General features: G+C 34.5%; 1 protein-coding gene and 1 pseudogene across 3 annotated transcripts; both read left to right on the plus strand.

Moving 5' to 3' along the window:
- Positions 1-26,741: 26,741 nt before the first annotated feature.
- PolD2 (DNA polymerase delta subunit 2) lies at positions 26,742-194,990 on the plus strand. 3 transcript variants are annotated; one of them, XM_089103041.1, is made up of 8 exons: positions 26,742-26,762; positions 36,509-36,667; positions 40,697-40,824; positions 48,413-48,536; positions 63,283-63,561; positions 70,459-70,586; positions 78,253-78,345; positions 193,005-194,990. In XM_089103041.1, exons 2-8 carry the CDS (start codon positions 36,520-36,522, stop codon positions 193,413-193,415), a joined length of 1,311 nt encoding a protein of 436 aa, XP_088959167.1. In that variant the 5' UTR covers positions 26,742-26,762; positions 36,509-36,519; the 3' UTR covers positions 193,416-194,990. The 3 variants fall into 3 exon arrangements, with proteins under 3 accessions (XP_088959167.1, XP_088959168.1, XP_088959169.1); XM_089103042.1 differs by lacking the exon at positions 26,742-26,762 and adding an exon at positions 26,800-26,816; XM_089103043.1 differs by lacking the exon at positions 26,742-26,762 and adding an exon at positions 29,420-29,439.
- On the plus strand, positions 81,082-84,075 carry LOC148942406 (synaptosomal-associated protein 29-like; annotated as a pseudogene).
- Positions 194,991-220,789: the final 25,799 nt, after the last annotated feature.

A 220,789-nucleotide genomic window follows, 5' to 3' on the forward strand; every position in this document is an offset into this window, starting at 1 on the left:
TATTGTGTATCGATTGATGTTACTTTAAAATTTACCATTTTCATGTCAGGAAACTATATTGTTCCAGTCATCAAGATTAGCTGGTTTGAGATGGAGTGTAAATATCTACAAATGTTAAGCAGTTCAATGAAATCTATGTTCCTTTTAGGGAACAACATTTTATAAATATTTAGGAGATAATAATACTTTTATTACCTCCTGGACAGTGTAACAAAGGTAAGAAAAACAGTAAGCAGCCAATCAAAACTTAATTTTGCCATTCGTTGAACATGCAGCGTTTTAGATTATAGAAAAAGTTTTAAAGTAAACTAGAATCAGCTATTTAGAGAAACATAAAATCAACTGCTTTCAGAAGCTCAATGCTACACCGAAAGATTATAGATATTCTATGCACTTACGCACTAAATATACGCAATTTACATTTTATCACTGAAATAGTAACTAGAAACACACAATCTGATGTCTGTGTATGTGGGCTATTGGCTAATTGTAAAGCTAAGGCTTAAGCATTAAAATGTTTTTGGATATAAGGTACAAAAGTTACACCATAGGATGGCAAAGAAACTGTACAAGGCAGTAGAGAACTGGCGAAGACTATATCAGATAGCAAGGGGTTAAGCTATTTTAGCAGTGAATTAAGGATTTAATTTCTTTTACACTCATCACACCTTTCTTCTCTTAACAGACTTGAGAATTTTGAAGCTCACTTTATGCCCTAGAAGAACTGTAGACATAGCCATATCTAGTACTGAAAAATGGTCAAAGAGTGACTCTGCTCATTCTCAAGAAAGAATAGGGGTAATAAAGATACTTTCATTACTTTTCAGATGGATTGACAGAGCAACAAATAAAATGAAAAACAAGCACCCAACCAAAATTCATCATCTTATTTCTTTTTCATGAAGACTAATGTATTCACATGAAAAGTTTTGGGCCATACTAGGATTATATATTATAGAAACCTTAGAATCAAATGCTTCAGGAAATTTATGATACATTTGAGAAACTATGGATTTTCAACAAAGTGAATTTTTACAAAATAAATATACAACATTCCTATTTTAATTGCATTTTAATAGCAAAATGCAGCACAAAATATAAAATTATTTGGAGTTCTCTACTACCTGATCACAAAGCTTAGGCAGAGTTGTAAACTATTCTTAGTTTAAGGCACATATGTTGTACTATGAGATAGTGCACGATATGTGCGCGGGAGTTAAACAGTGGCAAAGGCATTAAAAACTAAAATAACTACTTTAGCTATGAATTCTGGACATAGCCTGTTTAAGGTTTGTCATCCACAATCCTCAAACTTACGGACTTGAGAGTTTCGAATCTAACATGATTATCGAAAGTAATGATTTAAACTACTATTAAGCGGGTTTATCCCTCTGCAGAATAAAGTATATTGACAGAGGTTTTTAGTTGCTTTAGTGTAAGAGAATAATTCTTTTGTTCAATATATATGTAAAAATGGAAGTCAATTCCCCAGCAGAATGAGCCAAAATGTTAGTTTAAAAAACAAAATAATTATTACAGTTCATTTCTTCAGAGGATGAGCCTAAATAATGGCTATGGTATTGAAGAGGTCAAATTTTGTTCTTCTTACTATGTGGCGGAGGTTGGTAATCAACAGGCTGAAGCTTCACAAATGGATCTTCTGGGCCCTCAGTATCGACATAAGAACCTGGTATATCGTCTAGGCCGTATCCAGGGGGGGTTGCCCGGTTAGAACCCCCCCCCTGAAATTTTCGACCGAGACGAAAATTAGTCTAAAAGATACCTGTAAAGACAAAACCTTACCAGAACAAAAATATTCTCCCACACTAAATCCTATTGCATTTTGTGGGTAAACGGTACTGATCAGCTTACGCAATTAGGTAACCGTAGGTAACCCCATGTTCACCTGACCTTGCATAGTAAATTAGGGTTAATATGCGCTATTATCCTATTGTATTTTGTGAAATATAAAATCCTATTGCAATTTTGTGGGTAAACGGTTGTGATCATCTTACGCAATTAGGTAACCCCATGTTCGCCTTATTATGCAAGGTCAGACCTTACATAGTAAATTAGTATTAATGGGGGATCGAGCTAAATGTTATAAGAGAGTGCAAAATTGTCAGTTCAGTTCAGTTCAATTTCGTACTTGGATAAGAGAAGAGCGATTTTCAACATGAAGAGGAAGTGTGACATTACGTCATTTTTCGCGCCCAAGCGGACCAGAGATGTTTCTGACAGTGGCGTTAGCGGGACGTCTGTGGAGCATTCATCTACATCAGTGGATCTGAAGGGCACTGGAGCCATCGTTGAAGCTTCCGAATCACGCACACTGGAACCAACCACGACGCAACACGCACCTGCACCAACCCAGTCTCTGTCGTTGTTTGCAAATGACGTCGGTCGTTTTGTCAACAAATCATCCAGTCTCGTTGCAAATTCTAAACTTCGTTTGCTGAAAAGCCCTTGGACTCCAGATATCTCCTACATTTTTCAAGTATCCGAAAAACGGAAGCTGAAGTTTCAGTTAACTTGGCTCGCCCGTTTCAGTTTGTTGTCCTACTCTCCGTCTGAGGACCTTTTTGCAGATTTTTCGTTTTGTTCTCGTCAGAGACAGCTGGCAAAGGCTGCCACCAGCGCTTGGGGAATCTAGTCACCAAACCATTCAGGAACTAGAAGGATGCAATAGAGTGCTTCACAGCTCACCAACAAGCAGAGTTTCATAGAAAATGCATCGTATCGGCTGAAAACTTTATTTCTGTCTCGGAGAAAAGGCAGGACAATATCGTGCACCAACTAGACGTGGCGAGGAAAGCACAGGTTCAAGAAAATCTGCAGAAGTTGCGACCAATTATTGAGACGATGATATTTTGTGGGTGGCAACAGCTTACCCTTCTTGGTACCAACGATTCCGGCCCCATTTCGGTCTCGGATCTAGAACCTTCTCACAATGATGGCAACTTCCGAGCACTACTGCGGCTGAGGGCGAGACACGGTGACGATGTTCTGAAGAACCATCTTCTTTCTGCGGCCAGAAATGCCACATATCTTTCTCCCATCATCCAGAATGGTATTATCGCCGCATCCGGAAGCTTCTTCAGCAGTCTATTGTGGAAAGAGTAAACGCAAGTCCATGCTTTTCGGTGCTTGCCGATGAAACGGCGGATATTTTGACTACCGAGCAGCTGTCTGTTTGCGTCCGCTATACTTTCAAAGGGAACCTGCATGAGGACTTCTTTGGTTTTACCCCAGTTTCTGATTTGACTGGGCAAGGTCTGGCTTCATCAGTCCTGCGATTTCTCGAAAGCCTTGGTCATAATCTGAACAAGATGGTTAATCAGGGATGCGACGGTGCAGCAGCGATGAATGGGCATCTTAGGGGTGTCCAGGCTGTTATAAATGAAAAGTATCCGAAGGCGCTTTACGTCCATTGTAGTGCGAACAGTCTTAACTTGGTCATTTCTTCTGTATGCTCTATTCTGGCGTTTAAGCATTTCTTCGGTGTCTTGTCAAAAGTTTGCAGTTTTTAATACACTTCCCCGCTCAGGACACAGAATTTAAAAGAGAAGATAAACGAAATACTACCGGATTCGAAGAAATATACTTTAATCGGACTCTGCGAAACAAGATGGGTGGAGCGCCACGATTCGGTCGTGCGTTTTCTTGAGCTGTACCGACCATTCCTGCGATCCCTGGAAGCTCTTGAACAGAACGGAAATGCAGAAACTTCTACAAAAGCGGCGCAGTTGCTGGACATGATGAACCAGTCGCAATTTGTTGTGTGTCTCCATGTGGTCAAAGAGCTTTTCTTCCTTACGTTTCCACTGTGCAAGACTCTTCAGTCAGTTGACTGTGATTTGGAAGCTGCACGCAGGCACGTGGAAACTGTCTTTTCAAAAACAAAGGAAATGTGAGGAAATGCTGCTACTGCTTTCACGTCTATTTTTTACGAAGCTCAGCGTTTTGCCAGCGACTTAGGACTGGAGATGACTCGTGCAAGGACGAGAGGTGGCCGGAGTATGCAAGCAGACGATCCAGACCTTCTCAACTACAATAGAACCTCGCTCTTTATTCCTTTCTTCCTTTATTCCGCTCTTTATACCACTTCACTTCCGAGCTGAAACAACGATTTGTGCTTCACCAGAAACTGCTGTCAAATCTCAGTGTCCTTTCTACTGAAAAAATTGTTTCTGTAGATCTGAAGGCATTAAACCTGGAGTCATTGCTTGAATTGTATGGCAATATTCTTCCCAAGACAGACTGTCTGAAGCAAGAAATTGAGCTATGGCGCATCAAGTGGGAGAATGTTCCAGTATCAGAGAGGCCTACTTTTGCTGTGTCTTCGTTTCAAGCATGCGCCGCCACCTTTTTTCCAAATATTTTTCGTCTTCTGACTGTTCTTGCGACGTTACCTGTTAGCATTGCTACTCCGGAAAAAAATTTCTCAACGCTCAGAAGGCTCAAAACCTGCCTGAGAAATTCAACAGGAGAAGAACGATTGAGTGGCTTAGCCCTCCTTGCAGTCCATAGGGAAGTTGACATCTGCCCTGACAAGTTAATCGACATTTTTGCAGGGAAGAAAAATCGTCACCTGGATTTCGTTTTATAGATATTCGCCCTTAATTTTAGCTAAAAAAATAAACAAACAAAAACTAAAAAATATATAGACTACTTCTACTATCTGGCTTCTTTTTGCGTTAACTGTTTTTGCTGTCTCCAAAAAAAAAAAAAAAAAAAAAAAAACTTGTCTTGTTTTTGCATTACTAAAAAAAAAAAAAAAAAAAAAAAAAAAAAAAAATGCCCCTTAAAGTTAGGAAAGTATGCCCAGTGGACGCGTCCTCGTTCGCAAGGGGCGGACTAACGGTCTCGAGATAACGTAATGTTGCTCGAGGCTGTTAAACAAAATTCACGGGAAAAAATCGGGTAACCCCCCCCCCCCCCGAACAAAAATCCTGGATACGGCCCTGTGTATCGTGGTAACGAGCTCAATAGCCAAAACAGTTCCGCTCAACTACGCCGGCAAGCAGGAAACCGTATTTTTTTTATCGTCTTCAGTGTCTACTAGGATATAGCGCCCAATAAATTCCGTCTCACTATTTGATGATGCATATACATCTGTTGAAAGGGTATCAGAACTTGAAGATTCATTGCTTACTTAGCTCGGCTTCTTCCCACCAGGATTTAGGCAACGCTTGCTCTGCTGGTCAATCACAACACCCAGAGATCGAGCAACTTGCCTGGTAACGGCTTGTCGATCTTTCGCAAAATACCAGTTTATAGCAGCAGAGATTGTTTTTCTTGGTGCCCTAGACAAGCGGTTGTGCGACTCTACGGCATTCGATGATGATGGAATAAGATTCCATTCCTCATCCGTGAAGTCTGAGACTGACTTACAGATCATTTTTAGTCTATTCGCACGCCTCCACCAGGCAGCCCAGTTCTTATTTCCAATCCAGGTGAAACACACCTTGAAGTCCGTTTCCTTATGGTAAGGGACAATATGGATTAAAAAAATTTTATGAGGCTTCCCTTCAAGCATGCTAAATGAAGCACTAGCTTCGTCTTCGTTCCAAGCCAATGGGATCTTGTCCGCAATAGATGTGAACAAAGCTCTTTCTAAAGAATTTCTGCACAGTTTTTGCAGTACCCTATGGTAACTGTACTTCCAGTGAAGAACACGTACTTTAATACATTGTAATTGGAAAACCCTTCTGCCTAATGTATTGTGCGCTGCAATCTAACCCTTTTCCTTAACCTCACTAAAGTCGGTAACTCGCATGATTTCATGTTGATCAATAGCCTCATATTTTCCCTCCATAATTCGAAAAATCTCAGCAAAAACGGTCTTTTATGCAATTGCAGATAAGTTAGACATAAGGATTCTTGCCATATCCACGTAAGTCTTTTTCACTTCATCATACACTAAGAAATTCAAAAGGTAACGAAAAGGTTGGTTTGTGTCGGGATACATAATGCCAAGCTCACAAAAATCGGCCTTTGCAAGCAGTTCAATGCTCAAATAAAACGTCAGGATGCAAAAACTGTTTCCCTTTATGAAAAAATATGTTCGTCGGTACTGGCCAGGTACCTCTTCGATCGATGCATTTACCTTTGCATCGGAATGAATATTCGAATGCAAAATTGCTTTGGCCCGAACATCAACAGTCTTCAAGACTGTTGATGTTCGGCTTCTCTTCGAACATGCTAAATAAAGCACTAACTTCGTCTTCGTTCCAAGCCAAGGGGATCTCGTCTGCGATAGATGTGAACAAAGCTCTTTCCAAAGAAGTTCTGCACAGTTTTTGTAATACCCTATGGTAACTACGCTTCCAGTGAACAACACGTCCTTTAATACGCTGTAATTGGAAAACCCTGCTGCCTAATGTATTGTGCGCTGCAAGGTAACCCTTTTCCTTGGCCTCGCTAAAGTCGGTAACTCGCATGAGGTCAAGTGGCTCAATATCGGGATAGTTTCCCTTTACAATTCGAAAAATCTCAGCAAAAACGGTCTTGTATGCCATTGCAGATAAGTTAGACATAAGGACTCTTGCCACAACCACGCAAGCCAGTTTCACTTCATCATACATTACAAAATTTAGAAGGTAGCGAAAAGGCTGATTTGTGTCAGGATACGTAATGTCAATCTCACAAAAGTCGCCTTTGCAAGCAGTTCAATGCTCAAATAGAACGTCATAATGCACAAACTGTTTCCCTCTATCAAGAAATATGTTCGTCGGTCCTGGCCAGGTACCTCTTCTATCAATGCATTCACCTTTGCATCGGAATGAATATTCGAATGCAAAATTGCTTTGGCCCGAACATCAACAGTCTCCGACATTTGATCGAGGCCGATTGCAAACTGCTCACTCATTTTAGTTCTATACGATATTGCCTTTTGAATTCTTGGCAAAGAAGCTACAGCCATGTTCTTCTCGGCTGGGATATATGTCAGTCCAACTCCACTCTGAACAGCTGCCAAACTTATTGTTGGATCTTTTAAAATAGTGTATTCTATGTCACACCTTACTTGTGGAGTCAGGCGGTTTTCTGATGACGCTGAGTGAGAATGTCGTCCGTTTGTGGATTCGCCACCCGTTGCAATAAACCATCTTCTATAGTCGTCTTCTTCAGATGTTTTTATGTATACTATCTTGGCCTTACACTCTTTTTGTGATAAGTGCGAAGAAGGATGTAACAGACAATTATTTTTTGAAAAGTAGTTTTGCATCGTGTGCTCACATGCTTCTCCTGAGCAGTGCTTAACTCCTGCACATTGGTTTGTCCTAATTTTTAGGATGACTTCAGTTTCTTTACTATTCTGAAATAGCTGAGTCACAAGTGTTTGGTGATCACAAGTCCACCACTTTTCGGAGTTAATTGCAAGAAATATTTCACAAAATCATAATCTGAGCTATTGTCTGCAAATTTTCTTACATCAGTAATATAGAGAACCTTGTCTTGGCTGTTGTCGGTACAGTCAATATATTTCAAATCTTGTACTGTTGCGAGTCTCCATAGATCTTGCTGCTTTAAGAGCTCGAGTACCTTGTCTGATCCTCCTCGTGTTATTTTCTTGTTTTGTTTCTTATGTGTCTCTGCTTCTGTCTTTGGCATCATTGTGCACGGTAAAGATATTGGACCTGAGACTGGTAATCCAAGTCTTAATAATTTATTCATAACAGGCACTGTAAAAAAATGCTCAACAAAATGCATTTCCAGGAAACCTAAAACAACAGCCTGTCGTAACAAGACAGGCAAGTATTTTCCATCTGACAGGCATCCATAAACGCTTGATTGAAAGTCTTCAGCTGAAACTTTTTTTGCCACAGACTTATCTGTCTTGGCAAGCAGAAAAGTAGATAGACGCGTTTCAGCTATTTCACGAATACCTCTGCTTTATAAGATTCTAAACACACTTTGTATGTTTTTTAACTCCTCTGTTTTGTCGTGGGTGCTGAAAGAGGACATGCCCATGCAACCTGAGCAGTATTTCCCAATTACAGCCTTGTCAATTACAGCCAATTACCGCATACAAAATCCTGATATTCCTGCATAGACATATCTTAGGGCCTCCTCAAAGTCAGACACAGCCAGATTCTTAGTTTCATCGTCAGAAACAGATTTCTTCCAGAATGTCAAACGCTGTAAATCACGGAATTTAGATATTAGCATCACAGCCCTTGAAGCTCCACCGTCCCTACCAGCACGGCCTTGTTCCTCTACCCAGAGTGACAAGTTTTTTGGGATACCTACCCTTATAACTGTCCGAATACTTTTTAGGTCAATTCCAAGCCCATATGCTGGAGTAGCACACAGAATTCTAATTGTTCCATCTAGCATACTAGAGTGGATCTGTTTTTTGTCCGAGCTTGTGGAATTTCCTGTGAAACAAGAGGCAGGGATGCCTTTCTGACTCAAAAAGCAACTTAACTGCTATGCGTCAGATTTATTGCTAAAATAGATAATAGAAGAACCTTTTCCTTCGGCTACTATTGTGGCAACTTGGTTTGCTAGGTTCTCCCATGAAGTTTTCCATTTTTGATGTTATTTGTTTGAAGGTGGAGGGAGATAACTCTGCAAATATATGGTAACATTTGGTCTATTAACAGAGCCTCTAATCTCTACAGGGTTTTGAATTAGGTCCGTCTGAAGCAACTGAATCTTATATGTAAGAAGTGTTGCTGTTAATATTATAATTGTAACTCCACATTTTACTTGCTATATTTCAGACGTTTACCCGAATTCCTTTTTGAAAGCTCTCCACTTAACAAAAAGTTGGCATTCATCAAATACCAATAACTTTAAATGCTTCTTTATCAGAGTGACATTAGTTTTAATATATCCATAGTGACATTAGTTTGACATATCAGTACCCATGAATGTTTCTGGGGTGCCTAAAAGTATTATCGGGTTTGTAGCTGATTGTTCCGTGATTTCAATCTCTTGTCTGCGGTACTCATCACCTAAAATATTAGCCCCTACTTTATAAACTACTGCACCTTTACTTTTCAGAAACAGAAACTGGTCCATCCTTATAGCAAGATTAGGTACAATGACAAGCGTGATGCCGTTCTCCATGATAGCTGGGGCTTGGTAACAAATTGATTTGCCTGAACCTGTACCGGCTACCATAAAAAAATCTTTCCCTTTTGTTGTTGCGTTTACTGTTGCAAGTTGGAACCGCCGCAAAGTTTTTATCCCGAACTGGTCTACAGCAAGTCCTGCTGCCACTACTATTTTCTCTCTTTTTGGCATAAGTTCGTCAGGTATGCTGAACAACTCTTCTGATTCGAGCAACGAATGGGCTGAAGACTGTTTTTGAGGAATTGGTGAAATGGAGGTAGCTTCATTAGCATAATAGACTTTTTTTTGAACGATTTTTAGAAAACAAATAGTTAGGAGTACTAGTAATCAAATCTTCTTCGAGTGAGGACTGAAAAACTTTGCTTGGTCCTTCCGCAGATTTACACATTTCAGGAAGTCTAGATTTTTGCAGCATATACAACGTCATTGATAGAACAATAGTACACAACAGATGCTCCTCCCTCTGCAAAACCAACATCTCCATGCTTTCGAATAATTGCACTCTCATCAATAGCTAAATTTGCTGGTGGCTCAAGAAGTTTTGGTAGCAAAATATTTTTTTGGCAAATGTGCAAAATGTGCAAAAAGGCAAAAAGTGAACTCATCATTGGTACTTGACGTTCACAAACAGCTCTTAAAAGAATTAATTGTCAGTAATATAAACAAAGTGCATTTTCACAAAGAGCAACAGAAAATGCATTTACTCATATACAGAACAAAAACTAATAACACAAATGGTCATAATTGCAAGAAACACATTATAACAGTTCCTAGTCAATTATGAGGATGCAATATTGTGGTATTTAGAATTTCTTGCGATAAAAAGAAACTATATTTTTGGCAACAAAAGGTCCAAAAGAGCCATTACATTTCTTATATTATGCTATTTTTAAATGTCATGGTTGCTTTTCTGGCAACACATTATCCCCCCCCCCCTCCGCCTCAAAACCTCATATCCTACAAATCAATATGCTGTGCCTAAGAGAAATAAATTATCTGCCTAGTTGGATTTTAACCCCAAACTGCTTTGAGAATCTTCTTATCTGCCTAGTTGGATATATATCAGAAACACTGAGCAACATTACTATCCAACTAGGTAGATATTCTCTCTGCCTAAGAGAAACAATTTATCTGGCTAGTTGGATATTAACCCTATACTGCTTAGAGAATCTTCTTATCTGCCTAGTTGGATAGATATCAGAAACACTGAGCTACATTATTATCCACCTAGTTAAATATTCTTGCTGTGCCTAAGAGAAACAATTTATCTGGCTAGTTGGATATTACCCCAAAACTGTTTAATGGAATTTACTTATCCTCCTAGTTGGATATATATCCAGATAATAATTGGTCTAAGGCGGATACAATAATAGCAGCCTAGTTAGTGAATTCACCTTCTAAGAGAAATTTCAAATATCCAACCATAAATCTTTTCTTCACGAATGTTCACTTCAGAAGCGCGGTTTTTTATCCACCGACAAGAGGAAATGTATTCATCATTTGCCTGATGATTCTACCAACCTTGATTCAGAAGTTGATCCAATCATAGGGGATGATTTGGCTCCTTCCGTTGCTGGTCCGACGCACCCTGAGTCACCTTTCAACTTATCCGCAAATTTGGACTTCCTGAAATGTGTAGAATCTGTGGAAGGACCAAGAAGAGTTTTTCACTCCTCACTTGAAGAAGGTTTGATTACTAGCACTCCTAACTATTTTTTTCTGAAAACCGTTCAAAAAAAGTCTATTATGCTAATGAGGCTACTTCCATTCCACCAATTCTTGAAAAAGAGTCTTCAGTCTGTTTGATAATTGAATCAGAAGAGTTGTTCAACAGGCCTGAAGATATTAAGCCAGACAAAGTGAATAGTGTAGTGACAGTAGACCTTGCCCAAGACCAGTTTAAGATCAAAACTTTTAGGTGTATTCAACTGGTAGCGATAACTACAACAAAAAAAGGGAAAGAAGTTTTATTGGTAGCCGGTACAGGTTCATGCAAACCACTTTGTTACCTAGTCCCAGCTATCATGGATAACGGCATCACGCTTGTCATTGTACCTACTCTTGTTATAAGGATGGACCAGTTACAGTTTCTGAAAAGTAAAAGTGCATTAGTTTATGAAGTAGGAGCTAATATTTCAGATGATGAGTACCGCAGACAAGAGATTGAAATCACGGAACAATCAGCTACAAACCCAAAAATACTTTTAGGCACCCCAGAAACATTTATGGGTACTGATATGTCGGATGGATATATTAAAACTAATGTCACTCTGATAAAGAAGCATCTAAGGTTACTAGCATTTGATGAATGCCACCTTTTTGATGAGTGGAGAGCTTTCAGAAAGGCCTTCGGGAAAATGTCTGAAATGCGGCTGGTAAAACCTGGAATTCCAATGATCGCATTAACGGCAACGCCTCTTCCACGTCAGATGCAGTTGCTTCAGAAGGAACTACTTCAAAACCCTGTAGAGATTAGAGCTCTGTTAACAGACCAAATGTTACCATATGTTTGCAGAGTTATCTCCCTCCACCTTCAAAAAAAGAACATCAAAAATGGAAAACTTTATGGTAGAACCGAGCAAACCATGTAGCCACAGTAGTAGCCGAAGAAAAAGGTCCTGCTATTATCTATTTTAGCAATAAATCTGACGCAGAGCAGTTAAGTTGCTTTTTGAGTCAGAAAGGCATCCCTGCCTTTTGTTTCAAAGGAAATTCCACAAGCTCGGATGGAAGATGCTAGACATAGTATACTAGATTGAACAATTAGAATTCTGTGTGCTACTCCAGCATATGGGCTTGGGATTGACCTAAAAAATATTCAGACAGTTATTTCTGTGCTTACCTTGTTGCTGAGTAGCAGCTACGTCTTTTGTTTTATAGATATGTAATTTAGTATACGTTTCCTTTATGTTACTTTCTGTAAACCTAAACTTTATTATTTCTATTGATAAAAATGTAAGCAAATTCACGCGCTTGGAGTTTTTGTTAACGATTACCACTCTGCATATTTAGTCTTGCCTTTCTTATAACCCTTTATAGACCATCAGATCTCAATCATGAAATACGTCTCACAAGCTTTATTTTATGACATTTTTTTCTAGAATTTGTACAAAATTTCTTTGGTCTCAGCAAAGTCAAGATATTTAGTGTATGCTTAAACTTGTTCTTTTGAAAGTTCCATTCTAGGAAAATTTGCTTAAGATTAGTCTGTAAATCTTTTTATTTTTTTCAGTTTTAGCTGGGTATGCTTTGAAAAGAAAAAGTAATTCCGTTTTACCTAGAAACTGTGATAAAAGTTGAAAAGAAATTATTTTCGGTTTCATCAACAATTTTTAAGTGTTTTCAATTGTCAATTTGCATTTGGCGAGAAGCAAGGCTAAGAGCTGAAAAAATAATTAAGGAATCTTTCTTTCTTTTATAGCTGTCTTTTATTGCTCAAGAAAGCTTGGTTACACAATAGGTTTAAAATGTTTCACTTGTTGTCAGAGGTGTATACAGAATTAATGTTTGGGTGAAACCAATAAAATTTTACTCCCCCATCGGTATTTTTCGCTGGCCCTACCCTATGAATAGTGGAAATTTTGACCTTATACGGGCATGTGCCCTAAAAAACATCCACTAGGTCTGCTGCTACTTGCTGTGTGTTATTTTAATGCTGAAATGTTTTTCCTTTTTAAATTTTGTATGAAAGAATTTATAATCAAAAAGTTTCATTGAAAATAAAAACTTTATGGTCGTGATTAAACTTGGAAAGCCCAAATGAAAGATAGGGCTAGGCTAACATACAATAGGAATTTTTGTGAGTTTACTGAAGCTGTTTGGTTCATTATGTTTCGACTTAGGCCATATAGTTAGATCTCACTATTATTCCAATCTCCTGATTTCTGCATATGTTTAAAGGCTGAAACAAATTATTTATTTACTAACAGTCAAACTCTAGCTGAAACATTTAATATAATTCATTCTAACATGCCAATTTATAAATTCTAAGGATTATTGCATACTTTTGTTACTTTCAGTGAAATTTCTTATCCCTGTATGCACAAATTGATATTTTACCTTATTTTTGTAAGTCTTAGGTTCATTTTGTTATTGAACAGCAATTTGAAATTTGACTCATACTGACAATATTTTTGGCATTAAGGACTTGCTTCTGTACACTAGAGATAATGAAGGTTATATGTTTGTTTTGGGAATCCTTAGTCGAACAGCAATTTGAAATTGTCCTCATCTTGACAATATTTTTTGCATTAATGACTTGCTTATTTACACTAGAGATGATGAGGGTTATGTGTTAGTTCTGGACACACTTAGTAGGAATGTTATGGAAGTTTTATATTATTTCGTATCCAGGATTTTTTTTGAGGGGGGGGGGATATAACAAAAATTGTTTGCCTGCAAGAACATTAATGCACGAATACCTACCAGAACACAACTTTTCCTGTGTTTGTCTTTAACTCTCAAACTTATAAACTTTTGCAAAAATGTTTTGCACAAGCCCAAAAACATAACTAAGAATTTATTAGATATGCAGTCTATACTGCTAAAATGACCAGAAAAGGTAAATTATGAAAATTTGGGTATAGCTGAATTGACCGTTGAGAGGTAAAATGTTTAAAGCTTAAAAAGATCAAATATTTTTTTAATGATTTAAGGAGGTTCCAAATGCCTTCGTTTGTGAGGCCTGGCACCAAAAATATTTGAGACTTTCATTTGTATATAAGTGATCTCTGGTTGTTTCTTAAAGGAGGGCGGAGTGGAAGCTAAAGCAAAACCCGGTTTGTGGAACAGCTGTCTTAAAGAGTTGTCCAAATGGATACATATAGCATATAAAATGACTATAGTTGATAGATCTATTAAAAAGTTGCCAGAAAAAAGCAATAATTTTACACGTGGTGATGTAGTATGTGTGGCGAATAGTTCAAAGGCAGGACGAACTTAAAGAATATCAGGATTTGGTTGCTGCATGGCTTCTGCAAACCGCGAGTACGAGATGGACTTCCCTAAAAGCATTTTGCTGAACAAGTTTTGGAACAGTGTATCTGTGATAATTGAAAGTGCGGCACACGCCACTTTTTAACTTTTCAGGAGAACCAAAAAACAGAAAAAAGGTTTGTCGGCTGTGGTCGCTCTAAAGGATGCGGCTAATGGAGATCAAGGAAGACATTCTGAACCAACTTCTTATGCTCTTTTCAGTGGTATAAATTAAATTCAAATACTATGGTTGAAATCAAAATTATTTCATTTTGTGGCTTATATCTCCTTTTTCGTATAGATAAGATAATCTTCTTCTGTCAAAAGTGTTCTGAGCGAATTCAAAATTAACCCAGTTTTGGCCTTTGTCTGCTTTTTTCTTAACAAAAAGAAACAAATGTCGTATCTACAAGCTATAGCTCCATAAGAATCATTTTCTGTCAAAACTGGCTTGTGTCTCTTCTGATAAAAAATAGGACATTTCTGACTGCACCCTTCGATTACTCGTGCTGAGTTTACTCATGACATATACATAACTCCTTTTCGACCAAAATGGCATATGTCACCCTTTTAATTATCGTATTCGAGTGGAACCTGTTCTTCGTATTCTTCACGAGCCACAGAGAAAATGACTTAGCTGGAGGTTCTGGAGTAACAGGTGTTGAAAATTGCCTTCGTGAGAGTTGGTTTGTTGAGAGTTAAAAGTTGAAAATTGCTGCTGTTAACTCTCAGTGAGAGTTGGTTTTTGCTTTCCTTACCTAAAATCGCACTTGTCAGCGAGTTAAGTTGGCTATAACATTTGTTTGTTCTAGAAAATTTAAATATGCTTAACAGAATTTCTGGTGTTACAAACACTGGTCCACAGGCTTTTGGATAATGTGTGGCAGAATCGCTTGTCATTCCTCGAGTGTCTATTAAACTAGTAAACTGACTCGTAAATAATTGCATAAAGCACATGTGAAATGCGTTTTTCAATAAAATGAGCTTGCAAAGCAGTAGCCTATCAGCACCCAACTGGTTAATAACGACCTAGTGAGCGTTTTAATTTCATTGCACAAATCTGCTCAAAATGTGCAAGTGGTTATTATTACCAACAACTCACTGTAAAACCAAGCCACCTGAGTGTGCTTTGCTGTACTGAAGCGCGTGTGCTGAACAAAATGGAAAGCTTATGACCTAATGTAGGCTTAGTAGCAATAATTTTACAAATAGATAGACTCTTGTTTAGAATGTACCTAAAAAGCTTTATGTGTCATACAAATTGCCAAAAAAATCAAGAAAGGGAGAGAAGAAATAAATTCTACTGAAAAAGAGATTCTCTTGCATAACCAACGTTTAATCCTAGGTTGGAAGAAGGGAAAATAAACTTTTTTTTCCTTAAATTCTGTTGGCTCAAGTCCTTAACAATTAACTATAGAAGAAACCAAAGATTGCAAGCAGGAATAGTTCAAATATTGACTGTGCTAAGTAACTTGACTAAAGTTTAGTCAACAATATATCTGACTGTAGGTGAATAAAAAGTCTGAACAATGATTTAAAAAAAATTTAAATCATCATTTAGCGGTTCAGCTTATTTGGGAGTCTTCCTAAATCCTTATTTCAAATACATAAGACAATTAAAAGCAATGTTGATAAGGTTCAATGGCCAAAAAAGGAGCTACATCAATTCCCAAATGAATTACCTTAAATTACCTTAAATCGCATCTTCTAGCGACTAAGGTTGCAGGAACCTGTAGATGTCGCCAGGTAGTATTGACAGGAGTTCGTTGCACAATTCATTAGTGGATCATCACATCCTACACATATACAGGACAGTTGAATATCACACACTAATAGACCCTAGTGGTGGATGCAGGCTCATCCCACTGCGTCCTCCATGGCTTGTTCCTCCAGTCATGGTCAACGCCAGTCTTGAAGCTGTTAACTGAAGCTGCGGAAACAGTTGAATCGCTCAGTGAATTCCACAACGGAACAACGCGATTGGTGAAGAAGTTGTATTTCTCACGCTTTCTGCTGAATCTTTGGCGGAGTTTTATGGGGTTACCTCGCGCTCTGCTAGACTGGTCCTGTTCGAGAATGGGCTTGATAACACTGCTGTTCATCAACTTATATGCCAAAATTACGTCCCCCCTTTTTCTACGGTAGGTCAGAGTTTGCAAATCAAGCTTTTCTAGGCGTTGCTCATATGGGATTTGTTGGTTGGCAAATGGGAGCCTAGTAGCTCTTCTCTGGACTTTTTCAAGCAACTCTGCATCGCATTTAAAGTGGGGGTTTGCAACTGCCATCCCAAACTCAAGATGAGGGCGGACAAGGGCTGTGTAAAGCTTCTTAATGACCCTGGGGTGGCGACTAGTCACTGATCGCTTGATTAGGCCTAGGATCTTGTTTGCCTTTGCGGCTTGAGTTCGGCAGTGACTATGGAACTTCAGCTTATTATCTATGATTACCCCGAGATCACGTTCTTCCTCTGCGCTTTGGATGGGTGTTATAGCACCAGTAGAGTCCAACATATGGTAGCTATGGCAAGGGTTGTTCAGTCCAAGATGTAAAACTTTACATTTGCTTGGGTTAAACTCTAGTGTCCAAGTTGAGGCCCATTGGCAGAGGTTTGTTAAGTCTTGTTGCAGGGCATTGCAGTCTTCGTCAGAAGCGGCAGGTCCAAAAAGTTTGGAATCGTCTGCATATAGTTCCAGCAGATTCTGGACAACCTCAGGAGCATCATTAATGTAGAGGTTGAATAAAGTCGGGCCCAACTTAGTTCCCTGTGGCACACCACTTCTGACATTTACTGGTGCCGAGTACACGAGGTTTCCGTTGTGGTCGTAGACTGCAGCAATCTGGATTCTATCAGACAGAAAGCTATGGATCCACTGGGCTACGTCTACATCAATGTGATATGCTGACAGTTTAATCATCAGGTACCGGTGGGACATTTTATCAAAGGCTTTTGCCTGGTCCAGTAGGAACACGTCTACAGGGGATCCCGATTCGATAACCTCAGTGATTGATTCATAAGCTTGGATCAGGTTCGTTTCAATGGACATTCCTTTTCTAAAGCCATGTTGGCCGCTGTAAAGGAGACCATTCCTTGTCATATGAGCTATAACGGCATCATTGACAATTCCTTCAATCAGCTTAGCAACGACTGAGGTAAGGCTTATGGGCCGGTAGTTCTCTGGCTGGCTTCTGGAACCTTTCTTAAATATTGGAGTTATTGTTGCTGTACGCCAATCAGGTGGTAGTTTCTTTGTCTTCAAAGACAGATTATACAAGGAGCAGAGCGGTTCGGTGACTATATCAGAGATTTCTTTGAGCAGCCTGGGATGGATGCCGTCTGGTCCTTTGGCTTTGTTAGGGTCCAGCTTTGATAGTCTTTTCTTAACCTCTTCAGTCGTGATGATGAGTTTCGGCATAAGATGTTCGATATGTCTGGGGTCAGGACATGAGGGTTCAGCTGATGAGTCTGAGGAGAAGTTCGAAGCGAAGGTAGTGTTAAGCAAATTTGCTATAGCTTCTGGGTCTTCCAACTTTTTCCCTTCAGCGTTGAATAAGAATGGTATTGATCGCCTGTTCTTATCTTTCTTGGACACATACCTCCAAAATCGTTTAGGGTTTTCCTTTATACTAAAGGCTATCTTCTCCTCATATTCTGCCATAAAATGCCTAGTTAGATGTCTCAACTTATTCCTGGCTCTGGCATAATGCTCCCAGTGTCCTGTGCATACACACTTCTTGTACTTCGAAAGTGCCTTTTTCTTCCTGTTCATGGCTCTTTTAATGGGTCAGTCTATGTGAGGCAGTGTTCTAGGTGCCTTGACAAAAGACGTTGAAGTACAAAGCTGCTCAACATGGAGGACGGCGTTCTTGAAATTTAGCCAGGCTTGCTCTATATCATCACTGTTAGTCACTTGATCCCATGCAACCGCCTGTAGTATGTCCCTGATCCTGCTGTAGTCGGTATACGTTCGTTTGGTGCAGTTGTTTGGTGGTTGACTTATTAGCAAGTCATGGGAAATACAGAGGTGATCGCTAGCGCCAATGGGGGGCAGGTAATCAGTATTCACTAGCAGTCCTGGGTTGTTAGTGATTGTCAAGTCTAGTAGAGATGGTATCTGGTTGTTTTTGTAACGGGTTGGCTGATCAATTAATTGGTACAGATTATAGAATTGGAAATGATCAGAAGAGGAGGAGGGGAGCCTGCCGTAAATATTTTAAACTTCAGTGTTTTAGAGCAAAATTGCTCTTTCCGGGCAGTAGTCTTTATTCACTTGAAAGGTTGGTAATTGGCAGTGCTGCATCAATTATGATGTCATTTTTGAAGAAATAGATTTATGGTTGGATAATTTACAGTTTCCTAGAAAAATTCTTATCTAGCTAGTTGGATCTTATCAAGTAATTCCAGAGGAACTAATTATCGGCCTAGCTGGATATTATTATTATATTGGAAAGAAAATTGGTAAATTTTTACCAAATCATATTATAGACTTACGAACAGAGTGAATATACCAATCAATGTCTTTTTTCATACTCTTTTCAAATACAATAATAATTTTCGTTGGAAATGAATTTTACCCCAACCCCTATATATACCAAGTGAGGGTAAATATTAGCACAGTAGGGGGGTGTGGAGGCAAATTTTATTTCTGGTGTAAATGGGAGGTAAGTTTAAACTTTACCCTGACCCCCCTAATGTGCAAATATATACCCTGAATTGGTATATAGGGGTGGGGGCAAAATTCATTTCCAACAAAAATGATTACTATATTTGGAAAGAGCACAAAAAAAGGCATTGAGTGGTATATTCACTGTATTTGTAAGTCAATAATATGATTTGGTAAAAATTTACCAGAAAAGAAAATTTATTGTATACTTATCTGTATAGGCCTATATATATCAGAAAGACTTTGATAGGCTACTTCATTATTCACCTAGTTAAATGTCAATGCTTATTCTAAGAGAATTAATTATCTAGCTAGTGGGATATTGGGTCAATATATACCAAATCATATTATTGAGTTAGGACTAAAGTGAATACACCATTTGATGCCTTTTTAATGCTGATTACAAATATAATAAGCATTTCTATCAAAAATGAATTTCAGCCCCCCCCTATATATGCTAATTCAGGGTTAGGTTAGGTATAGCCTATATAGGGGGGTTGGGGCTGAAATTCATTTCCAATAGAAATGCTTATTATATTTGTAATCAGCATAAAAAAAGGCATCAAATGGTATATTCACTTTATTTGAAACTCAATAATATGATTTGGTATATATTGACCAGATATTGTCATCTGGTTACATGAGATTTTACTTATCTGCCTATATATCAGAAGATCTAAGACTCAGCATTATCCACCTAGTTAGATATACTTGCTGTGCCTAAGAGAAACAATTTATCTGGCTAGTTAGATATTATCCCAAAACTGCATTATAGAATTTACTTTTCCTCCTAGTTGGATATATATCAGGAGTGTTAAGACTTGGTATTATCCACCTAGTTAGATGTTCATTCTGTGCCTAAGAGAAATGAATTATCTGGCTAGTTGGATATTAACCCCAAACTGCTTAGAGAATTGTCTTATCTGCCTAGTTGGATATATATCAGAAACACTAAGGAACATTATTATCCAACTAGGTAGATATTCTCTCTGCCTAGGAGAAACAATTTACCTGGCTAGTTGGATATTAACCCCTAGCTGCTTAGAGAATCTTCTTATCTGCCTAGTTAGATATATATTAAAAACACTATACTACATTATTATCCAACTAGGTAGATACTCTGTATATTTTATGTACTGTTAAATATTCAGCTAGGTAGATAAAGGTGTAAGAGTCTTAGAAATGTTATTATCTGTCTAGCATGATATTTTATCTTGATACTAAGTGTAGTTGGATATTATTTTTACATTCTATAGAATGTAATTTTTTTAAGTATATCCATTTGGCACATTCCCAAAATTTGGCAAATTTGCAGTGGGCCACATACTATAGCTCAGATGAAAGTGGAAATGTCATTTGATGCCTTTTTTATGCTCTTTCATAATTCAAGAATTGCTCCTAGTGCTAGTTGCCTCTTTAGTCCTTAAAGGGGCCCCCAAGGTATCTTTTATGAATAATGAAAGAGCATAAAAAAACATCAAATAATGTTTTCACTTTCATCCTAGCTAAATTATGTGGCCAACTGCAAATTTACAATTGAATTTATCCATCCCCACCCCCTAATATGCAAATATATACCATGAATTGTTGATGGCAAAGTTTCAAATCACAAAATTTAGTGTTATTTTTGTTGGTGGCATTCAAAAACTTGAAATAGTAGAAAAATGTTTTATATTTGAGTTGTCTAATAAATGAGGTTTGAATTGTTATAAATAAGTATTTTGGAATATGTTACTCTTGAACAACTTATTTATAAACTAGTGATATGTTTTTGAACACTTTGAAATAACTTAACTAGTGTTGATAACTTCTTTGTGTGGTTACAAAAATGAACAATCTTTGGGGCCCCTTTAAGGGCTCAAGATGCAACTAGCCCCAGAGGCAATTCTTAAAAAAAGGTATCAAATGATGTTTTCACTTTCATCTTAGCTAAATTATGTGGCCCATTGCAAATTTACCAGAAATTCTTAGTAAATATCTAACAATAGCTCAAGGCTTTAGTCTAGGGTAAGACCCTCAGCAATCAGACAAATATGTTGATCAAGATGTATATTTCATTACAAGAACATATTACCTGTGGGTGCAGCAAGGACTTGACATCACCCACACTACAGACATATCCACTTCCAACAAAAAAATAATTCTTGGGCAGCTTTGATCTAAGACACTTATTGTAAAGCAATTGGCTAATTTTATTTTAATCTTAGGCTGTAAGGACAGCTTTTGTCAAAATTTAAATGCAGAAAAAAGTTTTTTTTTTAAGTTTGTAGTCAACCCATCCCAACTAGCCTAGTCAAAAATGAGTAAATTTCTAGTGGGCTATATAATTTAGCTAATATGAAAGTGGAAACATCATTTTATGCCTTTTTGTATGATTTTTTCATAATTCAAGAATCACTTCTGGGGCTAGTTGCATCTTGAGCCCTTGAAGGGGCCCCAAAGGTATTTTATATGAACAATGAAAGAGCATAAACAAAGCATCAAATGATGATTTTATTTTCATCCTAGCTAAATTATATGTCCTACTGCAAATTTACCATGAAATTTACCCACCCACCTAATGTGCAAATATATACCCTGAATTGGAATATACTATGAATTGTCTACAGCACAGTTTTGAATCACTATATTCAGTGCTGTTTTTTTCAACAACGTTTGATAAGCTTGAAACGGTAGGAAAACAGTTTATATTTGAGTTGCCTAATAAATGAGGTTTGAATTCTTATAAATAAGTATTTTTGGAATTCGTTACTATAGAACAGCTTATTTTTAAACTAGTGATATGTTTTTGACCACTTTTCAATAGCCTAACTTAGCTAGTGTTGTAACTTCAAAGTGTGGTTACAAAAATAAAATACCTTTGGGGTCCCTTTAAGGGCTCAAGATGCAACTAGCCCCAGAAGCAATTCTTGAAATATGAAAGAGAAAAAAAAGTCATAAAATGGCACTTTCACTTTCATCTTAGCTAAATTAAATAGCTCACTAGAAATTTACCCAAATTTATTTCCACTCCCCCTTCCTAATGGTAAAAACGTCCTGAATGGTATATTTTCATTTAATTTTATTTGTTTTAGTAAACTTTTAAATCTATTGAAGATGTATATTAAAAAACAACAACAGCAAAAAGAACTGAATACCACAATCATTAGTCCCCAGAAAAACTCCAAAAAGTAATGAGAACAGTAGGCTACCCTAATCTAAAAAATTTAGTTCACATATAGTGTACAATTTAAGGTATACTCTTTACCATTAGGGAGGGAGAGTAAGATTTGTTTGGTTTATATGGATACATATCCTTTACTGAATTATAGGCTAAATTAGGCAAGGACACCACTTGAGCTTTTTTATGCTCTCTGAATATAATGGTTTTCTGACTCACAAATTCAAATTTAAGCCTCTTAGAGACCCTTGAGGATGATAACTTTTTCTGTTATTTCTTATAATAGTAAAGTAATAAAATATTGGTTAAAAACTTACTATTTGATTCTAATTCTACATGTTAAAGTTATGTGATCCACAGGCATTGATTCATTTTAATTGGTACTCCTATGTTAAACGTACGGTACTCTTTTCTATACTGCTAGTTTGGTCTCTGCTAATGAAATAAAATAAAATAGGATGAATATTTAATAACTTAGAAACAAATTTGGGCTATATATTTGCACATTAGGGGGTGGGGGTAAAGCATAGCATATACTATTACGTAACCTGACCTAACCTAACCTAGGTACCTCCCCCCCTAAACCCCAAAAAACAATAGTTTAAATATTGTAGACGCAATGAAAACCAGGCTATAGATTGTATTACCCTCTAGCGGTGTCTTGAATTAATCTGTCAAAAATAGGTTTTTGGTGACTGGTTTCCATTGCAGTATATAAAAGAGTACATTCAAAATAGGAATACCTTTTAATCTAATTCAATGAACAATTATCAATCATTAAAAAAAACTCTTACTGAGTTTGAGCATTTTGCTGTTTCTTTCCTACTATTAATTAAAAAAAACTTTTTCCACAAAATAAGTTTTTCAAAGAAAAGTAAAGAACTCCATGAAACAAAAAATTAGCAAAAATCAAATAATCTACCGAGCGTGAAACTACTGTGAATCAGCATCAATAAATAAATGAAATCCAAACCAAACAGAAATTACAATAAATAACCAAGTCAAACTCAAAACGAGCAGAAATTAACATAAGTTGGGCGCAAAACCCCTATGCCTTCCCAAGGCCAAAATATAATCTGCACTTTACTGAAAAAATACAAAAGACTGTGCGTTGTCAGTTTAATATACATATAATGATATTTAGTAATCAAAACGTTAAAATTGTTTGATTTATTAAAGTTATAACGTAAAACATTTATATTTTTTTCAGTAAAGTGCAAATCTTGTTCTGGCCTTGGGAAGGCATAAGGGTTTGCGCCCAACTTTTGTTAATTTCTGCTCGTTTTGAGTTTGACTCAGTTATTTATTGTAATTTATGTTTGTTTTGGGTCATTTATTTATCAATGCTGATTTGTGGTAGTTTCAGGCTTGGTAGATTATTTGATTTTATTTTTGCTCATTTTTGGTTGCTACAGAGCATTTAATCTTCTTCTTCTATTTAACATCAGGCGGGCGTTTCATAGTACTATTTAGCCCTTTTCCTTTTGCTTCACTCTGTGGGCTACAGGGCTACTGACTTGATTGCGTCGTATTTAATGGATATTTTCATATATCATTCAGTAGATCTTTTGACTCTAGGAGTTCAATTATGAGATGGTAGATGTAGATTTCTATGCTCTGTGTGCAGGTATAGTTGGCTAGGCTCTTGGCTGATAGTGAGGTTTTGTGGTGTTTGAAGCATTTTAACAGTTTACAAAGCAAAGTATATTGTGCAGACGTCAGCATATTACATTCAAATAGGCAATGGTCAATTGTTTCACTATTCATATTACAATGTCTGCAAAGAGGGGACAGGGGAATTGAACCACTTGAATTAGAAAACTTATACGAGGATGCAAGAAAATTTAGTCCATTTGTTCCAGAACGAATTCTATGGTAAATTTTAGAAAAATACTTATTGGGAAAGGGGTAAAGGATAGGATTATTCTTATTAAAATTAATATCTGATAGCCTCCATCGGTAAATATCTCTAATCAGGATTGTTTTCCCACTTGGCTGGTCAATATTTATAGCATTTTTTGCTATTTCATCAACCTAATGATTACCACTTATGCCAGAGTGGCTAGGAATATACTGAAAATAAGTTCTTATGCCACTTGAAGCAAGTTTATCCATAATACTGAGACAATGATAAGTGTCAATGAACAACTTATACTGAGGAGCTGAGGCCAGCAACTCAAGGCTTGACAAAAAGTTGGAGTATACTATAATATTGTTTGAATTTGCAATCAAACGTTGGTTTTCCTTAAGGTGTTCTAATGCCATGATTATGACATTTAACTCAGCAGACATTATAGATACATTATTATATAATCTCTCGCCCATTGCAATTTTCAGGTGAGGAAGGAATGCATCACTTGCTACTTTCTCATTCATTTTTGACAGGTCAACAAATATTTGGAAGTGGTTTTTATAAGTAACTGTATTAAGTTCAGCAATTCTGTTCTGGACAAAAGCAATGGGGGTTAGATCTTTATTCCGCTTTGAGAAATCAGTATTTAGTATGGGAATCGACCAATTCCATGGAGGGGATTAGGGGAAAGTAGGTGCAATAGACTTTGCTGGTACAGGAAACTTCTTCTGGATATTGGCATACTCATCTGCAATGCCTCTATACATAGCTGGATTTCTTAACCTATTATGTAGGGTGTGTGAGCTATTTGATTCAATTTTTGTAAGATGTTTTTTCAAGAGAAAGCTACGTCTCTCCCTTATTGTTGTTAATCCACTCTCCATAAGCAGAAACTTGGTGCTTGTGGGTTTCCTAAGACCAAATATCAGACGTATTATATCATTTTGTGTTGTTTCAAGTTTTTTGCATCTGGGTCTTTGCACAAGCACCATAGGCGATGAGTCCATAGTCAGTATGGGATTTATTTGTGATTTGTAAAACTGGAGTAAGGTTTTTTACTTACAGCCCCAGGGTGTGGAAAGAAGTCTTTTTAGTATATTTGTTTTTCTATAACATTTTTTTATTGTGTTTGTGATGTGGAGGTGGAAATTAAGTTTTTGGTCAAGCATGAGACCTAGGTAATTAATATGATTATCTTCTGGAATAGTTGTTCCATTTAGAGTTAGTTTTGCATTAACATGGTTCCGCTTTCGGTGAAATTGGACTATTTTTGACTTGGTAGGTGCAATAGGTAAATCTGAATGTTGAGAGAATTTTTCGAATTGGAAAAGTGACTTTTGCAGATTTGACTGTGCCATCTCAAAGGTTTTGCCAGATGACCATAGCACCAGATGGTCAGCATATTGTAGATTCGTGTGGGGGAGGTTCATGTCCCAGAGATATAGGGCAAAAAGGAGGCAACTGAGGACTGCTCCCTGAGTTAGGCCTTTGGTTATTGTCTTTTGGGGTGAAGAGGCTGAACCAACACAAACAATGAAACTTCGCACTTCTATGAAAGATTTTATAAAAGATACTAGCTTGGGGGGTATTCCAAGGTTTGCAAGTTTATTTAAAAGGGTTTGGTGGTTCACATTGTCATATCCCCTTTAAAATCTAGGAAAGCTGCAACTAGGACATTATTTTTTTTAGAATGATTCATTTATTGCATTTGTTAGCAAAATGAAAGCATCTGTTAAGGAGCGGTGCTTTCTGAATCCAGTTTGAGTGTGAGGGATCATATTATTTTTTTCATCAAACCATAGGGGTCTGTAATAGATCATTTTCTCCATTATTTTCCCCATCACAGGAGTAATCATTATAGGCCTATAGGATTCAGGGTTATCTTTGTTTTTTTTTTCTTTAGGATCGGTAGGAGGGACGAACATTTCCATATATTGGGAAACATAGAAGATGCCGAAGCGTGAATATAACAGTTTAGCAGTTCCTGTTTGTATGAAGGGGTGAGATTCTTTATTCATGTAGGGTGTATATTGTCAAAGCTGCCGCCAGTTTTGGTCCTAATATAATATATTACATTATCCATTTCCTGGATTAAAATGGACTAGTTATATACTCAGATCCTGGGCGTGGTTGGTAATTTGGGTTCATAGGAAGTGGGGATATTTTGCTGTGATTATTTGATGTTAGCTTATTAACAAATAGAGTTGCAAATAGCTTAGCCTTTTCCCGATATTTCAACATCGGGTGAAGCAACATCTCCAAATCAGTAAGTGCTAGCATGCACAAACTAAGTTTTTCTCTATGTGTGATTGTTTTTTCTTTGGCTTGGAGTTTTTGATGTCAAGTTTTCTTCTAAATGCATTAGCAATATGAAACAACAGACATCAGATGACTTATTACAATAGACTTAAGCCTCAACTCAAATTGCAGCAAAATAATATTTATAGCCGAACCATCCTCACTTAAGGGCTAGGCACACGTAGCTGATTTCAGGAACCGATTTCAGCTAGGGTGTATTCCACGTTGTGTAATTTTAATTAATGATGCTAAGAGACTGGGCTTAGTGACGGTTTTTTTGGTGATTAATCATCATTAATTACATTCTAGACAAAGAATGTACTAGGGCTTTAGAGCTTTAGGCAAGTTAATATTCGTATTTAATGATTATCGTAAATTAATCGTAATTAATCACCAAAAACGTCACCAAGCCCCGCCTCTTAGCATCATTAATTGGAATCACTTGATGTGGAATATACCCTTGCTGAAATCAGTTCCTGAAATCAGCTACGTGTGAAAAAAAATAACCAATATGAGGGTAGAACCATATACAAAATGCATGGGTCTTAGGGCATATGGACATCTGCATCTTATACTTTTTGTCTGTGGGTAGGACACCCCCCAGTTGGGAACTAAACTGCCAAAAAGTCAATGAAGTGGAACAAGCTTTTTCAATGATAACGTGCTTGGATTCAATTACTGGGAACGCGTCCCGGCGGGCTTTAAACAAAAGCAAATTTGAAAATAATAAAACGTGATGGTTTTGCACATTTCTTTAATTTGTTCCTTTCATTCCCATTTGTTTGTCGTAAACTGCTTGTCTTAGTTTTTAATTATGATTTTTAATCATTATCTAAAGTTTTAATATTAAAGCTGATGGTATCAATCAAGAACACAGGTTTAGGTTTGTTAGCCTAAGGTAGAAAACAGGGTAAATTTATAACAGAATTTAGCTAGGATTCATGTGAATACATCACTTGATGCTATATCTTATGATTTTTCATAATTCAATAGTTATTTCTGGGGTAATTTCCATTTTGAGCCATTAATGGTAAAACAAAGGTAAAACAGTCCATAATTGCCAAAAGTTTATTAGCTCTTCAAGGGTTCAAAATGGAATTTGCCCCAGAAGCAGCTACTGAATAATGAAAGAGCATGAAAAAGGGGTAAAGTTCTACAAAATCATAGGCTATTAGGGTATTGAGTTAGGACTAAAGTGAATACGCCATTTGATGCCTTTTTTATGCTGATTACAAATATAATAAGCGTTTCTATTGGAAATGAATTTCAGCCCCTCCCCCCTATATAGGCTATACTTAACCTAACCCAAACTAACCTAACCCTGAATTGGCCTATATAGGGGGGGGGGGGGCTGAAATTCATTTCCAATAGAAATGCTTATTTTATTTGTAATCAGCATAAAAAAAGGCATCAAATGGTATATTGACTTTAGTCCTAACTCAATAATATGATTTTGTAGAACTTTACCAAAAAAGGTATCAAGTGATATATTCACATTCATCCTAGCTAGATTTTGTTGTAGCCTATACTGCAAATTTGCCAAAATCAGACAGCCTAAATAAAATTTTATACAATTAGTTTATACTCTAATCAGTCAGGGTGATAAATTTTGTTAAATTTCTACTTGAACTACTTTTGTCTATCTTGGAAAGGGGTTAGGTTAGGAAAATGATACTTTCATGGATGGGTCTACAGGCTAAAGTATGGGTAAATTCTTTGTTATTCATATTATTGACTTAAAAATAAAGTAAACATACCACTTGATGCCTTTCTGGTAAATTTTTACCAAATCATATTATTGACTTACAAATAAAGTGAATATACCACTCAATGCCTTTCTTTATGCTCTTTATGAATATAATAGCCTAATCATTTTTGTCGGAAATGAATTTTAGTGCCCACCCCTATATATACCAATTTAAGGTATATATTTGCACAGTAGGGGGGGGGGGGATTTTAATCTTACCTCTCATTTAAATTGGAAATAAAATATACCCCCACTCCCCTAATGTGCAAATATATACCCTGAATTGGTATATATAGGGGTGGGGGGGATATTCTTTTCTGACAAAACTGATTATTATATTTGGAAAGACCATAAAAAAGGCATTGAGTGGTATGTTTACTTTATTTGTAAGTCAATAAAATGAATCACAAAAAAATTACCAAAGTATGTCCCCGGAAGGTATTTTTAAGTACCTACCTCCACTCCTCCCTCTAGGGGGTCCTGAAATTTGCTTACATGACAGGTACGGTATACCTTTTGAAATTTTGACAAAACAACATTTTACATTAATTTTCAGTTATCAGTTTCTTTTTCTCTAGCTTTAGTTCTGAAAATGTAACTCCTGTTACTTGAGTAGAATTTTAAGCCATATCAATGTTTTTTTTTTCAAAGTTTCAAAATGTATTTGTATATCCTTTAAAATGCTATAAATTGGGATTGAGCAAAGTTATGAAGCTGAAAACAATTTTGTTGTACTTCATTTAAGCAGATGATCTATTTTGCAAGGTTTCACTCTTATAACGCACAGATTTTTAAAAGTCATCAAAGATCAAGACCCTCTAGAGAGAGAAGGGAGCAAAGGCAGTCAAATGAGAAAAAATTGCCATTTGCAGCTGATTCAAGGATGATAATTACTACTTTAATCAATCTTAATAAGCTTAGTAAAATGTTATTTTGTAAAAAAAACTTATAGGAATTTTTTAAAAAAGAGCACAAAATATTTTAAAAACAAGATCACAGCAAAGAAAAAGTAGGCTACATGATTATTGAAAGCCATAAACTAGAAATTTGCAGCCTCCACCTTGAACAACAAGGAAAACCACAATTTTGGTAAATTTATTCTGAGGCTTTATAAAATAATTTAGCAACATAGGAAGTGAATCCTTTTTAAGAGCCCCAAACAAGAACTTATTACCTTGTATAGGCTATAGTTTTTTACTATGATCTAAAGTTGAAAAATTAGGTAGAAACTAATTAGATATAAAAAAATAGCTTTTAAACAAGGCCTTAAAGAATTCTTTATGATGCTTCAGTGCCCCCAAAAAAAGAACATAAAAAGAAACAGAGGATGCATCAGTGCTACCTGTGGAAAAATGTGATGTTGTTCAAAGAGGGGGTGGTATACACAGGGGGCAGGAAGACCCTAAACCCCATTTAAGGCTTTTAACAATGGTGATTCCAATGTTGCACTTTTGTTTTGCTGTGATGCCTTTTTCAAAGGGTTTCAAGCCTTTTCTTAGTTCCTGCAAATTTGTTTTAACAATAACATATTTTTTTTTTTTTTTAGACTAAGTCACTAAGGCTAGGAATAAGTGAAGATTGAAAAGGTGATGTTGGGTAACAAAAGATTGATCTAGTGGACTGGTTCACTTACCTTGGCAGTATTAGCCTATTAATAAAGATGGTGGGTGCAATGCAGACATTAAAAGTAGAATAGCCCAGAGTATTTTTTTTCTCAGTTGAAAAATGTTTGGAAGAATTGGAACATAAGTCTGCAAACTAAGATTAGAATATTCAAAGCTATAGCAATGACAATGGTCAAATATGGTTCTGGAGCATAGGTGCTTCAAAAAGACAGTAAGATTTGCTAAATGTTTTCCAGAGAAATTGCCTATGAAGTGTTTTGGGTACCCAACTGACTGATTGTATTTCAAACAGTAGGCTGTATGAAAAGTGAAAAGTGTAATCCCATTTTCTAGGGTTATAATGAAAGAAAAGTTGAGATGGCTAGGGCATGTTCTGCAAATGAAGGATGACAGATTGCCAAAGATTGTCCTTTTTGGCCAATCATCTAGGGCTGAACATAAAGCAGATTGTCCTTGGTTGGGGTGGGAGGACATAGAGGGTGCATCCAAAAAGTAATAGGACTTACTCTATAAAGAAGAATTTATTCATCCAATTTTAATAACACCTCAAAATTCTTCAAAATAGTTCCCTTGGGAATCAAGGCACCACTGCCAGCATGATTACCACAATTCATAGGATCCCTCAAAGTCAGCTTCCTAAATGTCTTTTAAAGAGTTGGTTACAGCCTTCTTGATGACAGGAATGTTATCAAATCGGCCACCTTTCAGGGTGGTTTTCAATTTAGGGAACAGAAAAAGTCGACCAGGCTTAAATTAGAGCTATACAGAGGCTGTGGTAAAGTTGAAATCCCTATCCAGGCCTGGTATGACATCACATGGAAGGCAGTGTGGCTTGGAGCTTTGTTTTGATGGAGCTTCCATCAATCAGCAATCTCTTGTTGTCTCCTCTTCATGTTTTGTTGCAGTTGTGAAAGGACGTCTTTGTAGAAAGTAGCATTGACAGTTTGTCCTTGAGGCACAAACTTGCTGTGTACCACCCTACAGTTGTCAAAAAAGACAATGAATATGGTCTTCACCTTTTACTTTGCCATTCTTGCCTTCTTGAGGTGCAGAGACCTCTTTTTGTGCCACTCAGAACTCTAGCATTTGGTCTCAGGGTTGTATTGGAAAACCCATGTTTTGTCACCTCTTATTATGGCATCTAAAAAGTCTGCTTCACCTTCCCCAATCTCCACCATTTCATGGCACAGGTCAACTTGTTGATGTTTCTGTTTATCACTCAGTGCTTTTGGTACCAATTTTGCACAAACTTTTCTCATATTGAGATTCTTGGTTACAATGTTGTTTACTGTCAACTTGCATATGTTAAGTTCTTCCACTATAAATTGTAGATTCAAACAACAGTTGGAGTCCAAGAGTCCTTAAACTTTTGACACGTTTTCATCTGATGAACTTGTCAAAGGGCATCCAGATTGATCTTTGTCCTGAACTGTCTCCTGCCCATCTTTGAAGTCCTTGTGCAACTGAATAACTTGGGCTTTCAACATGGCATGGTCTCCATAGGCCTGCTCAATCAAGGCAAGAGTCTCTGAAGCAGTTTTGCCCGAGAGAAAGCAGAATTTGATGGCATAACTGCTCTGTTGTCTGCTCCATTTTTACTTTTTATGCTGTGACCAAAATTAAAAAACATGCTTTGCAAAACTATCAATCCTCACTCTCTCACTGTCCAGAAGTGACTGCTGCAGGGTGTGATGCTTTGGCAAGATCCCAATCACTGATACCACCTATTGAGAGCAGTCTGGTGGGCCTAATGAAAAGCAAAGTAAATATTTTGAGAAGACAACCACCTCTCTTCTTCAGTATGAACAGGAAATTTCAAGGAAAATTCTAAAAAATGTGGAAAGACAAACGAAGCCAATCAATGCTGAGAGTCAATGTGAAAAACAAACCAATAAAAGCCAAAATTATAAGAATTAAAACCAAAAACATAACACCAAAGGCAAGTCACTCACCAAAGCCCATGACTCATAAAAAATCCAAAAATATTTGACTGCTCTTGTTGGATACTAGTGAATGATGGTCTTGTGAATGATACATTTGCCAAGCAAGCAACCCAAAATTAATTATGGAGAGGAGCTATGTAAGACAATTTCTGATTTTAATAATTGCTTCTTGTGCACAAGCTCTTTTAGATCTAAGGGGTTGAGAATGTGTTTCATTTTGTGAATGCAAAGGTGATTCATGGTGTTAAACCTTGAATATTTTTAGAATGCTTTAGAATTTTAATATTCTTATATCCATTTTTTAATAATAATGCAAAATTATTTTCTTTTACAATGCTGGTGCAACATCATTTTCTTTTATAATATCAGTGCAACATGAATGCAGAAACTTTTTAAAGCTAGGCATGTTAGGATAGGTGAACTTTGAAAGAAGTTTTGGTTTGTCCTTGGAAGGCTTATTCTTTTCATGGTTGTAATCAGCCACACAATTTTCTTGGGGGTTACTATTTTTAGTTCTGGTTTTAAAGCTGTTCCAAATTTTTACTTTTTTTTTAGCCTAGACGATGCATAGCTTACTAAATTTGTGTTTCTTCGGAAAATAATGTATATCTTCTATATGTTCAAATTACTTTTCAACTAATATATGAGGAATGAAAAAAGAAATAATTTGAATCTCTGGATATAAATATAAATATTTGTTCTGTGAGTCAGGGGAATAATGTGTCATTGGATAGCTCTTTAAAGGAAGATTCTGAATTTAACACCTGTCAATACAGGTCCATCATTTGGGTAGAGGGTGCTTTCTCCCATTATTTTTTTAACCTTTTATTCTTTATCACAATAGCTTAGCAAAAGTCTAAACTAAATGCAGCGAAGCAAAAGAATTATTAACTTTTTCAAGCCCAAAAATGGAGAGTGAAAGAGAAAAAGGTCAATCAATTAAGTAAAAGGTCAATTAAGATTTCTATACTTTAATTTTGATATCCTAAAGCAGTTAAAAATTCAATTTCAGAGCTCCCTGAACTCAGGATATAGACTTTTGCTGAATAAGGGGGTTTGATAAAGTCTTAATCTCCCACCTAATTTAATAGGTTACTGATTAATATATGCTTAATAACTTAGTGCAACAAGCTTGTTAAAGCTTACTGTATTTTGGTATTAATAAATAAATAACTAAGCCACATTTATTCTTTCTTCAGACTTTCTTCAGAGGCAAACACCCTTTAGGCTATACAGCACAGGTCTATGGTCAAGCCATGTAGTCAATAAAAATATATAATGTTATTTCTTGAATGAACTAGCAGAGGAAAGGAATGCTCAACATTGTTCAATATGAAATAAATATCATAGGCAGTGCAGTAGCGCTGCCTAAGTAAAGAGAAATGTGGGCACAATGTATTATTTTCTTTTTCTTTTTTTTGGTTTTAGACCAGGGCATTTCATACCAAAGGGGTTGTCATAGAAACTTTAAAAAGTGCTCATTTGATTGGAAATTGAAAGGGCTTGTGCCCTTTCTAATAGTCAAAAGTGATTGGAGGGTATCTAACACCCTTCCCATGCCGACCATTTCCCCAAACACTTCCAATCAAAATTTTGAGATAGCCTTTTTGTTCAATGTAGTTGTGTCTGGAAATTGTGTCTTTGGAGATGACCCCCTCCCCAGAGCCCTCATGGCAAGGGTTGTAAGTTATGCTTTGGGGACATATAAGGTTTATATAGAAAGGGTGATCATACAAACTTCAGAGGGGGCTCATTGGATTGCTAATTAGACATTTTAGTGCCCTTCTTGAGATTCAGAGTGATTGGAGGGTGGATACCCCTCCCCCCGTACACAACTCGTATTTTCCCAAAATGCATCTGATTGAAATTTTGAGTTGGCCATTTGTTGTCATAGAAACTTCGAAAAAGGCTCCTTCGATTGGAAATTGAAAGGGCTAGTGCCCTTTTTAATAGTCAAAAGTGATTGGGGGGCAACTAACACCCCTCCCACGCCCACCATTTTCCCAAACACGTCCAATCAAAATTTTGAGATATTTTGCCATTTTATTCAACATAGTTGAAAGGTCTGTAAAGTATGTCTTTAAGGATGACCCCCCCCCCCGAGCCCTCAGGGCAAGGGTTGTAAACTCTGCCCTGGCGGCATATAAGGTTTATATTGAAAGGGTGATTGTATAAACTTTTAATAGTCAAAAGTGATTGGAGGAAACTAACCCCTCCTGCCACACCCTCCATTTCCTCAAACATGTCCAATCAAAATTTTTGTGATATCCACTTGTTCAACATAATTGAATGGTCAAGAAATTATGCCTTTGAAGATTACAGCCCCCCCCCCACAGCCCTCAAGGCAAGGGTTGTAAATTATGCCCCGGGGGCATATAAGGTTTATATAGGAAGGGTGATCATATAAACTTCAGAGGGGGCTAGTTGGATTGGAAATTAGAAGTTCTAGTCTCTTTTTCAAGATTGAGAGTGATCAAAGGGTGGATACCCCCTAATACCTTGAATTTTCATGAAAAGTATCTAATAGAAATTATGAGATGGCCATTTGTTGTCATAGAAACTTTGAAGAGAGCTCATTTGATTAGAAATTGCAAGGGCTAGTGCCCTTTTTAACAGTTGAAAGGGATTGGAGGGCAACTAACCCCTCCTCCTATACCCACCATTTCCCCAAACACCTCCAATCAAAATTTTTGTGATAACCATTTTGTTCAACATAATTGAAAGGTCTGGAAATTATGTCTTTGAAGATGATCCAAAGCACTCAGGGCAAGGGTTGTAAATCATGCCCTGGGGGTATATAAGGTTTATATAGAAAGGGTGATTGTATAAACTTCGGAGGGGGCTCGTTGGATTGGTAATCAGGAGTTATAGTGTCCTTTTTCAAGACTGACAGTGATCAAAAGGTTGATACCCCACAATACCTCACATTTTCCCGAAATGTATCTGATAGAAATTTTGACATGGCCATTTGTTGTCATAGAAACTTCAAAAAATGCTCATTCGATTGGAAATTGAAAGGGCTAGTGCTCTTTTTATTAGTCAAAAGTAATTGGAGGGCAACAATCGCCCACCCCTACGCACATCAATTCCCAAAACACATCAAATCAAATTTTGAGATAGTCGTTTTGTTCATCATAGTTGAAAATCAAAATTTTGAGATAGCCATTTTATTCACAATAGTCCAAAGAGCATATAATAATGGCTTCAAGGTGGACACAACCCTCCAGAGCCCAAGTTTAAGGGTTGCAAGTTATGCCCTGGGCATATAAGGTTCAATGTATAGGTTGTCAAAGAGCATAGATAGAATCTTTTGGGAGTGATATTAAGTTTTTATTTTTCAGGATTTAAGTTTTATTTTTATGGATTCTTATGGAAAAAAATGAAAAGATTTAGAATATTTTTTTTTTATGAAAAACACTATGTAAATTAAAAAAAACGAACAGAAATTGATTTAAAAAACTTTTTCCACAAAACAAGTATTTGAAGAAAAGTAAAAAGCTCCATTAAGCCAAGAATGAGCAAAAATAAAAATAAATAAATGAAATTCAAAACGAACAGAAATTACCATATATAGCCAAGTCAAACTAATAAACGATCAAAAATTAGCCTGAGTAGGGATGATAACGCCCATGCCTTCTCAAGACCAGAACACAATTTGTACTTCACTGGAAAAAACAAAGCATGTTTGAAATGTTTTCACTTTTCTTACTTTCATAAATAAAAAATTATCAAAACTTTTAAGGAATAAATATCAGTATATGTCAATTAAACTGACAATCGACAATCATTTGTTTTTTTGTAGTTTTTTTTTTCTTCAGTAAAGTGCAAATTGTGTTCTGGTCTTGAGAAGACACAGGCGTTATCAGCTCTACTCGTGTTAATTTTTGATCGTTTTGAGTTTGACTTGGCTATTTATTGTAATTTCTGTTCGATTTGAGTTTCGTTTATTTATTTTAGCTCATTCTTAGCTTAATGGAGCTCTTTACTTTTCTTGGAAAAACTTGTTTTGTGGAATTTTTTTTTTAAATTAATATTTCCAGAAGCATCCAATGTAAGGCCAAAATATATACTGACTCATTCAAGGAAATTTCCTACTTGCAAACAACTGTTCATCTAGCTATGCCCTGAGCTATTATTTTGCGGCAATTGTTTGCAATTAGGAAGTACAAAGTGAAGAATTTATTTTAGACAATACATTTAAGAAAAATATAATTACAAGGAAAAATCGATCTCAATTACAGGGGTGTTGCCCAAAACATAACAGTGCATCAATGGACACAACATTTGAATGTAAACCACATTTACAATTTTGTTGACCCAGAAACCATTGCATCTACTCAACAACTAGAGAGAATGTAGGGAAAAGTTGAGGAATAAACAGCACCGATGTACAGTCCACCATCATTTGAAATCATACCTTTTAGAGTACATGTGGCAGGCAGCAGTGACACCAGAAGGCAGAACTCCTTTCAACGCAATTCTTACTGACATCTATGTGTTCTGGGCGGCCTGCTTTCCATAATTCTCTGTTGTAGTATCTATTCTTTTGTTGATAAAGTATTATATTCATCATATTGTGGTATATTTCATTAGGAATAAGCTAATTTCACTTCTTGGGTGTGGTCACTATAAGTACCAGGGATAAGTACCACCCTATAAGTACCAGGGATCGATTTTTTACTATGCCATTTTTGTGTTGCTTGGTTGTGATAGATAAAAATCAGACCTCTTGGCCTAAGGAATGACAGAATTACCAGGGGGGGGGGGGATCTAATTCTGGGTTCTTAGGCTCTGTTTTTTTTTCAAATATCTGTTCTGTCTTGAGGTTTCTCTGTGATTTCATACAGAACCTACAATAAATAATTCTTGGTAGTTTTTGAAGGATATCAAACTCTACTTTCAATGTTCTGACATTTTTTGTTCCTTGTGTACCCACCTACACCCTGGGGGAAGTAGGTTCCTCCTTAAGAATTGTCCAAAACCGCAAGAAGAAACTACTAACATTTAAAAAAATTTAGGAAATCCCCCCCCCCCCTGGAGAAAACTATTACTATCTCTCTGAGTAATTTTAGCATTCCACATTTTTTGCATACAATTATCTTCATTGTCTTATCAGATAATATATCCTCCTTTTTTTGTTGATGATTAGTTTTATGTTTGACAGAGAACGTGGAAATGAAGCGCCTGACAGCCAATTATGAAAACCTTTCGGAAAATTATCGAATCAAACAACGAGAATTCTCAAGTCAATATGCTCACCTCTATGCTATTAGACTTCTAGAACTCCGACCTATTCTGGAAACTAAAAGTCAAGAAAAATGGGGTAAGAACTATATATTAATTTTGGCTATTTAATGACAGTAGTTTGTGTTTGGACAAATTATATAAAAATTACAGTATGCTATTGGCAATTGTTATAGCTGGGAAGGTAATATCTCTTAGAAATTTAGTTGCTTTTCTAGAAAACTTTTTAAACAATTTTCAAGCCCGTTCCTGGTAGGATTGTATCATTACAACCCCCTTCATCCTAGCTGACAAACCGCGCTCTAAAAAAAAAAAAACCATAGCTACTCTGATGAAAGCTGGTTAAAAAATGGCGGTAGGACAAGGTGGTAGTGTCATGAACGTCTTGAATGGACAAGTAAACTCATTCAAATATAAATTAATATATTAAACTTCTTTTATAATGATAATTATAAAACGATTTTTTTTTCAAACGCTTTACATGGTCATACCAATCAGCAGCAGTTCTTGTCATAAAGAAAATCCAACAAAACTTTCTATCTTAGGTGATCAAGAGAGTCACATTTGACAGCAAAAAACAAAATCTTTCATTCAGTCAACTGTTTTCAAAGAGTTTTCAAAGACTGCAAACTCTTGTCAAAAAACGTGGCACAGTAATTACTTAATGTAAAATTAAAGAAAAGAAATTTACTAAATGTAGGTTGAAAGAAGTAACAGGATAAAGTAGTGGAAGTAAGATTACTAGTTCAAAGAATGTACTGCTGCATAGAATGTGTTCTGAAAATGGTCCCACTTTCCCTCTATTGAGATAGTAAATACACACTAAAACTGAATGGATTGGAACACTAAAACTGATGAACTAAAACTGTATTTCTAATACCAAAGTATTTTCAGTGATCACTAAAATACAATTTTCGAAACAAATTGTCTATTTGACTTGATTCCTTTATCTAGGCTTTAGGCTTCTGTTTCTGTTTGTTTGGTTTCAAAGAAGAAAAAAAAATACACCAACAAAACATTAGAAAAACTCTGAGAGATGCACCATGTCTGAAAATAAAATTATAGAAATAAAATACAAAGAAAGAAAGAAAATAGAACGAAAAAAGGTATTGAGATAACAGATAGAGATAGATGGACTCCGAAACTGGATTTTATAGTTTCGAGGACCAATGTATTTTCTGTGATCAATAAATGTAATTGTCAAAATATTTAATTTGTTGTCTTTGTTGTGTTTCAAAGGAAACCCAACAAAATACATCAACAAAAGATTAAAAATACATCAACAAAAAGATTGGACAATGTCTAGAAGATGGGATAAGTCTCAAAATATATAGAAAGAAAACACATAGTAAGACAGAAAGAAGATAGAAGGAAAAAGAGGATTGATATATTAAATAGAGGTAGATGGACTCTGAAACTGGATTTCATTGTTTTTAGGACAAGAGCATTTTCAATGACCAATAAAACTTCATCTTCTTCTTATTTGGATTAATATGGAGAGGCTTTCGCATAATCTCAGCGCCATCACCTGCAGGGTGTTGCTACAGCAATGTTCGATCTCTATGTCTCGTATTAAGAAGCTGAGGTCAAACCCACTGCGCCACTACAGGACATGATCAATAAAATGTAATTGTCAAAACAAATTATCCATTTGCTTTGTTTGTTTTAGTCAGGCCTTATGCTACTGTCTCTGTTTGCTTGGTTACAGACAAAAAACTCTGTTTGGTTGGTTACACTGTCTGTTTGACAGTGTAATCAACCAAACATTGTCTGTTTGGTTGGTTACAGATAAAAATTAAAAAACACATCAACCTGTTCTTTATCAACAGTGTAACCAACCAAACACTGTCTGTTTGGTTGGTTACAGATAAAAATTAAAAAACACATTGACCTGTTCTTTAATAACAGTGTAACCAACCAAAAACTGTCTGTTTGGTTGCTTACAGATAAAAATTAAAAAAACATCGTGGAAGTATTGTAAGTGATAGAAAAAGTCTGACTCCAATTCAAAATTGGCGCACAAAGCTACATTCGAATGAAATGAACCCACAGGACCCTTCTATGTTTTCCGCGTGTGTGGTTTTCAATTTGATGTGCATTTAGTTTCTAATTCCGGTGCTCCAGGCAAATAAAACTTGAAACAGGCAAAAATTAAAAAGCACATCAACCTGTTGTTTAATTACAGTGTAACCAACCAAACATTGTCTGTTTGGTTGGTTACAGATAAAAATTAAAAAACACATTGACCTGTTCTTTAATAACAGTGTAACCAACCAAAAACTGTCTGTTTGGTTGCTTACAGATAAAAATTAAAAAAACATCGTGGAAGTATTGTAAGTGATAGAAAAAGTCTGACTCCAATTCAAAATTGGCGCACAAAGCTACATTCGAATGAAATGAACCCACAGGACCCTTCTATGTTTTCCGCGTGTGTGGTTTTCAATTTGATGTGCATTTAGTTTCTAATTCCGGTGTTCCAGGCAAATAAAACTTGAAACAGGCATCCATGAAAAATTGTAGATGACAGAAAAAGTGTGATTGCGTTTTTGAGTTCTGCATATTAAGTTCTGCTAGAACTAAAACTGAATGTTACAATAAATAACGGAATGCCCGTCAAGGCAACTGAATGTACATTATTGCCTGAAGGAGGTTATGAAATTATGTGAACTGCTTGCACGAGAACTTTCAATTGCCTGATAATTTTAAAAAAACCAATACAAAAAAAAAATCACGCTAAATCACCTACAGCTTATTGTAATAACTTGTATAAGTGATTACAGACCTTGCAGCACACTATGGACATTTTATTAATTTTGTGAACGTCTGGTGATCGTTTGTGAACGTCGTTTAAAACTTTTTTTTTCATATAAGTAAGACAGATCAAATATGAAAAAAAACCAGTTATTCGATAGTTACTCCAATCAACTATAGACTGTGGCTATTATTCTCAGGTAAATTTGGAATTTGCGTTGATTGTTTATTTCAGAATCTAAAATTGAGTCCTGAGTATTTATCTTGAGTCCTGAAGTTCTGAAGTCCTGAAGGTGGACGAGGATATAATCAACAACAATAAATAAATCAATCCATTGATTGATTGAACGATAAAGATTCATATATGTATACAAATTATAGTTATTTTCTAATATTTATATACAAAAATAAACAAAAATTATAAAACATATAAAATGTTCCAATTTATATAAAAAAGGTTACACGATGTTTTTGGTTCTGTAATTAAGTAAAGTACAAGGGGACTGAGTTCCGCCTGGTGAAACAAAAGACGGTTTTTTTTAATCGCTTTCTAAAAAACTTTAACTTCGTTTTATTTTATTCAATATAGAAAGTAAAACTATTAAGGTATTGGACGTTTGAGTATTTGTGACGTCATTCATATGTAATATATTCCTAAAAAATTAATAAAGGCCGTAAACGAATTCCCCCAAAGTGTAGATAGACCTATTTCTATCTAGATCATTTTCTTACACTTGAATTCGAAACAATTTTCACCTAGTGTAGGCCAGTCTATTGGTTTATTAATTATTGTTGTAACTTTTTTGTCTTAATGCTTAATATTTAATGTGAAGCAATTAAGAATCCGAGACTCACTTCACAGCTATCAGACAGGAATTAAGCTGAGAATGGATTCTTTATCAAACAAATTGCGCCTTGAAACTCCTTCTACTAATGCTCAAGGCTTTCAACCTTCAGGGGTTTCTAATTTCAGTTAGCAGACAATTTATGAAAAATAATAAGGGGGCATGGACCATGAAAACGTATTTTCTTAAAGTCATGACCTATCTGGATTGTTTTTTCACATAAGAAAATGGTAATATGCCAATTTTCAGAAAAATTATAGTGTCGTTTCTCAGGAAAAAATTACAGGTATACCATTATTGTTCGTTTACTAAGATATATAATATATGTATATATATATATATATATATATATATATATATATATATATATATATATATATATATATATATATATATATATATATATATATATATATATATATATATATATATATATATATATATATATATATATATATATATATATATGTATATATATATAATATTTAATAAGATATATAATATAACTTTAGGTCCTGAAGTTCCACTAAAAGCATTATCAGAGTTGGATGAACACAGTGAGAAAGAGGCAATAATTATCGGCACTATATATAAGCAACAGGACATGAAACCAAGCATTCTAAGAGAAATAAGTGATGAGGTAATTTTATTTTTAAGTCATTTGAAATATTCAGCGGATAGACTGATCAATTCTGTGCAATAAAAAATGTTAAAAAAGAAGCATCCTCATTACTTTGATTCAATGGACTAATTATGTGCTCCTAATTTTCGTAATTTGTTGTTTGTCTATGTACTTTGTTACTGAGGATGCAATAATGTTTATTTTTGAGAAATTTGTATTGCAAGCCCAGATGGGCGGAATTCACACTTTTGGGTCAATAAGCACAAAAAAGTCAAAATAGGTCTAATCATGAAAAAAAATTGAATGCCAAGGAGGCTGTTAAAAATGTTACAAATGTCAAAAACAATTATAACTCACCTGATGAAAGAGGAATAAACCAAATTAAAACACAATATTTTAGTTTAAATAATTGAAATTTTTTGAGTTACTATTTGAGCTGAATATTTGAGTTAAAATATTCCGTTTCTTACAATATTTAGTCTCCTTTGTACTAATTTTGTGTATACTGTTTTTATTTAATATAGTCAAGTCAATTCTTGACTAAAAATTAGAATTAAAATTGTAATCAAAATTACAAAAATCCGAAGAAGGGAGATATAAGGGACTTTACCCTCATGGAAGATAATTCCTAAGCACTTTTTTTGGACTGTCTCTGGTCTGTCTGATAATTCATCAGAAATGCCAGTATGCCAGACAGAATATGCATATACGAGTAATTGGGCGCACAAATAGAACAAAAATCCTTAAATAATAATATTTAGGACATTTTGTTTTTAAAGGAATTTAAGGAAGAAAATGTGGCACAAAGAACAAAAAAAATGTGGCATGAATAAATATACGATTAGACAGCAACGCTATTTGGTTAATCCCGAAACAGCCAAATCGAAAAAACTGAAGGAGCCTCCTTTTAAGTAAGCTCTCTTTCCTTTAAAGGACCTTTTTTCGAGTTATATTGAAATATTTTGCCAAGATGGCCTAGAGAGGTTAGTCCCTGTTCTGAAGTTGCTGTTCAGATAGTCCCTGTGCTTCAACGTAAACAGTCTTGAAAAATACTGTTTATTTACAATAAACATATGTACAAGTGAGAAGGTTGAATACAATTATAACAATAAAAATATAGAGAAACTTGTATAATTTTTCAATAAGACAATGAAAAAATAGTAAAAGCACTTTTTCTCACTAATAACAGTAAAGATCAAATTTTTGGTTTCACGTCCGGAAGCTTTTATCAACGGGAAAAAGAACAAACAAACTAACCTACAATAAACGAATAGTAAAACATAAAAAGAATCGGTGGAAAAAGACTAAACTACACCAGATCAACTCGGATTTTGTAAGTACATGATTATATCTGCTGCAAAAGCGGAAAAGGGTTGAATTTGCCATTCATAATAATTCATAATAAAATTCTGTAATGCATAACAATTTGGAAGGGAGGGAAAGGGGGAATTTTTTTTTTGCTAAAATAAAAAAGATATTTGTTGAAATTTGGAGGGGAGGTATTTCAATAGGATTACATAAAAATGTGCTTTTCGAAATATAGAGGCGACGACTGCCGCCTACCTTCTCTACGTGCCGCTCTTGATAGTGAAACAAAGGCACCAAATCAACAAAGGCCACCAACAAAGGCCATAAGAGATTTTCCTGTGAAAAGCTGAAAAAAAGCTGCGTCTTTATGCCTTGAAAGTTACGAATTGTTTTCGTAAATCAACGGGGAAAAGAACAAACAAACTAACCTATAATAAACAAAACATAAAAAGATTTGGTGGAAAACCCCGCTTGTTACCTTTATTTTTCACAGGAGTAATAAAAAGCTAATTTCTAACTTATCTTTCTAACTAACTATTTATCTAACTTATCTTTCTAGCTATTTCTAACTAACTTATTTTATTAAAGCTAATTTCTAACAAATTAGGAACTTATCAGTAGAGGTAGTTTCACTAAAACTTTTACGAAATTTTGAAAAAAAAACTTTTTTCAAACAGTTTGTGGTAATGAACTGTAAGTAAGGAGCGACCCGGCTCAATGGTAACCGAAACTCTAAATTCTGATACCAAAAGATACATCAAAAGAATCAGATTTTAATGCTGATTTCAAATATATAAGTTTTATCAAGTTTAGTCCTACCCATTAAAAGGTACGCGCCTGAGAAAATTTGGCTGATTTTTGAAAAAAGGGGGAAAGACCCCCTAAAAATTAGAGAACCTTAATGAAAATCACACCGTCATATTCAGCGTAAAAGATAACCCTACTGTAGAGGTTTCAAGCACCTATCTACAAAAACATGGAATTTTGCATTTTTTGCCAGAAGAAAGATCACGGATGCGTTTTTTTTTGTTGTTGTTTTTTTTTTTTTTTTTTTTTTTCAGGGGTGATCGTATCGACTCAGTGGTCCTAGAATATCGTGGGAGAGTTAATTGGAGCGGAAATTAAAAGTTCTAGTGCCCTTTTAAAGTGACCAAAAAACTGGAGGGCAACTAGGCCCCCTCCCACGATCATTTTTTTCCCAAAGTCACCCAATCATAATTTTGAGATAGCCATTTTGTTCAGCATGGTCGAAAGTATGATAACTATGTCTTTTAGGATGACTTAATCCCCCAAAGTCACCGGGGGGAGGGCTGAAAGTTATGAACTTTACCCAATGTTAACATATAGTATTGGTTATTGGGACGTATAACGCCGTTTTCAGGGGGGATTTTTTTCTGGGAGGTGGCGAGAGGTGGGTCGGGGGTTATATGGGAGGATCTTTCCATGAAGGAAGTTTACATGGGGGAAGGGACATTGCTATGAAGGGGGTGCCGTATTTCCCATCATTATTAAAGAAAAAGATCAGAAATTAAAAAAAAAAGTTTTTCAACTGAAAGTAAGGAGCAACATCAAAACTTAAAAACGAACAGAAAATATTACGTATATGATTGGGTTCACCCCTAGTCAATACTTCACTCTTTAAGCCGAAGATTTTTTAGTACTTTCATAAGAGCTATTTATTCTAATTAACGGCCTTTGTTATTAAGGGGTCATTTTTAAATAATTGTAATAAAATTTGAACTTTAGCGTAAAGAGCGAGGTATTGACTAGGGGGCGAACCCCCTAATATACGTATTGAAAATATATGAATACAAAATTTCGTTACGTAAGTTAATTCGTAAGTTACGTATATTTATTACTAATTAAAACTTTCGTAAACAAAATTAAACAAGTTTCGAGAAAGCCATTTAACCAAATAAAAGTAAAAGTAATATGCAAATTTGGTTCTAATTATTCATGTACGGTGAGCCCAATCAAAACCTGAATTAATTAAAAAACGTTCAAAAATTAAATAAAAAAAAATTTTTTTTAACTGAAAGTAAGGAACGATGTTAAAATTTAAAACAAATAGAAATTATTCCGTATACGAAAGGGGCTGTCCCCTCCTCAAAACCTCGCTCTTTACGCTAAAGTTTAACTTTCTCACAACTCTAATTTTTTAAACAATAAAAAACTTTAGCGTAAAGAGCGAGGCGTTGAGGAGGGGACAGCCCCTTTCATATAAGGAATAATTTCTGTTTGTTTTAAGTTTTAACGTCGTTCCTTACTTTCAGTTAAAAAACTCGTTTTTTTATTTAATTGTTAATAAAGAACAACCATTTCTGTAATGACCGTTATTGTCTAGCCCATTTTAGCCCATTTGCCTAACATACATTTAAAATGAGGGCGTAAAAACTAAAAAAAACTTTTGGGGTTTTTGACTGTTATTAAAGAACAGCTATTTCTGTAATGACAGGTATTGTCTAGCCCATTTTAGCCCATTGTCTAACATACATTTAACAGCAGAGTGTAAAGACTTAAAAAAAAACTTTGGGGGTTTTCGACTGTTATTAAAGAACGGCTATTTCTGTAAGGACAGGTATTGTCTAGCCCATTTGTCTAACATACATTTAACAGGAGAGTGTAAAGACTTAAAAAAAAACTTTTGGTGTTTTCGATTGTTATTATATAGCATCTATCTCTATAATGAACGGTATTGCCTAGCATAAATTTAACAGAAGAGCTTAAAAATTTGAAAACAAAAATGGGGTTTTCGATTGTTATTAAAGAACAGCTATTTCTGTAGTGAACACTATTGTCTAGCCCATTTTAGCCCACTTGTCTAATATGCATTTAACAGGAGAGCGTAAAAACTTAAAAAAAAGTTTTGGAGTTTTTGATAAGACAGTTTGTGGTTACCAATTGTAAGTAAGAAGTAACTTAATGAAACTTTACAAAAAGAGTTTTGATAACAACATTTTACATCAAACACATACACACTAACTATACATTCATACACATATACATAAATATACATCACGTATGCACATTCTTTTAATAAATATCAAAAAATTTCAACATTTTCTAATAGTTTTACCTTAATATTCTTTGCTTTTTGGAGGCTCAGGATCAAATATGCCTTCATTTCCCAGGGGCTCTGGGGGTTACGTCATCCCTGGAGGTATAATTATTTGATTTTTCGGCTATTCTGAACAAACTGGCTATTCCGAAATTTTGATCAGTTATCTTTGGAAACTAGCCTTCCTAGCTAAAAATAGAGTTGGAAGGCGATTTGTTGCCCTCATGTCATTTCTTTACATCCTCCTCAACATGCTCTGAAAGTTTAAACTTAATATTTTCAGCCGCTCTTGTGATATTGCAGATATTACTTTTTGATAAACAAGATGCACATAGTATCTTTATATTCAGTTTGACATGACCCTCAATATTCCCCGATGCTTTACCTTAATACCCTTTCAAATACCCTTTTAATACCTGACGTACCCTTGGCATTTTCAAACATTCCTAGAATATACATTCCAGCTTTTTATAATGATCAGTCCTGCGTGTAAAAAAGGGCAAATTCCATAATTTATAATCCTTATCCGGGAGGCTGGGGGGCATATGGCATTCCTGGAAGTCTAGCTATTAAACCTTTTGACTGGTTTGAACAAAATGACGATTCCAAAATTTTGATCAGCGTTGAGCAGAGGGGGCACCTCAAAATTTCAAGGGTGGGGGCTGGTCGCCCTCCAATCACTCTTTAACATCTCCTCAACAAACCTTGAAAGTTTCAACTTAATACTCTCAGTCGTTCTTTAGATGTTGCTGATATTCCCTTTTGGACGACCAGCAAGCACATAGTGTGTTTTGAATGTGTTCGGTATACCTCTCAGCATTTCCTTAAAATTTCACCTTAATATCATTGGCCGTTTTCGAGATCCATGATCAAACATTCCCTCTTTTCCAATAAAAATCCTTATATGTTAACAATGGGCAAATTGCATAACTTGTAGTCCTTGAACCAGAGACTGGGGGGCTGAACCCCGGAGGTATAGCTATTTAACCTTTGAACTATTTTGAACAAAAAGGCTACCTCAAAATTTTGATCTGATACGTTTGGCGAAAAAAGGGCGTGCGGGGAGCTGGCTGCCCTCCAATCACTTTTGACTCTTAAAAAGACCGCCCCTTTCATAAAAGCCTTATATGTTAACAATAAGCAACTTTTACAACTTACAGCCCTTGCCCTGGGGGCTGAGGAGGGGGGCTCAACTCAGGAAGCATAGTTATTTGACCTTTCAACTATTTTAAACAAAATGATTATCTTAAATATTTGATGAGATATATTTGGGGGGAAAAGGCCATGGGGGGGGGGGGCTGGCTGCCCTTCGATCACTTTTGACTCTGGAAAAGAGAACTATTACTTTCGATTTCCAATTGAATGAGCTCCCTCTAAGGTTTATATGACCACCCCTTCCATAAAAACTTGTATGTTAACAATGGGCAACTATCATAACTTATGGCCCTTGCCCAAGGAGCTGTAGTTTTTTTTTTCATCCCCAGAGGCATAGTTATTTTCTCTTTGGACACTTTTGAACAAAACAGTTTTCTCAAAATTTTGATCGGATCTATTTGGGCGACAAAGGTTTTTTTTAGGGGGGGGGGGGGGTCTGGTTGCCCTCCGATCACTTTTGATTCTTAAAAAGGGGCACAAGAATTTCTGATTTCCAATCGAATGAGCCATTCTGAAGTTTATACCACCCCCCCCCCTTCCATCAAAGCTTTATATGTTATCAATGAGCAACTTCCATAACTAACAGCCCTTTCCCCGGGGGCAGGGATGTGGGGGGTATGTCGAACATGGAAGCATAGCTCTTTGATATTCGAACTATTTTGAACACAATGGTTCTCTAAAAATTTTGATTAGATGTATTAGGGGGAAAAGGTAGGGAGAGGGGGGGGGGGGCTGGCTGCCGTTCTATCTCACTTTTGACTCAGTTTATAAGTTTTGATCGGATGCATTTGGGGAAAATGTGCGTGGGGGGGGCGGCTGGTCGCCCTCCAAGATTACTTTTTACTCTTAAAAAGGGCGCTAGAACTTCTGATTTCTAATTGAATAAACCCCTTCCGAAGTTTACACGACAACCTCTTCCATAAAAATATTATATGTTAATAATGAGCAACTTGCATAACTTACAATCCTCGCCCCGGGGCTGGGGGCCTGCTGTCAACCCTGGATGCATAGTTATTCGACATTTGAATTATTTCGGACAAAATGGTTATCTTAGAAATTTGACCGGATGCATTTGGGGAAAATAGGGCGTGGGGGAAGGCTAGTTGCCCTCTGATCATTTTTTACTCTTAAAAAAGGGGTACCAGAACTTCCAATTTCCAATCGAATGAGCCCCTTCCGAAGTATATGCAACCACATTTTCTATATGATTAGCCTCTGAAAAAATAAATAAATAAAAAACATTGAAGCCTTACGGTATTCTATGGCGTTGCCTTTGATATCTTAAGAAATTAACTACCAACAGGCGAATGTGCATACCAGTAGCCATTGTCTTGAGATTATGAGCTGTAACAAGATGTTTAATCAAAAGCCTTTCAGTATTACCATAAATAAATCAACAAAAGCGTTTTCTGGGTCTAACCGTTCAACTATCAAGCCGCAGAATCGTTCTAAATAGATAGTGTACTACATCCTTTCCGGTAACCACGTTGGTATGGGTCATGATCACTATGAATAATGGATCCCCCAATACGGTAACGTATTGGTTGAGGGGCCTTCCTATTATAACATTAATAGGATTCTGTCTTGGTTCAGTAACTTTTGATTCTGACTTGGATCCCCATGTGACCACATTAACCTTGGATGCCACCACACGTATACCATATCCGCGAGTACGTTCAAATACATGCCACAAATTTTTAGCTTGTAATGCAAAATTGGAATTGTGATACCAAAGCAGCTTTTTTAACGGTTTTTGTTTTTTACTTTGTTATATGAAATGTTCTTGGATAATCAAAATGTTATATAAGTACTTAAACATCTGAGTCTTTCTTTATATTTTCTAAAATTCAGAGGAAAATAGGTTTGGGCTTAATGGATTTAAAGATTAAAAAATATAAGGAGTTGAAAGGGATACTTGATATGACTTAATATAATACTATGTTCCCAGGTGATTGGGCAGTGGACGGATTTTTAAAACCTCCCTCAGGGTGGGGGAGGTGCAGAAATCGGCCCCGAGGCCTTGTCAATAGTATGGCCCGAGGCCTTCTTCACAAGGCTTTTGTCAATAGTAATATTCTCTTTCAGCACAACGTCTTGCCTCTACCTCCTCGTTCGAAGTATATCAGTGACACAGATCAACTCATTCTTGAAGATGAAATTCAGCGTATCAAGCTGGAAGGAAATATTGATAAGGGACTTCTTGTCACTGGTAATTTTGCTTTTCTTCTTTTTTCGCAATGTTCAGTGCTAGCCCAGTGGCGAATCGCAATATTGAAATGATGCTAGGTGCCTCCACTAGTTTTTTTTCCCGTAAAACTAGTTCTTGACCCTGGGATTTTCAAAAAAATATTATTAGAGCGTAAAACTGGATTCTATATAAATATATTTTTTGATTAATCAGGAAATCATGGTTAATTTTTGAATAAAATAGAAGAAAAAATACCCTTGGTTCCCTTCAAAACAGAACATCTCTGGGTAAAATGCAATTAGTTTCACAGACCATGTAGACTAGCTTTGCATTTGGACCCCCTCCTTTCATATACTGACGATTCAAACAAAAAATAAAGAAATCTCGTAAATGATGAACCGACCACAACCGATCAGGTCGGTTCAGCTTTTTAGATGAACCGACCAGACGAAGAGAGATATATAGAGAGAGAGAGAGAGAGAGAGAGAGAGAGAGAGAGAGAGTTGTTGGATAATTTTTGTTTGTGTCAAATTCTAACGTCGGTTCTTACTTACACGGGAAAAACACCCTTTTTTCCATCAATTGTTGTCGAACCTTTCAATTTCTGCTGTTAAGTATCCTAACAGTACGGATTATTCTGCTTCTAGATGTCGTGATGACATCTAGATGTCACCAGGACAAGATGTCACCATACAGCATGTCACTGAATGCTGTATAATAGAAATCTCAAACAAAATATCACAGGCAGCATGATAGTGTTGCTAAAGTAAAGAGCGATGTGGGCACAATATATTATTTATTTTATTTATTTTTTTTTAAATCAGGGCACTTCTTGTAGGAAAAAATGTCATAAAAACTTCAAAAAGTGCTCATGGAGGGCAACTACCCCCCCCCCCCACGGCAATCATTTCCCTAAACACATCCAATCAAAATCTTGAGATCGCCATCTTATTCTGCGTAGTTTAAAGGTTCGGTAATCATGGCTTTGAGGATGATACCCCCCCCCCCACAACCCTCAGGGCAAGGGCTGTAAGTTATGCCCTGGGGGGATATAAGGTTTTTATAGAAAGGGTGTCGTATAAACCTTGGAGGGGGCTCATTTGATTGATAATCAGATGTTCTACTGGTCTTTTTAACAGTCAAAAATGATTGGAGGTCAACCAGCCCCCCCCCCCACCAATCATTTCCCTGAACACATCCAATCAGAATTTTTGAGATAGCCATTTTGTTCAGCGTAGTTGAAAGGTCTAGAAATTATGTCTTTGAGGATGACCCCCATAGCCCTCAGGGCAAGGGTTGTAAGTTACGCCCTGGGGGCATATAAGGTTTTTATAGAAAGGTTGGTCGGATAACTACGGAGAGGGCTCATTGGATTGGTAATGAGAAGTTATAGTGCTCTTTTTAAGAGTCAAAGTGATCTGAGGGCAGTTACTCTCTCCCCCCCCCCCCCATGCACAAGCACACACACACGGCGTATTTTCCCGAAACGCATCTGATAGAAATATTAAGATGGCCATTTGTTGTCGTAGAAACTTCAAAAAGGGCTCATTCGGTAGGAAGTTGAAAGGTGCTCTCTTTAATAGTCAAAAGTAATTGGAGGGCAACCAACCAACCCCCTCCCCCATCATTTCCCAAAACACTTCCAATAAAAATTTCAAGATAATTATTTTGTTTGACGTAGTTTAAAAGTCCAGAAATTATGTCTTTGAGGATGAGAACCTCCCCACAGTCCTCAGGGCAATGGCTGTAAGTTATACCCCGAGGGTTTATAAGGTTTTTATGGAAACAGTGGTCCTATAAACTTTGGAGGGGGCTCATTGGATTGGAAATCGGAAGTTTAAGTGTTATTTTTAAGAGTTAAAATTATCGGAGGGCAGCTTTACCCCCCCCCCACGTCATATTTTTCCCAAATGCATCCGATAGAAATTTTGAGATAGCCATTTTTTCAAGAATAGTCCAAAAATCTCATAACACGACCTTTGGGGTTGACACAACCCCCCAGAGTATGGGGTAAGGTATGTAAGTTATACCTCGGGGGCATGTAAGGTTTTTATGAAAGGGTGGTCTTGTGAACCTTAGAGGAGGCTCATTTGATTGGAAATGTATAGTTCTAGTTCCATTTTAAGATTCAAGCATAATGGAGAAATATAAGCCCACCCTCTTACTGACATCCTCTTTTCCCCGAACACAATCGATCGTACTTGGTAGATACTCATTTTGTAATCAGAAATCCCAAGAGAATATAACAGTTTCGTCAGTAACCAAATAAAAGAAATATTCAAGACGGACGTTAATCAAAACGAACTATGAGCGTGTGGACTTTCAAAAAGGTGACAAAGCAATATCTTAAGAACAACTTATATCATTAAGTTAGACCTTTAAGAGTAAGTTGTGGGAGACTTGAACTAGCCAGAATGCACTATGTGTATGCTTTTAATGGTACCACTACAGTTAATGTAGCTAATGCCGCCAAGAGTATTAGGGTGAGACTTTTAGGAAGTGTTTTGGGGGAGTTCCAATTAAATGGAAAAACTGTATGCATGCAGGTTTTCAAAAAGGCATATAAGCAATATCATAGGCAGCACCACTCTATAATACCTAGAAATATCATCGAAACATTTAAAGAAGCTAATTGGATTCAAAATTAAAAGTTCTAGAGTCCTTTCTAAGAGTAAAAAGAGATTGAGGGCAATCAGCCCGTCTCTCAAACCAATTTATTTCCCAAACACATCAGTCAAAATTTTGAGACAGCTATTTTGTTCAGCATAGTAGAACGTCCCAGCAACTATGTCTTTAGGGATATTGGGCATGTCAAGCCCCCACAATTATGCAATTGAGCCATTATGCTATATAACTTAATACTACTTTAAAACTAAATCAAAAGGCATTGCATTTGCGGTTGCCAACAAGACACTTCAGCAATATATCGAGAACGACTGGGGGTATTAAAGCCTTCGGGCTTTAATTGAATTAATTGAATTTAATTGAATTTAATTTATTGAAGCCTTCGGAGCTAGTACTTTTACTACCTCTGCTCTTGCAATTCAAATATATAAATAAAGTGGAAGTGTACCCACGCTGTCAAAGAGCATAGATAGAATCTTTTTGGAATGATATTAAGTTCGGATTTGTCAGGTCAACTTGAGGAGGTATAAAATTAAATTAAAAATATTATTTGTGTCAGTATAAAAAATTGTTGAAAAAGTTTCTCCCAAAATGCAAATAGCAAGCCAAACTATGGATTCTTATAGAAAAAAAAAACGATATAATTTTTTTTCTTGAAAATGACTATGTCAATAAATAACGAACAGAAATGAATTAAAAAAAAAAATTCCACAAGACAAGTTTATGAAAGAAAAGTAAAGAACTCAATTAAACCAAAAATGGGCAGGAATGAAGTCAAGTAATCGTCCAAGCGTAAAACTGCCACAAATCACTATCAATAAATAAATCAAACTCAAAACGAACAGAAATTATAATAAATAGCCGAGTCAAACTCGAAACGAGCAAAAACGTTAGTAGGGCTGATAACCCCCCATGCCGTCTCAAAACCAGAACATAATTTGTGCTTTACTGAAAACAAAATACGGTCAAATTGTTTAACTTTTTTTTTAATTGAATAAATACAAAAAAAAAAATAAGACTTTTAGGAATAAATATCTATATCTGTGGTATCTGAAACTTACAATCCACGGTCATTTTTTTTTTTTTTTTAATTAAAGCCTAAATTATATTCTGGTGTTGAGAAGGTGTGGGGTTGTCAGCCCTAGCAATGTTAAGTTTTGCTCGTTTTGAATTTGACTCGGCCATTTATTGTAATTTCTGTTCGTTTTGAGTTTCATTTGTTTGTTGGTAGTGATTTCTGGTAGTTTTACGCTTGGAAGATTATTTGACTTTATTTCTACCCATTTTTGGCTTAATGGACCTCTTTTCCTCTCTTTTAAAAACTTATTTTGTGGAAAAAGTTTTTTAAATTAATATAAATATAAGGCAGCGTCATTCAGCCAGGAGGGCTGGAGCCTCCCTGCCCCTCCCCTCATGGACACCCATGAAGTTTCGTTTAAATCCTTTATTATGACCTTTTCCCATTTTAGGACGACCTGCTTTTTGTTTGGTCCTAGTCGGATGGCCAAAAAGCGCAAACGAAGAAGGCCAACTTTTGGCCTTCAATGCCGAACAAGTTTTGGCATTGGATGGATGATATAAATCGCAAACTTTGGAAATTTGCTTTCTTTTATTCGTAAAACGTTGTCCGTAACACGCTGCCGATTAAACTGTTAACAACTCACTGCAGCACCCAGTCACATGAGGCTACTCCTCTACGCCAATTTATTTAAAGTCTCACTCTTTACCAATCTCCATGTTTTTCCAATCTTCTTTAAATCCTCCCTTATTATCTCTTTTTTCCCCATTCGAGGAAGGCCATCTGTTGTTTTAGCCCCAGTTGGATGGCCAAAAAGCAGAAACTTTGGAAATTTGCCAGCTTTCATCTGTAAAACTTTGGACATCCATCATAAACCTGTTTTTAATTACAACCTAGAAAGTGGGACCAAGTCTTTTTTATTGTTAAAGCTTATTTTTTTACTATTTCTTATCAGGTTAAAGGAGTGCCTAAAAATGTTCTTACATAAAGGAATATATTTAAATAAATATGATAATGATTATATTATATTAAATATGATTATATTATATCCTTAATTTAAATATGGAATATAATATAAATAAAGTTCCGGAATCCCATTAAGGAACTTTATTCCAAAGTTTTTTTGGAAAACAGTAACAAATCTTCCTTAGCCCTTCGAAGCGCCCATATTTTAGAGCCCTACTTTACCCCTGTCATTACTGTGGCTTCCTAATTTCTAATTTTAGTTTGCAGACACGTCTTCCTATTCTTCCAAGCTTTTATACAACTGCGAAAAATCGTCTGGGCGTTGGCTATTCTAGTTTTTGTATCTTCAATGTATCCACCATCTTTACTTATAATTAATTAAAAAAAACTTTCCTAAAAATAAGTTTGTCAAAGAAAATTAAAGGCCATTTTAAACTTAAGCTCAGGAGATATGAATACCTGTTAAAATTCAAACTCAAAACGACCAGAAATTACTATTAAAGAATAAATTACTCTTAAAGCGAGTAATGCTTAGATTGAATATGAAAATCAAGCTTAAAACGAAAAAGAATAGTTTGGTATTAAAGTATAAATGAAACTTAAAACGAACAGAAATTAAATAAACAATCAATGCGAACAAACATACAATATATATTCGTATTAATGTAAATGAATAAATAAATCTTAAAACAAGTGAAACTTAAATTGAATATGCAAATCAAGTTTGAATCTAATAAAAATAACTACAAACAAGAGTTTGGGTATCGCCTCACTGCAGAAGCCTAAAACCTACTGCGGGATTGGCGCCTTACTGAAAACTCTATGAGTCTCAATCAAATTGAATATTAGATATATAATGATATTAATTGTTGAAAGATCCATCAGTTCAAGATTTTTTTTTCACTTTAATTTTTATTTTCATTTTCAATGCTGTAAGAACTGGAAAAGAATAAATTTGTAATATAAGAGAAATTCGTTTTCAGCGAAGCGCCAATGACGCAGAAGGCTTTAGGTTTTAGCAGTTAAAGAAGGGGGCAGTATCCAAATTTTGTTTGTAGTGAAACTATGTTTGTCTTGACCAATCTTGGAAAAGAACTAATAAATTAATCTGAATATTTGATTATTTAGAATGTTAACGGCTGAAAGATCATCAGTTCAAAATGTAACTGTAATTTACATATTTAGTTTCAATATTCAGTACAAAATAAAACATTTGCGCTATATGTTGTTTTCAATGAAGCGCCAGTGACACTGTACATTTTAGGGTTTTGCAGTGAGGCGATACCCAAACTCTTGTTCGTAGTTATTTTTATTCGATTCAAACTTGATTTGTATATTCAATTTAAGTTTCACTCGTTTTAAGATTTATTTATTCATTTACATTGATATATATTGTATGTTTGTTCGCATTGACTGTTTATTTAATTTCTGTTCGTTTTAAGTTTCATTTATACTTTAATAGCAAACTATTCTTTTTCGTTTTAAGCTTGATTTTCATATTCAATCCAAGCATTACTCGCTTTAAGATATATTTATTCTTTTATATTATTATTTGTTGTATGTTTTTTGCTATGATTGTTTATTTAATTTCTGTTCGTTTTGGGTTTCATGTATTCTTTAATAGTAATTTCTGGTCGTTTTGAATTTGAATTTCAACAGGTATTCATATCTCCTGAGCTTAAGTTTAAAATGGCCTTTACTTTTTTTGACAAACTTATTTTTCGGAAAGTTTTTTTTAATTAATTTTTGTTCGTTTTGATTGCAAAAAGTTTAAGTTTTCATTGCATGGGGGGGGGGGGGGGGTGCTTACTGTCCGATTATTCTTGACTTTAAAAAATGGATCTAGAACTTTCAATTTATAAATCAAATGAGGCTTTTTCAAAGTCTTCACGATTACCTCTTTGATAAAAACCTTATGTATGAACAATAGACAGCTTGCATAACTTGTGGACAGCGATTGCCAACAATGAATGGAGTGGAAAAATAGCTCCAATAAGGGTGTTTTGACCATTTCACTTGCTGACACAAAGGGATCACGACTGTTTGGAATTGACCTTAATAGGATTTTGTTTGCCAAAGCAATTTTGCATCTATCACAGAGTATGCATTTTAACCTTATAATTGGATAATTATAATAGATTTACTATGTGTTCTTCCCATACAAAATTTTACATTATTAAAGTCTTTTGGGTGGGGGTGGCGTAGTTGGCAGAAGGAAGAAAACTTTAGCGTAGACAGTAGGAGAGGGGGAGGGTGAGGTTGGAGACTCATCCAATACGGGGCGGAAATTCTATTATTTCCTCCGTTCCCGATTTAGGAGATCAGACAGACTCATTGGGTTGTAGAATGTTGGACCGTTTGAGTTGTGGAAGACGTTGAAATACTCAAAAATACTTCTTATCTTCAGTTATTGCAGGCTTGATTTCATAGATTGTGGAATGGTGAGCCCCCTGGCCCATCATTTGGGTGAACCTCAACTCATAATATGCAATTTTGATTAATTTTTCCGTGTTATGTGCATATATTATTCCATATATGTTATTTTGAGTTATACTTTTATCGCATTGCGTTCATTTTTAAGGCTTGAGATAAAAACTGAAACCTTAGCGGAGACCGTGGTGGGGGGGGGGAAGTCTCCCCCCTCACGTGTATAATTGAGCAGCCACAGAGAAAGTAATACAAATGAAATTAATCTGTCTTTTGAAAATGTCTTTTTTCAAAACACACGAAAAAAATCGTCTAAAGGAACCTGAAGTGCTTTCTCTGACATTTCCATTGATTCTTTATTCCTGTTACTTTCAGATGTAAAATTTAGAATATTATCGAATGGGTTTAGTCATCCCCTCCCTGAATAATTCACATTTGGAAAACCCACCCCTGGGAAATTCTTCCCCCCTCAAAGAACATTTTCTTTTCCTGCTGATAATTCCCCCGCAATAAATTCCACCCAGAAGAAATTTCCCAGCCGTGGAATATGCTCCCCCAGACATATTCCCCTCAGACAATTTCGGATATTCATAAAAATGGAAGCTGAAATTTCTAATTAACTTTTTAGGTCAGAAGCAATGCTATAGCGTTACCTAAGTAAAGAGCCATAAGGGTTCAATGAATTAATACTTATTTATGTTTCCAGGGGCACTTTATGTGTAACAGGTGGTCGTATAAACTTTGGAACGGGGTTCATTGGAATAAAAATTAAAATTTATAGTGCCCTTACACCAGGGGTGGATCCAGGATTTTTCAGGGGGCGGGGCAAAATCAGTTGATCCGATAAACTTGCGCTAGGAGCAAGTTTAATTAACGCAATCTTGCGTTAATTAAGTAAATTACATTACTTTAGACTACGTTAAGGGGAGGCACCCCCTCGCCCCTCCCCTGGATCTGCCACTGCCTTACACTCTCTGTTTCTTTCCTTGTTAGGAAAGAGAGCAGATGCCTAATAGGTGTATGTTAATACCAAAATATTCTGACTATCATTGGGCCTTCAGGTATAAACAGAATGAGTTCAAAGGGAGGTGTGGGGAAAAGGGCGTGGGGGGAGGGTATATGCCCTTAGATCGATTTTGACTCGTAAGAGCTGGACTAGAACTTCCATTTTCCAATCAAATGAGCCCTCTCTGAAGTTTCTACGAGAATCCCTTCCTGCCCCCGGGCCCTGGGGGTTTTGTTGACGCCAAAAATTTGTTACTTAACCTTTCAACTATTTTTAACAAAATTTTTATCTGCTGTATTTAGGGTGTGGAGGAGGGGGGGGGGGCTAGTTGCACTCCAATCTCTTTTGACTCTTAAAAGGAACTATCAATTTCCAATCAAATGAGCCCTCTCTAAAGTTTATACGAGTATCCCTTCCATAAAAAATAATATGAAGAATTCGGAGAATCCTTAAATTATAACTCTTGCCCTGGGGGCTGTGGGAGAGTTGTCATGCTCAAAGACCTAATTTCCAGACCTTAAAACTACGTTTCATAAAATGGCTGTCTCAAAATTTTGATTGGATGTGTTTGGGGAAACGGTGGGCGTGAGAGGGGGGTTAGTTGCTCTCAAATCACTTTCGACTATTAAAAAGGGCACTAGCCCTTTGAATTTCCAATCGAGTGAGCCTTTTTTGAAGTTTCTACGACACCGCCTTCTATAAAAACCTTATATGCCCGCAGGGTATAACTTAAAACCCTTGCCTTGAGGGTTTTGGGGAAGTGTCCTCCTCAAAAACATATTTTCTATCTGAAAATCAACTATGCTGAACAAAATGGCTATCTCAAAATTTCGATTGGATGTTTTTTGAGGGAATGATGGGCGTGGGGGGGGGGGCTAGTTGCCCTCCAATCACTTTCGACTATTAAAAAGGGCACTAGCCCTTTGAATTTCCAATCGAATGAGCCTTTTTGAAGTTTCTACGACAACTATCCCTTTGAATTTCCAATCGATTTAGCCTTTCTTGAAGTTTCTACGACAACACCTTCTTTAAAAACCGTATATGCCCACAGGGCATAACTTAGAACCCTTGCCCTGAGGGTTGTGGGGGAGTGTCCTCCTCAAAAACATATTTTCTATCTGGAAATCAACTACGCTGAAAAAAATGACTATCTCAAAATTTTGATTGGATGTGTTTGGGGGAATGATGGGCGTGTGGGGGGGGGGGGCTAGTTACACACCAATTACTTCTGACTATTAAAAAAGGCACTATCCCTTTGAATTTCAAATCGAATGAGCCTGTTTTGAAGTTTCTAACAGGCTCTAACAGGTTGTGGGGGATTGTCCTCCTCAAAAACATGTTTTCTGTGTGAAAATCAACTACGCTGAACAAAATGGCTATCTCAAAATTTTGATTGGGTGTGTTTGGGGGAATGATGGGTGTGGGGGGGAGGGGGCTGGTTGCCCTCCATTCACTTTCGACTATTAAAAAGGGCACTATCCCTTTGAATTTACAATTGAATAAGCCTTTTTTGAAGTTTCTACGACAACGCCTGGTATAGAAACCTTATATGCCCCCAGGGCATATCTTAAAACCCTTGCCCTGAAGGTTGTGGGGGAGTGTCCTCCTCAAAAACATATTTTTTATTTGGAAATAAACTACGCTAAACAAAATGGCTATCCCAAAATTTTGATTGGCTGTGTTTGGGAAATGATGGGCGTGGGGGGGGGGGGGCCTAGTTGCACTCCAATCCCTTTCGACTATTAAAAAGGGCACTAGCCCTTTAATTTAAGTCGAAGTTTCTTCGACAACGCCTTCTATAAAAACCTTATATGCCCCCAGGGCATAACTTAAAACCCCTGCCCTGAGGGCTTTGGGGGATTGACCTCCTCAAAAACATATTTTCTAATCTTTAAATCAACTACGCTGAACAAAATGGCTATCTCAAAATTTTGATTGGATGTGTGAGGGAATTATGGGCGTGGAGGGGGGGCTAGTTGCCCTCCAATCACTTTCGACTATTAAAAAGGGCAGTATTCCTTTGAATTTCCAATCGAATGAGCCTTTTTTGAAGTTTCTATGACAACGCCTTCTATAAAAACCTCATAACTTAAAACCCTTGCCCTGAGGGTTGTGGGGGATTGTCCTCCTCAAAAACATGTTTTCTATGTGAAAATCAACTACGCTGAGCAAAATGGCTGTCCAATCACTTTCGACTATTAAAAAGGGCTCTAGCCCTTTAATTTCCAATGCAAATGAGCCTTTTTTGAAGTTTCTACGACAACGGCTTCTATAAACACCTTACAAAAATGGCTATCTCAAAATTTTGAGTGGATGTGTTTGGGGGAATAAGGGGGGTGGGGGGGGGGGCTAGGTGCCCTACAGTGATTTTTGACAATTATAAATGGCACGAGCTTTTTGAATATTTAATCACATGAACTTTGTTAGTAGTTTCTATGACAAAGCCTTCTACAAAAACATTATATCCCATTAGGTCATACCTTACAACCCTTGCCCAGAGGGGTGTGGGGGAGTGTCCTCCTCAAAAATATATTTTCTATCTGGAAATCAACTACGCTGAACAAAATGGCTATCTCAAAATTTTTATTGGATGTGTTTGGGGAAATGATAAGCGTGGAGGGGGGGGCTAGTTACAATCCAATCACTTTCGACCATTAAAAAGGGCACTAGCCCTTAAATTTCCAATTGAATGAGCCTGTTTTGAAGTTTCTACGACAACGCCTTCTGTAAAAATCTTATATGCCCCCAGGGCATAACTTACAACCCTTGTCCTGAGGGTTGTAGGGGAGTTTCCTCCTAAAAAATATCTTTTATATCTGTAGATCAACCATGCTGAAAAAACCGGCTATCTCACAAGATTTATTGGAGATGGTTGCTAAAATGGGGGACGTGAGAAGGGGAGAGTCGCCCTCCAATAACTTTTGACTATTAAAAAGGGCACTAGAACTCTCGATTTCCAATCGAATGAGCCCCCTTTGAAGCTTCTACGACGACTCCTTCCGTATGAAGTGCCTCTGGGAAAAAAAATAAATAATAAAACATTGCAGCCGTATGGCCTTTACTATAGGCAACGCTACAGCTTTGCCTCTGATATTACCCGGGTCAGTGAAGCACACCAGAACCAACTTACTGACGCTTAATTGAATTTAAGTGAGCACCAAAAATACTTTTGTGGTAAGAGGGAACCTTACCATTATTACCTTAACTTTATCACCTAAACCTTACCATTCTTAGCATAAGTCAGAAAGTTTGGCCCTGAAAATGCACTTTTTGGTATTTCAAGGATTCGCTGTCCTTATAAGAAGATCCAACTTTCTGTTGCAAGGCTCATGGAACAATAGGGAGCTGAATTCACATGAATGAGTGAACATTTAAAGAAGACACCTGAACAATAGGGAGCTGAATTCACATGAATGAGTGAACATTTGAAGAAGACACCAAACTAAGTATTTGGCTCATGGAACAATATGGAGCTGAATTCACATGAATGAGTGAACATTTGAAGAAGACACCAGAACAATAGGGAGCTGAATTCACATGAATGAGTGAACATATGAAGAAGACACCAAACTAAATATTTGGATTACCACTGATGAGATGAGATGGGTTTTATTTTCAACCAATAATTACATCATACTTAACTGGCACTTACCATCTTTCTTAAATTACACAGCAACAACTCAAAATCCACATTGTCGAAGTCTTTTTTGAAGTTGACAAAGATCGTTAAAGGAATAAGACCTTTTTCTAGAGCTCCATTGAATACATCCAGAAGATGGTGAACAGCGTGGCTAGTTGGTCGGGATGATATTTCAAAGAATAGATGAAGTTAGTTATTTTGCGTAGTTTTCTATGTTGCAGATTACAGCGTAGATGAGATAACAAAAGATAGAATTCAAGTTACCCTAAAAAAGGTTGTAAAAAATGTGATGGAAAAGGGCTCTTGGCATACTTTAGCTTTTATTGCCTTAAGGTACAGATTCTAAGGGAATGGTAAAAAAGGTAAAAAAATGGCATTGGACTTTACAGTCCTTACCAACGTTGCTAATCTTCGTTTTATGGCCCTTCAGCCGGGAAATGCAATGGGGGGCTGGGGGCAAGCCATCCTTTGCTTTCGCACACCCTTCCTTTTTAGCTTCCCCAGATATCTCCAGGTACCCATTTAGAGCCGGGTTGACTCTGGCTGGGCTTACAGAGTCGCACCACTGACCCTCATTCCAAACCAAATAACCAGTGACACAAGGACTTGAACCCCTGTCCTCACAGATAAAGATTTCAAGTCTAGCGTGCTTACCACTCAGCTAAGTAAATGGACCTAGTTCGATTTTTATGTCCCTTATTCTCCTATGATAGTAAACTGACGCTTGTGGGAATCCTTGACCCTTTCCATCTCCTGTATATTTTGCTCAACTCACCTATTTGCTGGGGTTGATGCAATGTTGGAACTCATTCAGTATGCTTAAACTACCCAATCTTTCTAGATTGGCATCTGGCTCTTTAGTGCCATTTAGCACTAACACAGCTGAATTTAGTTACCAAAGAGTACGGGGAACTGGTGATAGAGCAAACTCAAGCTTGTATCCAAATAAAGCAACCAACGCCATCTAGCATTACCCAGCCAAATCCTAAAGTCAGTTCTAAAAGTGAAAATAACAATATTAACTGTGGGATTTTTTTTCTCCTTTTTGATTTCGTTTACATTGGGGTGAAGACATACGAACCGCTTTTGCTAGAAGGGTGAAATAGGTATTTTGTTCATAGGGGTTTTTGTCCAACCTCAGTGATGAGTCTGCTGTTCCCTAGATGTCGATATTTTTGACATGTAGTCATGGCCACGATAGCTCGTCTCGCCGTCTGGAGGCTGCATATTTGGAATCCACTGATAGCAGGTCTAGCAGGTCTTGCACATACCCCTTCCATCCTAATATAAAAAAAGAAAAGAAGTATCCCGTAATTTTCTCTGTTTCTTGCAGAATTTGGCTAGAAACGACACCCCCCCCCCCTCCTTGAAATAAATTCATGCGCACAAGCGTACCTGTTAAATGTGTACCCCAACCTACTTACCTAGATTCCTCAGTCGTTTGACATTTAGTCAATCTTGAGGTTGGTAGTCTAGTATTCTAGAAGCTGTGGATTGGAATTCTATTATTGACAAGTTCCATTTCCCCTCTATGAAATATGAAGAAGAAAATGAATGTTTCATACTGTTCTATATTTCTGGCATAAACTGCCTGTTCTTAGCAGTTTTTCTATTTTATTTTTGGTTTTCGTTGTTGTTTGTTATTTATCCCACCTTGAAATAAATTGAAATAACTTGAAATAATAATTAAGCTGATGATTTTTTTACGGTAAGGAAATAATTGAATAATTATAATATTTATTCTATGTATGGAATTATGTGCGGTACTATATGACTGCTGCTTACAAAATACTATCATTCCAAAAAAGGGATTAGAAAATCTTTATCAAATCCTGTGTGAAAAGCAAAATTAAGCGCGTGGATGCATACCTATATTTAAAATAATTATTTGTATTTGAAATAAATTTGTATGTATATGCCTGTCAGTGAAATATCTAATCCACTTCACTTGGCTAGATGCCCATGTCGTTTGACACATCGTCATTAGGCGAGATTAAGCCGTTCGAACCCGCTTAAACTCGAGATTTTGCGGGTTCGAGTTCAACTGATGGCGGGTCTTTCAAACTGGAAGACTAGTGCGTTATGAGAGAATGTAGTATGGTGTACGATAGTCGATCAGCCCCCCCCCCCTGGACTTAAAATTTTAAAAAAAGATAGTTTACTTTTGCAGTTGAATTTTACGAAGGTGGAGGTCCCATGACTCCCAAAAGGCTTTCACTTGCTTTGTGTGGCACTTGTGCAGTACAGTGTTTTTAACATTCGAAATCACTGTAAAACCTCGATCGTATTGCCCTCCCTAGATTTTGTAATATATATTTTTTTATGTTCATAGAAAAATCAAAGCGGGAAAAAATTGTCCTCCCCCCTCCTTAGATATTCGAACAAATGTTCCATATCTTGCTTTTAAAAAATCAGACAAAATTCTTCCCCTTTACATTTTCGTGAACTGGCGCCCCTGAGTCCAAATAATTCCACAATTCTGGCCTTTAAAAAAGCTGGTGGTTGTGATTTTAATGTACAAACAATATGTTGCAAAAGTGTCCAGGGGTTTGATTTTCAATTGTTTTTCAACTTCGGGGAATGATAAGTAAATCGCACCCTGTAGATGATAGAAATGGCTAATTTCTATTTTTGACAAATGCCCCCCCCCCGTCATATCATTCTTAAAGGCCACGGAGCTTTTCTTCCATTCTTTTCAATGAATGAAGATTAAACAACAATATAAATTTGTAACAAAAAGAACTGCCACCAGTGGGATTTGAGCCCGGAACATTCTAACTAATAGTCGCTTCTGGTATTTAATGGTAAGTAAATTGGAGATAATCGAAATGCTTTTGAAGGAAATCATCCAGTAATCAATGGCCGAATTTTGGGGTTTTAATTATTAATTTTAAAGGAAGTATTTATGTGATTAAGCGTTAATTAATGCTCTGATCTTAATACCTTTATGAAGAAACGTACTTCAAAAAGGCCTGAAATTAAATTAGCCTCACAAAACTACAAGTTGCTTTGTCGCTATTTAATGCCATAAGATTATCCAATTATTTCAGTGTACATTATTCATTTTCTTTACAATTATTTTCAGGTGTTGTCTGTGCGCTCCGTGGATATGAAGATGAAGAAGGAAAATTTATTGTATCTGATTACTGTTTTGCTGGGTTGCCAAATCCTGAAATTCGGCCATTTTCTAAAACAAGCAAATATGTGGCGTTTATTTCGGGCCTGAATATTAGTGGATCTAAATCAAGTGAGGAGGCTGGATCGCTATTAGCTTTGCAAATGATGACAGATTTCTTGATTGGTCAATTGGGAACAGAGAGTACGCAAGAAGATGTAACAAAAGTGGTTCGTGTTATTATAGCAGGTAAGTACATTTTTTTTCTCAAACTAAACCTGTGTCTGGGAGTTGGGGATCCGGAATTAATGCTAAATTAATCGTTAAAAATTGAGATTCAATAGAAAGCAAGGCTCAGGTGTCGATTAAGGATTATAATTTTGGTCAGTTCGATTCGGAGATGGAGGTACAAGTTGTTAGCAAAATTAGAACTGGAGTCGTTTGAGATAGTGACTTTTTGAGCCGGTAGTAAAACTCAGGATGCTTTAGGTTATGTCGGGAATGCAAACTTGTGTTGAAAAGCAGGAGTTGTTTTTATATTAAACAAGTGGCTTTGGGGCTAGAATTTGGAAACATGAATTAATGATAGGTTGATGTTAAAGGAGTCGAAATCGTTTGCTTGTTTCGGAGTCGGAAGTACAAACTGTTAATAAAAAGCAGCACCTGTTCCAGTATTAATGCAGATTTTGGGGACTGAAGTTGCATATTCGGAGTTAAAACTAACTTTATTTTCATAAAGTTGGAGTCGTTAGAGATTGTGACTTTTGAGTCTGGTCGGACGCCTAACTCAGGTCACTTTAGGTTCAGAGTCAGGAATACACACTTATATTGAAAAGTAGGAGCTATTTGGATAGTGAACAAGAGATTTTAAGATTGGAGTTTGGAAATCGGAATTAATAATAGGTTGATGATAAAGAATTCAGAGTTGTTAGAAATCAAGGCTCTGAAGTTGAGCAAGGATTATAACTGATGTCTGTTCGATTCGGAATCGGAGGTACCAGCTGTTAATAAAAAGCAGTACCTGTTCCAATACTAATGCAGGTTTTTGGGATTGGAGTCATGTATTCGGAATTAAAACTAATTTTATTTTAAAGATGTCGGAGTTTTAAGAAGTTAAGGCTTTGAACTGTATTCCGGAGTATAAATGAGTTCTACAAGAAGTTAGAGAGGGTATAATTTTTTTATGTGTTTTGGCGTTGCAGCTGTAAGAAACAAAACAAATGCCACGAAATAAATTTTCAAGATACATTAAATAATTATTAAAAACCAGGAGCTGTCTCGATATCAAACCGTGGTTTTGCGTTGGAGTCAGGGTTCTGGAATTAATACTAACTGAATGTGAAAGGAGTTGGAGTTGCAAATTTAATTTAACCTCTAAATCGTATTACGAGTGCTTGAGGGAAACCAAGTAGAAATTGAAGGAATTGAAAATTGAAGAAATTGAAATTGAAGTTTCTTCAATAGAAACTTCAATAGAAGTTGAAGTTTCTGTTTTTTTTTATGATGAACAGAAGTTCGTGTAACAAACTCCTTAAAAACTATTTCGATTATCTCCAATTTACCTATCATTAAATACCAGAACCGACTATTAGTTAGAATGTTCAGGGTTCAAATCCCACTGGTGGCAGTTCTTTTTGTTACAAATTTAGGTTACAAAAGGGTTCTGAAATTAATACTAACTGAATGTGAAAAGAGTTGGAGTTGCAAATTTAATTTAACCTCTAAATCGTATTACGAGTGCTTGAGGGAAACCAAGTAAAAATTATATGTGTTTGCCCTTTTATTTGAGAAGATGTGCCCTTTGTTTGGGCATATGTGCCCTTTGAATTGGCTTATTTTAAGAAGAAAAAGAACGCAATAACTATTTCAGATTACTGCTGGAATTTTAAACAAAGGGAGAAAGATTGACTGGTAAAGTCTAGCTAATATGTCTTTTCTCATTCAGGCCTCTTTTTCGTGAAAATTTGTTGGCTCGCCCAAGTTTCGAAGTGATGGCCATCAGCTTTGACGCATCACTCGCCGGGAGTGCCACAGCCAAAATTGTATTCATGATATTTAATGTCTCTGGATCACTAAATATCATTAGTGGCTTTCAGAGGCAACGCTGTAGCGTTGCCTATAGTAAAGGACATACGGCTCCAATGTTTTAGTATTTATTTATTATTTTTTTTCCCAGAGGCACTTCATTTTGAAGGGGTCGTCGTAGAAACTTCAAAGGGGGCTCATTCGATTGGAAATCGAGAGTTCTAGTGCCCTTTTTAATAGTCGAAAATGATTGGAGGGCAACTAGCCCCCCCCCCACCCCATCATTTCCCCAAACACATCCAATCAAAATTTTGAGATAGCTATTTCGTACAGTGTAGTTGATTTCCAGATAGAAAATATATTTTTGAGGAGGACACTCCCCCACAACCCTCAGGGCAAGGGTTTTAAGTTATAACCTGGGGGAATTTACGATGTTTAAAGAAGGTGTTGTCGTAGAAAATTCAAAAGAAGCTCATTCAATTACAAATTCAAAGGGCTATTTGACTTTTTTATAGTGGAAAGTGATTGGAGGGTAACTAGTCCCTCCCCCACGCGCATCCTTTCCCCAAATACATCCAATCAAAATTTTGATACAGCCGTTTTGTTCAGCGTAGTTTATTTCCAGATAGAAAATATGTTTTGAGGAGGATACTCCCCTACAACCCTCAGGGCAAGGGTTTTAAGTTATGTCCTGGGGGAATATAAGGTTTTTCTAGAAGGTGTTGTCGTAGAAACTTCAAAAAATTCTCATTCGATTGGAAATTCAAACGGATAGTGCCCTTTTTAATAGTCGAAAGTGATTGGAGGGCAACTAGCCCCCCCCCACGCCCATCATTCCCCCAAACACAGCCACTCAAAATTTTAAGATAGCCATTTCGTTCAGCGTAGCTGATTTCCAGATAGAAAATAGATATTTGAGGAGGACAATTCCCCACAACCCTCAGGGCAAGGGTTTTAAGTTATGCCCTGGGGGCATATAAGGTTTTTGAAGAAGGCATTGTCGTAGAAACTTCAAAAAAGGCTCATTCGATTGGAAATGCAAAGGGCTAGTGCCCTTTTTAATAAGTCGAAAGCGACTGGAGGGCAACTAGCCCCCCTCCCCACGCCCATCATTTCCCCAAACACATCCAATCCAAATTTTGAGATAGCCATTTTGTTCAGCGTAGTTGATTTCCAGATAGAAAATATGTTTTTGAGGAGGACACTCCCCCACAACCCTCAGGGCAAGGGTTTTAAGTTATGTTCTGGGGGCATATAAGGTTTTTCTAGAAGGCGTTGTCAGATAAACTTCAAAAAAGGCTCACTCGTTTTGAAATTAAAAGGGATAGTGCCCTTTTTAATTGTTGTAAGTGATTGGTGGGCAACTCGCCCCCCCCCCCCCACGCCCATCATTCCCCCAAACACATCCAATCAAAATTTTGAGATAGGCATTTTATTAAACGTAGTTTTAAGTTCTAGAAATTAGGTCTTTGAGGATGTCAACTGCCCCACAGATCTCAGGGCGAGGGTTGTAAGTTATGCCCTGGGGGCATATAAGGTTTCGTATAGATAACGTTGTTTTAGAAACTTCAGAAAGGGTGCATTCCATTTGAAATTTAAAGGGCTAGTTCCCTTTTTAATAGTCGAAAGTGATTTTAGGACAATTGACACCCCTTCCAAGCCCACCATTTCCCCAAACATATCCAATAAAAATTTTGAGGTAGCCATTTTGTTCAACGCAGTTGAAATTTTTGGAAATTTTGTCTTTAAGTAGAACACTCCCCCTACAGTCTTCAGGGGCAAGGGTTCTAAGTTATGCCTTGGAGGCATATATGGTTCTAATGGAAGGAATGCTCGTATAAACTTCAGAGAGGACTCATTTGATTGGAAATTGAAAGTTCTAGTTCACTTTTTAAGTGTCAAAAGATATTGGAGGGTAAGCAGCTTCCCCGCCCCCAAACCCTTTTCTTCCAAATGCATCCAATAAAAATTTTAAGATAACTATTTTGTTGAAAATAGTTCAATGGTCATATAACAAAAATTATGTTGTCGACACAACCCACCAGGTCCCAGGGACAGGAGTCGTAAGTTATGCCCTGGGGGCATATATGGGTCTTATGGAAGGGATGCTCGTATTAACTTCAAAGAGGGATAATTTGATTGGAAATGGAAAGTTCTAGTTTATTTTTTAAGAGTGAAAAGAGATTGGAGGGCAGCTAGCCCCCCCCCGCTCCATGCAATTTTTTCCTCAAACCCATCCGATAAGACCTTTGAGATAGCTTTTTTTAAAATAGTTCAAAGACCATATAAAGAAAACTCAGGGGTCAACACAGCCCCCCAAGGCCCCTAGGGCAGGTGTTGTAAGTCATGTTTTGGGGGAATATATGGTTCTTGTTGAAGGGATGCTCGTAAAAAATTCAGAGATGGCTCATTTGATTGGAAATTTAAAGTTCTAGTTCATTTTTTTAGAGTAAAAAGAGATTGGAGGGCAACTAGCCCCCCCCCCCCCCAGCCGCGCCCCTTTTTCCCCAAATGTATCCAATACAAGTTTTGAGATAACCATTAAGTTAAAAATTGCTCACAAGTCAGATAACAAAGACTCAGGTGTCGTCACAACCCTCAAGGGTCCGGGGGCAGGCGTCGTAAATTATGCCGTGGGGACATATATGGTTGTTATGGAAGGGATGCTCGTATAAACTTCCTAGAGAGCTCATTTGATTGGAAATTGAAAGTTGTAATTCACTTTTTAAGATTCAAAAGTGATCGGAGGGTAGCTAGCCTCCGCCCACACTCCATTTTTTTTTCCCAGAGGCACTTCATATAGAAGGGTTCGTCGTTTAAACTTCAAAGGGGGCTCATTCGATTGAAAATCGAGAGTTCTAGTGCCCTTTTTAAGAGTCAAAAGTGATCAGAGGTCAACTGCCCCCCCCCCCAATTTGAGGTAGCCATTTTGTTAAAAATAGTTCAAAGATCATATAACAAAAACTCCTTTATGTATGGTCATTTCGTTAAAAATAGTTCAAAGGTCAGATAAGAAAAACTCCTGTGTCGAGACAGCCCCCCCCCCCCCAGGGCTGGGGCAGGCGTTGTAAGTATTGCTCTGGGGGTATATATGGTTCTTATGGAAGGTATGCTCGTATAAACTTCAGAGAGGGTTCATTTGAATGGAAATTAAACGTTGTAGTTCATTTTATCAGAGTGAAAAAAGATCGGAGGGCAACTAACCCTTCCCGCCCTACACGCCTTTGGGTGTATTGGATGGGCAAACCCATCTGATACCAATTTTGGGTGATCATTTTGTTAAAAAAAATAGTTCAACCATCTCATATTAAAACTCCTGGGTCGATGCAGCCCCCCAGGGCCCAGGGATAGGTCTTATAAGTAATACTCGGGGGATATATGTTGTTTTTGTAGAAGGGATAATCGCATAAGCTTCAGAGAGGGTTTATTTCATGGAGAATAGAAAGTTCTAGTTCATTTTTGGAGAGTCAAAACAGACCGAAGCTTAATCTAGTCCCCCCACGCCCCTTTTCCCCAAACCCATCCGATAAAAATTTTTAGATAGCGAATTTGTGAAAAATAGTTCAAACATCAGATAATAAAAAGTCCGAGGTGGACACAAACCCGTTTTTTCCCTTTGATATTGTTACTTTTATATCAGTTTTGATACTTTGATGAATATTTGATTTTTATTTTTAAGTTTGATGTTGAAATAAAGAATTTTTAAAAACTTGAAATTTTTTGCAATCAATTTTGGCGCTTTACTGAAAACCAATTTTATTACAAATATTTTCTTTTGTACCTAATATTGAAAATAAACATTAAAATTATAGTAAAATTTTGAACTGATGAGCTCAGTTCAAATGTGAGTGGTATCAAACCCACTGCACTACCGTAGGACATTGTTGCTGGTTTCTCTTCCACGTTCCTTATTTTCAAATTTGGCGCCCTTGGCTTCCTTTAAAAGTTCACAATTGCTTATCAATTTTTCTTTACAAATTGAATTTTCAAATTTTTCCCCTCATTAGTTATGATTTATGTATTCGTGTAAAGTGTTTGTTTTTTTTATTTCAAACAGTCAGATTTCTTTTTCACTGGCCTTGGTGCTTTTCAGTGATTTCTCGTAGAAAAATACATAAAAAGCCATAAAAGAACATATAAAACTGAATAAAACCAGATATTAATTTATCACAATAAATCCGATGTTCATATGACTGATCTCAAAATCTTATTCTTAGGTATTGCTTCCCATGTGCCATAACTATTTATATATATCTATCTTACCCCCCCCCCCCTATTTATTTAAAGACTTCGAAAAAGAGTTAATTCCCTTCAAAGAGCTCTTTTGTCAAAATGTCTTTCCTAATGTAGGCTAACACTTTTAGTTACTTCTTGGATAATTTGTTATTGTTCCTATTAGATAATTTCTTATCCATCTGCTTAAACGATGGAAAGAAAAAGCTGAATTGGTTTAGAAAGGCCTAAAATGTCTTTTGATCAACTTCTGTGAATTCAAATGCCAGATGCTGACTATCATGGTAAGACAAAAAAAAAATTACAGTAGAATAATAATAGAATAAATTCATAAATTACGTGCCCCTCACAGGGGGGGAGGGGGCAGCTCACGAAAATGTAGGAGGAGGCATGGATTTTTTTATGAAGGTATAAAAAAATCTCAGAAAAATATAATTTGGGCTGTATATTTGTACATTAGGGGCGGGTAGGGGGCTAAGTTAGGTTGAAGGCACTGTCCAGAAACTTTACCCCCACGCCCCTCTTAATGTGCAAATAAATAGTCTGAATCATATTATTATATAAGCTAAAGATAATATGAAGGTTATATTTCATTAATATTTACCTAACTTCCCTTCTTGGGTGTGTTTCATTTAATTAATAAGTGCCAAACAAGGTAATTTTCAAAATCCAGTGGGGGGGATTCTGTTCTTTCGATAATTTTTTAAAATAAAATATCAATAAAGGCATTTTTATTAAATTTAGGGGGTATAATCACCCCTTACCCCTTCTCCCAAAAAACTGCCCCTTGCCAGTTAATATAAGAAAATTAAAATAAAATAAATGAAAATATAGTTAAAATAATAGTATATAATAATAATAAACTTTAAAAAAAAGTAATTTTTTTAGGTGACTCACTGAGTGCTCAAACAAAGGATAGAAGTGTGCTGGAAAAGGCACAGTATCTTCTTAAAAATACCCAAGCCGGAACTGTTGATGCTATGAAAAATCTGGATGCACATCTTGTACAACTTGCCGTAAGTTTTTCTTCCACTTCTTCTATTTGCTGATTGCTTATCTATATTTAGTGTTGTAAAAATAATTCATGTTTTTTAAATGTCCATACAAAAAAGGGATAAAATATGTATAATGACAGGTGGTGGTGGAGAAATAACTTGTTAATTGTTTAGCCTGATTAGAGTTTAATTTTGCATATTTCTAGTTATAAAATTTTTTAGTTTAGTTTTGCAAACCTCGCATTGTGTTTTAGTTTTCTCATGATTCCTTTATAGTTAAGATAAACCACTGGTTATAGTGATCGAAAGTTTGAAAGCACGTTTTCTAGGAAAATGTCTATTGAGTAACATTTACCAATGAACAACGATTCATAAATAAATTCAATGGAGTAATAATATCTAATTACGTTTTTTTTTCGAGAATTTCGAAAAAGAGCGTGAAACCCCTCAAAATGACGTTAAATTTAAATGAAAAATACGCCATTGAGATTGCACTTGTTTAAAACTTTAAACTAGAGGCATATAGTCCCCCCTGCCATCTTGAAAAAAAAGAGAATTGTTTTTTGAATGGGTAACGCTGATTTGACTGATGAACTGATGAACACTGACCACATGCTTCTTTAGAAATTTGTCTTGATAGTGCCAGAGTAAAGTACCATATGGCACAACAAATCCCTATCCTTGGTTGCACTTCCAAAGTTGGGAAGGTCAGTCAGGATGGTCAGGTCAGTCAGTCAGTCAGGGGAAGTCAGTTCAGTCAGTCAGGGGAAGTCAGGTCAGTCAGTCAGGAAGTGGGGAAGGTCACCCACGATGGGTGCATAGTTAAGATAAACCACTGGCCATAGCACTGTAAATACATATATAAAGTAGAATCATTCCCTATTTCAACCATTATATAAAGCTGGACCGAGATGCAAGTGCTTGGCAAAACGTTAAAAGACAAGCGACATTAGATTTTTTCACAGGTAGATAAGTCAGATTTCTCTTGAACGCGAAACTTGGCATCGCCTTTGTAACACTAAATTTTAAAGAATCTAATTTTAAATTAATCTATTCCAATACATATATAAAAATCGGTAATTAGTAGTGTAATGTTATTATTAGATGTTTTTTTTAGAAATTACAAGTAGGTTTCATAGTCTCGAGTTTGTTTCAATGGCATTTTAAGAAAGTTTCTGCCAAAATACGTATTCGAGGGTAATATGCACTGGACCGCTGATGGCACATCAAGAGTACGAGTATATGGGCGGAGGTTTTATACGCCCTAAGACTTTAGTAGCCAAATATTACTGAGTCGTGATTATACTGTATATAATTTATATACAGTGGCCCGTAGTGACCAAAAGTTTGAAAGTGTGTTTTCCGGGGAAGTGTCTATTTAGAAATATTAACCAGTGGACAATTCAGAAATAATAACTATTATTGACATTGAATAGAGTAATGATATCTGATTGTAATTTTGAGAATTTAAAAAAAGACCCTTTAACCCTCAAGTATAACATTAAACTGAAATTAAAAAATACACCATTATCGTTACCACCGTTGAAAACCATAAAATGGAGGTTTACAGCTTTCTTCCCCCATCTTGAAAAATAAAAATAAAAATCTCTCTAGTCAGTGTCTCTCTAGCCAGTGTCTCTCTAGCCAGTGGTAGCAGTTTACTGAAGATCGTCGAGAGATAAATTGTGGTTCATTTGAAAGCTAATGCTTTTGTGTGCTTTTTGTGAACTTGACTTGATAATGACAAAGTAAGGTGCCGTATGGCACAAAAGATGACAAGCTTTGGTGCCACCTCTAAAGTGGAGAAGGCTAAGAAATGTAAAATTACACTATTGAAATTAAAATCCTAACCCATCGTGGTTTTAACAGTAGCAGCAACCTAGTAAAGAGCCAACTGAGGTCCGTGTTGACCGAAAATTTTAAATTGTGTTTTCAAAAGAACTGTATGAGGAAGAAATTTCTTAGTCACCGATAATTTGGAAATAGCGACTATTACATGGATTCAGTAGAATAACGAATTTTTATTATGGAACCACGTTTTTGGGATTTTTGAGAAGTTTGAATCCCCTCAAGTATGACTTGATGTCAAATCGAAATAAAATATGGACCTTCATCGTCGTAAACCCGTTAACTATAAGATTGACTATAACTTGAAAAACAAGGCAATCACATTTTTGCCTTCATAGCATTGATAACTAGAGAGAATATCGTTTCTCTTGTAAGTACTTCTTTCTTGATTATTGGACTTTCTCTTAACGTAGATAAATTTGAATTTCTCCCTTTAACAAAGTTTCTAGTTCTCCCCTTCAACATAAGGGTATTGCTATCCCTCTCGTAGATTCTCTCTGACGGCTAAGTATTTCTATTACTAATAGTATCCCAAGCCTGCTACAGCGCACAATCACAGATATTAATAAGAAAGTTCAGTTAGAATACGCCAAGAAGTATAACAGACGTCCTTTGGCCAAGCTCTGCTCAACTGTCAGTGACCACTCTATCCTGTTCGCTTGTGGAATTTTTCTCATTCTTAAGAAAAAAGATTTAAAAAGATTCCGGATTAATTATTTTATATTTTGGAATTTTTTTTTGTTTCTACCACCTTGGTCGGAAAACCAGTTTCTTTTTAGAAAATTTCTGGTTTTTGATATTACTGAGAAAATAGAATTACTGCACAGAAAGCTCTGAAGTATAGCTTGTTTCCATATTTCTCGAGATCACAGGCTAATTAGGCTCTTTCAGTTGTGAGTTTTTTTCTCTCTATTTTTTTCTTACTCTATTAGTGTTTTCTGTGTATTTACTATCTGTGGTTTCTTTATTTATTTGTATATGTTTTATAATGTATTATTCCACGTTTTATACTTTTGTATAGTGTGGGTGAAAAATAAATAATGATAATAATTTCCTCCTTTTTCTCTTAAAATAAAATTCTGTAAGTGTTGTCTGTATCAGTAATTTAAGTCTAATTCAATAGTTTAAAGTTATCCAACAAAAGTTGTGAGTCTGAAAAAATTTGCTTCGTTTACCAAAAACGGGGGAACACTATCGCAACTATGTACTTTGTTTTCGAATTGAACTCAGTTTCAAATTTATCGTGGCTCCAACCAACACTGTCTCCAATCCAACCTGGCTACAACCGAACTATTGGTTGCTAGATTGATTCTATTGATTGAATCTGCTCATTGATTCTATTGTTTGATGCTATTGATTGATTCTACTAATTAATTCTATTGATGAACTATTGATTGATTCTATTGACTGATTCTATTGATGATTCTATTGATTGATTCTATTGATGATTCTATCGATTGATTCTATTGATTGATTCTATTGATTGATTCTATTGATTGATTCTATTGATGATTCTACTGATTGATTCTATTGATGAACTATTGATTGATTCTATTGATGGTTCTATTGATTGATTCTATTGATTGATTCTGTTGATGAACTATTGGTTGATTTTATTGATTGATTCTGTTTATGAACTATTGATTTATTTTATTGATTGATTCTATTGATGGTTCTATTGGTTGATCCTGTTGATGAACTATTGATTGATTCTATTGATTGCTCTATTGATTGATTATGTTGATTGATTATATTGATGATCCTATCGATTGATTCTATTGATTGATTCTATTGATGATTCTACTGATTTATTCTATTGATGACCTATTGATTGATTCTATTGATGGTTCTATTGATTGATTCTATTGATTGATTCTATTGATGATTCTATTGATTGATTCTATTGATGGTTCTATCGATTGATTCTGTTGGTGAACTATTGATTGATTCTATTGATTGCTGTATTGATTGATTCTATTGATTGATTATATTTATGAACTATTGATTGATTCTATTAATTGATTCTATTGATTGATTCTATTGATGATTGTATTGATTGATTTTATTGTATGATACTATTGATTGATTCTACTGATTGATTCTATGGATGAACTATTGATTGATTCTATTGATTGATACTATTGATGATTCTATTGATTGATTCTATTGATGAACTATTGATTGATTCTATTGTGGTTCCATTGATTGATTCTATTGACTGATTCTATTGATTGATTCTATTGGTGAAATTGATTCTAGGCCTCAGACTACCTGTAATGCAAGACTATTGTTGACTAATTGGCTCGAAAATTATATCCGTAAGTCTTGGGCTTAGGAAATCCCAATGCAGACAGAAAAATAGGAAAAAATTTGGTGCCTCACGAAATGGGCCCGGCAAAGGGCCGAATTAGGGCGAAAAATACTTGTTTCCGGCCACTTCACATGGAAGGCTGGTCATAGAAACTTGGGAGGAGGCTCATTTCAATATAACCTCCCTCCCATCCTCTTTTTTGCTAACCCCCCCGATTCCCTCCACAAAAATCTCATGATATTGGATAACAATTTTAAGATATTCATAATATGGCATCAGACTACCATTTTTCCTTTGTTTCTAGACCTAAATCTGACAGGGTTTTTTAACAACATAATTTTCCCGTTATTTTGAAATAGCAAGCCTACAGTAACAGCAAAATAATTACATAGACTATAATAGTGGCAATAAAATGTAAGTAATTAATGTTTGCAGCAATTCGGATTGTCACTTGATCATTCCTTTGGTGCAATATGTTTGTGTTTCTTATTTATTTGTTTTCCTTTGTTTTTTTATTCATTTGTCTTTTCATCTTCACTCCGCAGTGTCTGTATCTGTTGTGGGTAATAGATAAATAATAATAATGAAGGAAATACAGGAATAAATGATGAAACATTTTTTAAAAACAAAGAGATTCGGGATAATAAGGTTTCACAAATTTACACAATATACTAACCAATAAAATTCCATATTTCCACAAATTACCGATTTCGACGTCGTTTTCAAGAAAACTCGTAAATCGTTGAAAGTATTTAACATTATTTAATGTTAAAAGTTCAATTTAACTTTGAAACGCAGTCACATTATTGAATACTTGTAGCCCGAAATTAATTTCAAATTTTAGAGCACAACGAATTATGATAATAAAGTTTTGTGTGTTCAGTCAGTATCAGTTGGATGCAAGTCATGTTCTTCTAATATGCACAACGAATTATGACGAATTATTAGCATAATGAATTATGATAATTGGATGCAAGTCATGTTCTTCGAATATCACAGCGAAAAATAACGAATTATGAGCACAACGAATTATGACGAATTATGATCACAACGAAGTATGGTAGTTGGATGCAAGTCATGTTCTTCTAGTATGCACAACGAAAAATAACGAATTATGATAATAAAGTTCTGTAATGTAGTTCATAACGAATTATGATAATTGGATGCAAGTCATGTTCTTCTAATATACACAATGAAAAATAACGAATTCTGAGCACAACGAGTAATGTTGAATGCAAGTCATGTTCTTCTAGTATGCACAACGAATTTTGAAGAATTATGAGCATAACGAATTATGATAGGTGGATGCAAGTCATGTTCTTCTGATATGCACAACGAAAAATAACAAATTATGAGCGCAACGAATTATGATAATACAGTTCTGTGTGTTCAGTCAGTATCAGTTGGATGCAAGTCATGTTCTTCTAACATGCACAATGAATTATGAGCAAAATGAATTATGATAGTTGAACGAAATTCGTGTTCTTCAAATATGCACAACGAAAAATAACAAATTATGAGCGCAACGAATTATGATAATAAAGTTCTATGTGTTCAGTCAGTATTAATTGGATGCAACTCATGATCTGTTAATATGCACAGCGAATTATGAGGAATTATGAGCACAACGAATTATGATAATTGGATGCAAGTCATGTTCTTCAAATATCACAACGAAAAATAACGAATTATGAGCACAACGAAGTATGATAGTTGGATGCAAGTTATGTTCTTCTAGTATACACAACAAAAAATAACGAATTATGAAGACAACAAATTATGATAATAAAGTTCTGTAATATAGTTCAACACGAATTATGATAATTGGAAGCAGTCATGTTCTTCTAATATGCACAACGAATTATGAGCACAACGAATTATGATAGTTGGATGCAAGTCATGTTCTTCTAATATGCACAACGAAAAATAATGAATTATGAGCACAGTGAATTATGATAATAAAGTTCTGTGTGTTCAGTCAGTATCAGTTGGATGCAAGTCATGTTCTTCTAATATGCACAACGAATTATTATAGTTGGATGAAAGTCATGTTCTTCTAATATGCACAACGAATTATGATAGTTGGATGAAAGTCATGTTCTTCTAATATGCACAACGAAAAATAACGAATTATGAGCACACCGAATTATGATAATAAAGTTCTGTGTGTTCAGTCAGTATCAGTTGAATGCAAGTCATGATCTTCTAATATGCACAGCGAATTATTAGCCCAACGAATTATGATAATAAAGTTCTGTGTGTTCAGTCAGTATTAATTGGATGCAAGTCATGATCTTCTAATATGCACAGCGAATTATGAGCCCAACGAATTATGATAATAAAGTTCTGTGTGTTCAGTCAGTGTCAATTGGATGCAATTCATGTTCTTCTGATGTGTCACCATTACTCCGAGAAAAGAAGCTTGCCAATACTACGGGAACTCCTGACTGAGGGTACGAGGATATGTTCGAATCTGACTGGGCGTAGATTTCTCATAATGAATATACATCATTATCGTTGAGAACAAAGCTGTATAAACTTAATTTTGTGTTTTGTTCTTGTCTCCATTTCTTAGTCTTCTAATCCCGTAAACGGGTAATAAATACGATTACTTTTAAAATCTAATCTGCATTTTCTTTATTTTCTATGAGTAGTGCTGCTTTGAAATGCCGAAAGGTTTATTTTTCTGAATTACTGGCAATTTTCTGATAAATCGGCTGAATTTCAGCTTTATATTGTAAAGGGATATAGTCATATAATACCGTAACTTCACACTACTCAAACCGAGAAGTACCAGAAAAGGTATAAATATACTACTACTACTAACATCACTTGCACTTAGCTGCATGAGGCCAGCACAGCAGCACTCATTCCTCCTCCATCCCAGTATATTTAAAGCCTCTCTTTACACCCTCCCAAGAAGTTCCCATTTCCCTTAAATCTTTCCTTACGACATAAAGATACTCACCCTCTAATATAAAAAAAGAACTGTCCCCTCCTATAAATACTCCTAGTCACTATAAAGATATTCCCCCTCTAAAATAAAAAAGAAACTCATCCTCTTCTATAAAAACTACCCTTATTAATCCCTCCCTCCTCATTCTATTCCCTCTAAAAACACCTCAATCTGATCATGCTCTACATAAATCTCCTTTCCTCCAGTGAAAATTTGACAAAAGACTTCAACTTATGAAAACTGTTTTTTTTTTCTCTACAATAAGCCTTTTTATTTTTATCCGAGCCCCCTGCACCCTGCTGTTAAATTGTTTTATTTCCTTCCGTGTAATTGATTTCAGTGTTTTAGTCAATGGTGTCAATTAGGTGGAAAGGGGAGGCGGGGGACACTTGCCTCTCCTAGATTTTGAAAAATTACTTTTTTTGGTATTTTCATCGTAAAAATTGAAAAATAGCCCTTTCCCTCTAGATTTTCAAAGCACATTTAGATCCCCCCCCCGCAATTCACTGTAAATTGACGTCATTGTTATTAGTGCTTTAGAAATATTAAATCTAATTTTGTTCTTTTTTTAGTCAGGTGTGGACTTAGATTTAATGCCAGGCGAGCAAGATCCTGCCAACTACCTCCTGCCTCAGCAACCTCTGTATAGATGTATGTTTCAAAAGGTATGTCTCCCCTTAGTAGTTTTCTCTGTTGAATCAGGTAGTATATTTGAACGAAAAGATAGAACATAGCTTCTTTCAAGACAAAAAAAATGTTGCATTTTTATAAGCTTTAAAGTTGTAATATAACGTCAACGTGACAGTAGTACTTGTTAATTATACTGAACACAATAAAGAATTTTGATCTGCAAGATCTGAAAAAAAAACAGGTTAAGCTATCTGTATTCGGAAACAATTAGAATTAGGCTCATCGGAAAAACTACGTTGTAGGCAAGGCCGTATCCAGGGGAGGGGGTTTAACCATAACAAGTACCGTGACAATAACTAAATCAAATGCCCCAGCTGGGGGGTACTTGTAAAGAAGTTTGTTTCCTCTGTGTATCTTTTTTGTGTTTTCTTTTTTCTTCTGACTGCTTCGTATAGAAGGAATGGCCCTTTTAAGAGTCAAAAGTGGTTTTTAAGCAAATCAGAATACCAAATAAGGGGAACTTGATAGCAACTTGATTTCTAACCTTTTGGTCCTTGATTAACCTTTTGTTAACTTGATTTTTTGGTCTAAATCTTAACCAGGAGGTTGAAAGCGCCCTCATCTTGATAAACAGCTCTACCCTATGTGGGCCAAGTAACATCAAGTAACGTTGTTTTTAGTGATGTCCTTGTGCCTTTTTTTTAACGAAAAAGCAAAAGATCAAGCGTATAGTCGCCGAAGTAATAGTAGGAGCATTAGGAGTAGTATTAGTGGTAGTAGTAGTAGTATTAGTAGTAAGCAGTAATAGCATTCACTCTGTGCCTTTTTGGTCTAGTTCAACATCCCTCCTCATACCTTGATAGTTTTAACCTAATACTTTAAGCTGTTTCTGAGATATTGATTATTAATGCTTTTGATAACCTAAATACGCGTAGTATGTAGTATGTTCTACACATAAAAATGCTATTATAGTATGTTTTATGTAGTCCAACATCCCCTCAACAGTCTCTGAAAGTTTCACATTAATAGCATTAGCCTTGGTAATGTTAGTACTAACAGCAGTAGTTATAATACTACTACCAGTTGTACTACTATGCGCAAAGTGCAAGTTTTATGTTTCAACATACCCCCTCAACATGCCCTGGAAGATTCAACCTAATACTCTAAGTTGTTCTTGAGATACGACCTTTTGACAGTCTGCATATACATAACACGTTTTAATTTAATTCTTCAACATATCCCTCATCTTTTCCTGAAGATTTTTCCTTAATATTCTTAGCCTTAGTTGTAGCAGTAGAAGTAGTAGTAGCATGCATATCGTACCTTTTGGTTGGTTTGACATCTCAATCAACAAGCAATAACAGTTTCAACTAAATATTCTAAGCTGTTCGTTGGATATAGCTGTTGTGCCCTTTGAAAAACCTGCATTCAAAAAGCGTTTTTCAATTTGGTTCTACATTCTCCTCAACATTTCCTGAAAGTTAACCGTAATACCCTTGGCTTCAGATGTACTAGTAGTAGTGGTCGGAGTATTAGTTGTAGTAGTAGTAGTAGTATATACATAATGCTTTTTGGTTTGTTCAAAATCCGTTACAAAAAACCCTAGAAGTTTCAACTTAATACTCAATTTGTTTTCAGAGGTAAAGTTGGTACACCCTTTTGAAAATCTACATGCTCATTGTGTGTTTTGATATAGTTCATAATCCACCTAAACATTCCGTTAAAGCTTAACCTTAATGCTGTTAGCTTCAATATTAGCAATAGCTGTAGCATTAGTAGCAGTATGTACATACTACCTTTTTTTTACAACATTCCTCTCAAAACACTCTGGAACTTTCAACTTAATACCATAATAGTTCTTGGGGTATTGCCCACACCTTCTTTTGACAACCTGCATGCACATAAGTGTGTTTTGATATAGTTCAACACTTTTTCAAGAGTCCCTGAAATTTTCACATTGATACCATTAGCTTTTGTATCATAAGTAGCAGTGCTAGTAGTAGTAACAGTAATCATAGTAGTAGCAGGCAAATATTGCCTTTTGGTTAGTTCAACTAACCTTCGAAGTTTCGTCTTCCAACTTCAACCATTCCTAAGATATTGCTGATACGCCTTTGTGACAATCTGCATGCACACAGTGTGTTTTAATTCAGTTCATCTGAATTAAAATTCCCTATCTTTATATTCTCTATCATTCCTGAGCTATGCCCTTTTGGCAACCTGCATGCACATAGTGTGTTTTCATTTAATTCAATACTCCCCTCAATATTCTCTGAAAGTTTCACCTGAATGCCCTTTGTTTTTTAGACACCAAAGTTCAAACATGCCCCCCTTTCCCTTAACAAATGCTATATGCAAACAATGACTGAATTGCATAACATAGATCCCTTGCCCTGAGGGCTATGGGAGTGACATCCTCAGAGACATAGTTATTGGCCCTTTCAACTATGCTGAACAAAGTTGTTACCTAGCTATTCTAATTAGATTGTGTTTGAGGAATACTGTGACATAGAAGTGGGCTGGTTGCCCTCCAATCACCTTTGACTCTTAAAAAGGGCTCTAGATCTTTCAATTTCTAATTAAACAAGCTCCTCCCGAAATTATTACGACTCCTTCTGTACGAATTGCCTTGGTGGAAAACAAAATTCATTGTGCCCACTTCTGGCTTTGTTTAGGCAGCGCTCTTGCGCTGCCTATGAATAGACACTTATTAAGACACAGGAAATCGCCTTCAGTTTTTTTCTTAGCTGGAATCTAGTAAAGAGTGAACCATGTTTTCAAAGCTATCGCTCCTCATGGTTGCAGCGGTAGCTGATATCAAACAGTACGTGGTAATAACTGTATAGTTAGAGCGACTCGTCCCAATAGTAACCGAAACTCTAAAAAACGGAATTTTAATATCAACAGATACATCAAAAGAATCGAATTTTGATGCTGATTTTAAATACATAAGTTTCATCAAGTTTACTCATATCCTCAGAAAATTTCTCTTATTTTCAGAAAAAGGAAAAACACTCCCTAAAAATCATAGAATTTTGATGAAAATCACACCATCAGGTTCTGCGTGCCAAAGAACCTTACTGTAGAGGTTTCAAGCTCCTATCTGCAAAAACGTGGACTTTTGTATTTTTGCCAGAAGAAAGATCACGGATGCGTGTTTTTTTGCCATTTTTCCCACAGGGGTGATCGTAGCGACCCAGAGATCCTAGAATTCTGCGAGAGGGCTTATTTGAACAGAAATTAAAAGTTCTAGTGCCTTTTTTAATCAAAAAATAAATAAAAGTTGAATCACTTTTTACAATATTTTCAAAGATATTTGATTTTTTATTCTGTATTAATAACCATATACGACGTAATGAGTGACGTTACTGTAAAAATTGAAAAAAATCAATTTTTATTTGATTTTAGTTTTATTTCAGAATCGATGAAGTTATTAACTGAAAAAGCTTTAAGGTATTTGAGCGATAATTTTAATCTTGTAATTTAAACTTGAAAAATAGCTTAAAATTTTTAAATTAGTTTTATTTTTTGTTAAGTTGTGATACTTGATACGAGACTTAAACACGAACTGTTTGATAATATTTAATTCCATAAGAAAATTGTTTATTGTAATGGTTCCACAATTAGGAAAGAGGAAACTGAAGGATAAGGACAGACATGAAAGTTGACCTAAACAGGTTACTGGTAAACACAAAGAACACTTTGAGAAAAAAAAGTACATTCTACAATTGATTGCCAATTGATTGCTCAGGATGAGAAAGCAGCATCTCTAAATACACGTCGTGTTTTAATCAAATAAAGAAATGATGAGTCCTATCGTCTGAATACTATCAAGTCTTCATCAAACCAGAGAAACAATACACATTGAGATAATAAAGAGTCTCGTCAAAATTACATCAAATCAGTCTCTTGGAAACACTGAAACAAATACACAAGTGATTATTTGTATCGCAGAAATCATATTGAAAAGGTTACTGTTTCTTGACGTCCAAGAAGGGAGAAATGATCTTTTTACTAATATAATTTGCGCGTTTCCGTATTCCCAGTAATGTTATCCCCTGTTCAACAATTAAGAAATCATACAGTTCGTGGTAACGGACTGTATACTAAGAGTGACTCGTCTCAATAGTCACCGAAACTCTAAAAAACGGAATTTTGATATCTATAGATATATCACAAGAATCGGATTTTTAGTAGAGGTTTCAAGCTCCTATCTGCAAAAATGTGGAATTTTGTGTTTTTCGCCAGACGAAAGATCACGGATGTGTGTTTATTTGCCTTTTTTTCTCCTTTTCCCCAGGGGTGATCGTATTGACCCAGAGGTCCTAGAATTTTGCGAGAGGGCTTTTTTGAACAGAAACTAAAAGTTCTAGTGCCTTTTTAATCAAAAAAAAAAAAAAAAAAAAAAATAGAATCACTTTTTACAAAAAAAACTGTATTTTAGATATCTTTTAGCATTTTCAAAGATATTTGATTGTTTAAGCAATCATAACCATATATGACGTAATAAATGGACATGACGTAAAATCTAACACCGATTGTGTACTAATAACCATATGTGACGTAATGAGTGACGTGACGTGAAAATTGAAAAAAAAAAATCAATTTTGTATTATTTTAGTTTTCAGTTCAGAATCGCTAAAGTTATAAACCCAGTCTTCCACGTGACAGTCAAGGATACTTACCATTGTATTATCAGAGACTTATAATATATATTTAAAATCAGCATGAAACTCCAATCATTTTGATGTATCTATTGATATTAGAATTCCATTTTTTTTAGAGTTTCGGTTACTATTGAGACGAGTCGCTCTTACTATACAGTTGGTTAACACGAATTGTTTGATATAAGAGATCATAAAACAATGAATTAGCTTTTGAAAAATATCCCATGTTGTCTAGTGGTTTTGGATAGTTGGCTTTCATTCGACCGGCTCGGGTTCTAATCCCGGTGTGGTAACTATTTTAAAAACATAATCTGAAGATATTGATTAGCTAATTTGACAATACATAGGTTACTAAGGGAAAAAGTTCGTTCCTTAATATATGATGAAGAGTACACAGATGAACAAAACTTTCTTAAAACTGCACCTAATAGACCATGGACAAAGGATCAAGAGGCATTAAAGCAGGATGGTAAAATCCAGACTCTTTTGGAGAAAAAGCAGGAAGTAGAGCAGAGAACTCTCAATTCTATTTACAACTCTTTAAAAATTCTCAATGAATCTGAAAGTGTTGGAGCTCAAACAGCTGAGGAACTTTTGAGACAACGAGAGAAACTAGAAAGGACTAATGATAGACTAGATAAAATGAGCCAGGAACTGAGAGTCTCCGACCGACACATACAAAATATAAAGAGTACATTCAGTAGTATAAGAAATTATTTTCGAAAACCAATTGATGCAGGCAATCCTACTGTTGAAATTAAAAGCAGCCAAAGTACCTCATCTGTAAGAACCAGCTTTCAGCCACAGGAAATTGACAGCAATAGAGACTCTAGAGATCATTCTGTTCTTCGGCGCAACGAATTGCTGGACTCAAGAAGCCAAACTTTTGATTCTCCAAGGTGTGTTGATGAACAGCTCGAAAACCATCTCGGTGAGATGAGTTCTGCGCTGTCAAGATTAAAGGGGCTTGGTATTGGTCTTCAGGATTAATTGGATCAGCAAAATGCACTGATTGAAACATTAGATGACAAAGCGTCAAAGGCTAACTGGAAACTTGATAAACAGAATAAGGAAATGAATAAAATACTTAAGAAATAGGTTAAATATTAATCAGTCTCTTCCCTTTTCAAAGAAGAAAAATCCGTAGCTTTTTTTACAAGTAAAGGACCTTTGGTTATGCTCTCCAACCGGCTGATCCGGGTTGTAGGAGTAGCTAGAAAACTAGTAAGAGACTATTACGTCCAATGTTAAGAAATATAAAAACCTATAACTCCTAAAAAAAAGTCAGATCAAAACTAAAGTACACCATTAGAACCGCCATGTCTGAAACCCCTGTATAGGAAACTTTCTGTCTTTTGGCTTGAACAGCAAGGGAAATATATTGGCTTGAAAATCAAGAAAAGTGGCAGCTACTACAGCATTCTGCCTAAACGACATCTTTTTTCTTTCTTTCTTTTCCACAGATAGCATGGCACTGGAACATCGTAGAGAGTTGTTCAATGCTTTATTTTTTGTTAGGATATGGGTACTTGATCCGGGTTGCAGCGGTAGCTAGAGACGATCACGTCCAATGCTAAGAAATCTAAAAACCCATAGCTCCTAAAAAGGGAGTCAGATCAAAACAAAAAGTACACCATTAGAACCGCCTTGTCCGAAACCCCTGTATAGTAAACTTTCTGTCCCTTGGCTTGAACAACAAGGGAAATATATTGGCTTGAAAATCAAGAAAAGTGGCAGCTAGTACAGGATTCTCCACAAATGGCATATTTTTTTTCTCTTTTTTTTCTTTTGTATCCAGAGATAGCCTGGCACTGGAAAAACGTAGATAGCTGTTCAATGGCTCATTTTAAAGAAAATTAATTGGGTTACAAATCCATGGTAACTAACATAAATTATTTCTAAAATAGAAAAAATTTTTCCACCAAAAACTTCATTTTTGATGTCTTTTCACGCTGCAGTCTTTCAAACATAATCGTATACCAGCGGTAAGATTTGAACCCACGCCTCCGAAGAGACTGGTGGCTAACACCAGTCCCTTGGACCACTCGGCCAGGCTGCCTCTCATAAATAAATATATATGTGAATTTGGGTTGCAGCAGTAGCTAGCAACCTAGTAAGAGACGATCAGTCCAATGCTAAGAAATATAAAAACCCAAAACTCCTAAAAATATAGTCAGATCAAAACAAAAGTACATCATTAGAACTAACTTGTCTGAAACCCTACTAAATAAATAATGAATGTCATCATAGTTTTATATTAGAGCTATGACGTGAATAGAAAAACACGAAATTATATTGTTGTTTCTTAAGACGTCATGAAATAATACCATTGCGCCATGACGTCATGAAATAAAATCATTAGGCCGTGACGTCATAATTACTATATAAGAAACGTCAAATCTGTAAATGGTCCCATTCATGAATACATAATGGTTAGATCAAAGCAAGCTACACGCAAGTTAAAAAATCAGTACTACAAAAAAACAGAGATAGTAACTTGAAACGAAAAAAGCAAAGGTATTCAACCGACCAGGCGTATCGAGAAGTAATAATTGAGAGAGCAAAACAAAACAGCAAGATGTGTTATCACAATGATGAAGATTATAGACATGCGAAAATTGAGACAGCCAAACAAAAGATCAAGGAGCGTTATCACAATGATGAAGATTACAGAGAATCAACAATTGAGCAGGCTAGACAAAATTTCAAGGAGCGTTATCACAATGATGAAGATTACCGAATCAAATATAATCCGGGTTGCAGCGGTAGCTAGCAACCTAGTAAGGGACCATCACGTCCAATGTTAAGAAATATAAAAACCCCTAACTCCTAGAAAAATAGCCCGATCAAAACAAAAAGTACACCATTAGAACCGCCTTGTTCGAAACCCCTTTAAAGGAAACTTACCGCCCTTTGGCTTGAATAACAAAGAAAATATATTGGCTTGAAAATCAAGAAAATTGACTTTAACCACGTTATTCTCCACAAACGGGATATTTTTTTCTTTCTTTCTTCTCTTTTACAGATAGCTTGGCACTGGAACATCGTAGAGAGTTGTTCAATGGCTCATTTTAAAGGAAATTTCTAGATCTAGTGCCATTTGTACTTATTTTTTTTTTAATTAATTATTTTTGACGAAAAACTTAATTTTTTATATACAATATTGATCAATGACGTCATAGTCGTTGGATGTAGTACATAAAGGCTCGATCATCGAATTTAAGCTGAAACTAAGTAAAGGACAATTATGCCTCCATATATTCACAGTGATGTATAAGATTTCCCATTACATCTGTAAACTGTTCCACAGTTGCCGGTCCATACCTTGGAATATTTTCGCTAAATCCGGGTTGCAGCGGTAGCTAGCAACCTAGTAAGAGATCCTGGTTGCAGCGGTAGCTAGCAACCTAGTAAGAGACGATCACTTCCAATATTAAGAAATAAAAAAAACCATAGCTCCTAAAAAAGGAGTCAGATCAAAACAAAAAGTACACCATTAGAACCACCTTGTCCGAAACCCCTGTATAGTAAACTTTCTGTCATTTGGATTGAATAACAAAGAAAATATATTGGCTTGAAAATCAAGAAAATTGACTCTAACCACGTTATTCTCCACAAATGGCATATTTTTTTTCTCTCTTTTTTTTGTTTCTTTTCCACAGATAGCTTGGCACTGGAACATCGTAGAGAGTGGTTCAATAGCTCATTTTAAAGGATATTAATTGGGTTAAAAATCTTTAGTAACTAAAATAAATTATTTCTAAAAGAGAATAAATTTTTCCACCAAAAACTGCATTTTTGATGTCTTTTCATGCTGCAGGCTTTTCAAAGATATTTGATTTTTGTACATAAATCATAATTGTATACCAGCGGTAAGATTTGGACCCACGCCTCCGAAGAGACTGGTGGCTAACACCAGCACCTCGGACCACAAGGCCAGGCTGCCTCTCATAACTATATATGTGAATCCGGGTTGCAGCACTAGCTAGCAACCTAGTAAGAGACGATCAGTCCAATGCTAATAAATATAAAAACCCAGAGCTCCTAAACATAGAGTCAGATCAAAACAAAAGTACATCATTAGAACTACCTTGTCTGAAACCCTACTAGATAAATCCGGGTTGCAGCGGTAGCTAGCAACCTAGTAAGAGACGATCACGTCCAATGTTAAGAAATATAGAAACCCCTAACTCCTAAAAACAAAGTCAGATCAAAACAAAAAGTACACCATTAGAACCGCCTTGTCCGAAGCCCCCATAAAGGAAACTTACCGCCCTGCGGCTTGAATAACAAAGAAAATATATTGGCTTGATAATCAAGAAAATTGACTTTAACCACGTTATTCTCCACAAACGGGATATTTTTTTCTTTCTTTCTTTTCCACAGATAGCTTGGCACTGGAACATCGTAGAGAGTTGTTCAGTGGCTCATTTTAAAGGAAATCTCTAGATCTAGCGCTATTTGTACTTCTTTTTTTTTAATTAATTTTTTTTACGAAAAACTTAATTTTTTATATACAATATTAATCAATGACGTCATAGTCTTTGGATGTAGTTAGTACATAATTATCCGGGTTGCTGCGGTAGCTAGCAACCTAGTAAGAGACGATCACCTCCAATGTTAAGAAATATAAAACCCCCCAACTCCTAAAAAAAGAGTCAGATCAAAACAAAAAGTACACCATTAGAACCGCCTTGTCCGAATCCTCTATAAAGGAAACTTACCGCCCTTTGGCTTGAATAACAAAGAAAATATATTGGCTTGAAAATCAAGAAAATTGACTTTTACCACGTTATTCTCCACAAACGGGATATTTTTTTCTTTCTTTTCCACAGATAGCTTGGCACTGGAACATCAAAGAGAGTTGTTCAATGGCTCATTTTAAATGAAATCTCTAGATCTAGCGCTATTTGTACTTAATTTTTTTTTTTAATTAATTTTTTTGACGAAAAACTTAATTTTTTATATACAATATTAAACAATGACGTCATAGTCTTTGGATGTAATTAGTACATAAAGTCTGGATCATCGAATTAAAGCTGAAACTAAGTAAAGAACAATTATGCCTCCATATATTCACAGTGATCTATAAAATTTCCCATTACATCTATAAACTGTTCCACAGTTGCCGGTTCATACCTTGGAAGCTTTTCACTAAACATGCAACATTTCTTTTGGATATTACTATGATTATAATAAAGAACGACCTCTTGCCTATACTAACTTGCATACGCAACTTCACTATAGTTAAGATTACAGTATTTATATTATACATCATTATAAATTATAAAAGGTTCAAATGTTCGAAGATTATAGAGTTAAAAATTTTCCAGCACCGGGAATCGAACCCGAGCCTGTTAAGTGAAAGTTAACTATCCTAGCCACTACACCATATGGAACCATAAAGAAGTATGATTTAAGAGCCATATGCATATTATTATTTCACCATACCAATTATAATAAGGCCAAAACAAAATAGTCGACATGCGACCTTACATTTGACACATTAGTTAAATCTTCATCAGGCTTAAAAAATGTTTTGCTAGTTTACATGAAATCCGGGTTGCAGCGGTAGCTAGCAACCTAGTAAGAGACGATCACCTCCAATGTCAAGAAATATAAAACCCCCCAACTCCTAAAAAAAGAGTCAGATCAAAACAAAAAGTACACCATTAGAACCGCCTTGTCCGAATCCTCTATAAAGGAAACTTACCGCTCTTTGGCTTGAAGAACAAAGAAAATATATTGGCTTGAAAATCAAGAAAATTGACTTTTACCACGTTATTCTCCACAAACGGGATATTTTTTCTTTCCGCTTTTTTTTTCTGCTCAGCTAGCTGGGCACTGGAAAATCATAGAGAGCTGTATAATAGCTCATTTTAAAGGAAATTGCAACATCTAGTCACTTTTGTATTTAAAAATAAAATACTTTTTAAAGTAGAATCAATTTTGTCAAAAAAATTGCATTTTTGATGTATTTTCATACTGCAGTCTTTTCAAAGATATTTGAATTTTGAAGCAATAAAACAGTCCATGTAATGAACTCTATAGCAATAATAGCTACTTGTCTCAATAGTAACCGAAACTCCTGGAACCAAAATTTTCTTTTTTGGCTTAATCGCTAAAATTATTATGTAAACTGCAAAAATATTTATGATGCCTAATCAGTAATAGTAATTTTTTAATTTAAACAACAAAAATACATGAAAATTCTAAAATTAGTTTTGCTTTTTGTCTCCTGGAAGAAATTTTTTTTTCATCTCAGTTCAAATTTATTATTGTATCCTGGAACCAAGCTTTTTTTGGTTTGTAACCCGTAAAGTACATATCTCCATATTATTGTCTCATAATTGCAATTATTTTAGTTTTCAGTCCAGAATCACTAAACTTATTATGTAAACTGCAAAAATATTTATGGTGTCTAACCAATAATACTAATTTTGTAATTCAAACAAGATAAATACCTGAAAATTTTAAAATTAGTTTTGTTTTATGCTAGGTTTTAGATACTCGACACGGGATTTTGTGTGCTTAATAATTTTAAACCTTGAAAAAATATGGTCTCACGCGAGTGGAAAAAAAGAAAGAATAACCAAAAACAATATCAAAATAGTTTATAATAAAGATCAAACTCTTCCCTATACTAACTTGCATAGGCAACTTCACTATAGTGAAGATTACAGTATTTATATCATAGATCATTATAAATTATAAAAGGTTCGAATGTTTGAAGATTATAGAGCTAAAAATTTTCCCACACCGGGAATCGAACCCGAGCCTCTTAAGTGAAAGTTAACTATCCTAGCCACTAGACCAAATGGGACCAGAAAGAATTATGATTTAAGAACCATATGCATATTATTATTTCACCATACCAATTATAATAAGGCCAAAACAAAATCGTCGACTTGCAATCCGGGTTGCATATAATATAATAAAGAACGACCTCTTACCTATATTAACATTGGACGTGATCGTCTCTTACTAGGTTGCTAGCTATCGCTGCAACCCGGAAAAAAAACACATTGTGCCCACATCGTTCTTTACTCAGGCAGTGCTAGCGCGCTGCCTATGATAATAAACTGATTACACACAGGAAAAAGCCTACGGCTTTTTCTTCTTTTAAATAGTAAGAGACGAGTCTCAAATAATCAAGTAGCTAGCTAATTCCAAAGGTATGCAATTTTTGTTATTCCAATGATCGTTTTTTATTGTAACTAGGTTTCAGCCATCTCTACAGCCATGATACTATTGGAAATTACATAATCCCTATTTATGTTTTAGTTAACATGGGCAAGGTGTCGTTCTTTTTTGTACTCTATTCACGTCATAGCTCTAATATATAACTATGATGACGTTCAGTATTTATCTAGTAGGGTTTCAGACAAGGTATTTCTAATGATGTACTTTTGTTTTGATCTGACTCTATTTTTAGGAGTTTTGGGTTTTTATATTTCTTAGCATTGGACTGATCGTCTATTACTAGGTTGCTAGCTACTGCTGCAACCCAAATTCACATATATATTTATTTATGAGAGGCAGCCTGGCCGAGTGGTCCAAGGCACTGGTGTTAGCCACCAGTCTCTTCAGAGGCGTGGGTTCAATTCTTACCGCTGGTATACGATTATGTTTGAAAGACTGCAGTGTGAAAAGACATCAAAATGCAGTTTTTGGAGTGGTCCAAGGCACTCGTGTTACCCACCAGTCTCTTCGGAGGCGTGGGTTCAAATCTTACCGCTGGTATACGATTATGTTTGAAAGACTGCAGTGTGAAAAGACATCAAAAATGCAGTTTTTGGTGGAAAAAATTATTCTCTTTTAGAAATAATTAATTTTAGTTACTATAGATTTTTAACCCAATTAATTTCCTTTAAAATGAGCTATTGAACAACCCTCTACCATGTTCCAGTGCCAAGCTATCTCTGGATACAAAAAAAGAAAAAAAAAAAAAGAAAAAAATATCCCGTTTGTGGAGAATAACGTGGTTCAAGTCAATTTTCTTGATTTTAAAGACAATATATTTCCCTTGCTGTTCAAGCCAAGGGACAGAAAGTTTCCTGTACAGGGGTTTCAGACAAGGCGGTTCTAATGGTGTACTTTTTGTTTTGATCTGACTCCTTTGTTAGGAACTATGGGCTTTTATATTTCTTAACATTGGACGTGATCGTCTCTTACTAGGTTGCTAGCTACCGCTGCAACCCGGATTTGCTGCCCACACTGAATTCCATGCAAAAAGAACTTTTGGCAAAAGCTAGGCGCATGAAGGATCTTGGTCAAATAGTAAAATCACAAGTTAAGCATCATGGTACAGAAGTATGGCTTGAAGTAAAAAATACGGATTCTTTGCCCTGGACGAGAGATCACAATAGTACTTCTTTATTTGAGTTTCATTTTGTTCCACAATAGCTAAAAGTAAATGAAGAAATGTTTCTTTTATTTTACCTTCATTCATTTATTCTTGTCTTGTTTTCGTTTTTTTTTTCTTATTCTTTTTTTTATTCAAGAAAAGAAAAAAAGGTTCATTTTTGATGCGTTTTTCTCGTCTCTTACAGTTATTAAAGTTTAAAAGAAACTCAGTTTAGCTCCCTCCTATCTAAATATAAAAACTTTAATATAACTTAATATAGGCAAAAGGTCGTTCTTTATTATATGTTTTGATCTGACTCCTTTGTTAGGAACTATGGGTTTTTATATTTCTTAACATTGGACGTGATCGTCTCTTACTAGGTTGCTAGCTACCGCTGCAACCCGGATATTCAAATCTATGCTTAAGCGTACCAGTGTCTATTTTTTACGGAAGTTTTAGTTTAGGTGCAACCATGATTTTTATTAATCTTCTCACATGTAATTAAAACCGAAAACAATCTTAACACTTTTCCTTGGTTGGGATGATAAAAGACAAATTCCAGTAAATAAGGCTGTGAAATCAGTCAAATATGGCACCATACCCCAGAGAAGCAACTATTCAAAAGATACATGTGTTATATTATCTTGTCAAAACATATGTGTGTTGCATCACTTGTCCACGTTGTCATTTATTTTATGTTTCAGTTACTGTTGGCTAGAGTTCGTTCTTTACTGTAATGCTTTCGCAAAACTTCATAGTAATATCCAAAAGAAATGTTGCATGTTTAGTGAAAAGCTTCCAAGGTATGGACCGGCAACTGTGGAACAGTTTATAGATGTAATGGGAAATCTTATACATCACTGTGAATATATGGAGCCATAATTGTCCTTTACTTAGTTTCAGCTTAAATTCGACGATCGAGCCTTTATGCAACTAGCTACCTTGCAACCCAGAAATATTACATTTCTTAGTATTAGACGTAATCCTCTCTTGCTATGTTGCTAGCTACGGCTGTGACATGGATCTTAAGTGATAATATCTTAATATTTCATTTACTATGGGCTAGAGTTCGTTCTTTACTATAATTCCAGGAGACAAAAAGCAAAACTAATTTTAGAATTTTCATGTATTTTTGTTGTTTAAATTAAAAAATTACTATTACTGATTAGGCATCATAAATATTTTTGCAGTTTACATAATAATTTTAGCGATTAAGCCAAAAAAGAAAATTTTGGTTCCAGGAGTTTCGGTTACTATTGAGACAAGTAGCTATTATTGCTATAGAGTTCATTACATGGACTGTTTTATTGCTTCAAAATTCAAATATCTTTGAAAAGACTGCAGTATGAAAATACATCAAAAATGCAATTTTTTTGACAAAATTGATTCTACTTTAAAAAGTATTTTATTTTTAAATACAAAAGTGACTAGATGTTGCAATTTCCTTTAAAATGAGCTATTATACAGCTCTCTATGATTTTCCAGTGCCCAGCTAGCTGAGCAGAAAAAAAAGCGGAAAGAAAAAATATCCCGTTTGTGGAGAATAACGTGGTAAAAGTCAATTTTCTTGATTTTCAAGCCAATATATTTTCTTTGTTCTTCAAGCCAAAGAGCGGTAAGTTTCCTTTATAGAGGATTCGGACAAGGCGGTTCTAATGGTGTACTTTTTGTTTTGATCTGACTTTTTTTAGGAGTTGGGGGGTTTTATATTTCTTGACATTGGAGGTGATCGTCTCTTACTAGGTTGCTAGCTACCGCTGCAACCCGGATTAATTTATATTCTTTATAAATTATATAAATGGATATTCTTATTAGCTTGTGTAAATTGCAAAAATATCCATGGTATCCGAGCAATAGTTTGAATATTTCAATACAAGCTAGAAAAATACCTTAAAATGTTAAAATTAGTTTTATTTTTGGTTAGGTTCTAACTACCCGATGTGGGATTGACTATGTAGTTTAAGACCAAAAAATTCCATTTTTTAATATATCTTATTTTACAGTTTATAATCGCTAAAGTTATTATGTAAACTGCAAAAATATTTATGATATCTGAGCAATAATTTTAATCTTTTCATTCAAACTAACAAAATACCTGAAAATTAAAAAATTAGTTTTACTTTTTGTTAGGTTATGGATATTTGATACGAGTCATAAGAAGTGTTATGACTTCATAATAAAGTATTATGACGAGTCATAAGAATCCGGGTTGCAGCGGTAGCTAGCAACCTAGTAAGAGACGATCACCTCCAATGTCAAGAAATATAAAACCCCCCAACTCCTAAAAAAAGAGTCAGATCAAAACAAAAAGTACACCATTAGAACCGCCTTGTCCGAATCCTCTATAAAGGAAACTTACCTCCCTTTGGCTTGAATAACAAAGAAAATATATTGGCTTGAAAATCAAGAAAATTGACTTTTACCACGTTATTCTCCACAAACGGGATATTTTTTTCTTTCCGCTTTTTCTTTCTGCTCAGCTAGCTGGGCACTGGAAAATCATAGAGAGCTGTATAATAGCTCATTTTAAAGGAAATTGCAACATCTAGTCACTTTTGTATTTAAAAATAAAATACTTTTTAAAGTAGAATCAATTTTACAGTAAAGAACGATCTCTCGCCAATAGTAACTGATATACGGTGGCTCCAGGGTTAGCTACATCCGGGTTGCAGTGGTATCTAAGATCCGGGTTGAAGCGGTAGCTAGCAACCTAGAAAGAGACGATCACGTCCAATGTTAAGAAAGGTAAAAACCCATAGTTCCTAAATCCGGGTTGCAGCGGTAGCTAGCAACCTAGTAAGAGACGATCACCTCCAATGTCAAGAAATATAAAACCCCCCAACTCCTAAAAAAAGAGTCAGATCAAAACAAAAAGTACACCATTAGAACCGCCTTGTCCGAATCCTCTATAAAGGAAACTTACCTCCCTTTGGCTTGAATAACAAAGAAAATATATTGGCTTGAAAATCAAGAAAATTGACTTTTACCACGTTATTCTCCACAAACGGGATATTTTTTTCTTTCCGCTTTTTCTTTCTGCTCAGCTAGCTGGGCACTGGAAAATCATAGAGAGCTGTATAATAGCTCATTTTAAAGGAAATTGCAACATCTAGTCACTTTTGTATTTAAAAATAAAATACTTTTTAAAGTAGAATCAATTTTGTCAAAAAAATTGCATTTTTGATGTATTTTCATACTGCAGTCTTTTCAAAGATATTTGAATTTTGAAGCAATAAAACAGTCCATGTAATGAACTCTATAGTAATAATAGCTACTTGTCTCAATAGTAACCGAAACTCCTGGAACCAAAATTTTCTTTTTTGGCTTAATCGCTAAAATTATTATGTAAACTGCAAAAATATTTATGATGCCTAATCAGTAATAGTAATTTTTTAATTTAAACAACAAAAATACATGAAAATTCTAAAATTAGTTTTGCTTTTTGTCTCCTGGAAGAAATTTTTTTTTCATCTCAGTTCAAATTTATTATTGTATCCTGTAACCCGTAAAGTACATATCTCCATATTATTGTCTCATAATTGCAATTATTTTAGTTTTCAGTCCAGAATCACTAAACTTATTATTTAAACTGCAAAAATATTTATGGTGTCTAACCAATAATACTAATTTTGTAATTCAAACAAGATAAATACCTGAAAATTTTAAAATTAGTTTTGTTTTATGCTAGGTTTTATTATAATAAAGAACAAATATTTTACCGATTATCTACTAATAACCATATATGACGTAATAAGTGACATGACGTAATATCTAAAACCTATTGTGTACTAATAACCATATATGACTTAATGAGCGACGTGACGTAAAACTTGAAAAAATTAATTTTTATTTTATTTTCGTTTTTAGTTCAGAATCGCTAAAGTTATAAACTGCAAAAATATTTATGGTGTCTGAACAATAGTTTTAATTTTTTAATTTAGACTAGAAAAATACCTGAAAATTTAAAAATTAGTTTAATTTTTTGTTAGGTTCTTGATACTTGATACGGGACATAAAAATTCAACTAATGGTTACATAATGGTTTCAATCAAGCAAGCTACACGCAAGTTAAAAAAAGAGTACTACCAAAAAACAGAGATAGCATCTTGAAAAGAGAATTTACAATAAAGAACGACAATTTGCCTATATTAACTTATATTAAAGTTTAGATATTTAGATCCGGGTTAAAGCGGTAGCTAGCAACTTAGTAAGAGACGATCACGTCCAATGTTAAGAAATATAAAAACCCCTAACTCCTAAAAAAGAGTCAGACCAAAACAAAAAGTACACCATTAGAACTGCCTTGCCCGAAACCCTATAAAGGCAATTTACCGTCCTTTGGCTTGAATAGCAAAGAAAATATATTGGCTTGAAAATCAAGAAAATTGACTTTAACCATGTTATTCTCCACAAACGGCATATTTTTTTTATAATAAAGAACGAACTCTTGCCTATAATAACTTATATAGGCATCCGGGTTGCAGCAGTAGCTAGCAACCTAGTAAGAGACCATCACGTCCAATGTTAAGAAATATAAGAACCCATAGCTCCTAAAAAAGGAGTCAGATCAATCCGGGTTGCAGCGGTAGCTAGCAACCTAGTAAGAGACGATCACCTCCAATGTCAAGAAATATAAAACCCCCCAACTCCTAAAAAAAGAGTCAGATCAAAACAAAAAGTACACCATTAGAACCGCCTTGTCCGAATCCTCTATAAAGGAAACTTACCTCCCTTTGGCTTGAATAACAAAGAAAATATATTGGCTTGAAAATCAAGAAAATTGACTTTTACCACGTTATTCTCCACAAACGGGATATTTTTTTCTTTCCGCTTTTTCTTTCTGCTCAGCTAGCTGGGCACTGGAAAATCATAGAGAGCTGTATAATAGCTCATTTTAAAGGAAATTGCAACATCTAGTCACTTTTGTATTTAAAAATAAAATACTTTTTAAAGTAGAATCAATTTTGTCAAAAAAATTGCATTTTTGATGTATTTTCATACTGCAGTCTTTTCAAAGATATTTGAATTTTGAAGCAATAAAACAGTCCATGTAATGAACTCTATAGTAATAATAGCTACTTGTCTCAATAGTAACCGAAACTCCTGGAACCAAAATTTTCTTTTTTGGCTTAATCGCTAAAATTATTATGTAAACTGCAAAAATATTTATGATGCCTAATCAGTAATAGTAATTTTTTAATTTAAACAACAAAAATACATGAAAATTCTAAAATTAGTTTTGCTTTTTGTCTCCTGGAAGAAATTTTTTTTTCATCTCAGTTCAAATTTATTATTGTATCCTGTAACCCGTAAAGTACATATCTCCATATTATTGTCTCATAATTGCAATTATTTTAGTTTTCAGTCCAGAATCACTAAACTTATTATTTAAACTGCAAAAATATTTATGGTGTCTAACCAATAATACTAATTTTGTAATTCAAACAAGATAAATACCTGAAAATTTTAAAATTAGTTTTGTTTTATGCTAGGTTTTAGATACTCGACACGGGATTTTGTGTGCTTAATAATTTTAAATCTTGAAAAAATATGGTCTCACGCGAGTGGAAAAAAAGAAAGAATAACCAAAAACAATATCAAAATAGAACAATCCAAATTTCTACTAATAGAAAACTTTACTACACAAAAAATAAAGCTAACATCCTGAAATATAAGAAAAGTTTATTTAAAAGAGATAAAAATGCCACCAAACGCAATAAAGCTCGAGCACGCGTAAGGATTGCTACTAAGATGTCTTGTGATCCAGGATTTAAGAAAATGAAATATGACAGAGCAAAACAGAGGTATCTTACGGATCAGGGGTATCGAGAAGGGAAAATTGAGACAGCGAAACAAAAGAGCAAGGAACGGTATGATAACGATATAGATTACCGAAACAAACATAAGAAAAAAGTTGCTACCAGAATAATGGGTAGATACTGGGGTGACAAAATTATAATACAATAAAGAACGACACCTTGTCCATGTTAACTAAAACATAAATAGGGATTATGTAATTTCCAATAGTATCATGGCTGTAGAGATGGCTGAAACCTAGTCTGGGTTGCAGCGGTAGCTAGCAACCTAGTAAGAGACGATCACCTCCAATGTTAAGAAATATAAAAACCCGTAGCTCCTAAAAAAAGAGTCAGATCAAAACAAAAAGTACACCATTAGAACCGCCTTGTCCAAATCCTCCATAAAGGAAACTTACCGCCCTTTGGCTTGAATAACAAAGAAAATATATTGGCTTGAAAATCAAGAAAATAGACTTTTACCACGTTATTGTCCCCAAACGGGATATTTTTTTCTTTCTTTTCCACAGATAGCTTGGCACTGGAACATCGTAGAGAGTTGTTTAATGGCTCATTTTAAAGGAAATCTCTAGATCTAGCACTATTTGTACTTAATTTTTTTTTAAATCAATTTTTTTTTACTAAAAACTTAATTTTTTATATACAATATTAATCAATGACGTCATAGTCTTTGGATGTAGTTAGTACATAAAGTCTGGATCATCGAATTAAAGCTGAAACTAAGTAAAGAACAATTATGCCTACATATATTCACAGTGATGTATAAAATTTCCCATTACATCTGTAAACTGTTCCACAGTTGTACACTAAAGAACGATCTCTCTCCCATAGTAACTGATGTGTTACATTAAAAGACGATCATTGGAATAAAAATTTATTGCATGCATTGGACTTAGTTAGCTGCTTGATCGTTTGAGGTTCGTCTCTTACTATTTCAAAGAAGAAAAAGCCGTAGGCTTTTTCCTGTTTGTAATATTTTCCTGTTTGTTATCAGGGTTATAATAAAGAACCAACTCTTGCCCATACTAACATGTATAGGCCACTTAACTAACCTTAATAATTAAGAACGAGTTCTAGCTCATAGTAAAATAAATCATCATATGCTTTATTTGGGTCAATTCTAGGGCCATATTTGATTCTGTTAGAGTAACAATTAGCACATACTCCATATCAGAGCAATATTCTGTCTCCATTAGGTTCATATCCGGGTTGCAGCGGTAGCTAGCAACCTAGTAAGAGACGATCACCTCCAATGTTAAGAAATATAAAAACCCGTAGCTCCTAAAAAAGAGTCAGATCAAAACAAAAGTACACCATTAGAACCGCCTTGTCCAAATCCTCCATAAAGGAAACTTACCGCCCTTTGGCTTGAATAACAAAGAAAATATATTGGCTTGAAAATCAAGAAAATAGACTTTTACCACGTTATTCTCCCCAAACGGGATATTTTTTTCTTTCTTTTCCACAGATAGCTTGGCACTGGAACATCGTAGAGAGTTGTTCAATGGCTCATTTTAAAGGAAATCTCTAGATCTAGCGCTATGTGTACTTAATTATTTTTTTTTAATTAATTTTTTTTTTTATAATAAAGAACGACCTCTTTCCTATACTAAATTTTATAGGCAACTTAACAAAAGTATAGGCTAGTACAGTTATTATATTTAAGGTCAATATATTAAAATTTTCCACTAAAAGACGGTCATTGGAATAAAAACCCAAAACATAAATTTGATTTAGTTAGCTACTTAATTGTTTGAGGCTAGTCTCTTACTATTTCAAAGAAGAAAAAGCCGTAGGCTTTTTCCTGTTTGTAATCAATTAGAAAGAGTTCTACCTTTAAAATGAGTTACGTAGTTACATTAAAGGACGATCATTTGAATAACAAACCATTGCATACATTTGACTTTGTTTACATTAAAGAACAAACTTCCAGCCTATTTTAGCTAAAATAAGATTTTAATTAATGTTAAAGATTGATCAGTGTTACAGTAAAGAACGATCCCTGGCCCATAGTAACTGATATAAGGTGGTTTATATTATCCAGGTTGCAGCGGTAGCTAGCAACCTAGTAAGAGACGATTACGTCCAATGTTAAGTATATAATAAAGAACGAACTCTTCCCTATACTAACTTGCATAGGCAACTTCACTATAGTTAAGATTACAGTATTTATATTATACATCATTATAAATTATAAAAGGTTCGAATGTTCGAAGATTATAGAGTTAAAAAATTTTCCACAACGGGAATCGAACCCGGGCCTGTTAAGTGAAAGTTAAATAGTATAACATTAAATAATCCGGGTTGCAGCGGTAGCTAGCAACCTAGTAAGAGACGATCACCTCCAATGTCAAGAAATATAAAACCCCCCAACTCCTAAAAAAAGAGTCAGATCAAAACAAAAAGTACACAATTAGAACCGCCTTGTCCGAATCCTCTATAAAGGAAACTTACCGCTCTTTGGCTTGAAGAACAAAGAAAATATATTGGCTTGAAAATCAAGAAAATTGACTTTTACCACGTTATTCTCCACAAACGGGATATTTTTTTCTTTCCGCTTTTTTTTTCTGCTCAGCTAGCTGGGCACTGGAAAATCATAGAGAGCTGTATAATAGCTCATTTTAAAGGAAATTGCAACATCTAGTCACTTTTGTATTTAAAAATAAAATACTTTTTAAAGTAGAATCAATTTTGTCAAAAAAATTGCATTTTTGATGTATTTTCATACTGCAGTCTTTTCAAAGATATTTGAATTTTGAAGCAATAAAACAGTCCATGTAATGAACTCTATAGCAATAATAGCTACTTGTCTCAATAGTAACCGAAACTCCTGGAACCAAAATTTTCTTTTTTGGCTTAATCGCTAAAATTATTATGTAAACTGCAAAAATATTTATGATGCCTAATCAGTAATAGTAATTTTTTAATTTAAACAACAAAAATACATGAAAATTCTAAAATTAGTTTTGCTTTTTGTCTCCTGGAAGAAATTTTTTTTTCATCTCAGTTCAAATTTATTATTGTATCCTGGAACCAAGCTTTTTTTGGTTTGTAACCCGTAAAGTACATATCTCCATATTATTGTCTCATAATTGCAATTATTTTAGTTTTCAGTCCAGAATCACTAAACTTATTATGTAAACTGCAAAAATATTTATGGTGTCTAACCAATAATACTAATTTTGTAATTCAAACAAGATAAATACCTGAAAATTTTAAAATTAGTTTTGTTTTATGCTAGGTTTTAGATACTCGACACGGGATTTTGTGTGCTTAATAATTTTAAACCTTGAAAAAATATGGTCTCACGCGAGTGGAAAAAAAGAAAGAATAACCAAAAACAATATCAAAATAGTTTATAATAAAGATCAAACTCTTCCCTATACTAACTTGCATAGGCAATTTCACTATAGTGAAGATTACAGTATTTATATCATAGATCATTATAAATTATAAAAGGTTCGAATGTTCGAAGATTATAGAGCTAAAAATTTTCCCACACCGGGAATCGAACCCGAGCCTCTTAAGTGAAAGTTAACTATCCTAGCCACTAGACCAAATGGGACCAGAAAGAATTATGATTTAAGAACCATATGCATATTATTATTTCACCATACCATTTATAATAAGGCCAAAACAAAATCGTCGACTTGCAATCCGGGTTGCATATAATATAATAAAGAACGACCTCTTACCTATATTAATTTATATTCTTTATAAATTATATAAATGGATATTCTTATTAGCTTGTGTAAATTGCAAAAATATCCATGGTATCCGAGCAATAGTTTGAATATTTCAATACAAGCTAGAAAAATACCTTAAAATGTTAAAATTAGTTTTATTTTTGGTTAGGTTCTAACTACCCGATGTGGGATTGACTATGTAGTTTAAGACCAAAAAATTCCATTTTTTAATATATCTTATTTTACAGTTTATAATCGCTAAAGTTATTATGTAAACTGCAAAAATATTTATGATATCTGAGCAATAATTTTAATCTTTTCATTCAAACTAAAAAAGTACCTGAAAATTGAAAAATTAGTTTTAGTTTTTGTTAGGTTATGGATATTTGATACGAGTCATAAGAAGTGTTATGACTTCATAATAAAGTATTATGACGAGTCATAAGAATACAATAAAGAACGACACCTTGTCCATGTTAACTAAAACATAAATAGGGATTATGTAATTTCCAATAGTATCATGGCTGTAGAGATGGCTGAAACCTAGTCTGGGTTGCAGCGGTAGCTAGCAACCTAGTAAGAGACGATCACCTCCAATGTTAAGAAATATAAAAACCCGTAGCTCCTAAAAAAAGAGTCAGATCAAAACAAAAAGTACACCATTAGAACCGCCTTGTCCAAATCCTCCATAAAGGAAACTTACCGCCCTTTGGCTTGAATAACAAAGAAAATATATTGGCTTGAAATTACATAAAGGATCGATGTAATAACTGAATATGGGTTGCGGTGGTTATAATTAGGAAAAAATATTCTACCGATTGTCTACTAATAATCATATATAACGTAATCCTGGTTGCAGCGGAAACTAGCAACCTAGTAAGAGACAATCACGTCTCCGGGTTGCAGCGGTAGCTAGCAACCTAGTAAAAAAAAAATAAACCCCTAAATGAGTGCTCATCAAATCGGCCAATAATCGTCTTCGGTTTTTTCATATCCTATGCAGCGCGCTAGCGCTGCCTAAGTAAAGAACGATGTGGGCACAATGTGTTTTTTTCTCCACTTCGAATCGAAGGAGTTGTCGTAGAAACTTCGAAAAGGGCTCAATCGATTGGAAATTAGAGTGGCTAGTGCCCTTTTTTTAAAAAAAATAAAATGCTCATTCGATTGGAAATTCAAAGAGCTAGTGCTCTTTTCAATAGTCGAAAGTGATTGGAAGGCAACTAGCCACCCCCTTCCACGCCCATCATTTCCCCAAACCCATCCAAACAAAATTTTGAGATAGCCATTTTGCTCAGCGTAGTTGATTTCCAGATAGAAACTATGTTTTTGAGGAGGAAACTCCCCCACAACCCTCAGGGCAAGGGTTTTAAGTTATGCCTGGGGCATATAAAGTTGTTATATAAGGCGTTTTCATAGAAACTTCAAAACAGGCTCATTCGCTTGGAAATTCAAAGGGCTAGTTCCCTTTTTAATAGTCGAAGTGATTGGAGGGCAACTCGCCCCCCCTCACACCCATCATTTCCCCAAACACAACCAATCAAAATTTTGAGATATCCATTTTGTTCTGCGTAGATGATTTCCAGAAATAAAATATCTTTTTGAGGAGGACACTTCCCCACAACGCTCAGGGCAAGGGTTTTAAGTTATACCCTGGGGGCATATAAGGTGTTTAGAGAAGGTGTCGTCGTAGAAACCTCAAAAAATGCTCATTCGATTGGAAAGCCAAAGGGCTAGTTCCCTTTTTAATAGTCGAAAGTGATTGGAGGGCAACTAGCCCACCCCCCACGCCCATCATTTCCCCAAACCAATCCAATAAAAATTTTGAGATAGCCATTTTGCTCAGCGTAGTTGATTTCCAGATAGAAAACATATTTTTGAGGAGCAAACTCCCCCAAAATCCGCAGGGTAAGGATTATAAGTTATGAATGGGGGCATATAAGGTTTTTTCAGAAGGCGTTGTCGTAAAAACTTCAAAACAGGCTCATTCAATTGGAAATTTAAAGGGCTAGTACGCTTTTTAATAGTCAAAGTGATTGGAGGGTAATTAGCCCCCCCCCCACGTCCCTCATTTCTCCAAACACATCCAATCAAAATTTTGAGATATCCATTTTGCTCAGCGTAGTTGATTTCCAGATAGAAACTATGTTTTTGAGGAGGAAACTCCCCCACAACCCTCAGGGCAAGGGTTTTAAGTTATGCCCGGGGGCATATAATGTTGTTATATAAGGCGTTGTCATAGAAACTTCAAACAGGCTCATTCGATTGAAAATTCAAAGGGCTAGTACCCTTTTTAATAGTCGAAGTGATTGGAGGGCAACTAGCCCCCCCCACCCCACGCCCATCATTTCCCCAAACACAACCAATCAAAATTTTGAAATAGCCATTTTGTTCAGCGTAGTTGATTTCCAGATAGAAAATATGTTTTTGAGGAGGAAACTCCCCCACAACCCTCAGGGCAAGGGTTTTAAGTTATGCCTGGTCATAATAAAGAACGATCTCTTGCCTATACTAACCGAAATGTTTGGTATGAAGAACAACTTCAGAGATTGGCAAATTATACTACAGAATTATAGATAATTATCGCTCTTTTCTTGCCATTCATTACAATAAACGATTTGATTTTTTATTCCAAATATAGTGAATAACGAACTCTAGCGGATAGTAAAGTAAAGATCGAGTTCTAACGAACGGTATTATAATGACTTCATGTGCCAACATAATTTTGAATTCAACTTAACATTATCTTAAATTATATATAATTTATTCATTTATAATAACGAACGAATATAAAGTAATTATAATCACATTGAAAAGGTTAATGTTTACAATAGGTTGAAAAGATACAAAGGGATCGATTTATCTCGTATAACCGCATATGACGTAATAAGTGAATGCAATATCTATACACGTTTATCTTTCGGCAAGAAATTTTTATTTTATTTTAGTTCTCAGTTCAGGATCGCAAAAGCTATTCTGGAAATCGCGAAACTATTTACGGTGCAATAATTTGAATCTTTTAATTCAAAATAGAAAAATACCTTAAAATTTTAAAATTAGTTTTTTTTTGTTAGGTTCTAACTACCCGACGCGGGATTTAATATTTATTTCCAAACAATTTTTTTATATTCTTTAGTTTTTACATATAAGACATGATAATAAATTCGTTAATCCAGTAAAAAGTAATATAAGGAATCGGTCTGGTTATTTATAAATGGGGAATATGTAAGTTTCATTGGTATTATGGCTGTAGAGATGGCTGAAACCTAGTAAGGAACAAACCATGGAACGTATTGGGTTTAGTTCGATGACCTCATTCTCTGAAGTTCATCTCTTACTATTCAAAATAAGAAAATGCCATAGATTTTTTTTCCTGTTTGTTTCATAAAGAATCGATATGGTTTTATATAAAGAATCGATTACGTTCTTAATACATGGAGCCTTTTCTACTTTCCGTGGATATAGCTGAAACCGAGTAAAGAACAAACCATGCCACATAGTAAGTAAAAGTTAAAAATTACAATAAGGAACGAACTGAACCCATAGTAACTTAAGCATTAAATCAAACAGTTCGTTGTCATAATAAAGAGCTGTGTAATGGCTCATTTTAAAGGAAACTGCTGTATATAGAATCCTTTTGTAATTAACAAAAATAATTATTATCATAGAAAATATTGATACGATATTGGAAAGAACTAACTCTAGGCGATAGTAACTAATTTAATTTTGAAAAGAAAGAATTACGGCAGAAACCTAAATACTACATTTCATAAAAACCTTCCACCGGGATTTTAACTCGGATCGCAGAATTCAAAGTGTTAAGTGATAACCACTACACCAACAAACGTTCATATAATAAAGAATATTAACAGTATATGATAACTTAAAAACCGAACTCTAACCATCAGTATTGTCAATCAGTTCGTGTTTCCGGGTTTCAGCGGTAGCTAGCAACCTAGTAAGAGACGATCACGTCCAATGTTAAGAGATATAAAAACCCATAGTTCCTAACAAAGGAGTCAGATCAAAACAAAAAGTACACAATTAGAAACGCCTTGTCCGAAACCCCTGCATAGTAAACTTTCTGTCCCTTGGCTTGAACAGCAAGGGATCCGGGTTGCAGCGGTAGCTAGCAACCTAGTAAGAGACGATCACGTCCAATGTTAAGAAATCTAAGAACCCCTGACTCCTAAGAAAAGAGTCAGATCAAAACAAAAATTACACCATTAGAACCGCCTTGTCCAAAACCTCTATAAAGGAAACTTATCACTCTTTGGCTTGAATAACAAAGAAAATATATTGGCTTTAAAATCAAGAAATTTTACTTCAACCACGTTATTCTCCACAAACAGGATATTTTTTTCTTTCCGCTTTTTTTCCCTCCTCAACTAGCTGGGCACTGGAAAATCATATAGAGCTGTATAATAGCTTATTTGAAAGGAAATTGCAACATCTAGTCACTTTTGTAAACAAAAATAAAATACTTTTTAAAGTAGAATCAATTTTGTCAAAAAAATTGCATTTTTTATGTATTTTCATACTGCAGTCTTTTCAAAGATATTTGAATTTTGAAGTTTATAATAAAGAACGACCTCTTGCCTATACTAAATTTTATAGGCCACTTAACTATAGTATAGGCTAGTATAGTTATATTTATCCGAATTGCAGCAGTAGCTAGCAACCTAGTAAGAGACGATCATCCGGGTTGCAGTGGTTACTAAAGTTATTTTAGTTACTAAAGAAACCCCTGTATAGTAAACTTTCTGTTATTTGGCTTGAACAGCAAGGGAAATATATTGGCTTGAAAATCAAGGAAAGTGGTGGCTTCTACAATATTCTGCCTAAACGGCATATTTTTTTCTTTCTTTTTTTTCTTTTCCACAGATAGCTTGGCACTGGAACATCGCAGAGAGTTGTTCAATGGCTCATTTTAAAGAAAATTAATTGGGTTAAAAATATTTTGTAACTAACATAAATTATTTCTAAAAGAAAATAAATTTTAACAATAAAAATTGCATTTTTTATGTCTTTTCATACTGCAGTCTTTTCAAAGATATTTGATTTTTGTACATAGATCATAATCGTATACCACCGGTAAGATTTAACCCAGGCCACGCTGCCTCTCATGACTATATCTGTGAATCTGGGTTGAGGCAGTAGCTAGCAGCCTAGTAAAAGACGATCAGTCCAGTGCTAAGATATAAAAACCCAGAACTCCTAAAAATAGAGTCAGATCAAAACAAAAGTACATCATTAGAACCACCTTGTCTAAAACCCTACTAGATAAATAATGAATGTCGTCATAGTTTTATTAGAGCTATGATATGAATAGAAAACACGACATTATGTTGTTGTCTCTGAAGACGTCATGAAATAATACCAGTACGCCATGAAGTCATGAAATATCATTACACAATGACGTCATAATTACTGTATAAGCAGCGACATAGATGTAAATGGTCTCATTTATGATTACGTAATGGTTAAATCAAGGCAAGCTACACGCAAGTTAAAAAAAACAGTACTACACAAAAAACAGAAATAGCATCTTGAAAAGAGAAAAGCAAAGGTATTCAACCGACCAGGCGTATCGAGAAGTAAAAATTGAGAGAGCCAAACAAAACATCAAGGAGCGTTTCACAATGATGAAGTTTATAGAGAGGCAACAAATCAGCAAGCTAGAGAAAAGATCAAGGAGCGTTATCACAATAATGAAGCTTATAGAGAGGCAACAATTCATCAAGCTAGAGAAAAGATCAGAAAACGTTATCAAAATGATGAAGTTTATAGAGAGGCAACAATTCAGCAAGCTAGAGAAAATATCAAGGAGCGTTATCACAATGATGAAGGTTATATAGAGGCAACAATTCAGCAAGCTAGAGAAAAGATCAAAGAGCATTATCACAATGATGAAGTTTATAGAGAGGCAACAATTCAGCGGGTTAGAGAAAAGATCAAGGAGCGTTATCACAATGATGAAGTTTATGAAGAGGCAACAATTCAGCAAGCGAGAGAAAAGATCAAAAAGCGTTATCACAATGAGATTACTATTTAAGAACGACAAAGATGTAAATGGTCTCATTCATGAATTACATAATGGTTAGATCAAAGCAAGTTACATTAAAGAACGAAGTTTAGTCCATAGTTTATATTAAAGGACGATCATTAGAAAAGCAAACATTGCATATATTGGACTGAGTTAGCTGTATTATAATAAAGAACGACCTCTTGCCTATACTAAATTTTATAGGCCACTTAACTATAATATAGGCTAGTACAGTTATATTTAAGATCAATATATTAAAATTTTCCATTAAAAGACGATAATTAGAATAAAAACCCAATAAATACATTTGATATAGTTAGCTACTTGATTGTTTTTAGCAAGTCTCTTACTGTTTAAAAGAAGAAAAAGCCGTAGGCTTTTTCCTGTTTGTAATCAATTAGTCCGGGTTGCAGCGGTAGCTAGCAACCTAGTAAGAGACGATCACCTCCAATGTCAAGAAATATAAAACCCCCCAACTCCTAAAAAAAGAGTCAGATCAAAACAAAAAGTACACCATTAGAACCGCCTTGTCCGAATCCTCTATAAAGGAAACTTACCTCCCTTTGGCTTGAATAACAAAGAAAATATATTGGCTTGAAAATCAAGAAAATTGACTTTTACCACGTTATTCTCCACAAACGGGATATTTTTTTCTTTCCGCTTTTTCTTTCTGCTCAGCTAGCTGGGCACTGGAAAATCATAGAGAGCTGTATAATAGCTCATTTTAAAGGAAATTGCAACATCTAGTCACTTTTGTATTTAAAAATAAAATACTTTTTAAAGTAGAATCAATTTTACAGTAAAGAACGATCTCTCGCCAATAGTAACTGATATACGGTGGCTCCAGGGTTAGCTACATCCGGGTTGCAGTGGTATCTAGGATCCGGGTTGAAGCGGTAGCTAGCAACCTAGAAAGAGACGATCACGTCCAATGTTAAGAAAGGTAAAAACCCATAGTTCCTAAATCCGGGTTGCAGCGGTAGCTAGCAACCTAGTAAGAGACGATCACCTCCAATGTCAAGAAATATAAAACCCCCCAACTCCTAAAAAAGAGTCAGATCAAAACAAAAAGTACACCATTAGAACCGCCTTGTCCGAATCCTCTATAAAGGAAACTTACCTCCCTTTGGCTTGAATAACAAAGAAAATATATTGGATTGAAAATCAAGAAAATTGACTTTTACCACGTTATTCTCCACAAACGGGATATTTTTTTCTTTCCTCTTTTTCTTTATGATCAGCTAGCTGGGCACTGTAAAATCATAGAGAGCTGTATAATAGCTCATTTTAAAGGAAATTGCAACATCTACTCACTTTTGTATTTAAAAATAAAATAATTTTTAAATTATAATAAATTTTTTAAATAAAATTTAATTTTTTTTTTATTTTAATAATTCAGTATTTTAATATATATTTTAATTTTTAATCAATAAAACAGTCCATGTAATGAACTCTATAGTAATAATATCTACTTGTCTCAATAGTAAACGAAACTCCTGGAACCAAAATTTTCTTTTTTGGCTTAATCGCTAAAATTATTATGTAAACTGCAAAAATATTTATGATGCCTAATCAGTAATAGTAATTTTTTAATTTAAACAACAAAAATACATGAAAATTCTAAAATTAGTTTTGCTTTTTGTCTCCTGGAAGAAATTTTTTTTTCATCTCAGTTCAAATTTATTATTGTATCCTGTAACCCGTAAAGTACATATCTCCATATTATTGTCTCATAATTGCAATTATTTTAGTTTTCAGTCCAGAATCACTAAACTTATTATTTAAACTGCAAAAATATTTATGGTGTCTAACCAATAATACTAATTTTGTAATTCAAACAAGATAAATACCTGAAAATTTTAAAATTAGTTTTGTTTTATGCTAGGTTTTATTATAATAAAGAACAAATATTTTACCGATTATCTACTAATAACCATATATGACGTAATAAGTGACATGACGTAATATCTAAAACCTATTGTGTACTAATAACCATATATGACTTAATGAGCGACGTGACGTAAAACTTGAAAAAATTAATTTTTATTTTATTTTCGTTTTTAGTTCAGAATCGCTAAAGTTATAAACTTCAAAAATATTTATGGTGTCTGAACAATAGTTTTAATCTTTTAATTTAGACTAGAAAAATACCTGAAAATTTAAAAATTAGTTTAATTTTTTGTTAGGTTCTTGATACTTGATACGGGACATAAAAATTCAACTAATGGTTACATAATGGTTTCAATCAAGCAAGCTACACGCAAGTTAAAAAAAGAGTACTACCAAAAAACAGAGATAGCATCTTGAAAAGAGAATTTACAATAAAGAACGACAATTTGCCTATATTAACTTATATTAAAGTTTAGATATTTAGATCCGGGTTAAAGCGGTAGCTAGCAACTTAGTAAGAGACGATCACGTCCAATGTTAAGAAATATAAAAACCCCTAACTCCTAAAAAAAGAGTCAGACCAAAACAAAAAGTACACCATTAGAACAGCCTTGCCCGAAACCCTATAAAGGGAATTTACCGTCCTTTGGCTTGAATAGCAAAGAAAATATATTGGCTTGAAAATCAAGAAAATTGACTTTAACCATGTTATTCTCCACAAACGGCATATTTTTTTTATAATAAAGAACGAACTCTTGCCTATAATAACTTATATAGGCATCCGGGTTGCAGCAGTAGCTAGCAACCTAGTAAGAGACCATCACGTCCAATGTTAAGAAATATAAGAACCCATAGCTCCTAAAAAAGGAGTCAGATCAATCCGGGTTGCAGCGGTAGCTAGCAACCTAGTAAGAGACGATCACCTCCAATGTCAAGAAATATAAAACCCCCCAACTCCTAAAAAAAGAGTCAGATCAAAACAAAAAGTACACCATTAGAACCGCCTTGTCCGAATCCTCTATAAAGGAAACTTACCTCCCTTTGGCTTGAATAACAAAGAAAATATATTGGCTTGAAAATCAAGAAAATTGACTTTTACCACGTTATTCTCCACAAACGGGATATTTTTTTCTTTCCGCTTTTTCTTTCTGCTCAGCTAGCTGGGCACTGGAAAATCATAGAGAGCTGTATAATAGCTCATTTTAAAGGAAATTGCAACATCTAGTCACTTTTGTATTTAAAAATAAAATACTTTTTAAAGTAGAATCAATTTTGTCAAAAAAATTGCATTTTTGATGTATTTTCATACTGCAGTCTTTTCAAAGATATTTGAATTTTGAAGCAATAAAACAGTCCATGTAATGAACTCTATAGTAATAATAGCTACTTGTCTCAATAGTAACCGAAACTCCTGGAACCAAAATTTTCTTTTTTGGCTTAATCGCTAAAATTATTATGTAAACTGCAAAAATATTTATGATGCCTAATCAGTAATAGTAATTTTTTAATTTAAACAACAAAAATACATGAAAATTCTAAAATTAGTTTTGCTTTTTGTCTCCTGGAAGAAATTTTTTTTTCATCTCAGTTCAAATTTATTATTGTATCCTGTAACCCGTAAAGTACATATCTCCATATTATTGTCTCATAATTGCAATTATTTTAGTTTTCAGTCCAGAATCACTAAACTTATTATTTAAACTGCAAAAATATTTATGGTGTCTAACCAATAATACTAATTTTGTAATTCAAACAAGATAAATACCTGAAAATTTTAAAATTAGTTTTGTTTTATGCTAGGTTTTAGATACTCGACACGGGATTTTGTGTGCTTAATAATTTTAAATCTTGAAAAAATATGGTCTCACGCGAGTGGAAAAAAAGAAAGAATAACCAAAAACAATATCAAAATAGAACAATCCAAATTTCTACTAATAGAAAACTTTACTACACAAAAAATAAAGCTAACATCCTGAAATATAAGAAAAGTTTATTTAAAAGAGATAAAAATGCCACCAAACGCAATAAAGCTCGAGCACGCGTAAGGATTGCTACTAAGATGTCTTGTGATCCAGGATTTAAGAAAATGAAATATGACAGAGCAAAACAGAGGTATCTTACGGATCAGGGGTATCGAGAAGGGAAAATTGAGACAGCGAAACAAAAGAGCAAGGAACGGTATGATAACGATATAGATTACCGAAACAAACATAAGAAAAAAGTTGCTACCAGAATAATGGGTAGATACTGGGGTGACAAAATTATAATAAAGAACGACCTCTTGCCTATACTAAATTTTATACGCCCCTTAATTATAGTATAGGTTATCCGGGTTGCTACAGTAAAGAACGATCTCTCATCCATAGTAACTGATAAATGGTGGTTCCAGGGGTATTACACTTGAGGTTCGTCTCTTACTATTTAAAAGAAGAAAAAGCCGTAGGCTTTTTCCTGTTTGTAATGATATAGCATAAAAGAAAACCCAAGTGGTAACTGATTACAGTAAAGAACGATCTCTCGCTCATAGTAACTGATTTGTCAATTAGGTCTTTTTATACATAATTATCCATTATTATATAAAACACAGTAATTTTGGGGGGGATTCTATAATAAAGAACGAACTCTTGACTATATCCGGGTTGCAGCGGTAGCTAGCAATCCGGGTTGCAGCGGTAGCTAGCAACTTAGTAAGAGACGATCACGTCCAATGTTAAGAAATATAAAAACCCATAGTTCCTAAAAAAGGAGTAAGATCAAAACAAAAATTAAAACATTAAAACCGCCTTGTCCGAAACCCCTGTATAGGAAACTTTCTGTCCCTTGGCTTGAACAGAAAGGGAAATATATTGGCTTGAAAATCAAGAAAAGTGGTAGCTACTACAACATTCTTCCTAAACGGGATATTTTTTTCTTTTTTTCTTTTTTTCTTTGTTTCCAGAGATAGCTTGGCACTGGAACATCGTAGAGGGTTGTTCAATAGCTCATTTTAAAGGAAATTAATTGGGTTAAAAACCTTTTGTAACTAAAATAAATTATTTCTAAAAGAGAATAAATTTGTCCACCAAAAACTGCATTTTCGATGTCTTTTCACACTGCAGTCTTTCAAACATAATCGTATACCAGCGGTAAGATTTGAACCCATGCCTCCGAAGAGACTGGTGGCTAACACCAGTGCCTTGGACCACTCGGCCAGGTTGCCTCTCATAAATAATAATATATATGTGAATCCGGGTTGCAGCAGTAGCTAGCAATCTAGTAAGAGACGATCAGTCCAATGCTAAGAAATATAACAAAACTCCTAAAAATAGAGTCAGATCAAAACAAAAGTACATCATTAGAATTACCTTGTCTGAAACCCTACTAGATAAATATTGAATGTCGTCATAGTTTTATATTAGAGCTATGACGTGAATAGAAAAACACGAAATTATATTGTTGTTTCTGAAGACGTCATGAAATTTACATTAAAAGACGATCATTGGAATAACAAACAATAGCATACATTGGAATTAGGTAGCTACTTGATTGTTTGAGGTTCTTCTCTTACTATTTCAAAGAAAAAAAAGCTGTAGGCTTTTTCCAGTTTGTAATCAGTTTATTATCGTGGTTGCAGCGGTAGCTAGCAACTTACATAAAGGACCGATATAGTTTATCATAAATGGTATTTGTCAATAAGGTTTGTTTATATAATTTTATATTAAAAGACGATCCTTAGAAGAACAAACTATTGTATATATTGGACTTAGTTACCTGCTTGATTCTTTGAGGTTCGTCTCATACTAATCCGAATAAGAAAAAGCCATAGGAGTTTTCTTGTTTGTAATCAGGGTTATTATCAAAAAGTGCGTGGTAAAGAAGTGTATAGTAAGAGCCTCTTCTCAATAGTAACCAAAACTTTAAAAAACAGAATTTTTATATTTTTATGATGATTTTAAATATGTAATAAATATATATGACGCAATGAGTGATTACGTTAACATTGAAAAAATCAATTTTTATTTTATTTTAGTTTTAGTTCAGAATCAATACAGTTATAAGCTGAATAAATATTTATGGTATCTGAGCGATAATTTTAATCTTGTAATTTAAACTGGAAAAATACGTGAAAATTTTTTTACAGTAAAGAACGATCTCTCGCCCCTATCAGGGTTTCAGCGGTAGCTAGCAACCTAGTAAAAGACGATCACCTCCAATGTTAAGAAATATAAAACCCCCCAACTCCTAAAAAAAAGAGTCAGATCAAAACAAAAAGTACACCTATAGAACCGCCTTGTCCGAAACCTCTATAAAGGAAACTTACCGCCCTTTGGCTTGAATAACAAAGAAAATATGTTGGCTTGAAAATAAAGAAAATTGACTTTTACCACGTTATTCTCCACAAACGGGATATTTTTTCTTTCGGCTTGATTTTCCTCCTCAGCTAGCTGGGCACTGGAAAATCATAGAGAGCTGTATAATTTATATTAAAGGACGATCATTAGAAAAGCACACCATTGCATATATTGGACTGAGTTATTTTTTCAGTTTAGAATCGCTTAAGTTATTATGTAAACTCCAAAAATATTTATGATATCTGAGCAATAATTTTAATCTAAAAAAAAGTTTTACATCCGCATTGCAGTGGTAGCTAGCAACCTAGTAAGAGACGATAACCTCCAATGTTAAGAAATATAAAAACCCCCAACTCCTAAAAAAAGAGTCAGATCAAAACAAAAAGTACACCATTAGAACCGCCTTGTCCGAATCCTCTATAAAGGAAACTTACCGCCCTTTGGCTTGAATAACAAAGAAAATATATTGGCTTGAAAATCAAGAAAATAGACTTTTACCACGTTATTCTCCACAAACGGGATATTTTTTTCTTTCCGCTTGATTTTTCTCCTCAGCTAGCTGGGCACTGGAAAATCATAGAGAGCTGTATTATAGCTCATTTTAAAGGATATTGCAACATCTAGTCACTTTTGTATTTAAAAATAAAATACTTTTTAAAGTAGAATCAATTTTGTCAAAAAAATTGCATTTTTGATGTATTTTCATACTACAGTCTTTTCAAAGATATTTGAATTTTGAAGCAATAAAACAGTTCATGGTAATGAACTATATAGTAATAATAGCTACTTGTCTCAATAGTAACCGAAACTCCTGGAACCAAAATTTTCTTTTTTGGCTTAATTTCTAAAATTATTATGTAAACTGCAAAAATATTTATGATGCCTAATCAGTAATAGTAATTTTTTAATTTAAACAACAAAAATACATGAAAATTCTAAAATTAGTTTTGCTTTATGTCTCCTGGAATTGGTTAAAGGCCGATTGTGCTTGCCACTGCACCTCAATGCCTTTAACTTCAGAAACAGTAGCACCACTTTTAACTGTAGTAGCAGTGGTAGAATTAGTAGTAGCCTTAGCTTTAGTAGAAACAGTAATAGTAGTAGCTTTAGCAGGCAATCTGCATGCACAAAGTGTGCTTTGATTTAGTTCAAATTTTCTCCATATTGTCTCGACTGATGTCATATTCTCTCAAATTCCCCCTCTACGAATGACGTCATATGTAGTTAGTTACGACCCTAAATAACGTCATGCTAAAACTTAAAAGAACGTCATATGATGCAGGTACCAATATAAATAAATACCTAAGACTAGGTCACCTTAGTCTATTACAAATAACCATGCCAAAGAGATCAAAGCAAAAGAAACGTCGTTTGGAGCTCTCCGAAGATAACAAGGACGTATCGAGTCTCAATGTAACCCAGTCTCAAGACAAAGTTTGTGGCGTGTGCTTAGAAACAGTTTGGGAAAAAGCTGTGGCGAGTAGCCAGCGTTTTGGACTTCTACCTAATTGTAGTCACATATTCTGCCTTAACTGCATCAGATCTTGGCGAAAAACAGGAACTCTTGGAAAGAAAGTGGTAAGGTCTTGTCCACAGTGTCGTATTCGTTCTGACTTTGTTCTCCCAAGCACAAATTGGATCGAGTCCAAGGAAGAAAAGGAGAAGCTAATAATGGAATATAAACAAACTTTACGCACTAAACCTTGTCGATATTTCAAAAGAGGAAGACGCAAGTGTCCGTTTGGTAAAAAATGTTTTTATCTTCATGCCGTTGATAAAAAAAAATTATGAGAAAAGTACCCTTGGAGCTGTGCAAAAATAAATATGTATTTTCTTAGGAAAGAAAAATGTGTCCTTCCATGCCTTTGGGGTCTTGTCCTTATGATGAAAAATATTAATTTTATATTCAAGGTGAAATATGTGAGCACCATCGCATCCCCTGCATACTACCTGAAAATGAGCAACATAAAACGAAACATAGAAGGAATACATCGAGTGGCATGAAAAGGACATTGGATTATCATTTGCAGTGGCCCAGTCTCAAGACAAACTCTGCGGCGTATGTTTGGAAACAGTTTGGGAAAAAGTTTTAGCTAGTAGACAGGCTTTCAGACTTTTGCCTAATTGTGTACACATGTTCTGCCTTGACTGCGTCAGGTCTTGGTGACAAACGCAGACTCTTGAAAATGAAGTCGTAAAATCTTGTCCTGGGTGTCGTGTTCATTCTAACTTTGTTTTTCCAAGCAGATATTGGATCGAGTCGAAGGAATTATAGTAAAGAACGACCTCTTGTCTATACTAAATTTATAGGTCACTTAACTATAGTATAGGCTAGTACAGTTATATTTAAAGTCAATATATTAAAAATTATAATAAAGATTACATAAAGTATCGATGTGGTTCATTATAAATTATGTACCGGGAATCGAACCCGGACCTGCTAAATGAAAGCCACCTATCCTACCCGCTAGACCATATGGGACTATAAAACAGTATGATTTAAGAACCATATGCATATTATTATTTTATCATACTTATAATAAAGATCGAACTCTTCCCTATACTAATTTGCATACGCAACTTCACTATAGTTAAGATTACAGTATTTATATTATACATCATTATAAATTATAAAAGGTTCAAATGTTCGAAGATTATAGAGTTAAAAAATTTCCCTCACCGGGAATCGAACCCGAGCCTGTTAAGTGAAAGTTAACTATCCTAGCCACTAGACAATATGGAACCATAAAGAAGTATGATTTAAGAGCCATATGCATATTATTATTTCACCATACCAATTATAATAAGGCCAAAACAAAATAGTCGACATCCGGTTGCAGCGGTAGCTAGCAACCTAGTAAGAGACGATCACGTCCAATGTTAAGAAATATGAAAACCCATAGTTCCTAACAGAGGAGTCAGATCAAAACAAAAAGTACACCATTAGAACCGCCTTGTCTGAAACCCTTATATAGGAAACTTTCTGTCCCTTGGCTTGAACAGAAAGGGAAATATATTGGCTTGAAAATCAAGAAAAGTGGCAGCTACTACAACATTCTGCCTAAACGGGATATTTTTTTATTTTTTTTCTCTTTTCTTTTGTATCCAGAGATAGCTTGGCACTGGAACATCGTAGAGGGTTGTTCAATAGCTCATTTTAAAGGAAATTAATTGGGTTAAAAATCTATAGTAACTAAAATAAATTATTTCTAAAAGAGAATAAATTTTTCCACCAAAAACTGCATTTTCGATGTCTTTTCACACTGCAGTCTTTCAAACATAATCGCATACCAGCGGTAAGATTTGAACCCACGCCTCCGAAGAGACTGGTGGCTAACACCAGTGTCTTGGACCACTCGGCCAGGCTGCCTCTCATAAATAAATATATATGTGAATTTGGGTTGCATTATAAATACTAAATTTTATTAACGATCATTGAAATAACCAACAATTGCATACATTTTACTTAGTTAGCTACTTGATTGTTTGATTATAATAAAGAACGACCTCTTGCCTATACTAAATTTTATATGCCACTTAATTATAGTTTAGGTTAGTAATTCAACAGATATCTTGGCACTGGAACATCGTAGAGAGTTGTTCAATGGCTCATTTTAAAGAAAATTAATGGGGTTAAAAAACCTTTTGTAATTAATCCGGGTTGCAGCGGTAGCTAGCAACCTAGTAAGAGACGATCACGTCCAATGTTAAATAAAAAAGCCATAGCTCCTAAAAAACGAGTCAGATCAAAACAAAAAGTACACCATTAGAACCGCCTTGTCCGAAACCCCTGTATAGGAAACTATTTGTCATTTGGCTTGAACAGCAAGGGAAATATATTGGCTTGAAAATCAAGAAAATTGACTTTAACCACTTTATTCTCCACAAAAGGCAGTTTCTTTTCCACAGATAGCTTGGTCCAGGTTGCAGCGGTAGCTAGCAACCTAGTAAGAGACGATCACGTCCAATGTTAAGAAATATAAAAACCCATAGCTCCTAAAAAGGGAGTCAGATCAAAACAAAAAGTACACCATTAGAACCGCCTTGTCCGAAACCCCTGTATAGTAAAATTTCTGTCCCTTGGCTTGAACAGCAAGGGAAATATATTGGCTTGAAAATCAAGAAAACTGGCAGCTACTACAACATTCTGCCTAAAGGATATTTTTTTTTCTTTGTTTCCAGAGATAGCTTGGCACTGGAACATCGTAGATATTTGTTCAATGGCTCATTTTAAAGGAAATTAATTGGGTTAAAAATCTATAGTAACTAAAATAAATTATTTCTAAAAGAGAATAAATTTTTCCACCAAAAACTGCATTTTTGATGTCTTTTCACACTGCAGTCTTTCAAACATAATACCAGCGGTAAGATTTGAACCCACGCCTCCGAAGAGACTGGTGGCTAACACCAGTGCCTTGGACCACTCGGCCAGGCTGCCTCTCATAAATAACTATATTTGTGAATTTGGGTTGCAGCAGTAGCTAGCAACCTAGTAAGAGACGATCACGTCCAATGCTAAGAAATATAAAAACCAAAACTCCTAAAAATATACATTAAAATTACATAAAGGATCGATACTGTAAATGGGTTTTTTGTAAGTATCATCCGTATCATGGTTTTAATGATAGCTGAATTTACATTTTAAAGAAATTGACCCCGGGTGGCCTTGAACCACCAACCTTTCGGTTAACGGCCGATCGTGTTAGCCCCTTACACCACGACATCATCAGGTAAAGTTGTAAAATTAGCAATATGATACATAGAGGTTGGATACAGCTCATTATAATTGGAACTATGTAAGTTTAATCGCATATAGCTGAAACCTAGTAAAGAACAAACCACGGCAAATAGTAACTAAAAGTTAAGATAGTAAAAGCATCCTCTCTTGCTATTCCATCTAAGAAAAAACCATAAGCTTTTTCCTGTTTTTTCTTGATCTGGGTTGCAGCGGTAGCTAGCAACCTAGTAAGTTACATTAAAGAACGAACTGTTGCCCATAGTAACTGAAGTAATAAAAGAAATTATTATATAGATGATTATTTTTATTATCCGGGTTGTAGCAGTAGCTAGAAACCAAGAGACGAACACGTCCAATGTTAAGAATTTACAGTAAAGAACGATCTCTCCCCCATAGTAACTGATATACGGTGGTTCCAGGGGTAATCCGGATTGCAGCGGTAGCTAGCAACCTAGTAACAGACAATCAAGTCCAATGCTAAGAAATATAAAAGCTCCTAACTCCTAAAAAAAAGAGTCAGATCAAAACAAAAAGTACACCATTAGAACCGCCTTGTCCGAAACCCCTATAAAAAAAAAATAACGGGATATTTTTCTTTTCTTTTCCTCAGATAGCTTGGCACTAAACATCGTAGAAAGTTGTTCAATGGCTCATTTTAAAGGAAATTAATTGGGTTAAAAATCTTCAGTAACTGAAATAAATTATTCCTAAAAAAGAATAAATTTTTCCACCAAAAACTGCATTTTTGATGTCTTTTCATGCTGCAGTCTTTTCAAAGATATTTGATCCGGGTTGCAGCGGTAGCTAGCAACCTAGTAAGAGACGATCACGTCCAATGTTAAGAAATATAAAAACCCATAGTTCCTAACAGAGGATCCGGGTTGCAGCGGTAGCTAGCAACCTAGTAAGAGACGATCACGTCCAATGTTAAGAAATATAAAAACCCATAGTTCCTAAAAAAGGAGTCAGATCAAAACAAAAAGTACACCGTTAGAACCGCCTTGTCTGAAACCCGTGTATAGGAAGCTTTCTGTCCCTTGGCTTGAACAGCAAGAGAAATATATTGGCTTGAAAATCAAGAAAAGTGGCAGCTACTACAACATTCTTCCTACACGGGATATTTTTTTCTTTTTTTCTTTGTTTCCAGAGATAGCTTGGCACTGAAACATCGTAGAGGGTTGTTCAATAGCTCATTTTAAAGGAAATTAATTGGGTTAAAAACCTTTTGTAACTAAAATAAATTATTTCTAAAAGAGAATAAATTTGTCCACCAAAAACTGCATTTTTGATGTCTTTTCACACTGCAGTCTTTCAAACATTACATTATTATAATAAAGAACGACCTCTTTCCTATACTAAATTTTATAGGCCGCTTAACTATAGCATAGGCTAGTACAGTTATTATATTTAAGGCCAATATATTAAAATTTTCCACTAAAAGACGGTCATTGTTAGCTACTTGATTGTTTGAGGCTAGTCTCTTACTATTTCAAAGAAGAAAAAGCCGTAGGCTTTTTCCTGTTTGTAATCAATTAGAAAGAGTTCTACCTTTAATGTAATGTAATAAAGATCAAACTCTTCCCTCTACTAACTTGCATACGCAACTTCACTATAGTTAAGATTACAGTATTTATATTTTTACATTAAAAGACGATCACTGAAATAACAAACCATTCCATACATTGGATTTAGTTAGCTACTTGATTGTTTGAGTTTTGCTACTTAAGAACGACAAAGATGTAAATGTTCTCATTCTTGATTAGAATAATGGTTAGATCGAAGCAAGCTATACGCAAGTTGAAAAAACAGTACTACACAAACAACAGAGATAGTATTACATTAAAGAACGATCTTCAGTCCATATCCGGGTTGCAGCGGTAGCTAGCAACCTAGTAAGAGACGATCACGTCCAATGTTAAGAAATATAAAAACCCATAGCTCCTAAAAAAGGAGTCAGATCAAAACAAAAAGTACACCATTAGAACCGCCTTGTCCGAAACCCCTGTATAGGAAACTTTCTGTCCCTTGGCTTGAACAGCAAGGGAAATATATTGGCTTGAAAATCAAGAAAATTGACTTTAACCACGTTAGTCTCCCCAAACGGGATATTTTTTTTTCTTTTTTTGTATCCAGAGATAGCTTGGCACTGGAACATCGTAGAGGGTTGTTCAATAGCTCATTTTAAAGGAAATTAATTGGGTTAAAAATCTATAGTAACTAAAATAAATTATTTCTAAAAGAGAATAAATTTTTCCAATAAAAACTGTATTTTTGATGCAGTGACGTCATAATTACTATATCCGGGTTGCAGCGGTAGCTAGCAACCTAGTAAGAGACGATCACGTCCAATGTTAAGAAATATAAAAACCCATAATTCCTACAAAAAGAGTCAGATCAAAACAAAAAGTACACCATTAGAATCGCCTTGTCCGAAATTCCTATAAGGGAAACTTACAGCCCTTTGGCTTGAATAACAAAGAAAATATATTGGCTTGAAAATCAAGAAAATTGACTTTAACCACGTTATTCTCCTCAAAGGAGATATTTTTTTCTTTCTTCTTCTTTTCCAAAGATAGCTTGGCACTGGAACAATTACAATAAGGAACGAACTGAACCCATAGTAACTTAAGTATTAAATCAAACAGTTCGTGGTCATAATAAAGAGCTGTGTAATGGCTCATTTTAAAGAAAACTGCTGTATATAGAAACCTTTTGCAATTAACAAACTTAACTATTATTATAAAACAAATTGTTACGACATGGTAAAGAACAAACTCATAGCGATAGTAACTAATTTAATTTTGAAAAGAAAGAATTACGGCGAAAACCTAAATGGTAACATAAGTAAGCTACATTTCTTAAGAACTGCCCACCGGAATTTGAACTCAGATCGCCGGATTAAAAGTCTTATGTTTTAACCACTACACCAAGAAACGTTCATTTAAGAAAGAATTTTAACGGTATATGATAACTTAAATACCGAACTAAGTGCTAACCACTACACCAAGAAACATTCATATAAAAAAGAATCCGGGTTGCAGCGGTAGCTAGCAACCTAGTAAGAGACGATCACATCCAATGTTAAGAAATATAAAAACCCATAGCTCCTAAAAAAGGAATCAGATCAATATATAATAAATTATAATAAGGAACGACCTCTTTCCTATACTAAATTTTATATGTTATTTCTGGGTTGCAGCGGTAGCTATCCGGGTTGCAGCGGTAGCTAGCAACCTAGTAAGAGACGATCACGTCCAATGTTAAGAAATTATAATAAAGAATGACCTCTTGAGTATACTAAATATCATACACCACTTAATTATAGTATAGGTTAGTAATTCCATAGTTATAGTAAAGAACGAGCTAGGATCGACGTAAAGAGCTATTAATAGAAGTTTTATTTAGACTTTAAAAAGATTAGAGTAAGGACCGAAGTCTATCTCATAGTAACTGATACAACAGGGAAAAGAAAAAGAGGTCTGAGGTGTATATGACGTCATTATAATGATGAACTAACTCTTGCCTATACTAACTTGCATAGGCAACTAAACTGTAGTTAATATTACAGTACTTATATTATTATAAAGCAAAAGGTATGAGAAAAAAACTACGAAACTTTGTAAACTGCCAAAATATTTAGGATCTTTTAGTAGCATATCCGGGTTGCAGCGGTAGCTAGCAACCTAGTAAGAGACGATCACGTCCTATGTTAAGAAATATAAAAACTCATAGCTCTAAGAAAAGGAGTAAAATCAAAACAAAAAATACACCGTAAGAACCGCCTTGTCCGAAACCCCTGTATAGGAAAGTTTCTGTCATTTAGCTTGAACAGCAAGGGAAATATATTGGCTTGAAAATCAAGAAAATTTACTTCAACCACGTTATTCTCCACAAACGGCATATTTTTTTCTTTTTTTTTTCTTTTCCACAGATAGCTTGGAACTGGAATATCGTAGAGTTGTTCAATGGCTCATCTTAAAGGAAATTAATTGGGTTAAAAATCTTTTGTAACTAGTAAAGCAAAGAACGATCTCTCATTCATAGTAACTGATATATGATGGTTCAAGGGGTAACCGGGATGCAGCGGTAGCTAGCAACCTAGTAAGAGACGATCACATCCAATGTTAAGAAATAAAAAAAACCCATAACTCCTAAAAAAAAAGTCAGATCAAAACAAAAAGTGCACCATTAGAACCGCCTTGTCCGAAACCAATGTATAGAAAACTTTCTGTCCCTTGGCTTGTCCGGGTTGCAGCGGTAGCTAGCAACCTAGCAAGGGACGATCACGTCCAATGTTAAGAAATATAAAAACCCATAGTTCAGTACACCCTTAGAACCGCCTTGTCCGAAACACCTTTATAGAAAAACTTTCTGTCCCTTGGCATGAACAGCAAGGGAAATATATTGGCTTGATCCGGGTTGCAGCGGTAGCTAGCAACCTAGTAAGAGACGATCACGTCCAATGTTAAGAAATATAAAAACCCCTAACTCCTAAAAACAGAGTCAGATCAAAACAAAAAGTACACCATTAGAACCGCCTTGTCCGAAACCCCTATAAAGGAAACTTACCGCCCTGCGGCTTGAATAACAAAGAAAATATATTGGCTTGATAATCAAGAAAATTGACTTTAACCACGTTATTCTCCACAAACGGGATATTTTTTTCTTTCTTTCTTTTCCACGGATAGCTTGGCACTGGAACATCGTAGAGAGTTGTTCAATGGCTCATTTTAAAGGAAATCTCTAGATCTAGCGCTATTTGTACTTAATTTTTTTTTATTAATTTTCTTTACGAAAAACTTAATTTTTTATATACAATATTAATCAATGACGTCATAGTCTTTGGATGTAGTTAGTATTTATCCGGGTTGCAGCGGTAGCTAGCAACCTAGTAAGAGACGATCACCTCCAATGTTATGAAATATAAAACCCCCCAACTCCTAAAAAAAGAGTCAGATCAAAACAAAAAGTACACCATTAGAACCGCCTTGTCCGAATCCTCTATAAAGGAAACTTACCGCCCTTTGGTTTGAATAACAAAGAAAATATATTGGCTTGAAAATCAAGAAAATAGACTTTTACCACGTTATACTCCACAAACGGGATATTTTTTTCTTTCCGCTTGATTTTTCTCCTCAGCTAGCTGGGCACTGGAAAATCATAGAGAGCTGTATAATAGCTCATTTTAAAGAAATTGCAACATCTAGTCACTTTTGTAATTAAAAATAAAATACTTTTTAAAGTAGAATCAATTTTGTCAAAAAAATTGCATTTTGATGTATTTTCATACTGCAGTCTTTTCAAATATATTTGAATTTTGAAGCAATAAAACAGTTCATGGTAATGAACTATATAGTAATAATAGCTACTTGTCTCAATAGTAACCGAAACTCCTGGAACCAAAATTTTATTTTTTGGCTTAATCGCTAAAATTATTATGTAAACTGCAAAAATATTTATGATGCCTAATCAGTAATAGTAATTTTTTAATTTAAACTACAAAAATACATGAAAATCCTAAAATTAGTTTTGCTTTTTGTCTCCTGGAAGAAAATTTTTTTTCATCTCAGTTCAAATTTATTATTGTATCCTGGTACCAAACTTTTTTTGGTTTGTAACCCGTAAAGTACATATCTCCATATTATTGTCTCATAATTGCAATTATTTTAGTTTTCAGTCCAGAATCGCTAAACTTATTATGTAAAATGCAAAAATATTTATGGTGTCTAACCAATAATACTAATTTTGTAATTCAAACAAGAGAAATACCTGAAAATTTTAAAATTAGTTTTGTTTTATGCTAGGTTTTAGATACTCGACACGGGATTTTGTGTACTTAATAATTTTAAACATTGAAAAAATATGGTCTCACCCGAGTGGAAAAAAAGAAAGAATAACCAAAAAAAATATCAAAATAGAGCAATTCAAATTTCTACTAATAGAAAACTTTACTACATAAAAAATAAAGCTAACATCCTGAAATATCAGAAAACTTTATTTAAAAGAGATAAAAATGCCACCGAACGCAATAAAGCTTGAGAACGCGTAAGGATTGCTACTAAGATGTCTTGTGATCCAGGATTTAAGAAAATTAAATATGACAGAGCAAAACAGAGGTATGTTACGGATCAGGGGTATCGAGATGGGAAAATTGAGACAGCCAAACAAAAGAGCAAGGAGCGGTATGATAACGATATAGATTATCGAAACGAACATAAGAAAAAAGTTGCTACCAGAATAATGGGTAGATACTGGGGTGACAAAAGCTATAATGAAAAAATTAAATTCTCTGCGAGGTTGTACCGAAGAACGCATAAGGACAAAGGGAAAAATTACATTCAGAAATACAAGAAGATGGCAAAAATGCAGGCTGATCTTTGTAAATTGAGAAACATTTTACGCATGTTTTATCGGGATCACGAAAAGTATTCAAAATTACAGATTAAAATTCTCTTTGAAAGAGCGGATGCTGTTGAAAAGTCGGCTAGATCCGGGTTGCAGCGGTAGCTAGCAACCTAGTAAGAGACGATCACCTCCAATGTCAAGAAATATAAAACCCCCAACTCCTAAAAAAAGAGTCAGATCAAAACAAAAAGTACACCATTAGAACCGCCTTGTCCGAATCCTCTATAAAGGAAACTTATCGCCCTTTGGCTTGAATAACAAAGAAAATATATTGGCTTGAAAATCAAGAAAATTGACTTTTACCACGTTATTCTCCACAAACGGGATATTTTTTTCTTTCCGCTTTTTTTTTCTGCTCAGCTAGCTGGGCACTGGAAAATCATAGAGAGCTGTATAATAGCTCATTTTAAAGGAAATTGCAACATCTAGTCACTTTTGTATTTAAAAATAAAATACTTTTTAAAGTAGAATCAATTTTGTCAAAAAAATTGCATTTTTGATGTATTTTCATACTGCAGTCTTTTCAAAGATATTTGAATTTTGAAGCAATAAAACAGTCCATGTAATGAACTCTATAGTAATAATAGCTACTTGTCTCAATAGTAACCGAAACTCCTGGAACCAAAATTTTCTTTTTTGGCTTAATCGCTAAAATTATTATGTAAACTGCAAAAATATTTATGATGCCTAATCAGTAATAGTAATTTTTTAATTTAAACAACAAAAATACATGAAAATTCTAAAATTAGTTTTGCTTTTTGTCTCCTGGAAGAAATTTTTTTTCATCTCAGTTCAAATTTATTATTGTATCCTGGAACCAAGCTTTTTTTGGTTTGTAACCCGTAAAGTACATATCTCCATATTATTGTCTCATAATTGCAATTATTTTAGTTTTCAGTCCAGAATCACTAAACTTATTATGTAAACTGCAAAAATATTTATGGTGTCTAACCAATAATACTAATTTTGTAATTCAAACAAGATAAATACCTGAAAATTTTAAAATTAGTTTTGTTTTATGCTAGGTTTTAGATACTCGACACGGGATTTTGTGTGCTTAATAATTTTAAACCTTGAAAAAATATAGTCTCACGCGAGTGGAAAAAAAGAAAGAATAACCAAAAAAAAAAATATCAAAATAGAACAATCCAAATTTCTACTTATAGAAAACTTTACTACACAAAAAATAAAGCTAACATCCTGAAATATCAGAAAAGTTTATTTAAAAGAGATAAAAATGCCACCAAACGCAATAAAGCTCGAGCACGCGTAAGGATTGCTACTAAGATGTCTTGTGATCCAGGATTTAAGAAAATGAAATATGACAGAGCAAAACAGAGGTATCTTACGGATCAGGGGTATCGAGAAGGGAAAATTGAGACAGCGAAACAAAAGAGTAAGGAAAGGTATGATAACGATATAGATTACCGAAACAAACATAAGAAAAAAGTTGCTACCAGAATAATGGGTAGATACTGGGGTGACAAAAGCTATAATGAAAAAATTAAATTCTCTGCGAGGTTGTACCGAAGAACGCATAAGGACAAAGGGAAAAATTACATTCACAAATACAAGAAGATGGCAAAAATGCAGGCTGATCTTTGTAAATTGAGAAACATTTTACGCATGTTTTATCGGGATCACGAAAAGTATTCGAAATTACAGATTAAAATTCTCTTTGAAAGAGCGGATGCTGTTGAAAAGTCGGCTAGAAATGCTTTGGAAAGCTTCATAGCAATATCCAAATGAAATGTTGTCAGTTTAACGAAAAGCTTCCAAGGTATGGATTGGCAACTGCGGAACAGTTTAAAGATGCAATGGAAAATGTTCGACAACACAGTGAATATACGGAGGCGTACTTCTTAGAAAATTCGTATATTAATTTTGGAAGGAGCAATTGCAGTTTATGTAGCAGCAATAAGCATACCTATCAACAGCGAAGAAAAAGCAATGTTTTTCAATTATGGCGAAAACGAGCCTGTTAGGGTTATTAGTAAATGTGTTTGTAAGACTAATGATTTAGAACAAATTCCTGGAACACCGACTCAAGAAAAAAGCATTTCTAACTGTGTTTTAAACAGTTCGTTTAGTTCTACTGAATATTTGGCAAAAAATTCTCTGTGTAGTAGAACAAACTGCCCTGAAAAGTACGAGACAACTATTGAAAAATGCTCTAAGACTAGATCTGACAAGGAAATTATGATGGCTGAAGTCACCTATAACAATCTGAGTAAACATTCAAAACCAAAAATTGGGCAGCAGGTTACTTGGCAATGTCACCCTGATATCTGCAAGCTCTATCCGACGGATATTGAATTATGTCAAATTCTTTTTGATATCCTTGAAAACAATATAGCATTAAAATTTTCAACTGACAAAGTGGTTAATTTCTACCTTGGCGGCTTGGATTATTGTGAAATCAATTACAGGGACACAAGAAAGCATGGGCATTCGTTATACTGTAGCCCAAATGAGGGATGTCAGAGCTATTTGCGTTCTCTAAGGGCACTAGCTCCACATTTTCCTGTCTTGAACTGTTTCATTAATAGCGTATATAAGGCAGTATCAAAATGTAATTACAGTAAAGAACGAACTTCAGCCCATAGTATTATAATAAAGAACGACCACTTGCCTCTACTAAATTTTAAAGGCCACTTAACTATAGTGTAGGCTAGTACAGTTATATTTAAGGCCAATATATTAAAATTTTCCATTAAATACGACCATTGGAATAAAAACCCATTACATACATTTGATTTAGTTAGCTATTTGATTGCTTAAGGCTAGACTCTTACTATTTCAAAGAAGAAAAAGCCGTAGGCTTTTCCTGTTTGTAATCAATTAGAAAAATTTATAATAAAGAACAGACTCTAGCCAATAGTAACTTAAATATTTTATATAAAGATGTTTAGTAAAGAATGGGCTCAATTCCAAAGGAACTGAACCCTGTGGTTCATTCATATAATCTCCACTATTTTAGCTAGGGGGTAACTAAACAAGTTTCTTTTCAAATTTAAAATTTAAAAGATATTGCTTTAAATTCAATAATTTAAAAGTTCTCCCCAACGGGGAATCGAACCCCGTTCTCCCATCTAACAAGTGTGTATGCTTACACTGTACACTCAGAGACTTGTAAAATACAAGTTACATGTAAAACATGATAATAAATTCGTTAATCCGAGTTGCAGCGGTAGCTAGCAACCTAGTAAGAGACGATCACCTCCAATGTTAAGAAATATAAAACCCCCCAACTCCTAAGAAAAGAGTCAGATCAAAACAAAAAGTACACCATTAGAACCGCCTTGTCTGAATCCTCTATAAAGGAAACTTATCGCCCTTTGGCTTGAATAACAAAGAAAATATATTGGCTTGAAAATCAAGAAAATTGACTTTTACCACGTTATTCTCCACAAACGGGATATTTTTTTCTTTCCGCTTTTTTTTCTGCTCAGCTAGCTGGGCACTGGAAAATCATAGAGAGCTGTATAATAGCTCATTTTAAAGGAAATTGCAACATCTAGTCACTTTTGTATTTAAAAATAAAATACTTTTTAAAGTAGAATCAATTTTGTCAAAAAAATTGCATTTTTGATGTATTTTCATACTGCAGTCTTTTCAAAGATATTTGAATTTTGAAGCAATAAAACAGTCCATGTAATGAACTCTATAGTAATAATAGCTACTTGTCTCAATAGTAACCGAAACTCCTGGAACCAAAATTTTCTTTTTTGGCTTAATCGCTAAAATTATTATGTAAACTGCAAAAATATTTATGATGCCTAATCAGTAATAGTAATTTTTTAATTTAAACAACAAAAATACATGAAAATTCTAAAATTAGTTTTGCTTTTTGTCTCCTGGAAGAAATTTTTTTTTCATCTCAGTTCAAATTTATTATTGTATCCCGGAACCAAGCTTTTTTTGGTTTGTAACCCGTAAAGTACATATCTCCATATTATTGTCTCATAATTGCAATTATTTTAGTTTTCAGTCCAGAATCACTAAACTTATTATGTAAACTGCAAAAGTATTTATGGTGTCTAACCAATAATACTAATTTTGTAATTCAAACAAGATAAATACCTGAAAATTTTAAAATTATTTTTGTTTTATGCTAGGTTTTATATACTCGACACGGGATTTTGTGTGCTTAATAATTTTAAACCTTGAAAAAATATGGTCTCACTCGAGTGGAAAAAAAGAAAGAATAACCAAAAACAATATCAAAATAGAACAATCCAAATTTCTACTTATAGAAAACTTTACTACACAAAAAATAAAGCTAACATCCTGAAATATCAGAAAAGTTTATTTAAAAGAGATAAAAATGCCACCAAACGCAATAAAGCTCGAGCACGCGTAAGGATTGCTACTAAGATGTCTTGTGATCCAGGATTTAAGAAAATGAAATATGACAGAGCAAAACAGAGGTATCTTACGGATCAGGGGTATCGAGAAGGGAAAATTGAGACAGCGAAACAAAAGAGTAAGGAAAGGTATGATAACGATATAGATTACCGAAACAAACATAAGAAAAAAGTTGCTACCAGAATAATGGGTAGATACTGGGGTGACAAAAGCTATAATGAAAAAATTAAATTCTCTGCGAGGTTGTACCGAAGAACGCATAAGGACAAAGGGAAAAATTACATTCACAAATACAAGAAGATGGCAAAAATGCAGGCTGATCTTTGTAAATTGAGAAACATTTTACGCATGTTTTATCGGGATCACGAAAAGTATTCGAAATTACAGATTAAAATTCTCTTTGAAAGAGCGGATGCTGTTGAAAAGTCGGCTAGAAATGCTTTGGAAAGCTTCATAGCAATATCCAAATGAAATGTTGTCAGTTTAACGAAAAGCTTCCAAGGTATGGATTGGCAACTGCGGAACAGTTTATAGATGCAATGGAAAATGTTCGACAACACAGTGAATATACGGAGGCGTACTTCTTAGAAAATTCGTATATTAATTTTGGAAGGAGCAATTGCAGTTTATGTAGCAGCAATAAAAATATATATACAAGCATACCTATCAACAGCGAAGAAAAAGCAATGTTTTTCAATTATGGCGAAAATGAGCCTGTTAGGGTTATTAGTAAATGTGTTTGTAAGACTAATGATTCAGAACAAATTCCTGGAACACCGACTCAAGAAAAAAGCATTTCTAACTGTGTTTTAAACAGTTCGTTTAGTTCTACTGAATATTTGGCAAAAAATTCTCTGTGTAGTAGAACAAACTGCCCTGAAAAGTACGAGACAACTATTGAAAAATGCTCTAAGACTAGATCTGACAAGGAAATTATGATGGCTGAAGTCACCTATAACAATCTGAGTAAACATTCAAAACCAAAAATTGGGCAGCATGTTACTTGGCAATGTCACCCTGATATCTGCAAGCTCTATCCGACGGATATTGAATTATGTCAAATTCTTTTTGATATCCTTGAAAACAATATAGCATTAAAATTTTCAACTGACAAAGTGGTTAATTTCTACCTTGGCGGCTTGGATTATTGTGAAATCAATTACAGGGACACAAGAAAGCATGGGCATTCGTTATACTGTAGCCCAAATGAGGGATGTCAGAGCTATTTGCGTTCTCTAAGGGCACTAGCTCCACATTTTCCTGTCTTGAACTGTTTCATTAATAGCGTATATAAGGCAGTATCAAAATGTAATTACAGTAAAGAACGAACTTCAGCCCATAGTATTATAATAAAGAACGACCACTTGCCTCTACTAAATTTTAAAGGCCACTTAACTATAGTGTAGGCTAGTACAGTTATATTTAAGGCCAATATATTAAAATTTTCCATTAAATACGACCATTGGAATAAAAACCCATTACATACATTTGATTTAGTTAGCTATTTGATTGCTTAAGGCTAGACTCTTACTATTTCAAAGAAGAAAAAGCCGTAGGCTTTTCCTGTTTGTAATCAATTAGAAAAATTTATAATAAAGAACAGACTCTAGCCAATAGTAACTTAAATATTTTATATAAAGATGTTTAGTAAAGAATGGGCTCAATTCCAAAGGAACTGAACCCTGTGGTTCATTCATATAATCTCCACTATTTTAGCTAGGGGGTAACTAAACAAGTTTCTTTTCAAATTTAAAATTTAAAAGATATTGCTTTAAATTCAATAATTTAAAAGTTCTCCCCAACGGGGAATCGAACCCCGTTCTCCCATCTAACAAATGTGTATGCTTACACTGTACACTCAGAGACTTGTAAAATACAAGTTACATGTAAAACATGATAATAAATTCGTTAATACAATAAAGAACGACACCTTGCCCATGTTAACTAAAACATAAATAGGGATTATGTAATTTCCAATAGTATCATGGCTGTAGAGATGGCTGAAACCTAGTTACAATAAAAAACGATCATTGGAATAACAAAAATTGCATACCTTTGGAATTAGCTAGCTACTTGATTATTTGAGACTCGTCTCTTACTATTTAAAGGAAGAAAAAGCCGTAGGCTTTTTCTTGTGTGTAATCATTTTATTATCATAGGCAGCGCGCTAGCACTGCCTGAGTAAAGAACGATGTGGGCACAATGTGTTTTTTTTTTTCGGGTTGCAGCGATAGCTAGCAACCTAGTAAGAGACGATCACGTCCAATGTTAAGAAATATAAAAACCCATAGTTCCCAACAAAGGAGTTAGATCAAAACAAAAAGTACACCATTAGAACCGCCTTGTCCGAAACCCCTGTATAGGAAACTTTCTGTCCCTTGGCGTGAACAGCAAGGGAAATATATTGGCTTGAACATCAAGAAAATTGACTTTAACCACGTTATTCTTCCCAAACGGGATATTTTTTTCTCTTTTCTTTTTTTTTCTTTTCCACAGATAGCTTGGCGCTGGAACATAGTAGAGGGTTGTTCAATGGCTCATTTTAAAGGAAATTAATTGGGTTAAAAATCTATAGTAACTAAAATAAATTATTTCTAAAAGAGAATAAATTTTTCCACAAAAAATTATAATAAGGAACGACCTCTTGCCTATACTGAATTTTATACGCCACTTAATTATAGTATAGGTTAGTAATTCAACAGATAGCATGGCACTGGAACATCGTAGAGAGTTGTTCAATGGCTCATTTTAAAGGAAATTTATGAGGTTAAAAACCTTTTGTAATTAAAACAAATTACTTTTATTACATTAAGAAATTTTATTATGTTCCTTAAGAAATCATCATAAGTAAAAATTTCCCATACGGAAATTGAACTCAAGCCTACTGGGTGAGAGCTATCCCAACCTTTAGACCATATAGGATATATTAAAATATCAGATTAATGAAGTTTATGTTAAAGAACAAATTATAAACCTAGTTAGCTGCCTGCTTATTTGAGGATCGTCTCTTACTATTCCAAAGAAGAAAAAGCCATAGGCTTTTTCCTGTTTGTAATTATAATAAAGAACGAACTCTTTCCTATACTAAATAAGCCTATACTAGTTAATGATATAGTAATGATATGATTTTACTGATACCTAAATTACAAATTAAAGAAAATGATCCCGGGTGGTTTTGAACCACCAACCTTTTGCTTAAAGGCCAATCGCGCTTGCCTCTTGTGCTACGACGTCATTAATCAAAGTTTTAAAATTAACAATATGATACACATGATACTTTTATCAATTGTCTTTTCATATCCGTTATCCGGGTTGCAGCGGTAGCTAGCAACCTAGTAAGAGACGATCACATCCAATGTTAAGAAATATAAAAGCCCCTAACTCCTAAGAAAAGAGTCAGATCAAAACAAAATTACACCATTAGAACCACCTTGTCTGAAACTTCCCTATAGTTAACTTTCTGTCCCTTGGTTTGAATAACAAAGAAAATATATTGGCTTGAAAATCAAGAAAAATAGCAGCTACTACAACATTCTGCCTAAACGGGATATTTTTTTCTTTCCGCTTGATTTTCCTCCTCAACTAGCTGGGCACTGGAAAATCATACAGAGCTCTATAATAGCTCATTTTAAATTAAATTGCAACATCTAGTCACTTTTGTAATTAAAAATAAAATACTTTTTAAAGTAGAATCAATTTTGTCAAAAAATACAATAAAGAACGACACCTTGCCCATGTTAACTAAAACATAAATAGGGATTATGTAATTTCCAATAGTATCATGGCTGTAGAGATGGCTGAAACCTAGTTACAATAAAAAACGATCATTGGAATAACAAAAATTGCATACCTTTGGAATTAGCTAGCTACTTGATTATTTGAGACTCGTCTCTTACTATTTAAAGGAAGAAAAAGCCGTAGGCTTTTTCTTGTGTGTAATCATTTTATTATCATAGGCAGCGCGCTAGCACTGCCTGAGTAAAGAACGATGTGGGCACAATGTGTTTTTTTTTTTCGGGTTGCAGCGATAGCTAGCAACCTAGTAAGAGACGATCACGTCCAATGTTAAGAAATATAAAAACCCATAGTTCCCAACAAAGGAGTTAGATCAAAACAAAAAGTACACCATTAGAACCGCCTTGTCCGAAACCCCTGTATAGGAAACTTTCTGTCCCTTGGCGTGAACAGCAAGGGAAATATATTGGCTTGAACATCAAGAAAATTGACTTTAACCACGTTATTCTTCCCAAACGGGATATTTTTTTCTCTTTTCTTTTTTTTCTTTTCCACAGATAGCTTGGCGCTGGAACATAGTAGAGGGTTGTTCAATGGCTCATTTTAAAGGAAATTAATTGGGTTAAAAATCTATAGTAACTAAAATAAATTATTTCTAAAAGAGAATAAATTTTTCCACCAAAAATTATAATAAGGAACGACCTCTTGCCTATACTGAATTTTATACGCCACTTAATTATAGTATAGGTTAGTAATTCAACAGATAGCATGGCACTGGAACATCGTAGAGAGTTGTTCAATGGCTCATTTTAAAGGAAATTAATGAGGTTAAAAACCTTTTGTAATTAAAACAAATTACTTTTATTACATTAAGAAATTTTATTATGTTCCTTAAGAAATCATCATAAGTAAAAATTTCCCATACGGAAATTGAACTCAAGCCTACTGGGTGAGAGCTATCCCAACCTTTAGACCATATAGGATATATTAAAATATCAGATTAATGAAGTTTATGTTAAAGAACAAATTATAAACCTAGTTAGCTGCCTGCTTATTTGAGGATCGTCTCTTACTATTCAAAAGAAGAAAAAGCCGTAGGCTTTCTCTTGTTTGTAATTTTTATAATTATAATAAACAACGACTCCTTTCCTATACTAAATTTTATAGGCCACTTAACTATAGTATAGGCTAGTACAGTTATTATATTTAAGGTCAATATATTAAAATTTTAAGTAAAGAACGATCACTCTCCCATACTAACTGATATATGGTGGTTCCAGGTGTTATAATAAGGAACGAACTGTAACCCATAGTATTATAATAAAGAACGAATATAAAGTTATTATAATCATTACATAAATAATCAATCATAAATGGTGTCATTTATCAAACAGCTCGTGGTAACGAGTTTCATAGTAAAGAACGAACTCAAGCCCAAAGAAAGTGAACCCTGTGGCTCATTCATATAATCTTCATTATTTTAGCTAGTAGTAATAATAGCTACTTGTCTCAATAGTAACCGAAACTCCTGGAACCAAAATTTTCTTTTTTGGCTTAATTGCTAAAATTATTATGTAAACTGCAAAAATATCTATGATGCCTAATCAGTAATAGTAATTTCTTAATTTAAACAACAAAAATACATGATTACAGTAAACCAATAGTAATTACATAAAGGCTCGATCATTGAATTTAAGCCGAAACTAAGTGAAGGACAATTAACCCTCCATATATTCACAGTGATCCGGGTTGCAGCGGTAGCTAGCAACCTAGTAAGAGACGATCACGTCCAATGTTAAGAAATATAAAAACCCATAGTTCCTAAAAAAGGAGTCAGATCAAATTCAAAAGTACACCATTAGAACCGCCTTGTCCGAAACCCCTGTATAGTAAACTTTCTGTCCCGTAGCTTGAACAGCAAGGGAAATATATTGGCTTGAAAATCAAGAAAAGTGGCAGCTACTACAACATTCTGCCTAAACGGGATATTTTTATACATAAAGGATCGATCTGAAAATTAGTAAATAACAAACAACAGCATGTAACTGAATAGCTTAGTTGCCTGATTTTCTGTGTTTTTTTAATTTAAAACACGAGACAGAGTATAGTTGAAAACAATGGTGGTAAAAAATTCCTTCGACCTGGATTTGAACCAGTGACATACGTCCGTTTGCCGTCCGACGACTCTACCAACTGAGCTACCGAAGGCTTACACTATTATTTGACTAAATATTATATCATGTATATCCGGGTTGCAGCGGTAGCTAGCAACCTAGTAAGAGACGATCACGTCCAATGTTAAGATATATAAAAACCCATAACTCCTAAGAAAAAGATCAAATCAAAACAAAAAGTACTCCATTAGAACTGCCATGTCTGAAACCCCTGTATAGGAAATTTTCTGTCACTTGGTCCGGGTTGCAGCGGTAGCTAGCAACCTAGTAAGAGACGATCACGTCCAATGTTAAGAAATATAAAAACCCATAGTTCCTAAAAAAGGAGTCAGATCAAAACAAAAAGTACACCATTAGAACCGCCTTGTCCGAAACCCCTGTATAGGAAACTTTCTGTCCCTTGGCTTGAACAGCAGGGGAAATATATTGGCTTGAAAATCAAGAAAAGTGGCAGCTACTACAACATTCTGCCTAAACGGGATATTTTTTTCTTTCTTTTTTTCTTTGTTTCCAGAGACACCTTGGCACTGGAACATCGTAGAGGGTTGTTCAATAGCTCATTTGAAAGGAAATTAATTGGGTAAAAAACATTTGTAACTAAAATAAATTATTTCTAAAAGAGAATAAATTTTTCCACCAAAAACTGCATTTTTGATGTCTTTTCACACTGCAGTCTTTCAAACATTACATTATTATAATAAAGAACGACCTCTTTCCTATACTAAATTTTATAGGCCGCTTAACTATAGCATAGGCTAGTACAGTTATTATATTTAAGGCCAATATATTGAAATTTTCCACTAAAAGACGGTCATTGGAATAAAAACCCAATACATACATTTGATTTAGTTAGCTACTTGATTGTTTGAGGCTAGTCTCTTACTATTTCAAAGAAGAAAAAGCCGTAGGCTTTTTCCTGTTTGTAATCAATTAGAAAGAGTTCTACCTTTAATGTAATGTAATAAAGATCAAACTATTCCCTATATTTATAATAAAGATCAAACTCTTCTCTATACTAACTTGCATACGCAACTTCACTATAGTTAAGAATACAGTATTTATATTTTTACATTAAAAGACGATCACTGAAATAACAAACCATTCCATACATTGGACTTATTTAGCTACTTTATTGTTTGAGTTTCGTCTCTTACAATTTAAAAGAAGAAAAAGCCGTAGGCTTTATTCTGGTTGTATTTACAGTTAGAAAACGAACTCAAGTCCAAAGCAACTGAACACTGTGGTTTTATAATAAAGATCGAACTCTTCCCTTTACTAACTTGCATAGGCAACTTCACTATAGTTAAGATTATAGTATTTATTTTATTTTACATGAAGGAACGAACCTTAGCCCATAGTAGCAGAAAAAAGAATATCTAGGTTGCAGCGGTATTTTATAATAAAGAACGACCTCTTGCCTGTACTAAATATAGTAAAGAACGACATCTAGCCCATGTTAACTGAAATATGAATAGGGATTATTTTCCGGGTTGCAGCGGTAGCTAGCAACCTAGTAAGAGACGATCACGTCCAACGTTAAGAAATATAAAAACCCATAGTTCCTAAAAAAGGAGTCAGATCAAAACAAAAAATACACCATTAGAACCGACTTGTCCGAAAACCCTGTATAGTAAATTTTCTGTCCCTTGGCTTGAACAGCAAGGGAAATATATTGGCTAGAAAATCAAGAAAAGTTGCAGCTACTACAACATTCTGCCTAAACGGGATATTGTTTTTCTTTTTTTCTTTCTTTTCCGCAGATAGCCTGGCACTGGAACATCATAGAGAGTTGTTCAATGGCTCATTTTAAAGAAAATTAATTGGGTTAAAAATCTTTTGTAACAAAAATAAATTATTTCTAAAAGAGACTAAATTTTTCCACCCAAAACTGCATTTTTGATGTCTTTTCACACTGCAGTCTTTCAAACATAATCGTATACCAGCGGTAAGATTTGAACCCACGCCTCCGAAGAGACTGGTGGCTATCACCAGTGCCTTGGACCACTCGGCCAGGCTGCCTCTCATAAATAAATATATATGTGAATTTGGGTTGCAGCAGTAGTACATAAAGGATCGATCTGAAAATTAGTAAATAACACAAAACAGCATGTAATTGAATAGCTTAGTTGCCTGATTTTCTGTGGTTTTTTAATTTAAAACACGAGACAGAGTATAGTTGAAAACAAAGGTGGTAAAAAATTGCTTCGGCCTGGTTATAATAAAGAACGACCTCTTGCCTATACTAAATTTTATACGCCACTTAATTATAGTATAGGTTAGTAATTCCACAGATAGCTTGGCACTGGAACATCGTAGAGAGTTGTTCAGTGGCTCATTTTAAAGCAAATTAATGAGGTTGAACATTTTTTGTAATTTAAACAAATTATCTTTAAAATAGAGTCAGTTTTTTGACGAAAATGGGAAATATATTGGCTTGAATTATAATAAAGTTTATAATAAAGAACGAGCTCTTGCCTATACTAAATTGCATACTCAACTTAATTATTGTTAATGATATAGTAATGATATGGTTTTATTGATAACTGAATTACAAATTAAAAGAAAATAATCCCGGATGGCTTTGAACTACCAACCTTTCGGTTAAAGGCCGATCGTGCTTGCCACTTGGACTATGACGTCATTCATTAATATAATAAAGATCAAACTCTTCCCTATACTAACTTGCATACGCAACTTCACTATAGTTAATATTACAGTATTTATATTTTCCGGGTTGCAGCGGTAGCTAGCAACCTAGTAAGAGACGATCACGTCCAATGTTAAGAAATATAAAAACCCCTAACTCCTAAAAAAAGAGTCAGATCAAAACAAAAAGTGCACCATTAGAACCGCCTTGTCCGAAACCCATATAAAGGAAACTTACCGCCCTGCGGCTTGAATAACAAAGAAAATATATTGGCTTGATAATCAAGAAAATTGACTTTAACCACGTTATTCTCCACAAACGGGATATTTTTTTCTTTCTTTCTTTTCCACAGATAGCTTGGCACTGGAACATCGTAGAGAGTTGTTCAATGGCTCATTTTAAAGGAAATCTCTAGATCTAGCGCTATTTGTACTTATTTTTTTTTTAATTAATTTTTTTTACGAAAAACTTAATTTTTTATATACAATATTAATCAATGACGTCATAGTCTTTGGATGTAGTTAGTACATAAAGTCTGGATCATCGAATTAAAGCTGAAACTAAGTAAAGAACAATTATGCCTCCATATATTCACAGTGATCTATAAAATTTCCCATTACATCTATAAACTGTTCCACAGTTGCCGGTTCATACCTTGGAAGCTTTTCACTAAACATGCAACATTTCTTTTGGATATTACTATGAAGTTTTTTTAAATACAAGAGACGATAGTCCAAAAACTTAAAATTTATGTGGAGATTTGGCCCATGATCCTGAGGCACCATCACTTTATACAAAAGCCAAAGCAAGTTTTGAAGGAATTTCATCATTGATAAATGAAAATAAGTCGAGGTACGGGAATCCGTGACAATATGTCGTTGATTCATGATTGTGTGTGGAACGAGCAGTTGTATATTATTTCCACTAGCTCTCAATTTCTCAGCTGCTAAAACAGCAGAACTCATAGCCTGTTGTTTTCGAACATTAAGTACTACCGAGATGAAAGAGACTGTTGCATCAGGTGCAGCAGCAACAACAACTTTTCACAACATAAAATTGGACGGAGCAAGTTATAGCTTTATCTCAATCTTAACATTGGGAGGCATACATTGAGGTGTATCAAATACTTCATGATTTATATTCCCAACCCAGTATAAATCTCTAGTCATCACATTTCTAAGTATATTGTTTAATTTCAGTGTCCGCTTTATATTCATATCCAATAGCTAAACCTTTCAATTTCTTATAGGACGTTGGAGTCATCAACATAAATTTTATATAGCTTGCACAGTTTGAAAGACTGTTGCATATGTTCACCAATGTTCTATTTATGCAGATTTGTCTAAATAAATTGTGCAGTACACAATTTTCATAGGATAGCCCCTCGGCTGCAATTAGTTTCCCATTGTTAGATTTTTTGACAATGACATGCAATTCTAAAAATGTGGAAGTCAAATATACGAAATATTCTTCACTGGAATAATTTCGAAAATGTACATTTTCAGAGAGGGGTTTTTGCGAATAAAATTTTTCACAGTAACCATGTTTTACACTCATATCAACATTTATGCATTGAAAAGATTTAGAGAGGAAGTGACTGAATGATGAGATACTTTGTGTGGTAAATATGCCATTTCTAGGAAAAAAATCCTTCTTCGATCTAACAATTTTTACTCTTGGTTTCTTATTCTTCTTTGTGAATAGTGATAATTTACGTTTCTGACCTGAGTTGAAACTGATTAGTGATAAAGTGTTTCTTGCCCTTTCTAAACCTTTTCCGCTTTGTCATGATTTCAATCGCTCGCCGAGGGATATCGTGCCAGACCCAAGATTCTGTGAAATACTTTCTTAAAAATCCTTCCCAGAGCCCCAATCGTGTAGTATCGAGGGCGCAAAATCTGTAGCAACCGGTGCAATATATTCTTAGCCAGGGGTAATGCAGAGAGAAACAACTTACCAAACCAATTACCGAGACCATAACCGCATATTGACGAACGATCCCTGTAATAATACATTCCATGAACCAATTGTCGTTGTTTAAGAGTAGCAACATAGCAGTCAATATCAGGACAAACAAAAGTATTTTTTCTATTAGCCATCTCATTATTGAATGGGTCAAAAATAACATATAATCCCAGCCAAACTATTTGTTATTGCTAAGGGACCACCCAATTCACTTCTTAATGTTAAGTGACACGGTTTCAAATACGAAGTTTTGACTGGAATATATTGAAAGTGCTTTATATAGTGGTAATGAATGTGTTAATCAGTGGTTTTTCGTTCAAGAACACGTAGGAGGGGACAATGGTGTTACCGACTCTCGATGGTCTCAACAACGGATGCATAAAGAAATATACAATTGTCCGATGACAAGCCGAGTGGATAGTCTTCAAAAACGAATCGTCACATCCCGCCGATTGCACCAGAACTTTTACCCTCGATTATATTCGCCATATATATTCGTAAATTTTTTACATGATGACACCGGACCGAAAATAGTTGTAACATCTCAATATTTAACCAGAAGTTTCGTTGAATAATTTTGAACACTTTAAGACCTTGTAAGAATTTTATGTCTGGTTCAATGGTCTTAATTTTATCACAGTACCCTTGCCACACTGTAGAGATAATAGATATTTTTCGGATTTTCTAAAAACATTTTATCATGATTTTTAATTATTCTCCTTAAAAGTGTTGTTTTGCCAGACAGGGAAGATCTGCAAAGAAATGATCTGAATGGAGTTTAAACTGAGACATATTACTCTTCTTAAGTGTCATGATGGCAACTAATGACCTTTTTTACTGTTCATGGGTAGATGTACGGTAATTTCATTGTCAAAAATATCCATGACCACACGTCAATTCTCGGCATGTTTTTATTGAAATCCAATAGGGTTTATATGTAGCCTGATTATATGACAAGAGTAAAAATTTCTGTTCAACGGGATATATTTGTTTATTAAAGTTATAAGAGAACTTAAATCACGAACAACCCTATAGATGATATAGTAAGAAATATTCAATGCAAGTGTTCTCATACATTTCCTTTGATGAAAGAGATTGTGGAAAGCAACGGTTACGGAAAATTTTTCATGGTGAAATTGGACCGAAATTATAATAAAGAACGACCTCTTGCCTATACTAAATTTTATAGGCCACTTAACTATAGTTTAGGCTAGTACAGTTATTATATTTAAGGTCAATATATTAAAATTTTCCACTAAAAGACGGTCATTGGAATACAAACCCAATACATACATTTGATTTAGTTAGCTACTTGATTGTTTGAGGCTTGTCTCTTACTATTTCAAAGAAGAAAAAGCCGTAGGCTTTTTCCTGTTTGTAATCAATTAGAAAGAGTTCTACCTTTAATTACAGTAAAGAACGATCTCTCGCTCATATCAGGGTTGCAGCGGTAGCTAGCAACCTAGTAAGAGACGATCACCTCCAATGTTAAGAAATATAAAACCCCCCAACTCCTAAAAAAAGAGTCAGATCAAAACAAAAAGTACACCTATAGAACCGCCTTGTCCGAAACCTCTATAAAGGAAGCTTACCGCCCTTTGGCTTGAATAACAAAGAAAATATATTGGCTTGAAAATCAAGAAAATTGACTTTTACCACGTTATTCTCCACAAACGGGATATTTTTTTCTTTCCGCTTGATTTTCCTCCTCAGCTAACTGGGCACTGGAATTACAATAAAGAACGACACCTAGTCCATATTAACTGAAACATAAATAGGGATTATGTAATTTCCATCAGTTTCATGGCTGTAGAGATGGATGAAACCTAGTTACATTAATTATAATAAAGAACGACTTCTAGCCCATGATAACTGAAATAAACTATTGTTTCAAGATAACTTGAAGCAAATACCTTTAAAAAGTTGATTCTCTAAGGTATGTTATACAAGGGACCATTAATCATAAATAGGGATTATGTAAGTTTCATCGGTATCAATGCTGTAGAGATGGCTGAAACCACTGTACATATAATTAGGCAGTAAGTTTACCGCAAATGATTTCTGGCTCTTCATTCTCGGTGCGAAACAAAAAGCTCCTCCCACTTATTCATGCATTAGCGGGTTAGTGTGTATGCGTCAATCAATGAGAAATGGTTCGAAATGGTATTATTCGTAATTGCGAAAGCAGAAAAAAACTTGGTGAGCCGGCCAAGAGGTTTGCAACTGTCCCATCTCACAGGTATGACTGAATTTATATACAAATTATGACTTAATCTATGATTTATATACAGTGGACTTAACTGATTGGCCTATGTAAGATTTCTAAAAAGGGGGGTGGGGGGTTGATGAAATTTGTGAAAATAAGGAATTATTTTTTCTTCTAATAACTGGTGGAATAGATGTGATGGTTTCATGGGCGGATCCAGGATTTTTTAGGGGGGGGGTAAAATAGGTTGATCCAATAAAATTACGTTAGAAGTAAGTTTAATTAATGGAAATTGCGTTAATTAGGTAAATTACACTACTTTAGACTACGTTAGCCCCCTCCCCCCTCTGGATCCGCCACTGGATGGTTTATCATTTTTTTTCACGTCGTGATATCCGGGTTGCAGCGGTAGCTAGCAACCTAGTAAGAGACGATCACGTCCAATGTTAAGAAATATAAAAACCCATAGTTCCTAACAAAGGAGTCAGATCAAAACAAAAAGTACACCATTAGAACCGCCTTGTCCGAAACCCCTGTATAGGAAACTTTCTGTCCCTTAGCTTGAACAGCAAGGGAAATATATTGGCTTGAAAATCAAGAAAATTGACTTTAACCACGTTATTTTCCCCAAACGGGATATTTTTTTCTCTTTTCTTTTTTTTTCTTTTCCACAGATAGCTTGGCACTGGAACATCGTAGAGGGTTGTTCAATAGCTCATTTTAAATGAAATTAATTGGGTTAAAAATCTATAGTAACTAATTACAGTAAAGAACGACACCTAGCCCATGTTAACTGAAACATAAATAGAGATTATGTAATTCCCATCAGTATTATAGCTGTAGAGATGGCTAAAACCTAGTAAAGAACAATACATAAAAGGTCGATGTCAGTCAAGAGGATCTAATGTAGTTTATAGTAACAACGACAATATTAACTGACATTATAATAAAGAACGACCTCTTGCCTATACTAAATTATATAGGCCACTTAACTATAGTATAGGTTAGTAAATTTTACATAAAGAACTGATATTATTCATTATTGTAAAGAAAGAATTCTAGGCCATAGTAACTAATTTGGTTTTAAAATTAAAATAAAAGACGATCATTGGAATAATTTTACATTAAAAGACGATCATTTGAGTAACAAACCATTGCATACATTGGATTACAATAAAGAACGACACCTAGCCCATTAAAAATGAACATAAATAGGGATTATGTAATTTCCATCAGTATCATGGCTGTAGAGACGGCTGATACCTAGTAAAGAACAAACCATTACAGCAAAGAACATTTTATGTTAAAGATTGATCAATGATGCCATAATCATAGTTTGTAGCCAGGTCGTCTCTTACTATTCCAATCAAGAAAAAGCCATAGGCTTTTTACTGTTTGTAATTTCACATCATCCGGGTTGTAGTGGTACCTAGCAACCCTATTAAGAGACGATCAATGCTAATGCTAAGAAATATAAAAACCCAAAACTCCTAAAAATAGAGTCAGATCAAAACAAAAGTACATCATTAGAATTACCTTGTCTGAAACCCTACTAGATAAATAATGAATGTCATCATAGTTTTATATTAGAGCTATGACGTGAATAGAAAAACACAAAATTATATTGTTGTTTCTGAAGACGTCATGAAATTTATAATAAAGAACGACCTCTTGCCTATGCTAAATTTTAAAAAACACTTACCTATAGTATAGGCTAGTACAGTTATTATTTAAGGTCAATATACTAAAATTTTCCATTAAAAGACGATCATTGGAACAAAAACCCATTATATACATTTGACTTAGTTAGCAACTTGATTTTTTGAGGCTAGTCTCTTACTATTTCAAAGAAGAAAAAGCCCTAGGCTTTTTCCTGTTTGTAATCAATCCGGTTTGCAGAGGTATCTAGCAATCCGGGTTGCAGCGGTAGCTAGCAATCCGGGTTGCAGCGGCAGCTAGCAACCTAGTAAGAGACGATCACGTCCAATGTTAAGAAATATAAAAACCCCTAACTCCTAAAAAAAGAGTCAGATTAAAACAAAAAGTACACCATTAGAACCGCCTTGTCCGAAGCCCCTACAAAGGAAACGTACCGCCCTTTGGCTTGAATAACAAAGAAAATATATTGGCTTGAAAATCAAGATCCGGGTTGCAGCGGTAGCTAGCAACCTAGTAAGAGACGATCACCTCCAATGTTAAGAAATATAAAACCCCCCAACTCCTAAAAACAGAGTCAGATCAAAACAAAAAGTACACCATTAGAACCGCCTTGTCCGAATCCTCTATAAAGGAAACTTACCGTCCTTTGGCTTGAATAACAAAGAAAATATATGGGCTTGAAAATCCAGAAAATTGACTTTTACCACGTTATCCTCCACAAACGGGATATTTTTTTTCTTTCCGCTTTTTTTTCCTGCTCAGCTAGCTGGGCACTGGAAAATCATAGAGAGCTGTATAATAGCTCATTTTAAAGGAAATTGCAACATCTAGTCACTTTTGTAATTAAAAATGAAATACTTTTTAAAGTAGAATCAATTTTGTCAAAAAAATTGCATTTTTGATGTATTTTCATACTGCAGTCTTTTCAAAGATATTTGAATTTTGAAGCAATCAAACGGTTTATGGTAATGAACTCCATAGTAATAATAGCTACTTGTCTCAATAGTAACCGAAACTCCTGGAACCAAAATTTTCTTTTTTGGCTTAATCACTAAAATTATTATGTAAACTGCAAAAATATTAATGATGCCTAATCAGTAATAGTAAGTTCTTAATTTAAACAACAAAAATACAGGAAAATTTTATAATTAGTTTTACTTTTTGTCTCCTGGAAGAAAATTTTTTTTCATCTCAGTTCAAAGTTATTATTGTGTCCTGGAACCAAACTTTATTTGGTTTGTAACCCGTAAGCCATATTATTGTCTTATAATTGCAATTATTTTAGTTTTCAGTCCAGAATCGCTAAACTTATTATGTAAACTGCAAAAATATTTATGGTGTCGTAACCAATAATACTAATTTTGTAATTCAAACAAGATAAATACCTGAAAATTTAAAAATTAGTTTTTTTATGCTAGGTTTTAGATACTCGACACGGGGTATTGTGTACTTAATATTTTTAAACCTTGAAAAAATATGGTCTCAAGCGAGTAGAAAAAAAGAAAGAATAACCAAAAACAATATCAAAATAGAGCAATCCAAATTTCTACTAATAAAAAACTTTACTACACAAAAAATAAAGCTAACATCCTAAAATATAGGAAAAGTTTATTTAAAAGAGATAGAAATGCCACCAAACGCAATAAAGCTCGAGCACGCGTAAGGATTGCTACTAAGATGTCTTGTGATCCAGGATTTAAGAAAATGAAATATGACAGAGCAAAACAGAGGTATGTTACGGATCAGGGTTATGGAGAAGGGAAAATTGAGACAGCCAAACAAAAGAGCAAGGAACGGTATGATAACGATATAGATTACCGAAACAAACATAAGAAAAAAGTTGCTACCAGAATAATGGGTAGATACTGGGGTGACAAAAGCTATAATGAAAAAATTAAATACTCTGCGAGGTTGTACCGAAGAACGCATAAGGACAAAGGGAAAAATTACATTCAGAAATACAAGAAGATGGCAAAAATGCAGGCTGATCTTTGTAAATTGAGAAACATTTTACGCATATTTTATCGGGACCACGAAAAGTATTCGAAATTACAGATTAAAATTCTCTTTGAAAAAGCGGATGCTGTTGAAAAGTCGGCTAGAAATGCTTTGGCAAAGCTTCATAGTAATATCCAAAAGAAATGTTGTCAGTTTAACGAAAAGCTTCCAAGGTATGGATTGGCAACTGCGGAACAGTTTATAGATGCAATTGAAAATGTTCGACAACACAGTGAATATACGGAGGCGTACTTCTTAGAAAATTCGTATATTAATTTTGGAAGGAGCAATTGCAGTTTATGTAGCAGCAATAAAAATATATATACAAGCATACCTATCAACAGCGAAGGAAAAGCAATGTTTTTCAATTATGGCGAAAACGAGCCTGTTAGGGTTATTAGTAAATGTGTTGGTAAGACTAATGATTTAGAACAAATTCCTGGAACACCGACTCAAGAAAAAAACATTTCTAACTGTGTTTTAAACAGTTCTTTTAGTTCTTCTGAATATTTGGCAAAAAATTCTCTGTGTAGTAGAACAAACTGTCCTGTAAAGTACGAGACAACTATTGAAAAATGCTCTAAAACTAGATCTGACAAGGAAATTATGATGGCTGAAGTCACCTATAACAATCTGAGTAAACATTCAAAACCAAAAATTGGGCAGCAGGTTACTTGGCAATGTCACCCTGATATCTGCAAGCTCTATCCGACGGTTATTGAATTATGTCAAATTCTTTTTGATATCCTTGAAAATAATATAGCATTAAAATTTTCAACTGACAAAGTGGTTAATTTCTACCTTGGCGGCTTGGATTATTGTGAAATCAATATTATCGAGTTGTTCGGTGGCTCATTTTAAAGCAAATTAATGAGGTTGAACATTTTTTGTAATTAAAACAAATTATCTTTAAAATAGAGTCAGTTTTTTTACGAAAATGGGAAATATTACAGTAAAGAACGATCTCTCTCCAATATTAAGTGATATGTTACATTAAAAGACAATAATTGGAATAAAAAGTTATTGCATGCATTTGACTTAGTTAGCTACTTGATCGTTTGTGGTTCGTCTCTTACTATTTCAAAGAAGAAAAAGCCGTAGGCTGTTTCCTGTTTGTAATATTTTCCTGTTTATTATCAGGGTTAAAGCGGTATTACAATAAAGAACGAACTCTAACCTATAATACTTACTGAAAGGTATTTATGGGTGTGTGGAGCAGTTATCCGGTTTGCAGCAGTATGTTTGTCAAAATTCAAATCTTGACAACTCTTTTTCTATGTTGTAATTTTGATAAGAAAATAAGAATTATGGAAATGTCAATTATAATAAAGAACGACCTGTTGCCTATACTAAATTATATAGGCCACTTAACTATAGTATAGGTTAGTAAATTTACATTAAAAGACGATCACTGAAATAACAATCCATTCCATACATTGGACTTAGTTAGCTACTTGATTGTTTGAGTTTCGTCTCTTACTATTTAAAAGAAGAAAAAGCCGTAGGCTTTTTCCTGTTTGTATTTATAGTTATATAATAAAGAACGACCTCTTGCCTATACTAAATTTTATACGCCACTTAATTATAGTATAGGTTAGTGATTCAACAGATAGCATGGCACTGGAACATCGTATATAAGAACTACAATAGCCCATAACTCCTTAAAATAAAACTTACAGTCTCTTGGCTTCAACAACATTACATTAAAAGACGATCATTGGAATAACAAACAATTGCATACATTGGAATTAAATAGCTACTTGATTGTTTGATGTTTGTCTCTTACTATATCAAAGAAGAAAAAGCCGTAGGCTTTTTCCTGTTTGTAATCAGTTTATTATCCGGGTTGCAGCGGTGGCTAGCAACTTACATAAAGGACCGAAATAGTTCATCATAAATGTTATTTGTCAATTAGCTTTTTTTATATTTACATTAAGGATCGATGTAGTTCATTACATATATTAGAGTTAAGAGCGAACTCAAAGACTCAGGAACTGAACCCTGTGGTTCATCCATATTATCATCATTATTTCAGCCAGGAGGTAACTGAAATAACTTTATTTTTTTATGTTACATTAATGAATGAACTGTAGCCCGTAGTAACTGGAGTAATAAAAGGAATCATTATATAGATGATTATTTTAATTATATTCGTTAAGAAATCATCATAGGTAAAAATTTCCTTTGAGCTAACTGGATGAGAGCCAGCTATCCTAACCATTAGACCACGTAGGATATATTATAATATCTGATTAATGAAGTTTATGTTAAAGAACAAATGATGGACTTAGTTAGATACCTGATTCTTTGAGGATTATAATAAAGAATGACCTGTTGCCTATACTAAATTATATAGGCCACTTAACTATAGTATAGGTTAGTAAATTTACATTAAAAGACGATCACTGAAATAACAATCCATTCCATACATTGGACTTAGTTAGCTACTTGATTGTATGAGTTTCGTCTCTTACTATTTAAAAGAAGAAAAAGCCGTAGGCTTTTTCCTGTTTGTATTTATAGTTACATAATAATGAACGACCTCTTGCCTATACTAAATTTTATACGCCACTTAATTATAGTATAGGTTAGTGATTCAACAGATAGCATGGCACTGGAACATCGTATATAAGAACTACAATAGCCCATTACTCCTTAAAATAAAACTTATCGTCTCTTGGCTTCAACAACATTACATTAAAAGACGATCATTGGAATAACAAACAATTGCATAAATTGGAATTAAATAGCTACTTGATTGTTTGATGTTTGTCTCTTACTATATCAAAGAAGAAAAAGCCGTAGGCTTTTTCCTGTTTGTAATCAGTTTATTATCCGGGTTGCAGCGGTGGCTAGCAACTTACATAAAGGACCGAAATAGTTCATCATAAATGTTATTTGTCAATTAGCTTTTTTTATATTTACATTAAGGATCGATGTAGTTCATTACATATATTAGAGTTAAGAGCGAACTCAAGGACTCAGGAACTGAACCCTGTGGTTCATCCATATTATCATCATTATTTCAGCCAGGAGGTAACTGAAATAAGTTTATTTTTTTATGTTACATTAATGAATGAACTGTAGCCCGTAGTGACTGGAGTAATAAAAGGAATCATTATATAGATGATTATTTTAATTATATTCGTTAAGAAATCATCATAGGTAAAAATTTCCTTTGAGCTAACTGGATGAGAGCCAGCTATCCTAACCATTAGACCATGTAGGATATTTTAAAATATCTGATTAATGAAGTTTATGTTAAAGAACAAATTATGGACTTATTTACATACCTAATTCTTTGAGGATCGCCTCTTACAATTCTAAAGAAGAAAAGACGTAGGCTTTTTCCTCTTTGTAATACGGTTTCTTTACATGTATTATGAAAGATTATACGCTTTGAGACAATATCAAAAAAAGAGTGTTGCATAGAGAAACGGGATAGTTTAGGGAGAATATGTAAGTTTCATCTTTTCCGGGTTGCAGCGGTAGCTAGCAACATAGTAAGAAACGATCGCGCCCCATAGTAAAAACTAAAGTAACCTGTAACTCCTGAATATAGATTCAGATCAAAACAAGAAGTACACTATTAGATCCGCCTTGTCCAAAACCTCTATACAGCAAACTTACCGTCCCTTGGCTTTAATAACAAGGAAAATATATTAGCTTGAAAATCAAGCAAAACGGCTGCAGCCACGGTATTCTCCACATACAGCAACTTTTTTTTCCGTTGTTTCCTCCTCAGCTTGCTGGGTACAGGAAAATAATAGAGAGCTTTATAATGGCTCATTTAAAAGGAAATTGCTAAATCTATTTTACTTTGTAATTAAAAATAAAAAAATATTAAATAGAATCAATTTTGACAAAGAAACTGCATTTCCATGTACAAGCTTGATGAATGACATTATAATGGTATATAGGTTATAACCATATATGACGTAATAAGTGACTACAATATTTATACACGTTCATCTCTCGGAAAGATAATCTTATTTAAGTTCTGGTTCATGATCGCTAAAGTTAGTATGTAAACTGCGAAAATATTCATGGTATCTGAGGAAAAATTTCGATTTTTTAATTAAAACTAGAAAAATACACGAAAATATTAAAACCAGCTTTTATTTTTTGTTAGTTTGTATAAAAAGTAATATAAATTAAAAGGCAATCATTTGAAGAACATACCATTGCATATATTGGACATAGTTAGTTGCTCGATTCCTTGAAAAAAATCTTATTTGTCAACTGAAACTAGAATAATTCCTGAAAATTTTAAATAAAATAATTTTTTGAAACTGCAAAGTGCAAAAATATTTATGGTGTCTGATCAATATTTTTCATTGTTTAATTCAAACCAGAAAAAACCTCAAATTTTAAAATTAGTTTGGTTTTCCTTTTGCTTCAATTGACTCGCTATATATATATATATATATATATATATATATATATATATATATATATATATATATATATATATATATATATATATATATATATATATATATAGATATATATATATATATATATATATATATATATATATATATATATATATAGAGAGAGAGAGAGAGAGAGAGAGAATACATGTGTCCCAAGTTAATTAGAAAAATCTTATCAAATGCATAGGTTGGCATATTTGCAACTAGAGCTTTTTTTGCAATCAAAGCAGTTGAGAAAACTTCCCAGATAAAGATACAGACACAGAAACACACAGACACACACACAGACACAGACAAGGACACAGACAAGGACACAGACACAGACAAGGACACAGACACACACACACACACACAAACAAACACACATAAACACATACACACACATACACATACAAATACACAAACACACACACACACACACACAAATACACACATACACACACAAACACACACAAATTCAAAAACAAACACACACAAATAAAAAGATAAACAAACACACAAACAAAAAAACAAATACACATAAATACACACAAACACACACACACACAAATACACGACATATACACACACACACACACACAGAAATACAAACACACACACACACACACAGACATATACACGACATATACACGACATATACACACACAGACATATACACACACAGACATATACACACACAGACATATACACACACAGACATACACACACAAATACAAACACACACACACACACACACAGACACACGACATCAGGAATCGAACCCTTGCCCCGAAGGACAGACTCTTGAGATTTCATATGAATTCCCCACGAATTTTTAAAGAATTTTTAAACTTGTATTATTTGATTTTTACTAAAACTGAGCAGACTAAGCTGAACAATCGAGTGCTTGTGGAAGAACACGTGATGAATGATTGAAGGTCTCTTAGATGAAAGCAAGGATTACTAAACTTTATTCAGTTGTTTGGCCACGTTCTACAAAGTCACCCTCCGTTCTGCCCTTGGCAATAAGTTGAAGTTTAGTTTGAACATGATATTAATTTTTACTGCTTTGGAATGCTACGGACTAATTTAAAAACTTTATTTTAATAAGTTCTTCATCACTGATACATATCGCTTTGTAAAGGGTTTCTACAACATACTTCTTTTTTCTTACCAATAAATCGCGACTAATTTATTTGAATATGAATGATAAACCTGTGGAATGAAATGGGCTTTCAGGTTAGATTCAATCCTTAAGTAGGGATTTAAATGGAAAATATCAGTCTTCTGGAAGTAATTGAAAATCGAGGCTAGAGATGGCGTGGTCCCAGAGGATTATTTTTCGTTAATACGTTTTTTTATCCTTTGAGATATTGCTTCGTTGGGAAACAAAAATACTTGTCCTTTCATATCAGATTTTGTGATTTGATGCCTTTTTTGGGCGATGAATTAAGATAAATAATTTAGACAAGTCCAATCTTTTTTCTTAGAGGCTCAAGAGATTTCTGCAATCAACCGTATAAAGATTTTTTGTGTGTAAAACGCCAAAAAGGATGGGAGCTTATATTTATATATATAATTCAAACTGGGTACCTAGAAAAATCTGGGGGGGGGGAACACGGGATGCGTCAGATGTTTTGCCCGTACCACGCATTGCATTCCCGGCTGATTGTAGAAACACCATTTCCCCAAACACATTCAATCAAAATTTAGAGATAGTCATTTTGTTTAACGTAGTTAAAAATTCTGGAAATTATGTATTTAAGGATGACAAATCCCCCAGAGCCCTAGTGCAAAGGTTGTAAGTTATGCCCTGGGGGCATATAAGGTTTTTATAGATAGAGTTGTCGTAAAAACTTCAAAAGGGGCTCATTCAATTGGAAATTGAGAGGGCTAGTGCCCTTTTTAAAAGTCGAGAGATTGGAGGGTAACTAACCACCCTATCACGCACACCATTCCCCCAAACACATCCAATCAAAATTCAGATAGCCATTTTGTTCAATGTAGTAGAAAGTTCTGGAAATTAGGCCTTGAGAATGACAACCCCAGCTTCAGGGCCAGGGTTGTAAATTATGCCCTGGGGGCATATAAGGTTTTTATTGAAAGCGTTGTCGTAGAAACGATGGGAGAGCGACTAACGCCCCTCTCACGCCCACCATTTTCCAAAACACATTCAATCAAAATTTTGGGAGAGCCATTTTCTTTAACGTACTTGAAAGTTCTAGAAATTATGTCTTAGAGGATGACAACCACCCTAACTGCCCTTAGGGTAAGGGTTGCAATTTATGCCCTGAGGGCATATAAGGTGTTTATAGAAACGGTTGTCGTAGAAACTCAAAAGGGGCTCATTCGATTGGAAATCGAAAGGCTTAATACCCTTTTTAATAGTCGAAAGTTATTGGAAGGCTTGAAATTTTTATAGTAAAGATCGATGTGGGTATAATGTATGATTTGTTTTTTGTTGTTGTTGTTGTTTAGATCAGGGCACTTCCTATCGAAGGAGTTGTCGTAGGAACTTCGAAAAGGGCTTAATCGTTTGAAAATAAAAAGGGCTGATGCCATTTTTAATATTCGAAAGTTATTAGAGGGCAACTAATCCCCCTCTCACGCCCACCTTCCCATTTGCCTTTATGTTTAAAAACTAATTGTTGCCTTGAGATTAAATCAAAATGCATTGTGTTAATGCTAATTCCCAATAAGGCATCTCAGCAGTATCCCAAGAACGACTGAGGGTATTATGTTCAAACTTTCGGGGCTACCTCTGCTCTTAAAATTTAACCAAGTCAAAATAGCGTAAGTGTATCCAAGTTATCAAAGAATGTTTTTTTTTACGAATTGTATCAAGTTTTCCATTTCAGGTCAACTAGAGGAGGTATGAAACTAAATTGAACACTACTATTTTTTGTCCAGATTCATCCGACGCTTTCCGTGTTCCCCCTCCCCCCAGATTTCTCCAGGTACCCATTTGGAGCTTGGTAACCGTTCAAACCCAATAATCAACGACATCAGGAATCGAAGCTCAGAGTCTGTCCTTGCCCCGAAGTGACAGACTCTGAGATTTCATACGAATACCCCACTAAAGAATTTTTAAACTTGTATTATTTGATTTTTACTAAAACTGAGCGGACTAAGTTGAACAATCGAGAGCTTGTGGAAGAACACGTAATGAATGATTGAAGGTCTCTTAGAGGAAAGCAAGGATTACTAAACTTTATTCAGCCCCATTCAACAAGCAGATGCGAATACAGAATTAATGTTTGGGCGATGCCAACAAACCTCAAGCTCCTCCCCCTTCCCTTCCGTAGTTAATGCAGATCTTGAACTATTGCGGTCGGCACGTTCTAAAAAAACAGCGACGAAGATCACACAGCCTTTTCATAACAAACGACAAAAGAACGAAGAACAATAGGGAAATCTTTTTGCAAGACAGTGGAAATAATTTTGAAAGAATATTTCGGCCCTATGTCGAAGGACTGTTCTCAGCAAGACAAAACATATAAATGAGAAAAACACTTACAATATCATGCGACCAATAAAACCAAAAATTAAAAGTTTTTCGGAGGAGTCCTAGCATCCTTACTTCTGCGAAATTTAACCAGGACTCCAGGACTCCAGGACTCCTGGAATCCTGGTTGAACTTTGCTGAAGTAAGGATACTAGGACTGCGTTGTAAAAAATTTAATTTTTGGTTTTATTGATCGTATGTTGTTGTGAGTCTGTTTTCTTTTATATATTTTTGTCTTGCTGAGGACGGCCCTTGGACATAATGCCAAAATATTTATTCAAATTATCTCCAGTGTCTTGCAAAGATTTCCCTATTGTTCTTCGTACTTTTGTTGTTTGGGCACGTTCTCCAAAATCACCCCTCGTTCTGCCCTTGGCAATAAGTTGAAGTTTAGTTTGAACATGATATTAATCTCTACTTCTTTGCAATGCAATAATAAAAACTTTATTTTAATAAGTTCTTCATCACTGATACATATCTCTTTGTAAAGGGTTTCTACAACATACTTCTTTTTTCTTACCAGTAAATCGCGACTAATTTATTTGAGTAGGAATGATAAACCTGTGGAATGAAATGGACTTTCAGGTTAGATTCAATCCTTAAGTGGGGATGTAAATGGAAAAAATCAGTCTTCTGGAAGTAATTAAAGATCGAGACTAGAGATGGCGGGGTCCCAGAGGGTTATTTTCCGTTAATAAGTTTTTTTATCCTTTGAGACATTGCTTCGTTGGGAAAAAAATACTTGTCCTTTCATATCAGGTTTTGTGATTTGATGCTTCTTTTGGGCGATGAATTAAGGTAAATAATTTAGGCAAGTCCAATCTTTTTCTTAGAGGCTCCAGAGATTTCTGCAATCAACCGTATAAAGGTTTTTTGTGTGTAAAACGCCAAAAAGGATGGGAGCATGTATTTATATATATAGCTCCAAATGGGTACCAAGAGAAATCTGGGGGTGGGGACACGGGAAGCGTCGGATGTTTTGCCCATAACCACGCATTGCATTCCTGGCTGAAGGCAGAAACACCATTTCCCTAAACACATTCAGTCAAAGTTTAGAGATAGCTATTTTGTTTAACGTAGTTGAAAGTTCTGGAAATTATGTATTTAAGGATGACAAATCCCCCAGATCCCCCAGGGCAAAGGTTGTAAGTTATGCCCTGGGGGCATATAAGTTTTTATAGATAGTTTTGTTGTAGAAACTTCAAAAGGGGGCTCTTTCGATTTGAAATTGAGAGGGCTAGTGCCCTTTTTAATAGTCGAAAGTGATTGGAGGGTAACTAGCCACCCTCTCACGCACACCATTCCCCCAAACACATCCAATCAAAATTCAGATAGCCATTTTATTCAACATAGTAGAAAGTTCTGGAAATTAGGCCTTGAGGATGACAACCCCAGCACTCAGGGCAAGGGTTGTAAGTTATGCCCTGGGGGCATATAAGGTTTTTATTGAAAGCGTTGTCATAGAAACGACGGGAGAGCGACTAACACCCCTCTCACGCCACCCATTTTCCCAAACACATTCAGTCAACATTTTTAGATAGCCATTTTGTTTAACGTACTTGAAAGTTCTAGAAATTATGTCTTAGAGGATGACAACCACTCTCACAGCCCTTAGGGTAAGCGCTGTAATTTATGCCCTGGGGGCATATAAGGTGTTTATAGAAAGCGTTGTCGTAGAAACTCAAAAAGGGCCCATTCGATTAGAAATTAAAAGGCCTAGTGCCCTTTTTAATAGTCGAAAGTGATTGGAAGGCTTGAAATTTTTATAGTAAAGATCGATGTGGGTATAATGTATAATTTATTTTGTTGTTGTTGTTTAGACCAGGGCACTTCGTATCGAAGGAGTTGTCGTAGGAACTTCGAAAAGGGCTTATTCGATTGAAAACAGAAAGGGCCGATGCCCTTTTTAAAGTCGAGAGTGATTGGAGGGCAACTAATCCCCCTCCCAAGCCCACCCTTCCATTTGCCTTTATGTTTAAAAACTAATTGTTTCCTTAAGACCAATAAAAATTCACTGTGTTAATGCTAATTCCCAATAAGGCATCTCAGCAGTATCCCAAGAACGACTGAGGGTAATATGTTCAAACTTTCGGGGCTACTTCTGCTCTTAAAATTTAACCAAGTCAAAATAGCGTAAGTGTATCCAAGCTATTGAAGAAAGTAAGCACATTTTTTTGCTAATGGTATCAAGTTTTCCATTTCAGGTCAACTAGAGGAGGTATTAAACTAAATTAAACACTACTATTTGACTCCAGGTATTTAAAAGGATGTATGTTTTTTAAAAATGCTGAAAATTTTTCTCCTGCATGCATATAGCAGACAAAAATATGAAATCGTATAAAAACGAAAATATTTAAAGAATTATTTTCTTTTTCCCTGAAAAGACTATGTCAATGTAAAACGAACAGAAATTAATTAAAAAAACTTTTTCCACAAAATAAGTTTTTCAAAGAAAAGTAATAACTCCATTAAACAAAAAATGAGCAAGAATAAAATCAAATAATTTACCAAGCGTGAAACTACCGCAAATCAGCATCGATAAATAAATGAAACCCAAAATGAACAGAAATTACAATAAATAACCGAATCAAACTCAAAACGAGCAGAAATTAGCATGAGTTGGGCTCAAAACCCCTATGCCTTCCCAAGGCCAGAACATAACTAGTACTTTACTGAAAAAAATACAAATGAACGTGCATTGTCAGTTTAATATACACACACTGATATTTAGTAATCAAAATCTTAATATTATTTGATTTATTAAAGTTATAAAAGTAAAAACATTTATATATTTTTAGTAAAGTGCAAATTATGTTCTGGCCTTGGGAAGGCATAGGAGTTTTGCACCCAAAAGTAAACTTTAATACAGAACCGGTCACATAAAGACCTTTGAGGTTAGCAGCCAAAAAGACAGGATTAGCAATAAGAAAGTGTTTTTAATTTTTTTTTCTTTCATTTCAATGAATTGCATTGTTTTACCTCATTTTATTTATCAGTCCTCATTTACCTCATTTTTACCTCATTTTTACCTCATTTTATTTATCAGTCCTCATTTACCTCATTTTTACCTCAGTTTTACCTCATTTTTACCTACATTTTTACAGATGAACTTTGCTGGAGTAAGGATGCCAGGACTGTTTTGAAAAAAATGCATTTTAGTTTTATTGGTCGCATGTTGTTGTGAGTGTTTCTTCTTCTACGAAGGAATATATTTTTGTTTTGCTCAGGATGGCCCTTGGACATAGGGCCAAAATATTCATTCAAATTATCTTCACTGTCTTATGAAAAGAATTCCCTATTGTTCTTCTTGTTTTTGATGTTCGTGATGGAAAGGCAGTGTGGTCTTCGTCGTTATTTATTTTTGTCATTGCTTTCTATCAAAAGAAACAGTAACAATATTTTAAGAAACAGTAGAATTTAGATCTTTGGTAATAACCTCTTTATGCTGCTGTAGGCGTTTCTCTAAATTCGGGTGAGTAAATTTAGAATATTTATGATTTTGAATTTATTGGTAAATACTACATACAGATTATTTTGTGTGCAAATTTTTTAAGATTCGTAGTGATTTTTGGGATGTAAAGGGGGGTAAATTAGGTTTGAGGGCTTATCGGGATTCTCACATGGTATACTACCATTGATTTTACGGGAGTCTCTTTTCGGTCTAAGGCTAATTATATTATGTCATAATGGTCGGTATGTGTGTCCACTTTGTAGGGATGAGGACGAAGATTTGGACCATTTTCTCCGAAAGTGCCCGGTGGTCTCTGATTTAACGAAAAATTACTTACATTGGATTGTTTTGCTGCTTCCAAAAATCTTACAAAGTAGTAATCAAACCACAATATTTCGTATTGGTGCGTACATAGAGAAGGGATTAGAAAGAAGGAAAAATTTTTACAATTAATTATTATTAATTATATGGAATTAAAATTATTTTTTTGGTAATTTACCAGAAAGTATTTTTCGCTATGTATCATGTTAATGTGTGTTTCGTAATTTGATCTGTTGTAATTTTTCTATTTTTCATAATTTTTTGGGGTTTTGAAATACACGATATATCTATCTATCTATCTATCTATTATTAATAAATAAAATAGGATACCCATCTCCAAAAATTATGTCCCTGATAAAGTTTAGTTCTGCTGTGACATGGGAATCAGAACAAATGTTTAGGGCACGATCAACAAGAGAGATTACAACAGCTCTTTTAGCTTGCGGGGAGTGGTTTAATTTAAAATGTAAATATCTATTGTTTTGTGTTGGTTTTCTGTAAATAGTAAAACTTTATCTAAGCCACGAATAATTAACACATCTGGGAATGAGATTTTATTTGCACTTTCAATTTCTAAGGTAAAGAAAATTGTAAGGTAAATTTATAAAGGTAATTTCTATCATTGTCTTATGAAAAGAAATCCCTATTGTTCATCTTATTTTTGTTGTTAATGACAGAAATGAAAACTATAACGTCACATTTAGTGAATATTTCTAAGGTAAAGAAATTTCAATTCAATTTCTAAGGTAAAGAAAATTTTAAGGTAAATTTCTAAAGCTAATTTCTATCACGGTCTTATGACTTTCTAAAAGCCAGAATATAATTTGTACTTTACTGAAAATAATTCTTTTAAATGTTGTCATTTTTATAGCTTTAAGAAATTAAAATTAATTAAGATTTTAAGGAATAAATATCAGCATATATATATATATATATATATATATATATATATATATATATATATATATATATATATATATATATATATATATATATATATATATATATATTAAACTGACAATGCACATTTTTTTCAGTAAACCCATTTGATTTTTTTTCAGTGAAGTATAAATTATATTCTGGCTTTTAGAAAGAATAGGGTTCAGAACCCTACTCAGATTAATTTCTGCTCGTTTTGAGTTTAACTTATTTCAATTTCTGTTTTTTGGGGTTCCATTTATTTATTGATACTGATTTGTGGTAGTTGTATGCTTGGTAGATTGTTTGATTCTATTTCTGTTCATTTTTGGTTTAATGGAGTTCTTTACTTTTTTTGAAAACTTATTTTGTGGAAATTTTTTAATTAATTAATCTAAAATAAAGAGTAAGTTCATTTTTGGACAAGGATTATAACATCACTATCTCCCCTAAAGGTAGTATTTGACACAGTTGCACCTTTGAGATAATTGCTGAAAACCGTTTGTTTGGCTAATCTCAAAGGGAGGATCAGCACGGGAGTGGCTGCTCAGTCGCAAATTAATTCTCCTGATCCATATTATACTGCTGATCCCCTCTTTGAATAAACGTTGTAAGCAATTTTTAGCGGTTTTTAGCAATAATTCAGAAGTGTGAAAATGTCAGAGACGGCCTTGAAATGCTGTATACCTAAGGATAGGGATACGGATAGGGATAAGGATAGGGGTTAGAGCCCTGGTGTCGCTGGTGATTTGGTTTGGAATGGGGGTCCATGCCGTGACTCTGTAAGCTCAACCAGAGTCAATCCAACTCTAAATGGATATCTACACAAGTTGGGAGAAGGTAAATAGGAAGGGTGTACGAAAGCACAGGAACGCTGGCCCCCAACCCCCCATTGCACTTCTTGGCTAAAGGGTGATGAAACGGAGATCTGCACCGCCGGTTTGGAATAAAGAGTCTGCATCGTTTTTTTGTTTGTTTATTTTGCGTAAAAGCGACGATAAGACGCCCTCATAAATAATTTCATAGACTATACTAAAATTCTATTTAAAATTAAAACGAAATGAAAAATAGACTTGAAAAAGAGGTAAAACGTTTAGTATGACGAAATTGGCTCTCTAAGATTCAATACTAGTTTGATACTATGCTAGTGTGAAAGTCCTTACGGCGTGGTGTGGAAGAGCCACGACACTAAAACATTAAAATTTCGAAAATGGTCAATTCCAGATGGCTCAGCATGACAATAGGTCAAGTTCTTTTCTGGCACAAAACTTCCGTATTCTTCAGCCTATTAGCGAACTAATTTAAAATTTGCACATTGCCGTACATATTTCAGCAGACTTTTTTTTTACAACCTTCTGCTTTGTAATAGCGGTGAAAAATCTTCAAACACATTTTCCAGTGTTCTCCGTAAGTCCGAAAAACCGTATGTTCCGAAAGATACAATATTACTACACATGTAGATAAAAAATTATTTACGTTCATATTAAGTTTTAATGTTCCTCTTTCCACATGTTCCTCTTTGGTAATTACTTATCAACAATCTACAGGGGATGGTAAGGAGGCGCCTCAGCCCCTAAGAAGGCAAAAAAAAATAAGTGAGTACACAACTTTGTAACATTCATTAATAATATTATTTTTCTCTTGCGAAAAAAATATCTCTTAATAGGCAAATTTACGAAGAATACTGAACAATGTAGAAACAAGTGCAAGAGTTTCGAGTATTTTGGGAGAGGACAGAGACTCATAGCTGCTTTATTTATTTATTTTTTTTTTTTTTTTTTTTTTTCAACAACTTTTATTATTTGAATTTTGGATTTGGGTAGCCAAACATAATTGACAAAAACAATGTATAATATGAACTTCATGCCAGACCGCTGTTCAGTAACTTACAGTATTTTGAATTGCCCCACCCAAACTTTTCACTGGTCTTACACAGTTAAGACCAAAATGGTTCGATTGCAGTAGTTTAACTCCGGAAAATTGTTCAAAAATCTACTTGACTCAGTTTTATACTGAAACCCCCCCCCCCCCAGATAAAGCCAAAGAGATTTATCAAAGAAAAGCTGAAGCCCATGTTTAGTTTTTCACTTTTATGATGCGGGAATCAAGCCAGTTCAGAAATAATTTAATTATAACATAAATCAAGTTCAGCTTCTATTTATTTCAATAAAAATAAGCAATAACAAAGGCAATATCCCAAGCAATAACAAAGGCCTTGAAATGCTGTATACCTAAGGATAGGGATACGGATAGGGATAAGGATAGGGGTTAGAGCCCTGGTGTCGCTGGTTATTTGGTTTGGAATGGGGGTCCATGCCGTGACTCTGTAAGCTCAACCAGAGTCAATCCAACTCTAAATGGATATCTACACAAGTTGGGAGAAGGTAAATAGGAAGGGTGTACGAAAGCACAGGAACGCTGGCCCCCAAACCCCCCTTGCACATCTTGGCTAAAGGGTGATGAAACGGAGATCTGCACCGCCGGTTTGGAATAAAGAGTCTGCAACGTTTTTTTGTTTGTTTATTTTGCGTAAAAGCGACGATAAGACGCACTCATAAATAATTTCATAGACTATACTAAAATTCTATTTATAATTAAAACGAAATGAAAAATAGACTTGAAAAAGAGGTAAAACGTTTAGTATGACGAAATTGGCTCTCTAAGATTCAATACTAGTTTGATACTATGCTAGTGTGAAAGTCCTTACGGCGTGGTGTGGAAGAGCCACGACACTAAAACATTAAAATTTCGAAAATGGTCAATTCCAGATGGCTCAGCATGACAATAGGTCAAGTTCTTTTCTGGCACAAAACTTCCGTATTCTTCAGCCTATTAGCGAACTAATTTAAAATTTGCACATTGCCGTAGGCCTACATATTTCAGCAGACTTTTTTTTTACAACCTTCTGCTTTGTAATAGCGGTGAAAAATCTTCAAACACATTTTCCAGTGTTCTCCGTAAGTCCGAAAAACCGTATGTTCCGAAAGATACAATATTACTACACATGTAGATAAAGAATTATTTACGTTCATATTAAGTTTTAATGTTCCTCTTTCCACATGTTCCTCTTTGGTAATTACTTATCAACAATCTACAGGGGATGGTAAGGAGGCGCCTCAGCCCCTAAGAAGGCAAAAAAAAAAATAAGTGAGTACACAACTTTGTAACATTCATTAATAATATTATTTTTCTCTTGCGAAAAAAAAATATCTCTTAATAGGCAAATTTACGAAGAATACTGAACAATGTAGAAACAAGTGCAAGAGTTTCGAGTATTTTGGGAGAGGACAGAGACTCATAGCTGCTTTATTTATTTATTTTTATTATTTATTTATTTTTCAACAACTTTTATTATTTGAATTTTGGATTTGGGTAGCCAAACATAATTGACAAAAACAATGTATAATATGAACTTCATGCCAGACCGCTGTTCAGTAACTTACAGTATTTTGAATTGCCCCACCCAAACTTTTCACTGATATACTAACTGATATATGGTGGTTCCAGGTGTAGTTACATTACATAAAGGATCGATGTGGTTCATTATAAATTATAAAAGGTTTAGAGCTTCTAATGTTCGAAGATTATAGAGTTAAAAATTTTCCAATACCGGGAATCGAACCCGGGCCTTCTAGATCAAAGCCAGCTATCCTATCCGCTACACCATATGGGACTATAAAACAGCATGATTTAAGAACCATATGCATATTATTATTTCATCGTATTTTCCGGGTTGCAGCGGTAGCTAGCAATCCGGGTTGCAGCGGTAGCTAGCAACCTAGTAAGAGACGATCACGTCCAATGTTAAGAAATATATTGGCTAGAAAATCAAGAAAATTGACTTTAACCAAGTTATTCTCCACAAACGGGATATCTTTTTCTTTCCACTTGATTTTCCTCCTCAACTAGCTGGGCACTGGAAAATCATAGAGAGCTGTATAATAGCTCATTTTAAAGGAAATTGCAACATCTAGTCACTTTTGTAATTAAAAATAAAATACAGTAAAGAACGATCTCTCATCCATAGTTTCTGATAAATGGTGGTTCCAGGGGTAGTTACTTGAGGTTCGTCTCTTACTATTTCAAAGAAGAAAAAGCCGTAGGCTTTTTCCTGTTTGTAATGATATCCGGGTTGGAGCGGTAGCTAGCAACCTAGTAAGAGACGATCACGTCCAATGTTAAGAAATATAAAAACCCATAGTTCCTAAGAAAGGATTGTAGTAAAGAACGACATCTAGCCAATATTAACTGGAATTTTCCGGGTTGCAGTGGTATCCGGGTTGCAGCGGTAGCTAGCAACCTAGTAAGAGTCCAATGTTAAGAAATATAAAAACCCATAGTTCCTAACAAAGGAGTCGGATCAAAACAAAAAGTACACCATTAGAACCGCCTTGTCCGAAACCCCTGTATAGTAAACTTTCTGTCCCTTGGCTTGAACAGCAAGGGAAATATATTGGCTTGAAAATCAAGAAAAGTGGCAGCTACTACAACATTCTGCCTAAAAGGGATATTTTTTTTTTCTTTGTTTCCAGAGATAGCTTGGCACTGGAACATCGTAGATAGTTGTTCAATGGCTCATTTTAAAGGAAATTAATTGGGTTAAAAATCTATAGTAACTAAAATAAACTATTTCTAAAAGAGAATAAATTTTTCCACCAAAAACTGCATTTTTGATGTCTTTTCACACTGCAGTCTTTCAAACATAATTAATACCAGTGGTAAGATTTGAACCCACGCCTCCGAAGAAACTGGTGGCTAACACCAGTGCCTTGGACCACTCGGCCAGGCTCCCTCTCATAAATAAATATATATGTGATTTTGGGTCGCAGCAGTAGCTAGCAGCCTAGTAATTACATAAAGGCTCGATCATCGAATTTAAGCTGAAACTAAGTAAAGGACAATTATGCCTCCATATATTCACAGTGATGTATAAGATTTCCCATTACATCTGTAAACTGTTCCACAGTTGCCGGTCCATACCTTGTAAGCTTTTCACTAAACATGCAACATTTCTTTTGGATATTACTATGAAGTTTTGCGAAAGCATCTCTAGCTGACTTTTCAACAAAATCTATTCTTTCAGAGATAATTTTAATCTTTAATTTTGAATATTTTTCGTAATCCCGGTAAAACATTCATAAAATTTTTCTCAATTTACAAAGATCAGCCTGTGCGTTCTTTGCAGCTTGTGTAAACTGCAAAAATATTCATGGTATCCGAGCAATAGTTTGAATATTCAATTCAAGCTAGAAAAATACCTTAAAATGTTAAAATTAGTTTTATTTTTGGTTAGGTTCTAACTACCCGATGTGGGATTGACTATGTAGTTTCAGACCAAAAAATTCCATTTTTTAATATATATTTTAGTTTTCAGTTTAGAATCGCTAAAGTTATTATGTAAACTGCAAAAATATTTATGATATCTGAGCAATAATTTTAATCTTTTCATTCAAACTAATAAAATACCTGAAAATTTAAAAATTAGTTTTACTTTTTGTTAGGTTATGGATACTCGATACGAGTCATAAAAAGTGTTAATTAGATGAAAATATTATTTCTTGTTTTGTAATAAGATGCCTTCTAAGCGAGTTATTATACGTAATTTAAAAAACAGTACTATACGAAAAACAGAGACAACATCTTGAAAAGAAAAAAGCAAAGGTATTCAACCAATATGATAAGGAACGAACTCTTGTCTGTACTAACTTTTATAGGTAATCCGGGTTGCATCGGTAGCTAGCAACCTAGTAAGAGACGATCACGTCCAATGTTAAGAAATATAAAAACCCATAGTTCCTAACAAAAGAGTCAGATCAAAACAAAAAATACACCATTAGAACTGCCTTGTCCGAAACCCCTGTATAGTCAACTTTCTGTCCCTTGGATTGAACAGCAAGGGAAATATATTGGTTTGAAAATCAAGAAAAGTGGCAGCTACTACAACATTCTGCCTAAACAGGATCTTTTTTTTCTTTTTTTCTTTTGTATCCAGAGATAGCTTGGCACTTGAACATCGTAGAGAGTTGTTCAATGGCTCATTTTAAAGGAAATTAATTGGGTTAAAAATCTATAGCAACTAAAATAAATTATTTCTAAAAGAGAATAAATTTTTCCACCAAAAACTGCATTTTTGATGTCTTTTCACACTGCAGTCTTTCAAACATAATCGTATACCAGCGGTAAGATTTGAATTATAGTAAAGAACGATTTCTAACCCATATTAACTGAAATGACCAATTAAAAGGTAATCCAAGGAAATACGCTTTGAGCTTTTCTGGGTATGGAACAAAATTTTACTTACTTACCTGCTTAATTCTCAGAATTTCGTCTCTTACTATCCAAACTAGTAAAAAGCTGTGGGCTTTTTCCTGTTCGTAATCTGGGTTACAACAGTAGCAAGCAACCTAGTAAGAGACGACCACGTCCAATACTATGAAATATACATAGCTCCTATTAAAGTCAAAAATGAAAATAAAGAGCAAAGACACGGGCGATGAGAAGATATGCAAAAGCGAGAATCTGAGCGAGTCATAAATGAAAACGATGAGTAAAGACACGAGCGGTTAGAAGATGTGCGATAAAATAGACGAAGAGCAAGGTTCTTTTTCAAAATGTAATGTAAAGAACGATCTCTCGCCCATAGTAACTTATATATGGTGGATCCAGGGATAGTTACATAAAGGACCGATAAAGCTCATCATGAATGGCGTTTGTCAATTATTACATTAAAAGAGGATAATTGGAATAAAAAATTTTTTAGTTAAGAGTTTAGATTTTTAGCTGAGTCTTAGCTTAGAGTTTTTGTTATGAGTTCTAGTTTAGTTTAGTTTTAGTTAAGAGTTTAGAGTTTTACCTTAGAGTCTTAGCTTAGAGTTTTTTGTTAAAGTTCTAGTTTAGTTTAATTTTAGTTAAGAATTTGATGTTTTATCTTTGAGTTTCAGTTAGAGTTCTAGTTTAGTTTACTTTTAGTTAAGAGTTTAGTGTTTTACCTTAGAGTCTTTGCTTAGAGTTTTAGTTAGAGTTCTAGTTTAGTTTAGTTTTAGTTAAGAGTTTAGAATTTTAGCTTAGTCTTAGTTTAGAGTTTTTTGTTGAAGTTCTAGTTTATTTTAGTTTTAGTTTAGAGTTTTAGCTTAGACTTAGAGTTTCAATTAGAGTTCTAGTTTGGTTTAGTTTTAGTTAAGAGTTTAGAGTTTTTAGCTTAGAGTCTTGGCTTAGTTTTATTTATAGTTCTAGTTTAATTTAGTTTTAGTTAAGAGTTTAGAGTTTGACCATAGAGCCTTAGCTTAGAGTTTTAGTTAGAGTTAAAGTTTAGTGTAGTTACAGTTAAGAATTTAGATTTTTAGCTTAGAGTCATAGCTTAGAGTTTTACTTAAAGTTAGATTTTGGATATTTTTTAGCTAAGATTTTAGATTTTTAGCTTAGAATGTTAAACTAGAGTTTTTTTTAGAGCTTTAGTTTATTTTAGTTTTAGCTAAGAGTTTTTCTTTAGAGTCTTAGGTTATAGTTTTTGTTAGAGTTCTAGTTTAGTTTAATTTTAGTTAAGATATTGATGTTTTACCATTGAGTTTCAGTTAGAGTTCTAGTTTAGTTTACTTTTAGGTAAGAGTTTAGTGTTTTACCCCATATTCATAGCTTAGTGTTTCTTTTATTTGTCACTTTTAGTTTAGTTTTAGTTATTAGTTTAGAATTTTAGCCTATATTCTTAGCATTTAGTTTTTTGTTATAGCTCTAGTTTAGTTTATTTTCTTTTCAGATTTTTTAGTTTTATATTTTATTAGTTTCTTATATTTTATTTTGAATTTCTAGTTTAGTTTAGTTTTAGTTAAGAGTTTAGAGTCTTAGCTTGGATTTTTTGTTAGACTTGATGTTTAGTTTAGTAATAGTTAAGAGTTTAGAGTTTTAGCTAAGAGTCTTAGCTTAGAGTTTTTGTTAGAGTTCTAGTTTAGTTTAGATATAGTTAAGCGTTTGGAGTTTTACCTTCGAGACTTAGCTTAGAGTTTTAGTTTAGTTTAGTTTTAGTTAAGAGTTTAGAGTTTTTTAGCTTACAGTCTCAGCTTAGAGTTTTTGTTAGAGTTCTAGTTTAGTGTAGTTAAAGTTAAGAGTTTAGTGTTTTTAGCTTAGAGTCTTAGTTTAGAGTTTTTATTGAAGTCTCAGCTTAGAGTCTTTGTTAGAGTTCTAGTTTAGTGTAGTGTAAGAGTTTAGAGTTTTTAGCTTAGAGTCTTAGTTTAGAGTTTTTGTTGAAGTTCTAGTTTAGTTTAGTTTTAGTTTAGAGTTTTAGCTTAGACTTAGGGTTTTAATTAGAGTTCTAGTTTAGTTTAGTTTTAGTTAAGAGTTTAGAGTTTTTTGCTTAGAGTCTAAGCTTAGTTTTATTTAGAGTTCTAGTTTAGTTTAGTTTTAGTTAAGAGTTTAGAGTTTTACCATAGAGTCTTAGCTTAGAGTTTTAGTTATAGTTAAAGTTTAATTTGGTTAAAGTTAAGAATTTAGAGTTTTAGATTAGTGTCATATCTTAGATTTTTACCTAAAGTTATAGTTTGGTTAAGTTTTAGTTAAGAGTTTCGAGTTTTAGCTGAGTCTTATCTTATAATTTTTGTTAGAGTTCTTGTTTAGTTTAGTAGTTTAGAGTTTAGAGTTTTACATTAGATTATTAGCTCAGAGTTTTAGTTAGAGTTCTAGTTTAGTTTAATTTTAGTTAAGAATTTGATGTCTTAACTTTGAGTTTAAGTTAGAGTTATAGTTTAGTTTACTTTTAGTTAAGAGTTTGGTGTTTTACCTTAGAGTCTTAGCTTAGAGTTCTAGTCTAGTTTAGTTTTAGTTAAGAGTTTAGGATTTTAGCTTAGAGTCTTAGCTTAGAGTTTTTGTTAGAGTTCTAGTTTATTTTAGTTTTAGTTAAGAGTTTAGAGTTTTTAGCTTAGAGTCTTAGCTTAGAGTTTTTGTTTAAGTTCTAGTTTAGTTTAGTTTTAGTTAATAGTTTAGAGTTTTAGCTTAGAGTCTTAGCTTAGCGTTTTTGTTAGAGTTGAAGTTTAGTTTAGTAATAGTTAAGAGTTTAGAGTTTTATATTAGAGTCTTAGCTTAGAGCTATAGTTAGAGTTGAAGTTTAGTTTAGTTATAGTTAAGAATTTAGAGTTTTTAGCTTAGAGTCGTAGTTTAGAGTTTTTGTTGGAGTTCTAGTTTAGTTAAGAGTTTAGAGTTTTACCATAGAGTCAGAGCTTAGAGTTTTTGTTGAAGTTGAAGTTTAGTTTAGTCATAGTTACGAATTTAGAGTTTTTAGCTTAGAGTCTTAGCTTAGAGTTTTACTTAGAGATCAGTTTAGTTTAGTTTTAGTTAAGAGTTTAGAGTTTTAGCTTAGAGTCTTAGCTTAGAGTTTTTGCTGAAGTTTTATTTTAATTTAGTTAAGAGTTTAGAGTTCTACCTTAGAGTCTTAGCTTAGAGTTTTACTTAGAGTTGAAGTTTAGTTTAGTTATAGTTAAGGGTTTAGAGTTTTAGCTTGGACTCTTAGCTTAGAGTTTTAGTTAGAGTTCTAGATTAGTTTAGTTTTAGTTAAGAGTTTAGAGTTTTACGTTAAAGTCTTAGCTTACAATTTTAGTTAGAGTTCTAGTTTAGTTTAGTTTTAGTTAAGAGTTTTAAGTTTTACCTTAAAGGCTTAGATTAGAGTTTTAGTTAGGGTTGAAGTTTCGTTTAGTTTAGTTATAGTTAAGAGTTTATAGTTTTAGCTTAGAGTCGTAGCTTAGAGTTTTAGTTAGAGTTATTGTTTAGTTTAGTTTTAGTTAAGAGTTATAGCTTAGAGATTTAGTTAGAGTTGAAGTTTAGTCTAAACTAGCATAACCACAAAATTCCACAATATTGCATAGAAATACCAAAACCATAGGTTAGGTTAGAGGTTAGGTTTCTCCACGTTTAAGTTAGAGGTTAGCTTTCACCACGTTTAAGTTAGGTTAGATTAGGTTAGCTTATCATGAGCACTCATGATAAGCTAACCTAATCTAACTGGTACAAAGTCGACATGGGGGGATAGATAGCTTTTTGCACCGCGGGACCCGGGAAGCGCCGGTGTGCCCGGGAAGCGCCGCGGGAAGCGCCGCGAGATTAGGTTAGGTTAAGTCAGGTTAGGTAAGTTAGGTTAGGTTAGCTAAGTTAGGTTAGGTTAGCTAGTAAACATCTCTCCATGTTTAAGTTCGGTTAGGTTAGGTTAGGCTAGATTAAGTTATGTTAGGTTAGGTTAAGTTAGGTGAGGTTAGGTTAGCCTACGTACGTGCGCGTACGTAGGCTAACCTAACCTAACTTAACCTAACCTAACATAACTTAATCTAGCATAACCTAACCTAGCCTAACTTAAACATGGAGAGATGTTTACTAGCTAACCTAACCTAACTTACCTAACCTGACTTAACCTAACCTAATCTCGTGGCGCTTCCCGCGGTGCTTCCCGGTGATTCCCGGGCCCACCGGCGCTTCCCGGGTCCCGCGGTGCAAAAAGCTATCTATCCCCCCATGTCGACTTTGTACCGGTTAGATTAGGTTAGCTTATCATGAGTGCTCATGATAAGCTAACCTAATCTACCCTAACTTAAACTTGGAGAAAGCTAACCTCTAACTTAAACGTGGAGAAACCTAACCTCTAACCTAACCTATGGTTTTGGTATTTCTATGCAATATTGTGGAATTTTGTGGTTATGCTAGTTTAGACTAACATTCAACTCTAACTAAATCTCTAAGATAATATTCTAGGCTAAACCTCTAAGATATAAATCTTAAATAAAAATAAAATAAAAAATAACTCTAACTAAAACTCCAAGCTAAGACTATAAGCTAAAACTATAAACTCTTAACTATAACTAAACTAAACGAAACTTCAACCCTAACTAAAACTTTAATATAAGACTTTAAGGTAAAAATCAAAAATCTTAACTAAAAATAAAATAAAATAGAACTATAAATAAAAGACTAATATAAGACTCTAAGTTTAAACTCTAAAATCTTAACTATAACTAAACTAATCTAGAACTCTAACTAAAACTCTAATCTAAGACTCCAAGATAAAACTCTAAACCCTTAAATAAAACTAAACTAAACTTCAACTCTAAGTAAAACTCTAAGCTAAGACTCTAAGATAGAACTCTAAACACTTAACTAAACTAAACTATAACTTCAACAAAAACTATAACCTAAGACTCTATGATAAAACTCTAAACTCTTAACTAAAACTAAACTAAACTAGAACTCTAAGTAAAACTCTAAGCTAAGACTCTAAGCTAAAAACTCTAAATTATTAACTATGACTAAACTAAACTTCAACTTCAATAAAAACTCTAAGCTATGACTATATTATAAAACTCCAAACTCTTAACTAATCTAAACTAGAACTCTAACAAAAACTGTAAGCTAAAAAACTAAATTCTTAACTATAACTAAACTAAACTTCCACTCTAACTAAAACTCTAAGCTAAGACTCTAAGGTAAAACTCTAAACTCTTAACTATTACTAAACTAAATTTCAACTCTAACTAAAACTCTAAGCTAAGACTCTAAGCTAAAACTTTAAACTATTAACTAAAACTAAACTAAACTAAACTAGAACTTCGGCAAAAACTCTAAGCTAAGACTCTCAGCTGAAAACTCTAAACTCTTAATTAAAACTAGAATAAACTAGAACTCTAACAAAAACTCTAAGCTAAGACTCTAAGCTAATTATAATAAAGAACGAGCTCTAGCCCACAGCAAATTAAATATTTCATTCAAAGGCTTTATAGTAAAGAACAAACTCAAGCCCAAAGGAACTAAGCCCTGTGGTTCACTCATATAATTTTCATTATTTTAGCTAGGATAAGACAACTAAGACATCCAATAATACAAATACGACAACTAATACAAATAAGACATCTAAGACAACAAATAGTTGAGCTAAGTACTATTGTAGCAAAATTACAAATAAGACAACACAGAAACATTATAAATAACATTGTAAATAATATTATGAATACATCAATGCAGCAACATTACGAATAACACACCTAAGACAGAAAAATTACAGACGACATTACGGTATCAATAACATTCCGAATAACTCAATACAGCAACATAACAAATAAGACAACAAATAATAAACTCCTAAGACTTGGAGTTTGGGCCTGGGACTCCGAAAACTGGGCTTGGGCCTCAACCCTAGACTCAGGAAACGGGATATCTTTCTTGCAATTGCTCTTTACTGCATAAAGCCACTTTCTTTGCTCTTCAGTGAGTTCATCCCATTCCTTGTACCAGCCTCTGCAAAATTTTAAGTACCTTTCCCTAATATTACTGTCATAGGCTAAACTTGTGGCAGCAGCGTAGCTTTTTCCGACTTTTAAGTTGAACCATGTACTTAGATTTCTTCTCTCGTCAATCCAAAGAGTATCATCTACGGTATAATACTCCTCAGTAGACTCACTAAAGGTCTGTTCCACTTTCATTTTGTACGAATCGATCTTTTTCGTATCAAACACAGAATCTGGCTTATATTCTTCAATTTTCAGTAATTCAACTACACCATTAGTAACTGAAGGACAAATCCTGTGGTGTTTTGAAAATGCACCACATTTACCGGTATTGACCAAGTAAAACTTAAAATAAAAGATAACAATGAAAACGAAAAACTTCATTTTTGAATTATGTAACTAATTCATTTCTTTTATCAAATAACTTTAACCTCAAGATAAAAGAAACTAACTTTAACATTTCTAAGAATATTTTGAGTTGTATTCAATAAAAATAAATTTTTACTATCATGTCCTAAATATTTTTGCAGTCTACATAATTTAGCTAGTTTTTCCCTTGGGTTTTGCTTTATCATAGTGTTTATGACGTGTTTATAACAAATAACGAACGTTAGCTCGTAGTAACTGAAATTTTAATTGTGGGGATAACCTCAAGATAAAAAAGAACTAATTTTCACATTTTTAAGAATATTTCGAGTTGTATTTGATAGCAGGAAATTTTTACTCTCATACCTGAAGTATTTTTGCAGTTTAGATAATTTAGCCATTTTCTCCTTGACTTTAGTTTTATCATAGTGTTTATAAGTTGTCAAACAGTTCGTGGTAACGAACTGTATAGTAAGAGCGACTCGTCTCAATAGTAGGCTAACCGAAACTCTAAAAAAACGGAATTTTAACATGAAAAGATACATCAAAAGAATTAAATTTTTATGCTGATTTGAAATATTTCAGTTTCATTAAGTTTAGTCTTACTCATGAAAAGGTACGAGCCTGGGAAAATTTACCCTATTTTCGAAAAAAGGGGAAAACATCCCCTTAAAGTCTTCGAATCCTAGTGAAAATAGCACCATTAGTTTCAGCGTATCAGAAAACCTTACTGTAGAGGTTTCATGGTCATATCTGTAAAAACATGGAATTTGGTATTTTTGCCAGAAGAAAGATCACGGATGCGTGTTTATTTGTTTGTTTTTTTCTTTTCCCCAGGGGTTATCGTATCAACCCAGTGACATTAGAATGTCGCGAAAGGGCTAATTCCAACGGAAATTAAAAGTTCTAGTGGCTTTTTTAATAAAAAAACAAAAATTAAAATAAAATCACTTTTTACAAAAAGAAACTGTATTTTTGATGTCTTTTTGTATGTATTTTTGATACTGCAGTCTTTTCAAAGATATTTGATTTTTGAAACAATCAAAAAGTTCGTGGTAACGAACTGTATAGTAAGAGCGACTCTTCTCGATAGTAACCGAAACTTAAAAAAAAACGGAATTTTGATACAAATAGATACATCAAAAGAATTGGATTTTTATGCTGATCATGTTAAAGATTGATCAATGATGTCATAATCGTAGGTTGTACCCTGGTCGTCTCTTACTATTCCAATTAAGAAAAGCTATAGCCTTTTTCCTGTTTGTAATCCGGGTTGCAGCGGTAGCTAGTAACCTTTAAGAGACGATCACGTGCAATGTTAAGAAATATTTTATAGTAAATATTTCAAGAGATGTCATGCTCCCTATAGCCCAAGGACAAGGATTGTAAACTATGTAATTCGCACATAATTCACATGCAGGATTTATCATTAGAAAAAAGAGAAAGATTTGATTCATGGTGTATCCTTAAAGGCTAAGGGCATTAAGTTGAAACTTTAGAGAAAGATAAGAGGTATGATATACTAAATTGAAAGACACTATGTGAACTCAGTTTCTAATAAAGGAAGATCTGCAATATTTTAAGAAAAGTTGTGGGTATTAAGTTAAAACTTTCAGGACATGTTGAAGTGTGGTTTAAAAGTGGTTGAATGGCTGCCAGTCCCCTTCCATGACCTTTTTAGTTGTCCTTCTGCCAAAAAGATTCAATCAAAATTTTAAATAGCCATCTTGTTCAAAATAGTCTCAAGCTCAAATTACTATGCCTACAGTGATAACATACATCACCCCACAGTTTTGGAGAGTGGTGCCAATACAATAAAACAACACTGTATACATGTTGGTTGTCAGAGATGTATCATCAATGTCTAAGGAATGGCTGAGGGCATTAAGTTGAAAGTTCAAGGGGGTGTTGAGGGTGATTTTGACGGGCTATTGGAGAGCAACCAGCCTTTCTTGGCATTTTTAGATGCTCCCTTCCCTCATTATTGATCGAAATTTTGTTCAAAAAGTAAATTCTAGTAAAGGGCGAACCATGGCCTTTGGTAACTTAAAGTTATTAAGAAATAAGGATGTCATGTGTTCGTTCCCGTGTTCTTTCATTTGCTCGTTATCCAACAGCTTTCTATGATGTTCCTGTGCCCTGTTAGCAGTGCAGACAAAAAGGAGGGGTGTGGAGCTAGCTGTGGAATGAAGCATCAGTGCCTCACCGCAAAAAACTGATTTTCCGTGTTGGATCAAGCCAGGAGACTGTAAGTCTCCGGTATTAAGTTTTTGGTCGTGGCAGTTCGAAACGGTTTACATTTTGTTTCGGTCCGACGCCATTTTTTAGGGGTTTCAGGCTGTTTTTCGAAATTCACATAAAGTTGCTTTAGAAATGACTTAAATTTACAACCAAGACTAATCGAGATAATAGTTACGAATTATAGTAACGAATTTCCGAATTAGCTTTAAACAGCAATTTTTTTTCACTAGCCAGTTTTTATTAAGCGTTTTTTTCTAAATTTTGGTTACTATGGACCGTTCATTCTTTACTAGGTTGCAGCTACCGTTGTAACCATGATACAATACAAGGGATATTCTGAAATTAAGATTATGACGACATTTTAAGGAATATGACTGAATTTCATCGAATTAGGTAAGAAAGCTACTCAAATATGCCATAATATCCCAGAGAAGCAACTTTTCAAAAGATACCCGTGTTATACCATCTTGTATAGATAGATATGTAGATAGATAGATCGTGTATTCCCAAAGCCCAAGAGCCATATACACACAAAAATTTATAAAAAATTAAGAAATCACAACAAAACAAATTACGAAACACACATTAACATGATACATAGAAAAAAATACCTAATCGTAATTTATCGAGAAAATAAATGTAGTTCCATGTAATAAATAATCACTAATTGAAAAACTTTTCGTTCTTTCTAAGCTCTCGTCTGTGTGCAAGATAACAAAAAACATTATAGTTGGAATGCTATTTCGTAGAATGCTAGAAAACACAAATGAAATGTCAAGCAAGCATGTTTCCCTTAGATCGGAAAGTCTCGGAGATCTCTGGTGGAATTGTCCTAAATCTTCGTCTTTGTATCTACAAAGAGAGCATACGAACTGCCCTTCAGGATCAAATACCCCCCTTTCGAATACCATTCGCCTGCTTTGGAATGGAAGGCAATTCGCCCTAAGCTGCATCCATCGACATAAAATCATAGCCGGTAAATTAAATTTAAAATAAATTTCATCTCCAAAACTAGGTTTAGCCTGATTATAATCATTCAATGTAGTAGAATTTAAAACCAGCCCTTGCCAATACTGAATTTCGTGACCCTCTAAGATAAATCTTACTAAATTTGTTGGTAGATCACAGGAACCAAGACCATCATTCCATAAGTAAGGCATTCCACTCTTTCTAGTAATGACCTAATTTGGGATGGCCATTACGTTTTCGAGCCATAACTCAACGTCTCATAATAAGCTGCTCTTACTAGTCTGTCTTCATTACACCTAATGAGCTTCAACCAAAATCTAAGCATCAAAATAGACCTACGTAGCTTTAACGAAAACAGGCCCATATCACCTTTCAAAATCTGTGAATGAGTTGTCTGATGTAACCCAAACAGTCTTTTATAATACTGGAGCTGGAGGGACTCCAACTTCTGTGCCGCTTCTCCGCCCCAAATCTCTGCTCCATTTTCTATAACTGATAAAACTTTTGTAATAAATATTCTTTTATGCATTTTTAGGTTTTTAATTCCTATTATCGTCGGATTTCTAAAAATTGCAGACATGACCACTTAGCTTCTATTAGTTATTTCATCAACATGACTCTTTAAACTTCCATTTTGCGATAAAACAAATTCTAAATATTGTATTCTTTTACTCATTTTCAGTTCCTTATTACTAAATTTAAATCTATAATTGTCTTCGCCACTTACTTTCCTTTTTTTAAAAATAACAACTTCACTCCTTTCAACATTCAGCCTTAATTTTTTCATCTGCAAATATTCTTCTATAAGACTCAGAAGCGTCTGCAAATCATGTGGTGTACTAGGCACCAAAGCAATATCATCTGCAGATAATAAAAGTGATAGTTTATGGATCCCTAGACTAAATTTTTGAGCCCATCTATTCTCTAGAAAATCAACAACATTATTTATAAAAATATTAAACAATTTAGGAGAATGATTGCTGCCCTGTTTTACTCCCAGCTTAATATTAAAAAGTCTAGAAAATATGTTACCAACTAACACGATTCCACTCACACAAATGTACATACTCACTATCAGCCTCACAAACAAATGAGGGAGGCCAATTATAAACAAGGCATCCTTCAATAGCTCTCTGTCGACACTGTCGAACGCCTTATGGAGATCCAGAAATCCCACATAAAGACAAGTTTTTCCCTTCCATACTTATCAATTAAGGCCTTTAAAATAAATATTTATCTACCGTCCCGTATCCTGTCCTAAAACCTCCTTGTTCTTTATGTATCATATTATTTTTATTTAATCATTTAGAAAGCCTGGCATCCAATATTTTCTCCATTACTTTACTTAAAGCCGGGACAAGCGCTATTAAACGATAATTAATGTGAAACTTGGGGTTTCCTCTCCTAAAAAGTGGCATAAGCAATGATCTCTTCCACTCATTTGGCCATTGTCCTGAAGTTAACACCTTATTACAAAGAAAAACAATAGTACATCCATATCAATCGACTCAGGTGCAAGTTGCGTATTAATCAGCTTATAATCTACAACACTTGGAGTTAGGCCCGAAAGGCAAGTAAACTTGCCCAGACCCTTACCATTTCTAAAGCTTCCATTCGCAATCATCAGACCATGTTCCCCGCAAAGCGCCAGGAGCTTTCTTCCCCAAACATTTATTTTTCTTTTTTCATCCTTTTTACTTCGTGGTATTCTACAACAAATTGAGACCAAATCTCCTAAACCTAGGATTAATAAATCTGGAACCTCAACTTCAACACCGGTATAAGCATTGAAATCCCCCATCAAAACGCACTCCAAATCACTATAACTTTCTTGTATTAGCGACTGTTCATCATCTAAAAGTTCCCAAGTATTTTCACGACTATACGAACTATTCTATGGAGGGATATACACAACACCCAAAATTAATTTCTTCACACATTTAAAACGCAGCCTAAGTAAGTTTTCAGATCTACTATTAACTCTTTCATAACCATCAATAGCTGATGATTTAATCAAAACCAAAATGCCGTCATAATATGTATCATTTCTTGCTGGTTTACGCACCACCTGTTCAACCAAATACCCTGGGAGAGGTGATATAGGAGAATGATCGTTCTATGTTTCAATAAACGAAATCACATCAAACGAAAGTAATTCATCATATAAAAAAGGCAACTTATCACGTAGTCCTTGTATGTTCCATGACGCTAACCTCAATATATGGCCCTTTATTTACTATACGTTTACGCTTGCTGTCAGTGCGTTAGTACCATTAGCCTCTTCTTGGAGTTTCTTGTTCCTAGCCTCTGACGGGGAAAAGGCAAAATGGTAATACTCACGACTGTGACTATTAATATCTGTTAGCATATCTCGCTGTCTATTATCAACAAAGTCACTGGAAAAACCACTGCGAGGTCTTCTGTTAAATCCTTTTCTTGGAGAATGGTTTCTCTGGGTGCCACGTTACGAGTGCCTGGTCGATGTAGGTCTATAGGGCTAATAACAGCACTAGCAGGCCTTCTAGTTGCCGATACTACCTGAGAATAAGCTGTCGATGGTATCACTGTCTCGGCATCGTTATCACTGGCATCACTATCTAACCCCATTGGGATATCAGCGAGGTCATTTGGGAGCTTAGCACTAGGAGGTGGACCAAGCTTTTTAACTGGCACCAAGTTACTCTTAAGCTCAATCACAGCCTTTCCATCGTACCTGAATAGTCGGCCTTGGATAAACAGCTTGTCACCTCGTAACTTTGAATCACGGCCGTCGTTTCATGCAAGATTCATAATTTCCTTTAAGTGTTTACGGGCCTCTCTTTGTTTGGCCGTGTAATCTAGGGCCACCGATAGACCTAGCCTTCTCAATAAGGAACTATTTCTATATGAAGTTGTAGTTTTTGTAAAAAAAAAAAAAAAAAAAAAAAAAAAAAAAAAATCTTCTAAACTATCTAGTGCTACTTAAAAAAGGCACAAGATTTGGCGATTTCTGTTCGGCATGGGGGATCGTAATTCTCGTATGTGGGGTTTTCTGTAATGACGATCTCCAATGGTATCTGTTTCGTTTTGATCCTACCCAACTTTTGATGGGTTTCAACTTAATTTTTACCTTTAGCATTAGCCAATATAACAGTTACGATGCTAAATCAGTTTCAAATGTTGATTCTTCTTCTTTTGACAAAATTTTTCAAAACACATTTTTAATTTTTCAGTTATTTTGGGTTCGCTTTTTACCAGGTTGTAGCTATTGCTGCAACCATAATACCAGAAAGGCCTTTTGATATACGATCTTGCTGAGCGAGAAATCTAGACCGACAAGAGAACACAGTTTCTAAAGATATAATTAACTCCATTCTGTTAAAACTTGATGTGTTCTGTAGTAGTAAATATTAAGCTAGTAAAAAGAACAAAAACATTTTTGGCCAGACTATTTTTCGCAAGTAAGCCTACCGTTTCTCTGTGTACATAGACTGTTTATTGCTACTCGTTGAAAGATATGCCAGTGTAGCAGCACGTAAAGACGATATCGAAGTTCGAGCTTTGCTCGCCCTGACTGATCTCTCGAACCAAGCTATGTCGCATGATCCTCTATGAAATAGCTCTTGAGCTCAAGAGTTTCTTGACCAGACCAAAACTTTGCTCAAATTGCTATCATCTCGAGCAGCTTCTGAGATTCATAAAAATTCATTTCATGGAGAAGGGAAAAGAGGCAGGAATATCCTGCGGGATCAAGATTATACCGTAGTTCTTGCACTTTTGTTGTCTACGGCACCTGACCCACACTCACTCTACTACGAGTGTCCAAATTTGCTATAAGTAATTTTTACCAGTGTTTCGGCCCTTGTTGAGTTGTATTGTTGCTAGTAAGACTATAGAAAGAGAAGGAGGAGAGGGCTCAAAGCCCCTTCCCTCTGAACATTCTGATCATAACTGAATCTGTGTGATTGTCTGCCTGTACTAGAATACGCGTGTCCTGTTTAGGGCCTAAGCGTTCAATTAAGCCCCATGCTAAGGCCAAGATATTGGGGCCATACAAATACGTGCTTGTAAAATTATGATGTTCCTACGAAAAGACCCTTGAATTACTGGGATTTGAGTCACTCCACAACCGCCACCAAAATCTTGTAAATAAATTTGGACGATACATTCTATGAAGTTCAAAACACTGGTGTATCATCCCCCGAACGCACCCCTGAACTCACTCACCAGAAGATAGAAAAGTTGGAACCAGTTTACTGCTGCACAACGCGGTATCAGCATTTTTCTGTTGCATTTTTCACGGGATAAAGTAAATGAAATAAGTGTTTTTGAAATTTGTATCTACCTTGCAAACAGCTCAGTTTTAGCGTTTCTTAGTGCTATGTTGAGTGTGTCAATAAATATCTCTAAATAAATCAATAAATATAAATCAATAAATATCTCAATAAATATCTACGTTTCATCTTTACTTTTAACGACACTGGCGTAAAATCCTGGTTAAGCTTTTACCAGAGTTCAGGTATATAAAAATTGATTTTGATCTCTTCGGTTTTGGTATTGTCATTTGCCAAGTTAATTCCAAATTTACTCGTAAAAAAAAAATATGCCATAAGACTAACCAAGGCTTCTACGGATTTGTATTCCATAACTCAAGTTTTCTACCGATTTTAATTTGGTTTATGATAACATTCATGGTAAAGAACAGTCAGTAAAGAGTCACCCCTGTCGGTAGAAAAAACACAAATAAACACGCATCTGTGATCTTTCTTCTGGCAAAAAATGCAAAATTCAACATTTATGCAGATAGGAGCTTGAAACTTAAAGTAAAGCTCTCTGATACGCTGAATCTGATAGTATGATTTTTATAAGATTATATGACTTTTAGGGGGTGTTTCCCCCTTTTTTCGAAAATACGGCAGATTTTCCCAGGCTCGTAACTTTTGATGGGTAAGACTAAATTTGATAAAACTTATATATTTAAAATTAACATAAAAATCAGATTCTTTTGATGTATCTATTGGTATCAAAATTCCGCTTTTTAGAGTTTCGGTTGCTATTGAGCCGGGTCGCTCTTACTATACAGTTTGTTACCACGAATTGTTTGAAACAGGAACCATGGTGAAACAGAGGATCTGTTTATTTAAAAAATTAAGATAGATAGATTGAATATATATATATATAAATATATTTAAATATTGTAACCGGTTTAAACAAGAGTCTGGTGAACTAATAAGAGTTAGGGTAGCGTGCAGACTTCAAATACTGTCGGTTAATAAATATATAAAAGAAGATAAATAAATATAAGAAGAAGTGCTAAAAATAACCCGTACCTAAGACTTGAGATAAAGTGAACACAACACAAGAGTTAAAAAGAGCAAAGGTTTTATTTTGAAAAGAATTGTGGTTTTTGGTTTTAAATGTATCGTTTTAAAAGAAAATCAAAAGAGATTTATAACTTGTAATATAAGTACAATGTTTGCATAATCTTCATGCTGAAATAAGGGTTTTATGATATTAAGATAAATTAACTAATAATATTACAGCGAGACTCAATGTCACGCTGTGGAGAAAAAAAAGAAGTAAATTTGCATTATGAAACTCAAAGGAACAAATTGTTTGTACTCACATCTTAAGCCAAGCAACTAACACCAGCAAGCTCCCAAAACCGACTACCCTTTCCAAATCCTTTTCCTGCCTCGGCTACAATCTTGTTTTTCACTTGGTACTTGTTATGATTCAAATCATACAAACAAAAACACTTCCAAGGCGATACCAAGAAGAAATTCGTCCCTTAGTAAACAACCCGGATTGAAGCTGTACATGCAATAACGAGAAATTCTTACAATATATATATATATATATATATATATATATATATATATATATATATATATATATATATATATATATAAATAGATAGATTAAAAATCCATCTATTTATTTATTTAAAAAATCACTAGCCAGTTTTTTTAAACGCGTTTTTTTTTTCCGGTTAATATGGACCAGGGTTCATTCTTTACTAGGTTGCAGCTACCGTTTTAACCGTGATACAATGCAAGAGATACTCTGAAAATAAGTTTATGACGACATTTCAAGGAATAAGATGGTATTTCAGCAAATAAGGTGACACAATCACTCAAATATGACATAACACCCCAGAGAAGCTACTGTTCAATAGATACCCATGTTATTTCATCTCGTACGTGAAGATGTAGTTTTGTCAAAAATTGTTCTACAACCATCTTTCGTAACGTAAAAAAGATGCAAGATACAGAAATTTCTGTTCAGTATGGGGGACTGTAATTCTCCTGTGTGGGGTTTTCAACAATGAAGATTCTCAATGGTGCAAATTTCATTTTTATCCGACACGACTTTTAATGGGTGAAAAGCTCTTTTACAAAATTCTCATTAAGTTAGTTTTTAATTAATTTTTACTGTTAACAGTAACCAAAATAACAGTTAAGATCGCTAAATCAGTTTCAAATGAGGATTGTTAATCTTTTAACATAGTTTTTCAAAACCTGATTTGAATTTTTGGTTATTTTGGGTTAGGATTCGCTTTTGACCAGGTTGTAGCTAATACTGCAACCATGATGATAGAAAGGCTTTTTGATATACGTTCTTGCTAAGCGAGAAATATAGACCGACAAGAGAACACAGTTTCTAAAGAAATAATTATCAATTAGAAAGAATTGTTTCTAATTGATAATTGATAATTTTAATAGAATTGTTTCTAAAGAAACAATTCTATTAAAACTTGATTGATTTTTTAGTGGGAAATATCAAGCGAAAAATATGCGAATATTAATTAATTAGATGAAAAGAACAAGTGAGTGAAAAGTAAAAAGAACAGTGAAAGTGAAAAGAAATTAAGCGAATATTAAGTGAAAAGAACAATTGTAAAGTTATGGGAGCTAGTGAAAAGAATAAATATCTAAAATTTCTAATTAAGTTTCATCTTTACTTTTAACGACAGTGGCGTAAAATACAGATCACCAGAGTCTTTCACCAGAGTCTAGGTAGCTTTCACCAGCTTTCACCAGAGTCTAGGTAGTTAAAAAATAGTTTTGGTCTCTTCACCTTTGGTATGGTTATTTGCCAAGTTAATTCCAAATTTACTCATAAAAAAAATATGCCATAAAACTAACCAAGGTTTCTACGGATTTGTATGCCGTAGGTCAATGTTTAAACGGATTTTAATTTGGTTTATGAAAACATCCATGGTAAAGAACCGTAAGTAAAGAGTGCCTCTTTCAGTAGAATCAGAAACCATGGTGAAACAGAATCTGTTTATTGAAAAAATTTATGTTTCAAAACTTTCTGTTCTTTTATTGGCTCATAATTTCTCACAGCGAAACCAATCAGGTGTATCAATTAGGAACCAATTAGGAAGTTTGGTGTCCGCAGTAAAATCAATGGAGACACATAAATGAATACATCGACAAATACGGATCTATATAAGTGTAAAAGTTTTTGAAAACCGTATAATAATTTGAACAATGCAACAATTTTCTTCTGCTTTCATATAATCTTTGAAATGAAAATTTATATTCCTAAATATAGAAGACGTTTTTTTATAGCAATTATTGATGCTTCACGGTTTTACATACTTAATATAGCAGTATGTTGCTTCCCAAAAGCTTAAAGTGTTTGATATGTCGATTCGACGAAAAGATCAAAAAATGACTCCTCAAAATGTTTCTCATGACTCTCAGTCAATACTACCTGGAAATGAGCAAAATAAAACGAAGCACATCCTTGAATGTCAAGAGTTGTATGAAAATGATCGGAAATTCTCAGCCCAGTCTCAAGACAAAGTTTGTGGCGTATGTTTAGAAAGAGTTTTGAAAAAACCTTTAGCGAGTAGACAGCGTTTCGGACTTTTGCCTAATTGTAGTCACATATTCTGCCTTGACTGCATCAGATCTTGGCGAAGAACGGAGACTCTTGAAAAGAAAGTGGTAAAATCTTGTCCCGAGTGTCGTGTTCATTCTGACTTTGTGTTTCCAAGTAGATATTGGATCGAGTCGAAGGAAGAAAAGAAGAGGCTAATCAGGGATTATAAACTAACTTTAAGAACTAAAAATTGTCGATATTACAAAGGAGGAAGACGCAAATGCCCGTTTGGTAAAAGTTGTTTTTACCTTCATGCCCTTCCTGGTGGCAAAAAAAAATTGATGAGAAAACAAAACTTGATGAGAAACTGAATGAAAAAAGAATGTTATTGCTTCTGTTCCACTACGTAGAGATACATATAAATTAAGATCAAGCTTTGATGCGGAGTGGCTCACCCCGACTGCTAAATGACGGTTTTTTACTTTATTAAGAGACAATAAAATAATCACTGTTAGCAAAAATAGAGCGTTGTCACATCTTGACCAGTCTCTTCTGTTGTACCACTTAGGTTTGCTCTTTGGTATATCAAACGGAGGGGCTTAACTCAATTGGTTGGTAATCACTGCAGGTCTGGGACTCAAGGACTTTGATAGGGGTGACTACATTTGCATTTTGCGAGCAGACAACATGATCTAAGTCAGACGTAGCGCCAGTATTGTGAGTGTACGTATTCTTTGCTTTTGTTACAGATCATATAAGCAGGATAGAGGTAGTTCAGGAAAATGTCGCTACGTACTCCAGGGAGGCGTGGATTACATATGCTACGTGGAGCACGTAGCCTGAAGGAGCTTTGAGATATCGTCACAAACTTAAGAGAATCGGGTCAAATAAGCAGCCGTTTGGTATTCAGTGACATATGAACATTCATAAGAACCATTCCCTGAATTTATAAGGCTATAGTTTTGTCTGTAGAAGAGATCAGTTTTGTTTTCAAAGCCCTTTTTGAAAATGTAGCCAGACCACCAGAGGGGTGCCCTCTCGTCTTCTTAGCTGTAACAAGAAACACTTCTTGATGGATGGATCTTCGAAGAAAATTTAGATTGTCCTTCGTCAAGTGGTGCTCCTTAATACAGATGGACATTACCATATTCACTTAAAACCGTCAACTATAGTGTCCTTGTCTTTTCAATCTATCTTTAAAATAAATTTTTAAAATTATTTTTCATATATGGAAAAGATTAACTTGCTTCATTTCTGAAGTGTATTTTGTGTCAATCCGGTAACTAAGACAGAATGGGACAAAAAACATAATTTGTAGCATCTATGGGATAGTAACAAAAATAATTCATAAAAGCAAACTACAATAGGTATAAACCTGGGAAAATACATAAATAAAAGTAAATAATAAATTGAAGCCTCATTGCTCTTTTCTTAGGGGGAAATAGGCTGATAATTTCCAAGATCATTCTTATCCTAACAACTTTCAAGCAATCACGAAACCTTACCTGTTTCAAACACACTTTAATAAGGGAAGTAAAAACCTCTGCAGTAAAAGGAAACTCTGTTTTTACCATATATACTATCTTTATATCTGAGTAATAATTTTGTATGTATTCATGTATTTTTTCTCGAAAACGGCTCCTTATTTTTTTTCGGTAAAATTGGTATCTTGGGATATTCTCCCATAAAAACGACCTAGATAGGTCAGAAGTCTGAGAAAAATCGTTAAGAGCCTTAATTTTGGTTTTTGCAAATGACGTCATACAGTAAAAATTACCATGATGTTGTGCACGTAAAAAAATACAATGACGTCATATGAGTAGTTGCATCAAGCCATTTTATGACTTCATTCCTCTAATATAACTCAGTTATTCATCTGAGACAATCAGTTATTTATCCAAAACATTGTCTAAAGGAAGACCCAAAAAACAAAATTTACAGTTGCAGTTACTATATATGATGATTCTGTGGAACTAACACCTAAACTATCAAATGTGATAAGTTGGGAAAATCGACCACCTGGACCATCAATTGTAACAACACCACTACGGACAGCTAAAGCAAAGGCCATTGCTAAAAAGTGAGGGAGTTAAAAATGAAAATGAAAAGCAGCGAGTCAATGAAAGTTGACTCGCTTTTTTTTAAATACCAGGGCACCTCGTATCGAAGGAGTTGTTGTAGAAACTTCGAAAAGGCTCATTCAATTAGAAATTGGAATGGCTAGTGCCCTTTTTAATAGTCTAAAGTGATTGGAAGGCAACTAACACCCCTTCCACGCCCACCATTTCCCCAAACACCTCCAATCTAAATTTTGAGATAGCCATTTTGTTCAGCGTAGTTGATATCCAGATAGAAATTATATTTTTGAGAAGGACACTCACACACAGCCCTCAGGTCAATGGTTGTAAGTTATGCCCTGGGGCATATAAGATTTTTATAGAAACCGTTGTCTTAGAAACTTCAAAAAAGGCTCATTCGATTGGAAATTCAAAGGGCTAGTTCCCTTTTTAACAGTCAAAAGTAATTGGAGGGCAACTACCCCCCCCCCCCTAACACCCACCTTTTCCCCGAACACATCCAATCAAAGTTTTGAGATAGCCATTTTGTTCACGTAGTTAAAAGTTCTGGAAACTAGGTCTTTGAAGATGACACCCCCCTCCCCCAACAGCCCTCAGGGCAAGGATTGTAAGTTATGCCCTTGGGGCATATAAGGTTTTTATAGAAAGTGTTGTTGCATAAACTTGAAAAGGGCTCATTCGATTGGAAATTCAAAGAGCTAGTGCCCTTTTTAATAGTTGAAAGTAATTGGAAGGCAACTAACCCCCCCCTCACGCCCACCATTCCCCAAAACATTTTTGGGGGACTTTTTATCGAATTTTTTTCCATACCAGGGCACTTCGTATCGAAGGAGTTGTCGTAGAAACTTCGAAAAGGGCTTATTCGATTGGAAGTTGGAATGGCTAGTGCCCTTTTCAATAGTGGAAAGTGATTGAAGGCAACTAACACCCCTTCCACGCCCACGATTTCCCCAAACACGTCCAATCAAAATTTTGAGATAACCATTTTTTTTCAGCGTAGTTGATTTCCAGATAGATATTGTGTTTTGAGGATGACACTCCCCCCACAGCCCCAAGGGCAAGGGTTTTAAGTTATGCCCTGGGGGCATTTAAGCTTTGTATGGACAGCTTTGTCCTAGAAACTTCAAAAAGGGCTCATTCGATTGAAAATTCAAAGGGCTAGTGCTCTTTTTAATAGTCGAAAGGGATTGGAGTGCAACTAGCCCCCCTCTCCCGCCTACCTTTTCCCCAAACTCATCCAATCAAAATTTTGAGATAGCCATTTTGTTCAACTTTGTTGAAAGTTCTGGAAATTAGATCTTCAAGGATGACAACCCCCCCCCCCCCCACAGCCCACAGGGCAAGGGTTGTAAGTTATGCCGGGGGGCATATAAGATTTTTATAGAAAGCGTGATCGTAGAAACTTCAAAAAGGGCTCATTTGATTGGAAATTGAAATGGCTAGTGCCCTTTATATTAGTCGAAAGTGATTGGAAGGCAACTAACACCCCTTCCACGCCCACCATTTATCCAGACACATTCAATCTAAATTTTGAGCTAGCCATTTTGCTCAGCGTAGTTGATATCCAGATATAAATTATATTTTTGAGAAGGACACTCACATACAACCCTCAGGGCAAGGGGTGTAAGCTATGGCTTTGAGGAATTACAAGTTTCATTAGAAGTTATACTCTTAGAAAATTCCGAATTAGCTCAAAATTTGATTGGAAGGTTCAAGCGCTTAGGTCCTTTTTGGTTTCCGAAGGTGCGATATTAAAGATTCGCGTCTCTATTACACCCACCATTACCCCAAAACATATCCAGTCAAAAACTTGACATAGACATTTTGTTCGATGCCGTTAACACTTCCGTAAATTATGTTTTTGAGGATGACACTTCCCCACAGCCCTCAGGGCAAGGGTTAGAAGTTATGCCCTGGGGGCATATAAGGTTTTTTTTATAGAAAGTGTTATCGTAGAACTTCAAAAGGGGCTCATTCGATTGGAAATTAAAAGGGCTAGTGCCCTTTCTGATAGTCGAAAGTGATTGATGCGCAATTAACCCCCCTCTCACGCCCACCGTTTCCCCAAACACATCCAATCAAAATTTTGAAATAGGCATTTTGTTCAAAGTAATTAAAAGGTCCGGAAATTATGTCTTTGAGGATGACACTCCCCGCACAGCCCTGAGGGCAAGGGTTGTAAGTTTTGCACTGGGGGTATATAAGTTTTTATAGAAAGCATTGTCGTAGAAACTTCAAAAAGGGCTCATTCAATTGGAAATTGAAAGGACAAGTGCCTTTTTTAATAGTTGAAAGTGATTGGAGAGCAACTAATGCCCCTCTCACGCCCACCATTTCTCCAAACACATCCAATCAAAATTTTGAGATAGCCATTTTACTAAACGCAGTTGAAAGTTCTGGAACTTTGGGCTTTGTGAATGACAACCCCCTCAGAGTCCTCAGGCAAGAGTTATAATTTATGCCCTGGGGGTATATAAGGTGTTTATAGAAAGCGTTAACGTAGAAACTCAAAAAGGGCTCATTCGATTGGAAATTGAAAGGGCTAGTGCCCTTTTTAATAGTCGAAAGTGATTGGAAGGCTTGACATTTTTATAGTAAAGAGTGATGTGTGTACAATGTCTTTTTTTTTTTTTTTTTTTGTTTTTTTTTTTTTTTTTTTTTTTTTTTTAGACCACGGCACTCCGTATCGGAGGAGTTGTCTTAGAAACTTCGAAAAGGGCTCATTCGATTGAAAATAGAAATGGCTAGTGCCCTTTTTAATAGTTGGAAGTGATTGGAGGGCAACTAATCCCCCTTCCTTTGCCCACCCTTTCATTTGCCCATTACGTTTAAAAACTAAATGGTGCCTTAAGAATAAACCAAAAGGCACTGTGTTAATGTTAATTCCCAATAAGCAGGGTTCGGACTCGCCTATAAATTCCAATAAATTCCTATATTTTAATGCACCCTATAAAATGCCTATATTTTGGCCAAAATCCTATTATTCCTATTTTTTGGCTGAAGAGCACTAAGAACATTGCTCATGATTTGCAATTTCGACTGCTCGTTAAGTAAGTCAAAATGTGTTTCCTTTGCTTTTGACTCTGCTTGTAAACTGTGCTGTCTTTCGGTGTAGATCGATAATCAATTACAACTGTTGAGCTGACTGAACTTAACTAATGCTTTGTGTTGGGCTTTGTAAGCTGCTTCTGCCTGAGCTATGCTGTTGTGTTGACTGAGTAGCCTATGTTTTGTTGTTTGTCATGTTGGGCCTGTCCGAAATGAGTGAAGATCAGTATATAGGCTAGCAGTCTCTGCTTAATGAGACTGGAGTTCTTTCTACCAACTTATGCGGTTCCTGGCTGAACGAACGCTATAAAAGGCTGATGCAAATACGGCCCAGTTTGGGAAATATCCACATCTTCCTTTTTATGGCCTTTTAATCGGGGGATGCTATTTTCCAGGTGATGCTTGATAATTAAGTATGGGGCCTACCAAGTTCAATAGTTCATGGCTTGCTAAGACGGATTGCAGCGGTAGAAAGATTGACGAATGGTGTAAGACTGGGAACGACCAGTACTCGTTCTTTTGCAAACTCTGCTTGAAAAATCTTGGTTGCACAGCTGTGGTTGCTCAGCTAAACCAACACGTGCGATCTGCAGAACATAAAGCCGCAGTTACAGCTCAACTACATCTACTACAGCTTCACCTGATGGGACAATCTTGAGTTGATCAAACAACCAAAGATAAACCATTAGTTGGTACAAACATGTTTTGTGAGCGTGATGCCGCTTATAAAGCTGAGTTAATATGGACACTTCAGACGGTATAAAGTTCCATGTCTGCTAACTCTTCAGACCATATTGTCGAAACCTTCCATGCGATGTTCCCCGGTAAGATCCCCGATAGAATGTCCCTATGTGCGAAGAAACTCACGTACCTAATCACCGTTGCGCTGCATCCGTACTGTATGCAAATGCTTGGCAAGGACATTCAGTCATATTTTGTACTAGAATATGACGAGACAACCAACTACGCTGGTATGAAAGAGTTATAGATACGTGTTCGATATTGATCCTCATACGGAAACGAAATCCAGAGCAGACATTTATGCACAAGTTTTATGGGCCACGCGACAAGTGATGAACTGTATAGGAAGATTATGTCAGCCATTGAGCAGAATCAGCTGCCACTTGAAAAACTGATCACGCTTGGAGGTGACGGACCAAACGGCAACAAAAGCGTTTGGAACAGGTTCAATGCCGAATAAAAAAAAGTGACGGGAAAGGGAATGTTGAAGATTGGTACTTGCAACATCCGTATAATCCTTAACGCTTTCTTGAACGGTCTTCAGGTGTTCGGAGAAGAAAGTTCCAACTTTGTTATTCTTGTGCATGTATTTTTTTGACGGCTGTCCTGCAGGTTGTGAAGACTATCGAAAGTGCCAAAAGAAAGTGGGGGTGCCAGAGAATGCTTCTATGAAGCATGTCCCAAGCCGCTGACTGACGATTCGATGTGCCTAGCTACAACTATGCAGCAGTGGCCGGCAATCTTAGAGTACTTCCTGAACTTTGTGCCGAGAGAGAAAAAACCGAAGAATCTTCTGTTCACTCCCAAATTTCTGAAGATTGTGGCTTCTATCAAAATTACGACAATGAAGGCCCAACTCGAGTTTGTTCTAGCCTCAGCAGAACTGGTCATGGGTTTCACCCAACTGTTCCAGAAAGAAGAACCTCTCATTCATGTTCTGCACTCAAATATCAAATGTCTAGTTGTGACACTTTGCGGACGGGTCTTTACTCCAGATTTCGTGACCGAGACTGAAAATTTCTCTCCAGAAATGTTGAACCTGGCTGAAAATTTTTCAGAAAAGCCCATAGTTTCAGAAAATGTGGAACGAGCTTTTGGCGAGAAAGCAACAGTGAAAGATAAATCTATTTTCTATGTCAATGTGCGAAAATATTTTATTGCGGGTTTTCACCATATTTTGAACAAATTTCCTCTGGATAAGGATGGTCTTTAGAGGCTTTACGCTATTTGAGTCCGATCAACATGAAGGATTCAAGAAGCATTGCAGACACAGCGGCTGTGGTACGCGAGATTGCGATTGGAAAAAGCTCAGACGTCGCCCATGCTGAGTGGCTGCTTTTGCGAAACTGGACCCCGTGAGGACATTACTTGAATCGATCATTTCTGGAGCTATTATTTTGGTCTGGTGAATGAGCGCGGGACAGCAAGTACCCGGAACTTACCAAGCTACTGGAAAACCAGAACTGTTTGTTATTACAAAAGAGCTGTTGAATCTTGCACGTTCCGCACGGTCTTGGTGTCAACAATATCTGGATGAAAAGAAAAAAGAAGAGCCATCCAAGAAGGAAAAAGCAGCTTTTGAAGAGGACAACAAGAGGAAATTGCTGGAGGCTCATGAAAAAAAGACAGAAATATAAGACCTGAAAAGCAAAAGGAAAAAACTTTGAGCATCAGAGCAAGAAAAGAGAACAGTAGCAGATACTCTACTTCAGGAAGTGACCGACAGAATGAAGAAGGCTGCCGAGTCCAAGAGTTTCATAGACATTGCCCTAGCTGTTTCTTTGCTCGAAGGAGCTGTGAAGTCCAGAACAAGTCTCTTGCAAAGAGAAAAACTTTCCTCATATCGAAATTGATACCCAAGAAGCAGTCAATCATCAGTCAATCATTGGCATAGTATGAGTATCTGATTTTTTACTGTTTTTTACTATTTGTACAGTTTTTATTTGAAAAAAAAAAATGTAGAAACTCGGGAAATGACAAATTTATGTGACCAGGCATCCCACGACATCTACTACAGATCTGATCTTGAGGACTTCCGAGTCCTATATTTGGCCTATATTTTGGCCCGGAAAATCCTTTAAAAATAGGACAGAGCCTATAATTTGAAATGAACCGACTTGTCCGAACCCTGCAATAAGGCATCTCAGCAGTATTCCAAGAACGACTGAGGGTATCATGTTCAAATTTTCGGGGCTACTTCTGCTCTTAAAACGTAACCAAATCAAAATAGCGTAAGTGTATCCAAGCTATCAAAGAAAGTAAACAGATTTTTTTTTGCGAATGGTATCAAGTTTTCTATTTTAGGTCAACTAGAGGAGGTTTGAAACTAAATTAAACACTACTGTTTGTGTCCAGATTTTAAAAGGGTGTATGTTGTTAAAAATTGTTGAAAAATTTTCTCCAGCATAGAAATAGCAGGCCAAACTATAAAGTCTTGAAAAAAAACGAAAAGATTTCAGCTATTATTTTCTTTTTCCCTGAGAAGACTATGTCAATATAAAACGAAAAGACATTAATTAAAAAAAAACTTTTTCCACAAAATAAGTTTTTCAAACAAAAGTAAAGAACTCCATTAAACCAAAAATGAGCAAAAATAAAATCAAATAATCTACCAAGCGTGAAACGACCACAAATCAGCATCGATAAGTAAATGAAACCCAAAACGAACAGAAATTACAATAAATAAACGAGTGAAACTCAAAACGAGCAGAAATTAACATGAGTAGGGCTCAAAACCCCTATGCCTTCCCAAGGCCAGAACATAATTTGAACTTTACTGATACCAATGAATGTGCATTGTCAGTTTAATATACATATACTGATGTTTATTAATCAAAATGTTAACATTATTTGATTTATTAAAGCTATAAGAGTAAAAACATTTATATGTTTGCACGGCAGGCTTCTATATATAGATTCTCACTGTCGCTTGTCTATAGAGTCTCACGGCACGCGGCAGGCTTCTATATATAGGTTCTAACTGTCGCTTGTCTTCTAAACGCAGGCATTTTGAGCGTTTTCTTGATGTCATGACGTCCAAATGGACCTTTAATTAGAAGTGGTGCTTTTGTATAATTACATTTTTTTTATTGGACCTTTAATTTTTGCCTCGGCTTGTCTTTTGTCATTATGAAAGGCACATCGCCGAAACTTTGTTTCTAGTGTTGCTCCTTACTTTCAGTTGAAGAAACTTTTTGTTTATTTTTATCTAATTCACTGTCATAGAGTGACACCAAGGGTATTTTAATTCTGAGTAACTATAGCTTGAGCTTCTGGCAACATCTGAAGCTCCTCCTTACGCTGCTCAATTGAGAGAATGCTACAATTTCATATCTTATGCAGCTATTTCATAAAGTTGGATTAAAGTCAAAAATAAGTAAATCGATAAAAATTACTAGAAGAGAATTGAATCTGCCTACTTTCAGGAAAGATCAGACTGGCATAACGATCACCTCCTTTAGCAGGCAGAAGCCGTCAAGTTCTTACAGGCCATATCCAGGCCCGTCAGTTTACCCTACCTTGCCATATGGCCTTACCTAGCCTGACTGGTGGTTAAGCCAGGCCTGTCCTGACAACAAATGTTTAAAGACACACCATTTTCATTATAACCCTAGGCCTAAAATATATAAGAAGCAAATGACTCAGCCATCAATATCGATAATATCCCAAGTCCAAACTTATTCATTATATGCTATTCCAGCCGAAAACTCTCTGTGAATTAAAAACTAACAGATTGGGTGTTCATTTCAAATAAAATATCGCCTATTAACAGTGGGTGGTGGGGACAGACAGGCAGTTACGAAATTACAATCTCGGTAAAAATAAACAGAAATACAAAAGGGGAAAATTACATCTTCATCATACTGTGTTCAAATAAATCCAGATCGGAATTGGAATTCAGTCTTCAACAATTTAATATTAAGCATGTTCACTAGTAATGGTAGTTTTAATTTTCAACCCTTTTGTTTTAATTCATGCATGCTATTGTTTTTATTGTTTTTCATTTTCTTTTCATTTATGTTTCTATTTATATTTATGTATATATTTTGTACTTATATTTTATTCATTTTGCTATATTGATGTATCGTATTTATATATTATATTTTATTATATTATATTTGTATAAGTTGATATTATGTATTTTTATAAATATCTATAAAAATTGTTTATTTTCATCTAATATACTCAATTTTTTTAATGTTTTCAAATATAAATAATGATATGAGTTTATTTTAAACTAATTTTAAAATATTGAACCCATGTTAAAGTGCCAAAGATTCGTGTCTTTTTGGTTTCACATACCGTTTGGCTGTGTTTTTAAAAGAGCCTTTTCATTTGGAAAATAAAACTTTGTTTTTATTCCATCTGTTTTCATTCTTGATAGCATATCCAGTAAGCTAAGTACAAGGAGGGTTACGGCCCCATCAGCCGTGACTCTTTAAATCAAAATTTACTTTTTGCATAGCAATACTGCAAGAAAGGGACTCATTTAGTGTGTTTGCTTTTCAAAACAAAGTAATTATTCAAATTAAACAATTAAGCTCAGGACTAAAAATATTAAATCCGCAATCAACTGAATATCCTTTCGATTAATAAGAAAAATGAGAAGCTTCTCATTTTGTAGATTATGGCTTTAAGGGTCTCACACATGTTGAATTTCATTACATAACATCCATCATGATTCTTCTCCTTTTTGGAGGGTCTTTAATTCCAGTTTCTAAATTTATCCAGGTTTTTCATGTGCTACCATCAATTCTCTCTCTCTCTCTCTCTCTCTCTCTCTCTCTCTCTCTCTCTCTCTCTCTCTCTCTCTCTCTCTCTCTCTCTCTCTCTCTCTCTCTCTCTCTTTCTCTCTCTCTCTCTCTCTCTCTCTCTCTCTCTCTCTCTCTCTCTCTCTCTCTCTCTCTCTCAGAAAGTATTCTGGTTTTCTTTTGTACCATAAAAATATTAATAATAAAATTCAATAGAAAAAAATTATAAATCTATTTGTATAATATTCTTTAGTCAAACTTATTTTTTTCCTTTTGATTTAAGTATTTTTTTTCGCAGAAATTTTCAAAGAAGAAACTTAAACGAAGAAATGCTTTGTAGATATTGAGTCACTATTTAGTTAAATATTATCTTTGGGTATTAAGCCTACATTTACTCGGATTTTCTACTCCATTGCGTAATTTTATTTAGTATTACCATTTTACCGAGCAGCCCTTGCCGAGTGGCTAGGGCGCAAACTTGAAATCCTTTATCCGTGATAATAGAGGTTTGAGTCCTGGTGTTGCTGGTAATTTGATTTGGAACGGGAGTCTGCGGCGTACCTGGTTAAATCTGGGGAAAAAACACGTCCCTCAACCACGCATTGCACTCCCAGCCGAAGGCAGAGAATCAGGAGATCAGTACCTGCGCTACGCAGACCATTGGTACGCGTGCGAAAAAGTTTATTTCACATTTTGGATATGTAAAATGTAGAAAATTGGCAAGTTGAGATTGTTAGTTTGAAAACGTTCAGCTCAGCGAAATTAGAAAAAAAAAAACGTCCTTGCTCTTTTTGTATTTAGGGTTGGATTATTTTTGCTTCCGTGTGTCTCATTGAGGGTGAAAGAAGTGTTACATATTGGATTTCAATCCTTTTTTTGTACGTTATCCCAAGTTTGTGTCAAAATTTTCATTGGCGGCATGAGTAACAAGACCCAAAGATTGCTGAGCCCCCCGTATCATTTTTGACCGCTTATCCAAATCATAGAAGTCCGTATACTTTTTCTTTTTTCTTTTTTTTGCTCTTAAACAAGTGTATAAGCAAATACTTATACCCATTGACGTGATGCAGCAGTGTACTTGTCTAATTGTTTCCTGGGTTGCTGTCTCTGATGTTAATAACTGAATAATTATACATTATTGTCTTGCAGTCGAACCACTACAACACATTCCATCCTGTTACAAACCCATACGCCTGCCTAGTTGAAAATCGATTCATCCTGGGAACATCAGGTCAAAATATTACGGATATTTATCGAAACTCAGAAGAATCGGACCCACTGACAATAATGAACAGAACGCTGGAATGGAGACATCTAGCCCCAACGTGTCCAGATACCCTGGGATCCTACCCATACACAGATAGAGATCCTTTTATAATTAGGAATAGGCCTGACATCTATTTTTGCGGTAATCAACCAAGTGGAAAGTGTGAATTGAAAAGTGGTACTCTATTGGTGTCAATACCTAAATTTAGTGAAACAAAATCGATAATCCTTGTAGATTTAAGTGATTTAGAATTTAAAATCCTAAATTTTGATACTGAAATGCTTGATGTTTAGAATACAATGTTTAATGTAAACTTAGTTACAATGTAACTAAGTTTAACTGATGCAATTATTTTTGTTTGTCTATACAGGTCTTGAGTATTTGCGTGTTTAAAGGTTCTTTAAGAGAGTAAGTCTAATCTTCTTTGGATAATTTTAAAAAAAATAATATATACCGTTAGCAATATCAGTTTTTAATACTGTTTTTAACACTAAAAGAATGGAATGGATATACTACTTCTATTACTAGGACCAATTCCAAGCCGCCCGATGCCAACATGGCTGTGCACACTCCTTCTCCATCCCGGTCTACTCAAGCTTTCCCTCTTTACCCTCTCCCAAGAAGCTCGAATTGCATTTAAATGCTTTCTTACGACCTCTCCCCCTGCCTATTTGGGAGCGATCTGTTTTTCGTTTGGTCCTAGATGGATGGCCGAAAACAACGGTCTTTGGATATCTGTCATCTTTTTTTCCATAAAACATGTCCTACCCATCTCAACCTTTCTCATATTATAGCCCTAGAAATTGGGATGGAACCACATACTTCTTAATGCTTAGTGTTAGAAATACGGTGAGTCAAAGAGGTAGCCGAAACTACTTGTAGACAATTCTTCTGGAAAACTTCTAATAAATCCTCCTTCGTCTTCCGAAGTGCCCACATTTTAGAAAGAGACACAAATATAAAACTTTGGAAAATTGATACTTTATGTAGAAAATTAAAAATATTTTAGGAAAATTTTAAGACTTTTGGGGGAAGCAACATTCCTAGTCAAACACTTATGGTATTTTTTTTGTACTTCTATATACTACTAAGAACATTCCGATTCCATGAATTTACGTCAAACTTGGACAACTGAAAACTGAACGAGTAAATAACTGACAACTGAAACTTGGACAACTGAAAATGTAAACACGGCATGGCTAGGAGAAGGGAGGTTTCCCGGTTTGAGCAACCACCCCATCCCGATTTTATTTCTGAATTGTAAAAAAAATTTTTGTACCACCCCTCCTAGAGGGGGACAAGACTTTTCCTAATGGAGAAGGGGTTCGATCTTTCGAACAAATCTCAAGAAAGGAGTATTTTTGTGAAATTTATCACTGTCTATTAAAAGGATTTTATCTCTATTTGAACTTGTCTTTATCGTCATCGAAATGCAGTGTGGTCTCCGAAATAGTGTACCCAGTTCTCTTTTAATTAGCCGGTATTATACTGGACCAAAGGTCGTGTTCACGAGTTATCCGTCAAGTTTTCTAAGATTTTCAAATGAAAAAAGGTAAGCCTTTGAAGTAAAAAAAAGCTTGTTTCTGAACAAGGGTGCACATATGTCCAGTTGCTTTTGTTTTTTTTTGTTGTGTTTTTTTTGGGGGAGAGGGGTGAATTAAGTAAATTTTTAGGACGGATTCGAAAGGAATTTTTTAAAAATGATGTGCGTGGATCCCTCTATCGGATAGGTATACTTATGCAGTATGGTACAAAACTACACCTATCAAAACATAGAGGCAAGAAGTCTTTAACAAATTTTCCATTCCAACGTGGCGTCAACTTAACTATGTCTGCTGTAGGTCTAGTAAATGTTGAATCTCTTATTTCACACTTTCCAAATACAATCTGACCCGCAAGAGGTGTAAAACTGAACTTTTTTAGCTATAGATATAGATAGCTATAGATAGATATATATAGATATAGATAGCTATAGATGTGTAAACTATAGATACATTGGTGCTAAAACACAATTGAGAGATTTGTAATGTAGTCTTTGGGCCTTTTTATGACCCATGTGCACGTAATAGCTCAAATAACTTACAGTATAACTATTATACAATAACTTACTATTATATAACTATATACAATAACTTACAATAACTGTTGCATAATGGATCTTTTCTGTTGGATGTTCACTGATAGATGTCAGTAAATGCTGGGAATAGTCTGAAATTTCCAAATATCGTTTTTAATATGGATATTTATGTTTCGATATCGATATTTGGTCAGTTTTATCGATAAATTGAAATTGATATTAAATACCGGACAACACTAGTGAAATGTCGTATCTAAACTTTATTCCATATATTGAAGGCTTCAGCTTTACCTTAGATTTCGTTACCTGTTTCATATTCTGCGGTTTAAAGTGCCGAAAAATGAATGAAAAATGTTGGCACAGGTTGGTAAAACCACTACATTTTTTTACCTAGATTGATATCGACCTAGATTAACTTGTCATGTCTAGATTGTCAGCCCGTGTGAACAAGCCTATTTTTTTAAAAGCACCGAACATGCGACAGCACCACATGTAGTTTAATTGCTTTTGTTTCAGTGCAACTCTCTTGTCAGTTTTCAGTGTAACATATACGAGCTAATCATCCATGCTAATAATTTAAATGTATGATTATCGTATTAAAATTGCTTTTGTAAGAAATCTGAGTTTAATTGTTTCAGATTAGGCTGTACTGAATTTCAATAAATCTGTGTCTATTATTTTAAAATTGTTTAGGAAACTTTCTAAAAAAAAAAAGCTCCTGAAAAACTAAGGAATGCCATTATTGTTTTGTTTTTTTTTAATCGTTAAAAGCTAGTATCTTGCTTTCCATAAAAAAAATAGTTCCCAGAAATCGTTCCAGAAATCTAAATTTTCCAATTTTTTTTTATTTTTCACCATCTGAATTCCACCTGACTAGTTTTTAAGACGTATGTCTTTGCTTATCTCCCCCCCCCCCTCCTCTGCTCCCACGTGACGCTTTTTATGCGCCACGACAAAATAAAATAAATATTGAAATGAAGCTGCAATGATGTGCAACCTTATACTATACTATACTAAAAACAGTGACTTTTCATAGCTTCGCAGTGAGGTCTTCGTATATCTAAGCGCATAAAACCAGCCATGGAGGAGAAGGTTTTTTTGTTTTTGTTTTTAAGAGAGAGATATTTATTAGACAAAACCGACATCAGTATTAGCATTTACCCCGAGAAGTAAAAAACTTTTCCGAGGGGTTGGCAAAAATTGGAGGGTCTTTTTAAAGAAACTAAGAACAGGCAATGAAGATAACTGAAGAGTCGATGTATTTTGAATATATTTAATCTTTTTGTATTACATCTTTAATACATTTGTAATACATTTACATCTTACAGCTTGTTTTTCTAACAAAAAAAAGCTGTAAGATGACTTAAATTAAAAATAACTTAACTAAAGATAAAAACTAGAATACAACTGAATTTTCTTAATTAAACTTGACACTGGAAAGACTGTTTTTGGGACTTGGTGTTTTCCCTCATTTTTACGCACTTTATATTGTTTTTGTTGTATGATTTTGTTGGGTTACATTTTCGATTATTTTATTATTAAGTTTGCTCATAGAATAATATAATTGTGCACCAAATATGTTCTGAGATATATACTGGATATGTATGAAAAAATATAGGGAAGCGGGAAAACGAGGTAATTCGCGGCTGGTCAAAAAAAAAGAAAAAAAAGCAAATATTTCGGTTGGGATCTCCTCTTATGTACCAAAAGAATGACAGAAAAGTCAACAAAACAAAATAAACCTCAAAGAATATACATTCAAAACGGAGAGTCGCCCCGTCAGATGAATAATAATTCCTTTTTTGGAACTTTTTTTTGGGGGGTGAGGGAGGGCTTTCTCGGTTTGCGGACTTTTTTAGTTCTTTTGTACTGAGGACGGCTGAACAGAGTCTCGGCTGAAGCATTTACATTTCTTATTTTTTCATTGGCTGCAAATTACCTCGTTTTTCTCGGTGCCCTTGGTTTTCTTGAATTGTACATTACCTTTTAAACGTAGAACTTTTGTTAGGTTGAGAAATAATCTCAATATATAATGCAATAATCCTTAAACATACTGTAAAAAAAATCCAAATAATATGCTTAAAAGCTTATGCATATTTTAATATTTCTATTGACTGGCCTTTTCAGTTTCATTGCCTTGCCGAATAATCCAATTTTTTTCAAACAATTTCCCCAATTAGGTGATGTGATTTTTGTTCTGTTTAGATAAGGTAAAAACAAGTAAGGTGAGGTATAAATGGTAAGGTGAATTTTGATTTTAACTTTAATGTATTTTACACCCATCATAAACACAGAAATTGATGGAAAAAACAGCAGAAAAGAGAAAACAAAACATACACTTAATGGTACAGACAAAGCAAATACACATACACTTTAATAAAAGTGACGAGAGTAGAGGTAGCCAAGGATGGCTGCTACCCTCCAACTTAGCACGATACTTGTCAAGCAACTGTCAATTTTTTTTTTTTGGGGGGGGGGGGGGGTTACCAGGCCACTTTGTTTGGAAGGATTTGTCGTAAAAACTTTAGGGTGGGTGAATTCGATTGGAAATAGGAAGTTCTGGTGCCGTTTTTAAGCGTCAAAAGTGAATGGGGCAACCAGCCCCCTTGCCACTCCTTTTTACATGCCCTCCCCCAAATAGATCTGAGCAACGATGTGCAACCTTATACTATACTATACTTTATATTATGAAAAAAACAGTGACTTTTCATAGCTTCGCAGTGAGGTCTTCGTATATCTAAGCGCATAAAACCAGCCATGGAGGAGAAGGTTTTTTTGTTTTTTTTTTAAGAGAGAGATATTTATTAGACAAAACCGACATCAGTATTAGCATTTACCCCGAGAAGTAAAAAACTTTTCCGAGGGGTTGGCAAAAATTGGAGGGTCTTTTTAAAGAAACTAAGAACAGGCAATGAAGATAACTGAAGAGTCGATGTATTTTGAATATATTTAATCTTTTTGTATTACATCTTTCCATAAAAAAAATAGTTCCCAGAAATCGTTCCAGAAATCTAAATTTTCCAATTTTTTTTTATTTTTCACCATCTGAATTCCACCTGACTAGTTTTTAAGACGTATGTCTTTGCTTATCTCCCCCCCCCCCTCCTCTGCTCCCTCGTGACGCTTTTTATGCGCCACGACAAAATAAAATAAATATTGAAATGAAGCTGCAAATGAAGCTATATCTAAGCGCATAAAACCAGCCATGGAGGAGAAGGTTTTTTTGTTTTTTTTTTAAGAGAGAGATATTTATTAGACAAAACCGACATCAGTATTAGCATTTACCCCGAGAAGTAAAAAACTTTTCCGAGGGGTTGGCAAAAATTGGAGGGTCTTTTTAAAGAAACTAAGAACAGGCAATGAAGATAACTGAAGAGTCGATGTATTTTGAATATATTTAATCTTTTTGTATTAAATCTTTAATACATTTGTAATACATTTACATCTTACAGCTTGTTTTTCTAACAAAAACAAGCTGTAAGATGACTTAAATTAAAAATAACTTAACTAAAGATAAAAACTAGAATACAACTGAATTTTCTTAATTAAACTTGACACTGAAAAGACTGTTTTTGGGACTTGGTGTTTTCCCTCATTTTTACGCACTTTATATTGTTTTTGTTGTATGATTTTGTTGGGTTACATTTTCGATTATTTTATTATTAAGTTTGCTCATAGAATAATATAATTGTGCACCAAATATGTTCATGGATATATACTGGATATGTATGAAAAAATATAGGGAAGCGGGAAAACGAGGTAATTCGCGGCTGGTCAAAAAAAAAGAAAAAAAAGCAAATATTTCAGTTGGGATCTCCTCTTATGTACCAAAAGAATGACAGAAAAGTCAACAAAACAAAATAAACCTCAAAGAATATACATTCAAAACGGAGAGTCGCCCCGTCAGATGAATAATAATTCCTTTTTTGGAACTTTTTTTTGGGGGGTGAGGGAGGGCTTTCTCGGTTTGCGGACTTTTTTAGTTCTTTTGTACTGAGGACGGCTGAACAGAGTCTCGGCTGAAGCATTTACATTTCTTATTTTTTCATTGGCTGCAAATTACCTCGTTTTTCTCGGTGCCCTTGGTTTTCTTGAATTGTACATTACCTTTTAAACGTAGAACTTTTGTTAGGTTGAGAAATAATCTCAATATATAATGCAATAATCCTTAAACATACTGTAAAAAAATCCAAATAATATGCTTAAAAGCTTATGCATATTTTAATATTTCTATTGACTGGCCTTTTCAGTTTCATTGCCTTGCCGAATAATCCAATTTTTTTCAAACAATTTCCCCAATTAGGTGATGTGATTTTTGTTCTGTTTAGATAAGGTAAAAACAAGTAAGGTGAGGTATAAATGGTAAGGTGAATTTTGATTTTAACTTTAATGTATTTTACACCCATCATAAACACAGAAATTGATGGAAAAAACAGCAGAAAAGAGAAAACAAAAATCACACACTTAATGGTACAGACAAAGCAAATACACATACACATTAATAAAAGTGAGGAGAGTAGAGGTAGCCAAGGATGGCTGCTACCCTCCAACTTAGCACAATACTTGTCAAGCAACTGATTAACTGCAGAAAATAGATCAGTTACTGTGTATCGCCGGATCAGGTACGACTTTCTCGTTCTAAGTGGAGCTTGCAGCAGAAACTTCAAATATCTGAGAAAATTCTACGGATTTTAAATTTATCTTCTTTACGCAGAAGTTTCCAAAATGGTGTTATATATAATATATGTGGCACCGCGACCGCATTATAAAGCAATATAAAGCCAGTGAAAACCTATTAAGATTTTTCTTCGAAGAATTGTGGCCCCTATACGCAGTTCTAATTTAACGCTCTATATATATGATGATTAGCGAACGGGTAGATGACAGTGTGTCACCGATGGGCAGTCCCAAGTATACTAGTGACTCCACAGGTTCGACAGACTGGGATCCTAGTTGAATATGAGATAGAGCAGACTTATTCCAGTTAAACAACATTACTTCCGATTTTGACACATTAAAACTAAGGCCAATACCACCATACTGAGATGACAGTGCTAGTAAGAATCAGCTCAAACCATCTAATATGCAGTTCTGATATAATTGACAGTTCCATAACTGAAGTTGTGAAATGAATGAAATTGCTATGATTGACTACTCAGGCAAGTAAGAATCAGCCCAAACCATCTAATATGCAGTTCTGATATAATTGACAGTTCCATAACTGAAGTTGTGAAATGAATGAAATTGCTGTGATTGACTACTCAGGCAAGTAAGAATCAGCCCAAACCATCTAATATGCAGTTCTGATATAATTGACAGTTCCATAACTGAAGTTGTGAAATAAATGAAATTGCTATGATTGACTACTCAGGCATGTAAGAATCAGCCCAAACCATCTAATATACAGTTCTGATATAATTGACAGTTCCATAACTGAAGTCGTGAAATGAATGAAATTGAGTTAGGAAATAAGAGGGCTTGAGTTTACAATGGTAACATGAGGTAAGGTAAGTTTAAGGTAACATGAAATTATTTTCAAATTTCAGAGCACAATGAATTATGCTTAAGTTTAACTATATATAAGTTTAAGGTAACATGAAATTATTTTCAAATTTCAGAGCACAATGAATTATGCTTAAGTTTAACTATATATAAGTTTAAAGTAACATCAAATTATTTTCAAATTTCAGAGCACAATGAATTATGCTTAAGTTTAACTATATATAAGTTTAAGGTAACATGAAATTATTTTCAAATTTCAGAGCACAATGAATTATGCTTAAGTTTAACTATATATAAGTTTAAGGTAACATGAAATTATTTTCAAATTTCAGAGCACAATGAATTATGCTTAAGTTTAACTATATATAAGTTTAAGGTAACATGAAATTATTTTCAAATTTCAGAGCACAATGAATTATGCTTAAGTTTAACTATATATAAGTTTAAGGTAACATGAAATTATTTTCAAATTTCAGAGCACAATGAATTATGCTTAAGTTTAACTATATATAAGTTTAAGGTAACATGAAATTATTTTCAAATTTCAAAGCACAATGAATTATGCTTAAGTTTAACTATATATAAGTTTAAGGTAACATGAAATTATTTTCAAATTTCAAAGCACAATGAATTATGCTTAAGTTTAACTATATATAAGTTTAAGGTAACATGAAATTAATTTCAAATTTTAGAGCACAATGAATTATGCTTAAGTTTAACTATATATAAGTTTAAGGTAACATGAAATTATTTTCAAATTTCAAAGCACAATGAATTATGCTTAAGTTTAACTATATATAAGCTTAAGGTAACATGAAATTATTTTCAAATTTCAAAGCACAATGAATTATGCTTAAGTTTAACTATATATAAGTTTAAGGTAACATGAAATTATTTTCAAATTTCAAAGCACAATGAATTATGCTTAAGTTTAACTATATATAAGTTTAAGGTAACATGAAATTAATTTCAAATTTTAGAGCACAATGAATTATGCTTAAGTTTAACTATATATAAGTTTAAGGTAACATGAAATTATTTTCAAATTTCAAAGCACAATGAATTATGCTTAAGTTTAACTATATATAAGTTTAAGGTAACATGAAATTAATTTCAAATTTTAGAGCACAATGAATTATGCTTAAGTTTAACTATATATAAGTTTAAGGTAACATGAAATTATTTTCAAATTTCAAAGCACAATGAATTATGCTTAAGTTTAACTATATATAAGTTTAAGGTAACATGAAATTATTTTCAAATTTCAATGCACAATGAATTATGCTTAAGTTTAACTATATATAAGTTGAAGGTAACATGAAATTATTTTCAAATTTCAAAGCACAATGAATTATGCTTAAGTTTGACTATATATAAGTTTAAGGTAACATGAAATTATTTTCAAATTTCAAAGCACAATGAATTATGCTTAAGTTTAACTATATATAAGTTTAAGGTAACATGAAATTATTTTCAAATTTCAAAGCACAATGAATTATGCTTAAGTTTAACTATATATAAGTTTAAGGTAACATGAAATTAATTTCAAATTTTAGAGCACAATAAATTATACTTCCTCTTTAAAATTAACGTAAATTTCAAAGGCGTTTGAGAATTGCGGAAGCATATAGATAGTTTCAACATTTCTAACTTCAATTCAAATTAATTTTGATCATTAAAAAGAATAACAAAAGGACTAAATTATTTCGAAATCCTAGGCAGCGTTATAATGCTACCCAAGTAAAGAACTGTATAACTTCAATGTAGTATTTTTTTTTTTTTTTTTTGGGGGGGGGGGGGGTTACCAGGCCACTTTGTTTGGAAGGATTTGTCGTAAAAACTTTAGGGTGGGTGAATTCGATTGGAAATAGGAAGTTCTGGTGCCGTTTTTAAGCGTCAAAAGTGAATGGGGCAACCAGCCCCCTTGCCACTCCTTTTTACATGCCCTCCCCCAAATAGATCTGAGCAACGTTATGGAGACGCAAATTGGAGGGGTCATTTCGCGACTCTACTTCTCAAATCATGCAGGTTAAAAGGGCTTGCGTAATTCCGGATCAAGCTGTGTGCAACTTACATAACTTTATGCTAAACAATTGATAGCAATGGGGGTGTTCGGTTGTTGCCGACGCCACTAGTCTATTTTGCCTCTTTGGACAACTTGAAAATCAGTGGGTGATTCTGCTTTATCAAAGTGTAACATACCTATCTCCAAAAAAAAATTGGTGATAGGAGTGGAGTTTTGTTGGAGTGATCATGGGTCCACATGGATTGAAAATCCTTGTTTGATTCTTTTACCAACAATATACAACATGCTGATTGCTAAACGTAGACAATGTGAGGGGGGTTTTGCAGGAGGTCAAAAATCAACTTTGTTTGTCCAACACCTTTTTTAGCTGACATTGAGAAACAACGTTTAAAGATACAAATTGGAGATAAAAAAAAGTCAAATTTCTATGTTCAAGCTGTGGCATCATCGCAAAAATTTATTACAAAACGGGGGGGGGGAAATGGCTCTTTACTAAGGCAACTCTACTATATTCCCTCTGATTTAAATCAACCCCGATACGCAAATAGAATATGTGTTCTTTTTCTTTGCACGGCAAAGAGAAAAAGCAAATATATTACCCTATATTTCTGCGCTGAACTTGATTCATTTACGTAGTTTTGAATCATTAATTACTGATGTACTTTTACAAGGCAATCACATCATTCCCTAAGAATAAGTTTTTCAATATTGAAAATATAGCTGTTCTCAAAGTTGAGCGTTCTCCTAAATATTTGTTGAAAGGTCAAATTAATACCATTAGTTGTTCCTTTGCTAATATGTCCTTTTGATTACCAAGATGCTCATAGTTTAATTCAATTCAACGTTAAATGAAGTCTTAAAATAAATGTCTGTATTGATCGTTTATTTTATGTGAATAATTTTTAAAAACTTTTCCAAGAAAAATAAAGAGTTGCATTTAACCAAAGATGAACATTAATCAAGTCAAGCAACTTTCCAAGCGTAAATCTTCCACAAGTCTCCATCAGTTATAAATGAAACTCAAAACAAACAGAAATTACAATATTTAACAGAATCAAATTCAAAACGAGTACAAACTAGTAGGACTAAAGCCCCCCTTCTCCCCATGCCTTCTAAGACCATAAATTATTATTAACTTTACTGAACACAATCTTTATTCCAAGCTGTGTGTTTCTATTTCTCATAATATCGAGAAAAAAAAAATGAAAAGAAAATCACCAAGATTACTGAAAAAAAAATGTGAATTGATAGTTTAATATATATGCTGATATTCGTTCCTGAAAGACTTAATAATATATTTGTTAAAGTTAAAAAAAGAGAAAACATTCAAAATGTATTTTGTTTTCAGTAAAGCACAAATTCTTTTCATGTCCTTAGAAGGCACGGGGGATGTCAACCCTATTCTTCTTTGTTTCTACTCGTTTTGAGTTTGACTCTGTTATTTATTGTAATTTCTGTTACTTTTGGGCTTAATTTATTAATTGATGGGGGTTTATGGTAGTTTTTCGCTTGGAAAATTCTTTGACTTCATTTCTGTTCATCATTGGTTTGATTTAGCTGTTTTATTTTCTTCAAAAAACTTCTTTTGTGGAAGATTTTTTTTTCAAAAAAGAAGTTTTTCGAAGAAAAGAAAAAAAGAAGTTTTTCTTCGAAAAACTTCTTCTTTTGTGGAAAATTGATTTTTGAAATCAATTTCTGGTCGTTTTTGTTTGACATGGTCTTTTTCATTTGTAATGAAAAGAACATTCAAAACCCTTTTTTTTCAAACAGTTCGTGGTAACGAACTGTAAGTAAGGAGCGACCCGGCTCAATGGTGACCGAAACTCTAAAAAACGGAATTTTGATACCAATAGATACATCAAAAGAATCAGATTTTAATTCTGATTTAAAATATATAAGTCTCATCAAGTTTAATCTTACCCATCAAATGTTACGCGCCTGAGAAAATTTGGCTGATTTTCGAGAAAAGGGGAAAAGACCCCCTAAAAGTTATAGAAACTTAATGAAAATCACACGATCATATTCAGTGTATCAGAAAACCCTACTGTAGAGGTTTCAAGCTCCTATCTACAAAAATGTGGAATTTTGCATTTTTTGCCAGAAGAAAGATCACGGGTGCGTGTTTATTTGTTTGTTTTTTTTTCCCAGGGGTGATCGTATTGACCCAGTGGTCCTAGAATATTGTATGACGGTTCATTGGAAATGGAATCAAAATTTTTATTGCCCTTTTTAAGTGACCAAAAAAATGGAGGGCAACTAGGCCCCCTCCCACGCTCATTTTTTCCCAAGGTTACCGAATTAACATTTTCAGATAGCCATTTTGTTCAGCATAGTCGGGAATATAATAACTATGTCTTTTAAGATGACTTAATTCCCCACAGTTCCCAGGGGAAGGGTTGCAAGTTATGAACTTTGCCCATTGCTTACATATTGTATAGGTTATTGGGAAGTATACAGACATTTTCAGGAAGAATTTTTTTCTGGTAGGGGAGGGGGCTGAAAGAGGAGGTTACTCGGGAGAATATTTCCGTGGAGGATGTTTCTTTGGGGTAAGGGACGTTTCTATGAAGGGGGCGCCGGATTTCCAAGCGTTATTTAAAATACGATCAGAAATTAAATTTAAAAAAACAAGTTTTTTCAACCGAAAGTAAGAAGCAACATTAGAACTTAAAGTGAACAGAAATTATTACGTATATGAGGGGGTTCTCCCCCAAGTCAATACCTCGCTCTTTACGCTATAGTTTTTTTTAGTGCTTTCAAAAGAGCTATCTATTCTAATTAATGGCCTTTGTGATTAAGGGGTCATTTTTAAAGAATTGGAACAAAATTTGAACTTTAGCTTAAAGAGCAAGGTATTGATTAGAGGGCAAACCCTCTAATATGCGTATTAAAAATATATGAATATAGAAGTTCGATACGCAAGTTAATTCCTAATTTACGTATATTTATTACTAATAAAAACGTTCGTAAATAAAATTCAACAGGTTTCGACAAAGCCATTTAACTGAATAAATGTAAAACTAATTTACAAATTTTGTTTTAATTATCCATGTACGTTGAGCCAAAATCAAATCCTGTATTAATTCAAAAACGTTCACAAATGAAATAAAAAAAAACAAATTTTTTTAAAATGAAACTAAGGAACGACGTTAAACCTTAAAACGAACAGAAATTATTCCGTATATGAAAGGGGCTGTCCCCTCCTCAACGCCTCGCTCTTTGCGCTAAAGTTTGACTTTCTAACAACTCAATTTTAATAAAACAATAAAATTTTGTTTTAATTGCAAATTTTTTTAAATTAACTTTAACGAAATTCACACCATCAGATTCAGCTTATCACCGAACATTATTAAAGGAGCTTCAAACTCCTATCTGCAAAAATGTGGAATTTTGCATTTTTAATTAACTTTAACGAAAATTACACTATCACATTCAGCTTATCAGATAAGCCTATTAAAAAAGTTTCACGCTCCTATCTGCAAAAAGCTGGAAATTTGCATTTTTTGCTCGAAGAAAGATCACGATGCGTGTTTTTTTTTTTCAGGGGTGATCGTTTCGACCCAGTGGTCATAGAGTATTGTGAGAGGGCTCATTTAAAAGGAAATTAAAAGTTCTAGTGCCTTTTTTAAGTGACCAAAAAACTGGAGGGCAGATAGACCCTCTTCATTTTTTTTAACAAAATCACTTGATTGAAATTTTGAGATAGCCTTTTGGTTCAGTCTACTCGAAAAATGTAAAAACTACTTTTCTAAAGATAACTTAACCCCCGAAAGTCCCAAGTGGAATTGCTGCAAGTTTCGAACTTTGCCCATTGTTTACATATAGTGTAGGTTATTGCAAAGTATACAGATATTTCCGGGATGGATTTTTTCTGATAGGGGTGGGGGAGTTGTTTTACGGGGGAGGATCTTTCCATAGAGGAATTTTTCATGGGGAAGGGAATTTTACATCAAGGGGGTGCTGGAATTCCCAGCATTATTTAAAAAAAACGATCAGAAATTAAATTAAAAAAAAAAAGATTTTCAACTGAAAGTAAGGAAGAACATGAAAAGCTTTACTAACAGAAATTATTACATATATTAGGGGTTCGCCCTGTCGTCAATACCTCGCTCTTTACACTAAAGTTTTTCTTGGTACTTGGTACTTGGTGATTCAGGGGTTTGTGAATAAAATTTTTTTTAACTTTTAACGTGAAGAGCTTGGTATTGACTAAGGGGAGAACCCCCTCATATACGTAATAACATAAAAAAAACAAGCGATACGGCTCAATAGTAATCGAAACTTTTAAAAACAGAATTTGATTTCAATAAATGTATCAAAAGAATATGTTTATAATGCTGATTCTAAATATATAAATTTTATTAAGTATAGTATTACTCATCAAAGGCTACGAGCCTGAGAAAATTTACCCGATTTTTGAAAGAGGGGGGAAACATCCCCTACAAGTGAAACAATTTTAATGAAAATCACACCTTCAGATTAAGCGTATCAGAAAACCCTATTACATAGGTTTCAAGCTCACATCTGCAAAAATCTGAAATTTTGTATTTTTTGCCAGAAAAAAAATATACGAATACAGAAGTTAGTTACGTAAGTTGATTTGTAAATTACGTTATAACTAAATTTAGAGACATCTATTTAACAAAAGAAAAGTATAATTTTTATGCAAATTTTGCTTAGTTATTCAATGACAGTGAGCCAAAATAAAAGCTGCATTAACTGAAAAACGATCAGAAATTAAATTAAAAAAAACAAGTTTTTTAAATTGAAAGTAAGGAGCGACATTAATACATAAAACGCACAGAAAATATTCCGTATATGAAAGGGGCTGTCCCCTCCTCAACGCCTCGCTTTTTACGCTAAAGTTTTTTATTGTTTAAAAAAATAGAGTTGTGAGAAAGTAAAACTTTAGCGTAAAGAGCAAGGCGTTGAGGAGGGGACAGCCCCTTTCATATACGGAATAATTTCTGTTCGTTTTAAGTTTTAATGTCGCTCCTTACTTTCAGTTTAAAAAACTTTTTTTTTTATTTAATCTATAGTAGGGGCCAGGGAGTGCATATCCGAAACTTCATGATTCATAAAGGCATCTAACTTGTTGTAGATCTGGGTCATTTGTCTAGTAAGAACAGCAGACAGTTCGTCATGAACACAGGGGACCTCAGCAGGTTCTACAATGACAACCGTTGGGAGATTAATATCTTTATCTCAGCCCTCAAAGACTCGAATCATTTCAATCAAGTTGTCATGCGGGTTTACTTTAATAAACACTCTTTTGCTGATTTTAGCTGCTTCCCATAGGATCACTTTTGCATCATTAATATCGACTTTTTTTAAATATTCAAGTGTCTTTTTAGCAATTTCAACACTCCGATTTCCTGCCTTTATTACTCTTTTCATAAAGTTCAAGATCGCATTCCAAACTAGCTTTTCAGACATTTCAAAACCTGCCCCGAGGGCAAATGATATTATTCTAATTCTATTATTCTCCAATATAGGTTACTGATCATAAAAATATTAATTTGAGAATCCAACGTATCCGCAGTTCCCAAGGAATTCTCATTCAGCAAAGTAATCCCTTTATTAAAATTATAATCCTTTGGTCAAATTCCAAAAAGATGTCTTCACACCATGAACTCTGATGCGAAAAATGCAAAAATCTCTACAGTACGTATCTCTGGTATACTAAATCTGATTGTGTGATTTTCATTAAGATCGTTTGATGTTTTGGGGATGCCCCCCCCCCTTTCAAAAATTCGGTAAATTTTCTGAGGCTCGTAACTTTTTATGGGTGCCTTTACCCGTGTCATTTAAACATTTGCCTCTCAATTACTCGGACTATCAGTCTTGTCTTTTTCTGAAGTTAGCCATGCCTGAATGCCTACTACAAAATACTTGATTTTCAATTCAACTTTGGATTGAAATGATTTGAATTGAATTGATTGTTTTGATGATTTTGAATTTAAAACCAAGTATTTTGCAGTAGGCAACAAGACATGGCTTATAGCAGACAGCGCAATCGCGCTGCCTAAGTAAAGAGCGATGTTGGCACAATGTATTATTTATTTGTTTGTTTCTTTTCCATACCAGGGCACTTCGTATCGAAGGAGTTGTCGTAGAAACTTCAAAAAGAGCTCATTCGATTGGAAATTGAAGTGGCTTGTTTCCTTTTGATTAGTCGGAAGTGATTGGAAGGCAACTAACACCCCTTCAACTCCCAAAATTTCACCAAACACATCCAATCAAAATTTTGAAATAGACATTTTGTTCAGCGTAGTTGATTTACATGTAGAAAATATGTTTTTGAGGATGATACTCCCCCACAGCCCTCAGGGCAAGGGTTTTAAGTTATGCCCTGGGGGCATGTAAAAACGATGTTGGCACAATATGTTATTTATTTTTTTTTTTCCTTTAGATCAGGGCAATTCGTATCAGGGCTCATTCATTTGGAAATTGGAGTGGCTTGTACCCTTTTTAATAGTCGAAAGTGATTGGAAGGCAAATAACACCACTTCCACGCCCAACATTTCTCGAAACACATCCAATAAAAATTTTGAGATAACCATTTTGTTCAGCGTAGTTAATTTCCAGATAGAAATTATGTTTTTGAGGAGGATATTCCCCAACAGCCCTCAGGACAAGGGTTGTAAGTTATGCCCTGGATGCATACAAGGTTTCATAGGCAGCGCGCTAGTGCTGCCTAAGTAAAGAGCGATGTGGGCACAATGTGTTTATTTTTGTTTTTTTTTTCTCCATACCCAGACACTTTGTATCGAAGGAGTTGTCTTAGAAACTTCAAAAAGGGCTCATTCAATTGGAAATGGGAGTGGCTAGTGTCCTTTTTAATATTCGAAAGTGATTGGAGGGCAACTAGCCCCCTCTCCCTCCCTCCAGCATTCCTCCAAACACATCCAATCAAAAATTTTAGATAACCATGTTTTTCAGCGTAATTGATTTTCGAGTAGAAAATGTGTTTTTGAGGAGGACACTCCCCCACAACGCTCAGGCCAAGGGTTTTAAATTATGCCCTGGGGGTATTTGAGGTTTTTGTAGAAGGCGTTGTCGTAGAAACTTCAAAAAAGGCTAATTCGATTGGAAATTCAAAGGGCTAGTACCCTTTTTAATATTCGAAAGTGTTAGAGGGCAACTGACCCCCCCCCTCCCCCAACCCCCACGCCCATCATTCCCTCAAATACATCGAATAAAAATTTTGAGACAACAATTTGGTTCAGCATAATTGATTTCCATATAGAAAATATGTTCTTGAGGAGGACACTCCCCCACAACCCTCCGGGCAAGGGTCTTAAATTATGCCCTGGGGGCATATAGGGTTTTTATAGAAGGCGTTGTCAAAGAAACTTAAAAACAGGCTCATTCGATTGGAAATTCAAAGGGCTAGTGCCCTTTTCAATAGTTGAAAGTGATTGGAGGGCAACTAGCCCCCCCCCCCACGCCCATCATTCCCCCAAACACATCCAATCAAAATTTTGAGATAGCCATTTGGTTCAGTGTAATTGTTTTCAAGATAGAAAATATGTTTTTGAGGAGGAAAGTCCCTCACAACCCTCAGGGCAAGGGTTTTAAGTTATGGCCTGGGGGTATATAAGGTTTTTATAGAAGGCGTTGTCGTAGAAACTTCAAAACAGGCTCATTCGATAGGAAATTTAAAGGGCTAGTACTCTTTTCAATAGTCGAAAGTGCTTGGAGGGCAATTAGCCCCCTCTCTCATGCCCATCATTCCCCCAAACACATCCAATCAAATTTTTGAGATAACCATTTTGTTCAACGTAGTTTTTAGTTCTGGAAATTAGGTTTTTGAGGATGAAAACCTCCTCAAAGCCCTCAGGACAAGGGTTGTAAGTTATGCCCTAGGGCACATAAAGTTCTTATAGAACGTGTTGTCGTAGAAACTTCAAAAAGGGCTCATTTGATTAGAAATTGAAATGGCTTGTGTCCTTTTTAATAGTCGAAAGCAATTGAAGGGCTACTAATACACCTTCCACGCCCACCATTTCCCCAAACACATCCAGTCAAAATTTTGAGATAGCCATTTTGTTCCACGCAGTTAAAGTTCAGGAAATTATACCTTTGAGCAGACACTCCCCCCACAGTCTTCAGAGCAAGGGTTATAAGTTATACCCTAAGGGCATATAAGTTTTTATCGAAATCTTTGTCGTAGAAACTCGAAAAGGGCTCATTCGATCGGAAATTCAAAGGTCTAGTGCCCTTTTTAATAGTCAAAAGTGATTTGAGGGCAACTAGCCCCCCTCTCACGCCCACCTTTTCCCCAAACACATCCAATCAAAATTTTTAGATAGCCATTTTATTCAGTGTTTTGGATTTCAAGATATAAATTATGTTTTTGAGGAGGACACTACCCCACAGCCCTCAGGGCAAGGGTTGTAAGTTATGCCCTGGGGGAATATAAGACTTTTACTGAATGCGTCCTCGTAGAAACTTCAAAAATGGCTCATTCGATTGGAAATTGAAATGGCAAGTGCCCTTTTTAATAGTCGAAAGTGATTGGAAGGCAACAAACACCCCTTTCACGCCCACTATTTCCTCAAACATATCCCATCAAAATTTTTTCATAGCCATTTTGTTCCAAGAAGTTTAAAGTTCAGGAAATTATACCTTTCAGCAGGACACTCTCCCCATAGTCTTCAGGGCAAGGGTTATAAATTATGCCCTGGGGGCATATAAGGTTTATATTGAAATGGGCAACTAGCCCCCCTCTCACGCCCACCATTTCCCCAAACACATCCAATCCAAATTTTGAGATATCCATTTTGTTATATGTAGTCAAAAGTTCTGGAAATTAGGTCTTTTAGGATAATTACCCCATCAGAGCTTTCCATGCAAGGGTTGTAATTTGTGCCCTGGGGGCATATGAGGGCATATATGGCATATGAGGGCATATATATGGGGGCATATAGAAAGTTGTTTTAGAAATTTCAAAAGGGGCTCATTTGATTGGAAATTGAAATTGCTCTTTTTAATAGTCGAAAGTGAGTGGAAAGTAATTAACCCCCCTCTCACGCCCTCCATTTCCCCAAACACATTCAATCAAAGCTTAGAGATAGCCATTTTGTTCAACGTAGTTGAAATTTCTGGAAATTATGTATTTAAGGATGACAAACCCCCCAGAGTCCCCAGCGCAAAGGTTGTAAGTTATGCCCAGGGGGTATATAAGATTTTTAATGATAGAGTTGTCGTAAAAACTTTCAAAAGGGGCTCATTCAATTGGAAATTGAGACGGATAGTACCCTTTTTAATGGTTGAAAGTGATTGGACGGTAACTAACCCTTCTCTCACGCCCACCATTCCTCCAAACACATCCAATCAAAATTTTCAGATAGCTATTTTGTTTAAATTAGTAGAAAGTTCTGTAAACTAGGTCTGTGAGGATGACAACCCCCCCCCCCTCCCATCCAGCCCTCAGGGCAAGGTTCGTAAATTATCCCCTGGGGGCATATAAGATTTTTATTAAAAGCATTGTCGTAGAAACTTCAAAAGGGCTCATTTGATTGGAAATTGAAAGGGCTTGTGCCTTTTTTAATAGTTGAAAGTGATTGGAGAAAGACTAACACCCCTCTCACGCCCACCATTTTCCCAGACACACCCAATCAAAATTTTGAGATAGCCATTTTGTGTAACTTAGTTGAAAGTTCTGGAAATTAGGCCTTAGAGGATGACAACCACCCTCACAGCCCTTAGGGTAAGAGTTGTAATTTATGTCCTGGGCCATATAAGATGTTTAAAGGAAGTGTTGTCGTAGGAACTCGAAAAAGGCTCATTCAATTGGAATACGAAAGGCCTAGTGCCCTTTTTAATAGTCAAAAGTAATTGGAAGGCTTGACATTTTCAAACAGTTCGTGGTAACGAACTGTAAGTAAGGAGTAACCCGGCTCAATGGTAACCGAAACTCTAAAAAATAGCATTTTGGTGCCAATAGATACATCAAATGCATCGTATTTTAATTCTAATTTCAAATATATAAATTTCATCAAGTTTGATTCTACCCATGAAAAGTTACGCACCTGAGAAAATTTGTCTGATTTTCGAGAAAAGGGGGAAAGACCCCCTAGAAGTCATAGAAACTTAATGAAAATCGAACCATCATAGTCTGTGCAACAGAGAACCATAATTTATAGGTTTCAAGCTCCAATATACAAAAATGTGGAATTTTGCATTTTTTTCCAGAAGAAAGATAATGGATGCGTGTTTATTTGTTTTTTTTTTTGTTCCAGGGGTTATCGTATTGACCCAGTGGTCCTAGAACAGTGTGGGGGGGGGCTCATTGGAACGGAAATTAAAAGTTCTAGTGCCCTTTTTAAGTGACCAAAAAATTGGAGGGCATCTTGGCCCCCTCCCACGCTCATTTTTTTCCCAAAGTCACCTAATCAAAACTTTGGGATTGCCATTTTGTTCAACATAGTCGAAAAATCTAATTACTATTTCTTTGAGGATGACTTAATCCCCCACAGTTCCCAGGGGAAGGGCTGCAAATTATGAACTTTGCCCCTTGCTTACATAGTGTATTGGTTTTTGGGAAGTATACAGACATTTTCAGGAAGAATTTTTTTCTGGTAGGGGGGGGGGGCTGAAAGAGGGGGTTACTCGGGAGAATCTGTCCGTGGAGGATGTTTCTTTGGGGTAGGGGACATTTCTATGAAGGGGGCGCCGGATTTCCAAGCATTATTTAAAATACGATCAGAAATTAAATTTTAAAAAATAAGTTTTTTCAACTGAAAGTAAGAGGCAACATTAGAACTTAAAATGAACAGAAATTATTACGTATATGAGGGGTTTCTCCCCCAAGTCAATACCTCGTTCTTTAAGCCAAAGATTTTTTAGTACTTTCATAAAAGCTATTTATTCTAATTAACGGCCTTTTTGATTAAGCGGTCATTTTTATAGAATTGAAAAAAAATTCGAGCTCTAGTTTAAAGAACGAGGTATTGATTAGATAGCGAACTCCCTAATATACGTAATAAAATTATATTAAGGTAGAAGTTAATTACGTAAGTTATTTCGTATTTTACGTATATTCATTACTAATAAAACCGTCCGTAAAAAAAATTAAACATCTTTCTGGAAAGCTATTTAATCAAATAAAAGTAAATTAATATGCAAATTTTGTTTTAATTATTCATGTAGGGTGAGCCAAGATCAAAACCTGCATTTATTCAAAAACATTCAAAAATTAAATAAAAAAACAAGGTTTTTAAACTGAAAGTAAGGAGCGACATTAACACTTAAAACGAACAGAAATTATTCCGTATATGGAAGGGGCTTTCCCCTCCTCAACGCCTCGCTCTTTACTCTAAAGTTTGACTCTGTCTCAAAACTATATTTTTTAAAACAATAAAAAACTTTAGCGTAAAGAGCGAGGCGATGAGGAGGGGAAAGCCCCTTCCATATACGGAATAATTTCTGTTCGTTTTAAGTTTTAATGTCGCTCCTTACTTTCAGTTTAAAAAACTTGTTTTTTTTTATTTAATCTCTATAAGAATCCAGGTATTGGTTTACTATTTATATGTTGAACAAAATGCTAGAACAATTTCTATAATATACGCCCTTTTAAAAATTTGTACACTCATAGCATCTGTTGATTTAGTCTTACACCTCCTTAATTTTCCCTGAAAAATAAAACTTAATACCCAATTCTGGTCGTAAAACATTGTACCTATGCTATTTTGACAACACGGATGCACTTACATCCTTTTGATTTAGTTCAATAGTACGAGCAGAAGTAGTAATAGTTGTAGCCCTGAATGTTTCAACTTAATACCCTCAGTCCTTCTCGACATATTGCTCAGACGTCTTTTAGCAGCAATAGTTTTAAGAGTTCTAGTAATATCAGTAGCCCTGGGAGTTTCAGCTTAATACCCTAAAATCCCTCCTGATGCCCTGATAGTTTCAACTTGATACTTTAAACTGTTTCTGAGATATTGCTGATGCGCCCTTTTGATGACCGGCGTTTTATGTAGTCCAATATCCCCCTCAACAGTCCCTGAAAGTTTCAAAGTACCATTAGTACCATTAGCCATGATAATATTAGTACTAACAGCAGTAGCAGTAGTTGTATTACTACTACTAGTAGTACTAGTATGCGCCGAATGCATTTTTATGTTTCAGCATGCCCTGGAGGATTCAACTTAATACTCTAAGCCTCTCTGGAGATACTGCTGATAGTAGTAAAGCCCCAATGCATTGAAAACTTACACGCACTTTCACAAGCCTGAGGCATGGATATGTGTGTAGGTTTTCAATGCATTGGGTTACCAGGGTCATTTGCCTATTACAATGAACGATACTTACCTTACCAGACGGGTTTTCTGAGAGGAACGAGTATAACTTGATTGGTGATTAGGATTTGAATAAAAGGAATTGGATAATTTTAACAAGAATTTTTGAAAAAGGTAATTACTTCTTTAGTTTACGAGATTTGTGAATTTTTTGCGAAAAGATATTTGCGTAAAGGTATTGCGATGGTTCAGAATGCCTCACGGGTAATTAAAGAATGGGGTGCTTGCATCAACAATACAAAGAATAAGCTCAGATACTTAATAGATTTGACGCTTACAAGAGACATTGTTAGAAAGTATTCAATATCTTAATTGAAAAGTAACGATTGAATGACATTGTGACTTGACCTAGCTTTACCTCGCCGATGTGGTCTGTATAATTCATAAGTAACGTTTGAAAAGTATTGTCAATTTAAAAAGAAGCAATCGGAGATAGCGATTGGATAATTTTAACAAGAAATGACCGAAAAGTGTTTTGGAGGAGATGGAATGAATGGGTATTGTATAATACACAAGTGATAATTTGCACAGTGTTGTCAATTTTAAATAGTTTAGAAATAAAAAAAAATTAACAAGAAATGGCTGAAAAGTGTTTTGAGGGAGTTTAGTTATACGAGGGTTCACTTGCACGAGGATTCAGTTACATACGGATTCAGTTACACGGGGATTAGTTAAATTGGGTCGAGTAGCACGGAGGTTCAGTTGTACTGGGTTTCGGTTATACAGGGGTTCAGTTACATGGGGGGCTCAGTGGCACGGAGGGTATCTGCTATAAAAAACACTCCATTCTAAACAAAAACGAACATTTTGAAAAGCAGACAAAAAATTGGACACTAATCAGAATTATTTAGCACTTGCAAAAACGGGGTAATTAGTGATTGGAAAATTTTTTAATGCTTTTACAATCGGAGATGTTTGATTAACCTTTTGCAAAAAAAGGGGTAATGGGATTTGCGAATTGGAGGTAATAATGTATTTTAGTAAAGTAATTATTTATTTTAGTAAAGTAATAATTTATTTTAGTAAAGTAATAATTTATTTTAGTAAAGTAATAATTTATTTTAGTAAAGTAATAATTTATTTTAGTAAAGTAATAATTTATTTTAGTAAAGTAATAATTTATTTTAGTAAAGTAATAATTTATTTTAGCAAAGTAATAATTTATTTTAGTAAAGTAATAATTTATTTTAGTAAAGTAATTATTTATTTTAGTAGAGTAATTATTTATTTTAGTAAAGTAATAATTTATTTTAGTAAAGTAATTATTTATTTTAGTAAAGTAATAATTTATTTTAGTAAAGTAATAATTTATTTTAGTAAAGTAATAATTTATTTTAGTAAAGTAATAATTTATTTTAGTAAAGTAATAATTTATTTTAGCAAAGTAATTATTTATTTTAGTAGAGTAATTATTTATTTTAGTAGAGTAATTATTTATTTTAGTAAAGTAATAATTTATTTTAGTAAAGTAATTATTCATTTTAGTAAAGTAATAATTTATTTTAGTAAAGTAATAATTTATTTTAGTAAACTAATAATTTATTTTAGTAAAGTAATAATTTATTTTAGTAAAGTAATTATTTATTTTAGTAGAGTGATTATTTATTTTAGTAAAGTAATAATTTATTTTAGTAAAGTAATAATTTATTTTAGTAAAGTAATAAATTATTTTAGTAAAGTAATAATTTATTTTAGTCAAGCAATAATTTATTTTAGTAAAGTAATAAATTATTTTAGTAAGGCGTTGAGGAGGGGACAGTCCCTTTCATATAGGGAATAATTTCTGTTCGTTTTAATATCGCTCCATACTTTCAGTTTAAAAAACTTGTTTTTTTTATTTAATTTCTGATCGTTTTTTAGTTAATGCAGCATTTATTTGCATAAAAACTTTACTTTTCTTTTGCTAAATGGATGTCTTTACAAATTAATTTACGTAACTAACTTCTATATTCGTCTATTTTTCTTCTGGCAAAAAATACAAAGTTGCAGATTTTATTTCTGTTCGTTTTAATGTCGCTCCATACTTTCAGTTTAAAAAACTTGTTTTTTTTTATTTAATTTCTGATCGTTTTTTAGTTAATGCAGCTTTTATTTGCATAAAAATTTTACTTTTCTTTTGCTAAATGGATGTCTTTACAAATTAACTTACGTAACTAACTACTATAATCGTCTATTTTTTCTTCTGGCAAAAAATACAAAGTTGCAGATTTTTGCAGATATGAGCTTTTTTTCTTGCTCTTTTAACTGTCTACCAGCTGATTGTTGTCTAAACACTGCGTGAAACTTCCTAAGAAGAGTTTTTTATGCAAAACATCACCTATTAAAATATTCTTTTAAAAGATACAACTTAAATTGAAAAAAGAAACCATAATCAAATAATATTAACAAATTTTAATCTCTTCCAAAAGAAACTTAAAAAGCAAACAAATTCAACCCATTTCTCAATGGTAAATTCCTACGATATTTTTGGGTATATAAAAAATATAATTTCCCATTCATGCTAAACTTTGATTGAACAAATATTAGACAAATCTACTTCACTTATACAAGTAGAATTATCTGGCAAGATTTCGGTTTCAAGAGGGTTATCCGATATTGGAATGCAGTTTTTAGAATGTGCCATTGAAGATCTATCGCTTGTGGAACTTATTTTTAGCCTCAGCTTCTTTACTGGGCTTCTGTCTTCTTCATTACCACCTATCTTTCCTTTTTCAACCGACCACTTCGTTTCCATAGCCTCAGAGTTTCTAAGTTTTCTTTTCAGCTTTTGCCCTGATGCCAGCAGAGCACAGGACTTTAACTCACTTTCTGTTAGTTTGTTTATCACTACTGTAGAGGACTTCAATTGTCTCCGAATTCCAGGTATTTCAGCGAGGCTAATGAAACATCTTTCTGTCATTTTGTATTTCCTGAAATGGAAATTAAATTTAAGTTAATAAAGATTGTTAACTTTAATTATTTATTTTAGTAAAGTAATAATTTATTTTAGTAAAGTAATTATTCATTTTAGTAAAGTAATAATTTATTTTAGTAAAGTAATAATTTATTTTAGTAAAGTAATAATTTATTTTAGTATAGTAATAATTTATTTTAGTAAAGTAATAATTTATTTTAGTAAAGCAATAATTTATTTTAGTAAAGTAATAATTTATTTTAGTAAAGTAATAATTTATTTTAGTATAGTAATAATTTATTTTAGTAAAGTAATAATTTATTTTAGTAAAGTAATAATTTATTTTAGTAAAGTAATAATTTATTTTAGTAAAGTAATAATTTATTTTAGTAAAGTAATAATTTATTTTAGTAAAGTAATAATTTATTTTAGTAAAGTAATAATTTATTTTAGTAAAGTAATAATTTATTTTAGTAAAGTAATTATTTATTTTAGTAAAGTAATAATTTATTTTAGTAAAGTAATAATTTATTTTAGTAAAGTAATAATTTATTTTAGTAAAGTAATTATTTATTTTAGTAAAGTAATAATTTATTTTAGTAAAGTAATAATTTATTTTAGTAAAGTAATAATTTATTTTAGTATAGTAATAATTTATTTTAGTAAAGTAATAATTTATTTTAGTAAAGTAATAATTTATTTTAGTAAAGTAATAATTTATTTTAGTAAAGTAATAATTTATTTTAGTAAAGTAATTATTTATTTTTGTAAAGTAATAATTTATTTTAGTAAAGTAATAATTTATTTTAGTAAAGTAATAATTTATTTTAGTAAAGTAATAATTTATTTTAGTAAAGTAATAATTTATTTTAGTAAAGTAATAATTTATTTTAGTAAAGTACTAATTTATTTTAGTAAAGTAATTATTTATTTTAGTAAAGTAATAGTTTATTTTAGTAAAGTAATAATTTATTTTAGTAAAGTAATAATTTATTTTAGTAAAGTAATAATTTATTTTAGTAAAGTAATAATTTATTTTAGTAAAGTAATAATTTATTTTAGTAAACTAATAATTTATTTTAGTAAAGTAATAATTTATTTTAGTAAAGTAATTATTTATTTTAGTAGAGTAATTACTTATTTTAGTAAACTAATAATTTATTTTAGTAAAGTAATAATACCTTTTTGAACTTATATTGATAGAATGGGTATTCAAAACTGTTTAAAAATCCAAATTGAAAGTACATTATATACTAAAGAAACTGAATACATTAACATCTAAAACAAGAATTTTTTTATTCTTATCGGATTCAAAACGCCTAATATCTCAAGCATATGCGACCCACTCAAGCATATGCAACTCAAATTTCATCTTTAAAACGCTAAGATATCTATTCAAGTAATTTAAGGCTTAGGATCAAAAGATATCTGATCAAGTAATTTAAAGCTTAGGATCAATTCCATTAGCAAGGATCCTTTTAAGCAAAAAGGCAAAATATGACTCTTCGATGTATTCATTATAATAATATAAAATATTTGAAACTTATACAAAAGGGCAATTGAGCTAAGTCGCTCCTTCATTACAATTTAACACTATGAACTATTTGATAAAACTTATTGGGCTAACGTCCTATTTTTAATTAATCCTGTAGCAAGCCGGAGTTTTTGAAGCACGATTCACGCTATTAAATCTTAGTATTTCTGAGTCCAGTTGAAATGTGCACCATTTTAGAAAATTTTCTTTTTGGGGGAAGCTTTTGGTTCCTTTACGTGTACGTAAAGGACTGAAATACCATTACAGGCGTCTTCTTGTCTTCGATATATTTGCTTACTTGGTTATTCAGCGTAAGCAGCAAATTTATGGCATATCCGGGGAAGAATTTTTTTTTTTTGAAACGCTTTAGGGGTTTCATTACAAAAGTGACCTTCCTCGCAAAAACATAAGTTGTTCCCACAAAAGGATTTTCGTTCTTAATTAGAAAAAAAAAACACTTTTTCCACAAAATAAGTTTTTCAAAGAAAAGTAAAGAACTCCATTAAACAAAAAATTAGCAAAAATAACATCAAATAATCTACCAATCGTGAAACTGCCACAAATCAGCATCGATAAATAAATGAAGCCCAAAATGAACAGAAATTACAATAATTAACCGAGTCAAACTCAAAACGAGCAGAAATCACTCTAATAAGTCTATCGCGTAAGGAACAACATCGCTGAATCTGAAGGTCTGATTTACATTCAGATTTATTGACTTTTTTTGGGGGGGGGGTGTTTCGCCCTTTTTCGAAAATCAGGCTCCCTGTTTTCAAAATCCCTTTTTCTTCTGAGGCTCGGAGCATTTTGGTGGCTAGATATTAAACGTAATGAAATTTATATAATTGCAATCTGCATAAAAACCCAATTCTTGTTAATTGTTATCAAAATTCCATTTTTGAGTTTTGGTTACAATTGAGCTAAGTCGCTCCTTCATTACAATTTAACACTATGAACTATTTGATAAAACTTATTGGGCTAACGTCCTATTTTTAATTACATGGCGGGCCATGGCGGCTATTTTAGTTACATGGCGGGCCATGTAACCTCGTCTAAATTAACCTTAAAAAATGAAATAAGTTATGTCGACTTTGCATATCTTATTCAACTGTACGCGCGCGTACATAGGCTAACCTAACCTATGATCACACATACACATACGCAGCCAAGCGTAATTAACCTTAAAAAATGAAATAAGTTATGTCGACTTTGCATATTTTATTCAACTGTACGCGCGCGTACATAGGCTAACCTAACCTATGATCACACATACACATACGCAGCCAAGCGTGGTGAACTTTGTCTAGCATATCACAACTGTGCAACG

The sequence above is a fragment of the Artemia sp. Qi Xiang Cuo genome, chromosome 17, assembly GCF_049724085.1.
Source record: "Artemia sp. Qi Xiang Cuo chromosome 17, ASM4972408v1, whole genome shotgun sequence".
NCBI classification, from domain to species: Eukaryota; Metazoa; Arthropoda; class Branchiopoda; order Anostraca; family Artemiidae; genus Artemia; species Artemia sp. Qi Xiang Cuo.

Bases quoted from the DNA above. Each gene is read 5' to 3' on its own strand.
- PolD2 (XM_089103041.1), top strand. From the start codon at position 36,520: ATGAAGCGCCTGACAGCCAATTATGAAAACCTTTCGGAAAATTATCGA. The intron at 70,587-78,252 runs GTAAGTTTTTCT...TTCTTTTTTTAG, and splicing joins CACATCTTGTACAACTTGCC to TCAGGTGTGGACTTAGATTT. The intron at 78,346-193,004 runs GTATGTCTCCCC...ATTGTCTTGCAG, and splicing joins ATAGATGTATGTTTCAAAAG to TCGAACCACTACAACACATT.